The 288,358-nt window shown below is 41.3% G+C and overlaps 1 protein-coding gene across 2 annotated transcripts; it reads left to right on the top strand.

The window, feature by feature from the left end:
- Positions 1 to 52,537: 52,537 nt before the first annotated feature.
- FBXO30 (F-box protein 30) lies at positions 52,538 to 275,685 on the top strand. 2 transcript variants are annotated; one of them, XM_053711887.1, is made up of 3 exons: positions 52,538 to 52,775; positions 191,516 to 193,532; positions 271,391 to 275,685. In XM_053711887.1, the coding sequence occupies exons 2-3, from the start codon at positions 191,529 to 191,531 to the stop codon at positions 271,592 to 271,594; spliced, it is 2,208 nt and encodes a 735-aa protein (XP_053567862.1). In that variant the 5' UTR covers positions 52,538 to 52,775; positions 191,516 to 191,528; the 3' UTR covers positions 271,595 to 275,685. The 2 variants fall into 2 exon arrangements, with proteins under 2 accessions (XP_053567862.1, XP_053567863.1); XM_053711888.1 differs by lacking the exon at positions 52,538 to 52,775 and adding an exon at positions 131,686 to 131,816.
- Positions 275,686 to 288,358: the final 12,673 nt, after the last annotated feature.

Here is a 288,358-nt window from a genome sequence, read left to right as displayed (position 1 = left end):
TCTTTCTTCCAAGTTCCTTATGATCTCTGCAAGAGAATCATATGAGGCTAAAGGAAGTCTGTATTGTTTAACAAAGACAGGTGGTGCATTGGGGTCTGTTTGGATTCTTGCAATGTGCAATTCAGTAGTCCCACAGTCATAAGAATCCCTAGCAAGAATATCCTTGTACTCCATCAGGAGTTCTCGTAGCTGTCAGCGTTCATCATTACTGGAACAGCCATTAGCTAAGGAGATTTGCTCTTTGACTATTTGCTGAAATCCTGGAAAGATTTCAGACTGTCCTATCTCATAGGCTTCTTCCAACCAAGAGGTGAGATCCCCTTGATTATAATTTACATTGCCCCCATGACTCTGGGTATTGGGGTATTCTTGCTCTTTGATCGACTGATCAAATACTAGAGAGGCTTCTTCAATTTTACAGATGCCTTCCTCTCAGCTGAAGGGATAAATAGACTGAATTGTAAATAGTTCCTCTGGCATAGATGCAAAGGATTGTTCTATTAATTGTTCTTCAGTTAAGTTTCCTTCAGGTATTAGCCCAATTACATTATTCTGGAATCCAAAAGTGTAATAACTTGATTCCAGCGCATATCCTATGGTAGTTCCCTTGGATAAGGTTATATCCTGTGAGGTCATGTTATGCACAATAACAGATATTGGAATAGTTCCAATATTTACCATAGGAGTATGGGTCATAGTTATACCCAGATCTTGCATTCTATGGGAGATGCATATTAGTGTTTCAGAAGTTTTTTATTTCTGAATTCTTTTTACCTGTAAGGATAAGAGGAATTTATCAGCCCCAGCAGGGATTACAACATTGTTAGACACCTGCATATTCACAGCGTATGCTGGTTTGATTTCAGGGCTGCATTTTCATCCTGAAATACTTCAGGGTCCCCCTTTAACCTGCTTCAGAGGCAAAGGTTAATCAAATCTATTTGTATGGCATATCTATGTAAGAGATCATTGCCAATGTATATTTGATTATGGGGAGTATTTAAAACTAAAAACAGGTGCTTTGCTGATTTATTACCAATAGAGATAGATAATAAACATTTAGCTGTGACATTATAGCTTTCAGACCTGTCATCCAGGCCATGGACACAGTGGTCTTGGGGAGAAAGATATTTAATCACCTTAGGTTCAGCGATCTGCACTAATAAACTTTCGCTTATGTAGCTAGCTTCCTGTTTTAAGTTCAATTTAGCATACACGGGTTTACCAAGGTCATGCACTTGCATAGGGATAAATAGATCATCCCTAACTTTCACAATTTCTACGAGGAATTGTGAATGATCTCCCCCTTTAGGGGATTTAGAGTCCCCCTTGTGGAGGTATATGGTTAATACATCGCCGTGCTATCTTTCCAGGCGAAATTTTAAAAGTATTACCATCAGAGCCACTTAACAGAGTCTGATCATCTATTTGTAGGATAATGATTTCAGGTGCAGAGTTATTCCTGAAATAAATCTCCACAGCATCTGGTTTCTCTTCCACTACGTGACAGTTATGTCGGGGGCAAGATATACTGGGCCGCTCATAATTAATAGTCCTTTTTATTTGTGACCAAATTACATTATTTATGCAATCAATTATAGTGCTTAATCGCTTCAGGAGATCACTACCAATAATTAAACGATCAGTTGGCAGATCCACTATAATGACAGGGTGTCTTATTACCCTGTTCCCCAGCCTTAGTTTTAACCATGCCGTACCGTAGACTTTGAGAGAGTCAAACCCAACATCTATTAGTGAACCGTCAAATTCTTTTATTTTAGGTTTGTGGGGTGTTAGCTCATTTAGCTGTGTGTAGTACCTGTGGGATAAAATAGTTGCCTGAGATCCAGTATCAATTAATCCCATGATAGGGTTAGTAACTGAATCCAGGAGCTCAGCTAATACATAATATCTCTCTGCAGTTTCTACTATTTCACACATAAAGTTTGCATGTTTACACATCTGTGGGCTTCGCCACGAGTTACCTGAATCCGCCACATTACCTGATGCAGGAGAATTTTCATGCTCACCATTCACTTCCTCTATAATAGGGCTGATTGGGTTCCTGTGTACTGCATCTGTGGGAATAAGGTTATGAGAAAACTGCAAAGGAAGAGGTTTGTTAGAACTTCCAGGCTGGGGTTGCTCGTCATCACAGCTAAATCGTCCGTTCCTGGTCTGTAGGGAGAGAACATGATTAGTACCATTATTGACATTTATCATTTTACTTGGTATATCTCTCCCCTCTCTCTCAGGTAATACCACAGTATCTTTGACTGTGTCTGTGATCCACTGCTGGCCACTGGCTGTACCCCTAAAAAAGGATTATTAGGGTGCTGAGCTGTCAAAGCTTGACTCATATTAGTAAATAGTGTACATAATTGACTTACTTGCATACTGAGTTGGCCCCCTTGAATGGACAAGCTACTTTTACCCATAGACCGATTTTTTGATGTCCCAAGGTATTGATTCCTTGATCCTTAGGATCCATCCGAATCATAGCTATTGTTCCTATTTTTACGTGGTTGTCTTTGGAGTTCAACTTGTTCAGAGTTAATGTCTTGGGGAGCACTATTTACTTGGGGTGTCAACACTTCTGGTATTTATTTTTACGGGGGTACTGATTACCTTGTGGGTATTCATCTCTTTGGGGATAATTATTTATCTGAGTATGCCCCCCATTTTGAGTAAATTCTCTCCCGTGATGGGGAGGGGCAGAGTTAAAACTTTGTGGGGAAGGCATGTTTTCTCGGGCCACTTCTGCATAAGTTTTCTTGTTAGACGCAAAATTGAGGGGGCTAGGTGACATCCTAGTTTCTGCCACAATTTTGGGGCTGGGCCTTGGTTCCCTTTTTATATTTTATATTTTTTATTGAAGTTCCAGGCAAGGCATACATGAAGAAACAAAAAAGAAAACAAACATGATAATAGTAATATACAGGGTTCATATGGTGAAAATCCATAAATACATCAAGATGACCTTTTAGAGATACAATATGCAAATGGAATGCCTATTAATTTTGGATGTCTCCCAAATGATACAAGAGGCCACTCTTGGACCTCACATATGTGTATACAAAACTATATGGAAGACAACTGCTAGCAACAGAAACCACTTTTGGATTTCCATTCAGGAACTTCATTTTTTTAAATTGTACTAATAGTTATATGAGCTGCTTTTACTTCTCAAGCCCGCTTTTGGTTTATAATAAAAAATAAACTGTATGTGAAATAGGAAAACTTCAGGAACTGAACATATGGAGGGAGAGGACTGCTTGAGGTCTAACAGTAGAATAACAACATACATGTCACTTTAACTTTAAAAATAAAACAGAATGGATGAGCTGACCTAACTTATTGCAAGATATACTGTGTATGCTCAATCCCAGGCTAAAAGTAAGCATAGTTAGCACATATTTAATCCATAAAGAAAAGGAGTGAATTATACATATATAGTAGGGTACATTGCCATGGTGAGTTAGAAATGCTGCCCAGGAACTGATCCGGCTCAAAGTATTTATAAGCAAAATATAACTTAGGGGCGACAACTAAGCCACTAGCGAGTTAAGTGAGGATCTCAACTATGGTAAATTAAAGTGAAAGTGAGCATCCCCCCATATAAAATTAGATAAAAGATTTGTCCATGGTCTGGCTTAAGTATTATATGATGAGCCTAAAATGGGTACCATCACAAGTCAGAAACACTCACAAAAGCTTTTGTGTGCAAAAGTGTGGGGCAAGGAATCCTTATAGGGTAAATAACATTAGTCACAAATGCCGCGCTGCTCCGGCCGCCAACAGCACAGTAACCCAGTCCCCTGACACACAGCAAAAAAAAAGAGATGTGTAATGATATTGCCCAGAGCGTTAATGGTTTAGTGTGACAATAATGCAAGTATTAAAGTTAAGCGGGTAGTGCTCAATAACCTACATAAGGAACATCTGAGTTTAGAAGCTTATTCCGTGTACACATGAGTATATATATATATAAGGGGGGGGGGAACAAGAGAGGCAAACATATCTGTGACCAGCTAGGGAACAAATAACATTGGCGTGAGGTGGAATCCACGGCTACCCCACTCCTGTTTCAACAAAAGTGCTGCTAGTCCCCATGGACTGAGGTTGATCGCCGGACTCCCCCAGGGTAAGCATCAGTTCAATATGGCAATTAACCCTTGGGAGTAACGCTGGGGGTAGGTGTTGAATAAATTATCTTTTGTGCACCCGGTTCTTAATCCCAGCTGATGGTGTGGAGCTTGATAGAGACACTGTAGTGCTGTATTCGTTGGCTTGTTGAGAGGTAGGCCTACTTGTAATGGCCCGCTAGGTTCCGCAGCTTCACCGGACTTATCCCACTTCTTGGGAATTAAAGCATCGGATGTTCGATCCACCAGGGTAGGTGATAGGTACTGGGGCCCCAAAGCACCATCACATTCAGCTGCTGTAGAAGCGTAATCCAAGCGAGTGGGCAAGTGTGATCTGTATATAGCTCCAGGGTTAGACGCCATGTGCAATGTCTTATCGAAGTCAGCTAGGTAGCCTGTGAGCAAGTGACTCAGCTGCTCCAGAATATCAATAGCGCCCTCCATATCAATCCTCTCTGTGAGATGTGAAGCGGGCATATTAAATAAGATTAGTACAGTTCTGCAGTGTCTTACAAGGTAGCGCTGCTGCTTAACGACTGAGGTCCGCCAGAAACCTCAGCCGGGGGGTAGTGAAAGGCCTCAGCCTAAAAATGCGCTCCGGGTGCTCAAAATCACTTCCATCTTAACAAGTTTAGGCTCATCTGATGCGGGATCCTTTGCACTGCAAAAATCAGGCTGTGTAATATCTAGATGAGCCAGTTGAGATATTCTATTAGGCAAAGGTGCTGAAAAGTCTGGAGCAGAATGTTAATGTGCGACCTATCATGGCCGCCTCCCGGACGTTCCCCGCCTTGGTTCCCTTTTAATCCCCTGTTCACCTGACTTCTGAATAGAGTATAACTTTGTACTCTCTTTGATCAGCCAGTCCAATGAGCAGTTCTCATCAAAATCTCTAGCTAAGTTAAGTTTGATGTGTGCGGGCAATTCTTTGTAAAATAAATTCACAAATTCTGAGCTTTCAAATATGGGGTAATCTTTGGCCATACTGTACTCACTTTTTAGTACAGAAAGGAATTCTATAAGGCTTTGATTGGCACTACATTTTAAACCGTATACAGCTATTTTCGCAGTGGTTTTAGTGCGTTATTGGCCAAACTCCTTTTTGCACTGATTTTTCGTTTCACTCTAGGAATGAATATTCATATCCTTTAGTGAAGAAAAGAATTTGTGATGTTTACCCTGAAATACTAAGGGATAATGTATATTTAGAGGGCGCTACAAATGAGCTTAAGATATCACAAAATATAAAGAATGTATAGTGAATTTTAGGCAGAAACAATTGCTCTATATGTACAACGGACCTCATAAAAAGTCAAACTTTAACAAGGGGACTGCAACTTTACCGTTTAAAAGTTTTAAGCCCTCTTAGATGTATTGAGCAGTGAGGGGGTCTGTAAATCTATTATCCATTTTGGGCAGGAAACCCATACATGGGCATACACATCTGAGGGTTCCATAATGCTAATATTTACTTTGAAGTGGCCCATTGGTCTATACAAAGGTCTAAATATTTTATTATTTCCTGTGTAACCAAGAAGAGGGGGGGGGGGTTGGTCTGTTATGGCTACAGCCCACACAATTCATGTCAGAGGAGACATTAGCTGATCTGAAGTACCAAAATGTATTTGATACATAAGTAGTTTATTTAATGCTATTAGATACCCTAACAATCGGAAGCCTTATCCGATGTTGTAACCTCCAAACCTGTAGGTCAGCAGTCAGAAACTGTGGTTTGTATTGAGGAGAGTCCATTTTGGCAAGTGATCCCCATTCTGCTTCTAGCTGCTCACATAAATTCTGAGAGTGTATATGTAATAAGTGCTCCCCTTCTTCTAGGAGGTTGTATTCCACAGCCACCATCTTTAGCAGTAAGCCTCCACTCTTGGGAAGTAAATTTGCTCTTATGTTGCCTTGCTCAATTAGTAAGATAGCCAGTAATATCAATGCTAATAGCCAGAGTAGATATGCTGAAGGTTCACAGTCCAAACCTGACTGTGCTACCCAGATTACTGGGGGTGGGTTTGTTAAAAACAAAATGTCAGTCTCCAAAAGTCTTTAGCCGTCCAGACCAGTGAGCATGAGATAAAAAAACAATATGATAGTATTGTTAGATTCAACAAACTCTCCTAAGGTGAGCTCAAGTATCTTCATGAAAGTATGTTGATAGTCTTCTTAGATATTCTTCAGATTATCTATTTCCAGCAAACAGCTTCTAGTATTGTGACTGATAATGGTCGATGCCTGGACCCCCCCTCCTTTTTTAAACACTCTTATCCCTCTTTTGTCCTCCCTCCTCACTGTGCCTAAAGCAGTAGATATGGAAAAATGCATAACCTTGCCAATTCAGGACAGCTGGCATCTGTGAGGCTTAGGGTGCTATGTTATGAAATGGAAGTCCACAGTACTCCCCTAAAACCTTCACTTACAACACCCCCGTTTTTAAACACTTGTGACACTCAAACACCACCAGAAGTAAACTTTTACAAGTTGAAAGTAAATGGTTTGCACCCAAGCAAAGCCCAATGCGCACTAACTTCAGGAATGCGCAAACCTGAAAACCCGTTAGACCAAGTGCGCTCAACCCGACGTGAGTAATTCATATTTTACTTTCAAATGTTCTTCACATAGAAGAACATTTTCTTTTTCTTTTTAAATATAAATTTCTATACATATATGATTATTTTTTAACCCTTTGAGTGCTAATGACGGCTCTGAGCCATCGCAGAGTTTCCCACTCTGGTGCTAATGACGGCTCATAGCCATCACTACAACTCTCCCACCTTGATGGAGATCTGGGGGAGATCTTGAGGGAGATCTGGGGGCTCCCACCCGCTCCTACCCCAGCATAGTGACAGGCATTGCTGGGGCTTCACGTTATGCTTCACGTTATGCCTGGCGACGTCACGCGCAATAACGTGATGACGTCACCGCACAACTTTATTTATACTTAACAATCTTAAGTATAGGAGCAGGGTCATGCTGCTTAGAAGCCTGTATCTCAGGCATCTAAGCAGCTACAGACCCCCAAGACCCACAATTGGAAAGGTAATCGCCTAACTTTTCCAACAGTGTAAGTCTTGGGGGTCTGAAAGAAAAAAAAGTTAAACAAATTTTGTTCAAAAAATAAAAAAAAAACTTAAAAATGTTTTAGCACCCAGGTGGGAAAGTGGTTTAATATATATAATGTGTATATATATATATATATATATATATATATATATATATATATATATACACATACCTATACATCTATATGAATATATACAGGTATAGATATATACAGATATATATATATTTAGGAATATATACTTAAAAATACAAATAACTTTTTCTCCTATGTGGAGAACATTGTAATGTATTTTTTTTACAGTAAATAGACGCTAAAACACATGTTAAATATTAGAATGGAATAAAAAATATTTGTTTATGTTTTAAGGTATTTGCAAAGAAAGGGCTCCAAAGTAAATATATGTATATATGTGTATACATGTGTATATATGTGTTTATATGTATACTAGGCAATAAGCCTGCCCAGTGGGCAGTCTATTTAAAAAAAATATAACCCCCAAAGCTAGAATTACATAAAAATAAAAAATGTAAAATTACAGAAAAAAATAAACAAAGCTATCCAAAATATAAAATTTAAACCGAAATTAAAACCCCTATAAAAATAAAAAATAAAAATTCCCCCTCAAAATAAAAACACCACCTAATCTAATACTAAACTACCAATAGCCCTTTAAATGGCTTTTGTAGGGTATTGCCCTAAGTTAAACAGCTCTTTTACCTAAACAAATTACTAATTGCCCCCTAACAGTAAAAAAAACCCCACCCACCAAACCCCCTAAAATAAAAAAAAAACTAACACTAAAAAAAGGGGCATTTGTATGGTGATTGCCCTTAAAAGAGGATTCAGCTCTTTTACTGCCCTTAAAAGGGCAATCAGCTCTTTTCCAGCCCATTAAATCCCTAATCTTAAAAATAACCCCCCCAAAAAAATTTAAAAAAAAAAATCACTAAGCCCTAAATATGCATATAAAAGACAGAAGGGCGCCTCAAGTGTAGATCAGATATGCAGCCAAATCACACATCAATCAATGCCAAATGGGTACTCACATTTAGCAGAAGTACCCTTATGTGCTAGTAGTAATGGGCTGATAACTTTGGGTGTATTAGCTAACCCCAGCGACAGGTTTCAATCAGGAACACCGGTTGCAGTTTCCAAATGCAGTCTGCCTCAAGGTACGGTGTAGGTAAAAGTAAGGTGCTAACACTTGACTTCAGTAAAACAAGGGGTTTGATAAAACTCACATATAAAACATAACGCTTCAAGTGTAAGGGGGCATGCACATATGACCCCCCCTAATGCAACGCGTTTCTCGGCTGTACAATCGCTGTTTCATCAGGCATAAGAGCACCCTACAATATCCTAGACTTTTAAAAAACTAATGTCCACTCAAAGCATAGAGTAAAACACACCCTTATCAAGTGCGTGACTAAACACATATGTAGACAATCAATACTTCATTAAAAAGAATACATAATAACAATTCCCAAATCGCAGTATACAACATATGATGATTCAAGTATAATGCCCAAATCTCACATATATATTGTAATTCCTATATGCACCCAAAGACGAAATGTCGTATGTGTCCCAGGAAAAACATACAGAGCATACTCCATATAATCACTCTGTTCTGTGTACCTCCCTTTTGTTTCTAAATCAAAATGTATGTGAAAGTGTAAAGGGCATATTTTCCCTCTCGTAGAGTCATTTAAATCTGATGTTTAACATATCACCCGAATAGATAAGTTATATTTACACCGTAGCGTGGTCACGTCATCCAGGCCGTTCATTGGTGTATTACTATCTCATGTGACTAATTGCCCACCAATCTGAAAATTACACCTATGACTCGTCACTGGTTGCTGAGTGGTTCTATTGACCAATTACATAATTCATCCGTTTGACTAGTCACTAATTGTTAGGAAGAGTTTCAGTTGTCAAAACCTCTATATATGCCTTAACAAGCTATTCCTACATATAATGTTACAAATAATAACGTGACGCTAATCTAAATATGCATGTGTGTAAAACTAGTCTTCTCCATTATGTGTGTTTGAGTGTATATCTAGTTGTGTTTACGAACGATAATCTAAAATATTGATGATAATAGCTATGTGGAGTGAAAAATATATAAATACATAATTAATCCATAATACGTGAATGGATTAATTATGTATTTATATATTTTTCACTCCACATAGCTATTATCATCAATATTTTAGATTATCGTTCGTAAACATAACTAGATATACACTCAAACACACATAATCCGGCTGCACAGAGGGGATGTGCGGAGCTGTCTTCCCCGACACGTGGATTCTCAGCAGCGTTCCTCAACGGCGGCAGCGGTCCTCAACGACATGGAGGCTCCTCTTCATCTGATGTCCGTCGTACACTAAAGATTGTATGCAAGGTATCACAATCAATTTGGGGTACCTTGCATTCCTATTGGCTGAAATTTTTAAATCAATCAATAGGATTACAGCTACTGAAATCCTATTGGCTCAAATCACCCAATAAGATTTCAGTAGCTCTCATCCTATTGGCTGATTTCAAAATTTCAGCCAATAGGAACTCACGGTACCCCAATAAATATGGGGTACTTTGCATTCAATCTTCAGTGTGCGACGGACAGAAGAGGAGCCTCCACGCTGCTGAGGACCACCGCCACCGAGAATGGCCGCTGTTGAGGACCACCGTTGAGGATCCACGCATCAGGGAAGCTCCGCGCCGCCTTCACTCCGGATGAAGATAGAAGATGATGGAGCCGCCTGGAAAACCTTCTCCGTCAGACTTCTGCACAACGTTGAGTACCTATTTGGGGCTTAGTGTTAGGATTTTTTTTTAATTATTATTATTTTTAAGATTAGGGATTTAATGGTCTGGAAAAGAGCTGATTACACTTTTTTAAGGCAGTAAAAGAGCTGAATGCCCTTTTAAGGGCAATGCCCATTCAAATGTCCCTTTAGGGGCAATGGGTACTTTAGTTTTTTAGTATTGGGGTTAATTTAGGGAGTGTTAAGTTAGGGGGCCTTGTGGGGGGATTAGCGGTTTAGGAGTTAATGAGGTTGATTGCAATGTGGGTGTTTGGCGGTTTAGGGGTTAATGGGTTAGTTAGGTTTATTGTAATGTGGGGGTTTGTCGGTTTAGGGGTTAATAGATTAATTAGGTTTATTGCGATGTGAGGTGTTGGCGGTTAAGGGGTTAATATTTTAATTATGTTATTTACAGATTAGGGGGTTAATTACTTTATTATTTTGCATTGTGGGGGTTTGCTGTTTAGGTGTTTGTTAATACTTTGTGCGGTTGAGTGTTTTTTTTTGTTTTTTTTTAAGGCTTCAGGTTTGCCAATGCTGCATCCAGGTGGATTCCGAAAATGGTCATTTTTGGAAACCACCGGGATGCAGCTTTGCTGCATCTAAGTGAATTCTTTTGGCTGCGCGCAACCAACATTCTTTTGGCCAACATTCCTTTAAGGATGCATGCACAACTGGCGACACTGACGGACGCGTTACAAACGCGATAATAGTATAGATATACAGTACTGTGCAAAAGTCTTAGGCCACTGTGCTTTAGCAACGTTTTAATGAACATATATATATATTTTTGGTCTCTTTATTAAGATACAAACAGAAAATACAGGAAATATGTACACAAAATATAAAAAAACACAATTTTCAGAACAAAATGGCTTCTTCAGGCAAGAGTCAGTATTTAATGTGACCTCCCTTAGCACTAAGCACATCTTGAACTTTTTTGGGGAAACTGTTCTGAAGTTTTTTGAAGTAATCTTCTGGTATATTATACCAGGCTTCTTTCAGCACTTCCCAGAGTTCTTCTTTAGATTTAGGTTGTCTTTTGTTTATTTCTCTGTCCAGGTGATCCCATACTAACTATACTATTAAATTTAGGTCTGAACTCTGTGGAGGCCAGTCCATGACTGTCAGTGTTTTATCAGCTGTTTTCTCTCCAAATATGATTTCACTGCATTAGCAGTGTGCTTGGGATAGTTGTCATTCTGAAAAATAAACTTATTTCCAATCAAGCACTTTCCAGGAGCAATGGCATGACGAATTAAAACCTGTCTGTACTTTTCAGCATTCATGATCCCATCAATTTTGACAATTTCACCAATACTACTGGCAGAAATGCAGCCTCAAATCAAAACAGACCCACCACCATGTTTCACTGAAGGCCACAAGCACTCATTCTTCCAACTCTTCTTCTTACATATTGTCGATGATTGGACCCAAACATTTCAAGCTTGGATTTGTCAGTGCATAATACTAATTTTCCACTGATCTTCATTCCAATATGTGTGAGCTTTAGCATATCTTAGCCTTTTCACCCTGTTCTCCTTCTGAACAAGTGGTTTCTTGGCTGCTACCCTTTAATAAAGACCATTTGTGATCAAGCTTCTTTGGTCTGTAGAAGGGTCACACACACACACACACACATATATATATATACACAATCACATACACAGTTACACACACATGTATGTGTGTGTATGTATATATATATATATATATATATATATATATATATATATATATATATATATATATATATATATATATAGGCAAAAAGAGTCAGTTGCACTCTCACAAACAGTTCTCCAAGGACCAGGGTGCTAGAGTATATGAAATGTAGCAAAACAGGAAACAGCACTCTCTGGACTTAAGTTTTAAACAGATAGTTTAATCGGTAACGTTTCCGGGAATGCTCCCCTTCATCAGACCAACAACATACAAGTGAATCAAACATTTAAGCATACATAAACCCCTCCCCTTTGTGCGAAAACCGCCAAAAACCGGTTGCCATGGCAACCAAACATACAATGCAAAGTAAATATTGTGAATAAAGCAACAATCACATCAAAGAACCCAATTACGAATCTATTCATGATTAATTAGTTCAAGGTTAATTAGCAGATAGACATCTAACCACAACATTTGGTACATATACTGCATATTAGTGAATCCAGACAAATATCTAGTAACAATGTATCATATACAGAGTAATATCACAAACTAATAAACAAGACCAGAAAACTGTTTTTTTCTGGTCTTGTTTATTAGTTTGTGATATCTGTTTAAAACTTAAGTCCAGAGAGTGCTGTTTCCTGTTTTGCTATATATCTTTGTATGCATGTATATATATATATATATATATATATATATATATATATATATATATATAAAATATATTTCTGTTTTCTTTCTTTTTTTAAACATTTTATATTGACTGAAAATGAGCCCTGCTCCTGTCCAGGAATGCAATACAGGCATATAGCAGTAGGGGTGGGGGCTGCTCCTTTCAGAAATGCTGTGCCTTGTTGATATCATTGTAGATGCAGTTAAACCAGCATCTAGCTAGCAGAGGGGACTGCAGTTTTAGCCTTTTTGGCAGCTGTGGGGTTAACTGTAACTGCTATGTATTTGAGCCGTTTCTCAGAGAGCAAGAGATTGTGTGGGAGGTTCCATAATGATTACATACTCTAAGTTTCAGACTGCAGATGTCCCTAGGGGGAAATATAAGTAAGTGGCTTTCCCTCCTCTTCACATCTCCTGCATGGGCTTTGCTTTAAGACTTCTATAGATTGATTGGCTGCCACTGAGATCACAAACAGAAAGTGAAAGTAAAACAGCCATTTTACAAATGTGTGCTAAAAGCAACCACTAGATGGAGCTGGTTTGCAAGAAATCACATACAATTCAATGCAGTACAGCCACATCTGAGGATATTTTTTAGCAAAAAAATGCATACTCTCGCGGTTTTTAAATCGCGGCGATTAATCGCGGTTTTAAATCGCATATGCGATTAATCGTGCAGCCCTACTTCTCATCAGATTTGAAAGTTTTCTTGGCCTTCCAGTCCTTTTTTTTTGTCCTTGTCCTCTCCTGATTCTTCAAATTTATTTATAAAAGCTTGAATACCACATCTTGAATATCCAGTTTGTTTGCTGATTTACCTTTAAGAGTGGCCTTGCTGATATATATATGCATATACAAAACACGGAAGGGAACTGCACTCCCTTCCGTGTTTTGTATATGCATATATATATATATATATATGTACTGTGTATATATATATATATATATATATATATATATATGTATATATATATATATTTATATATATATATATACTGTGTATATGTATATATATATATATATATATACACATGTATGTGTGTATGTATATATATTTATGTCTAAATATGTGTATGTATATATATATATATATATATATATATTCTATGTGTATACATGTGCATTATGTATTTATGTATGTACATACATACAATATAAACAGTAGGAAGGAAACAGTCAGGTGGTCCACACTGAGTGAATCGCACTATGAGCAAAGATATTGCACTTGGCGACTGTACCCTAATTCCCCAACAGTTCAAATAGACAAAGTCACTTGGCGTACACCCCTGTGAATACGGGTGAGGTTCAGCACAAACACAAATGTACAAGTCGTAGGAGGCAATAGGAACACTGGCCGTCAGTAGCTAGACGCCAGACTCACCTAAATCCGGTGGTTCCACAGCTCACTGTAAACGATCATCTGTCGGCAGGTTTGGTGCTGGACGGTTAGTGACACAGCCGCTGTACGGCGTGTTGCTGGTTCCAAATCTGTGCGTGTAGGCGAGAACAGCGTCTCGGTCGGCATCCACCTCTGTAACGCCTTAGGTTTGTTACGTCAGAGGGATCCAGGAAATCCAGGTGATCCAAAGTGCAGCAGCGGTAGCGTAGGGAATAGGGCAGTCGCGAAGTGGGACGAGTGGTGCTCTAGTCGGCAGCAAACCAGAAGTCTGGAAATAAGTACGGCAAAAAAGGAGTAGTACTGGATGCTCCGATAAAATTAGCAAAATTTATTATTCATCATTAAAAACGATACATGGAGAGACATGAAGACACAAGAGCAGGCGCAGCACTGGGCTTACGCGTTTCGGCTATAGAGCCTTAGTCATAGCATACAGGTGCTGGGCCTGACAGGTGCATTTAACACCTTAGGTTGATTCTTATTGGTTAAAAAGAAAATTTAAAAGAAAAACAACCCGCCCGCTTTCGGAAGTGTCATATGTGTTACATATAAAGAAGCAAATGCCTAAACAAAGAAATACACATTAAATTACAAAAGAGAAACATAATAACCAAAAAACCAAAAAAAACGCAAGTGTAAACAAATGGTATTAAATTTGAGAGAGTCAAATAGAGCTGGACATTGATCCATCAAGGCTAGCAGTTAGACAAACACTCCAAATTTCTAAGAGATCGCTCTGACTATCAGAGCAATTCTGTATACATTTGGAATCGTAAACAGAGAGGGGAATATAGACGAAATCAATTCCCCTCAGGCACACGGAGGGGCAGCAGGGGACGCAGAAGACACAGATCAAATTCGAGAAATGTTTCTTTCTCAAGCAGTGATAATGAATGTTCCTCAGATGAAGGCAACAAACTCTCTGTGTCCACTACTGCCCAACCTATGCCTACTGCTACTCCTATTGCTCAGAATGTACCATCCCTTCCTACAGGCATATTAAAGAATAAGTATACATATACTCCTGTCCCAGAGAATTTACAAATAGTAAGACAAAAGGAGTCACATTCACAGGAACATCCGACTAGTCAACACACTACTTTACACATGCCCACTGCTCCCCCCACCGTGACCATAACCAATACAAGCCTGACCTCCAATGATCTAGAACAGGTTTTTCCACAGGCCCTGGATCAAACACACAGTGGAGGGCAGACCAAAGTAGGTCAGGGCAGATATCCACGCAGGGGGAACAAACCATTGAGCAAATACAAATGAATACCAATGTTATTAATCTGTCATCTGTTAATTTAACATCACAACAGGTTTCAGTTTTAGCCCTAGGCTTAGGCTTTTCACCCACGAGCAACTTTAACCTTTTTCAAACACTCATTGATGTAAATCGCCTAATTAGAAGCCTGACCTTGAAAAAACATTTCAGTAGTACAAACACTGTGCAAAACGAACAACCTGTACCCATAACCTCTACTCCTAATAATATTAGTGATTTCTCAGAAATGTGTGACATAGTCACTCTACAGTCCCTAGCTATAGAGTCATCCACAGACATGGGTTCAATTAATATGGGTACCACACTCATAGAAAAATCCAAATTCTACCCTATAATGTCCAGAGGACAAATATTGGAGACTTACCAGCACAGGATCGAAACAGATCTAATTAAGCTTCAAAAAGAAACCAAAAAAGTCAAACAAAATCTTACACTCAAACAGAAAGATGCACTAGCCCAACTTAAGGGCAACAATCAGATAGTGATACGCCCCGCCGATAAAGGCGGGGCAGTAGTTGTAATGAACAGGAACGATTACATTACAGAGGCCAAACGCCAACTACATAACACAAACGATTATGAAAAACTACGCAGAGATCCCACCAATTTGTATAAGTCACAATTGAAACACATTTTGGATGATGGTAGGGAACAGGGATTTCTGGATGACAAGACCGTCCAATACCTAGATGTACAATATCCCAGAACTCCCTGTTTCCACCATTTTCCGAAAGTTCACAAAAGTATTGACAATGTCCAGGGCCGACCCATTGTGAGTGGGATAGACTCTCTTTTGGAGCACCTCTCACAGTGGGTGGATTCCATTTTACAGCCCATGGTCCTGTCCTTGGTGTCATACGTTCGTGACACCAAGCATATAATTAATATTTTGGAGTCTTTTGAATGGAAAGAGAAATACATGTGGTTAACTATAGATGCAGTTGCCCTATACTCTTCCATACCCCACAGGAAGGGCCTGCAAGCAATTTCTTATTTCCTCCAGAGCCACAGTAACTATTCTTCTGAGTTCCAGACCTATGTCATCACAGTAATTGAGTTTCTCTTGACTCATAATTTTTTTAAATTTGATGGGGATTTCTATCTCCAGAGATGCGGCACAGCCATGGGAGCCAAGTTTGCTCCCTCGTACGCCAACCTATATTTAGGTTGGTGGGAGCTGTGCCGCATCTTTGGAGATGACAATCCTTACAGAAATGACATCAAATTTTATAGGAGATACATTGATGACCTCCTCCTGGTATGGTCAGGTAAACAGACAGATGTGCCATCCTTTTTAGAATTTTTAAATTCTAATGATTTAAATTTAAAGTTTACCTTTGAGTCACACAGCACATGTATTAACTATTTAGATCTAACCCTGACAGGCACACACGACAGCGGCGTCTCCATGAGTGTCTATCGTAAGCCCATCTCAGGGAACACCTTGCTGCATGGCAACAGCAGCCATCCTAAACAAATGAGATTCGCTGTCGCAAAAGGACAATTCACTAGATTAAAGAGAAACTGCTCAGATACATCTACTTACAACAAGGAAGCAGACATGCTGTCAGAAAGACTGCGTGAGAGAGGCTATCCTTTATATGATGTTACAAGGGCCAAAAAGTCCCTTGAACATACTGACAGAAAGATCCTATTACAAGACAAACAAATCAGCATCCCCTCCAAGTCCTCCCAAGGCGTGTACTTTGTCACGCAATTCAGCGCCCAGTACAATAAAATATGCAATATAGTAAAAAAACACTTTGCTCTACTGGCTGCCGATGACAAATTGATAACTACAGTAGATCAAGGTCTGAGATGCTCCTATAGGAAAAGTAGTACACTAGGAGGCATTTTAGCACCCACTGAACTTAAAAAGACTGAGACCAACCAAAGCTCGTGGTTAAGGCACTGCGGGATGTACAAGTGTGGCAGTAGACGTTGTAAACCCTGTGACTTTGTTCAGGTGACTAAAGATTTTACGTCCTACACTACTGGTCAAACTTTTGACATTAAGTCTTGCCTCAACTGTACAGCCAGCAATGTTATATATCTTATTTCTTGCACCCAATGCCATCTGCAATATGTAGGACTCACCTCTAGAGATATGAACTCAAGACTCAGAGAACACCTATCATCCTTTAATATAGGTAAAGCAACCACGCCATTGGTACTCCATTTCAATGGCAAACATGACAATGATCTTAGTTCATTCAGGTGGTGTATCATCGAAAAAGTAGTCCTGCCTAGCAGAGGTGGCAATATTAGTCAACTACTTGCCAAAAGAGAGGCATTCTGGATGTTCAAATTAGACACCAGAATACCTAAAGGACTTAACTCCAGGTATGATTTAATAAATTACTGGGAATAACCACCAGTCTTTTGTTATCTCTCCTGAATCTAACCTCTTGACCTGTATATATTTTTCCCATAACACAGGGCGCCTTATCACCTACATATATATCCACTCAACAGTGAGACGTAGTCCCACACATAGTTTATTTGGTAACTAGTCCCTTGGAATCTCTTTATCTATCTATTATGTACTTGTAGATCATTTTCTATACGCAACATAAACGTGTTCCCTATTTTTATTATTTGTATTGTTATTACAATTTTTCCCATTTCATTTAGTCTTACAACTTATAACCTAATAATTACTGTTTACATAGGACTTATTGTGTACACACACTCTACTGTGGTCATTATTATATGTAAAATAACTGCATTTTTTCTTTCAAGACAATTTATTATTTATGTTTCAAGTAATTTTATCACATAGCTTTGGATATGCATATTGTGTCATTTATTATATTCAAATTACTAGCATCGGCACCTGAGGATACAATTGTGCTCCCTTTGTCTAACTGCTAGCCTTGATGGATCAATGTCCAGCTCTATTTGACTCTCTCAAATTTAATACCATTTGTTTACACTTGCGTTTTTTTTGGTTTTTTGGTTATTATGTTTCTCTTTTGTAATTTAATGTGTATTTCTCTGTTTAGGCATTTGCTTCTTTATATGTAACACATATGACACTTCCGAAAGCGGGCGGGTTGTTTTTCTTTTAAATTTTCTTTTTAACCAATAAGAATCAACCTAAGGTGTTAAATGCACCTGTCAGGCCCAGCACCTGTATGCTATGACTAAGGCTCTATAGCCGAAACGCGTAAGCCCAGTGCTGCGCCTGCTCTTGTGTCTTCATGTCTCTCCATGTATCGTTTTTAATGATGAATAATAAATTTTGCTAATTTTATCGGAGCATCCAGTACTACTCCTTTTTTGCTGTACATACATACATACAGTATTGTGCAGAAGTCTTAGGCCACCATTAGATTTGTTGTTTTATATAATGACCATATATAAATATTTTCTTTATTAGAATACAACCAGAAAATACAGGATATTTGTGTGCTGTATTAAACAACCCCCCCAAAAAAAAACACTTGATCAAGGAACCTGGCTGTCGTAAACCTAAATGGAATGGAACCCTAATTAATGTCATTGCTAACACCTGTATTTGTCCTACTATTTCATGTCAAAATGACTACTGTGAAAAAGGTCTATTACACTAGGCTTGTGCAAGACATGCTTGAGCATTACAAACAAATGTGGTATGAGTTTAATTAATTGGAAGCTTTCTAATAAGACCAACTTCCAATCACATCATTCCATGCAAAAGATCTCAGAATTTGGCAGACTAACCTTTCCATTTTTGCTTTTATATCTTAGCTGAGAGCTTGTAAGTGAGTGCTGGGTTTTCTCTGTGTGTTGTATTAATTTGTTTTGTAATTTTCCCTATGGTTCTTGCACCCAGACCTGTCTGGGGTTAACTGCTTGTGGCTCTGGGGACAGCACAGCTTCCTGTGAGTGCCAGTGGCACCCAGGGCTGAGCATGTTACAGGGTCATGGGATGTGTACCCGGTCCGGTATGAGAGTGCAGTTCCCTTCCGTGTTTTGTATATGTCTAGGGTGGTTACATATTCCTGTGCACCCTTCCCTTGTTTTCAGTTTGTTTGGATTTGAAAGCTTGCATTGTGTGGCTGTTTTAGGGTCTCAGTTATTTGAAAGGACCTTGACGTGGTACCTGAGCTTGTCCCATTTGGCCAGATGCGGTGACTAACCTTTCCATTTTTGCTTTTATATGTTAGCTGAGAGCTTGTAAGTGAGTGCTGGGTTTTCTCTGTGTGTTGTATTCATTTGTTTTGTAATTTTTCCTATGGTTCTTGCACCCAGACCTGTCTGGGGTTAACTGCTTGTGGCTCTGGGGACAGCACAGCTTCCTGTGAGTGCCAGTGGCACCCAGGGCTGAGCATGTTGCAGGGTCATGGGATGTGTACCCGGTCCGGTATGAGAGTGCAGTTCCCTTCCGTGTTTTGTATATGTCTAGGGTGGTTACATATTCCTGTGCACCCTTCGCTTGTTTTCAGTTTGTTTGGATTTGAAAGCTTGCATTGTGTGGCTGTTTTAGGGTCTCGGGTATTGGAAAGGACCTTGACGTGGTACCTGAGCTTGTCCCATTTGGCCAGATGCGGTGACTAACCTTTCCATTTTTGCTTTTATATCTTAGCTGAGAGCTTGTAAGTGAGTGCTGGGTTTTCTCTGTGTGTTGTATTAATTTGTTTTGTAATTTTCCCTATGGTTCTTGCACCCAGACCTGTCTGGGGTTAACTGCTTGTGGCTCTGGGGACAGCACAGCTTCCTGTGAGTGCCAGTGGCACCCAGGGCTGAGCATGTTGCAGGGTCATGGGATGTGTACCCGGTCCGGTATGAGAGTGTAGTTCCCTTCCGTGTTTTGTATATGTCTAGGGTGGTTACATATTCCTGTGCACCCTTCCCTTGTTTTCAGTTTGTTTGGATTTGAAAGCTTGCATTGTGTGGCTGTTTTAGGGTCTCAGGTATTGGAAAGGACCTTGACGTGGTACCTGAGCTTGTCCCATTTGGCCAGATGCAGTGACTAACCTTTCCATTTTTGCTTTTAAATCTTAGCTGAGAGCTTGTAAGTGAGTGCTGGGTTTTCTCTGTGTGTTATATATACATATATATATATATATATATATATATATATATATATATATATATATATATATACACACACACACAATATAGCCCTTTACATTCAAACACCTTGTCATATACCATTTACCTTTTGACCCTTATAAAAAAATGTATTAATATTTATATGAATAACTGTTATTATATAAAGTATATATAAGTGAAAACGTTCATTTGAATGAATTTATGTTGTGTTTGGTGCACATTTAATTTCAGCCCTAGCTCTTTACATGAGGTCTTCAATCAAATTTAGATTGCGCTCTGCGTTACACATTTACGTTCAATATGTGCGCAAGTTAGCGTGATTGCGATATATTTCAAAATGGCACCTGCGATAACGTGAGCACGCTACGTGTAATCTAGCTGTCTAAGTGACACTCTCCACCATGACAGCAAAGGGTTCAAACATTCTGAATACAAATATCTTCTAGAGAAATAATATCTGATTTGAGCTTAGGTGTGATAAAAAGATAGATATATGTGGAAACTTACGGGATATTCAAGATAAAATTGAAACGCACATAGATGAATAACATTTTTGGATAGAAACCAATTTACAATATACATATACTGTACTAGCAACAATGAGTCTAGTAAATGTTATCACCGTTTTAGTGTTAGCATTTTCTCTGCACGTGCATGTGGAGCATAGCTTGACATTCTCAGTGTGCCAGCATTTTAAAAACTGCAGCTTGCTCAGAGCCGATGGGCCTTGTATTATGTCAACAATGAGGCAAATTGAGTCATTTATAGGTAATAAAAGCACCTTAGGATCTCTGAGCAAGTGCTGTCTTTAAAATGCTGGTGCACAGAGCATACTTAAGTACATTCCTAAAACAGCTATAGCTTTTACTAGTAGCATTTTTGCTAATACATGAATATTGCAAAAATCTATCTACTCAAAACTGGAATGCACCTGTGTGTATTCCAATTTAGGCTGGAATTACACTTTGAGACAGATGTAAGTGAGTAGGTAAGGCAGAAAATTCGCTCAAACAAAGCAGATAAAAGTATTAATAATTGGGGGGCGGGTCCGAACACCGACCAAGATGGCTGCTTTTCACTTAGGCTGAATTCTGGAGCTGAAGGAACCGTTGCCTAACGCTTCACAAGCATATGACTCAAGCTCTAAACTGTAATGGTTTTATAGTTTAATATACAGAGAACGGACACATATGTTTTTTGGACTTTGAATTTCAGCCAGGCAGACCGGTTTAAGTGAGGTGCGCAGCGGAGGCCTAGCAATAGACCTGACTCCTCATTTACCCTCCCTAAGTCCTGATATGTCAGGAGTAACAGCCGTATGAGCTGTCTTGCTATATGGAAACGTAGTGTATACAACTATATGGAACTACCTGCCACCTATTATTGTTTTAAAGAGAGCAGCAAAACTGAATCCAGCTATGGCGGAGATATATCAAGCGCTGCAGACTTTGCTGGATCAGTTCGAATTTCAGATGCGCAAAGTTATAACGGAGGGAATGAAACCCCTAACCCAGGGAACACCTACTAGTGAGCTGTTTGGCCGTGACAATAAAGGAGACAGCAGATTTGAAGCGGATACAGGCTTGCAGGGTTTAGAGAGGAACGGTGTCAAGACGGATCAGGTGCCAGAGCTCTATAGCCCATTACTTATGCACCAATCCTCACATACCGGAGCAACCCATAGCCCCGACCTTGCAGAGATCCTGGTGCGGCCACAGAGAGAAGTCAGCATGCAGTGGAAAATGCAGAGGCTGCAGAGTTCTATGCCGCTCGTACTGATCGGCTCCATGCCAAAATCTGTTTGTGACTCCAGTTGGTCCCATGAGGGGAGTAATGCGGGCAATCATGTAGGTCTGTACAGAAAGCCTGTTAAGTATACGGAGATCCGCAGTCAATTTTGGATGGCTCACGTAGTTTCAGGCCTGAGGAGATCGAGATTCGATAGAGACTTTTACAGTCGGTATGTATCTCTAGTGCAGCTGCCCCAACTTCTGTTTCCACGGTGGCCAATAAAGGTTGGAGTGGGCTAAAGAGAGTAATCTGGGACCCAGGGCTAATATAACACGCTGCAGATACGACCACCCGGTCGCTACAAGAACTTATTGCTGAGCCCTGGTTGATGAACCTGACCCCTGGGGAGGACATAACAGTAGGTTGAGTTAACAGGCAGCCACTTTCTATTTACTTCTAGAGGAAAGTGGTTAAATTTTTGGCTATCCTTATGAAGACATTATGTCTGAGATACCTTTGATAGCTTATGACTACCTAATATCCACTGAAATATGGACATATATACATCTTGTCTACAGCAACTTTTATAAGCTAACCAAGTTTCATGTTATGGCGCCTGTATGTTATATGCATTGTCTCTGCTCACTGTTCTTTATTTTGTGTTCATCACCTCCCTGTATAGTACAATATCTTTGTCTCAATGTCCACAGGGTAACCTGTTAGGGTTAGTAACTGGTTTAGAGGGTCCACTGATAGGATGTTGTATTATTTCACTAACTGTCTACCCACTTAGTAGACCTTAGCACATACCCTTCAAAATATAATCCTAAACCCACAGTGTTATTATTGACTATCTAAGATGACAATTTATTTTACCAAGGTTAACATGGTTAGTCCCACATATCAATATATCTATTAGCATTAACTAGTTGTTTCCGTATGTATTTGGGTGTATGATACATCAAGTTACTAAGGTTTACTTATGCGTTTGTGTTATATTGACTGTATCATCTATATAAATTTAAAAAGAGGTTCGACCACAAATTGGGACCCAAAAGTGGCCCCCTACATTTCAAATACCTTCCTCTTATTTCAGCTTTCTAATGGTTAATGGGGTCCAAAAGTGGCCCTTTTGTCAGTTGAAGGGCTCTGAGATAAGGCGCTATGGTTCTTACAGCTCCATATTTATTGTACCTCATCATTGTTTATTGCATAACTGATTTAATTTATTGCTCTTTCTTTTGAGTGTACTCATGTATACATATTGTGATGGAACATGTCTATTTTTATTTTTTTTTATTTTTTTTAAAGTATTTTTATTGAGGTATAACAGATCATACATTGAATCGAAATACTTGGTCAAGAACATATCACACTTAGACATATTTTCAACATAACATGTTATATAGAAACCTGACCTTTAGCTAAAAACCATAACCTCGTCAAATTTTCATTTTTACGAGAGAAATACATAAAAAGAGAAAAGGAAAGAAGAAAAAGAAGGAAGAGAAGAAAAGAATTGTCATTTAGATCATGGAATTCAGACTTCAAGTTTCTCGTATACCCTGTATCGCAAGCCATCTGACTTCAATATCTATTTAATTATCATATTTGTTATATATATAATCTTCCCAAATAAAGAGAATCTCATGGAAGAAGTCTATGCGTTGTGATTTCATGTAGTGGTATTCCTCTAATTGAATAGTCTTGTGCATTGTATCAATCCACTGGGCAGTATTTGGGATTGAGGATTGTTTCCAATATTTTGCTATTAGAGTCTTAGCGCTATTGGAAGCAATTTGAAGTATGGACAAATGTGTTGCCAATAGTCTCCTGGGGGGTTTATTTAGGAGCCAAACTAACGGGTCCTGCGGGATAGTGATCCCCAGCATCTTCTCCGTTTGGTTTATAACATCTCTCCAGAAGGGGGAAATGTTTGGGCATAACCACCATATATGTCCCATAGTGCCTCTCCCTCTGTCGCAACGCCAGCATATGTCTGATCTTTGAGGATATAAGGTTTTTAAACGTGTAGGGGTATAATACCAATGATGCAGTATTTTAAAATTAATTTCTAGTATTCTAGCTGATGTGGAAGCTTTCATTGTTCTTTTAAATATCATATGCTTCTCCTTTGGGGAGATACTAAGATTCAACTTCGATTCCCATTTTTGAATATAATGGTGTTCTAGGCCTAACGGTTCCTGTTGTAGCATGTGGTATATAATTGATAGAGTGTGCCTAATCGGATGTGCAGACATGCATAGTTTCTCAAAATTGGTAGGTGATCTCAACATATTATTTTTCCCTTTGTGGTTCTGAAGAAAAGAGTGTGCTTGCAAATAGAAAAACCAATTATTAAATATATGTAGGTCATCTTCTAGGAGTTTCAACCTTGTATGCATTTTGCCTCCCTCTGATAATGCAAAGAACGGTAAGTTGCTCCGTTTGTCTAGGGGGTCTAATTTAGCAATTCCCAATCCTGGAAGAAATTCTGAATTTCCAAGCAAGGGTGTCAATGGGGATGGTATAGAGGAAAGCATGGGATATTTTACTAATAACCTATTCCACATTTTGTATGTCTCTTCTGTAATAAAATTACCCACCATTCTCAGACGGCCTTCAGAGCCATCCAACCAACACAGAGAACCCAGGTGAGAACACTGATGCATTTGGTGTTCGATCCGCACCCAGATTTTGTCAAGGTAATTAGTGTTCCAGTCTACTACCCGCTGTAAGAAGGTCGCCTGTCTATATTTCTCAAGATCCGGAACACCCAGACCCCCCGACTCTTTAGGGAGAGTCATTAACTTTCTATTAATTCTGGGGTGTTTCCTATCCCATATATAGTCATTAATTATTCTCTGTAGTGAGGGGATGTAGGATGAAGGGAGGGGGATTGGTACCGTCTGTAAAACGTATAAAAGTCTGGGCAGTATATTCATAGTGATTGTGTTCATTCTCCCTAGCCAACTAAGGCGTTTAGATCTCCAGGAGCTTAAGTCTGCTATAATGTTCTTTTTAAGAGTTTCATAGTTAAGAGTTAATAAGTCAGCCTGGTTGTGAGACAGGAAAATCCCCAGATATTTAAGGGAAGAGGATTACCAGCGAAAGGGGCAAATTTGTTTTGTAAGGTTAAGTTCTTCTTCAGGCAAGTTAATGTTCATGATTTCAGATTTTGATTGATTAATTAAGAAGTTGGACACAATTCTGAAATCATGAAGTTCTTTCATTAATTCAGGGATTGACTGGCTAGGTGACGACAATGTAAACAGGATGTCATCCGCGAATAGCGAAAGTTTATAGGTATGGTTCTGAAGGGTTAGGCCGCAAATATTTTTATTTTCCCTTATTTTTAATGCCAATATTTCTATAGCGCATGCGAAAAGTAGGGGGGATAAGGGACATCCCTGTCTGGTGCCATTTTTAATATAGAAGGGGGCTGAGAGATCTCCATTTACCAGAATGCGCGTGCTTGGGTCATTATATAAAGCAAAGATTTTCCCTAAGATACCCTTGCCAAATCCGAATCTTTCTAAAATGTGGTGCAGAAACGTCCAATCTACCCGATCGAACGCTTTCTCAGCGTCAGTGGATACCATCACTATTTGTGAGTCAGAAGAAAGTGCATGTTGGATTAAATGAAGGGAACGAATTGTGTTATCTTTGGCCTCCCTATTAATAACAAAACCAACTTGGTCTCCGTGTATCAAAAAGGGCATGATAGGGCCTAATCTATTTGCAAGTATCTTGGCAAAGATCTTTGAATCGTTATTTAGTAAGGAGATCGGTCGGTAATTCGTAACCATATCTGTTGATTTCCCAGGTTTGGGCAATAATACTATTGTGGCCTCTAATGATTGTTGCAAGAAGGGAGTGGCATCATTTATAGCGTTATACAGTCTACATAACTGGGGGGCAATTATGGGTTGAAAGCTTTTATAGTACAGATTGGTGAAGCCATCCGGTCCTGGAGCTTTACCATTAGGTAAATGTTTGATGACATTAATAACTTCTTCAACTTGGATTGGGCTATCTAATTGTTCTTGTTGTTCTTTTGATAGGGTGGGGATCTGTATGCTATCTAAATATCTCTTGATATGGGAACTAAAGGCGTCATCGCGTCTAGTAACTATGGGGTCAGAGTCTTTCAAATTATACAGACCTTCGAAGTATTCTCGAAATGCGTTAGCTATAGAAGTGGTATTAGAACATGTGGAGCCCTTCGCATTTTTAATTGACATAATAAAAGATCTATTCGTTCTTTTACGTAATTTCCTAGCTAAGAATCTCCCACTCTTATTGTCGCTGTCAAAATAAACTTGTTTAAGGCGGAGGGCATTTTTCTTGTATCTATGTAGGAGTTGAGAGTTCATTTCCTGTCTTTTGTTACAGAGTTCGGTATACACAGGTTCATCCCCCGGGTTCTGTCTGTGTTGGGACTCCAAAACAGTAATTTGTTGTAATGTTGTTTCTAATCTAGCTCTTTGTTGCTTAACTTGAAAGCTTTTATGGCTAATACATTCTCCCCTAATGACACTTTTATGTGCTTCCCACACAACTCTTTCGTCCATTTGTGGAGATGAGTTTAGTTCAAAATATTCAGCTAAAGATTTCCCCAATTTTTCATTTATTAGTGTGTCTTCTATTAGGGAGGATTCAAATTTCCAATTAAATGTTTTTTGAGAGATGTTGGGCCAATGTAGACTACAGCTCATAAAAGAATGATCTGACCATGTGCATGTTAGGATCTTGCTTTGTACTATATAGGAGAAACTAGAAACATCCATGAACAGATAGTCTATCCTAGAGTATAATTTGTGTGGGGCAGAATAGAATGTATAGTCTCTTGTATGTGGGTTTAGAGATCTCCACACATCGTGTACTGCTAAGTCCCTCATGTTCTGTTTTATTGCTGCGATTCGTTTGGATGGGATAGACGAAGAGTGTGTAGAGCAATCAATATGTGGATTGAGTGGTGTATTGAAGTCACCTCCAATAATCAAAGCTCCCTTTGCATTGTCAAGTAATCTGTTTGTTATCGTCTTGAAGAAGAGATGTTGTTGTGTGTTTGGGGCATATATACAAACTAAAGTTACAAGCTTACCATACAGTTTACCCGTTACTGCTATAAATCTACCCTCTTTATCTTTGTGGGTAAAAAGCTCCTGAAAAGAAATATTGCTTTTAATCAGAATCCCAACCCCATTTGTTTTTGTAGTATTGGAAGAATAAAAGCATTGGCCAAATTTAAATTTATAAGTTTGTGGTTCCCTACCTCTTTTGAAATGCGTCTCTTGAAGCATGACTATATCACTCCTATGTTGTTTAAAGTCAGAGAGAGTTGAATTTCTTTTGAAGGGAGAATTTAGACCTTTGGTATTAATGGATATTATCCGGAGTTGGTTAATTTGTTTATCTGTCATAGAAAAAGTTGGGTGGGTATAAGTTTCTTTTTTTACAAAATGCAGTACTCTTGTTTGAAGTATTGTTCTGAAAGCTATAAGCTAACAAGTAATGACAATCAAAGGGTGAAAAAAGAGTGAAAGAAAAAAGAGTAAAAGATAAAAAGAATTCAACAAAGTGAAAAAAAGGATACATATACAGTTTGTAGAGACAGGGGTTGGGTACCAGAGATTCTACTATTAATAAGTGGAGTTAAGAGAAGACGTTCTAAAAAAGTCTTCAAAAAACAAAGGATAGTGCTAAGTCAGTCCTATTTATATGAGACAAATACATCAACCAACAAAATGCACATTACTAACTAAACTGCAAAATTTAAATTTCTATCCGTAAATACATGGCTAATTCACGCATAAAATGCTCTATCGCAACTCTCAAATATTCAGGGCAAAATTATATTCTACCTTAATGACACTACTATTGTGTCTTGATTAATAGGTGTTAGATAAGGTATCAAAGCCTGAAGACATTTCTGCTAGCTTTTGTTCATAGAATATGCAACATGTATCTAGAGGAAAAAGAGCATAATATATAACAACCAAAGAACCATCAAATAACATAGTAAACACAGCGAACAATAACAGTAAACATAACATTTTCTTTCTTTTTTTTCTCGTCAGAGAATTACGAAAAGGATATAAACTGCCCAATTATGAGCAGTTAGTCTTTGTGAGATTCAAGATTAAGACCTCCAAGAAGTCATGTAGGAAGGTTAGATTTAGCAACTGAGTCAGAGTTTGTTTGTCTGGGAGGCCTTTTCCTGTATTGAACAATGTTCCATTCAGGTCTCCTTTCTTTCGGACGAGATGTCATCCCGCTTGTAGCGGGTGTGTTATCCTGCATTGAAGGTGCAGGAATTTCAAGGTTAATGCCTTTGGAAAAAGAGTCCAAGTCATTCAAAGTTCTGTAGATCCAGGTTTTACCCTCAAGTGATACGATGAGAGCAAATGGATATCCCCAACGGTATCTTATGTTGTGTTTTTGTAAAGTAGTTGTAATAAATTTAGCGTCTTTTCTTTTTTGGAGAGTGATAGGACTTAGGTCCAGGTATGCCTGAATCTCATGATCTTGATATTTAAGATTAGGGTTATCTCTAAAGAGTTGCCAAATAATGTCCTTATCTTTAAAGCTAAGGAATTTAATTATAACATCTCGTGGTGGAGCTTGATTTGAAGGTTTTGCTCTCAGAGCTCTATGAGCTCTCTCTAAAGATATAGAGGATGTGGTATCCGAGGAGTCCATAAGATGGTGAAAGAGTGATTGTAGATAGTCTTCCAGGTCGGAGGGTTCGATAGACTCAGGTATCCCTCTAATTCTCAAATTATTTCTTCGCCCTCTGTTATCCAGATCTTCGAGTTTAACATTCAAATCCTGAATTAAAAGAGATTGCTGCTCTTGAGATTCTGTAATGTCTTTCATCTCTTGTGCCGTCATGTCCAGTGATGTCTCCAAATTATCTACTCTGTTGCCAATATCAGTGATGTCTTTCTTCAGGTCAGAAATCTCTGTCTTAATCAGATCCTTTAGAGAGTCTATATCATTTTTAGATGGGAGATCATTCAACCTGGTTAGAATTTGTGATAATTGATCTTGCTGTTGATCCGCCATGGTATCTCCTGACCCAGGCGCTTTGTCAGTATGATTCGAGCTTGCTGGTTCTTGGGATGTGCTTTCTCTATCCTGAGACTGGTAAAAGTCTGTGACTGATTTGAGTGTGGTATGCTGTGATTTTGCAGGTTTATCAGGCTTTGTTTGCCGTCTAGAGGACATTATTGAGATTTCAAGTATAAGGTGTATATCTTCACTGTAATAACTGTATAAAGACACCAGATGCAGCCCCCGTAGTGAGATTGCAAAAACAAAAACTTTAATAGTTCAGGATATATTTATACTACACAGAGGTTAAAGCAGCACCGACTATTCAATTATTGAATTGCTAGTAGGAAATGGCACAGTGCTCCCTAAAGTTATAAGCCAAGTTATAAAACATAACAAGCCATCCCAACTGTTTCTTCTTAACACGCAGTCAGTATATATGAGATAAAAGCATATGTATTTGTCATGCTATTTAATGTGTATCTTCACTTCCGTATCTGTTTTCCCCCCTCAGAAAAGAGCAGCTTCATTTTTATTTTTTGTTTTCTTTTAAAATGTAAAAGGGAGGAAAATAAGAAAAAGAGCTATATCCAGATTTTCCTTATACTTGTAACATCAAATCCACAGGTTAGTGACATGTCTTGTTTGTTTTGTAGTATGTTAGACAAATAAATTATGTCCACTTATGGGGACATTATAATAGCTCTGTTAACCTGTACTAAGGAGCAGGTATATGCCGTTGAAATTACTATTTGTGCTAACGTATAATATGGGTAAAGTCTCTTGCATGTGTGTTAGCCCTTGTGCCTGATGAGTTGTAGCATTTTGAGTACCCACTTTAATAATACCTGGTCCTGTTGCAGTCGTATGCTGCCTGAGCCTCGTGGGGAAAATCCAAGATGGCGACCGCTATCTCCTGAGCACTGTGAGCCTCTTCGGGTGTTTGCGGTCTGTTCAGGACATATTTGTTATCCCAAGTGCGGCGGTTCTGTTCCTCATGTGTTCCGACACCACTAGGTGCCTGTATTTTGTCCACGGCTAGGTACAAGTGTGCAAGACAAACTCCGGTCCCACAGAGCAACCTCACTGAGCGGCCATGTCCCAGCGTGGCCAGACTCCGCCCCGAACATGTCTATTTTTTTATGTATCGCCTGGCAAACCTCAATAAAAATATTTATAAAAAAAAAAAAAAAAAAGTATTAATAATTATACTCTACTACTATAGACTGTGCATTACAATAACCATAGCAGGTTACCAAGACATCCAAAAGACACATGAACATTTAAACCAAGAATTTCCCTGGCCTTATATAAAGGTGCATTCTAGTGAAAAAATCACATGCTCTAATTTGTTAATACATTTTTAAATTACTGACCACCAAACACCCACTCAGGAGCCAGAAGCAAAGCAGCTCCTGAGCTGAACACAGCCATTGATTGGCAGGGGAGTGGAACTGCAGCCGCTAATTGGTTGACCAGCTCTATACCTGTCAGGGTTTTTTCCCTGTTTTATTTGCCATATGTTGCTGGCAGCCATTTTACTCACCTCTCTTGCTGACTCTGGTGCATACTGTGTGATGATGCTCATTTCCTGCACTTCCTTTTATGGCCAGACTGGTGTTCATCATCAGTGTGAGACAGGATGCAGTCTCAGAATTGTGATGTCGTCACTTATTATTTAAAGGGCCTCTGTTCAGTATGCTTTGCCCTTGCGTTGTCTCAGATCTGTTTGTGAGAGCTCCTGTGTATTACCTGGCTGGCTGACGTCCCTCCTGTTTCCTGATCCCTGACTTGTTCCTGACTCTGCTGTTCTCCTTGTTCCTGATTCCAGCTTGTCGGACTACTCGCTTTGGCTCCTGGCTCGGCTCGTATGACTACCAGCTCTGGTTTTGATTCCTGGCTTGTTATTTGACTTGTGGACTTTTTATTATTTTTTGCTATTAATAAAGGTGTGATTATTTTTGCACTTCTCATCTCAGTCTGATTCCTGGCACCCTGACATTACGCAAAGGGGCATGAATCCTGATGGTGCTAATAATCCACCTTTACCTGCCATAATTTCCAGGATGGATGAACAGGATCACCGCTTGGATCAATTTGCACTAGCCCTGCAAACCCTGCTGACTCGCACTGCACATTTGGACCAAAGTGTCCCGCAAGTTATGGCTGCTCCTGTTTCCGCTGCTGCACCTAGTCCTACCAGGAGCATGTCCGGTTCTGCACCTCTACCTCAGCATTATGGAGGTGATCCTAATCAGTGCAGAGGGTTTTTGAACCAGGTGGGCATTTACTTTGAGATGTTACCTCAGGCGTTTCCCTCTGACAGAGCTAAGGTGGGATTTCTCATCTTGTTACTCTCTGACACATCTCTTGCCTGGGCTAATCCCTTGTGGGAGACTAATAAACCTGTGATTTCAAATTACCCTGAATTTGTGGCCTCCTTTCGAAGGGTATTTGAAGTTCCGGCTCTCTCCTCCTCCTCTGCTGCTAAACGACTCATGTCCATTCAGCAAGGTTCAAGATCTGTTGCTCAGTATGCCATTGAGTTCCGTACGCTTGCCTGCAGAGGTAGGTTGGAACAATAAAGCCCTTGTTGCCACCTTCTTTCATGGGCTCTCTGATGCGATTAAGGACAAAGTTGCTGCCAGAGATTTACCAGAAGATCTCGAGGCATTGGTGTCTTTTTTGATCCTATTTGACATCAGACTAAGTGAGAGGCCCTCTTTCAAGGAGCACTTGCGGAAGCCTCCTGTTCCATTGTCTCCTACGTGTTCGTTCCCACCCATGCTGAGCCGATGCAGTTGGGATTCATGCGTCTCTCCACGGCGGAGAGGGCCTTTAGGAGGAGGGAGGGGTTCTGCCTCTATTGTGGGTTACAGAGCCACCTTTTGAAGTCTTGTCCTACACGGCCGGGAAAAGCTCACACCTAAGGTCCTGTCGGTGGCAGACCTTGGGTGGTTTATCCTTGTCCCCGGAACTGCTAAAGGAGAAACCTTTGGTCACGGTTGTCCTTTCCTGGGTGGACTCCTCCATAGTCACCCAGGCTCTTGTTGACTCTGGTGCTGTGGGCTATTTTATTGACAGTGCTTTTGTATCAAAGCACTCCATTCCTGTTTTGCCTCAGTCCATTCCGCTGGCTATTGAGGACATTGATGGCAAGCCCCTTCAGCCCGCACTCGTTACTCACGAAACTGCTCCGTTTTCCATGGCTGTTGCGGTTCTCCATTTTGAAACCCTCCAGTTGCAGGTGATAAACTCTCTGCATTTTCCGGTTGTTCTGGATTATCCCTGGTTCCAAAAGCACAATCCCAGTCTTGACTGGCGCAGGTCCGAAATTTTGTCGTGGTCTCCGCAATGTATTTCCACTTGTCTACGGAAACCAGTTAAAGTCTTGTGCACTTCTTTGGTATCTCAATTGCCAGAGGAGTACCGAGAGTTCCTTGATGTTTTTGACAAGGTGCGTGCCAGTACGTTGCCTCCTCACCGTTGCCATAGACCTGCAACCCGGAGCCATTCCTCCTCGGGGCCGGGTTTACCCTCTGTCTGTTGCAGAGAATTGTGCTATGGAGGAGTATGTTGCCGATGCAGTGTCGCGGGGGATCATCCGCAAATCCTGCTCTCCTGCAGGGGCTGGCTTCTTCTTTGTGAAGAAAAAGGGTGGCAAGTTAAGACCATGCATCGATTATAGGGGTCTTAATCATCTTACCATTAAGAATGCTTACCCTATTCCACTCATTACGGAACTCTTTGACCGCCTCATGGGAGCTACGGTCTTTACTAAACTTGTTAGGATCAAGTAGGGCCACGAATGGAAAACAGCATTTAACACCAGGAGCGGGCATTATGAGTATCTTGTAATGCCCTTTGACCTATGTAATGCTCCTGCTGTTTTCCAGGAATTTATTAATGATGTCCTACGAGATATTTTGCAACAGTGTGTTGTGGTGTACTTGGACGACATCCTCATTCACTCACCCACACTTAAGGCTCATCGTTCTGATGTTACACGGGTTCTTCAGAGACTACGTGAGAACGGCCTGTTTTGTAAACTCGAGATATGTGAGTTCCATCAGACTCAAGTAACCTTCCTAGGTTATGTTATTTCCGTTGCAGGGTTCTCCATGGATCCTGACAAGTTATCTGCAGTTCTGCAGTGGCCTCGCCCAGTTGGTCTTCAGTCTATTCAACGTTTTTTGGGGTTCGCCAATTACTATAGAAATTTTATTAAAAACTTTTCTCCTTGGTCAAACCTTTCACAGACATGACCCTTAAAGAGAATGATCCACTCCATTGGTCACCTACTGCCATCAAGGCCTTTGATAGTCTTAAGACTGCCTTTGCTGCTGCTCCAGTTCTGGATCATCCTAACCCTGTCCTGCCTTTCATTCTTGAGGTCGATGCGTCTGAGACTGGAGTAGGTGCCCTCTTGTCTCAATGTCCTACGCCTGATGGTTCCTTGCATCCGTGTGGTTTCTTCTCTATGAAATTGTCTCCAGCGGAGTGCAATTATGAAATTGGCAACAGGGAATTTCTGGCCATAATTTTGGCACTCAAGGAATGGAGGCATCTTCTCGAGGGTACTAGCGTGCCAGTGCTCATTCTTACTGACCACAAGAATTTAACTTATCTATCTGAAGCAAAACGTTTGTCGCCCCAACAGGCCAGATGGGCACTATTTTTGTCTCTGTTTAATTATGTAGTCTCCTACATGCCCGGTAGTAAGAATGTTAGGGCTGATGCCCTCTCTCGACAATTTTCCACTCTGTCCAAGGAGGAGTCTGTACCTACTCCAGTTATACCTCCTGATCATATTTTGGCTACCATACGTACTAATTTGACTTCACCCTTGGGGGAGGAGATCCTGGCTGCACAAACCAATGCACCTCCTGAGAAACCTAGTCGTAAGTAGTTTGTTCCTGAGAATCTTTGAACTAAACTTTTGCACACTTACCACTATCCTAAAGCTGCAGGTCACCCAGGCAAGAACCAAATGATTTGGTCTGTCACTCAACAATTCTGGTGGCCAGCTCTTTGTTCTGTTGTTGCTGCATATGTTGCCTCCTGCTCAGTTTGTGCACAGAATAAGACTCCTCAACGTCTTCCTGTGGGTCGTCTTCAACCTATTGCTAATGGTTAGCATCCTTGGACACATCTTTCCATGGACTTCATTGTCGAGCTCCCTGTTTCCAATGGCAATACTGTTATCCTTATGGTGGTTGACCATTTTTCTAAAATTTCACATTGCATTCCCTTGAAGAAGTTGCCTACCGCTCAAGAGCTTGCTTCGATTTTTGACCGGGAGGTCTTCCGTTTACATGGGTTACCCAAGGAGATAGTGTCGGACCGGGGTAGCCAGTTTGTCTCCAGATTTTGGCGTTCCTTTTGTGCTCAAATGGGGATCGAGCTTTCCTTCTCCTCGGCATATCACTCTCAATCCAATGGGGCTGCAGAATGGTCTAATCAAGCTCTGGAACAGTATCTCTGTTGCTATGTCTCAGATCACCACAATTATTGGTCTGAACTGTTACCTTGGGCAGAGTTTGCTCGTAATAGTGCTATTAAAGGGACAGTCAAGTCCAAAAAAAACTTTCATGTTTCAAATAGGGCATGCAATTTTAAACAACTTTCCAATTTACTTTTATCACCAATTTTGCTTTGTTCTTTTGTTATTCTTAGTTGAAAGCTAGACCTAGGAAGGCTCATATGATAATTGCTAAGCCCTTGAAGGCCGCCTCTAATCACATGCTGTTGTATTTGCTTTTCACAGCAGGGGAGAGCTAGTCCAGGTAATCCCTATAGATAACATTGTGAGCACGCCCGTGGATTGTGGCAGACACTGCACTAATTGGCTAAAATGAAAGTCAAAAGATAATAAATAAAATGTCATGTGAGGTTTAGATACAAGTTAATCACAGAGGTAAAAGTGTATTATTATAACTGTGTTGGTTATGCAAAACTGGGGAATGGGTAAAAAAAGGGATTATCTATCTTTTAAAACAACAAAAATTCTGGTGTTGACTGTCCCTTTAATGCTTTCTCCAAGTTATCCCCATTCATGGCGAATTATGGGTTTCAACCATCCTTGTTGCTCGATTCATTCATGTCTCAGGGTATTCCGGCTTTGGAGGAGCATCTCCGGCAACTCCGTTCCACGTGGGTGCAGATTCAGGATTGCCTTCATCGTTCTATGCAACGCTAAAAGTTCCAGGCTGATCATAGGCGTCTGCCCGCTCCTTCCTTTCAGGTTGGTAAGAGAGTTTGGCTGTCCTCCCGCAACTTAAATCTTCATGTGCCTTCCAAAATACTGGCTCCCCGTTATGTTGGTCCTTTTCGAATACTCCGACTGGTCAAAAAAGCAGCTCCTCTCTATCTTGCATAACATAGTACTGAATGAATAAAGTTATTCATTAAATACTATGCTACAACGAAGATTGACGCATGCGCAGTTCAGAACGGGTTCACCGATATATATATATATATATTAAATTGTGAGGGAGGGTGGAAGTCTTGGTGAGTTCCCACACTTTTTTCTGTAGGACTTGACCCCTGGGTTAGAGACACTGAAATCTAGTTCTCAAATAATTACATTAAACTATAAATGCAGCATAGGAATCACACGCCTTAAAGGACTGAGATGTAGTGGCTCACTATAGTAAGCTAATATTATTGAAGTATTGTTTAAAAATGAAGACATACAATACATTCGCATCTCACAATCATATATTTTCTTACCATCTTCTTTTAACAGTTGACTGCGAGAATGTACAAAATGACAAAATATAAACCTGTTGGTGAAATGCTGATGAATATTGTTACCTTTTTGTACCACTATTGTCTAATGTATGGCTTTAATATATATATATAAAAAAATCTATAAATGCAGCTATCTTACAAGGAAGGAAACCAGTTTATACATTAAAGAGACAGTGCATGAATAGTTAAGAAATGGATATGAAACCAAAACATTTTCTTTTGTGATTTAGACAAAGCATACAATTTCTTTTAAAAAGTTTCCACTGTACGTCTATTATCAAATTTGCTTCATTTTCATTGTATTCTTTGTTGAATAGATACCTAGGTAGGTATCTGAAGGACTATGTGGCAGGAATACTGCTGTTATCTAATGCTACAGGCACGCTCCTGATCTTACATCCCTGGTTTTTAACAAAAGATACTAAGAAAATGAAGAAAATGTGATAAGTATATTAGAAAGGTGTTTAAAACTGCATGTTCTATATGAATCATGAATTATTTTTATTTTTTTTTGGCTTGCCTATCCCTTTAAATATAAAATCATAAAACAACATTTAAACACAATAATACAAAAATAATACTTGCTTGTAAGACTATAAGATCTGATATCTCCTAAAAGTTATCTGTTTGGCCAAACAAATAACTGTTGGGTGACTTCATCTCTTATGGTTTTTTATTTCATTAAAACATTTCTTAAAGGGACACTATACCCAAACATTTTCTTTCATGATTAAGTTAGAGAATATAATTTTAAACAACATTCCAATTTACTTCTGTTACCTAATTTGCTTTATTCTTTAGATATACTTTAATGAAGAAATAGCAATGCACACAGTGAACCAATCACAGGAGGCATCTGTGTGCAGCTACCAATCAGCAGCTACTAAGCATATCTAGATATGCTTTTCAGCAAAGAATATCAAGAGAATGAAGCAAAATAGATAATAGAAGTAAATTAGAAAGTTGTTTATAATTGTATGCTCTTTCTAAATCATGAAAGAAAAAATTTGGGTTTCATGTCCCTTTAACTATTCATGCACTGTCTCTTTAATTCACAAACATATAAGAGAAGGTAGAAAATAGACATTTATTTATTATATCTGTTTGCCTCTTCTACAATATTGCATTGTATTGTTCTTTCTTATCTGTTTTACACACTCTGGTGTCTTTTTTTTGGAGTGTACATTTTAGAATGCATTATAGGTATTTTTAAACTCATGCATATCCAACATATATGAGCTAAGAGATAAGGTAGCTGAGACATGTTAAACTTAGATTTAACAAGTGGTTACTGGCAGATTAGTTTGTCCTTATGATCATGGCATTTGAGGTTGAGAAAGCCTCTGACATATTTTTGGCTTATGAAGAAAATCCTTGGTTCAGTAATAGCCCCCTCCACAGAAAAACTCCCCGACTGTCACTGTTTAACACCTGCAACCTATGAGGACAAATGACACCTTATCTTTCAAACATAGTGTCACAGGTCTCTCTAGGTCAAACAGGGGTGGAGACCGGAACTCAATTAATGTGACACAAAAGTCTAACTTGTCTGTTGATGCAAGTTATTACCATTTTTATGGTGATCACCTGCTACTTAAAGGATTACTTTCTGTTATAATTTTTAAGCTAAACAACTAACATATTAAAGTTAATAAACATTAATTAAAACCTACTGACCTATATTTTCTCCAAAACAAAGTTTCATAACGTTCTAAAAGTTATATCTTTTATTCGCCGATGATGTCACGTTATCCTGCCCACTATTTTCAGCACATTATCAAATGTTGCACATTCTTTTTACAGTATATACACACTTTTTAAAGCACCAGCTCCTACTGAGCATGTGCACAAGTTCATAAGGTATACATATACTAGTCTGTGATTGGCTAATGGATGTCACATGATACAGGAGGCCGGAAAATGGGGGAGGGAAATTAATTTATCAGAAATAAAATCTTCTGCTTATTTGAAATTCAGAGTGTTTGCATTGTCTTTTTTTCACTCTTTCTTTTTTTATTTCAATAAAGTTTTATTATACAGTATGCAAACAAAAATAACAACTTAACCCTTTGAGTGCTAAGCACTTTCCCACCTGGGTGCTAAGGTTTTCTTAAAGGGTTTTTTATTTTTAATATTTTTAAAAATATTGTTTTTTACTTTTTTTTAATTTATTTCAGATCCCCAAGAATTACACCGTTGGAAAGGTTAGGCGATTACCTTTCCAACGGTGGGTCTTGGTGGTCTGTAGCTGCTTAAATGCCTGAGATACAGGCTTCTAAGCAGCATGCCCCCTGCTCCTATATTTAACATTGTTAATGTTAAATAAAGTTGCGAGGTGACGTCATCACGTTTATTGCGTGTGACGTCACCACGCAAAACGGAAGCCCCGGCGATGCCTTTCATTATGCAGCACCGATCGCCGGGGTAGGAGCGGGTGGGAGCCCCAAGATCTCCCTCAAGTTGGGAGAGTGCTAGTGACGGCTCTGAGCCGTCATTAGCACCAGAGTGGGAAACTCTGTGACGGCTCAGAGCCATCATTAGCACTCAAGGGGTTAAAGGGATACTAAACCCACATTTTGTATTTCATGATTCATATAGAGCATCCAATTTTAAGCAACTTTCTAATTTACTCCTATTATCAGATTTTATTCGTTCTCTTGCTATCTTTATTTGAAAAAGCAGGAATGTCAGGTTAGGTGCCGGGCAATTTTTGGTTCAGCACCTGGGTAGAGCTTGCTGATTGGTTTGATACATTTATCCACCAATCAGCAAGCGCTACCCAGGTGCTGAACAAAAATGGGCTGGCTCTTAAAGGTACACGAAACCCAAAAATGTTCTGTCATGATTCCGATAGAGAATACAATTTTAAACAACTTTCTAATTTACTTCTATTATCTAATCTGTTTCATTCTCTTGGTATCATTTGTTGAAGGAGCAGGAATGCACTACTAATTTCTAACTGAACACATGGGTGAGCCAATCACATTCAATATATATATGCAGCCACCAATCAACAGCTAGAACCTAGTTTCTCTGCAGCTCATGAACTTGCCTAGATAAACCTTTCAGCAAATGATAACAAGAGAAGGAAGCAAATTAAATAATATAAGTAAATTGGAAAGTTGTTTAAAATTGTATTCTCTATCTGAATCATGAAAGAAAAATTTGGGGTTTTATGTCCCTTTAAGCTTACATTCCTGCTTTTTCAAATAAAGATAGCATGAGAACGAAAACAAATGAATAATAGGAGAAAACTAGAAAGTTGCTTAAAATTGTATGCTCTATCTGAATCATAAAAGAAAAAATTTGGGCAGTTAGGACATATACAAATATGGAGTGGGGTTCCCAGTTCTCTACATCCCCTCCAGCAATCTAGGGAGTGGGCTGGGTACATTTTCTGCAATTTTGTCGGCACCAAGTGCAATCTTGTCAATAGTTTAAAGTATAATTCATACATAGTTACACAATGTGTTGCAGATTTAGTCATGCTAATGGCTCCAGTCCATTCCTTAGGTGTGTACGTTTGCCTCAGGTCCGCCTCCCATATTGCCATATATTTAAATTTGGTCTGAAGTAGATACTTGTAATGGGCTGATAGTGGCTTGTACAATTGGAGATCTGATGTCCACCTAGTCTCCCAAGGAGTCAGATTTCGAAGATTTTCAACCAGGAGAAGGGTTTGCGGAACTGCTATTGGAAGACATTGCTTTGTCTTTTTATTATGCACGTATTAATTATGGAATTCTACTGTGTTTAGTGGTCCTTAGTGGAGACATGCAGGTGAATGGGCAGGCTTATTTTATTTTTAAATGAATGTTTTCATGCTGTGAAGTCTAAAATATGAGCTGTGTACAACCTCCTCTGAATATTTATATTTTAGGGATCACCTTTTGAAGTTTTAAATAGTTTGGGATCCAGTTGCAGGTAACAGCAATGCAGGTGGAAGCACCAATATAAATGTCTGATAAGGAGAGTCAGAAAACCAGGAGATGATTCCAATAGGCACACAAGTAAGGTGCTTAGGTAAAGTGACTGTGTACAGTAAAGGTATCTATTTCTTTGCATTCATGCACCAGATAGCTTGCTTTTACATTCTACATCTGTGTACATTGTGACCCCATATTAATTAGGGGTAATGTGATGACTGAAGGTTGGTTGGAATTAGCATGGTTGTTTGTCATCCACAAGTTATGTAAATTGGGGGTAGTGCAACCTTCCGTTGCCCTCCTGGTCAGCGACAATGGAGCTGACACTAAGATAGATATCAAACTATTGTTTTATATCACTATTTATTCAGTTTATATCTTAATTTTAAATCCTAATGTGGGAAACAAAAGTCAACACAGAAGCTACGTAACACAATGGGCTAGATTTATCAAACAACTTCTCATACAATTACGCCCAAAATATCGCACATTAAAACACCCCCCAATTTATCATGATCATCTGCGCCTAAAATTGCGCAAATCTGTATGGAACATGTTCGCACCTCGCCTAACTTCCCTAGGCGCACGGGCGCGCTCCCGATAGTGCAAATACATTTCAGACACTTCGACTTGCCTTTGATAAATCTAGCCCAATATCTTCATAATTCTGAAAATGAATACATATAAAAGTGAACTTTTTTATACAAAAAAAAAATTAAAGGGACATGAAACACAACATTTTTCTTTCATGGTTCAGCGAGAGCATACAATTTTAAACAGCTTTCCAGTTTACTTCTAATATCAAATTTTCTTCATTCTCTTGGTATCCTTTATTGAAGGAGTAGCAATGTAATAATGGTACCTAGCAGAACACATCTGGTAAACCAATGACAAGAGGCATATATATCCAACCACTAATCAGCTAGTGATCAGTCAGCATGCGTTTTAACAAATGATACCAAGAGAACAAAGCAAATTAGATAATATAAGTAAATTGTAAAGCTGTTCTGAAATTGCACGCTTTATCTGAATCATGAAAGTTTATTTGTTTATTTTTAATTTATTTTTGTTGATGACATATACAAAGAAAGAATGCTATAGCCATAAGAAATATAAGCTTACAACAGGATTACATGGAGAGCCCCAAAAAACATAATAAAACATATGATATAACTTTCATCATTTTTTGTCCCTATAATCGTCGACAAGGCCACTCTTGTGCCCTTGGTAATAATATAGATTAGATATTTTAGGGATTACACTCAATTCAAAATAAACTTTTATGATTTAGATATAGCATTTAATTTTAAAGGGACAGTCAACACCAGAATTTTTGTTGTTTTAAAAGATAGATAATCCCTTTATTACCCTTTCCCCAGTTTTGCATAACCAACACACTTATATTAATATACTTTTTACTTCTGTGATTACATTGTATCTAAACATCTTCTGACAGCCCCCTGATCACATGACATTTTATTTATTATCTATTGACTTTTATTTTAGCCAATTAGTGCAGTGTCTGTCACAATTCACGGGTGTGCTCACAATGTTATCTATAGGGTTTACCTGAACTAGCTCTCCCCTGCTGTGAAAAGCAAATACAAAAGCATGTTATTAGAGGCGGCCTTTAAGGGCTTAGCAATTATCATATGAGCCTTCCTAGGTCTAGGTTTCATCTAAGAATACCAAAAGAATAAAGAAAAATTGGTGATAAAAGTAAATTGGAAAGTTGTTTAAAATTGTATGCCCTATTTGAAACATGAAAGTTTTTTTTGGACTTGACTGTCCCTTTAAGACACCTTCCAATTTACCTCCATTATTACATTTTGTACAGATGTGCTATATAGAAAAATTAAGTAGAACTGTGTTACCAGAGTGATACAAAAAAATTATAAAATAAAGGCCAAAACTGAACCATCTACTAATATTCTAAGATCTAAAAGCACTGTTTAACACCTTAGTGACCAGACCATTTTTCAATTTTCTTACCGTTAGGGACCAAGGCTATTTTTAAATTTCTGCGATATTTGTGTTTAGCTGTAACTTTCCTCTTACTCATTTACTGTACCCACACATATAATATACTGTTTTTCTCGCCATTAAATTAACTTTCTAAAGATATCATTATTTTCATCATATCTTATAAATTACTATAAAAAAAAATAAGGAAATATGAAGAAAAAATACCCAATGTTAACATATTCTTTGCTTTTTTTGCAAGTACAAGTAGCACTTTGCTATTTCCAAACCATTTTTTTCTTCAAAAATTAGCAATAGTTACATTGTAACACTGATATCTGTCAGGAATCCCTGAATAGTCTTTCACATGTGTGTATATATATATATATATATATATATATATATATATTCTTTAGTAGATAACCCAATGTATTGATCTAGGCCCATTTTCGTATATTTCATGCCACAATTTCATCGCCAAATGTGATCAAATAAAATTTTTTTTTAACTTTTTTATTAACTTTTCACAAACTTTAGGTTTCTCACTGAAATTATTTACAAACAGCTTGTGCAATTATGGCACAAATGGTTTCAAATGCTTCTCTGGGATCCCCTTTGTTCAGAAATAGCAGACATATATGGCTTTGGCATTACTAGAACGCCGGTAAATGCCACACTTGTATTATGCCCAGCAGTGAAGGGGTTAATTAGGGAGCATGTAGGGAGCTTGAAGGGTTAATTTTAGCTCTAGTGTAGTGTAGTAGACAACCCAAAGTATTGACCTAGGCCCATTTTGGTATATTTCATGCCACCATTTCACCGCCAAATGCGACCAAATAAAAAAAAAAATCATTCACTTATTCACAAACTTTAGGTTGTACAATTATGGCACAAATGGTTGTAAATGCTTCTCTGGGATTCCCTTTGTTTAGAAATATCAGACATATATGACTTTGGCATTGCTTTTTGGTCATTAGAAGGCCGCTAAATCCTGCTGCGCACCACACTTGTATTATGCTCAAGCAATGAAGGGGTTAATTAGGTAGCTTGTTGGAAGCTTGAAGGGTTAATTTTAGCTTTAGTGTAGAGATCAGCCTCCCACCTGACACATCCCACCCCCTGACCCCTCTCAAACAGCTCTTTTCCCTCCCCCACCTCACAATTGTCCCCGCCATCTTTAGTTCTGGCAGAAAGGTTTTTGTTTGTTGTTTGTTTTTTTTTTTTTAAATTATATATTTTCTGCAGTGTAGGATACCCCCTTACCACCCAACCTCCCTGAGCCCCCCCCAAACAGTTCTCTAACCCTCCCCCCTCTAACTATTTGCCGCCATCTTGGATACTGGCAGCTGAACTTATTGCCCACTTTGCAATAAAATTGGCCTTTTTTTATATAATTACCACTTTTTCTGTAGTATAGCGGCCCCCCCCTCAATACCCTCCCAGATCCCTTTCTCAACATTATTCCCCCTCCCTCTCCCACCACTTGTTGTTTAGTGGTTGTGTGCGCGCGCGACTCCCGCCCCCATGCTCCTGCAAGTCAGATCCCCCACTGGCCAGAACTTCTCCAGCGATGAGCCGTCCCCGCCTCCCTGCAATGGCTCCCAATCACCGATCAGCACCATTGCTGGCCGATGCAGAGAGGGCCACAGAGTGTCTCTCTCTGCATCGGATGCTTAAAAAAGGGTATTGCAGGATGCATCACTGTTATACCCTAAAAGCGTCTGTAAGCGATCACAATCGCTTCCAGTACTTGAAAACCCTGAGGACGTATAGGGTACGTCCTTGGTCAATAAGTGACAGTTTTTGTAGGACGTACCCTGTACGTCCTTGGTCCTTATAAGGTTAAATAAAAGGAAAAAGAATGCTTCAAAAATAAAATAGAAAAACCTAGAGATGTTTGATCAGGGTGGCATAGTGTTTTTAATTTAGGGATAGGGAGCTAGAACTTTTCTTGAGTGTATATGATGATGGCACTTTAAAAGTATTATGTAGTATTCTACCCCCTGCCCTGGCTGCTCTTCTTTGGACAAGGATAGTACAATATGTACATAAACCAAAGACGAGAAAGGGCAAAAAACACACACAATAAAACAACACACACATTGTCCCTTGTTTATAAAATAACCGCCAGGAGATAAGTCTAAACTTCAGTATATTTTGTCTTAATTCTTATATGTTGACATATTATTATTATTGGTTATTTGTAGAGCGCCAACAGATTCCGCAGCGCTATAAACATAGGCGGTATACAAGGTAGCAATTATTGGGATCAAATGGGTAGAGGGCCCTGCCTAGAGTCGCACTGTTGCAGTTAGCTTTTGTGAAGGTGATCTGCAAGCAGCTGGGCTCTAAGGCTTACATTCTAAGGAGGTTAATGGGGGATAGCAATGGAGGAGAGGAACTGGTATCAGGAAAGGTTAGTGTAGCTTGTATGCATCCCTGAACAGAAGAGTCTTTAGGGAGTGCTTGAAGCTTTCAAAACTAGGGGAGAGTCTTGTGGAGCCAGGCAGAGGGTTCTATAAGATGGGAGCCAGTCTGGAGAAGTCCTGTAAACGGGAATGTGAGGAGGTAACAAGAGAGGAGAAGAATACGAGGTCGTAAGCAGAGCGAAGGGGGCGGGAGGGGAGAGTATCTGGAGACAAGGTTTGAGATATAGAGGGGAGCAGTGCAGTTGAGGGCTTTGTATGTTAGAGTCAGAAGTTTGTGTTTAATACTGGAGACAAGAGGAAACCAGTGAAGGGATTGGCAGAGAGGTGCAGAAGATGAAGAGCGACGTGTAAGGAAGACGAGTCTGGCATTCATTATAAATTGTAAAGAAGCTAGACGGCAGCTAGGGAGACCAGAGAGGATGGAGTTGCAATAGTCAAGGCGGGAAAGGATGAGAGAGTGGATTTAGCTTAAGATAGTGAGAGGACATCCAGGAAGAGATATAAGAAAGACAGTGTCAGGGTTTTTTCCCTGTTGTGTTTGCCATGTGCTGCTGGCAGCCATTTTACTCACCTCTCTTCCTGACTATGGTGCATTGTGGGGGATGCTGCTCAATTCCTGCACTTCCTTTTATGGCCAGACTGGTGTGTATCATCCATGTGAGACAGGATGCAGTCTCAGAATTGTGATGTCATCACTTATTATTTAAAGAGCCTCTGTTCAGTATGCTTTGCCTTTGCGTTGTCTCAGACATGTTTGTGAGAGTTCCTGTGTATTACCTGGCTGCCTGACGCCCTTCCTGGTTCCTGATCCCTGGCTTGTTCCTAACTCTGCTGTTTTCCTTGTTCCTGATTCCGGCTCGTCTGACTATTCGCTTTGGCTCCTGACTCGGCTCGTCTGACTCTGGTTTTGATTCCTGGCTTGTTATTTGACTTGTGGACTTTTTATTATTTTTTGCTATTAATAAAGGTGTGATTATTTTTGCACTTCTCGTCTCAGTCTGATTCCTGGCACCCTGACATTACGCAAAGGCCATGAATCCTGATGGTGCTAATAATCCATCATTTCCAGGATGGATGTACAGGATCAATTTGCACTAGCCCTGCAAACCCTGCTGACCCGCACTGCACATTTGGACCAAAGTGTCCCGCAAGTTATGGCTGCTCCTGTTTCCGCTGCTGCACCTATGCTTACCAGGAGCATGTCCGGTTCTGCACCTCTACCTCAGCGATATGGAGGCTATTCAGTGCAGAGGGTTTTTGAACCAGGTGGGCATTTACTTTGAGATGTTACCTCAGGCGTTTCCCTCTGAAAGAGCTAAGGTGCGATTTCTTATCTTGTTACTCTCTGACACAGCTCTTGCCTGGGCTAATCCCTTGTGGAAGACTAATAAACCTGTGATTTCAAATTACCCTGAATTTGTGGTCTCCTTTCGAAGGGTATTTAATGTTCCGTCTCGCTCCTCCTCTGCTGCTAAACGACTCATGTCCATTCAGCAAGGTACAAGATCTGTTGCTCAGTATGCTATTGAGTTCCGTACACTTGCCGCAGAGGTAGGTTGGAACAATGAAGCCCTTGTTGCTGCCTTCTTTCATGGGCTCTCTGATGTGATTAAAGACGAAGTTGCTGCCAGAGATTTACCAGAGGATCTCGAGGCATTGGTGTCTTTTTTGATCCTAATTGACATCAGACTCAGACAGAGACCCTCTTTCAAGGAGCGCTTGCGGAAGCCTCCTGTTCCATTGTCTCCTAAGTGTTCGTTCCCACCCATGCCTCCCTCTCCTCCCATGCCTCCTGGTCCAGAGTCACCAGGTACTGCTGAGCCGATGCAGCTGGGATTCACGCGTCTCTCCGCGGCGGAGAGGGCCTTTAGGAGGAGGGAGGGGCTCTGCCTCTATTGAGGGTTACAGGGCCACCTTTTGAAGTCTTGTCCTACACGGCCCGGGAAACGCTCACACCTAAGGTCCTGTCGGGGGCAGACCTTGGGTGGTTTATCCTCGTCCCCGGAACCGCTGAAGGAGAAACCTATGGTCACGGTTGTCCTTTCCTGGGTGGACTCCTCCATAGTCACCCAGGCTCTTGTTGACTCCGGTGCTGTGGGCTATTTCATTGACTGTGCTTTTGTATCAAAGCACTCAATTCCTGTTTTGCCTCGGTCCGTTCCGCTTGCTATTGAGGCCATTGATGACAGGCCCCTTCAGCCCGCACTCGTTACTCACGAAACTGCTCCGTTGTCCATGGCTGTTGGGGCTCTCCATTTTGAAATCCTTCAGTTCCAGGTGATAAACTCTCCTCATTTTCTGGTTGTTCTGGGTTATCCCTGGCTCCAAAAGCACAATCCCAGTCTCGACTGGCGCAGGTCCAAAATTTTGTTGTGGTCCCCACAATGTATTTCCACCTGTCTTCGGAAACCAGTTAAAGTCTTGTGCACTTCTTTGGTTTCTCAATTGCCAGAGGAGTACCGATAGTTCCTAGACGTGTTTGACAAGGTGCGTGCCGGTACGTTGCCTCCTCACCGGTCTTACGATTGTGCCATAGACCTGCAACCCGGAGCCATTCCTCCTCGGGGGCCGGGTGTACACTCTGTCTGTTGCAGAGAATTGTGCTATGCAGGAGTATGTTGCTGATGCTCTGTCGCGGGGATCATCCGCAAATCCTGCTCTCCTGCAGGGGCTGGCTTCTTCTTTGTGAAGATAAAGGGTGGCGAGTTAAGACCTTGTATCGATTATAGGGGTCTTAATCGTCTTACCATTAAGAATTCTTACCCTATTCCACTTATTACGGAACTCTTTGACCGCCTCAAGGGAGCTACGGTCTTTACTAAACTTGATTTGAGAGGAGCGTACAATCTCGTTAGGATTAAGGAGAGCCACGAATGGAAAACAGCATTTAACACCAGGAGCGGGCATTATGAGTATCTTGTAATGCCCTTTGGCCTATGTAATGCTCCTGCTGTTTTTCAGGAATTTATTAATGATGTCCTACGAGATATGTTGCAACAGTGTGTTGTGGTGTACTTAGACAACATCCTCATACACTCACCCACACTTGAGGCTCATCGTTCTGATGTTACACAGGTTCTTCAGAGACTACGTGAGAACGGCCTGTTTTGTAAACTCGAGAAATGTGAGTTCCATCAGACTCAAGTAACCTTCCTAGGTTATGTTATCTCCATTGCAGGGTTCTCCATGGATCCTGACAAGTTATCTGCAGTTCTGCAGTGGCCTCGCCCAGTTGGTCTTCGGTCTATTCAACGTTTTTTGGGGATCGCCAATTACTATAGAAAGTTTATTAAAAACTTTTCTTCCTTGGTCAAACCTATCACAGACATGACCCTTAAAGAGAATGATCCACTCCATTGGTCACCTACTGCCATTAAGGCGTTTGATAGTCTTAAGACTGCCTTTGCTGCCGCTCCAGTTCTGGCTCATCCTAACCCTGTTCTGCCTTTCATTCTTGAGGTCGATGCGTCTGAGACTGGAGTAGGTGCCCTCTTGTCTCAACGTCCTACGCCTGACGGTTCCTTGCATCCGTGTGGTTTCTTCTCTAAGAAATTGTCTCCAGCGGAGTGCAATTATGAAATTGGCGACAGGGAATTACTGGCCATAATTTTGGCACTCAAGGAATGGAGGCATCTTCTCGAGGGTTCTAGCGTGCCAGTGCTCATTCTTACTGACCACAAGAATTTAACTTATCTATCTGAAGCAAAATGTTTGTCGCCCCGACAGGCCAGATGGGCGCTATTTTTGTCTTGGTTTAATTATGTGGTCTCCTACCTGCCTGGTAGTAAGAATGTTAGGGCTGATGCCCTCTCTCGACAATTTTCGCCTCTGTCCAAGGAGGAGTCTGTACCTACTCCTGTTATACCTCCTGACCATATTTTGGCTACCATACGTACTAATTTGACTTCTCCCTTCGGGAGGAGAACCTGGCTGCACAAACCAATGCACCTCCTGAGAAACCTAGTGGTAAGTGCTTTGTTCCTGAGAATCTTCGAACTAAACTTTTGCACACTTACCACTATCTTAAAGCCGCAGGTCACCCAGGCAAGAACCAAATGATTTGGTCTGTCACTCGACAATTCTGGTGGCCAGGTCTTCGTTCTGATGTTGCTGCGTATGTTGCCTCCTGCTCAGTTTGTTTACAGAATAAGACTCCTCAACGTCTTCCTGTGGGTCTTCTTCAACCTATTGCTAATGGTGAGCGTCCTTGGACACATCTTTCCATGGACTTCATTGTCAAGCTCCCTGTTTCCAATGGCAATACTGTTATCCTTATTGTGGTTGACCGTTTTTCTAAAATGTCACATTGCATTCCCTTGATGAAGCTGCCTACCGCTCAGGAGCTTGCTTCGATTTTTGCCCGGGAGGTCTTCCATTTACATGGGTTACCCAAGGAGATAGTGTCGGACCGGGGTAGCCAGTTTGTCTCCAGATTTTGGCGTTCCTTTTGTGCTCAAATGGGGATCCAGCTTTCCTTCTCCTCGGCATATCACCCTCAATCCAATGGGGCTGCGGAACGGTCTAATCAAGCTCTGGAACAGTTCCTCCGTTGCTATGTCTCAGATCACCACAATAATTGGTCTGAACTGTTACCTTGGGCAGAGTTTGCTCGTAATAGTGCTATTAATGCTTCCTCCAAGTTATCCCCGTTCATGGCGAATTATGGGTTTCAACCATCCTTGTTGCCCGATTCATTCATGGCTCAGGGTATTCCGGCTTTGGAGGAGCATTTCCGGCAACTCGGTTCCACGTGGGTGAAGATTCAGGATTGCCTTCATCGTTCTATGCAGTGCCAAAAGTTCCAGGCTGATCGTAGACGTCTGCCCGCACCTTCCTACCAGGTTGGTGAGAGTTTGGCTGTCCTCCCGCAACTTGAACCTTCGTGTGCCTTCCCGTTATGTTGGTCCTTTTCGAATACTCCGACGGGTTAATCCTGTCCTCCCTCTTGCCTCAAAGCTTCTTGAAAAGCTAGCACATTCACGCCTATCCCATTTACTTACATTACACTCCCTCCTTGACCCACTTGACCCAATAGGATTGTCAAGAGGGATGTTGAAGTCACCAAGAATGAGGGCAGGAGTGTCTGAGGAAAGGAAATAAAGTAGCCAGGCAGCAAAGTGATCTAGAAGTTGAGTTGAGGAGCCAGGGGGCAGTATATTACTGCAACACGTATAGAGAGGGGAGAGAATAAGCAAATCACGTGGGTTTCGAATGAGGAACATGTGAGGGAAGAGATGGGTTGTATTTGTTGAAAGGTGCAATGAGAGGAAAGTAAAATACCTACACCATCTCCTTGTCTGTTACCAGACCTAGGAGCATGGCTAAAGTGGAGACCCCCATGTGACAATGCAGCAGTGGATGCTGTGTCTAAAGGAGAGATCCAAGTTTCTGTGAGAGCCAGAAGGTTGATGGAGTGGGAGATAAAAAGGTCATGGATAGAAGTGAGCTTGCTGCAAACAGAGCAAGAGTTCAAGAGTGCACAAGTGAAGGGGGTACATATGGATGTGCACGGCTAGGAAGTTGTTGGGGGCCAGGATTAGGGGAGATGTCACCAGCAGCTAGTATAAGCAAGAGGGAGAGTGCCATGAGATGAGATGCAGATTTGCAGTACTGAGACTGTTTTTGGGATGAGGTGCAGGAGGGAGAGAGAATGTTTAGCACCTGGGCCCTGGGGTTTCTAGTTACGCCTCTGTGTATAATTCTTATATTAATGCCTTACTTATAAAATGTTCACTTCAGAAATGTAAACATATGATATTGTGGCAATGCACCCCAATGCAATGCACAGCCCAATCTAGTGTTAAATATATAGGTAGGGCAGTCAGCTGGGTCCACTAAATGACTTGATTGCTAAGTCAAAAGACAATTTATAAGGCCAATTGAAAGTTAGAGGTCAGGGTGAGATAAGTTAAGATAAACAAGACAGCAAAATTTTGAGGAGGTGGGAGCTGGCATATAACAGCTATAAATATAATAATAATAGCAAGCATTGATAAGGATTGAACATCACATGGCAATTAACAAAACATTAGAAGTAAGACATTGGGATAACATTACAATAAATGCAGGACTAAATTAAAACCTAAAATAATTTGCTCAATATACATATACACATACCAAAAGAGAGTTACAGAGTTATATTAATAATGAAGTCACATATCCCTTACTACTGATAGTCTAAGTTCAAAGTAGCATACTAATAGAACGTTAAACCGAGCCTTAAGAATAGTTAAGGAAAGTATTTTTACCATCAATGGAAGGACATAATTTAAGAGATAATTTTGGCAAATTCTGCATGAAAAATAAACATTAACTATTGAACCATTAGAAAACTGAGATTATGAGCTGTAACATGCAATGCAGAAAGCAAAAATCAACAGTTACAATTTAACCCTCTCAACTACCAACTCTTTCAAAACCAATTCATAAGAATTTAAATGGAATGTATGCACATTATACATTTTAGGGTAAACCGAGGATTAACTCAGCCATATGGTGTGTATAAAAGGCTCTTGAGGATGATGAGCAGACTATAACAAAGGAGTTGGGGACCTTAAATTTGTTTCTGCTAGAAATAATGCTAGGGCATACATAGGGTCTGAGATATTAGTCTGCGGCTGGAGTTTGATAAAGTCTCAGTTTATGCTGATCATCTTGAATCGAGAGAGTAGGTTCCCGTCACTTGCAATAGTTAGAGACTGTGATGGTATCCACATTGAGCTCTGTGTTACCTTCTGTGATGGTCTTCATAGACCGGTGAGTACTAGTCTCAGGGGTGTCGAAGGAGAAAGGGCATATTCACAATGATATATGGGTTTCTTGACAGAGCCATATACAGTGTCTTCCACTAACATTGGCACCCTTAGTAAATATGAGCAAAGAAGGCTGTGAAAATTTGTCTTTATTGTTTAACCTTTTGATCTTTTGTTCAAAAATTACATAAAAATACTCTGCTCTCGTAGATATCAAACAATTACAAACACAACACAGGTTTATTAAAAAAAAAAAGTGTTAAATATATGTCTGGCACAATTATTACCACCCTTTTAGTCAATACTTTGTGCTACCTCCCTTTTGCCAAGATAACAGCTCTGAGTCCTCTCTTATAATGCCTGATGAGGTTGGAGAATAAATGGCAAGGGATCTGAGACCATTCCTCTAGATCCTTCAAATTTCAAGGTAGATGCTGGTAGACTCTCCTCTTCAGTTCACCCCACAGGTGGGGTTCAAGTCAGGGGACTGGGATGGCCATTGCAGTACCTTAAGTTTGTGGTCAGTAAACCATTTTTGTGTTGATTTTGATGTATGTTTTGGATAATTGGCCTACTGGAAGATCCAACCCCGGCCCAAAGTTTTCTGGCAGAGGCAGTCAGGTGTTAATTTAATATCTGTTGATATTTGATAGAGTCCATGATGCCATGTATCCTAACAAAATGTCCAGGTACTCTGGCAAAAAACAGCCACCACCATATTCAACCCTGGGCATGAAGTACTTTTCCATATTGCTGCCTCTATGTGTGGGCCAAACCCACCTCTGGTGTATCTTGCCAAAAAGCTTAATATGAAGTAAAAAAAAAAAAGTTAATTAAAGGTTTAACCCCCAAATGTTTACTTACTTTACCTTCATTTTATTTATTTTTACAGGTTGCACTAGGTTAATGTTACGTAATTCTAAACATAGTGCAGAATTATGTAACATTAAAGGGCATAATAGTATAAAAATTACATTATCTAATCCGATGAGCATGTAATATTATGATTATCGACCATGCTCTACAGTGCGTGTTTACTCCCACAAAGGGGTTAAAAAAACTGTAGAAGTTCCTCTCTGGACCCACGGAGCACTGCTGGTCCCAATCAGAACCTTCCTCTGATTCAATCAGCAGCGCTAGTCACACAACTCAGAGAAAACATCATGTAAAATTCTGTCACATACAAACATTATTTGCAATATACTTATTTATTGGTCATGCATTGCTTTTAATTAGAGATGTCTGCAGAATTTTACAGTAGATACAGCTAGCTAACCCAAGTATTATGTATACCACATATTCCTGTAAAATAACATAAAACATTTACATATACCTTCTAACAGAAGATAATAGAAATTGTATCAAATGTTGATTGCAATGACAATTTTGCTTTATTATTACTGATAATTGCACAGGGGAATAACACAATTTAATGTCTGCCCCTTTTAATAGGGTTTAAAGGTTTTTCATAAGGAGATCTAACAAAGACACTGAAAATAATGTCACACTATATCCTCGTGTTTCTCCTTTGTATTTATTATAGTTTACATTGTATATCACTTTACTAGTGGGGAATCTCCACCACACAATGATTTAGTTTCCCATGTAGTAAATGCAAATAAAATGAGGAATCCAGGAACTGTGGTGTAATATTGTGACTCAAATTCAGAAACAAATCAAATACAACTCCTTCGTAGACACGCCCCTTTATGCAAACATCACCGCCCACTCTTGTTTCCCCACCTCCTAAGAATCAGGCCACACCCACATTCTCCTTCCATAGCCAAGCGTGACGTCCGCAAAGTCGCCGCTTCTGCAGTGACCCCGGAGTGTGGTGGGCGGCTCCGGAGGATGGGCGCTGAGTGACGGCGGCGATGACGAAATCTGCGACGGGAGCAGTAGAAAGTGTAGGAGACTAGCGAGTGCCGGGTTTGGGCCCCGGTGACAAGGCTGATACGTGATTTGCGGCCGAGGTATCAGAGGGAACGGACCTACAGACAAAGCCGTGGATACTGGCGGTAGATCCCGCTCTACCCAGTGCTGACTCGGAGAGCGACAAGAGGTGAGAAGTGCAGGGCCGCTCTCATGTTGTCCTCTGTTTACCCAAACTCCATTCGTACCCAGCCTCAGTGCTGTTTAACTCGGTATGGGGACAGCCAATCGCTTGTGAGCCGGGAGTCATGAGTGAGGCGCAAGTTTGCTTCTAGCTTTAGCATTGTCTAATGGGTAAATGAGTATAATACAGCTAACTCTGCTAGTACGTACGTATATACCTAGATCTTATAAGGTTCCGGCTGTGTCACCTGTGTACTTCCCCCCCGTGCTTGTCTGTAATATATGGGAAACAGAGTTTTTCAATTTACAATACAGAAATGTTCCTGAGAGTCTAGTTCTGACTTCTCGGATACGTTAATGTATAAACTAATTTACTGCTAACTATAACAAACAATTAGGCTGGATTCTCCATATAGTATTATGGTTACTTCCAATATATATATATTTTTTTAAATGTCCAATATATACACATGCACTTAAAAATATTACTAGTGAGGGAAGAGGCTACTGTCAAATATAGAAATAACAGACAATTATTTACTAATAGGATCTAGTGGACCTTTTCACAAATGTATGTGTGTGTTAAATAATAACAATATTGCTGTATGTGGTTTTAACTTTTTTTTTAAAGGGCTAGTGTCATTAATTCACTAATGTAATTCTGAAATTTCGTTATATAAAAACAATGTTGTTGTATGTGGTATTAACTTTGTAATGGGCTAGTGTCATCAAGTTCATTAATGTAATTCTGAAATTTCTTGACAAGTGTATTTTAGTTACATCAGCGTACCAGTGACTTAATTAAGCAGTCTAAAGCTGGTGTGCATACTGAAAGGAGAAAGCGATCTGGAAGTGAGCTGTGTGGAATCCCTGACAACAGCCTAGATTCTATGCTTGTAGCTTCTTAGAGTAACAGTTGCAAACCAGCTGTCACTTCAAGGAGCAACTCACAAGCTATCATACCCAACTTGATAAGATATGTGACGGTTGGTAGTAAGAGCTGATGTCCTATAGAGACCTTCTATAATTTATATAGGATTTGTTCCACAGCAATACATCCAGCAACTATTTCTGCAATGTTGTGTGCTGTCACATACAACATATTGTATAACTTGTAAATGACCTAACGTTGTATGCTCTCCCTCGTGCAAGTTAATCTTGAAGTAGTACACTTCTTACCAGAGTAGAAAACAGCCCAACTGGTGCACACAACGTCAGGAAAATAGAAACCTGATAAGGTGCTAGCAGGCATATACTACATGTATACAAATAAAAAATAGAGAGACATCCAAAATATACTTGAATGACAAGGCTGCACTCCGGTTTCTTAAATAAAGGATTTTTTATTTATTTATTTATTTAGCCCCTCTTTAAGGACTCAAATAAACAGCACTAGTGGAAAAAAACCTACCGCACCTGGTGTTCCCAAGCGGTCTCCTACCCAGCGGTCTCCTTACCCTTCCAGCCCCATTCACTGCAACCTCCTGTTGCAATAAGCTGACCATTCCCTAGCTCCCAAACTGTGAACTCTGAGCCTCCTAGTGCAAACCAACCTTTACTATGCTCCTCCACTACAAATAAACTGAACCCCAAACCCCCAATACAGTTTAACCATAACCACAAATGTTCTGAACCCCTAGAACAAGTTAAAGGGCTATTATAGTCATAAAATGACATACTCTAATTTTGTTAGCAAATGTAATTTAAAGACTAGCAACCCTACACCTCTATATGATTAAACCCCACAAAGACTGTTTGCAGGGCAGCATGAGTATGCTCTGTATTGCGTAGTGCAAACTTAGCATTTCATCCATACTAAAGGTAGACTTTAAATGCTCTTAAAACAAATCAGAAGTAAATAGGATCTACTGTCCCTTCACATTATCAATGCTAGAATAATGACATTTAACCTGAGCTTGACCTGCTGTAGCGACAGCCATAAGGTCACATGCTTTTGTCTCCCATGCATGCTCTCAACACTGATGTCACAATAAATGTTACTGCTGGTACTTGTAGCAGATGATTATACACACATTCCAAAGCCTTATCTGCAGTTACTTTTGTGCACATTAAAAGTTGGCAATTTGCATCAGAAGCAAATTGCAATGGCAGGGGGAAATGTTCAAATAGTATTTAAAATACATTGTTTTGTGTATTATATAGGTTTTATGTTCCTTTAAAGGGGCATAAAAGTGCAGAAAGAAAATGCTCTGGTGTGTTGATGGTATTGAAGCAGTTCAGTAATAAAATGTGCTATGTGTTGAATCCATGCAAAGTCATCTCCACATTACCCAGTGCATTACTAGGAGCTAGCTGAACACATCTGTTGGGCCAATGACAAGAAGCATAAATGTGCAGTCACCCTCAAGCTCCTAGCAGTGCACTGTTGCTCCTGAGCCTACCTAGTTATGCTTTTCAACAGAGGATACTAAGAGATCAATTTGATAGAAGTAAATTGAAAAGTGTCTTAAAATGACATGCTCTTTCTGAATCATAAAAGTTTAATCTTGACTTTCATGTTCCTTTTTAAAGGGACAGTCTACTCCAGATTTTTTTTTTAAAGATGGATAACCTTTTATTACCCATTCCCCAGGTTTGCATAACCGATACTGTTATATTAATACACGTTTTACCTCTGTAATTATCTTGTATCTAAGACTCTGTAACCTGCCCCCTTATTTCAGTTATTTTGACAGACATGCATTTTAGCCAATCAGTGCTGACTCATAAATAACTCCACGGGTATATACCTTGTTTGTATTATGGTGCACAGTATACTGGAACTCATATATATGCTCAGAAATTTGTAGACCGCTCCTATATAAAATTCTGTATCCTCAATACAGCATTAAAAACGAACTTGACATCTGCCTTTGTAACTTCTTCAATTTTCCCATTTTGTATAGGTAACAGTTAATAGTAAAATAATTAAGCCTAGTTTTAAAATTGTATATGTATGTAATAAATATGTAAATGTATCTAATAATTTAGTTTCTTAAACCGTACTACGCATCAGTGATTTAATGTACGTAATGCTAAACAAAAACCTTTTAAATTATTTTCTTCTTGTGGTTCACATTTACTGAATGCATTTTTTCCTTTTGATCTTTCCATGTGATTTGCATGTTTCATTATTTGTATTCACCTCCTTCAGTTGTTTACATGGTGTGAAGAAAGTCTTATTATGTATCGTAATGTTTGCAGTTATGTAGCCAAGGTAAACCGGAAATTCCTATTGGAATTTATTTGAATATTCATGTGTCTTCCACTTAGTGCCTCTGCTTGTGATTGATTTGAGAATGAGATGAAAGAGAAAAGCGTTGATTCTCTAGCAGTTCTGTGGTTTTATGTTGGGAAACATAAATCTGGTGATTCTGTTCATACTTTTCGTATACTTGATTTGCCATGATAGTGCTATATTAAAGGGACAGTGTACTATAAAATTGTTTTTCTCTTAATGTGTAGCCAATACATTTTGTTATAACAGCTGCAGATTATACAATGTATGATAAATTGCTTATTTAGGTTTGTGTATATGAAATAACTGGTTTTGTTCTTTAAAACCACAACCCATTAAAATAAGTTGAGCTTGCAGGTAAAATCAAATCTAATATCACTTTCTGTACACACACATTCTTCTTTATTATATATATATATTGGATCTGTTATTTGTAGAGCGTAGAGGGCCCTGCCGAGAGTTGCACTGTTGATCTGCAAACAGTTGGGCTCTTAGGCTTACATGTTAAGGGGGTTTGTGGCGGATCACAGTGGAGGAGAGGAACTGGTATTAGGAAAGGTTAGTGTAGGTTGAGTCTTTAGGGAGCGCTTAAAGTTTTCAAAACTAGGGGAGAGTCTTGTGGAGAGAGGCAGAGAGATTATTATTATTATTATTATTATTATATAAATGGGAACCAGTCTGGAGAAGTCCTGTAAATGGGAATGTGAGGAGAGTAGGAGGTCTTGAGCGAAGGGGACGGGAGGGAGAGTATCTGGAGACAAGGTCTGAGATATAGGGGGGGAGCAGTGCAGTTGAGGGCTTTGTATGTCAGAGTGAGAATTTTGTGTTTAATCCTGGAGCAACAGGAAGCCAGTAAAGGGATTGGCAGAGAGGTGCAGCAGATGAAGAGCGACATGTAAGGAAGATGAGCCTGGCAGAGGCATTTATTATAGATTGTTAAGGAGCTAGGCGGAAGCTAGGGAGACCAGAGAGGACAGAGTTGTAGTAGTTGAGGCGTGAGAGGATGAGAGACTGAATTAAAATCTTAGTTGTGTCTTGTGTAAGGAAATGTCTAATTTTAGAGATGGGTTTTAGGGTGGAAGCAGCATGATTTAACAAAGGCCTGAATGTGAGGCGTGAAAGAAAGATCTGTGTCAAGTGCGACTCCAAGACATCGGGCATGGTGGGTAGGGGGTAATGATGGAGTTGTCGACAGTTATAGAGAGATGGGGGTGGAGAGTTTGAAAGAAGGGGGTAAAATAAGGAGCTCAGTTTTGGAGAGATTTAGCTTAAGGTAGTGAGAGGTCATCTATGAAGAGATGTGAAAAAGACAGTTCGTGACACGCGTTAGCAAGCAAGGAGATAGGTTTGGAGCAGAGATGTAGATTTGGGTGTTGTCGGCAAACAAATGATATTGAAACCCGTGTGACTTTATTAAGGAACCTAATTACGTGTAGATTAAGAAGAGAAGGGCACAGAGGGCGGAGCCTTGTGGTACCCCAACATAAAGTGGTAACAGGGCAGAGGAAGCCCCAGAAAAGGCTACACTAAAGGTACGGTTAGATAGGTAGGAAGAGAACCACGAGAGGCTGTGTCACAAATGCCTAAGGCTTGGAGGGTTTGGAGCAAAAGATGGTGGTCAACAGTATCAAAGGCCGCAGACAGATCAAGGAGGATAAGCAGAGAGAATTGGCCTTTGGATTTTGCTGTAAGTAGGTAGTTGGTAACCTTAACGATTACTGTCTCTGTGGAGTGATGGGGGTGAAATCCAGATTGCAGTTGGTCAAGGATGGAGTGTAATGTTAGGAAAAGTGATAGGCGTGCATGTGCTAGCTTTTCAAGAAGCTTTGAGGCAAGAGGGAGTAGGTATTTGGATGGGGAGGTTGGATCGAGAGAAGTTTTTTTTGAGGATAGGCGTGACCAGTGCATGTTTTAGAGATGAGGGAAATATACCAGTGCTGTCTCTGTTTGTATACCAAAGACCAATACTTATATAGAGCGAAAAATGATAAATTAACATTTTTTATTACTTTTCTCTCCCACACCCCAGGGTGGATAAAGAGAAGTCATTTTAAAAAAATATATATATTTTTTTTTTTTAAATATGCTTTTTGAGGAAAACTCATCTTATAGTTTCTATTTAAGATGCATATACTGTGTATGTGTGTATATATATATATATATATATATTTTTTTTTTATTTTTTTTTTGTGTAAATTCCATTAATCCATGCCAAGTTTTCCCAGAGGTTTCTGTAAGAGATTTTTTTTGTGTGTGCGTATTTTTCTATCTAGAAGATATTATCACATTATTGGTTTTGTAGTTTTCAATACTGTAAATTTGTTTCTGCAGAAATAGCATACCGATTCTTCAAAGCAAAAATGTTATAAAATAAATCCCCAAGGCAGAACATGATCTGAGATGTCCTCGCAGAAAATGCAGCATGTTTGCAGAAAGGATGTGACACATGCAGGAACTGTTAGCGCTTTCAACATCAGACTGCTCTCTTTAAACAGTGCTGTGCTCTGGCTGCACTGTGTTAAGGACAACTTAAGACAGTGCAGCCAGAGTGAAGCGCTGTTTGAAGAAAACAGTCAAAAACAGAGCAGTGCTGCAAAGCAGCAGTGTATTGATTGATGACCATCAATGCTTTATTGTAACTGCCTAATTTAAAATTTCATTTCAAAATGACCTGTAGAAATTGTTTTCACTAAAAGTCTCATTGCAGAAAGTGAAAAAAGTTCTGCCTCTGGGAAATAAACATTAAGTCCTTAAAGGGACATAAACCCCAGAGTTTTCTTTTATGGTTCTTTTGTCAGATTTGCTTTGTTCTCTTGATGTCCTTTGCTGAAGTAGAGCAATGCTCTAATTGGAGCTAGCTGAACACATTGGACAAGCCAGTAACAAACAGCTGGCTCACAGTGATATATTGATCCATGCTTTCCAGCGGTGAATGCCTGGAGAGAGAGGCATGTTGGATAGGAGTGGTAAATTGGAAAGTTGCATGTCCTTTTGGAATCTTGAAGGTTTAATTTTGACTTTACTGTTCCTTTTAATACCCTTGCTCCCCTGCAAATTTCTGTCCATAGAATCAACCCTTACTAAGTTTCAAGAAGCTCAATAAATAGAAGATTGTTTTGAGTGGAATGGATCTGCACAAAGACCTAAGTGTGAGGAGGGAGGGGCAAGCATGATTCAGAGCATACAATTTTAAACAACTTTCCCATGTACGTCTATTATCAAGTTTTCTTGTTTTCCTTTGTCGAAAAGCAGGAAAGTAAGTTCAGGAGTGTGCACCTCTCTGCAGCATTCTTTAAAGTGAAGATCAACTTTGAAAGCCCGTTTTTTTAAAATACTATTAAAAACAGGGGCACTTTCATTCATCAAAGTTTAGAAGGCAGCCGTTTTGATTAAAAACTTACCTTTGTTTTTTTCACAGCCAGAGCAGCTTCCCCCACACGGAGATCCTCTCTTCACACGTCATCAATGACTAATCCAGCTTCCTCCAATCACAGCATGGCCTCAGGCAATGACTATCCTGGGGGGGGGGGGAAGCCGTGATTGGAGGAAGCTGGATTAGTCATTGATGACATGTGAAGAGAGGATTTCCAGGAGGGGGAAGCTGCTCTGGCTGTGAAAAGAAAAAAAGGTTAGTTTTTAATCAAAATGGCTGCTTTGTAAACTTTGATGAATGAAAGTGCCCCTGTTTTTAATAGTATTTTTAAAAAACGGGCTTTCATTCATCAAAGTTTACCTTCACTTTAACAAGTTTTGCAACAATGTTATACATTAGCAAGAGCACTAGATGGCCGCACTATTTCCTGTCACGTGTACATTACCTATCTAGATATCTCTTCAACAAAGAATAATACGAGAACAAAGAAAATTTGATGGACTTCAGGTGGATTTTTTTTTTAAAAATTGGATCCTCTGTCTGAATCAATAAAAAGAAAAAGTTTGGGTTTCATGTCCCTTAATTAAGTGTAGAAACTTTCAGTATAAGCTAAATCAGCTGTTTTAAATGCTGAAATAAGGGTAAAGGACCTATTTGTAAACAATTTTAATACACTCAGGTAAAATGGATAATTGGGTTAAGGGGGTAAAAATTAGGGTAAACGGTGTCTTTAAATGTACACTAAACTCAAAATTCAACTTTTATTATTCAGAAAATGCAGTTTAAAAAATAAAAATAAAAAAAAGTTAAAATTTTGTTCCCATGATCTAATTTGCTTCAGTCTCTTGGTAGACATTGTTGAAGGAGCAGCAATATGTTACTGTGAGCAAGCTGAACACATCTGCCTGAATCATGAAATAAACGTTTTGGAATTCACGTAACCTTTAACTGTGAGATGAGAAAGGTATACATTGCGGCTCATAGGCCAGAGGGTATACATAATCATATTGAATGTTAATTCTTGTTAGAATACAACATCAGTAACCTGTTGTTGTGTGTGTTTTTTTTTTTTTTTGTGTGTAACCTCACACAGAACAAAATGCAATATCAAAGTTTTGTATTCAAGATTAAAATGGGTCCATTATTATTTCTTCTCTCTAAAATAGTTTGGCTGCTTATATAAGGAGAATTAGTGTAAAATGAATAATCACATTATCCTGTCTATTATGGGATTTGAGGTCTACAACAGGTTAACCCCTTAGTGACCACATCACTTTTCAAGTTTCTTACTGTTTGGGACCAGGGCTATTTTTACATTTCTGCAGTGTTTGCGTTTAGCTGTAATTTTCCTCTTACTCATTTACTGTACCCACACACATTATATAACGTTTTTCTCGCCATTAAATTAACTTTCTAAAGATACCATTATTTTCATCATATCATATAATTTACTATAAAAAATTATAAACTATGACCCCCTCCCAGGTCACTTCCCTACCACCCCTCTCCCTCCTTCATGTTGCACTAAAGTGCAGACTTTCTGTATCGTATCTGTCCCCAACTGCCCCCTCCCGCCCCTCTCACACACCCTCCTGCCCCTCTTACATCCCGTCCCGCCTCCCCCAGCGATGGGCTGCCTCCCTCCGATCTCTCCCACGCCACCAACGATCGGCACCATCGCTGGCCGTCTCTGCATCAATTGCCTAAAAAACGGTATTGCAGCGATGCCTCAACATCGAGGCATCGCTGCAATACCCTGAAAGCATCTGGAAGTGATCATGATTGCTTCCAGTGCTTGAAACCCCAGAGGACGCGCCTGGCACGTCCTTGGTCATTAACTGACACCCAATGTAGGACGTACCTGATACGTCCTCGGTCGCCAAGGGGTTAATAAAAGTTGCAATAAAGTTCACCAACTGTGGTGCTACATACAGGTATTAACCTATATCTAAATCCACCTACAACAACTAAAATGATATGAACATAAAAAAATACACAACATGCAATTTTAATAGAATTTGCAATTTACTTCTGTTCTCACATTTACTTTGTTTTCTTGGTATCCTTTGTTGGAAAGCATATCTAGTTAGGCTGAGTAGCAGAGCACCACTGGGAGCTAGCTGGTCATCGTTGGGTACACACATCCATGTTGTCATTGGCTCAGCTAGCCCCCAGTAGTGTAATGCTGTGTTTTAACTTATGTTTACTTTGCAGAGATTAAACACAGTTATTTGCAATCAATAGTGCAATAATAAAATGATCTACCACATAAGAACATTTTCCTTTTATGTCTCTGACAATGACAGTTATTTAATATATTACTTCTGTGTACCTTTTTATATTTTCTTATATCTTCCTATATGTCCTTTTTGTAGCAAATTAACAAATTATTTTTCTTCTGCTGTTTTCTGTTTTGCTGCACTCCTCAAACTTGCAGTGTCTGCTCATTTCACAGCCTTGTCAAGTGCAAGGATACAGAGGAACCCACAACCAGCTGCTGCCTTGACCACAAGTAAAAGCCTGAACTGACTAGGAGAAAAGAATGTATCTGTCCCTGTAAATCACAATACTTCACACATGCCTAAGCCCCTTGTTACAAGAGTCTATTTTACACTGCAGATCAGTTTCAAGAGCATTTCTTTGCATCTTTACACACTATTATTTATAGAGCAGAGGCTGCATTTGTTTTAAATAAAAGCAAGAATGCTTCTACAGTTTTTCAGCAGCATATGCACATATGCTGCGAGGACCAGTGCAGCAATATTCAAGTTAAGAGAGCTGGCAGTGATGTGTATTAAGTGTCATAAGGCACTGCTTACTCTCTAATAACATGTGGTGTTGGGGTGCATGGGGCCCTCACAATTACAACAGGCATATAAGGGCAGCTACCAATCAGCAGCTAGCTCCCAGTTGTGCTTTGCTGCTCCTGAGCCTACCTAGGGAGCTTAAAAAAAAATTGTGTGTGGTATGACATATATTGAACAGTCTGGTGAAGTGAAAGTAAATCCTAGCGTTTTACAAAAAATAGGATTTACTATTGAAACAAATAAAGGGCACTTTCATTCATGAAGTATAAGATACTTCATGTACAAAGCTCCTTTATTTGATTCAATCGATCGCCACTCTTAGCTCCTACAGCAGCCCACAGCAAAAAAAATTTTTTGGCTAAGAGGTGACGTTTTCACCTCTTACCCAATAGCCGTGCGGTAAATCCGGCTTGGCGCCCATGGGAGCTGGATAAGAGCGGCGATCCATTGAAACAAATAAAGGAGCTTTGTACATGAAGTATCTTATACTTCATGAATGAAAGTGCCCTTTATTTGTTTCAATAGTAAATCCTAGCGTTTGTAAAGTTGAAATCTTTATTTCCAGCATGTGTGGGGGTAGGAAACCGCTTAAAAAAAAAAATAAAAATAAAAAAAAAAGACATGCTCATTAGCGATTTGTCAGTAGAGGTGAGTGGGACTTGTAGTTCCAGATATTGGTCTGTATGTTGTTCTGTGGATGTCAACACACACTACTACATAGGTTAAAGGGACAGCCTACTCCAGAATTTTTATTGTTTAATAAGATAGATAATCCCTTTATTACCCATTCCCCAGTTTTGCATAACCAACACGGTTATATTATCTTTTTTTACCTCTGTGATTACCTTGTATCTAAACCTCTGCAGACTGCCCCCTTATTTCAGTTCTTTTTACAGACTTGCATTTTAGCCAAACAGTGCCCTCTCATAAGTAACTCCATGGGCATGAGCACAATGTTATCTATATGGCACACAAGAACTAACACCCTCTAGTTGTGAAAAACTGTCAAATGTTTTGAGATAAGAGGCAGCCTTCAAGAGCTTAGAAATTGGCATATGAGCCAACTAAGTTTAGCTTTCAACAAAGAATACCAAAAGAACAAATCAAATTTGATGATTAAAAGTGGATTGGAAAGTTGTTTAAAATTGCATGCCCTATCTCAGTGATTTGCAACCTTTTTTTTTTTTTGCAGTGGCACTCTTTTTTACATTAAAAAATCCTGTGGCACACCACCATCCCAAAATGTTACAAAATCATACATTGTAGCCTAATACAGGATATATATACAGTGTGTGTGTGTATATGTGTGTATATATATATATATATATATATATATACACATATATATATACATACATACAGGTGGCCCTCGTTTTACAACGGTTCAATTTACACTGTTTCAGAATAACAACCTTTTTTTTTTTCAGTCATGTGACTGCTATTGAGAAGCAGTGCATTTATTAAAATTGCCAGTAGATGGAGCTGTCTGCTTGTGTTGCAGCAAAGCCAAGCAAGCTGAAATAAATCAGTTTAACCAGACCTGAGCTATCAAGCAGATTTCAAAGGAACAAATCCAGAAATCAGTCCAGATTGGAATGCATGGAAAGAACTGTTTGCAGAAAAATGCAAGTGAAGTCTGTGTTGTGTGATTATTTTATTAGGTTTATAATGCTGTTTAGCAAATGTTTTTGTTTATTTAACTTAGTTTAATTATATATTCTGTGTTGTGTGATTATTTTATTCGGTTTATAATGCTGTTTAGCATTTAAAGTCTTCATTTCAAAGCTTTAAAAATAATGTATTAGGTGTAACTTATGACAATTTTGAGAGGAGCCTGGAACCTATCTCCCTCACTTCCCATTGACTTACATTATAAACTGGGTTTCAATTTACAACGGTTTCGATTTACAACCATTCCTTCTGGAACCTAACCCCGGCGTAAACTGAGGGCTACCTGTATGTGTGTGTGTGTGTGTATGTATATATATATATATATATATATATATATATATATATATATATATATATATATATATATATATATATATATATATATATATATATATATATATATATATATATATATATATATATATATATATATATATTACACACTGTACTGTGCTGTCATGCCATGCCTCCTACAAACTATACATGACATATTGACATTCATTCACAAACACCCCCGCACTGTTGTCAGTCTGCCGCGGCACACCTGAGGATCTCTCGCGGCACACTAGTGTGCCACGGCACACTGGTTGAAAAACACTGCCCTATCTGAATCATGAAAGTTTAATTTTGACTTAATTGTCCCTTTAAGTTTCCAGTGAAACATTAAAATGAATATACATTCTAAAATTAAAGGGACAGTCTACAATAGAATTGTTATTGTTTTAAAAGATAGATAATCCCTTTATTACCCATTCCCCAGTTTTGCATAACCATCACAGTTATATTAATATACGTTTTACCTCTGTGATTACCTTGTATCTAAGCATCTTCTGACAGCCCCCTGATCACATGACTATGACTATTATCTATTGAGTTGCATTTGGTACTGTGTTGTGCTAAATCTTAAATAACTTCCCAGGCATGAACACATTGTTCAAACAAAAAGGAAAATTGATATATAGAATACCAAAATTCCCAAAGTATGCACTTGCAGCACTCTGGGCCCTAAACTAAAGAACGGAATTCCCCAACAGGATTTTAAAATATAACCTTTATTGTAAAAATTTAAAAAAACAAATTTGTTGGTTTATTACACACACAATTAAAGTACACTCCAGTACCAAGATCAGTGTAGTAGGTTGTTTATTAGATCACAAAGTATTATGATTAGGCCTATGCAATTTCACTGTTATAAGTGATCTAAAGTATAACCAATAAGATTCGCTAGGTAATGTTACTCAATAGCTTATAATAAAGAGCTAATGCAAAGGTTCTATTCTGGGTGAATAGTAGTCTGAAAATCAGTATCAGTGTGATGAGCTCAACCTCTTTTTAATATAGTGTAATGTTAGGTTGTGTTGCTGCCGCACGATATTAAGGAAAATTAGTCACTTTTTTAGTCAGTATATAAATTTCTATTGACCACTGGGTTGTGGGTATCAAAGCAAGACCAAAATATTGATCTATGTAAAGAAGTGACTAAGTTTGTGCTGACTCACACCTCTCCACAACTCAATGATTGTAAATATTATGCATTTACACGATAAAGTAGTCGCAAAATATTAGTGGTTGTTCCAATCACTGAGTTAATTCTATGTATCTAGTTGTCAGCATACGTGACACTTGTGTGTCCAATGTGAGTGCAGTTCATATAGGTATTAAAAATGAGCTGAAAATTATATCAAGTTTAGTTTTATACCTACATCAAAACATCTATTTGTTCAGAAGTTACTAGTTATGCCAGTAATATGTCAGTGATTAATCTCCACTAACAGCAAAGTCACGCTGTGAGTTTAGCAACTGCTGTTATAGCCTGGGTTGTGCCAAACTTTTTTCAACAGTGAATATAATTCCTAAATGAATGGTTAATAGACAATTTGATTAACCATTAAATATTAATAATTACATTTACAGATACTGTATTTAAACTGCTCATCCCAGAGCAAAACTAACTATATTTAGAATCAAGGATTGTGACTGACCTAGTCTAATTTAATAACTTAATCACAAAACCAGCTTTGCTAGTACAGTATATGAAGGGGTTTTGGATTGAATTGACTGCTACAAATCTATATTCTCTGTCCTCATTTGTATAACAGCAGTTGCTAAACTCACAGCGTGACTTTGCTGTTAGTGGAGATTAATCACTGACATATTACTGGCATAACTAGTAACTTCTGAACAAATAGATGTTTTGATGTAGGTATAACTTAAACTAAACTTGAAATAATTTTCAGCTCATTTTTAATACCTATATGAACTGCACTCACATTGGACACACAAGTGTCACGTATGCTGACAACTAGATATATAGAATTAACTCAGTGATTGGAACAACCACTAATATTTTGCGACTACTTTATCGTGTAAATGCATAATATTTACAATCATTGAGTTGTGGAGAGGTGTGAGTCAGCACAAACTTAGTCACTTCTTTACATCAATATTTTGGTCTTGCTTTGATACCCACAACCCAGTGGGCAATAGAAATTTATATACTGACTAAAAAAGTGACTAATTTTCCTTAATATCGTGCGGCAGCAACACAACCTAACATTACACTATATTAAACAGGTTGAGCTCATCACACTGATACTGATTTTCAGACTACTATTCACCCAGAATAGAAACTTTGCATTAGCTCTTTATTATAAGCTATTGAGTAAAATTACCTAGCGAATCTTATTGGTTATACTTTAGATCACTTATAACGGTGAAATTGCATAGGCCTAATCATAATACTTTGTGATCTAATAAACAACCTACTACACTGATCTTGGTACTGGAGTGTATTTTAATTGTGTGTGTGTGTGTGTGTGTGTGTGTGTGTGTGTGTAATAAGCCAACAAATTTGGTTTTTGAAATTTTTACAATAAAGGTTATATTTTAAAAACCTGTTGGGGAATTCCGTTCTTTAGTTTAGGGCCCAGAGTGCTGCAAGTGCATACTTTGGGAATTTTGGTATTCTATATATCAATTTTCCTTTTTGTTCGGATTTATATTTATGCACAAGCACCATTTCCTCTAGATACTCATAGGTTGATAAACGTATACTTTCTTATATATATATATATATATATATATATATATATATATATATATATATATATATATATATATATATATATATTTACAAATGGAAAAGCCCAAGTAGTGCCACTGTTCATTTGGTGTGTATGAACACATTGTTATCTAAATGGCCCACATGAACTAGCAGCCTCCTGTTGTGAAAAGCAAATGCAAAGCATGTGATTAAGAGGCTGTCTATAGAGCCTTTTGTTTTTCTTTATTTCTATAAAGTATATTAATATAACAATGTTGGTTGTGCAAAGCTGGGGAATGGGTAGTAAAGGCATTGCCTATCTTTTTAAACAATAACAATTTTTGTGTAGACTGCCCCTTTTTAACCTTCACTATGAAATAATATATACTGTATTGTATTATTTTATTAAATTCTGAGGGATTGAATTTTCATTTTTTTTTTTTTTTAAACATTTGTTGTAAGTTAAAACACTGGCATTTAAAAAAAAAAAAAAAAAAAAAAAAACCAAAAAAAAAAAACACTGGCAACACGTTTCTAAAAATTTGTCAAGATATTTTTGTAGTCTATTAATGCATGTTGCAAACTCTATCATTTGTGTAATTTAATGGTTGGTTTGACAAAATTTTTGTGTCCAACTAAATAGAGAAGGAGCTTTGTGGTGCACATAAAAATAAGTAAAAGTCCATTTATATGCAGTTTGTAGAAGTAAATTGCCAGCAGAAGAAGAGTGGCTGTTCTTGTGGCAAAAAAAAATAAATCATACTGTGTGCTAAGGTTTTGCAATTAAAGTGTTCCCAATTGCTTGAACAGCCTGATTGGAAGAAGTCAGGCTCATTTCCAGATATGATCCTCTAATGATATAAAGCATGGGCACAAAAAAAATACTTGTCACCATGATGTTTATAATATATTCTCTGGCATCCATTTAAATTGCCCGACAACCGCCTGCTCTCCAGTCTGCCTTGCAGTTTTCCGAGGCTGGCTAATAGGAATGATTAAAGGCCTTGAATTGGGTATTCTCTCTGTCTAAACCTCCTTGGCTTCTTTTGGGTACCATTCTACCTCCACTCTCCTCACTATGTCAGCAGTTCTCAGCCTCTCCTTAAATGTCTTTATAACCACTTAAAGCATGCACCTTTAACCCCTTAAGTACCTGTAACTTTACAGAAAAATGTGCTCAAAGTGCCAGAATGTTTTAGCATTTTTGCTATTTCTTTATTTAAACAGAAATAGAGCCTTGTTGTTGTGGTTGTGATTTTTTGTTTACCTATAAAAATAACCACATCCAAAATAAATAAATAATATTTTTTAATAATATATATATATATATATATATATATATATATATATATATATATATATATATATATATATATATATATATATATATATATATATAATCCACCCAAGGTATTGGTCTAGGCCCATTGTGTTATATTTCATGCTGCTGTTTCACCACGATATGCGATCATATTCAAATAATTGTTAACTTTTTGCACAAGCTTCTCACTGAAATGATTTACATGTTGCTTGTACAGTCATAACACAAATGGTTGTAAAAGCTTCTCTTGGTTCCCCTTTGTTCAGAAACAGACTTTCGTCCCACAGCCTCATGCTGCTCTCTGCCCTAGTCTTTGCGGCCCTAGGGAAAAAAACAGAACTAAAAATGTGTGCCATAGTTTTTGTGGCCCCACTAAACTGCAGAAATAAGTGTGCTTTGTGTTGACAAATCTCAAGAGCCCTCTAATAACAGAATATGAGGGTTCCTGTAACCTTACTTCAATCTCCTGTGCCACTGAATAAGTATTATATTATTTGTGCGTTTTTAATAATCATAACTTTTTAAATGCCGCCCTTAAAGATTCTAAAACAGTGACGTATGATCCCCATGTGCTAGGGAGCTAGCCATCCCTGGTATATGCTATGCCTTTTTCAAAATATCATTAGGATAAGCACAAGATCGAAATCTCCACCACCTGTTCATTGAGTGATCTGATGTTGATGCTAATTCTTCTTAAAGGGACATTAAACACCCTGTACTTGCAAGACATTTTGTGTTGCTATATGAATATATATCAGCAAAGTATAGACATTTTAAAACCATCATCGTTTTTTACTGCAATTATTCTTCAATAGCCAAACTCCATTCACTATTTGCCTTATTTGGAGGAGACCATCCATGCTTTAGTTTGCAGACAACACGGCTAGGCACAGTCATAACGTTAGTATTAAATGCATTATTTTACAGCTGTTGTTAGCCAAATCCAATTAGGGATACATATGTGGCAGTGTTAGTCTTGATAAGTCAGCAGGGTGCATTTCAAGTGCTGAGTATTTTAAAATCCTTCATTTTCAGAGCTGAATTACATGAGAAGGGGAACGTATGTTGCCGTCCTTTTAAATTTGAAGTGCATTCAAATTTGTGTTCAGTGTTCAATAAAATGTATGTGTTATATGAGTCAGTTAATTTATGTACCATAGGTGAAATGTAATTTATTTGTTTGGTCTTGTATCCTTAGCACTCTGAGCTCTATTATAAACATAGTTGTGTATTTTGTTGCTTTTGGGGAACTGTATTATTAACACTGCCAGCATACACCCAACAACTTATGTTTTTAGAAGTATAAAACTGAAATACAGAATACTTTTCAAATGTAATTTCTGTTTGTTTGCACATGATAAATTAAAGATATCTTATTATATTGTCCCCAGAGACCTTAATTGCCCATTTTGGTAAATGTTGATTTGATATCTGTGATCTACTCTTTGAGCTTAGCTTTTCTTAAAGGTACAGTGTGCTTTTAAATTGTTTTCCCCTTAATGCGTTTCCAGTGGCTTGTTATACCAGCTGCAGAGTTTAAAATGTAGATTTCTTTCATGTAATTAGCAAGAGTCCATGAGCTAGTGACGTATGGGATATACATTCCTACCAGGAGGGGCAAAGTTTCCCAAACCTCAAAATGCCTATAAATACACCCCTCACCACACCCACAAATCAGTTTTACAAACTTTGCCTCCTATGGAGGTGGTGAAGTAAGTTTGTGCTAGATTCTACGTTGATATGCGCTCCGCAGCAGGTTGGAGCCCGGTTTTCCTCTCAGCGTGCAGTGAATGTCAGAGGGATGTGAGGAGAGTATTGCCTATTTGAATGCAGTGATCTCCTTCTACGGGGTCTATTTCATAGGTTCTCTGTTATCGGTCGTAGAGATTCATCTCTTACCTCCCTTTTCAGATCGACGATATACTCTTATATATACCATTTCCTCTACTGATTCTCGTTTCAGTACTGGTTTGGCTTTCTACTACATGTAGATGAGTGTCCTGGGGTAAGCAAGTCTTATTTTCTGTGACACTCTAAGCTATGGTTGGGCACTTTTTATATAAAGTTCTAAATATATGTATTCAAACATTTATTTGCCTTGACTCAGGATGTTCAACGTTCCTTATTTCAGACAGTCAGTTTCATATTTGGGATAATGCATATGAATAAATCATTTTTTCTTACCTTAAAAATTTGACTTTTCCCTGTGGGCTGTTAGGCTCGCGGGGGCTGAAAATGCTTCATTTTATTGCGTCATTCTTAGCGCTGACTTTTTTGGCGCAAATTTTTTTTTTCTGTTTCCGGCGTCATACATGTCGCCGGAAGATGCGTAATTTTTGACATTTTTTGCGCCAAAGGTGTCGGCGTTCCGGATGTGGCGTCATTTTGGCGCCAAAAGCATTTAGGCGCCAAATAATGTGGGCGTCTTTTTTTGGCGCAAAAAAATAAATAAAAAATATGGGCGTCACTATTGTCTCCACATTATTTAAGTCTCATTATTTTGTGCTTCTGGTTGCTAGAAGCTTGTTCACTGGCATTTTTTTCCCATTCCTGAAACTGTCATTTAAGGAATTTGATCAATTTTGCTTTATATGTTGTTTTTTCTATTACATATTGCAAGATGTCGCACGTTGAAGCTGAGTCAGAAGATACTTCTGGAAAATCCCTGCCTGGTGCTGGAGCTACCAAAGCTAAGTGTATCTGCTGTAAACATTTGGTATCTGTTCCTCCAGCTGTTGTTTGTACTGTTTGTCATGACAAACTTGCTAATGCAGATAATATTTCCTTTAGTACTATTACATTACCTGTTGCTGTTCCGTCAACATCTAATACTCAGAGTGTTCCTGATAACATAAGAGATTTTGTTTCTAAATCCATTAAGAAGGCTATATATGTCTGTTATTCCTCCTTCTAGTAAACGTAAAAAGTCTTTTAAAACTTCTCATTTTTCAGATGAATTTTTAAATGAACATCATCATTCTGATACTGATATTGGTTCTTCTGATTCAGAGGATTCTGTCTCAGAGGTTGATGCTGATAAATCTTCATATTTATTTAAAATGGAATTTATTCGTTCTTTACTTAAAGAAGTCCTAATTGCATTAGAAATTGAGGATTCTAGTCCTCTTGATACTAAATCTAAACGTTTAGATAAGGTTTTTATATCTCCTGTAGTTATTCCAGAAGTTTTTCCTGTCCCTGGTGCTATTTCTGAAGTAATTTCCAGGGAATGGAATAATTTGGGTAATTCTTTTACTCCTCCTAAACGTTTTAAAGCAATTATTTCCTGTGCCATCTGACAGATTAGAATTTTGGGACAAAATCCCTAAGGTTGATGGGGCTGTCTCTACTCTTGCTAAGCGTACTACTATTCCTACGGCAGATGGTACTTCCTTTAAGGTTCCTTTAGATAGGAAAATTTAATCCTTTCTAAGAAAAGTTTACTTGTGTTCAGGTAATCTTCTTAGACCTGCTATATCTTTAGCGGATGTTGCTGCAGCTTCAACTTTTTGGTTAGAAGCTTTAGCTCAACAAGTAACAGATCATAATTCTCATAGCATTATTATTCTTCTACAACATGCTAATAATTTTATTTGTGATGCCATCTTTGATATCATTAGAGTTGATATCAGAAATATGTCTCTAGCTATTTTAGCTAGAAGAGCTTTATGGCTTAAAACTTGGAATGCTGATATGTCTTCTAAGTCTACTCTGCTTTCCCTTTCTTTCCAGGGTAATAAATTATTTGGTTCTCAGTTGGATTCTATTATCTCAACTGTTACTGGAGGGAAAGGAACTTTTTTACCACAGGATAAAAAATCTAAAGGTAAATTTAGGTCTAATAATCGTTTTCGTTCCTTTCGTCACAACAAGGAACAAAAGCCTGATCCTTCATCCTCGGGAGCGGTATCAGTTTGGAAACCATCTCCAGTCTGGAATAAATCCAAGCCTTTTAGAAAACCAAAGCCAGCTCCCAAGTCCACATGAAGGTGCGGCCCTCATTCCAGCTCAGCTGGTAGGGGGCAGATTACGTTTTTTTCAAAGAAATTTGGTTCAATTCCGTTCACAATCTCTGGATTTAGAACATTGTTTCAAAAGGGTACAGAATTGGCTTCAAGATAAGGCCTCCTGCAAAGAGATTTTTTCTTTCCCGTATCCCAGTAAATCCAGCGAAGGCTCAAGCATTTCTGAAATGTGTTTCAGATCTAGAGTTGGCTGGAGTAATTATGCCAGTTCCAGTTCTGGAACAGGGGCTGGGGTTTTATTCAAATCTCTTCATTGTACCAAAGAAGGAGAATTCCTTCAGACCAGTTCTGGATCTAAAAATATTGAATCGTTATGTAAGAATACCAACATTCAAAATGGTAACTTTAAGGACTATCCTGCCTTTTGTTCATCAAGGGCATTATATGTCCACAATAGATTTGAAGGATGCATATCTGCATATTCCGATTCATCCAGATCACTATCAGTTTCTGAGATTCTCTTTCCTAGACAAGCATTACCAGTTTGTGGCTCTGCCGTTTGGCCTAGCAACAGCTCCAAGAATTTTTACAAAGGTTCTCGGTGCCCTTCTGTCTGTAATCAGAGAACAGGGTATTGTGGTATTTCCTTATTTGGACGATATCTTGGTACTTGCTCAGTCTTCACATTTAGCAGAATCTCATACGAATCGACTTGTGTTGTTTCTTCGAGGTCATGGTTGGAGGATCAATTTACCGAAAAGTTCATTGATTCCTCAAACAAGGGTAACCTTTTTAGGTTTCCAGATAGATTCAGTGTCCATGACTCTGTCTCTGACAGACAAGAGACGTCTAAAATTGATCTCAGCTTGTCGAAACCTTCAGTCTCAATCATTCCCTTCGGTAGCCTTATGCATGGAAATTCTAGGTCTTTATGACTGCTGCATCGGACGCGATCCCCTTTGCTCGTTTTCACATGCGACCTCTTCAGCTCTGTATGCTGAACCAGTGGTGCAGGGATTACACAAAGATATCTCAATTAATATCTTTAAAACCAATTGTACGACACTCTCTGACATGGTGGACAGATCACCATCGTTTAATTCAGGGGGCTTCTTTTGTTCTTCCGACCTGGACTGTAATTTCAACAGATGCAAGTCTGACAGGTTGGGGAGCTGTTTGGGGGTCTCTGACAGCACAAGGAGTTTGGGAATCTCAGGAGGTGAGATTACCAATCAATATTTTGGAACTCCATGCAATTTTCAGAGCTCTTCAGTCATGGCCTCTTCTAAAGAGAGAATCGTTCATTTGTTTTCAGACAGACAATGTCACAACTGTTGCATATATCAATCATCAAGGAGGGACTCGCAGTCCTCTGGCTATGAAAGAAGTATCTCGAATACTGGTATGGGCGGAATCCAGCTCCTGTCTAATCTCTGCGGTTCATATCCCAGGTATAGACAATTGGGAAGCGGATTATCTCAGTCGCCAAACGTTACATCCGGGCGAATGGTCTCTTCACCCAGAGGTATTTCTTCAGATTGTTCAAATGTGGGGACTTCCAGAAATAGATCTGATGGCTTCTCATCTAAACAAGAAACTTCCCAGGTATCTGTCCAGATCCAGGGATCCTCAGGCGGAAGCAGTGGATGCATTGTCACTTCCTTGGAAGTATCATCCTGCCTATATCTTTCCGCCTCTAGTTCTTCTTCCAAGAGTAATCTCCAAGATTCTGAAGGAATGCTCGTTTGTTCTGCTGGTGGCTCCGGCATGGCCTCACAGGTTTTGGTATGCGGATCTTGTCCGGATGGCTTCTTGCCAACCATGGACTCTTCCGTTAAGTCCAGACCTTTTGTCGCAAGGTCCTTTTTACCATCAGGATTTCAAATCCTTAAATTTAAAGGTATGGAGATTGAACGCTTGATTCTTAGTCAAAGAGGTTTCTCTGACTCTGTGATTAATACTATGTTACAGGCTCGTAAATCTGTATCTAGGAAGATATATTATATTTCTTGGTGTCTTTCTCATCATTGTTCCTGGCATTCTTTTAGAATTCCGAGAATTTTACAGTTTCTTCAGGATGGTTTGGATAAAGGTTTGTCTGCAAGTTCCTTGAAAGGACAAATCTCTGCTCTTTCTGTTCTTTTTCACAGAAAGATTGCTAATCTTTCTGATATTCATTGTTTTGTACAAGCTTTGGTTCGTATAAAACCTGTCATTAAGTCAATTTCTCCTCCTTGGAGTTTGAATTTGGTTCTGGGGGCTCTTCAAGCTCCTCCTTTTGAACCCATGCATTCATTGGACATTAAATTACTTTCTTGGAAAGTTTTGTTCCTTTTGGCGATCTCTTCTGCCAGAAGAGTCTCTGAATTATCTGCTCTTTCTTGTGAGTCTCCTTTTCTGATTTTTCATCAGGATAAGGCGGTGTTGCGAACTTCATTTAAATTTTTACCTAAGATTGTGAATTCTAACAACATTAGTAGAGAAATTGTGGTTCCTTCATTATGTCCTAATCCTAAGAATTCTAAGGAAAGATCGTTGCATTCTTTGGATGTAGTCAGAGCTTTGAAATATTATGTTGAAGCTACTAAAGATTTCCGAAAGACTTCTAGTCTATTTGTTATCTTTTCCGGTTCCAGGAAAGGCCAGAAGGCTTCTGCCATTTCTTTGGCATCTTGGTTAAAGTCTTTGATTCATCATGCTTATGTTGAGTCGGGTAAAACTCCGCCTCAAAGGATTACAGCTTATTCTACTAGGTCAGTTTCTACTTCCTGGGCGTTTAGGAATGAAGCTTTGGTTGATCAGATTTGCAAAGCAGCAACTTGGTCTTCTTTGCATACTTTTACTAAATTCTACCATTTTTATGTGTTTTCTTCTTCTGAAGCAGTTTTTGGTAGAAAAGTACTTCAGGCAGCTGTTTCAGTTTGATTCTTCTGCTTTTATTTTCATTATAAGATGGAAACTTTATTTTGGGTGTGGATGGTTTTTCCGCGGAATTGGCTGTCTTTATTTTTATCCCTCCCTCTCTAGTGACTCTTGCGTGGAAGTTCCACATCTTGAGTATTCATTATCCCATACGTCACTAGCTCATGGACTCTTGCTAATTACATGAAAGAAAACATAATTTATGTAAAAACTTACCTGATAAATTCATTTCTTTCATATTAGCAAGAGTCCATGAGGCCCACCCTTTTTTGTGGTGGTTATGATTTTTTTTTTTTGTATAAAGCACAATTATTCCAATTCCTTATTTTTTTATGCTTTCACACTTTTTTCTTATCACCCCACTTCTTGGCTATTCGTTAAACTGATTTGTGGGTGTGGTGAGGGGTGTATTTATAGGCATTTTGAGGTTTGGGAAACTTTGCCCCTCCTGGTAGGAATGTATATCCCATATGTCACTAGCTCATGGACTCTTGCTAATATGAAAGAAATGAATTTATCAGGTAAGTTCTTACATAAATTATGTTTTATTTTTGTACATGAGATAACTTTATGCTCATGTTAAACCACAACCCATTAAAATGGACTGAGCTTGTAGGGAGAGCATACCTTTTATCTGTCTAATTTATTTACACAAAGTTATCCTTATCTTATTTCTCATTTTAGTACCCCTGTCACCACCCACTGGGAGCATGATTTCATCTAAACCTTGTTTACGTAGTATGCAAGTCCCGGTCATAGAAAAACTAAAATTTTTAGTACAGGTGGGAATACAGCAGGGAAAAAAAAGATTTTTTTAAAATGACAAAATAAAGGTAAATAAGCTATTTGTAAAACATTTAATACACTCAAAGTAAAAGATCATTGAGATCACATGAAACCAAATTTTTTTCTTTCATGATTGACAGAGCATACAATTTTAACAACTTTCCATGTTGCTTATATTATCATTTTTGCTTTATTCTCTTGGTATCCTTTTTGTTGAAGAGCAGCAATGCATTACTGGGAGCTAACCGAACACAGTGGATGAGTCACTGACAAAGGGCATAAATGTGCAGCTAGTGCACTGCTGTTCCTGACACCTACCTAGAAATGCTTTTCCAAAAAGGATACCCAAGGAATGAAGCAAATTAGATAAAATAATAAGTAAATTAGAAATTGCATGCGGAGTGATTTATGATTTATTTATACTGCTTTTTTTTTTTTTTTTTTTTTACCAGTTTGGGGGAAGGGTGCCTGTTATGTATTCTGATCTCTTTGATAAGGACACATTAATACTATTCCTGGACTGACTTTTTTTTTCCCACCAGTCTTCAGATATATCCTATTTTTCCTGCTACCTTATACTCTTAATCTTAAATCTTAAGCACTTATACTCACTGTTCTTTCTTATAATCCCCATAACTGATGTTTATCTTAGTGCTAATACTGCAAGTTCTCTGGTCCAATCAGTTTTTATATTAGCTAAAACACAGAAGTCATAAAGTTATTAATAACACACTAACTCTGTATCTCTGACCTGGATTCTGTGTTTTCCTGAATTTCTTTCCCTAAAACAATCTTCCTTGTGCGTTTGGCTTCTGCGAAACCATCCTGACTCAGATTAACCGCTCCTCAAACAATCAATGTTGTCTAACTTCGCTCCGCTACCTGCTTTCTTCTCTCAAGTCCATGGCGGAGGCGATGCTATTATCCGTTGCATTTGAAAGGCCGTGTTCCTGTTCCACGGCGTAGATTCCGGTAAAAGTTTCATTTTCTTTCTCTGGAATGTACTGTACTACAGATGCCTTGTGGAACTAACTTAACATAAGGATCTCAGTGTGTCTCCTTTTAGTATCTTGAAATCAAGGTTTAATATCTCCTGAGGGGGGTTATTGAACAGGGTTTTTTAAATTCTGTTTGTGATTAAATCTGCTTATGTGTAGTGTTAAATGGGCTCATGGCTTAGAACATAAAGGCCTTGGAAGTGATGCGACCTTATGGTTGGGCGTGCTTTTTTTTTTTTTTTTTACTATACAGTTTATCTAGTTATGGAGGATTCTGATGCTGAAACTGTTCTAATTTCAGATTCTTCGTCTGGGGAAGAATCCGGATTTTTCCTCGTTGACACATGTCAATCAGTTATGTTCGGTGTGCTATATTAGAGCGCCTGGTTCCTCGGGGTCTGGGAATCAAGGGTCAGCTGAGCCATCCACCTCTGGGGGTCCTGTCCTCAAGAGGCGAGTTCCCTACCGCTCCATACTTCTACACATGCGGTTAACCCAGATTATGATTATTCCTCCACGCAGGGCGGCTTGTTCCCCCCCCGGAGGTTGCAGCACGTTTTCGCTTCCACGTATTCTTGGCGATTATTCGTCTGCAGAGTCAAGCCGTTATGCGCGATTGTGCTCGTGCCCTATTGTCCCCGGTCCTACTGCCTTGGGGAGGGGCTGTACAGTTCCCTGCGGGTGTAACTGTCCCTGAGTGTTGTGCCTTTTCGTTATAGAGTTGCGTGCCTTTACGTCTTACTCAGACATGTTTTACAGTTATTAAATGATCCTATCCTTCTCGGATATGGGAATTTTCAGTCTGCTTCGAATGGTGAATCTCATTAGACATGTGGGGATGATGCAATCTCCTGACTGTTCTTTTTGAGATCCTTCCCAGTTTTTTGGAAGATTAGGGCTCCGTTTGGCTGGTCCTGCCGTAGGCCTGTTTTCTTCTTGGGCGTTAACCTACGGGTTGCCTTATATTTTCTTTTTATTCAATCAGGATATCTTTTAATTTGTGTATTTTCCTTCAGAATCTTAAACTGAGATCGATACTATGTTACTTCTGCGGAAGTGTTTTTGGGGACATGTTAGTCCTATGTTTGTTTTCCCTTCTTAAGTTTGCGGGTATTGTTTGTTTAAACAATTGGGGGTTTGGACCTGTTCTCCCTGGGGCTTCCGGTTGCTGAATTTCTTTCAGCATTTTCCCTTGTGGATCCCGTTGTGGGTTGTTACCGGACCTTAGGCTCCAGGGTTGGTTCGGGGTTCCCCAGTTCCTGGAAACTTGAGCATGTCCTTTTTACTCGGATTACTTGACCTGGTCTTGCTTGTTTTGTACCTTAGGCGGTTTGCCTTGGTCAGCTTTCTGTAGTATCCATTGAATTCACTGCTCTGCAGGTGAATGGACTTGCAGTGTCTCTGCTGCTACTATTGCACATTAGTTGTGTGTTAGCAGGCTAGTTTTTAGGGGAATCACTTTCAACAGGGCTTCTGAGTTGTGGATTGATCTCTCCTTTAGCCTGTGGCTTGTGGAAGGTGCTGCCTTTTTAGCCCTTTTCCCCTTCTTGGGTGAGAGCTTAGTCTCCTTTTTATGGAGATGTGGTCCTTTTTCTTAGGACTTCTCCTGGATTAGGAGATGGGACCTGTGAGTTTCCCTCGCTGAGAGGGATATTCTCTGGGTTGGTTGTTCCATTTGGAGTCTGGCTGGCTCTGTGTCAAGACTAAGTTGGAGCTTATGCTAGATCTTTTGGGTCTACGGTCCTGTTGTCTGTTCTAAGGAGTTGGGTTGCACCAGTGCCCTGTTGGATTGGGTGTGGCCATTCTTCCACTCGTCTTTGAGCTGGTTTTGGGGTTCTGTTCCCCCTGTTTCAGACCTGCCGTTGCTGGGGCTGGCCTGGTTGGGAGTAGGTTCTGACCGAGTGACGACGGAGAGAGTCTGTTCGTTAGTTGTTTGGTTCACAGGAGGTGGTGAGTGCCCAAGCCATTGGGGTTGTAAGGTACCGTTCAGATTTTGCCCATATTTGCAATCCAAGTTATGGAGGATTCTGATTTTTTTTTTTTTTTTTTTTTTTTTTTTTTTAGAGACTGACATCTCCGACTCTGAGGATACATCTTGTGAGGAGTATGAAATGGCCCGGGTTATCCATGCTGATCAGTTATGTTCCGATTGCCGTGCTAGAGTACTCTCTTCCCCCGATTCAGGGAGCGTAGAGTGTGTCGAGCCATCCGCCTCTGAGGATTCCATGTCCAGTGAGGCGCGTGCCCCAGAACCTTCTTCTGCTACGCAAGCAGTGACGTGCAGTGAGGTCAGAGGTTGGTGAGGCACTAGATATGATACGCCGGAGAAACACATGTACAGAGGGCCGCAAGTACCCCCAACAGGGCAGGTTTAAATGATAGCTGAACCAGTGCACAGGTGACATAATCAGGTGATGGGTGAGAGCAAGTTAGTAACCACTGAGTTACTTATCAGCTGATTACTTCACCTGTGCACTGATTCAACTATAAGGAAAACCTGGCCTGTTGAGGGTACTCGAGGACCATTGTTGAGAAACACTGCACTAAAGCACCAGCTCATCGGAAATGTATTGATTACCTGGAGAATAAAGCACACATACTCTGCTCACATACACACACAGTGCCAGTTACTAAGCAATTAGAATGATCCACAATCTCTTCTCTACTCACTACTGTATTGTAAAAATGGAAATAATTTCCCATACAAATTTTACACAAAGGACAAGTTATCAATACTGCCAACACAGCTGCTGCTGCAATATGGTGTTCAAGAAACGCACGTGCACATCCCACTTAGGTATGCTCTTCAATAAAGGACACCAAAGCATACCAAAAGAATGAAGTACATAATAATAAAAGTAAAATAGAAAGTTTTTTTTATTTATTTATTTTGTGCAATTTCTATCTGAATGATGGAAATGTAATTATGACTTTCATGTTCCTTTCAAAAACTAATTTGATTTGCTGACATGGGGCCAAGCCCATTAACAGTTGATGCTAATTCTCAAAATATAAATAACTAGAAAAGTCTATTAAAATAGCATGCTCTACCTCAATCATGAAAGTTTAATTTTAAATGTCTCCCTTTGGCTATGTGTTTAACCAGTTACTTTACAGTGGCATTATTTCTAAAAACATTTAACTGCAATAATTACATATATTTTTTAAATTACTCATTATCTCCTTTTTATTAATATAAACTTGTATAAAAGCAGCACATATTAAAAACAATGTAATAGCTTACAATTGATTTGAGAATTACAAGTTAACAGCAGTCTTTAAATAAATGGAGACACGGAGGAAAAAAAATAGATACTGCATCCTCTGACTGAACAGACATAACATATATGGAGTTTGTACCAAATTAAATCAAATAACCATGAAAAAGGGAGGCTTAGCAATATTCAATGTCAAAAACTTTAATTTAAATAATGCGGACAGTGCACACTTAACTTCAAACTCTGGGTTTTAAATTATGGATTTGAATTGACCCTTTGACTTCCTGTCAGTATTGGGTTATGCTCACTTACTGCCCCCCCTGTTAATGAGCTGTATCTGAACACAATTTGTGAATCACAAGAGATGTAGAATACTACTTTACTCTTCTGCTTGGTGTCATCAGTTCTTAGGTTACCTCAGCTTCCAGTTGTGTCACATGACCCTGCTCACTGCATCCTCCTTCTGATCTATATATCCTTCACTTGCTAGGAGGCATCAAGAGGGGTGCCTCCTATTGGTCCCAATTTTTGCTGCTAATATATTGAAAGAACACAGGTGGCGCTGCAGCACAGCTTTTCCTTTGACACATGTACTGCAATGGAGAGAAGCGCTCCTGTACCTGCCTCTCCATAGCATTACATGGGGGGGAAATATTTTTTTTTTTTACTTTTTTTTTTTGTTTTAATTAAAATTTAATTAAGCTTTGGCCACATATGGCAGGGTAGGCCCTGCCTCCTATGAGTGCACGTCCCTGCAAGCAGGTGTCCCTATGGCTGTTACTCCTTCTCTGGAAGGCGACTTGTTTTTCTCCAGAGGTTACGGCATGGTTCCGCATGGCCATATCTATGGCGCTGGCACATTTTATATCTGCCAAGAGAGGTATTTTTAAGATGCTGTCCGTGTTCTGTTAACCAGGGTCCATCGAGCGTGAGATCGTCTGAGTCTGTTCGACCTTCTGAGTAAGTGATGGCCTCTGAGGCTTCAGGGGCCCCTCCCTCTGGGCTGGGGTCGTCCATTGATCTGGCGGGGGAACATTTTGCCTTCCGTTATAGACTGGCACCTCTTTGTGTACTACTAAGGCATGTTTTGGCAGTGCTGTTGGATCCCAGTCCTACTGGGCCGAGGGATCCCTTGGTCTTCTGTGCCGGATGGCAAACTGGGTTAGACGTATGGTTATGAAGCCAATCTTCTTGACGTCTCCGGTTATCTTTTCTTTAAGTATCTGTTCCAGTTCTGAGCTTAGGAGAATGGGGCCCCTGATTGGCTGGTCCTGTTAGCGTTCCCATTCTCCTTGGGCTTTCACCCACGGGTGCTGCCTTCATTTATTTTATCTGGATAGGATGTTTTTAATTTGTTTTATGAAGCTCATGTCTGTTATAATTTTCCGTTTTGGGAACGTTTCTTCTCTGGAACTGATACTTGCGATTTTGTGGTCGGGTGGGCACTTCCTCTGAAGTTGCACAGCACTATATAATGTTATCGATCCCTTCGGGGGCTTCGATTTTTCTTGGACCTCGGACAGTTTCGGATTGTTCTCGTACCAGGCGGGTCCTGGTTGGGCGCTAGCAACTGTTCCTTACGGTTCATGTCACACGTGGTGCCGTTGTGCTGGTTACCCTGTCAGGTGCTGGGTTGTTCACTTTGATAAGTGTGTGTGTTGTTTTTTTTTTTTTTTTTTTTCCGTTGCCTCCATTACTAGATATCGGAGGGACTGCATCGGTCCACCTCCCGTTCCTACTGTTGAGGGGGTTCCGGACTCGGATCCTGCTGTGGCTCATCGTGTGAGGTCCTTTTGGCCTTTGAAGCAAAGTTTATCCATTCCCATTGGGTTTGGATGACCTCTGGGCGTCGGGGATACCAGATGGATGGCGATTTTCATTTTCTCTCTTGGTATCTTCTTGATGTCTGCTTTTTTTTTGTGGCCTAATCACAAGTACCTCTCGTAGGTTGCTAGGGCTGCTTTTTGCCTTCTTGGGTGGTCGGGTCATCTGTGTCTGGAAGTCCTTATTACTTCCTTTTTTAGTATGTTGTACGCTCTCCTATGGGAGCGCAGGGGTTGGCATTAGTCCTTTTGCGTTTCCCCGGCTTTTCTACCTGGTCGACTGTCTGCCAGGAGTTTTGAGGCTCCCACCGTTTTTTCCTGTGTGGTACAGGATTTTTTTTTTTTTTTTTTTTATCCTATAAGGGTCTTTGGAGATTTTATCGTCTTCTCCTCCTAAGGGCTTGTTTGGAGACTTTCCCTTGTAACCCTGTGGTTTTAGAGGAGGGTGTTACCCCTTTGACTCTCTAAGAGATCTAGCTCTCTGGTTTTCAAGCCGAGGGTCCTGGAATCGGATGCACCTCCGGATGCTGGTTGCCCTCTTCTTAGGACTGTCAAGATGTCTCTCTAGGCTCTTTGGTCTGAATCTATTTTAAGCGTCCAATGTCCAGGGACATTGGGATGTGGGATGCACTGCCTAGGGTGCATTCCTCCGTATGAGGTGACTTCAGGGTTCCTCAGGGGGTTAGAGCATCAACCGGTTTCAGATTCTGGGGGTCTGGCTTATGGCCATGTCTGAGATTCGAAGTCCGGATCTGGATTGGTCCTTGGCGGTTCGGTTTCAAACCTTTCGGTTTTGGAACATCCGCATGTCCCTTCAGGGGAGATTTGATAACTGCCTAAGGGTTAGTTTTACTGTCTCTCAGGCGGGATCTTACAGTTGTTATCGGGGGCAGCTATTGCACCTTGATGTGGGCTCGTGGTTGTTTGTTTCAACTGAGCTGTTGGTATGGCTGAATTGGTCTTTTATCAATAATTTTTTTTTACAGTTTCTCATCTCTTCTCCATGCCTATTGCTGGGGAAGCGGTTCCTTTGCATTTGCCCTCCTTCGGGGAGGTTTTTGGAATCCGTATCATGAAGCCCCAGAAGTCCTTCTCTTCTCGTTTTTGTGAGGAGTTCTGCCCTTCCATGAGTGCAAGAGGTCTTGGGACTGGATTCTGGTATTGGGACGCTGTAGTTTAGTGTCCTATCTCCCTTGGTTGGGAGTGGTCTTTCTTTGGAAGGGAGCCGTGTAGGGGTTCTGGAACCCGAGCACGTAGTATTCTGCCTTGGCCTTGTGGTAGCAGGTAAGATAAAATAATGGTCAGAGTTGTTCTACCATGGGCTTGTTCCCTTTCAGCCCTTCCCTTCTATTTTTTCTTTTTTCTTCTGAGGTGTGGTTCGGGGAATTTTGTATTCAGACGTTGCCAATCCTTTGTTGGGTATCTGGCTGCTCTTTTGAGTCTTGACTGTGTACTTCCAGTTGCTGCAAGTCCTTGTGGCCTAGGGGATATCTACCCTGCCTAGTGGATGCAAGCTTGGAGTTTGGATCCTGCTGTTGCAGATTCTATCCTGGTTCCTGCCTTAGGTAGGGGGTTCACGGTGTTTCATCCCTCCACTGGTTTCTTAGGCTTCTGGTGTTGGATGTTCTTCTAAGGTCTGGATTTTCCTGGACCAGAGTCGTCAATATTTTTCGGCCTTCTCTGTGGGATGGTCTCCCACGTTGGCTTAGGGTCAGCTTTGCTGCCTTGAGGCTGGGGCTCGCAAGTTCTTGTTCAGAGGTGGCTGTGTGTTTTCACTGATAGCCTTTTTTCTTTTCTTTTTTTCTCTGATAGGATATATAGTTTTTTTTTTTCTAATCCTTGTCTGCAGGCTCCGAATTTCTTCGGTTTTATAGGCTACCTATGTTTGTCTAGTTTTAGCGGTTGTGTCCGCTAGACTATGGTACTGTGGGGAGTTTACTGCTTCCTTGGAGCACCATAAGCCATATGGTGGTGTGTCAGGGATCTGAGGGTATACCTTGGTTCTTCTCGTGATCACCTTTTCATAGGTGTGGAGTTGATTTCTGGTCCTTGTCCTTCTAGGGAAGGTGAAGGTTCTCTTCCTCTGGGTCGAGGTTGGTTCCGTGTGATCAGAAAGCCTGAGGAGTTTGGATCCTGTGGGGTTTTTTTTGTGCTCAAGGGATTCTAACATGGCCTTGTAGGTTGTTTAACTGATGGGCAGTTACTTGGTCCTTCAAGGTTTTTAACCTCTTGTTTCTAAGTGTTAGTTTTTTTTTCGGGTTTTGGATAATTTCAGGCTCTGGTGCCCTTCGAAAGGGGCTGCCTTCTGTACCCGCCCTTTGCTTTGCATTCAGTGTCCTCTCTAGCTTGGGTATTGTTTTCCCAAAAGTAATGAATGCAGCTGTGGACTCTTCCCGTTTAAGAAGAAAAACATAAGTTATACTTACCTGATGTTTTTCTTTTCTTCTGACTGGAAGAGTCCACAGCTCCCTGCCCGCGTTTTACCTATGGGGCGGCCGTATTTTGGTTCTTTTCTTCTGGCACCTTTTTCACCCTGATATTTCTCCTACTGTTCCTTGTTCCCTTGGCAGAATGAGTGGGGGAGGTATTTAAAGCCTTTGGCTTGGGTGTTTTTGCCTCCTCCTTATGGCCAGGTTCTGAATTCCTAAAAATAATGAATGCAGCTGTGGACTCTTCCCGTCAGAAGAAAAGAAAATTATCAGGTAAGCATAATATTTTTTTTCTTTTTATTTTCTTATTCACTCTGCTTTTTTCTATACTATCTAACCTTACTGAGTAAGAGGGTGGTATGTGAGCAGGGTGATTAGATATATTACCTTCTGTTAATGTTTTTAATTTATTAATAAATGCTATGTTTTATCAGTAGGGAAATGTGCTGTAACCCCCCCATACGTTTTCTCTTTTGTATAATTTAATTGTTATTTTGGAGGATTAGCGCCTTTTCTCATAGAAATATTTTTATTTGATAAGTTCCTCCCACTCTTTTGGATTGTAGTGCCAGTCAGCTCTTATCTGTTAATATTCATTAAATAGTCTAATTATGCCCAAAAAAAGACGTTTTCGGCCAAGTGCATCCTGGAGTTTCGGTCCAGAATTTCCATTTTATTTTTTCCCCCCTGAAAAACGTTGGTTCAGTTTTGCTTCCCTGTGTATGTGACAGCCATCGGTCACGGTCAGTAACAAAATGCATATACATATATCCTGGGAATTTTTGTACATGCTCAATAGGAGCTGGTACCTCCCAAATAGTGCATATAAATGAGATTGTGTACAGTTTGATAATGGAAGTGAATCAGGTGGTTTTTTTTTTTTGTTTTCTTTAAAAAATAAATAAATGGTGTTCTCTATCTGAATCATAAACATTTAGTTTTGACTTTAAAGTAAATGTAAATTTTGATGCTAAAGTGCCCTGTTTTCAAAACTTCGATTAAAAACAGGGGCACTTTAAGTCAAAATTTACATTTCACTCCTGTTGTGAAAAAAATCTTCACAGCAGCTCCAGCTTCCTCCAGTCTCACAAGCCATTTCTGATGTCAGAAAAGATTGATAGGTCCTCCTCCAATCCCGGCTTCCCCCCCGGGGGAATCAGTGTCTGATTCAAAGCTGTGATTGGAGGAAGCCGGGTGCCTCATTTTAGACCCAGGAAGAGGCTTTGCGACGGGTGGAGAAGCTGGAGCTGCTGTGAAGATTAAAAGGTAAGTTTTTTTTTTTTTTCACAACAGGAGTGAAATGTAAATTTTGATTAATTAAAGTGCCCCTGTTTTTAATCAAAGTTTGAAAAACCGGGCACTTTAGCATCAAAATTTACATTCACTTTAATGTTCCTTTTAAGATTGCCTCTTTCTTAAAGTTTGTTTTGTAATAATTATGAACCTGATCTTTTCAGTTAAGTTTCGCTGTCTGGAAAGAGCTTTTGTTTTCATTAGTAAATGCTCAGTTTATATGTAAAAGTGTAAATATTGATCCCTCTTTTGCTAGTAGAATTATTCACCATGTTGCCTCTGGGGAAAAATGATTGTCCTGTTTTATGTGAGAGTTGGTTTAGTGCCCAGAATAACTAGCACATGAAATCTTTTCCTTTTAAGGATTTTCTTTTATATTGCATTCCTAGATCGTATTTTCTGTTTAAAATTGCAAATAAGTCTACATTTTATGTCAAAATGTCTTAATTTTTACTTGCTTTGTGACTGAAAGGAAAACATAATTTGTGAATTATTAAAAAAATTCTAAAACTATTTAATAGTTTCCATGTTGACCCTAAATATTATTTCCAGTGCTTAGTTTCCACCTGTTATTTCTTCCAATTTTGTTATTTATCACATTGCCATCATTTTTAAAACCTATATGTAGGTAATGCATTTAAAGGGACACTCCAGTCCAAAATAAACTTTTATGATTCAGAAAGAGCATGCAGTTTTAAGACTTCTAATTTACTTCCATTATCAAATTTTGCAGTCTTTTTATATTCATACTTTCTGGGGAACAAGATCCTACTGAGCATGTGCACAACCTCACGGTATACGTATACTAGTATGTGATTGGCTGATGTCTGTCACATGATACAGGGGGCTGGAACATAGTAAGAAAAATAAATTTGTCAGGAAAAAAATCTACTGTCCTTTCTCACATCAGTGTCTGCTTATCTGGCATTTCTTCTTGGATGGCCTCTCACCACCTAAAAATCAATATGTCCAAGACTGAGCTCCTTCTAATCCTCCCCTCTAATTATACCCCGGTTCCTAACTTTTCAATCACTGTTGGTGACACCACTATCTCTCCCCATCACTCCAAGTCCACTGCCTAGGAGTTACACTTGACTCCAATCTGTCCTTCATACCCCACATCCAATTGCTCTCTTCCTCCTGTCGCAACCACCTACGCAATATCTCCAAAATTCGTCTGTTTCTTAATGCTGAAACTACTAAACGGCTAATCCACTCCCTGGTAATCTCCCGACTTGACTACTGTAATAACCTACTAACTGGCCTCCCTCTCTCCCGCCTCTCCCCTCTTCAATCCATCCTAAATGCCTCCGCTAGGCTAATCCACCTCTCCCGATGCTCTGTATCTGCTGCACCTCTCTGAGAGTCCCTTCACTGGCTACCCATCCACAGTAGAATTCAATTCAAAATTCTCATCCTGACCTACAAAGCCCTCACCAACGCAGCCACCCCCCACCTGTCCTCACTCATCAACAAATATACTCCAGCCCACCCCCTAAGATCCAACAATGACATGCTCCTTGCATCTTCTACCATCACCTCCTCCCATGCTAGGCTACAGGAATTCTCTCGTGCGGCACCAACCATCTGGAATGCACTTCCTAGAGCTGTCAGACTCTCCCCTAACCTTTCCTCCTTTAAACGCTCTCTAAAGACCTTTCTGTTCAGGGAACTTATTACCCAACTCAGTAACAAATTAATTTCACTTGCCTAATTGCTACCCCCATCTAACTCCACACTAACATCATTCTCATCTTTGCAGTCCCCACCTCCTGTTTCTCACCCTCCTACCCATCTAGATTGTAAGTTCCCACGGGAACAGGGCCCTCAATTCTCCCTGTATTTGTTTGTTAAACTTTGTCTGGTGTCTTTTATATTGTATTGTACTTTTTATTTTTGTACCCATGGACAGCGCTGCGGAATCTGTTGGTGCTTTATAAATTAATAATAATAATACTTATTTGAAATTTAGAGTGTGTTAAATCATTGTCTTTTTATTATGCACTTGCTAATTATGGAATTTTAGGGCATTGAGTGAGGGACAGTGAGCACAAAATACCCTTTTATGCACCTCCCTCTAATTATTGGTGCTGCCATTTTGGAACCTAAGTATACCTATTATATAAAAGGCCAAGTGTGTTTGTCCGAAGCTGTCATGCGCAGTAGAGACAGCACGAGGACAAACACACCTGGCCTTCGAGTCCCTAGCTGATCTGCGCTCTGCGGCAGAAGTGGGCGTGAGCAGGGGCGTGGCTGACGTGAAGGGGGCGTGGCCAGGTGTGAATAGTTGTGAAGGGGCGTGACCAGGCGTGAAGGGGCGTGGTCGGGCGCGGTCGCGCAGTAGAGGGGAGAGGGATAGAGAGGGGAGAGGGGTAGAGAGGGGGGGAGAGAGCGCAAAAGAGGGGGGGGGGGAGAGCGCAAAAGAGAGGGGGGGGGGAGAGCGCAAAAGAGAGGGGGGGAGAGAGCGCAAAAGAGAGGGGGGGGGAGAGAGCGCAAAAGAGAGGGGGGGGGAGAGAGCGCAAAAGAGAGGGGGGGGAGAGAGCGCAAAAGAGAGGGGGAGAGAGAGCGCAAAAGAGGGGGGAGAGAGAGCGCAAAAGAGGGGGGAGAGAGAGCGCAAAAGAGGGGGGGGAGAGAGAGCGCAAAAGAGGGGGGGGAGAGAGAGCGCAAAAGAGGGGGGGGGAGAGAGCGCAAAAGAGGGGGGGGGAGAGAGCGCAAAAGAGAGGGGGGGGGAGAGAGAGCGCAAAAGAGAGGGGGGGGAGAGAGAGCGCAAAAGAGAGGGGGGGGGAGAGAGAGCGCAAAAGAGAGGGGGGGAGAGAGAGCGCAAAAGAGAGGGGGGGGAGAGAGAGCGCAAAAGAGAGGGGGGGGAGAGAGCGCAAAAGAGAGGGGGGGGAGAGAGCGCAAAAGAGAGGGGGGGAGAGAGAGCGCAAAAGAGAGGGGGGGAGAGAGAGCGCAAAAGAGAGGGGGGGGGGAGAGAGAGCGCAAAAGAGAGGGGGGGGGGAGAGAGCGCAAAAGAGAGGGGGGGGGAGAGAGAGCGCAAAAGAGAGGGGGGGGGGGAGAGAGCGCAAAAGAGAGGGGGGGGGAGAGAGAGCGCAAAAGAGAGGGGGGGGGGAGAGAGAGCGCAAAAAAGAGGGGAGGGAGAGAGAGAGCGCAAAAGAGAGGGGGGGAGAGAGCGCAAAAGAGAGGGGGGGAGAGAGCGCAAAAGAGAGGGGGGGGAGAGAGCGCAAAAGAGGGGGGAGAGAGCGCAAAAGAGGGGGGAGAGAGAGCGCAAAAGAGGGGGGGGAGAGAGAGCGCAAAAGAGAGGGGGGGGAGAGAGAGCGCAAAAGAGGGGGGGGGAGAGAGAGCGCAAAAGAGAGGGGGGGAGAGAGAGCGCAAAAGAGAGGGGGGGGGGAGAGAGAGCGCAAAAGAGAGGGGGGGGGAGAGAGAGCGCAAAAGAGAGGGGGGGAGAGAGCGCAAAAGAGAGGGGGGGAGAGAGCGCAAAAGAGAGGGGGGGAGAGAGAGCGCAAAAGAGAGGGGGGGAGAGAGAGCGCAAAAGAGAGGGGGGGAGAGAGAGCGCAAAAGAGAGGGGGGGAGAGAGAGCGCAAAAGAGAGGGGGGGGGAGAGAGAGCGCAAAAGAGAGGGGGGGGGAGAGAGAGCGCAAAAGAGGGGGGGGGGGAGAGAGAGCGCGCAAAAGAGAGGGGGGGGAGAGAGAGCGCAAAAGAGAGGGGAGGGAGAGAGAGAGAGCAAAAGAGAGGGGGGAGGGAGAGAGCAAAAGAGAGGGGGAGGGAGAGAGAGCAAGGGGTGGGACCGCTGTACTGCAAAAAATGGCCCGTGTGAACGGGCTTTAGGACTAGTCTTATATAATAAAAGGCCAAGTATGTTTGTTTGTCTGACGCAGTCATGTGCAGTAGAGACTGCACAAGACAAACATACCTGGCCTTAACCCCTTTAACGACCAGCGCCAATGCACATTAGGGGCTGCGCAAGAACGGTGCTGGTCATTAAGCCCTTAAGGACCTTGCTGCGATCACGCTATTTCTGCATGCCCCGTGAGTGGGTCTATGTCCCTCTCTGCATCAGGCAGCGGTGGTGCTGATTGTTGGTGGTGTGGGAAGGTTAGGAGGCAGGCTGTTGGGGGTAGGAACAGGTGGGACCGCTACACTACAGAAAAAATGTATGCTAAGAGCGCCAGAGAGGTGGGAGGAGGGACAGGGGCATCCTAGAGTGGAGGGGGGAATAAAGGCTAGGGAAAGGATCTTGGAGAGGGACATTTTTCGCCTGTGTACACAGGCTTTAGCACTAGTTCAAAATAAATCAGCTCACCTTGGACTGAAACTGCACATTTGCCATGCAGGTCACGCTAAACTGTCCCCTAAACAAAACACTACAGCACTTCATAGGCTAGAATTACCACTGCCTCACACCACATTATAATAACCATGTGAAGCTTGGGACACACAAATCATAGCACAGAAAACTGACAAATCTTCACTCACAGCTCCCAGTTACTGCTGCTGTAAATAACTGACACAACCAGTGAGGTAGATCACAGCTCTGCAGCATAGCCCTGAGACTGAGTGCTCTCCTCTTACAATGTTGTATACTGAGATTTGTAATCCATAGCTGCGCATCCTAGAAAAGGATCCAGCCCGCACCTGGCAAATTTTAGGTGAAGCCAGCAAAGGTAAGAGGGGGGCACCCATGGGTTTCTTGGGGGCTCCAAACCTGGATGCAAGGATAGTATTTCTCCAACATAGGTGTGTCTGGTCCACGGCGTCATCCTTACTTGTGGGATATTCTCCTCCCCAACAGGAAATGGCAAAGAGCCCAGCAAAGCTGGTCACATGATCCCTCCTAGGCTCCGCCTACCCCAGTCATTCTCTTTGCCGTTGTACAGGCAACATCTCCACGGAGATGGCTTAGAGTTTTTTAGTGTTTAACTGTAGTTTTTATTATTCAATCAAGAGTTTGTTATTTTGAAATAGTGCTGGTATGTACTATTTACTCAGAAACAGAAAAGAGATGAAGATTTCTGTTTGTATGAGGAAAATGATTTTAGCAACCGTAACTAAAATCCATGGCTGTTCCACACAGGACTGTTGAGAGCAATTAACTTCAGTTGGGGGAACAGTGTGCAGTCTCTTGCTGCTTGAGGTATGACACATTCTAACAAGACGATGTAATGCTGGAAGCTGTCATTTTCCCTATGGGATCCGGTAAGCCATGTTTATTACGATCATAAATAAGGGCTTCACAAGGGCTTATTAAGACTGTAGACTGTTTCTGGGCTAAATCGATTCATTATTAACACATATTTAGCCTTGAGGAATCATTTTATCTGGGTATTTTGATATAATAATATCGGCAGGCACTGTATTAGACACCTTATTCCTTAGGGGCTTTCCCAAAGCTTAAGCAGAGCCTCATTTTCGCGCCGGTGTGGCGCACTTGTTTTTGAGAGGCATGGCATGCAGTCGCATGTGAGAGGAGCTCTGATACTTAGAAAAGACTTTCTGAAGGCGTCATTTGGTATCGTATTCCCCTTTGGGCTTGGTTGGGTCTCAGCAAAGCAGATACCAGGGACTGTAAAGGGGTTAAAGTTTAAAACGGCTCCGGTTCCGTTATTTTAAGGGTTAAAGCTTCCAAATTTGGTGTGCAATACTTTTAAGGCTTTAAGACACTGTGGTGAAAATTTGGTGAATTTTGAACAATTCCTTCATGTTTTTTCGCAATTGCAGTAATAAAGTGTGTTCAGTTTAAAATTTAAAGTGACAGTAACGGTTTTATTTTAAAACGTTTTTGTACTTTGTTATCAAGTTTATGCCTGTTTAACATGTCTGAACTACCAGATAGACTGTGTTCTGAATGTGGGGAAGCCAGAATTCCTATTCATTTAAATAAATGTGATTTATGTGATAATGACAATGATGCCCAAGATGATTCCTCAAGTGAGGGGAGTAAGCATGGTACTGCATCATTCCCTCCTTCGTCTACACGAGTCTTGCCCACTCAGGAGGCCCCTAGTACATCTAGCGCGCCAATACTCCTTACTATGCAACAATTAACGGCTGTAATGGATAATTCTGTCAAAAACATTTTAGCCAAAATGAACCCTTGTCAGCGTAAGCGTGGCTGCTCTGTTTTAGATACTGAAGAGCATGACGACGCTGATATTAATATCTCTGAAGGGCCCCTAACCCAGTCTGATGGGGCCAGGGAGGTTTTGTCTGAGGGAGAAATTACTGATTCAGGGAACATTTCTCAACAGGCTGAACCTGATGTGATTGCATTTAAATTTAAGTTGGAACATCTCCGCATTCTGCTTAAGGAGGTATTATCCACTCTGGATGATTGTGAAAAGTTGGTCATCCCAGAGAAACTATGTAAAATGGACAAGTTCCTAGAGGTGCCGGGGCTCCCAGAAGCTTTTCCTATACCCAAGCGGGTGGCGGACATTGTTAATAAAGAATGGGAAAGGCCCGGTATTCCTTTCGTCCCTCCCCCCATATTTAAAAAATTGTTTCCTATGGTCGACCCCAGAAAGGACTTATGGCAGACAGTCCCCAAGGTCGAGGGAGCGGTTTCCACTTTAAACAAACGCACCACTATACCCATAGAGGATAGTTGTGCTTTCAAAGATCCTATGGATAAAAAATTAGAAGGTTTGCTTAAAAAGATGTTTGTTCAGCAGGGTTACCTTCTACAACCAATTTCATGCATTGTCCCTGTCGCTACAGCCGCATGTTTCTGGTTCGATGAGCTGATAAAGACGCTCGATAGTGATTCTCCTCCTTATGAGGAGATTATGGACAGAATCAATGCTCTCAAATTGGCTAATTCTTTCACCCTAGACGCCACTTTGCAATTGGCTAGGTTAGCGGCTAAGAATTCTGGGTTTGCTATTGTGGCGCGCAGAGCGCTTTGGTTGAAATCTTGGTCGGCTGATGCGTCTTCCAAGAACAAGCTACTAAACATTCCTTTCAAGGGGAAAACGCTGTTTGGCCCTGACTTGAAAGAGATTATCTCTGATATCACTGGGGGTAAGGGCCACGCCCTTCCTCAGGATCGGCCTTTCAAGGCAAAAAATAGACCTAATTTTCGTCCCTTTCGTAAAAACGGACCAGCCCAAAGTGCTACGTCCTCTAAGCAAGAGGGTAATACTTCTCAAGCCAAGCCAGCTTGGAGACCAATGCAAGGCTGGAACAAGGGAAAGCAGGCCAAGAAACCTGCCACTGCTACCAAGACAGCATGAAATGTTGGCCCCCGATCCGGGACCGGATCTGGTGGGGGGCAGACTCTCTCTCTTCGCTCAGGCTTGGGCAAGAGATGTTCTGGATCCTTGGGCGCTAGAAATAGTCTCCCAAGGTTATCTTCTGGAATTCAAGGGACTTCCCCCAAGGGGGAGGTTCCACAGGTCTCAGTTGTCTTCAGACCACATAAAAAGACAGGCGTTCTTACATTGTGTAGAAGACCTGTTAAAAATGGGAGTGATTCATCCAGTTCCATTAAGAGAACAAGGGATGGGGTTCTACTCCAATCTGTTCATAGTTCCCAAAAAAGAGGGAACGTTCAGACCAATTTTAGATCTCAAGATCTTAAACAAGTTTCTCAAGGTTCCATCGTTCAAGATGGAAACCATTCGAACTATTCTTCCTTCCATCCAGGAAGGTCAATTCATGACCACGGTGGATTTAAAGGATGCGTATCTACATATTCCTATCCACAAGGAACATCATCGGTTCCTAAGGTTCGCATTCCTGGACAAACATTACCAGTTCGTGGCGCTTCCTTTCGGATTAGCCACTGCTCCAAGGATTTTCACAAAGGTACTAGGGTCCCTTCTAGCTGTGCTACGACCAAGGGGCGTTGCGGTAGTACCTTACTTGGACGACATTCTGATTCAAGCGTCGTCCCTTCCTCAAGCAAAGGCTCACACGGACATCGTCCTGGCCTTTCTCAGATCTCACGGATGGAAAGTGAACGTGGAAAAGAGTTCTCTATCCCCGTCAACAAGGGTTCCCTTCTTGGGAACAATTATAGACTCCTTAGAAATGAGGATTTTTCTGACAGAGGTCAGAAAAACAAAACTTCTAGACTCTTGTCGGATACTTCATTCCGTTCCTCTTCCTTCCATAGCTCAGTGCATGGAAGTGATCGGGTTGATGGTAGCGGCAATGGACATAGTTCCTTTTGCGCGCATTCATCTAAGACCATTACAACTGTGCATGCTCAGTCAGTGGAATGGGGACTATACAGACTTGTCTCCGAAGATACAAGTAAATCAGAGGACCAGAGACTCACTCCGTTGGTGGCTGTCCCTGGACAACCTGTCACAAGGGATGACATTCCGCAGACCAGAGTGGGTCATTGTCACGACCGACGCCAGTCTGATGGGCTGGGGCGCGGTCTGGGGATCCCTGAAAGCTCAGGGTCTTTGGTCTCGGGAAGAATCTCTTCTACCGATAAATATTCTGGAACTGAGAGCGATATTCAATGCTCTCAAGGCTTGGCCTCAGCTAGCGAGGACCAAGTTCATACGGTTTCAATCAGACAACATGACAACTGTTGCGTACATCAACCATCAGGGGGGAACAAGGAGTTCCCTAGCGATGGAAGAAGTGACCAAAATCATTCTATGGGCGGAGTCTCACTCCTGCCACCTGTCTGCTATCCACATCCCAGGAGTGGAAAATTGGGAAGCGGATTTTCTGAGTCGTCAGACATTGCATCCGGGGGAGTGGGAACTCCATCCGGAAATCTTTGCCCAAGTCACTCACCTGTGGGGCATTCCAGACATGGATCTGATGGCCTCTCGTCAGAACTTCAAAGTTCCTTGCTACGGGGCCAGATCCAGGGATCCCAAGGCGGCTCTAGTGGATGCACTAGTAGCACCTTGGACCTTCAAACTAGCTTATGTGTTCCCGCCATTTCCTCTCATCCCCAGGCTGGTAGCCAGGATCAATCAGGAGAGGGCGTCGGTGATCTTGATAGCTCCTGCGTGGCCACGCAGGACTTGGTATGCAGATCTGGTGAATATGTCATCGGCTCCACCTTGGAAGCTACCTTTGAGACGAGACCTTCTTGTTCAGGGTCCGTTCGAACATCCGAATCTGGTTTCACTCCAGCTGACTGCTTGGAGATTGAACGCTTGATTTTATCGAAGCGAGGATTCTCAGATTCTGTTATCGATACTCTTGTTCAGGCCAGAAAGCCTGTAACTAGAAAGATTTACCACAAAATTTGGAAAAAATATATCTGTTGGTGTGAATCTAAAGGATTCCCTTGGGACAAGGTTAAGATTCCTAGGATTCTATCCTTCCTTCAAGAAGGATTGGAAAAAGGATTATCTGCAAGTTCCCTGAAGGGACAGATTTCTGCCTTGTCGGTGTTACTTCACAAAAAGCTGGCAGCTGTGCCAGATGTTCAAGCCTTTGTTCAGGCTCTGGTTAGAATCAAGCCTGTTTACAAACCTTTGACTCCTCCTTGGAGTCTCAATTTAGTTCTTTCAGTTCTTCAGGGGGTTCCGTTTGAACCCTTACATTCCGTTGATATTAAGTTATTATCTTGGAAAGTTTTGTTTTTAGTTGCAATTTCTTCTGCTAGAAGAGTTTCAGAATTATCTGCTCTGCAGTGTTCTCCTCCTTATCTGGTGTTCCATGCAGATAAGGTGGTTTTACGTACTAAACCTGGTTTTCTTCCAAAAGTTGTTTCTAACAAAAACATTAACCAGGAGATTATCGTACCTTCTCTGTGTCCGAAACCAGTTTCAAAGAAGGAACGTTTGTTGCACAATTTGGATGTTGTTCGCGCTCTAAAATTCTATTTAGATGCTACAAAGGATTTTAGACAAACATCTTCCTTGTTTGTTGTTTATTCAGGTAAAAGGAGAGGTCAAAAAGCAACTTCTACCTCTCTCTCTTTTTGGATTAAAAGCATCATCAGATTGGCTTACGAGACTGCCGGACGGCAGCCTCCCGAAAGAATCACAGCTCATTCCACTAGGGCTGTGGCTTCCACATGGGCCTTCAAGAACGAGGCTTCTGTTGATCAGATATGTAGGGCAGCGACTTGGTCTTCACTGCACACTTTTACCAAATTTTACAAGTTTGATACTTTTGCTTCTTCTGAGGCTATTTTTGGGAGAAAGGTTTTGCAAGCCGTGGTGCCTTCCATTTAGGTGACCTGATTTGCTCCCTCCCTTCATCCGTGTCCTAAAGCTTTGGTATTGGTTCTCACAAGTAAGGATGACGCCGTGGACCGGACACACCTATGTTGGAGAAAACAGAATTTATGTTTACCTGATAAATTTCTTTCTCCAACGGTGTGTCCGGTCCACGGCCCGCCCTGGTTTTTTAATCAGGTCTGATAATTTATTTTCTTTAACTACAGTCACCTCGGTACCATATGGTTTCTCCTATGCAAATATTCCTCCTTAACGTCGGTCGAATGACTGGGGTAGGCGGAGCCTAGGAGGGATCATGTGACCAGCTTTGCTGGGCTCTTTGCCATTTCCTGTTGGGGAGGAGAATATCCCACAAGTAAGGATGACGCCGTGGACCGGACACACCGTTGGAGAAAGAAATTTATCAGGTAAACATAAATTCTGTTTTTAAAATGCTGTAGTCTTTGTTCACATTAATTCTTAGATCAACATGTAAATGGACACTAAAGTCAAAATTTAAACTTTCATGATTTAGACAGAGCATGCAGCTTTAACCCATTTGTCCAAAACAATGTAGATCTATGTCATACGGTGCATAGCCCATCATACCACATAACCTAGATCCAAGTCCATAATGCTAGAAGCCCAAGCAGTCACACGTGTCATTTGCTGTTTGTGGGTTTTCAGCATCAGATTTGGAGGTCATTACATCCCTAAACTACAGAATTAAATACATTTAAAAAAAGCCCTAAACTGCATTACTGGCGGACTATCTACCAGTACCTAAGATGGTGGCGAGTTTTTTTTGGGGGGAGTTTTATTTGGGTCAGGGAGGAGGGTAATCCCTACATTACAATACTTTTTTTTTCCCCTTACAAGCTAACTGATACCATCAGTGCTGGGAATTTTAGAAGTGCAGTTCACAGCTGCTATAGTAGCCTTGTAATTACCAAAAAGTGATGGTAAAGCCATGTGTGTCTGCTATTTCTGAACAAAAAGGATCCCTGAGAAGCTTTTACATCCATTTGTGTTATGACTGCACAATACATGGTATGCAAATAATTTCAGTGAGAAACACAAAGTTTGTGCATGTGTTTTAAATGGAGTTAGATCAAAAATGCTAAAAAAATTATCTGGTATTTTGGCTGGTTTTCTTGGAAATTCCCAGTAAAGAAGGGGTTAAGAGACTCTCTAAGTTACTTATTTTATCAAACAGTGTATAGACGTTTTATTTGCACACTTTGCGGCAAAGTTCACAGGGTATATTTGAGTCTTTGATTGGCTGATGGCTGTCATGTGATAGGAGGCTTGCAAATTGAAGTACATTTTTTAAAAAATTTTTTATTGTTTTTATTAGTGCTGTACAAGTCAAGGAGCATCAACCGTGAATTATTACATTATTAACGTCAAATATAGCATTGAGTTCAATATTGCAAAGAGTCCTCTTTCCCCGTTGAGTGCGTAAGGTGTCTTAGTGTTAAGACACAGTAGGTTCCATCAGTAAGCCGGGCAAATAGGCAAAAGGCTCTTTCTGCATCTAGTTGAGCATCCCTCAGATAAATTAGTTAATCAAACTTGTAACATAATCTTAACAAAAAGGAAAGGGAAATTAAAATAAAATACCTATAAATTTTTAGCAAATATCCTCTGGTCTCAGAGCATGTCTGGTAAAGGTAAGCATCTCTCTCATGATAAGCAGTATAAATAGTTGTGGCGGTCCGGCACTCCTCCTCCCCCAGAATGTTGGTCTTATCATCGGCGTAGGTCAGCGGGTCCTGGACTGGGCGTTTTTATATCTACAGATCGATTTGTTTGTTGGCCTTGGTCTAATGATATGTTGCATGTGTATGCTATAGAGGGTGGTTAGTCTCATAAGTACTCCTGCCATAGGAGCCTGGCATTTAGTATAGTATCTATTTTGTTACGGCATAAATAACCATATGTCTCTAAGGAAAATTGTTCTACCTCTTCCACCCACATAGCTTTACTCAGGGTACTAGGCTTCTTCCAGTGGCGGGCTATTAGTTTCCTTGCACTATTGAGGCCAATCTGTAGCACTAGCAGTTTCAGGCGGCAAGTCAATTTAGGTAGGTCATTTAGTAGAGCTACGTGTGGGGTCAGTGTAAATTCAGTGTTGTTACTTTGTATAAAATAGAATTCAACTGTGTCCCATAATGGGCGGACTTTTGGGCATTGCCACCACATGTGGATTAAATTATCGTGTTCTCCACAGCCGTGCCAGCACAGGCTGGACGTGCTGGGGTAGATGCTAGCTAGTCTCGATGGGGTTAGGTACCACCGAAGAAGGATTTTAAAGTTTAACTCTAATATCTCGGGAGATGTTGATGATTTTTTGAGTGAGCTAAAGATTTTATTCCATTTTTCTGTGTCTATGTTGTCTTTAAGGTCTAGGTGCCATTTGGTTGGGTAGGGTGTCTGTGAGGGTATCTATAAGACGCTTGCGAGATATAGAGAGCATTCCTCTTAGTATAATTCCGCTATGGCACATCTGTTCGAAAGCAGTAGGCTTTCTCAGCAGGTCCGACTTAAATGGGGATGTATGTATGTAATGTTGTAGTTGGGCGTACTTTAGCCATTTGAAGTACATTTTTAATTCAGTGTGCTATTGCATTATAGAATTATTATGCACTTCTATTGTATTTAATGGTCCTTAAAGTACAATGGTTGTCACATGAATTTCAGAAGTACATCTAGGGTGTCTATACATTTTGTTTTAACTTTCTTTGCTTTTTTAAAAGATGGGGGGTATACATTAGTGTGCAATATTCTGCCTAAAGAAATGTCTGCACTTTTTTTTTTGTCTAAAGAAATGTTTATTTTTGATAATCCTAGCCACCAGCTTTAGCATCAATTGTAAGATTTTACTTTAAGATTGTTCTTTTGCATGTTTCCTCTGTGCTTATTTCCTAATGTGCAAGGGGGCATAACTAAATCTGAGATTAATAATTGTGTCCTTAAATACTCTTGAGATCTTGTTCTGATAACTCTTGAGAAGGTCAGTTCCAGACAGAAATATTATAGAGTACGGCAAATCTTATTAGCCTGGCAGAAAACCTTTCTGATAGTTCATCCCACTAATTATATAAGAGAGGTTACATGAGCCTACTATAAATGAGATATTATTAACAAGTTCGTTATGCAAGAACACTGGTAATGGACAATACACTGAAGAGAAACCTCTTGCTCACATTATCATTTTTGTTTGTTTTTTAAATTATATTTTGCCTTTAAATGGGTGTGAAACACAATTTTTTTTCTTTCATGATTTAGAAAGGGCGTTCAATTTAAAACAACGTTCCAATTAACAAATTTATTTCATTCTGTTAAAATAGCCTTTGTTGAAAAGCTGATTGGTGGCTGCACATAGATGCCTTGTGTGATTGGCTCACCCATGTGCATTGCTATGTATTCATTAAAGGATATCTAAAGAATAAAGCACACAAAATAATAGAATTAAATTGGAATGTTGTGTAGCATTGTTTTCTCCTGTTAAGTGTAGTCAGTCCACGGGTCATCCATTACTTATGGAATATATCTCTTCCTAACAGGAAACTGCAAGAGAATTACCCAGCAGAGCTGCTATATAGCTCCTCCCCTCACATATCATACTCAGTCATTCTCTTGCAGCCTAACTAAAAAGGAAGCTGTGAGAGATCTGTGGTGTTTTTTAACTTAGTTTATTTCTACAATCAAAAGTTTGTTATTTTTAAATGGCACCGGAGTGTGCTGTTTATTCTCAGGCAGCATTAAAAGAAGAATCTGCCTGGGTTTTTTTCTATGGTCTTAGCAGACGTAACTAAGATCCACTGGCTGTTTCTCATCTGAGGAGTGAGGTAACTTCAGAGAAGGGGAATAGCATGCAGGGCTCCCCTGCAACAAATGAGGTATGTGCAGTAATTTATTTTCTGAGGAATGGAATTGACTGAGAAAATACTGCTGATACCATTGTAAAGTAAGTTCAGCCTTAAATGCAGTGATAGCGACTGGTATCAGGCTTATTGACTCTGAAAATACTGTTAATACTGAAATAATGTATGAGCCTTAACTGCAGTAAAAACGACTGGTAGCAGGCTTATTAATAATAATACATAACTTTCAAATGTATGTTTAAAACGTTTACTGGCTTGTTAATCGTTTTTGTGAGGTACTTGGTGATAAAACTTATTAGGGCATGATTTTTACCACATGGCCATTTTTGTTTTCTGCATAGAAACAGTTTCTGAGCTTCCCCACTGTTGTAATATGAGTGGGAGGGACCTATTTTAGCACTTTTTTGCGCAGTAAAAATTCAGTCACAATCTGTCTACTTCATCCTCCATGATCCAGATCGTCTCTAGAGAGCTCAGGGGTCTTCAAAATCCATTTTGAGGGAGGTAATCAGGCACAGCAGTCCTGTGACAGTGTATTTGACTGTGAGAAAAACGTTAATTATATAATTGTTATCCGTTTTTGGGTACTAAGGGGTTAATCATCCATTTGCTGGTGGGTGCAATCCTTTGCTAACTTAATACATTTACTGTGAAAATTTGGTTGCTATAACTATTTTGGTCATTGTTATTTCAACTGTGTCAGTTTTTCTGTGCTTCTTAAAGGCACAGTAACGTTTTTTTATATTGCTTGTAAATTAATTTTGAAAAGTATTTCCAAGTTTGCTAGTCTCATTGCTAGTTTGTTTAAACATGTCTGACTCAGATGAATCTCTTTGTTCACTATGTTTAAAGGCCAATGTGGAGCCCAATAGAAATTTGTGTACTAATTGCATTGATGCTACTTTAAATAAAAGTCAATCTTTACATGTAAAGAAATTATCACCAGACAACGAGGGGGAAGTTATGCCGACTAACTCTCCTCACGTGTCAGTACCTTCGCCTCCCGCTCAGGAGGTGCGTGATTTTGTGGCGCCAAGTACATCAGGGAGGCCCTTACAAATCACTTTGCAAGACATGGCTACTGTTATGACAGAAGTATTATCTAAGTTGCCAGAATTAAGAGGCAAGCGCGATAGCTCTGGGTTAAGGATAGAGCGCGCGGATGAGATGAGAGCCATGTCAGATACTGCGTCACAGTTTGCAGAACGTGAGGACGGAGAGCTTCATTCTGTGGGTGACGGATCTGATCCAGGGAGACTGTATTCAGAGATTTCCAATTTTAAATTTAAGCTAGAGAACCTCTGCACATTGCTAGGGGAGGTATTAGCGTCTCTGAATGATTGTAACACGGTTGCAATTCCAGAGAAATTATGTAGGTTGGATAGATACTATGCGGTACCGGTGTGTACTGACGTATTTCCTATACCAAAAAGGCTTACAGAGATTATTAGCAAGGAGTGGGATAGACCGGGTGTGCCTTTTACCCCTCCTCCCATATTTAGGAAAATGTTTCCTATTGACGCCACCACACGAGACTTATGGCAGACGGTCCCTAAGGTGGAGGGAGCAGTTTCTACTTTAGCTAAGCGTACCACTATCCCGGTGGAGGATAGTTGTGCCTTTTCAGATCCAATGGATAAAAAATTAGAGGGTTACCTTAAGAAAATGTTTGTTCAACAAGGTTTTATTTTACAGCCCCTCGCATGCATTGCGCCTGTCAGTGCTGCGGCAGCATTCTGGTTTGAGTCTCTGGAAGAGGCCATTCGCTCAGCTCCATTGGATGAAATAATCAACAAGCTTAAGACACTTAAGCTAGCTAACGCATTTGTTTCTGATGCCGTTGTGCATTTAACCAAACTTACGGCTAAGAACTCCGGATTCGCCATCCAAGCGCGCAGAGCGCTATGGCTTAAATCCTGGTCAGCTGACGTGACTTCTAAATCTAAATTGATTAATATTCCTTTCAAAGGGCAGACCTTATTCGGGCCCGGCTTGAAAGAAATTATTGCTGACATTACGGGAGGTAAGGGACATGCTCTACCTCAGGACAGGGCCAAATCAAAGGCCAAACAGTCTAATTTTCGTGCCTTTCGTAACTTCAAGGCAGGAGCAGCATCAACTTCCTCCGCTCCAAAACAGGAAGGAGCTGTTGCTCGTTACAGACAGGGCTGGAAAGTTAACCAGTCCTGGAACAGGGGCAAGCAGGGCAAGAAACCTGCTGCTGCCCCCAAAACAGCATGAAGAGAGGGCCCCCTATCCGGAAACAGATCTAGTGGGGGGCAGACTTTCTCTCTTTGCCCAGGCTTGGGCAAGAGATGTCCAGGATCCCTGGGCGTTGGAGATCATATCTCAGGGATATCTCCTGGACTTCAAAACTTCTCCTCCACGGGGGGAGATTTCATCCTTCAAGGTTATCAGCAAACCAAATAAAGAAAGAGGCGTTTCTACGCTGTGTACAATACCTCTTACTAATGGGGGTAATCCACCCAGTTCCGCGGACGGAACACGGGCAGGGATTCTATTCAAACCTATTTGTGGTTCCCAAGAAAGAGGGAACCTTCAGGCCAATCTTGGACTTAAAAATCCTAAACAAATTTCTAAGAGTTCCATCATTCAAAATGGAAACTATTCGAACCATCCTTCCCATGATCCAAGAGGGTCAGTACATAACCACAGTGGATCTAAAGGATGCCTACCTTCACATACCGATTCACAAGGACCATTACCGGTATCTGAGATTTGCCTTCCTAGACAGGCATTACCAGTTTGTAGCTCTTCCCTTCGGATTAGCTACGGCTCCAAGAATCTTTACAAAAATTCTAGGATCACTTCTGGCGCTACTAAGACCGCGAGGCATAGCGGTGACTCCGTACCTAGACGACATTCTGATACAAGCGTCAAGTTTTCAAACTGCCAAGTCTCATACAGAGATAGTTCTGGCATTTCTGAGGTCGCATGGGTGGAAGGTGAACGTGGAAAAGAGTTCTCTATTACCACTTACAAGAGTTCCCTTTCTAGGGACTCTTATAGATTCTGTAGAGATGAAAATTTACCTGACAGAGGCCAGGTTATTAAAACTTCTAAATGCTTGCCGTGTCCCTCACTCCATTCCACACCCGTCAGTAGCTCAGTGCATGGAAGTAATCGGCTTAATGGTAGCGGCAATGGACATAGTACCATTTGCGCGCCTGCATCTCAGACCGCTGCAATTGTGCATGCTAAGTCAGTGGAACAGGGATTACTCAGATTTGTCCCCCCTACTAAATCTGGATCAAGAGACCAGAGATTCTCTTCTATGGTGGCTTTCTCGGCCACATCTGTCCAAGGGGATGACCTTTTGCAGGCCAGATTGGACGATTGTAAAAACAGACGCCAGCCTTCTAGGCTGGGGAGCAGTCTGGAATTCCCTGAAAGCTCAGGGATTATGGACTCAGGAGGAGAAACTCCTCCCAATAAATATTCTGGAGTTAAGAGCAATATTCAATGCTCTCCTAGCTTGGCCTCGGATTTTCTAAGTCGCCAGACTTTTCATCTGGAGGTCTTTGCTCAACTGATTCGTCGTTGGGGCAAACCAGATCTGGATCTCATGGCATCTCGCCAGAACGCCAAGCTTCCTTGTTACGGATCCAGGTCCAGGGACCCGGGAGCGGTGCTGATAGATGCTCTGACAGCCCCTTGGGTCTTCAACATGGCTTATGTGTTTCCACCATTCCCGATGCTTCCTCGTTTGATTGCCAAGATCAAACAGGAGAGAGCTTCGGTGATTCTGATAGCACCTGCGTGGCCACGCAGAACCTGGTATGCAGACCTAGTGGACATGTCGTCCTGTCCACCGTGGTCTCTGCCTCTGAGACAGGACCTTCTAATTCAGGGTCCTTTCAAACATCCAAATCTAATTTCTCTGAGGCTGACTGCATGGAGATTGAACGTTTGATTCTATCAAAGCGTGGCTTCTCTGAGTCGGTTATTGATACCTTAATACAGGCTAGGAAGCCTGTTACCAGAAAAATTTACCATTAAAATATGGCGTAAATATTTACATTGGTGCGAATCCAAGAGTTACTCATGGAGTAAGGTTAGGATTCCTAGGATATTGTCCTTTCTACAAGAGGGTTTAGAAAAGGGCTTATCTACTAGTTCGTTAAAGGGACAGATTTCTGCTCTGTCTATTCTTCTACACAAACGTCTGGCTGAAGTTCCAGACGTTCAGGCTTTCTGTCAGGCTTTAACTAGGATTAAGCCTGTGTTTAAGTCTGTTGCTCCGCCGTGGAGCTTAAACTTAGTTCTTAATGTTCTTCAAGGCGTTCCATTTGAACCCCTTCATTCCATTGATATCAAGCTGTTATCTTGGAAAGTTCTGTTTTTGATGGCTATTTCCTCGGCTCAAAGAGTCTCTGAGTTATCTGCCTTACATTGTGATTCTCCTTATCTGATTTTTCATTCAGACAAGGTAGTCCTGCGTACTAAACCTGGGTTCTTACCTAAGGTAGTTACTAACAGGAATATCAATCAAGAGATTGTTGTTCCATCTCTGTGTCCTAACCCTTCTTCAAAGAAGGAACGACTTTTGCATAATCTGGACGTAGTCCGTGCCCTGAAATTCTATTTGCAGGCAACTAAGGATTTTCGTCAAACTTCTTCCCTGTTTGTCGTTTACTCTGGACAGAGGAGAGGTCAAAAGGCTTCGGCTACCTCTCCCTCTTTTTGGCTTCGTAGCATAATACGCTTAGCCTATGAGACTGCTGGACAGCAGCCTCCTGAAAGGATTACAGCTCATTCTACTAGAGCTGTGGCTTCCACCTGGGCCTTTAAAAATGAGGCCTCTGTTGAACAGATTTGCAAGGCTGCGACTTGGTCTTCGCTTCACACTTTTCCAAAATTTTACAAATTTGACACTTTTGCTTCGTCGGAGGCTATTTTTGGGAGAAAGGTACTTCAGGCAGTGGTTCCTTCTGTTTAATGTTCCTGCCTTGTCCCTCCCTTCATCTGTGTACTTTAGCTTTGGTATTGGTATTCCATAAGTAATGGATGACCCGTGGACTGACTACACTTAACAGGAGAAAACATAATTTATGCTTACCTGATAAATTCCTTTCTCCTGTAGTGTAGTCAGTCCACGGTCCGCCCTGTTTTTACGGCAGGTCTAAATTTTAATTAAACTCCAGTCACCACTGTACCCTATGGTTCCTCCTTTCTCGTCTGCTTTGGTCGAATGACTGAGTATGATATGTGAGGGGAGGAGCTATATAGCAGCTCTGCTGGGTAATTCTCTTGCAGTTTCCTGTTAGGAAGAGATATATTCCATAAGTAATGGATGACCCGTGGGCTGACTACACTACAGGAGAAAGGAATTTATCAGGTAAGCATAAATTATGTTTTTATCTGAATCATAAAAAAAATATTTTTGGTCTCATGTCCCTTTTTTTCAAAGGGACATTGAACCCAAATTTTTTCTTTCATTATTCAGAGCATGACATTTTGAGCAACTTTCTAATTTACTCCTATTATCAATTTTTCTTCGTTCTCTTGCTATCTTTATTTTAAAAGCAAGAATGTAAATCTTAGCAGCTTACATTTACCCACCAATAAGCAAGCATAACCCAGGTTCTCAACCAAAAATGGTACGGCTCCTATGCATCACATTCCTGCTTTTTAAATAAAGATAGCAAGAGAACGAAGAAAAATTGATAATAGGACTAAATTAGAAAGTTGCTTAAAATTGCATGCTCTATCTGAATCGTGAAATAATTTTTTTTTTTTTTTGCCTATATGCAGATGCATTAAAGGGACATTATACACTCATTTTTTCTTTGCATAAATGTTTTGTAGATGATCTATTTATATAGCCCATAAAGTTTTTAAAAAAAAATAAATGTATAGTTTTGCTTATTTTTAAATAACATTGCTCTGATTTTCAGACTCCTAACCAAGCCCTAAAGTTTTATGTGAATACTGTCGGCTAGAAACTATCAGTCGCATAGAAACTATCAGTCGCATAGAAACTATCAGTCGCATAGAAACTATCAGTCCTTATTGGTATGTCGTTATTTATTTAATTTACTTCTGTTTACTGAATATACATTTCTGAGCTACATATTGTTCCTTTATTATTATTATTATTATTATTATTATTATTATTATTATTATTATTATTATTATTATTATTAATATTATTATTTAGGAGGGACACACATTTCCAGGTTACTAATTTAATCCCTCTAAGATATTTGCTTATCAATACTTGCACATAGTAAAGCTTGTGTGTTGTGATATTGTCAGTATCCAAAATGTAAATATCACAACCTTTAAAGTAAATGCTCCTTTTGGATGTTAAAAGACTTAAAGGGACATTAAACTACTTGAGTACAACTACTCACTATGCTATTGCGTTTCCTCCTGTGCCTGTAGCTCTCTTCAGAGCTAATCTCTTAATTTAACACAGGTGGGGAAGCTTTGCTGCTGTCTTGGTACATATTTTGGTACCTTTTTTTATGTTGTTGGATTTTTGACAACTATACAATAGACAGCAGAAGCTTTACATTTTCAGCCTTTATACCCCCCCCCCCCCCACATAAACTTTAAAATGTTTACCAATGAAGTTGCTGCTAAAATGAACAACTCCTGCTCTGTATTGTGCAGAATAAATTGTCATAAAGACAACATTGTCACTGATCTGTGCATGTGTGCCACCTGTCATGGGGTGCAAGAATGGTGGTGCTTTATTCACTAACCAGCACATGTAAGAGACTGTCTTTATATAGGGGTTGCTATTTTTTTTTTTTTTTTTTTTTTTTTTTTAATTATAGCTCTGCCATTTTAGGTAGCCAGCAGGATGAGTGATAACCATCCTGTTGGGGTTCTAACCAGCAGTTTCATGTCCCTGTTCACAAACATAATTAATCTTTATTACGGGACAAAATATTGTTTAACGCAGTCTTAAAATTTATTTTAAAGTGATTAGAAACTTGACAGATTTCTAAAACCCGGTCTGGAATCTAAGTGATATTTTACAGTGACTTAAATTGATTACTTCTAATGAAGATGCGCTGTAACTTACTTTTTAATCTAGCTGTGCCATTTATCCTGCACTCCGGCCGCCCACTTCAAAAAGTGCCATACTGCTATATCGTCGATTAGAGAACAACAAACTGTTGAGTCACTAAAAAAGAGAGTTTTGAAGTGGCTGGAGCGTGGGGTATTAGAATGGCACGGCTAGATTAAAAAGTAAGTTACTGCGCATTCGCATTAGAAGTGATTAAAGTCCCTGAAAAATATCACTTAGATTCCGAACCTGATTTTAAAACGTAAAGTTTAGAATCACTTTAATGTAAATTTACAAAGTTTTTAATGGCTGCTTTTATTTTGTAGCACGGCTACTTTTTCTTGCCCAATTTGAAACAGCTGTTAAGCTTAATCACGCTGCCCCTGCTTTTACTTGAGCAATGATGTACTGCTCTGGCATTTTGTTTTTGTCTTTCTGGTCTGCAACATTCTGCCTGGGCGAAGCTCTTGTACGGTAATAAACAGTTACTGAATGCTTTCTAGAAATGAATGTGCCATGTAAGGTTCAGTCTCTTGAATCTTCACTAAAGGAATATGAAACTTAAAATATTTTTTCATGAATCGGAGCATGCGCTTTTAAAAAAAAAAAAAGTTCTAATTTACTTCTATTAACAATTTTTTCTTGGTATCTTTAGTTGAAAAGCAGGGGTGTATGCTTAGGAGCTGGCCCATTTCTGGAGCACTATATGGCAGCAGTTTTGCAAGTATTTTTTCATTTGCAAGAGCGCTAGAGGGCAGCCCTATTTCCTGCTATGTAGTGCTCCAGATGCCTACCTAGGTATCTTTTTAACCCAGAATATCATGAGAACAAAGTAAATATGAAACTTTTTTTTTTTTCTAATTTAAATTAAATGGTATGCTCTGTCTGAATCTTAAAATATTTTTTGAGGTGTTCTATTCCCTTAACTAGGGCAACAGATAATAAATATATATATATATATATATATACATATATACACATATATATACATATATATACACCCACCCACCCAGGGCTGGAAATATTCCCACTAGTACCATATGAGTAAGAAATTGCAGTAGATAAGTAAAAAAAATTAAAATATTTCCCCCTAACGTTTAACGTTTTTTTAATCCTATTTTAAGGACTGCAGCAGGGTAGATTTTATTTAAAGTGATTGTAAATTGTTTAAGGAAGTGCCCAGTTTCTAAAAATAATCTTAAAAACAGGGGCGCTTTAACTTTACAAACACGCTTTTTAAAAAAAAAAAAAAAAAATACCATTTCGTTACTGTAAACGGACCACAGAGTCTCCGCCTGCATCTCCTTCTGTATTTTGCAGATTGATGATGAAGCCGGTTTCCTCCAATCACTGCATGCCCTGATTGGAGGAAGCTGGATTCGTCAATATGCAAAATACAGAAGGAGATGGGGTCGGCGGTCTATTTACCGTAACAAAATGGTATTTAAATTTAATAATATAAATTTTATTTAGCAATAATTTTTATTTTATTTTAAAAAAACGTAATTTATGCTTACCTGATAAATTTATTTCTCTTGTAGTGTGTTCAGTCCACGGGTCATCCATTACTTATGGGATATATTCTCCTTCCCAACAGGAAGTTGCAAGAGGATCACCCAAGCAGAGCTGCTATATAGCTCCTCCCCTCACATGTCATATCCAGTCATTCGACCGAAACAAGACGAGAAAGGAGAAACTATAGGGTGCAGTGGTGACTGGAGTTATAATTTAAATTTAGAACCTGCCTCAAAAAGACAGGGCGGGCCGTGGACTGAACACGCTACAAGAGAAATAAATTTATCAGGTAAGCATAAATTATGTTTTCTCTTGTTAAGTGTATTCAGTCCACGGTTCATCCATTACTTATGGGATACCAATACCAAAGCTAAAGTACACGGATGATGGGAGGGACAAGGCAGGAACATTAAATAGAAGGAACCACTGCCTGTAGAACCTTTCTCCCAAAAATAGCCTCCGAAGAAGCAAAAGTGTCAAATTTGTAAAATTTGGAAAAAGTATGAAGTGAAGACCAAGTTGCAGCCTTGCAAATCTGTTCAACAGAGGCCTCATTCTTAAAGGCCCAGGTGGAAGCCACAGCTCTAGTGGAATGAGCTGTAATTCTTTCAGGAGGCTGCTGTCCAGCAGTCTCATAGGCTAAACGTATTATGCTACGAAGCCAAAAAGAGAGAGAGGTAGCCGAAGCCTTTTGACCTCTCCTCTGTCCAGAGTAAACGACAAACAGAGAAGAAGTTTGCCGAAAATCTTTAGTTGCCTGTAAGTAGAACTTCAGGGCACGGATCACGTCTAGATTATGCAAAAGACGTTCCTTCTTTGAAGAAGGATTAGGACATAATGATGGAACAACAATCTCTTGATTGATATTCCTGTTAGAAACAACCTTAGGTAAAAACCCAGGTTTAGTACGCAGGACTACCTTGTCTGAATGAAAGATCAGATAAGGAGAATCACAATGTAAGGCAGATAACTCCGAGACTCTTCGAGCCGAGGAAATAGCCATCAAAAACAGAACTTTCCAAGATAAAAGCTTAATATCAATGGAATGAAGGGGTTCAAACTGAACACCCTGAAGAACTTTAAGAACCAAGTTTAAGCTCCACGGAGGAGCAACAGCTTTAAACACAGGCTTAATCTTAACCAAAGCCTGACAAAAAGCCTGGACGTCTGGATTCTCTGCCAGACGTTTGTGTAAAAGAATAGACAGAGCAGAAATCTGTCCCTTTAGCGAACTAGCGGATAAACCCTTTTCTAAACCCCCTTGTAGAAAAGCCAATATCCTAGGAATCCTAACCTTACTCCATGAGTAACTCTTGGATTCACACCAATATAAATATTTACGCCATATCTTATGGTAAATTTTTCTGGTCACAGGTTTCCGAGCCTGTATTATTGTATCAATAACAGACTCCGAGAAACCACGCTTCGATAGAATCAAGCGTTCAATCTCCATGCAGTCAGCCTCAGAGAAATTAGGTTTGGATGGTTGAAAGGACCCTGAATTAGAAGGTCCTGCCTCAGAGGTAGAGACCATGGTGGACAGGACGACATGTCCACTAGGTCTGCATACCAGGTCCTGCGTGGCCACGCAGGCGCTATCAGAATCACCGATGCTCTCTCCTGTTTGATCTTGGCAATCAGTCGAGGCAGTAGCGGAAAAGGTGGAAACACATAAGCCATGTTGAAAACCCAAGGGGCTGCTAGTGCATCTATCAGCACCGCTCCCGGGTCCCTGGACCTGGATCCGTAGTACGGAAGCTTGGCGTTCTGGCGAGATGCCATGAGATCCAGTTCCGGTTTGCCCCAACGAAGAATCAGTTGAGCAAATATCTCCGGATGAAGTTCCCACTCCCCCGGATGAAAAGTCTGGCGACTTAGAAAGTCCGCCTCCCAGTTCTCCACGCCTGGGATGTAGATCGCTGACAGGTGGCAAGTGTGAGAGACTGCCCAGCGAATTATCTTTGAGACTTCTAACATCGCTAGGGAACTCCTGGTTCCTCCTTGATGATTGATGTAAGCTACAGTCGTGATGTTGTCCGACTGAAACCTGATGAACCTCAGTGTTGCTAACTGAGGCCAAGCTAGGAGAGCATTGAATATTGCTCTTAATTCCAGAATGTTTATTGGAAGGAGTTTCTCCTCCTGAGTCCACGATCCCTGAGCCTTTAGGGAGTTCCAGACTGCGCCCCAGCCTAGTAGGCTGGCATCTGTTGTTACAATCGTCCAATCTGGTCTGCGAAAGGTCATCCCTTTGGACAGATGAACCCGAGACAACCACCAGAGAAGAGAATCCCTGGTCTCCTGGTCCAGATACAGTAAAGGGGACAGATTTGAGTAATCCCCATTCCACTGACTTAGCATGCATAATTGCAGCGGTCTGAGATGCAGGCGCGCAAATGGCACTATGCCCATTGCCGCGACCATTAAGCCGATTACTTCCATGCACTGAGCTACTGATGGGCTTGGAATGGAATGAAGGACACGGCAAGCATTTAGAAGTTTTGATAACCTGGACTTCGTCAGGTAAATCTTCATCTCTACTGAATCTATAAGAGTCCCTAGGAAAGGGACCCTTGTGAGTGGAAACAGAGAACTTTTTTCCACGTTCACTTTCCACCCATGCGACCTCAGAAATGCTAGAACTATCTCTGTATGAGATTTTGCATTTTGAAAACTTGACGCTTGTATCAGAATGTCGTCTAGGTACGGAGCCACCGCTATGCCTCGCGGTCTTAGCACCGCCAGAAGCGAACCCAGAATCTTTGTAAAAATTCTCGGAGCCGTAGCTAACCCGAAGGGAAGAGCTACAAACTGGTAATGCCTGTCTAGAAAGGCAAACCTTAGGTACAGATAATGATCTCTGTGAATCGGTATGTGAAGGTAGGCATCCTTTAAGTCCACTGTGGTCATATATTGACCCTCTTGGATCATGGGTAGGATGGTCCGAATGGTTTCCATCTTGAACGATGGAACCCTTAGGAATTTGTTTAAGATTTTTAAGTCTAAGATTGGTCTGAAGGTTCCCTCTTTTTTGGGAACCACAAACAGATTTGAGTAAAACCCCTGCCGTTGTTCCGTTCGCGGAACTGGGTGGATCACTCCCATCACTAAGAGGTCTTGTACACATTGTAGAAATGCCTCTTTCTTTACTAGGTTTGTTGATAACCTCGACAGATGAAACCTCCCTTGTGGAGGAGAAGTTTTGAAATCCAGAAGGTATCCCTGAGATATAATCTCCAACGTCCAGGGATCCTGTACATCTCTTGCCCAGGCCTGGGCGAAGAGAGAAAGTCTGCCCCCCCACTAGATCCGAAAGGGGGCCCTGTCTTCATGCTGTCTTAGGGGCGGAAGTAGGCTTTCTGGCCTGCTTGCCCTTGTTCCATGACTGGTTGCCTTTCCAACCTTGTCTGTAACGAGCAGTAGTTCCTTCCTGTTTTGGAGCGGAGGAAGTTGATGCTGCTCCTGCCTTGAAATTACGAAAGGCACGAAAATTAGACTGTTTGGCCTTTGATTTGGCCCTGTCCTGAGGAAGGGTGTGGCCCTTACCTCCAGTAATGTCAGCAATAATTTCCTTCAAGCCGGGCCCGAATAAGGTCTGCCCTTTGAAAGGAATATTCAGTAGTTTAGATTTAGAAGTTACATCTGCTGACCAGGATTTAAGCCATAGCGCTCTGCGCGCCTGTATGGCGAATCCGGAATTCTTAGCCGTAAGTTTGGTTAAATGTACTACTGCATCCGAAACAAACGCATTAGCTAGCTTAAGCATTCTAAGCTTGCTCAAAGTCTCATCCAATGGTGCTGTGCGAATCGCCTCTTCCAGAGACTCAAACCAGAATGCCGCTGCAGCAGTGACAGGTGCAATGCATGCAAGAGGCTGTAATATAAGACCTTGTTGAACAAACATTTTCTTAAGGTAACCCTCTAATTTTTTTATCCATTGTATCTGAGAAAGCACAACTATCCTCCACCGGGATAGTGGTACGCTTGGCTAAAGTAGAAACTGCTCCCTCCACCTTAGGGACCGTCTGCCATAAGTCTCGTGTGGCGGCGTTTATAGGGAACATTTTTCTAAATATCGGAGGAGGGGAAAAGGGCACACCAGGTCTATCCCACTCCTTGCTAATAATTTCTGTAAGCCTTTTTGGTATAGGAAAAACGTCAGTACACACCGGTACCGCATAGTATTTATCCAGCCTACATAATTTCTCTGGGATTGCCACAGTGTCACAATCATTCAGAGCCGCTAACACCTCCCCTAGCAACACGCGGAGGTTCTCAAGCTTAAATTTAAAATTTGAAATTTCTGAATCCGGTCTCCCCGAATCAGAACCGTCACCCACAGAATGAAGCTCTCCGTCCTCATGTTCTGCAAATTGTGACGCAGTATCAGACATGGCTCTCGTGTCATCGGCGCGCTCTGTCCTTAACCCAGAGCTATCGCGCTTGCCTCTTAACTCGGGCATATTGTATAATACTTCTTTCATAACATTAGCCATATCATGTAAAGTGATTTGTAAGTGCCTTGATGTACTTGGCGCCTCAATCTCACGCACCTCCCGAGCGGGAGACGAAGGTACTGACACGTGAGGAGAGTTAGACGGCATAACTTCCCCCTCGTTGTCTGGTGATAATTTCTTTATCGGTACAGATTGACTTTTATTCAAAGTAATATCAATACAATTGGTACACATATTTCTATTGGGCTCCACATCGGCTTTTGAACATAATGAACAAGCAGATTCCTCTGTATCAGACATGTTTAAACAGACTAGCAATGAAGCTAGCAAGCTTGGAAATTACTTTCAATAAGTTTACAAGCAATATAAAAAACGCTGCAGCGCTTTTAAAAACACAGTTGAATGACAAAGAACTAATTCAGTTATAGTCAACAATTCTTAACGGTAAATGTATTAATTAGCAGAGGATTGCACCCATTAGCAAAAGGATGATTAACCCCTCAATACCCAAAAACGGATATCAAATTAAGAGTTAACGCTTTTATCACAGTCAAACACACTGTCACAGGTCTGCTGTGACTGATTACCTCCCTCAAAAACGAATTTTGAAGACCCCTGAGCTCTCTAGAGACGTCCTGGATCAAGGAGGAAGAAGCAGGAAGACTGTGCTAGAATTTTAACTGCGCAACAAGGCGCTAAAAAAAAAAAGGCCCCTCCCACTCATATTACAACAGTGGGAGACCTGATATAACGGTTTCTATGCAGAAAAATACGTTAGCCATGTGGAAAAAAATCATGCCCAAAAGGATTTATCACCAAAGTACCTCACAAAACGAATAACATGCCAGTAAACGTTTTAAAAACAAACTTTTTCAATGTCATGCAAAGTTATCACTAAGCCTGCTACCAGTCGCTTCCACTGCAGATAAGGCTTAAGCATTATGTCAGTATTAACAGTATTTTTTCAGTCAAATTCTAGTCCCTAGAAAATAACTCGACTGCGCATACGTTCATCAGCCTGATACCAGTCGCTACTACTGCATTTAAGGCTGTACTTACATCATATGGGTAACAGCAGTGTTTTCTTAGTCAATTCCATTCCCAGAAAATATTGTACTGCACATACCTCATTTGCGGGGGACCCCGCATGCTATTCCCATTTTCTGAAGTTACCCCACTCCTCAGAATGTCGAACAGCCAGTGGATCTTAGTTACGCCTGCTAAGATCATAGAAAACGCAGGCAGATTCTTCTTCCAAATACTGCCTAAGATAGAAAAACAGCACACTCCGGTGCCATTTAAAATAACAAACTTTTGATTGAAGAATAATTAAGTAAAAACTCCAACTCCTCTCGCGACCTCCTTCTTTGTTGAGGGTTGCAAGAGAATGACTGGATATGACATGTGAGGGGAGGAGCTATATAGCAGCTCTGCTTGGGTGATCCTCTTGCAACTTCCTGTTGGGAACTGTGGACTGAACACACTTAACAAGAGAAACAATAAAATAATTTTTCATTTTTAATGTTGCCCCTCCCTCCTCACACTAAGAAGATTGTTTGGGATGGAAAAGATTTGCACAATAACCTATTTGGTGAGCATCTTGAAACTTAGTATGGGCTGGTTCTGTGTATGTATATTTGCAAGGGAGCATTAAAAGGACAGTAAAGTCAAAATTAAATTGAATTTCATGATTCAGAAAACATTAAATTTCTCCAACATAGGTGTGTCCGGTCCACGGCGTCATCCTTACTTGTGGGATATTCTCTTCCCCAACAGGAAATGGCAAAGAGCCCAGCAAAGCTGGTCACATGATCCCTCCTAGGCTCCGCCTACCCCAGTCATTCTCTTTGCCGTTGTACAGGCAACATCTCCACGGAGATGGCTTAGAGTTTTTTAGTGTTTAACTGTAGTTTTTATTATTCAATCAAGAGTTTGTTATTTTGAAATAGTGCTGGTATGTACTATTTACTCAGAAACAGAAAAGAGATGAAGATTTCTGTTTGTATGAGGAAAATGATTTTAGCAACCGTAACTAAAATCCATGGCTGTTCCACACAGGACTGTTGAGAGCAATTAACTTCAGTTGGGGGAACAGTGTGCAGTCTCTTGCTGCTTGAGGTATGACACATTCTAACAAGACGATGTAATGCTGGAAGCTGTCATTTTCCCTATGGGATCCGGTAAGCCATGTTTATTACGATCATAAATAAGGGCTTCACAAGGGCTTATTAAGACTGTAGACTGTTTCTGGGCTAAATCGATTCATTATTAACACATATTTAGCCTTGAGGAATCATTTTATCTGGGTATTTTGATATAATAATATCGGCAGGCACTGTATTAGACACCTTATTCCTTAGGGGCTTTCCCAAAGCTTAAGCAGAGCCTCATTTTCGCGCCGGTGTGGCGCACTTGTTTTTGAGAGGCATGGCATGCAGTCGCATGTGAGAGGAGCTCTGATACTTAGAAAAGACTTTCTGAAGGCGTCATTTGGTATCGTATTCCCCTTTGGGCTTGGTTGGGTCTCAGCAAAGCAGATACCAGGGACTGTAAAGGGGTTAAAGTTTAAAACGGCTCCGGTTCCGTTATTTTAAGGGTTAAAGCTTCCAAATTTGGTGTGCAATACTTTTAAGGCTTTAAGACACTGTGGTGAAAATTTGGTGAATTTTGAACAATTCCTTCATGTTTTTTCGCAATTGCAGTAATAAAGTGTGTTCAGTTTAAAATTTAAAGTGACAGTAACGGTTTTATTTTAAAACGTTTTTGTACTTTGTTATCAAGTTTATGCCTGTTTAACATGTCTGAACTACCAGATAGACTGTGTTCTGAATGTGGGGAAGCCAGAATTCCTATTCATTTAAATAAATGTGATTTATGTGATAATGACAATGATGCCCAAGATGATTCCTCAAGTGAGGGGAGTAAGCATGGTACTGCATCATTCCCTCCTTCGTCTACACGAGTCTTGCCCACTCAGGAGGCCCCTAGTACATCTAGCGCGCCAATACTCCTTACTATGCAACAATTAACGGCTGTAATGGATAATTCTGTCAAAAACATTTTAGCCAAAATGAACCCTTGTCAGCGTAAGCGTGGCTGCTCTGTTTTAGATACTGAAGAGCATGACGACGCTGATATTAATATCTCTGAAGGGCCCCTAACCCAGTCTGATGGGGCCAGGGAGGTTTTGTCTGAGGGAGAAATTACTGATTCAGGGAACATTTCTCAACAGGCTGAACCTGATGTGATTGCATTTAAATTTAAGTTGGAACATCTCCGCATTCTGCTTAAGGAGGTATTATCCACTCTGGATGATTGTGAAAAGTTGGTCATCCCAGAGAAACTATGTAAAATGGACAAGTTCCTAGAGGTGCCGGGGCTCCCAGAAGCTTTTCCTATACCCAAGCGGGTGGCGGACATTGTTAATAAAGAATGGGAAAGGCCCGGTATTCCTTTCGTCCCTCCCCCCATATTTAAAAAATTGTTTCCTATGGTCGACCCCAGAAAGGACTTATGGCAGACAGTCCCCAAGGTCGAGGGAGCGGTTTCCACTTTAAACAAACGCACCACTATACCCATAGAGGATAGTTGTGCTTTCAAAGATCCTATGGATAAAAAATTAGAAGGTTTGCTTAAAAAGATGTTTGTTCAGCAGGGTTACCTTCTACAACCAATTTCATGCATTGTCCCTGTCGCTACAGCCGCATGTTTCTGGTTCGATGAGCTGATAAAGACGCTCGATAGTGATTCTCCTCCTTATGAGGAGATTATGGACAGAATCAATGCTCTCAAATTGGCTAATTCTTTCACCCTAGACGCCACTTTGCAATTGGCTAGGTTAGCGGCTAAGAATTCTGGGTTTGCTATTGTGGCGCGCAGAGCGCTTTGGTTGAAATCTTGGTCGGCTGATGCGTCTTCCAAGAACAAGCTACTAAACATTCCTTTCAAGGGGAAAACGCTGTTTGGCCCTGACTTGAAAGAGATTATCTCTGATATCACTGGGGGTAAGGGCCACGCCCTTCCTCAGGATCGGCCTTTCAAGGCAAAAAATAGACCTAATTTTCGTCCCTTTCGCAAAAACGGACCAGCCCAAAGTGCTACGTCCTCTAAGCAAGAGGGTAATACTTCTCAAGCCAAGCCAGCTTGGAGACCAATGCAAGGCTGGAACAAGGGAAAGCAGGCCAAGAAACCTGCCACTGCTACCAAGACAGCATGAAATGTTGGCCCCCGATCCGGGACCGGATCTGGTGGGGGGCAGACTCTCTCTCTTCGCTCAGGCTTGGGCAAGAGATGTTCTGGATCCTTGGGCGCTAGAAATAGTCTCCCAAGGTTATCTTCTGGAATTCAAGGGACTTCCCCCAAGGGGGAGGTTCCACAGGTCTCAGTTGTCTTCAGACCACATAAAAAGACAGGCGTTCTTACATTGTGTAGAAGACCTGTTAAAAATGGGAGTGATTCATCCAGTTCCATTAAGAGAACAAGGGATGGGGTTCTACTCCAATCTGTTCATAGTTCCCAAAAAAGAGGGAACGTTCAGACCAATCTTAGATCTCAAGATCTTAAACAAGTTTCTCAAGGTTCCATCGTTCAAGATGGAAACCATTCGAACTATTCTTCCTTCCATCCAGGAAGGTCAATTCATGACCACGGTGGATTTAAAGGATGCGTATCTACATATTCCTATCCACAAGGAACATCATCGGTTCCTAAGGTTCGCATTCCTGGACAAACATTACCAGTTCGTGGCGCTTCCTTTCGGATTAGCCACTGCTCCAAGGATTTTCACAAAGGTACTAGGGTCCCTTCTAGCTGTGCTACGACCAAGGGGCGTTGCGGTAGTACCTTACTTGGACGACATTCTGATTCAAGCGTCGTCCCTTCCTCAAGCAAAGGCTCACACGGACATCGTCCTGGCCTTTCTCAGATCTCACGGATGGAAAGTGAACGTGGAAAAGAGTTCTCTATCCCCGTCAACAAGGGTTCCCTTCTTGGGAACAATTATAGACTCCTTAGAAATGAGGATTTTTCTGACAGAGGTCAGAAAAACAAAACTTCTAGACTCTTGTCGGATACTTCATTCCGTTCCCCTTCCTTCCATAGCTCAGTGCATGGAAGTGATCGGGTTGATGGTAGCGGCAATGGACATAGTTCCTTTTGCGCGCATTCATCTAAGACCATTACAACTGTGCATGCTCAGTCAGTGGAATGGGGACTATACAGACTTGTCTCCGAAGATACAAGTAAATCAGAGGACCAGAGACTCACTCCGTTGGTGGCTGTCCCTGGACAACCTGTCACAAGGGATGACATTCCGCAGACCAGAGTGGGTCATTGTCACGACCGACGCCAGTCTGATGGGCTGGGGCGCGGTCTGGGGATCCCTGAAAGCTCAGGGTCTTTGGTCTCGGGAAGAATCTCTTCTACCGATAAATATTCTGGAACTGAGAGCGATATTCAATGCTCTCAAGGCTTGGCCTCAGCTAGCGAGGACCAAGTTCATACGGTTTCAATCAGACAACATGACAACTGTTGCGTACATCAACCATCAGGGGGGAACAAGGAGTTCCCTAGCGATGGAAGAAGTGACCAAAATCATTCTATGGGCGGAGTCTCACTCCTGCCACCTGTCTGCTATCCACATCCCAGGAGTGGAAAATTGGGAAGCGGATTTTCTGAGTCGTCAGACATTGCATCCGGGGGAGTGGGAACTCCATCCGGAAATCTTTGCCCAAGTCACTCACCTGTGGGGCATTCCAGACATGGATCTGATGGCCTCTCGTCAGAACTTCAAAGTTCCTTGCTACGGGGCCAGATCCAGGGATCCCAAGGCGGCTCTAGTGGATGCACTAGTAGCACCTTGGACCTTCAAACTAGCTTATGTGTTCCCGCCATTTCCTCTCATCCCCAGGCTGGTAGCCAGGATCAATCAGGAGAGGGCGTCGGTGATCTTGATAGCTCCTGCGTGGCCACGCAGGACTTGGTATGCAGATCTGGTGAATATGTCATCGGCTCCACCTTGGAAGCTACCTTTGAGACGAGACCTTCTTGTTCAGGGTCCGTTCGAACATCCGAATCTGGTTTCACTCCAGCTGACTGCTTGGAGATTGAACGCTTGATTTTATCGAAGCGAGGATTCTCAGATTCTGTTATCGATACTCTTGTTCAGGCCAGAAAGCCTGTAACTAGAAAGATTTACCACAAAATTTGGAAAAAATATATCTGTTGGTGTGAATCTAAAGGATTCCCTTGGGACAAGGTTAAGATTCCTAGGATTCTATCCTTCCTTCAAGAAGGATTGGAAAAAGGATTATCTGCAAGTTCCCTGAAGGGACAGATTTCTGCCTTGTCGGTGTTACTTCACAAAAAGCTGGCAGCTGTGCCAGATGTTCAAGCCTTTGTTCAGGCTCTGGTTAGAATCAAGCCTGTTTACAAACCTTTGACTCCTCCTTGGAGTCTCAATTTAGTTCTTTCAGTTCTTCAGGGGGTTCCGTTTGAACCCTTACATTCCGTTGATATTAAGTTATTATCTTGGAAAGTTTTGTTTTTAGTTGCAATTTCTTCTGCTAGAAGAGTTTCAGAATTATCTGCTCTGCAGTGTTCTCCTCCTTATCTGGTGTTCCATGCAGATAAGGTGGTTTTACGTACTAAACCTGGTTTTCTTCCAAAAGTTGTTTCTAACAAAAACATTAACCAGGAGATTATCGTACCTTCTCTGTGTCCGAAACCAGTTTCAAAGAAGGAACGTTTGTTGCACAATTTGGATGTTGTTCGCGCTCTAAAATTCTATTTAGATGCTACAAAGGATTTTAGACAAACATCTTCCTTGTTTGTTGTTTATTCAGGTAAAAGGAGAGGTCAAAAAGCAACTTCTACCTCTCTCTCTTTTTGGATTAAAAGCATCATCAGATTGGCTTACGAGACTGCCGGACGGCAGCCTCCCGAAAGAATCACAGCTCATTCCACTAGGGCTGTGGCTTCCACATGGGCCTTCAAGAACGAGGCTTCTGTTGATCAGATATGTAGGGCAGCGACTTGGTCTTCACTGCACACTTTTACCAAATTTTACAAGTTTGATACTTTTGCTTCTTCTGAGGCTATTTTTGGGAGAAAGGTTTTGCAAGCCGTGGTGCCTTCCATTTAGGTGACCTGATTTGCTCCCTCCCTTCATCCGTGTCCTAAAGCTTTGGTATTGGTTCCCACAAGTAAGGATGACGCCGTGGACCGGACACACCTATGTTGGAGAAAACAGAATTTATGTTTACCTGATAAATTTCTTTCTCCAACGGTGTGTCCGGTCCACGGCCCGCCCTGGTTTTTTAATCAGGTCTGATAATTTATTTTCTTTAACTACAGTCACCACGGTACCATATGGTTTCTCCTATGCAAATATTCCTCCTTAACGTCGGTCGAATGACTGGGGTAGGCGGAGCCTAGGAGGGATCATGTGACCAGCTTTGCTGGGCTCTTTGCCATTTCCTGTTGGGGAAGAGAATATCCCACAAGTAAGGATGACGCCGTGGACCGGACACACCGTTGGAGAAAGAAATTTATCAGGTAAACATAAATTCTGTTTTTTAGCAATTTTTCACTTCACTTCTTATCTATTTTGCTTTGTTCCTTTGGTATCCATAGTTGAAAAGCCTGCATAGGTAGGCTCAGAAGCAATGCACTACTGTGAGCTAGCTGATTGTCACTGTCTCACCCAATGTATTCAGATAGGCCCCTGTAGATCATTGCTCTCCTTCAGCAAAGGATTCCAAGAGAATGAAGCAAATCTGATAATATAAGTAAATCTGAAAATTGTATGTTCTATCTGAAACCCAAAAATTATCTTTCATGATTATGTCCCTTTAAGGTCTATTTATCAACTCTGTATGTTAATTTTATAACATTTTGCCGTAAAGAAGGGGGCATGTTATTTCTGCAAACACAAATTCAGTTTTGAGAACTACAAAACCAATAAGATTTGATAATATTTTCAAAGATGGAAAAATTGCCCCAAATCTGACAGAAACCACAGAGAGCATGACATTGTGAATGGATTAAAGGGACAGTCTACACCATAATTTTTATTCTTTGAAAAGATAGATAATCCCTGTAATATCCATTTGCATAACCAACACTGTTACATTTAATTTACTTTCTACCTCTGTAATTACCTTGTACAGTATCCAAGCCTCTGCACCCTGCCCCTTAACCCCTTAACGACCGAGGACGTGCAGGGTACGTCCTCAAAAAAAAAAAAGGCAGTTAATGCCTGAGAACGTACCCTGCATGTCCTCGGTTTGGAAAGCAGCTGGAAGCGATCCTGCTCGCTTCCAGCTGCTTTCCGGTTATTGCAGTGATGCCTCGATATGGAGGCATCCTGCAATAACTTTTTTAAGCCATCCGGTGCAGAGAGAGCCACTCTGTGGCCCTCTCTGCACCGGAGATCGGTGGTTCCCTGCGTTGGTGGGTGGGAGCCGGACCGGGAGGCGGGTGGCGGCCATCGATGGCCCTGGTTATGTGCAGGGGGGGCGGGATCGTGGGCGGGGATGAGCGGGGGCGCGCGCGCGTGCACGGGAGGGCGGGCGCGTGCACGGGGAGGGAGCGGGTGGGAACCGCTACACTACAGAAAATGTGTCAGTAAAAATGTTTAAATGCCCTAATATTTAAAAAAAAAAAAAAAAAGATCAGCAAGGTGGTGGGGGTTTGTCTGTGTGGGGGGGGAAGCTACACTACAGAAAAAAGACAAATAAATATAAAAAAAGCCCTTTTTTTTTGCAAACTGGGTACTGGCAGACAGCTGCCAGTACCCAAGATGGCCCCCAATGAGGCAGAGGGGATGGTCAGAGAGCGGTTTTGGGGGGGATCAGGGAGGTTGGGGGCTAAATTTTTATTTATTTTTTAAAAAACCCTTTTATTTTAGTACTGGCAGACTTTCTGCCAGTACTTAAGATGGCGGGGACAATTGTGGGGTGGGGGAGGGAAGGGAGCTGTTTGGGAGGGATCAGGGGGTGGGATGTGTCAGGTGGGAGGCTGATCTCTACACTAAAGCTAAAATTAATCCTGCAAGCTCCCTACAAACTCCCTAATTAACCCCTTCACTGCTAGCCAGAATACACGTGTGAGGCGCAGGAGGATTTAGCGGCCTTCTAATTACCAGAAAGCAACGCCAAAGTCATATATGTCTGCTATTTCTGAACAAAGGGGATCCCAGACAAGTATTTACAACCATTTGTGCCATAATTGCACAAGCTGTTTGTAAATTATTTCAGTGAGAAACCTAAAATTGTGAAAAATTTAACTTTTTTTTCAATTTGATCGCATTTGGCGGTGAAATGGTGGCATGAAATATACCAAAATGTGCCTAGATCAATACTTGGGGTTGTCTACTATACTACACTAAAGCTAAAATTAACCCTACAAGCTCCCTAAAAGCTCCCTAATTAACCCCTTAACTGCTGGGCATAATACACTTGTGGTGCGCAGTGGCATTTAGCGGCCTTCTAATTACCAAAAAGCAACGCCAAAGCCATATATGTCTGCTATTTCTGAACAAAGGGGATCCCAGAGAAGAATTTACAACCATTTATGCCATAATTGCACAAGTTGTTTGTAAATAATTTCAGTGAGAAACCAAAAGTTTGTGAAAAAGTGAACGATTTTTTGTATTTGATCGCATTTGGCGGTGAAATGGTGGTATGAAATATACCAAAATTGTCCTAGATCAATACTTTGGGATGTCTACTAAAAAAAAATATATACATGTCAAGGGATATTCAGGGATTCCTGAAAGATATTAGTGTTCTAATGTAACTAGCGCTAATTTTGGAAAAAAGTGGTTTGGAAATAGCAAAGTGCTACTTGTATTTATGGCCCTATAACTTGCACAAAAAGCAAAGAACATGTAAACATTGGGTATTTCTAAACTCAGGACAAAATTTTGAAACTATTTAGCATGGGTGTTTTTGATGGTTGTAGATATGTAACAGATTTTGGGGGTCAAAGTTAGAAAAAGTGTGTTTTTTTCAATTTTTCCTCATATTTTATATTTTTTTTTTTATAGTAAATTATAAGATATGATGAAAATAATGGTATCTTTAGAAAGTCAATTTAGTGGCGAGAAAAACGGTATATAATATGTGTGGGTACAGTAAATGAGTAAGAGGAAAATTACAGCTAAACACAAACACCGCAAAAATGTAAAAATAGCCTTGGTCCCAAACGGACAGAAAATGGAAAAGTGCTGTGGTCATTAAGGGGTTAATCTAAGTACTTTTGACAGACTTTCATTTTAGCCAATTGGTTCTGACTCTTAGGTAACTCCATGGGCGAGTGCACTATGTTATCTATATGGCAAACGTGACCTAATGCCCTCTAGCTGTGAAAAACTGTCAAATGCATTGAAATAAGAGTTGATCTTCAAGGGCTTAGAAATTTAGTTTGAGCCTACCTAGGTTTAGCTTTTAACTAGGAATACCAAGATAACAAAGCAAATTTGATGATACAAGTTATTTGGAAAGTTGTATAAAATTGTGTGCCCTATCTGAATCATAAAAGTTTTTAATTTTGACTTGACTGTCCCTTTAATGGAATACATTTACAAAAAACAACAACCCATTTACAGCCGTTAATACTGGTATATAGGATCTTGCTATATAATGAAAAAGTATTTCAGGATAAACAACCATTGGATTATAATGTATCTTAAATATACATTTTTAGATAATTTCCCCCCCCCCCCCCATCAAAAAGCAGATTTCTTTTTAAATAAAATTATTTTAAAAAATTATTGATTTTTATCCACCCTGGGCTGTGGTTAAAGAAAGCTGGTGTTAAGACACGGTGAGTACACGGATCATCAATTTACTGTTGGGAATATCACTCCTAGCCAGCAGGAGGAGGCAAAGAGCACCACAGCAAAGCTGTTAAGAATCACCTCCCTTCCCACAACCCCCAGTCATTCTCTTTGCCTTCAGTGCAAGGAGGTGAAGTATAGGTGTCTGCATATGATTCTTCTATCAAGATATTTTTATTTTGAAGCCAGAGCAGGCTTGCTCTGATCTTCCCCATCATACTGGGTTTAGCTGAACCCCAAATTAGTCTATTCAGAAGGGCTGTGGTAGTGTTCAGGAACTTGTGGGGTGGGCCTCACTGCGTTTTCCTGACAAGTTGCTGTCCTCAAACCGAGGAGACAGTTTATTCAGAAACCTGGAACTTTATTAAAAAATTTCTACATCATTATGGGGGCTAAGTTATCCTGATTTCAGGATACATTTGACAGGATGCAGGGCACTGCAATAGTGTGTCAGAGAGAGTAAAAAAAATATTGTGTTTTTATTGGTGGCTCAGTGTTTTAGACTGCTAGTAGCAGTCGTTTTGAGTTTCAGTGAAAGCCAATTTAATTGTGGTCCGTTAAACGGCACAGGTTGTGACGTCACGAGGGGTGAAGCTCCGGCTTCAAGGCACGCTTTGACTTTGCGCCTTTTCCCTACTATCGGCTTATGGCGGTTTACACACGCAGCAGCTAAGCGTGTTTTCTCCAGAGCTCTGTGCCAGACAAGGATCAGGTAGGCACCTCAGCTTAGCGCTGACGGAGGGGCCATACCATTTAATATCCATTGCTTTTTGAATTAAGTTTTTTTTGGTGGGGTTCTTTTTTAACCAATACAAAAGAGAACTGCTTTTAAAAAGGGAGGCATTTTAGCTGCGGTTTTTGTAACCCATGTCCTGTTGTGTTTTCTAACGTTACCAGTTAAAGGGACAGTACATAATTGAAAAGAAAAAAGATTTTTATTTTTTTAAGGTAAATCTTATTGTTGCAAGATGGACTCATATGCCTCATATAGAGTGCAACATTTGTTTGAATGCCCATGTTGAACTTCCTTTGCCTTTTTTGTAGTTCTTGCATTGATGTATAAAGACACAATATTTGTTTCTGAGCCACCATTCTGTCAGGTGGATACTGTTCAGGCAATGCCACTGTCTCTTTCTCAAGTGCCCCAAGTCACATTACCGCCTCAGGTAGTGCCCTGCGGTTCCTCGCAAACTCTTGATGGAGTGTTTTTGAAGGCAGAAATTGCTGCCCAGGTTTCCTCAGTGCGGTATCTGAGGCGCTAGCTGCCATTCCCTTACTGAAACGTAAGAGGAAATTTAGAGATTCAGATAGTAAGGAATCGGATCCTGTACAGGCTAACCAATTTGCTCTTTCCCATAAGTCTGAAGAGGAGGATACTTCGGTAGCCTCTGAGGGTGAAATCTTAGATTTGAATAGTGCTATTCCTTCTTTTGATGCTGAAGTGGTTTCCTTTAGATTCAAGCTTGAACACCTCCGTGTTTTTGTTATAGGAGGTTTTTACTACTTTGGGCGACTCGGATATGCCTATTGTTGTCAACCCTAAAAAGTCTAGTAAATTAAATAGATACTTTGATGTTCCCTCACCTGGGCAGGTGTTTCCAGTACCAAACCGTGCCACGGAGATTATTACCCAGGAATGGGAGAGACCAGGAATTCCTTTTTCCCCCTCCCCTGTCTTTAGGAAGATGTTCCCGGTGGCTAACTCCATAAAGGAGTCATGGCAGACGGTTTCTAAGGTGGAAGGGGCAATTTCCACCTTGGCCAAGAGAACCACTATTCCGATTGAGGATAGTTGCTCTTTCAAGGATCCTATGGGTAAAAAGCTGGAGGCCTTTTTAAAGAAAATGTATACTCATCAAGAGTTACAATTGCAACTGGCGGTGTGCATTGCTAGAGTAACCAGTGCGGTAGCCTATTGGTTTGACGGCTTGTCTGAATCCCTTCAAGCTGAAACCCCTTTGGAGGAAATTCAGGATAGGCTAAAGGCTCTGAAGTTAGCTAATTTCTTTATCACTGACGCTTCTTTGCAGGTCATTAAATTGGGGGCCAAAATATCTGGCTTTGCAATCCTAGAGTGTAGAGCGCTATGGCTTAAATCTTGGTCTGCTGATGTGTGGTCTAAATCTAAGCTTTTGGCAATCCCTTACAAGGGTAAAACCTTGTTCGGGCCAGCATTGGCAGAAATTATTTCCTATATCGCAGGTGGTAAGGGATCATTTCTGCCTCAAGATAAAAAGAACAAAATTAAGGGACATCAGACTAATTTTCGTTCCTTTCGTAACTTCAGAGGTAAGTCTTCCCCTTCCTCTACCAAACAGGAACAATCGAAACCCTCTTGGTCAGTCTTGGAACAAGGGGAAGCAATCCAAGAAACCCACAGCTCAATCCAAGTCAGCATGAAGAGGTTGCCCCTGATCCAGGATCGGATCAAGCAGGGGGGCAGACTCTCTCAGTTCACACAAGCTTGGGAACAGGATGTCCCAGACCCATGGGCAGTGGACATAGTTTCCCAGGGGCAAAAGTTAGAGTTCAAAACTTTAACTCCAAGGGGCAGGTTCCATCTCTCAAGATTATCTGTAGACCAGATAAAGAGAGGCGTTCTTGAAATGAGTACAGGACCTTTCCCTCTTGGGAGTGATTGTTCCTGTTCCAAGTCAGGATTTTAATCAAACCTGTTTGTAGTTCCCAAAAAAGAGGGAAATTTCAGGCCTATTCTAGATCTAAAGTTGCTAAACAGATTCCTCAGAGGGCCGTCCATCAAGATGGAGACTATCCGATCCATTCTGCCTCTGATTCAAGAAGGTCAATTCATGACGGCCATAGACCTGAAGGATGCGTACCTGCACGTGCCCATTCACAGGGATCATCACAAATATCTGAGATAGTGCTTCCATTTGGCCTCGCCAGAGCTCCCAGAATTTTCTCAAAGGTTCTGGGAGCTCTATTGGCAGTGATTCCATCCCGGGGAATTGCTATGGCACCTTATCTGGAAACATTCTGATTCAGGCGCCATCCTTGCAACTAGCAGAATCCCATAAATAATCTTGTTGGTGGTTTTTCGATTCAACGGGTGGAAGGTCAATTTGGAGAAAAGTTCTCTTGTTCAGGGTTACAAGAGTGATATTCTTGGGAACCATTATAGATTCTCTATCAATGAAATTTTATTTGACGGAGTTCAGAAAAGCCAAGATTTTGTCAGATTGCCTGTCTCTACAGTCGGCAGCACCATGACCATCGGTAGCCCAATGCATTGGGGTAATCGGGTTGATGGTGGCTTCTATGGACATAGTTCCGTTTGCGCAATTCCACTTGAGACCTCTGCAGCTATGCATGCTCGCTTAGTGGAATGGGGACTATACAGATTTGTCTCAGCAAATAGTTCTGGATCAATCAACAAGGGTTTCCCGTGATGGCTGTTGCAAGAACATCTGTCCCAGGGGATGTGTTTTCAGAGACCCTCTTGGGTAATCGTGACCACGGATGCCAGCCTGTTGGGTTGGGGAGCAGTCTGGGACTTGTTTAAGGGGCAGGGACTTTGGTCTCAGGAGGAATCTGCTCTCCCCATAAACGTTCTGGAGTTGAAGAGCGATCTTCAATGCCTTGATGGCTTGGCCTCAACTGGCCCTAGCCCGGTCTATCAGATTTCAGACGGACAACATAACCTCATTGGCCTACATTAACCACCAAGGAGGAAGTCTGAGTTCCTTAGCTATGAAGGAGGTGGCACGGATCATCCAGTGGGCAGAGACTCACAATTGCTGTCTATCTGCCATCCACATTCCAGGAGTGGACAATTGGGAAGCGAATTTTCTGAGCAGGCAGACTTTCCATCCCGGGGAGTGGAAACTCCATCCAGAAGTTTTCTCCTGGTTAATGACCAAATGGGGGTTACCAGAATTGGCTCTGATGGCATCTCGTCAGAACACCATGCTCCCAAAGTACGGTTCGGGAGAGGGAGATCCTCAAGCCTTTCTGATAGATGCTCTGGCAGTTCCTCAGAACTTCAAGTTGGCATATCTCTTCCCTCCGTTTGCTCTCTTTCCGCGAGTCATCGCTCGGATCAAGCAGGAGAGAGCATCAGTGATTCTAATAGCTCCTGCATGGCCTCGCAGGATCTAGTATGCAGATCTAGTAGAGATGTTGTCTCTACCTCCGTCGAGAATACCGCTGAGGAAGGACCTTCTGCTTCAGGGGCCTTTCCTTCATCCAAATCTCGTTTCTCTGAAGCTGACTGCTTGGAGATTGAACGCTTGATTTTAGCTAAGCGGGGATTTTCCGAGGCGTTCATTGAAACCATGGTTCAGGCTCGTAAGCCTGTCACTAGAAGGATTTACCATAAGATATAGCGTAAATATCTTTTTTGGTGTGAGTCTAAAGGATATTCTTGGAGTAGGGTCAGGATCCAAAGGATCTTATCTTTTCTCCAGGAAGGCCTAGAGGCCTAGGTTATCTGTCAGTACCCTAAAGGGCCATAATACCCAAATGTTTAAACACTTCAAAGTGATGCAGTATAGCTGTAAAAAGCCGACTAGAAAATATTACCTGAACATCTTTATGTAAAAAAGAAAGATATTTTACCTCAAAAGTTTCTCAGTAGCCACATCCCATTGTAAAGGACTTCTAAGCAGCAAATTAGTATGTCTGTCCCAGGACAGCGGAGGGAGTGAGCTTACGTGCACTCTCATCTTATCTCCCTATTCAGCTTAAAGGGTCATGACACCCACATTTTTTCTTTCATGATTTAGAAAGAGAATGCATTTTTAAACATCTTTCTCATTTACGTCTATTATCTAATTTGTGTTATTCTCTTGATATTCTTTGCTGAAAAGCATATCTAGATATGCTCAGTAGCTGCTGATTGGTTGCTGCACATAGAAGCCTCATGTGATTGGCTCACCCATGTGCATTGCTTTTTCTTCAAATAAGGATATCTAAAAAATGAAGCAAAATAAATAATAGAAGTAAATTGTAATTTTGTTTAAATTTGTATGTTCTATCTGAATCATGAAAGAAAGATTTTGGGTTTAGTGGCCCTTTAAGGAAGTTTACAATGAAATCTCATGAGAGTTAAAGGGACATTAAACACTTTGAGATGGTAATATAGAATGATAAATTGTATATATAAAACAACTCTGCAATATACTTTCATTATTTATTTTGTCCTCTTTGCCTGTAATTCCATTCTGAAATTGTGAGCTTTTCAGTTCCTGTTAGAAATGGAAGTGCAGAACACTGTTAAATCCATCACAACCATTGGCTGCACACTCTAATGACCTATGTATAACTGTCCCTAATTGGCCACAGCAGAGAAGGTAACACAAGTTACAACATGGCAGCTCCCAGTGTTTTATAGACACTAAAACTTTACACTTATTTTGTCACTTTTTAAACAACTAATGAAACTTTAAAAAATAAATCTACATGTTGGTCATGGACTAATCTTTTCTTTGAATGCATCATTCTATCTAGCATGTATTTAGTGTTTAATGTCCCTTTTAAGTGAAATCTCATGAGATCACATTAAAAGAGTTCATGACCTCAGCACTGTTGCTGTTTGGCTGCTGTTCATTTCTTCATTTTTTATTTTTTTTTACCTGCAGCTGGGCTGCAGCTGAGTATAACTTTTTACACAGAACTTACTCTGCTGAGCTGAGGAAATTGTTAGGTAAAATATCTTCCTTTTTTACATAGAGATGCTCAGGTGATTTTTTTTCTGTCAGCTTTTTACAGTTATTCTGCATCAGTTTCAAGTGATTTTAGCATATGAGTATTGTGTCCCTTTAAGGGTCAGATTTCTGCTCTGTCCGGACATGCTGGATATTCAATCCTTTTGTCAGGCATTGGTCAGAATCAGGCCTGTGTTTAAATCAGTTGCTCCTCCTTGGAGCCTTAACCTTGTTCTTAAAATGTGATAACAGGCTCCGTTTGAGCCTATGCATTCCATAGATATTAAGTTATTATCTTCAAAAGTTTTGTTTCTTACTGCTATTTCTTATGCTCGGAAGGTTTCTGAACTCTCAACTTTGCAGTGTGATTCTCCTTATCTCATATTTCATGCAGATAAGGCAGTTCTCCGTACCAAGTTTGGTTTTCTTCCTAAAGTTGTTTCGGACAGGAATATTAATCAGGAAATTGTTGTTGTTCCTTCTCTCTGTCCTAATCCTCCTCATAAAGAACGTTGGTTGCACAACTTAGATGTTGGGCAGGCTCTTAAATTCTATCTACAGGCTACAAAGGACTTTTGTCAGTCTTCTGCATTGTTTGTTTGCTTTTCTGGGAAATGTAAGGGTCAGAAAGCTACTGCCACTTCTTTCTCTCTGGTTGAGAAGTGTTGTTATTTGTTTGGCATATGAGACGGCTGGTCAGCAGCCTCCTGAGAGAAGTACAGCTCATTCCACTAGGGCTGTGTCTTCTTCCTGGGCCTTCAAGAATGAGGCCTCTAGAACAGATCTGTAAGGCTGCGACTTGGTCTTCTTTGCACACTTTTTCTAAATTCTATAATTTTGATACTTTTGCCTTGGCTGAGGCTTCTTTTGGGAGAAAGGTTCTGCAAGCAGTGGTGCCTTCTGTTTAGGTTACCTGTCTTGTCCCTCCCTTATCATCTGTGTCCTTTAGCTTGGGTATTGATTTGCAGCAGTAATTGATGATCCGTGGACTCACCGTGTCTTAAGAAAGAAAACAAAATTTACACTACATTGGGCAAAGAGCATTAATGGCTTGTTTAACATATAAAGCTTAAAGGGCCACTATAAGTAAATATTTTCTATGCCTGTTACTAACTAACTACCCCAAATACGATTTTTATCAATGGCATTTCATTAACATATCTCTACCGTATATCAGAAATCTTGTCTGCAAATGTAATTGTTTTCCAAACCCACTCCGTGGGTATCCTTTGCTCTGTACCAATCAGTTTACAATACCTAGGTTTCAAAATGGCGCTTTAAACACAAAGTTATTGGTTTAAGTGTTTTGAACACTCAGTGCTGAAAATAGTGGGCAGGATAACGTGACATCATCGGTGAATAAAAGATATAACTTTTAGAACGTTATGAAACTTTGTTTTGGAGAAAATATAGGTCAGTAGGTTTTAATTAATGTTTATTAACTTTAATATGTTAGTTGTTTAGCTTAAAAATTATAACAGAAAGTAATCCTTTAAAGGGATACTGAACCCAATTTTTTTCTTTTGTGATTCAGAAAGCAATTTTCTAATTTACTCCTATTATCAAATTTTCTTTGTTCTCTTGGTATCTTTATTTGATAAAGCTGGAATAAAAGCGTATGAGCCGGACCATTTTTGGTTCAGAACTGGGTAGTGCTTGCTGATTGGTGGCTAAATGAAGCCATCACTCAGCATAGCTATCCAGGGTTCTGAACAAAAAATAGGCAGGCTCCTATGCTTACACTTCTCCTTTTTCAAATAAAGATACCAAGAAAATGAAGAAAAATTGATAAAAGGGATAGATTAGAAAGTTGCTTAAAACTGCATGCTCTATCTGAATAATGAAATAAAAAATTTGGGTTCAGTATCCCTTTTAAAGTTGAGGACTTGGAATTTGACTTGGGACTTGTCTGTATTGACTCAGGACTTGACTTGTGACTTGCAAAACAATGACTTGGTCCCACCTCTTTAGGGAGCTAAAATGTTGACTGCATGTTATAATTGGAAGAATTACAGCCTTTATATACTGTGTGTGTGTGTGTGTGTGTATATATATATATATATGTGTATATGTGTATATATATATATATATATGTGTATATATATATGTGTATATATATATATAAAAAAAATATTTTTTTTTTTTAAGTACTGTGATTGTCTTTATATATAGAGAGAGAGATGTAGGTGTAAATATATAGCTATGTTTATATACACTCCACACTAAAAATAATGCTTGACCTTTGTGAGAAATAATTTTTTTTTGTTAAACACCTGCTAAACCTTTTGTGCATAACTTACCATTGAATTTATTTTCTTGGGGGAGGAGACTGCATATAGATGCTTAGTCATAGCTAGTTTGTGAGGGAGAGCTTATGTAGCTGTCAGTTTGTGTGCTGTGGGGTGTTGTCTGTATCAAACAGCCGCTCCAGTATCTCTTTGAACTGTGCAGTTCAGACGCTTTTACAGCTTCTCCAGTCAGCTGACTGTCAGTCTTCACAAAAACACCATGCTCTTGGAAATCCTTGGATCAGCAGGGGCACATATGTGGAAATAGGTTTTCTGTTTTGTTTCCTGTCTTAAAGTTGGGAAGCAGTTCTTCTTCTGAAAGGATGTAAGCATGTTGCTTGTTGTGCTGTGATTGTTTGTTTTTTCAATGAAATGTATTTTCATCTGATAAATTAGCCATCCATATCAACCAATTGTTAAACTGATAACTGCAAATTTATGGCATCTATAAAATGTAAACCTGCAACTATCCTTTTAATCCCCCCCCCCCCCCCTCTATATAGAACACTGCGTTTTCTATTGATGCATAAAACACATTTTAATAGCCGGTCTTTAATGTTTAACTGTGGCAGATATGTTTTTCTATTTTGTTATATATGACGTTTGATGCATTTTGTATAGAAAAGCTACCGTTCTGGTTAGGTAGCAGACAATCTATATGTTGCTCTTCTTTACATTAGATATACTAACTGTAGCATATCATTTAAAGAAGTGTTTGTTTTAAAGAGACATTAGACTTTTTTTACACATATATTTTAAACTATTAAATGCTGGCCTTTCTTTAAGAGACATGAAACACAGAATTTATATTATTTATTTCATGATTCAAGATTTCCATGTATTTCTAGTATTACATTTGCTTTATTCTCTTGGTATCCTTTTGTAAGGAACAACTAATGACTAGAGGCATACATGTGCAGCCACCAATCGACAGCTGGCTCCCAGCAGTACATTGCTGCTCCTGAGCCTACCTATGTATTCTTTTCAACAAAGGAGAACAAAGTAAAATAGATAATGGAGGTAAATTGGAAAGTAGTTGTTAAAAATTGCATTTTCTATCTGAATCATAAAAGTCGAATTTTTACTTTACTGTCGCTTTTTTTATTTAAAAATGTTTTTAAATCGGTCTCGTCTGAAATACAATAAGCTAAAGCTTTAACGTTAAGCAATTTTTATATTGTGCTTTCCTACTTGCTCTGGAAATAGACTTAAGAGCTTGAGTGCTCTCTGTGTTTAAGCAATAACAGGGGTGACAAGTTCATGAAGTTGGGATCTGCTTGTTTAGAAACTAAGTTCATGTGATCTACTTGTCTGTGTGGTGCTGAATATTGTAATGCACCAAAGCCAAATAATGACTGTGATACACAACACCTGTTCTACTTAAAGGGATGTTAAATACAAATTGTAAGTTGAATTAAACTACATCTTTATATCAGCAAAGCATTTTTCTGGTTGTATGTATATATACAAAGTTCTAGTGGCGTGTGGTTTATACTATATAGTATCAAAAAAAGAGTCTTGTCTCTTGTATAGTCCATAGGAAATGGGCATGTCTCTATAGTACACACAGTTTAACTCTTTAGTATTTCACATCCAATGTTGTATCCACTCATTAGGTATGCAATAGAAGCGTTCGCCTCAGGTCTCACTACCCTTTATATGCAGCCTCAGCTGACAAGGTAACAGAGAACTTGCTCTGAGTCACACTGTCACGCTAAAAGATTTAGTTCAAAACAATTCACATGCCTTAGTTGACAGGCACATACCTTTCCATGAGACGGATATCTTTGGAAACAGTCTGCCTTGTCTACGGCCAGGCACTGTAATCCTTGTGCACCATCTGTGCGATCACTTGTCCTCTGAGAGCGCCCGGTATACGGGCTTCTGATGCTCTGTTACCCGGCTGTTTCCCGTCTGATCCGTTAGTGACGTCACCAGAGGTGTGTGACAAAGCCCAGTCCTGATAGGTTAGGAGCAGTAAAGTGAGCGTAGGGTTTGCCAGTCATAGTAGGTTCAAAAAGAAGTGGAGGAAGAACCTTTCGCTCTAATATATAAAACAAAACTTTATTTCATTCTTTAAAAATGGGACAGCAAGCCACCCATAAATTGAGAAGGGAAATTGCAGCACATCGGCTTACGCGTTTCGACAAACTGCTGTAGTCATAGCCTTGTGTGTGTGTCATTCCATTGACTTAAAAACCGTTAAAAACATGTTGATTGGTTACAGAAAAGCGCTAACCCCTCCCTCTACATCTGTGTGGCAAGTTAAAATGATTGAATAATACGGTACTTTGACACATACAAAAATACAAGTTTACAAAAAGGATATACAATAAGTCCATAAATTACATTGGATCATGTAACAACGTGTTAACCCTTCGTTACAATATGCAGAGGACTTAACATCATAGATACAAATGTGTGTGTGTGTGTGTGTGTGTGTGTGTGTGTGTGTGTGTATATATACACGTGAGTATATGTTACAGGGAGTGTGTTTATTATTTCACTAATGCTTGCATGTACCACATTACATCAATTTATTTTTGCACTTCCCTGTCCCTTTTTAAATTACACGCAAAGCCCGTTAAATATATAATGAATTTGTTCTACTATCCATAATTAAACATTTTTTTTTTTCCAAATTACCAGTGGATCGCTGTTTATTGCTCCCGCGCTAATGTCATTATACTGAGGCTTTTTGCTCGCATATTACAAGTTGAAAAGTAAAAAGTGCTAACCTGATGTAAGCAAAAAAAATAAAAAATATTGCACATTCCAATGTTCTTCACATAGAAGACTGTTCTATTTTATTCATAAATTGAGATATATATATATATATATATATATATATATATATATATATATATATATATATATATATATATATATATATATATATATAAAATGCATACAACATATTCCCTTATGTGAATAACATTTGAAAGTTAACTGTTAACAGTAAATACACAGTATAACACTTTGAAAACATATATAAGCATATTTATGCAATATTCATATTTAATAGCTACTTAACTGCAAAGGGCTCCAATGCATATATATATATATATATATATATATATATATATATATATATATATATATATATATATATATATATATATATATATATATATATATATATATATACACATACATACATACATACATACATACATACATACATACACACACACACACACACACACACACACACACACACACACACGTAAATGTGTACATATGTATTTACAAACATAATATAAATATATATATATGTGTGTGTATATGTATGTATATATATATATATATATATATTTATATTATGTTTGTAAATACATATGTACACATTTACGTGTGTGTGTGTGTATATATATATATATATATATATATATATATATATGCCAGCATGTGAGACCTCATATCATTGAGCCCTTATAAGTGTTGTTTTGTTTTTGTTTTTTCCTTTTCTTTTAAAGGGGAGGAGACCATGGCTTCATTCATTACTGTTGGGAATTAAGAACCTGGCCACCAGGAGGAGGCAAAGACACCCCAGCCAAAGGCTTAAATACCTCCCCCCCACTTCCCTCATCCCCCAGTCTTTCTTTGCTTTTCGTCACAGGAGGATGGCAGAGGAGTGCCGGAGTTTCGGAGTAGTCTCTTATGGAGGATAGTACTCTTCGCAGTGGGACTGGAGTTTTAAGTAGTCCTGTCAGCCTCTCAGTGAGAGCCTGGTCAAAAGTTAGAGTCCGGAGATGCAGGGAGAGTCTCCGAAACCATCCCGACTCATATTAACAGCTCCACAAGCAATCAGCGTTGACGAGTTTCTCTGCCTGCTTTCTTCACTCAAGTCCATGTCAGGAGCGAGGCTACTAACCTGTAACACTTGAGGGGCCGTGCAACTGTTCCACGGCTTAGATTCTGGTAAGATCGTTTCATTTTTTATTAATAATGATGACATAGAGACAGGGTCACAGTATGGCGCCTTTTTATCTTTACAGAATAAAGTGTTAATATTCCTGGAAGGGGGATTATTGAGCAGGGTTTTTTTATACATGATATTGTTTATTGTGTCATTGCTGCATTATGTGCGAGATGAGGCTCTGGCAATGTGTGGAACTTTCAGGTTACTTGCGGAAACTTTGCGTGACGTGTTTTGGCGCATTTTTCCGTAGTGCAGGGGCAGTCCTGCCAGGCATTCCATGTGACTGGGTGTGGCTATCCTTTCCTGTTGATCTGTGGCGCAGGAGACGTAGCGGTTTCTGTAGTCCGGGTCCTAGGAAGTGTTGAGTGCCCCGGCCATTGGTGGTATAAAGGTGCCTTTTTAATACATAAAGTTAGTCTAATCAAACGCGCAATGATGGAGGACTCTGACGAGTTGGAAGGCTCTCCTTACTTAATAAAGTCTCATTCCTGTGTTTATTGTGAGGAGGTTCTGGTAGATCAGCCTGGTCAACTATGTTCCACAAGCCTTGATAAAGTTACAACATCTAAATGTAAACGTATTTCTAGTACTACTGAGGCGTCCACCTCTGAGGGTTTTTCGTCCCGGGAGGTGCGTTCCCTACATTCATCTCCGATTGCACATGCAGCGCCCCAGGGTCCAACCGCTACTCCTTCGTGGGAGATTCGTTGGCTGTCTGACTTTGCGGACCAACTGGAATTGGCAGTTTCGAAAGTGATCCATGCCTTACGTTCTGCGAAGCACAAATGTAGGGTTTATCATAGCAGCCCGGCCCAGGGTTTGTCCATGCCGATGGCTGATCCAGAGACTCTATATGATGACGAGGCCCCTTCTGGGTCGGAGTCCGCGTCATCTAAACCTCCGGCGGAGGAGGAGCCTGGTTATAGGTTTAGGATGGAGAATTTGCGCTTTCTGCCACAACAGGTGCTTGCTACTCTGGGGGTTCCGGAACCTAAGATATCGGAGGAACCTGCGATTCCTAAGCTTGACAAGGTATAAGAGGACTGGGTAGTGCCTCAGTTCTTCCCGGCTCCTGTTAAGATGGCAAATATTATTAAGAATGAATGGGAGTGATTAGGGTTGTCCTTTGCCCCTTCTTCTTTTAAAAGACTTTTCCCCATTCCGGACTCTCAGCTTGAGCTGTGGGGGACCATTCCTAAGGTGGATGGGGCAATTTCTACGCTCGCGAAGCAGACTATTCCCCTTGGGGATAGTTCGTAGTAAAGAGCCAATGGATAAAAAGCTGGAAAACATGTTGAGAAAGCTGTTTCAGCACACAGGGTTTGTTTTTCAGCCAGCAGCGGCTGTTGCAGTGGTCATTGGAGCTGCAACATATTGGTGTGAATCCCTGTGTGAAATGGTCAAGGGGGAGACTTCCATCGACAAGATACAGGAGAAGATTAAGGCGCTGAAGATCGCCAATTCTTTCATCTGTGATGCCAATATGCAAATTATTCGTCTGAATGCTAAAGTGTCAGGTTTTTCTGTTTTAGCCCTCAGGGCTCTGTGGCTAAAATCTTGGTCTCCGGACATGTCCTCTAAAGCAAGGCTGTTGTCCTTTCCTTTTCAAGTAAAGATCCTTTTCGGTCCAGGATTGGATTAGATTATATCCACGGTTATGGGAGGCAAGGGAGCTTTCCTACCGCAGGATACGAAGGCTAAGCCTAAGGGATCTACTTTTCTTCCCTTTCGTGCGGACAAGGCCCAGTGCCAGCAACCCTCCGCGAAAGCGGACCAATCCAAAGATCTTGGAAGCCGGCTCAATCTTGGATAAAGTCTAAGCAGAGCAAGAAGCCTGCCAACACCAAATCGGCATGAAGGGGCGGCCCCCGACCGGTCTCCAGATAACATAGGGGGCAGATTATCTCTATTCTCAGACACATGGTTACAGGACGTTCAGGACCCTTGGGTGCTAGAAGTTGTATCACAGGGTTACAGGATAGGGTTCCGATCCCATCCGCCCAAGGGCAGATTCCTCCTGTCAAACCTGTCTTCAAGACTGGAGAAGAGAGAGGCCTTTCTAGAGTGTGTGAGAGATCCAACCAGTACCCCTAGCCGAAAGGGGTTTAGGGTACTATTCCAACCTTTTTGTGGTTCCAAAGAAGGAGGGCACTTTCCGCCCGATTCTGGACCTAAAGTGTTTAAACAAGTTTCTGAGTGTTCCATCATTCAAAATGGAATCTATCAGATCTATTCTGCCCCTAATTTAAGAGGGACAGTTCATGACTATAAGCTTGAAGGACGCTTTCCTTCATGTGCCAATTCACAGGGACCACTTCAGGCTCCTAAGATTTGCATTTCTGGGCAAACACTTCCAGTTTGTGACCCTTCCCTTTGGTCTGGCGACGGCCCCGAGAGTCTTTACAAAGGTTCTGGGGGCACTACTTGCAGTGGCCAGATCCAGGGGCGTTGCGGTGGTGCCTTACCTGGACGACATCCTGGTTCAGGCGCCGTCGCTCAGCCTCGCAGAGGATTTTTCGAGGCTCTTCTTCTTCTGCTCCAATCTCACGGTTGGAAGATCACCTCAGGAAAGAGTTTCCTGGTTCCCAGCAACAGGGTGGCATTCCTTGGCATGATAATAGACTTTATGTCCATGAAGATATTTCTCACAGATCAGCAGCGCAGGAAGCTTGCGTTCACCTGTCTTGCCCTTCAGTCCTCCTCAAGCCCATCGGTGGCTCAATGTATGGAGGTGATAGGTCTCATGGTGTCAAGCATAGATGTTGTCCCATTCGCCAGGTTCCACCTCAGACCTCTTCAACTGTGCATGTTGAGATTCAGATCTATCACAGCTGATATCCCTGGATGCTCGGATTTGGAACTCCCTCTCTTGGTGGAGTTGTCTGGAGCAGCTGTCAATGGGGACATCCTTCTTGAGACCGTCCTGGGAGATTGTGACCACGGACACCAGTCTGTCAGGATGGGGAGCTTTTTGGGGTGCCAGGATGGCACAAGGAAAATGGCCCAGGAAGGAGTCTCTCCTTCAGATCAACATCCTAGAACTACGAGCAATCTAAAATGCTCTGAAGGTGTGGCCTTCTCTGGGATCGGTCAGTTTCATCAGATTCCAGACCAACAACATTACCTCGGTTTACATCCGCCATCAGGGGGTACGAAGAGCTCCCTTGCGATGAGGTAGGTGTCTCTGATTCTGGAGTGGGCAGAGTCCCACGACTGCTCGCTCTCAGCGATTCACATTCCAGGGGACAGTCCTTCCATCTGGGGGAATGGTCTCTTCACCCCTAAGTGTTTGCGGAGATTTGTCACAGATGGGGAATGCCGGAGATAGATCTCATGATGTCCGGACTCAATTGCAACTACCTCAATACTGGTCGAGGTCCAGGGATCCCCAGGCAGAGCTGATAGATGCTTTAGTGGTTCCTTGGAGATTAAGCCTAGCTTACATTTTTCCTCCGTTACCACTTCTACTTTGCATAGTGGCACGCATCAAACAGGAGCGGGCCTCGGCCATTCTGATTGCTCATTCGTGGCCGCAGAGGACGTAGTTTGCGGATCTGTTGGGATGTCATCCTCTCCACCATGGAGGTTACCCTGTCGCAGGGATCTGCTGTCACAGGGCCCCTTTCAGCATCAAAATCTAGATTATCTGAGGCTGACTGCGTGGAGATTGAACGCCTAGTCTTGGCCAAGAGAGGCTTTTCTGAAAGTGTGATTGATACTCTAATTCAGGCAAGGAAGCCAGTCACTCGTCGCATCGACCATAAGGTGTGGAGGACTTGTCCTGGTGTGAGAAGCATGGATATCCTTGGCATAAGGTGAAGGTATCCAGGATTCTGTCCTTTCTCCAAGATGGTTTGGAGAAGGGTCTTGCCGCTAGTTCTTTTAAAGGGACAGATCTCGGCATTATTTGTCTTGTTGCATAGCAGACTCGCTGAGCTCCCTGACATTCAGTCTTTTGTTCAGGCTCTGTTTAGAATCAGACCTGTCTTTAGGCAGTCGGCCCCGCCTTGGAGCCTAAACTTAGTCCTTGAGGTTTTGCAGAGGGTTCCGTTTGAACCTATGCATTCCATAGACATTAAAGTTCTGTCCTGCAAGGTTCTCTTCCTGTTGGCTATTTCATCGGCACGCAGAGAATCTGAGCTAGCTGCCTTGCAATGTGACCCTCCTTATCTGGTGTTTCATGCGGATAAGGCTGTACTGCGCACTGGGTTGGGGTTTCTCCCCAAGGTGGTGTCTAACCGTAACATCAATCAGGAAATCATTGTTCCTCCTTTGTGTCCTAACCCTTCTTCTATGGAAAGGTTACTTCATAACCTGGATGTGGTTCATGCCTTGAAGTTTTATCTTCAGGCTACCAAGGATTTCAGACAGTCTACGTCTTTTTGTGGTATATTCTGGGAAGCGCAAGGGGCAAAGGGCCTCTGCTACTACTTTGTCATTTTGGTTGAGCGTGACATAAGCCTCCTCAGAGGATTACGGCTCATTCAACTAGAGCTGTGGCTTCGTCTTGGGCCTTCAAGAATGAGGCCTCTATGGAGCAAATTTGTAAGGCAGCTACCTGGTCCTCCTTACACACTTTTACAAAGTTTTACAAATTTTACATTTTTGCTTCTGCAGAAGCTGTTTTTAGGAGAAAGGGCTTTGCAGGCTATGGTGCCCTCTGATTAGGGTCCACCTTTTTACCCTCCTGGTTTCATTCATTGTCCTCTAGAGCTTGGGTATATGTTCACAACAGTAATGTATAAAGCTTTGGACTCTCCTCCCCTTTAGATGAAAAACATAAATTATGCTTGCCTGATAATTTCATTTCCATTGAGGGGAGGAGAGTCCACGACTCCCGCCCGTATCTCCAATGGGCGGACCTAAATTTAATTCTCTTCTGGCACCATTTATACCCTGATATTTCTCCTATTGTTCCTGGTTCCCTCGGCAGAATGACTGGGGATGAGGGAAGTGGGGGAGGTATTTAAGCCTTTGGCTGGGGTGTCTTTGCCTCCTCCTGGTGGCCAGGTTCTTAATTCCCTACAGTAATGAATTAAGCCGTGGACTCTCCTCCCCTCAATGGAAATGAAATTATCAGGTAAGCATAATTTTTTTTTTTTTATGCAGTATTTGTTTTTAAATAGTTTTTATTAGATGGTGTTATGAGTGTAACAGTACTTTTTTTAAATGTATTTTCTATCTTAATGGGAGGAGAGTCCACTGCTTTATTCATTACTTGTGGGAATTAAGAACCTGGCCACCAGGAGGAGGCAAAGACACCCCATCCAAGGCTTAAGTACCTCCCCCACTCCCCTCATCCCCCAGTCATTCTTTGCCTTTCGTCACAGCAGGTTGGCAGAGAAGTGTCAGAAGATTCGGAGTAATCTCTTATGGAGGGTAGTACTCTTCGCAATGTGACTGAAGTTTTAAGTAGTCCTGTCAGCCTCTCAGTGAGAGCATTGATGAAAGTTAGAGTCCGGAGATGCAGGGAGTGTTGTCTCTGCAAAACCATCCCAACTCAGATTAACAGCTCCATAAGCAATCAGCGTTGAGTTTCGCTGCCTTCTTTCTGCTTTCAAGTCCATGTCAGGAGCGATGCTACTAACCTGTCACACTTGAAAAACCATGTTCCTGTTCCACGGCATAGATTCTGGTAAGATCGTTACATTTTTTATACATGTATGATAACCCTAGAAGACAGGGTCACAGTGTGACTCCTTTTATCTGTATAGAATCAAGGGTTAATATCTCCTGAGGGGGATTATTGAACAGGGGGGGATTAATCTTATAAGTTTATTTGATATTTTGCTGCTTTTATGTGCGAGATGTTATGGGCTCATAGGCTGTTATGGAATATACAGTTTTCACTTTGAGAGCCATGCAGTTTACAAGCTTGGCATGCTTTTTCTCATAGCAGGGACGGTCCTGCATTGTGTACCATATGATTCTTTCCCTCTTTCCTGGCCGGGTGTCTATCAGAGAGGAATCCTAACTCTCTGTACTGTCTGGGTCATGGGAGGTCGTGAGTACCACAGCCATTGGGATATAAAGGTGTATTTTTAAAAAATTTTTTTTTTTTTTTTTTTTTAAATAAAATGTTTTATTTCTATAGTTATCCGGTTATTGCACTAGCGATGGAGGATTCTGTTACTTAGAGGCAAGCCTCTCTATTCCTAAAGAGTAATTACTGTTTACAATGTGAGGAGGCCTTAGTACCGCCCCCTCAATTATGTTCCATATGCCTTGATAATGTGATATCAAACATGTTTGATACCACTGAGCCCTCCACCTCTGAGGAGATGTCGTCCAGTGAGGTGCGTACCCTACAAACGTATCTCTCTACACATGCAGTTTCACGTAGCATTGCTGATCCTTCATCTGGAGGGGGCCATTTTTTCACCAGACGTTACTGCGCAGCTCAGACGGCGGTGTCTGCAGCCTTTAATGCTTTACCAGAGTACATCAGATAATTTATTGGATTTAACTGATAGGGTTATCAGAAGATGAAGTTCTTTCTGAGACTTCAGAGTATGAACATTCTGAGTCGGAGTCTGCTGCCTCTAAACCTCCGGCTGCGGAGGACCCAGACTTTAGTTTTAGGAATTTGCGCTTTCTTCTAAAGGAAGTTTTTTTGGCGAATTCATTGGTTCCAGAGGCCAAATTGCCTGAGGAACCTTTTAAGGACAGCGTGGTACCTTATCCTTCCCTGCTCCTGTTAGATGGCGAACATTATTAAGAATGAATGGGACTGGATTGTTCCTCTCTTCTCCCTTTAACAAATCGGTCCTGGACTCTAAATGGAGTTGTGAGCTTCCGTCCCTAAAATGGATGGCGCTATCTTCACCCTTGCTAAACATATTACTATCCCGTTTGAGGATAGCTCTTCGTTTTAAGAGCCCATGGATAAAGGATGGAAAATCTGTTAAAGTTGTTTCTTTCATGTAATTAGCAAGAGTCCATGAGCTAGTGACGTATGGGATATACATTCCTACCAGGAGGGGCAAAGTTTCCCAAACCTCAAAATGCCCATAAATACACCCCTCACCACACCCACAAATCAGTTTTACAAACTTTGCCTCCTATGGAGGTGGTGAAGTAAGTTTGTGCTAGATTCTACGTTGATATGCGCTCCGCAGCAGGTTGGAGCCCGGTTTTCCTCTCAGCGTGCAGTGAATGTCAGAGGGATGTGAGGAGAGTATTGCCTGTTTGAATTCAATGATCTCCTTCTACGGGGTCTATTTCATAGGTTCTCTGTTATCGGTCGTAGAGATTCATCTCTTACCTCCCTTTTCAGATCGACGATATACTCATATATATATATATATATATATATATATATATATACCATTACCTCTGCTGATTTTCGTTTCAGTACTGGTTTGGCTTTCTACAAACATGTAGATGAGTGTCCTGGGGTAAGTAAGTCTTATTTTCTGTGACACTCTAAGCTATGGTTGGGCACTTTTTTAATAAAGTTCTAAATATATGTATTCAAACATTTATTTGCCTTGACTCAGGATGTTCAACATTCCTTATTTTCAGACAGTCAGTTTCATATTTGGGATTGGCATTTGAATCAATCATTTTTCTTACCTTAAAAAATTTGACTTTTTTTCCCTGTGGGCTGTTAGGCTCGCGGGGGCTGAAAATGCTTCATTTTATTGTGTCATTCTTGGCGCAGACTTTTTTGGCGCAAAAAATCTTTTCTGTTTCCGGCGTCATACGTGTCGCCGGAAGTTGCGTCATTTTTTGACGTTCTTTTGCGCCAAAAGTGTCGGCGTTCCGGATGTGGTGTCATTTTTGGCGCCAAAAGCATATAAAAAAATATGGGCGTCGCTTTTGTCTCCACATTATTTAAGTCTCATTTTTCATTGCTTCTGGTTGCTAGAAGCTTGTTCCTTGGCATTTTTTCCCATTCCTGAAACTGTCATTTAAGGAATTTGATCAATTTTGCTTTATATGTTGATTTTTCTCTTACATATTGCAAGATGTCTCACGTTGCATCTGAGTCAGAAGATACTTTAGGAAAATAGCTGTCTGGTGCTGGAACTACCAAAGCTAAGTGTATCTGCTGTAAACTTTTGGTAGCTGTTCCTCCAGCTGTTGTTTGTATTAATTGTCATGACAAACTTGTTAATGCAGATAATATTTCCTTTAGTAAAGTACCATTACCTGTTGCAGTTCCATCAACATCTAATGTTCAGAGTGTTCCTGATAACATAAGAGATTTTGTTTCTGAATCCATCAAGAAGGCTATGTCTGTTATTCCTCCTTCTAGTAAACATAAAAAATCTTTTAAAACTTCTCTTTATACAGATGAATTTTTAAATGAACATCATCATTCTGATTCTAATGACTCTTCTGGTTCAGAGGATTCTGTCTCAGAGGTTGATGCTGATAAACCTTCATATTTATTTAAAATGGAATTTATTCGTTCTTTACTTAAAGAAGTACTAATTGCTTTAGAAATTGAGGATTCTGGTCCTCTTGATACTAAATCTAAACGTTTAGATAAGGTCTTTAAATCTCCTGTGGTTATTCCAGAAGTTTTTCCTGTTCCTGGTGCTATTTCTGAAGTAATTTCCAGAGTGGAATAATTTGGGTAATTCATTTACTCCTTCTAAACGTTTAAGCAATTATATCCTGTGCCATCTGACAGATTAGAATTTTGGGATAAAATCCCTAAAGTTGATGGGGCTATTTCTACCCTTGCTAAACGTACTACTATTCCTACGGCAGATGGTACTTCGTTTAAGGATCCTTTAGATAGGAAAATTGAATCCTTTCTAAGAAAAGCTTATCTGTGTTCAGGTAATCTTCTTAGACCTGCTATATCATTGGCTGATGTTGCTGCAGCTTCAACTTTTTGGTTGGAAACTTTTTAGCGCAACAAGTAACAGATCATGATTCTCATAATATTATTATTCTTCTTCAACATGCTAATAATTTTATCTGCGATGCCATTTTTGATATTATCAGAGTTGATGTCAGGTTTATGTCTCTAGCTATTTTAGCTAGAAGAGCTTTATGGCTTAAAACTTGGAATGCTGATATGTCTTCTAAATCAACTCTACTTTCCCTTTCTTTCCAGGGTAACAAATTATTTGGTTCTCAGTTGGATTCTATTATCTCAACTGTTACTGGTGGGAAAGGAACTTTTCTTCTGTTATGTGTGATCAGTCCACGGGTCATCATTACTTCTGGGATATAACTCCTCCCCAACAGGAAATGCAAGAGGATTCACCCAGCAGAGCTGCATATAGCTCCTCCCCTCTACGTCAGTCCCAGTCATTCTCTTGCACCCAACGACTAGATAGGATGTGTGAGAGGACTATGGTGATTATACTTAGTTTTTATGACTTCAATCAAAAGTTTGTTATTTTAAAATAGCACCGGAGCGTGTTATTACTTCTCTGGCAGAGTTTGAGGAAGAATCTGTCAGAGTTTTTTACTATGATTTTAACCGGAGTAGTTAAGATCATATTGCTGTTCTCGGCCATCTGAGGGAGGTAAAGGCTTCAGATCAGGGGACAGCGGGCAGATGAATCTGCATTGAGGTATGTAGCAGTTTTTATTTTCTGAATGGAATTGATGAGAAAATCCTGCCATACCGTTAAAATGACATGTATGTATACACTTCAGTATTCTGGGGATGGTATTTCACCGGAACTACTCTGTTAAAGGTCACTAATCCTTTTTAATAACTATTTATCATGTTAAACGTTTTTGCTGGAATGTAGAATCGTTTACATTGCTGAGGTACTGTGTGAATAAATATTTGGGCATTATTTTCCACTTGGCAGTTTTTTTGCTTTAATTGTGACAGTTTCGTTTCTCCTCACTGCTGTGTGGGAGAGGGAGGGGCCATTTTTGGCGCTCTTTGCTACGCATCAAAAAATACCAGTCAGTTACTTTTATATTTCCTGCATGATCCGGTTCATCTCTGATAGATCTCAGGGGTCTTCAAACTTCTTTGAAGGGAGGTAAATTCTCTCAGCAGAGCTGTGAGAATTCTTATAGTGACTGTGAATAAAAACGTTGCTTTGTATTTTTTATGTCAAATTTAATTATTGTTATTTTACTAATGGGAACAAACCTTTGCTAAAAGTTTTGTTGTTTTAAAGTTTGATGCTATAACTGTTTTTTCAGTTCATTATTTCAACTGTCATTTAATCGTTAGTACCTCTTTGAGGCACAGTACGTTTTTTGCTAAAAAAGATTATAACCAAGTTGTAAGTTTTTTGCCAGTGTGTTAAACATGTCTGACTCAGAGGAAGATATCTGTGTCATTTGTTCCAATGCCAAGGTGGAGCCCAATAGAAATTTATGTACTAACTGTATTGATGCTACTTTAAATAAAAGTCAATCTGTACAATGTGAACAAATTTCACCAAACAGCGAGGGGAGAGTTATGCCGACTAACTCGCCTCACGCGGCAGTACCTGCATCTCCCGCCCGGGAGGTGCGTGATATTTTGGCGCCTAGTACATCTGGGCGGCCATTACAGATAACATTACAAGATATGGCTACTGTTATGACTGAAGTTTTGTCTAAATTACCAGAACTAAGAGGCAAGCGTGATCACTCTGGGGTGAGAACAGAGTGCGCTGACAATGCTAGGGCCATGTCTGATACTGCGTCACAGCTCGCAGAGCATGAGGACGGAGAGCTTCATTCTGTGGGTGACGGTTCTGATCCAAACAGATTGGACTCAGATATTTCAAATTTTAAATTTAAATTGGAGAACCTCCGTGTATTACTAGGGGAGGTCTTAGCAGCTCTCAACGATTGTAACACCGTTGCAATACCAGAGAAACTGTGTAGGTTGGATAAATACTTTGCGGTACCGGCGAGTACTGACGTTTTTCCTATACCTAAGAGACTAACTGAAATTGTTACTAAGGAGTGGGATAGACCCGGTGTGCCGTTCTCACCCCCTCCAATATTTAGAAAGATGTTTCCAATAGACGCCACCACTCGGGACTTATGGCAAACGGTCCCCAAGGTGGAGGGAGCAGTTTCTACTTTAGCTAAGCGTACCACTATCCCGGTGGAGGATAGCTGTGCTTTCTCAGATCCAATGGATAAAAAATTAGAGGGTTACCTTAAGAAAATGTTTGTTCAACAAGGTTTTATATTACAACCCCTTGCATGTATCGCGCCGATTACGGCTGCGGCAGCATTTTGGATTGAGTCGCTTGAAGAGAACCTTAGTTCATCTACGCTAGACGACATTACGGACAGGCTTAGAGTCCTTAAACTAGCTAATTCCTTCATTTCGGAGGCCGTAGTACATTTAACCAAACTTACGGCTAAGAACTCAGGATTCGCCATACAGGCACGTAGGGCGCTGTGGCTAAAATCCTGGTCAGCTGATGTTACTTCTAAGTCCAAATTACTTAATATACCTTTCAAGGGGCAGTCTTTATTTGGGCCCGGTTTGAAAGAGATTATCGCTGACATTACGGGAGGTAAGGGCCACGCCCTACCTCAAGACAAAGCCAAAGCTAAGGCTAGACAGTCTAATTTTCGTCCCTTTCGGAACTTCAAAACAGGAGCAGCATCAACCTCCACTGCACCAAAACAGGAAGGAGCTGTTGCTCGTTACAGGCAAGGCTGGAAGCCTAACCAGTCCTGGAACAAGAGCAAGCAGGCCAGGAAACCTGCTGCTGCCCCAAAGACAGCATGAACCGAGAGCCCCCGATCCGGGACCGGATCTAGTGGGGGGCAGACTCTCTCTCTTCGCCCAGGCCTGGGCAAGAGATGTTCAGGATCCCTGGGCACTAGAGATCATATCTCAGGGATACCTTCTAGACTTCAAATTATCTCCCCCAAGAGGGAGATTTCATCTGTCAAGGTTGTCAACAAACCAGATAAAGAAAGAAGCGTTTCTACGCTGCGTACAAGATCTGTTAATAATGGGAGTGATCCATCCGGTTCCGCGGTCGGAACAAGGACAAGGGTTCTACTCAAACCTGTTTGTGGTTCCCAAAAAAGAGGGAACTTTCAGGCCAATCTTAGATTTAAAGATTCTAAACAAATTCCTAAGAGTTCCATCGTTCAAAATGGAAACTATTCGGACAATCTTACCCATGATCCAAGAGGGTCAGTACATGACCACAGTGGATTTAAAGGATGCTTACCTTCACATACCGATCCACAAAGATCATCACCGGTATCTAAGGTTTGCCTTCTTAGACAGGCACTACCAGTTTGTAGCTCTTCCATTCGGATTGGCTACGGCTCCAAGAATCTTCACAAAGGTTCTGGGTGCCCTTCTGGCGGTACTAAGACCGCGAGGGATTTCGGTAGCTCCATACCTAGACGACATTCTAATACAAGCTTCAAGCTTTCAAACTGCCAAGTCTCATACAGAGTTAGTTCTGGCATTTCTAAGGTCGCATGGATGGAAAGTGAACGAAAAGAAGAGTTCTCTTTTTCCTCTCACAAGAGTTCCATTCTTGGGGACTCTTATAGATTCTGTAGAAATGAAGATTTACCTGACAGAGGACAGGTTAACAAAGCTTCAAAATGCATGCCGTGTCCTTCATTCCATTCAACACCCGTCAGTAGCTCAATGCATGGAGGTGATCGGCTTAATGGTAGCGGCAATGGACATAGTACCTTTTGCACGCCTACACCTCAGACCTCTGCAATTATGCATGCTAAGTCAGTGGAATGGGGATTACTCAGATTTGTCCCCTACTCTGAATCTGAATCAAGAGACCAGAAATTCTCTTCTATGGTGGCTTCATCGGCCACACCTGTCCAGGGGGATGCCATTCAGCAGGCCAGACTGGACAATTGTAACAACAGACGCCAGCCTACTAGGTTGGGGCGCTGTCTGGAATTCTCTGAAGGCTCAGGGACTATGGAATCAGGAGGAGAGTCTCCTTCCAATAAACATTCTGGAATTGAGGGCAGTTCTCAACGCCCTTCTAGCTTGGCCCCAATTAACAACTCGGGGGTTCATCAGGTTTCAGTCGGACAACATCACGACTGTAGCTTACATCAACCATCAGGGAGGGACAAGAAGCTCCCTAGCAATGGTGGAAGTATCAAAGATAATTCGCTGGGCAGAGTCTCACTCTTGCCACCTGTCAGCAATCCACATCCCGGGAGTGGAGAACTGGGAGGCGGATTTCTTGAGTCGTCAGACTTTTCATCCGGGGGAGTGGGAACTTCATCCGGAGATCTTTGCCCAAATACTTCAACGTTGGGGCAAACCAGAGATAGATCTCATGGCGTCTCGCCAGAACGCCAAACTTCCTCGCTACGGGTCCAGATCCAGGGATCCGGGAGCGGTTCTGATAGATGCTTTGACAGCACCTTGGGACTTCGGGATGGCTTATGTGTTTCCACCCTTTCCGCTGCTTCCTCGATTGATTGCCAAAATCAAGCAGGAGAGAGCATCAGTGATTCTAATAGCGCCTGCATGGCCACGCAGGACTTGGTATGCAGATCTAGTGGACATGTCATCCTGTCCGCCTTGGTCTCTACCTCTAAGACAGGACCTTCTGATACAGGGTCCATTCAAACATCAAAATCTAACTTCTCTGAAGCTGACTGCTTGGAAATTGAACGTTTGATTTTATCAAAACGTGGTTTTTCTGAGTCGGTTATTGATACCCTGATACAGGCTAGGAAGCCTGTTACCAGAAAGATTTACCATAAAATATGGCGTAAATACCTATACTGGTGCGAATCCAAACATTACTCCTGGAGTAAGGTTAGGATCTCTAGGATATTGTCTTTTCTACAAGAAGGGTTAGAAAAGGGTTTATCAGCTAGTTCATTAAAGGGACAGATTTCAGCTCTGTCCATCTTGTTACACAGGCGTCTGTCAGAAAATCCAGACGTCCAGGCTTTTTGTCAGGCTTTAGCTAGGATCAAGCCTGTGTTTAAAGCTGTTGCTCCGCCATGGAGTTTAAACTTAGTTCTTAACGTTTTACAGGGTGTTCCATTTGAACCCCTTCATTCCATTGATATAAAATTGTTATCTTGGAAAGTTCTGTTTTTAATGGCTATTTCCTCGGCTCGAAGAGTCTCTGAGTTATCAGCCTTACATTGTGATTCTCCTTATCTGATTTTTCACTCAGACAAGGTAGTTCTGCGTACTAAACCTGGGTTCTTACCTAAGGTGGTCACTAACAGGAATATCAATCAAGAGATTGTTGTTCCATCCTTGTGTCCAAATCCTTCTTCAAAGAAGGAACGTCTTCTACACAATCTGGATGTAGTTCGTGCCCTCAAGTTCTACTTGCAGGCAACTAAAGATTTTCGCCAAACTTCTTCCCTGTTTGTCGTTTATTCTGGACAGAGGAGAGGTCAAAAAGCTTCTGCTACCTCTCTCTCTTTTTGGCTTCGTAGCATAATACGTTTAGCCTATGAGACTGCTGGTCAGCAGCCTCCTGAAAGAATTACAGCTCACTCCACTAGAGCTGTGGCTTCCACTTGGGCCTTTAAGAATGAGGCCTCTGTTGAACAGATTTGCAAGGCTGCAACTTGGTCTTCGCTTCATACTTTTTCCAAATTTTACAAATTTGACACTTTTGCTTCTTCGGAGGCTATTTTTGGGAGAAAGGTTCTTCAGGCAGTGGTTCCTTCTATATAATGAGCCTGCCTATCCCTCCCGTCATCCGTGTACTTTTGCTTTGGTATTGGTATCCCAGAAGTAATGATGACCCGTGGACTGATCACACATAACAGAAGAAAACATAATTTATGCTTACCTGATAAATTCCTTTCTTCTGTTGTGTGATCAGTCCACGGCCCGCCCTGTTTTAAGGCAGGTAAATATCTTTTAAATTATACTCCAGTCACCACTTCACCCTTGGTTACTCCTTTCTCGTTGATTCTTGGTCGAATGACTGGGACTGACGTAGAGGGGAGGAGCTATATGCAGCTCTGCTGGGTGAATCCTCTTGCATTTCCTGTTGGGGAGGAGTTATATCCCAGAAGTAATGATGACCCGTGGACTGATCACACAACAGAAGAAAGGAATTTATCAGGTAAGCATAAATTATGTTTTTTACCACAGGATAAAAAATCTAAGGGTAAAAACAGGGCTAATAATCGTTTTCGTTCCTTTCGTTTCAACAAAGAACAAAAGCCTGATCCTTCATCCTCAGGAGCAGTTTCAGTTTGGAAACCATCTCCAGTCTGGAATAAATCCAAGCCTTCTAGAAAAGCAAAGCCAGCTTCTAAGTCCACATGAAGGTGCGGCCCTCATTCCAGCTCAGCTGGTAGGGGGCAGGTTACGTTTTTTTCAAAGAAATTTGGATCAATTCTGTTCACAATCTTTGGATTCAGAACATCGTTTCAGAAGGGTACAGAATTGGTTTCAAGATAAGACCTCCTGCAAAGAGATTTTTTCTTTCCCGTGTCCCAGTAAATCCAGTGAAAGCTCAAGCATTTCTGAAATGTGTTTCAGATCTAGAGTTGGCTGGAGTAATTATGCCAGTTCCAGTTCTGGAACAGGGGCTGGGGTTTTATTCGAATCTCTTCATTGTACCAAAGAAGGAGAAGTCCTTCAGACCAGTTCTGGATCTAAAAATATTGAATCGTTATGTAAGGATACCAACATTCAAAATGGTAACTGTAAGGACTATCTTGCCTTTTGTTCAGCAAGGGCATTATATGTCCACAATAGATTTACAGGATGCATATCTGCATATTCCGATTCATCCAGATCACTATCAGTTCCTGAGATTCTCTTTCCTGGACAAGCATTACCAGTTTGTGGCTCTGCCGTTTGGCCTAGCTACAGCTCCAAGAATTTTTACAAAGGTTCTCGGTGCCCTTCTGTCTGTAATCAGAGAACAGGGTATTGTGGTGTTTCCTTATTTGGACGATATCTTGGTACTTGCTCAGTCTAGTCTTTACATTTAGCAGAATCTCATACGAATCGACTTGTGTTGTTTCTTCAAGATCATGGTTGGAGGATCAATTCACTAAAAAGTTCATTGATTCCTCAGACAAGGGTAACCTTTCTGGGTTTCCAGATAGATTCAGTGTCCATGACTCTGTCTTTGACAGACAAGAGACGTCTAAAATTGATTTCAGCTTGTCGAAACCTTCAGTCACAATCATTCCCTTCGGTAGCCTTATGCATGGAAATTCTAGGTCTTATGACTGCTGCATCGGACGCGATCCCCTTTGCTCGTTTCCACATGCGACCTCTTCAGCTCTGTATGCTGAATCAATGGTGCAGGGATTACACAAAGATATCTCAATTAATATCTTTAAAACCGATTGTACGACACTCTTTGACGTGGTGAACAGATCACCATCGTTTAATTCAGGGGGCTTCTTTTGTTCTTCCGACCTGGACTGTAATTTCAACAGATGCAAGTCTTACAGGTTGGGGAGCTGTGTGGGGATCTCTGACGGCACAAGGAGTTTGGGAATCTCAGGAGGTGAGATTACCGATCAATATTTTGGAACTCCGTGCAATTTTCAGAGCTCTTCAGTCTTGGCCTCTTCTGAAGAGAGAATCGTTAATTTGTTTTCAGACAGACAATGTCACAACTGTGGCATACATCAATCATCAAGGAGGGACTCACAGTCCTCTGGCTATGAAAGAAGTATCTCGAATTCTGGTTTGGGCGGAATCCAGCTCCTGTCTAATCTCTGCGGTTCATATCCCAGGTATAGACAATTGGGAAGCGGATTATCTCAGTCGCCAAACGTTGCATCCGGGCGAATGGTCTCTTCACCCAGAGGTATTTCTTCAGATTGTTCAAATGTGGGAACTTCCAGAAATAGATCTGATGGCGTCTCATCTAAACAAGAAACTTCCCAGGTATCTGTCCAGATCCCGGGATCCTCAGGCGGAGGCAGTGGATGCATTATCACTTCCTTGGAAGTATCATCCTGCCTATATCTTTCTGCCTCTAGTTCTTCTTCCAAGAGTAATCTCCAAGATTCTGAAGGAATGCTCGTTTGTTCTGCTGGTAGCTCCGGCATGGCCTCACAGGTTTTGGTATGCGGATCTTGTCCGGATGGCCTCTTGCCAACCGTGGACTCTAACGTTAAGACCAGACCTTCTGTCGCAAGGTCCTTTTTTCCATCAGGATCTCAAATCCATAAATTTAAAGGTATGGAGATTGAACGCTTGATTCTTGGTCAAAGAGGTTTCTCTGACTCTGTGATTAATACTATGTTACAGGCTCGTAAATCTGTATCTAGAGAGATATATTATAGAGTCTGGAAGACTTAAATTTCTTGGTGTCTTTCTCATCATTTTTCTTGGCATTCTTTTAGAATACCGAGAATTTTCCAGTTTCTTCAGGATGGTTTAGATAAAGGTTTGTCCGCAAGTTCCTTGAAAGGACAAATCTCTGCTCTTTCTGTTCTTTTTCACAGAAAGATTGCTAATCTTCCTGATATTCATTGTTTTGTACAAGCTTTGGTTCGTATAAAACCTGTCATTAAGTCAATTTCTCCTCCTTGGAGTTTGAATTTGGTTCTGGGGGCTCTTCAAGCTCCTCCTTTTGAACCCATGCATTCATTGGACATTAAATTACTTTCTTGGAAAGTTTTGTTCCTTTTGGCGATCTCTTCTGCCAGAAGAGTCTCTGAATTATCTGCTCTTTCTTGTGAGTCTCCTTTTCTGATTTTTCATCAGGATAAGGCGGTGTTGCGAACTTCTTTTAAATTTTTACCTAAGGTTGTGAATTCCAACAACATTAGTAGAGAAATTGTGGTTCCTTCATTATGTCCTAATCCTAAGAATTCTAAGGAGAAATCGTTGCATTCTTTGGATGTTGTTAGAGCTTTGAAATATTATGTTGAAGCTACTAAATCTTTCCGAAAGACTTCTAGTCTATTTGTTATCTTTTCCGGTTCTAGAAAAGGCCAGAAAGCTTCTGCCATTTCTTTGGCATCTTGGTTGAAATCTTTAATTCATCATGCCTATGTCGAGTCGGGTAAAACTCCGCCTCAAAGGATTACAGCTCATTCTACTAGGTCAGTTTCTACTTCCTGGGCGTTTAGGAATGAAGCTTCGGTTGATCAGATTTGCAAAGCAGCAACTTGGTCCTCTTTGCATACTTTTACTAAATTCTACCATTTTGATGTGTTTTCTTCTTCTGAAGCAGTTTTTGGTAGAAAAGTACTTCAGGCAGCGGTTTCAGTTTGAATCTTCTGCTTATGTTTTCATTAAACTTTATTTTGGGTGTGGATTATTTTAAGCAGGAATTGGCTGTCTTTATTTTATCCCTCCCTCTCTAGTGACTCTTGCGTGGAAAGATCCACATCTTGGGTAGTCATTATCCCATACGTCACTAGCTCATGGACTCTTGCTAATTACATGAAAGAAAACATAATTTATGTAAGAACTTACCTGATAAATTCATTTCTTTCATATTAGCAAGAGTCCATGAGGCCCACCCTTTTTGTGGTGGTTATGATTTTTTTGTATAAAGCACAATTATTCCAATTCCTTATTTTATATGCTTTCGCACTTTTTTCTTATCACCCCACTTCTTGGCTATTCGTTAAACTGATTTGTGGGTGTGGTGAGGGGTGTATTTATGGGCATTTTGAGGTTTGGGAAACTTTGCCCCTCCTGGTAGGAATGTATATCCCATACGTCACTAGCTCATGGACTCTTGCTAATATGAAAGAAATTACATAAATTATGTTTTTCAACATACTGGATATTTGTTTCAACCAGAGGCGGCTGTTGCCACGGTTTCCTGGAGAAACTACCTTCTGGTGTGACTCCTTATAGGATTGATCGGGGTGGAGAGGTCCCCTCGACATTACTCAGGAAAGATTTATGGCCTTGAGGGTTGCTATTTTTTTTTTATCTGTGATGCTATTAGGCATATTTTTCGCCTAAATGCTAAGGCTTTAGCCTTTTCTGTTCAGGCCCGTCGGGCTCTGGCTGAAGTTATGGTCTGCAGATATGACTTATAAGTCTAGACTTCTTTCACTCCCTTTTAAGGGAATGATTTTGTTTGGTCCAGGCCTGGACTCAATTATCTCCATGGTGACAGGGGGCAAGGGTGCCCTTCTACCGCAAGAGAATATGAACGAGTCTAAGGGACAATTTTCATTCTTTTTGTTTTGATAAGGCCCATGTCAGCAGTCTTCTGCTAAGTCTGTGCAAACCAAGAGCTCTTGGAAGCCGGCTCAGTCCTGGAATAAATCCAAGCAGGGCAAGAAGCCCGCCGAGTAGAAGTCGGCATGAACGGGCGGTTCCTGGTCCTCTTCTGGATTGTGTAGGGGACAAACTGTTGCTCTTTTCAGTCACTTTGTTCAGGGACGTGCAGGATCCATAGATCCTGGAGGTCATAGCTCATGGTCACAAGATGGTTTTCAAGTCTCAGCCACCCAAGGGCAGTTCTTTCTCCTGTCTTCTTGACCAGAAAGGAGGAAAGCCTTTCTGGGGTGCGTACAGGATCTGTTCTCTTAGGAGTTATTGTCCCGGTGCCTTTCGCAGTGAGAGGTTTGGGATACTATTCCAACCTTTTCGTGGTTCCAAAGAAGGAGGTAACTTTCCGTCCGATTTGGACCTGAAGTGCTAAAACAAGTTTTTAAATGTCCCCTCGTTCAAGAGGGAGACCACAAGGTCCATTCTTCCCCTCTTTCGAGAAGGGCAGTTCACGACCAATTCTCAAGGACCACTTCCAGTTCCTAGGGTTTGTGTTCCTGGACCAGCACTTTCAGTTTATTGATCTTCTGTTTGGTCTAGCTGGTATAGTGGTGAGCATAACTGCCTTCCAAGTAGTTGACCCGGTGTTGATTCCCGGCCAACGCGGCATTCTCCAAGAAGTTTTTCGGAGAGTGGACAATTCAGAATCTCTTCTTTATCTTCTTTGATCCCATGGATGGAAGATAAATCTAGAGAGAGTTCTCTTGTATCCAGTACCAGGGTGGAATTCCCGGGTGCTATAATAGGCTCCATAAACATGAGACGTTTTCTAACAGACCAGAGACGTTGCAGGCTAGCTTAAACATGTCTTGCCCTCCAGACCTCCTTAAGGCCATCTGTGGCTCGGTGTATGGAGGTGATTGGTCTCATGGTGTCCAGCATGGAAATAATTTCCTTTGCCAGGTTTCACCTCAGACTGTTGCCACTGCGTATGCTGAAGCAGTGGAATGGCGATCATTCAGCTCTGTCTCAACAGATTTCTCTGGACAACAGATCGAGAGAATCACTCTCTGGCGTTTTTGTCCGGATCACTTGTCCCAAGGGATGTCCGTCTCAAGACCATCATGGGTGATTGTGACTACGGTTGCGATTCTGTCTGGATGCGGAGCCGTTTAGGGTGCCAGGAAGGCACAGGGCCTATGGACTCAGGAGGAAAAGCTCCTTTCCGATCACATTTTGGATCTATGGGCAATATACAATGCGCTGACGGCTTGGTCTCTGCTGGGTTTGTACCAGTTTATCAGATTTCAATCGGACAATATATCCACGGTGGCTTACATCAGCCATAAGGGGGGAACGAGAAGCTCCCTAGCTATGAGGGAGGTATCTCGGATTCTGGAGTGGGCGGAGACCCACATTTGTTCGCTGTCAGCGATCCACATTCCGGGTGTGGACAACTGGGAAGCGGATTTCCTCAGCAGACAATAGGTCTCTCCATCCCGAGTTTTTGCGGAAATTTGCAAGAGGAGGATCTTATGACGTCTCATTATCAAGTTACCCATCATCGCATCTATCATAAGGTGTGGAGGACCTACTAATTCTGTTCTCCAGGGTGAACTGGAGATGGGCTTTCTGCAAGTCCTCTGAGGGGACAGATTTTGGCTCTGTTTGTGTTACTGTACAAGAAGTTTGCTGAGCTTCCTGATGTGCAGTCACTTGTTAAGGCTCTGCTAGGATCAGACCTGTGTTTAGATCTATTGCTCCTCCTTGGATTTTAAATCTTGTTCTTTAGGTTTTGTACGGGCTCCGTTGAAGCCTATGCATGAAGTAGACATTAAATTATTGCTTCTGCATGCAGAGTATCTGTGCTTACTGCCTTGCAATGCGTCCCTCCTTATCTGGCTTTCCATGCTGATAAGGCTGTTCTACGAACCAAGTTAGGTTTTCTTCCTAAGGTTGTGTCAATTTGCATCATCAATCAAGAGATTGTGGTTCCTTTCAACATAATTCTAGATGTGGTTTGTGCCTTGAAGTCCTGTCTTCAGACCATGTTGGCGTTTAGACAAACTTCTTTCTCTGTTAGTTCTTTCTGGGAAGTGTGGGGTTCAGAGGGCCTCTTCGACTTCCTTATCTTTTTGGCTGAGGAGTGTCCTCCGTTTTGCATTGAGACAGCAGGACATAAGCCTCATTTTAGGATTACGGCTCGTTCAACTAGAGCTGTGGCCTCTTCTTGGGCCTTTAAGAACGAGGTTTCTATGGAGCAGATTTGTAAGGCAGCTACTTGGTCCTCTTTACATACTTTTGCAACATGTACAAATTTGATGGTTTTTGCTTTGGCGGAAGCAGCTTTTAAGAGAGAGGTTCTGCAGGCTGTGGTGCCCTCAGTATAGGGTCCGCCTCCTTTTACCCTCCCGTTTTTTTTCATTCAGTGTCCTCTAGAGCAGTGTTTTTCAACCAGTGTGCCGTGGCACACTAGTGTGCCGTGAGAGATCCTCAGGTGTGCCACGGCAGACTGACAACAGTGTGACATATTTTTTAAACTTTGCTTGTTTTTTACTCCCAGTGCAGGGGTAGTTTGTAGGAGGCATGGCATAACAGCACAATACATACAGTATGTGTGTGTTTGTGTGTATGTGTATATATATATGCTGTATTAGGCTACAATGTGTGATTTTTTTTTAAATTTTGGGATGGTGGTGTGCCACAGGATTTTTTAATGTAAAAAAGTGTGCCACGGCAAAAAAAAGGTTAAAAATCACTGCTCTAGAGCTTGGGTATTTGTTCCCACAAGTAATGAATGAAGCAGTGGACTCTTCTCCCATTAAGATGGAAAACATAAATTATGCTTACCTGATAATTTAATTTCCATCTGCGGAAGGAGAGTCCACTGCTCCTGCTTGTTTCTACAGGGGGTGGACCTAAATGTAATATTCTTCTGGCACCATTTATACCCTGATATTCCTACTGTTTCTTGTTCCCTTGGCAGAATGACTGGGGGATGAGGGGAGTGGGAGAGGTATTTAAGCCTTTGGCTCGGGTGTCTTTGCCTCCTCCTGGTGGCCAGGTTCTTAATTCCCACAAGTAATGAATTAAGCACAGATGGAAATGAAATTATCAAGTAAGCATAATTCATGTTTTTGGTGTGTTTTATGCAACTTTTTAGTAGAGCGTAACAGTTAGCCAGAACTCTGAAGTCGTGCTAACATGACACGTTAAATTCAGTTGCGTTCACCCGAACGAGTTTACTTTCATTTCTATACGCAATATACTTCTGACGCGAGCAAACACCCACGATAAACTCCTTTTTGCTTGCGCGCAGCAGTTAGCACACCACTCATAATCTAGCCCTTTATTGGAAGTTCAATTTTCAATTTAATTTCCCTTTTAAGTCATGTTAAGAAAGTTTGTCAAACTTGAGAATTATAAATTGCTTGATTGCTTGAGTTAAATTGCATGAAAAAGTGAAAAGAAAATGAAAATCAAATGCAAAGTTGTTTCATTACGCATGACTAAACATTTCATATTAAAATCGAAAGGTATTTAATGTCCCTTTAAAGGGACAGTCAACACCAGAATTTGTGTTTAAAAAGAAAGATAATCCCTTTATTACCCATTCCCCGGTTTTGCATAACCAACACTGTTATAGAAATGCACTTTTTACCTCTGTGATTATCTTGTATCTAAGCCTCTGCAAACTGCTCCCTTATTTTAGTTATTTTGACAGACTTGCATTTTAGCCAATAGGTGCTTACTCTAGGGTAACTTCACATGCATGAGCTCAATGTTATCTATACGAAACACATGAACTAATGCCCTCTAGTGGTCAAAATGCATTCAGATTAGAGGCAGTCTTCAATGTCTAAGAAATTAGCATATGGACCTCCTATGTTTAGCTTTCAACTAAGAATACCAAGAGAACAAAGCAAAATTGGTGATATAAGTAAATTGGAAAGTTGTTTAAAATTACATTCCCTATTTAAATCATGGAAGTTTTTTTTGGACTTGACTGTCCCTTCATGTCTAACATTATGATAACTAAACAATTTTTGCTTTGATTTAGCTGATTCACATATTTTAAAGGGACAGTCAACACCAGAATTTTTGTTGTTTTAAAAAATTGATAATCCCTTAATTACCCATTCTCTAGTTTTGCATAATCAACACAGTTATAATACATGTTTTACCTCTTTTATTACCTTGTTTCTAAGCCTCTGCAGACTGCCCCCTTATTTCAGTTCTTTTGACAGACTTGCATTTTAGCCAATCAATGCTCACTCCTCTGTAAATTTACATGCATGAGCTCAATGTTATCTATATGAAACACATGAACTAATGCCCACTAGTGGGGAAAAACTGTCAAAATACATTTAGATTAGAGGCGACTTTCAAGGTCTAAACCGAATCATAAAAGTTTTTGTGGGACTCGACTGTCCCTTTAAAGGGGATTGGAAGTCAGTAGTATGGTTTGGCTGTACAGTCCCAACATGTTAGCATACGGACATGGCTGCCATCATATTGAAATCCTCAGAGGCAGAACTTTTCTTCTCTTTCTGCAATGAGATTTTTTTAGTTAAAAAATGTCTGCAGGTCATTTTGCAATAAAATTTAATTCTAAATTGTGCAGTTACACTAAAGTATTATTTCAGTTGCAATGTGTTGATTAACTGGAGAATAAAGCAATTTTGAAAGTTTTAATCTAGTGCATCAGTTGAAAATTGCTTTGCAAATTAGCTGCAGAGAAAAAAAATGCACTGCTGCTTTCCTGCGCTGCTCCATATTTGACTGTTCTCTTCAAACCGCAATTTTTCTGAGTGCAGAAAAACTTACACAGTGCAGCCAGGGCACAGCGCTGTTTGAAGAGAACTGTCTAATGTGGAGCAGCGCTGCAAAGTGAAGTGCTAACAGTTCCTGCATGTGTCCCACTCTTTCTGCAGACATGCTGCATTTTCTGCGATGACATCTCAGATCACAGCATGTTCTGCCTTGGGGTTGAAATCTAGCTTTCATTTCATACCAGTGCTGATGTATTTGCATATGTGCAGCAACAGATACCTGCAGTGTAACCTAGGTTCCAAAATGGCAGCACCTATAATTAGGAGTCACATGAAATGTATTTCTGTTTAATATGTAAAACAGAAATGTATTTCTGTTTAATATTCCTTAAAGCCAAGTGCTTTTAGATCGCCATTGAACGTCCTAACAGAGTCATGAGGTTAAACACTGTTATGACGTCATGAAACGTCCTTGCTTTTTTTTAGTCCTGCACTACAGAAAACCAATGACGAGGCATATATCGGCAACCACCAATCTGCGGCTTCTGAGCCTACCTAGGTATACTTAAAAAACAAACAAAAAACACAAGTACAAAACAAATTAGATGATAGAAATAAATTTGAAAGTTATTTAAAATTGCCTGCTCTATCTAAATCATGCAATAGAAAACCTTTTGGGTTTTATGTCCTCTTTTTAATGTAACAATTTGAAAATGTGATAACAAATCCAACTATTATACTTAACAATTTGGTCTCTATCTTTTCAATTTGAATCTGTTTTTATAAATGGGGGGGAGACGTTGCTCTTAGAGAAACATTAACACTTTGTAATTAAAAGACATTTCTGTTGTGTTGCTTTAACATATCAGCCAAGTCTTAATGTTTTTAAAACAAATTAACATCCTTTTTTTCTGCAATGCCAAAACCTCACCTACCATTTGCCTTATTTGGAGGAGCCAATCTGGGCTTTAGGCAGCAGACTACCAAGCTAACCATGTTTAAAATTTTTCTATATAATGCATTTATTTGCAGTTGTTATCCATTAAAGCCAATAATGGTCAGATATCTAGCGGAGTTATGGGACATTAAACCCAAAATGTTTCTTTCATAATTAAGGTAGAGAATACAATTTTAAACAACATTCTAATTTACTTCTATTATCTAATTTGCTTTATTCTTTAGATATCCTTTGTTGAAGAAATAGCAATGCACATAGGTGAGCCAACCACATGAGGCATCTGTGTGCAGCCACCAATCAGCAGCTACTGACCCTACCTAGATATGCTTTTCAGCAAAGGATATCAAGAGAATGAAGCAAATTAGATAATAGAAGGAAATTAGAAAGTTGTTTAAAATTGCATGCTCTTTCTAAATCATGAAATAAAAAAATGTGGGTTTCATGTCCCTTTAGCCTGAAAAAAAAAAAAAAAAAAATCAGCAAGCGGGTATTTCAAGTTTTGAGTATTCGAAATTTGCTCATTTTTAAAGAGCTAAATTACATGAAAGGGGACAAAATACATAATGTAAATATATTGCAAAGTTGTTTCATCATGCATAACTAAACATCTTGTATAACAATCTCAAGGTGATTAGTGTCCTTTTAAAGGACACAGTCTGCCAAAGATACAGCTTGAAGTATTGCCTGTTTATCATCTGTGTGAAATAGTGAGCATGCATGGTGAGATTTGGTAGATTTATTTTCATGACCGCAGTACAATGTAAATAATACTCGCAAGTCGGAGATAGGAGGTTCCTGGTAAAGAGTTAGAAACTCCACTGTTAGTAAACATTCCCTGGTTTCGCAAATATAGTGTCCAGTGTTAAAAAGCATATCTCAAGCTCCTTTATACTTGGAAGAAAATTATATTAAAGCAATATGACATATGGAAGAAAAGTATTACACTTTTAAACCTTTTATGCTTGTTAAAAACATTGTATAAATGACTGCTGAAAATAAGTTATTACGGTGTAAGTTGAAGTTGTTTTAAAGGGACAAGTTGTTTTAAAGGGACAAGTTGTTTTAAAGGGACAAGTTGTTTTAAAGGGACAAGTTGTTTTAAAGGGACAAGTTGTTTTAAAGGGACAAGTTGTTTTAAAGGGACAGTCTACTCCAGAATGTATGTTTAAAAAGATAATCCCTTTATTACCCATTTCCCAGTTTTGCATAACCAACATAGTTCTATTAATATACTTTTTACCTCTGTGATTACCTTGTATCTAATTAGCGAAGACTCATAAATAACTCCACAGGGGTGAGCACAATATCTATATGGCACGCATGAACTAGCGCTGTCTAGCTGTGGAAAAACTGTCAAAATGCACTGAGATAAGAGGCGGCCTTCAAGGGCTTAGAAATTAGCATATGAGCCTACCTAGGTTTAGCTTTTGACAAAGAATACCAAGAGAACAAAGCAAATTTAGCTGGGAGGTTAATCTGTACACTACAGCAGAAAATAAGTTTACAAGTTAAACTGATGTCTTCCTTTTTCAAGTCTGAAGCAGCACTGACCAATTTGATGGAATTTACAGATTATATCTTAAAACATAGGATGGCTAAAAAGACATAGTTACAGTCTGAATGCAGTTGAAGGAGGGGTGTCGTAAAAATCATGAGGGGGCTATAGGAGACGGAGGCAGACAGTGTCAGAAAAGGATAACAGACAGGGGAAATATAGGGTTATACACAAAGCATATACTGACAGTTATATATCAACATAGAATCAATATGTATAAAGATGTGAAATTAGGTATACAGGGGAATATAAGATAGTCAAAAAAGGAGAAAGGAAAGAGAAAAAAAAGCGGAATAATAATGACAAAAGTGTGGACATAGGCTTACCTGCGTACCTATGCATAGAGAGTGTGGAATAGACAATGTTATTGACTACAGTATATGAAAGTTCATTACAAAAAAATGATAATGGGTTAAGAAACCAGAGTGCACATTTAGTCCAGGATTTAGCAAGTTGAAGTGCATTATCATTTTCATTTTAAAGGTTTTTCTTTTTTTGAGGTTTTGGATGGAGTGGTCATGTTGGGTAAAATGGTGACCAGCAGGGGTGCAGTATTTTGTTTCACAGTGGTTTTTGATTGAGTGTCTGTGTAAGTTCATCCGAAGGTGCAGTTTTTGGCTTGTTTCTCCAATATAACATCCCACTTCACATGCAATGTATCATGTATACCGCATTTGCAGATATACATGAATATGCCCCTTTAATGTTATAGGATTTACTCTTGTGATTAGCTGTGCTGCTTTCACAAATGTGTTGACATAGTTTGCAGAGAGCTTTGTTGCAGCGCTTGGTTCCATTCTGAATGTTTTTTTTTTTATCAAGGAGTAGCTTTCTGTGGACCAGTTTCTGTTTTAGGTTGGGTGGTTGTCTGAGTGCCAGGATAGGGGGGTTTTGGAAAGATTTATTTGAGTGTGGTATCCTTTAAGAGTAGTGGCTGTAAGTCTTTTATGATTTTTCGTATTCCTTCTACAGCAGGGTTATATTTAACTACTAGTGGGATACGCTATATGTTTTTCTTCTCCCTGTATTGTAGCAAGGGTTCACGTGGGGTATTGAGGGCACATTTATTTTTTTTGTTTATAACCCTTGTTTTGTAACCATTTTCTCTTAATGATTGGGGCAGTGTGATGAGATGTTTGTCATGTTCCTTGGTGTCTGAGCAAATTCTGTGATATCTGGTGGCCTGACTGTAGATTATGGACTTTTGAATGTGATTGGGGTGGGAGCTGGAGCTGTGGAGGTAGCTGCATCTATCTGTTGGTTTTCTGTATACAGATGAGTGCAATTTGCCATTTGTAATGGATATTGTTGTATCCAGGAAGCTGACACAGTCTCTAGAAAAGTCAATTTTAAGCTTGATTGATGCATGAAATAGATTAAACGATTTATGAAAATGTACTAGGTTTTTTTTTTCTCCTTCTGTCCATATGATGAAAATATCTATGTAACGAAAGTATTTGAAGGGTTTGTGAGGTTGATTGGCTAGGAATCTCTGTTCTAAGTCAGCCATGAAGAGGTTTGCATACTGTGGTGCCATTTTGGTGCCCATGGCTGTTCCCGTGGTTTGTAAATAGATGGAGTTATTGAAGATGAAATAATTGTGGGTGAGTATTAGGGCTGGGTGATATGGGGCAGGGGTAAATCGTCCAGCCCTAAAAAAACCAAACAAACCGTGATTGCGATTTAATCGCAATTTTCTTAAAAATGACTAACACCTTAATTTTTCAACAAAATGTTTATTTAACACTACAGAATCTAAATGTACATGTTTCTCAATGTCCAATACACTCTGGGAGCATAAAAATACAAACTATATATGTGTGTGTATGTATATATATATGTGTATATTACATATGCAATGTAAGCGATTAATTGCCGCAATTTCAAAACTGCGAGAGTCGCGATTTTTTGCTAAAAAAAAATCCTCAGAAGTGGCTGTAATGCATTGATTTGTATATGATTTCTTGCAAACCAGCTCCATCTAGTGGTTGCTTTTAGCATACATTTGTAAAATGGCTGTTTTACTTTCACTTTCTGATCTCAGAGTAGCAGCCGGCCAGCCGATCTAGAAATCTAAAAGCAGAGCCCATGCAGAAATGACGAGGAGAGAAAGCAACTTATGTTTCCCCCTAGGGACGTCTGCAGTCTGAAACTTAGGGTATCTAAACATTATTTAAAAACTCCCACACAATCTCCTGCTCTCTGAGAAACGGCTCAAATACATAGCAGATGCAGTTAACCCCACGGCTGCCAAAAAGGCTAAAACAGCAGTCCCCTCTGCTGCTGGGTTAACTTGACTGCATCTACAATGTATTTGATATCAGCAAGGCACCGCATTTCTGAAAGGAGCAGCCCCCCACCCCTACTGCTAGTATGCCTGTATTGAATTCCTGGACAGGAGCAGGGCTCATTTTCAGTCAAATTAAAATGTTTAAAAAAGGAAGAAAAAAATAAATAAATATATATATATATATATATATATATATATATATATATATATATATACATATACACAGTATGTATGTATGTATATGTATGTGTGTGTGTGTGTGTGTGTATGTGTGTATATATATATATATATATATATATATATATATATATATATATATATATATATATATATATATATATACACAATCACATACACACACACACACACACACACACGTGTGTTTATGTGATTGTATATTATATGTGTGTATATATATATATATCAGTGACGTGCAGTGAGGTCAGAGGCTGGCGAGGCACTAGATATCATACGCCGGAGAAACACATGTACAGAGGGCCGCAAGTACCCTCAACAGGGCAGGTTTAAATGATAGCTGAACCAGTGCACAGGTGGCATAATCAGGTGATGGGTGAGAGCAAGTTAGTAACCACTTAGTTACTGATCAGCTGATTACTTCATCTGTGCACTGATTCAGCTATAATGAAAACCTGGCCTGTTGGGGGTACTTGAGGACCATTGTTGAGAAACACTGCACTAAAGCACCAGCTCATCGGAAATGTATTGATTACCTGGAGAATAAAGCACACATATTCTGCTCACTGACACCCACACACACTCTGCTCACATACACACTCACACAATTATGTGGCACAGTGCCAGTTACTAAGTAATTAGAATGATCCACAATCTCTTCTCTACTTACTACTGTATTGTAAAAATAGAAATAATTTACCATACAAGTTTTACACAAAGGACAAGTTATCAATACTGCCAACACAGCTGCTGCATTATGGTGTTCAAGAAACGCACGTGCACATCCCACTTAGGTTTGCTCTTCAACAAAGGACACCAAAGGATACCAAAAGAATGAAGTACATAATAATAAAAGTAAAATAGAAAGTTCTTTTTTCTTCTGTTATGTGTGATCAGTCCACGGGTCATCATTACTTCTGGGATATAACTCCTCCCCAACAGGAAATGCAAGAGGATTCACCCAGCAGAGCTGCATATAGCTCCTCCCCTCTACGTCAGTCCCAGTCATTCTCTTGCACCCAACGACTAGATAGGATGTGTGAGAGGACTATGGTGATTATACTTAGTTTTTATGACTTCAATCAAAAGTTTGTTATTTTAAAATAGCACCGGAGCGTGTTATTACTTCTCTGGCAGAGTTTGAGGAAGAATCTGTCAGAGTTTTTTACTATGATTTTAACCGGAGTAGTTAAGATCATATTGCTGTTCTCGGCCATCTGAGGGAGGTAAAGGCTTCAGATCAGGGGACAGCGGGCAGATGAATCTGCATTGAGGTATGTAGCAGTTTTTATTTTCTGAATGGAATTGATGAGAAAATCCTGCCATACCGTTAAAATGACATGTATGTATACACTTCAGTATTCTGGGGATGGTATTTCACCGGAACTACTCTGTTAAAGGTCACTAATCCTTTTTAATAACTATTTATCATGTTAAACGTTTTTGCTGGAATGTAGAATCGTTTACATTGCTGAGGTACTGTGTGAATAAATATTTGGGCATTATTTTCCACTTGGCAATTTTTTTGCTTTAATTGTGACAGTTTCGTTTCTCTTCACTGCTGTGTGGGAGAGGGAGGGGCCGTTTTTGGCGCTCTTTGCTACGCATCAAAAAATACCAGTCAGTTACTTTTATATTTCCTGCATGATCCGGTTCATCTCTGATAGATCTCAGGGGTCTTCAAACTTCTTTGAAGGGAGGTAACTTCTCTCAGCAGAGCTGTGAGAATTCTTATAGTGACTGTGAATAAAAACGTTGCTTTGTATTTTTTATGTCAAATTTTAATTATTGTTATTTTACTAATGGGAACAAACCTTTGCTAAAAGTTTTGTTGTTTTAAAGTTTGATGCTATAACTGTTTTTCAGTTCATTATTTCAACTGTCATTTAATCGTTAGTACCTCTTTGAGGCACAATACGTTTTTTGCTAAAAAAGATTATAACCAAGTTGTAAGTTTTTTGCTAGTGTGTTAAACATGTCTGACTCAGAGGAAGATATCTGTGTCATTTGTTCCAATGCCAAGGTGGAGCCCAATAGAAATTTATGTACTAACTGTATTGATGCTACTTTAAATAAAAGTCAATCTGTACAATGTGAACAAATTTCACCAAACAGCGAGGGGAGAGTTATGCCGACTAACTCGCCTCACGCGGCAGTACCTGCATCTCCCGCCCGGGAGGTGCGTGATATTTTGGCGCCTAGTACATCTGGGCGGCCATTACAGATAACATTACAAGATATGGCTACTGTTATGACTGAAGTTTTGTCTAAATTACCAGAACTAAGAGGCAAGCGTGATCACTCTGGGGTGAGAACAGAGTGCGCTGACAATGCTAGGGCCATGTCTGATACTGCGTCACAGCTCGCAGAGCATGAGGACGGAGAGCTTCATTCTGTGGGTGACGGTTCTGATCCAAACAGATTGGACTCAGATATTTCAAATTTTAAATTTAAATTGGAGAACCTCCGTGTATTACTAGGGGAGGTCTTAGCAGCTCTCAACGATTGTAACACCGTTGCAATACCAGAGAAACTGTGTAGGTTGGATAAATACTTTGCGGTACCGGCGAGTACTGACGTTTTTCCTATACCTAAGAGACTAACTGAAATTGTTACTAAGGAGTGGGATAGACCCGGTGTGCCGTTCTCACCCCCTCCAATATTTAGAAAGATGTTTCCAATAGACGCCACCACTCGGGACTTATGGCAAACGGTCCCCAAGGTGGAGGGAGCAGTTTCTACTTTAGCTAAGCGTACCACTATCCCGGTGGAGGATAGCTGTGCTTTCTCAGATCCAATGGATAAAAAATTAGAGGGTTACCTTAAGAAAATGTTTGTTCAACAAGGTTTTATATTACAACCCCTTGCATGTATCGCGCCGATTACGGCTGCGGCAGCATTTTGGATTGAGTCGCTTGAAGAGAACCTTAGTTCATCTACGCTAGACGACATTACGGACAGGCTTAGAGTCCTTAAACTAGCTAATTCCTTCATTTCGGAGGCCGTAGTACATTTAACCAAACTTACGGCTAAGAACTCAGGATTCGCCATACAGGCACGTAGGGCGCTGTGGCTAAAATCCTGGTCAGCTGATGTTACTTCTAAGTCCAAATTACTTAATATACCTTTCAAGGGGCAGTCTTTATTTGGGCCCGGTTTGAAAGAGATTATCGCTGACATTACAGGAGGTAAGGGCCACGCCCTACCTCAAGACAAAGCCAAAGCTAAGGCTAGACAGTCTAATTTTCGTCCCTTTCGGAACTTCAAAACAGGAGCAGCATCAACCTCCACTGCACCAAAACAGGAAGGAGCTGTTGCTCGTTACAGGCAAGGCTGGAAGCCTAACCAGTCCTGGAACAAGAGCAAGCAGGCCAGGAAACCTGCTGCTGCCCCAAAGACAGCATGAACCGAGAGCCCCCGATCCGGGACCGGATCTAGTGGGGGGCAGACTCTCTCTCTTCGCCCAGGCCTGGGCAAGAGATGTTCAGGATCCCTGGGCACTAGAGATCATATCTCAGGGATACCTTCTAGACTTCAAATTATCTCCCCCAAGAGGGAGATTTCATCTGTCAAGGTTGTCAACAAACCAGATAAAGAAAGAGGCGTTTCTACGCTGCGTACAAGATCTGTTAATAATGGGAGTGATCCATCCGGTTCCGCGGTCGGAACAAGGACAAGGGTTCTACTCAAACCTGTTTGTGGTTCCCAAAAAAGAGGGAACTTTCAGGCCAATCTTAGATTTAAAGATTCTAAACAAATTCCTAAGAGTTCCATCGTTCAAAATGGAAACTATTCGGACAATCTTACCCATGATCCAAGAGGGTCAGTACATGACCACAGTGGATTTAAAGGATGCTTACCTTCACATACCGATCCACAAAGATCATCACCGGTATCTAAGGTTTGCCTTCTTAGACAGGCACTACCAGTTTGTAGCTCTTCCATTCGGATTGGCTACGGCTCCAAGAATCTTCACAAAGGTTCTGGGTGCCCTTCTGGCGGTACTAAGACCGCGAGGGATTTCGGTAGCTCCATACCTAGACGACATTCTAATACAAGCTTCAAGCTTTCAAACTGCCAAGTCTCATACAGAGTTAGTTCTGGCATTTCTAAGGTCGCATGGATGGAAAGTGAACGAAAAGAAGAGCTCTCTTTTTCCTCTCACAAGAGTTCCATTCTTGGGGACTCTTATAGATTCTGTAGAAATGAAGATTTACCTGACAGAGAACAGGTTAACAAAGCTTCAAAATGCATGCCGTGTCCTTCATTCCATTCAACACCCGTCAGTAGCTCAATGCATGGAGGTGATCGGCTTAATGGTAGCGGCAATGGACATAGTACCTTTTGCACGCCTACACCTCAGACCTCTGCAATTATGCATGCTAAGTCAGTGGAATGGGGATTACTCAGATTTGTCCCCTACTCTGAATCTGAATCAAGAGACCAGAAATTCTCTTCTATGGTGGCTTCATCGGCCACACCTGTCCAGGGGGATGCCATTCAGCAGGCCAGACTGGACAATTGTAACAACAGACGCCAGCCTACTAGGTTGGGGCGCTGTCTGGAATTCTCTGAAGGCTCAGGGACTATGGAATCAGGAGGAGAGTCTCCTTCCAATAAACATTCTGGAATTGAGGGCAGTTCTCAATGCCCTTCTAGCTTGGCCCCAATTAACAACTCGGGGGTTCATCAGATTTCAGTCGGACAACATCACGACTGTAGCTTACATCAACCATCAGGGAGGGACAAGAAGCTCCCTAGCAATGGTGGAAGTATCAAAGATAATTCGCTGGGCAGAGTCTCACTCTTGCCACCTGTCAGCAATCCATATCCCGGGAGTGGAGAACTGGGAGGCGGATTTCTTGAGTCGCCAGACTTTTCATCCGGGGGAATGGGAACTTCATCCGGAGGTCTTTGCCCAAATACTTCGACGTTGGGGCAAACCAGAGATAGATCTCATGGCGTCTCGCCAGAACGCCAAACTTCCTCGCTACGGGTCCAGATCCAGGGATCCGGGAGCGGTTCTGATAGATGCTTTGACAGCACCTTGGAACTTCGGGATGGCTTATGTGTTTCCACCCTTTCCGCTGCTTCCTCGATTGATTGCCAAAATCAAGCAGGAGAGAGCATCAGTGATTCTAATAGCGCCTGCATGGCCACGCAGGACTTGGTATGCAGATCTAGTGGACATGTCATCCTGTCCGCCTTGGTCTCTACCTCTAAGACAGGACCTTCTGATACAGGGTCCATTCAAACATCAAAATCTAACTTCTCTGAAGCTGACTGCTTGGAAATTGAACGTTTGATTTTATCAAAACGTGGTTTTTCTGAGTCGGTTATTGATACCCTGATACAGGCTAGGAAGCCTGTTACCAGAAAGATTTACCATAAAATATGGCGTAAATACCTATACTGGTGCGAATCCAAACATTACTCCTGGAGTAAGGTTAGGATCTCTAGGATATTGTCTTTTCTACAAGAAGGGTTAGAAAAGGGTTTATCAGCTAGTTCATTAAAGGGACAGATTTCAGCTCTGTCCATCTTGTTACACAGGCGTCTGTCAGAAAATCCAGACGTCCAGGCTTTTTGTCAGGCTTTAGCTAGGATCAAGCCTGTGTTTAAAGCTGTTGCTCCGCCATGGAGTTTAAACTTAGTTCTTAACGTTTTACAGGGTGTTCCATTTGAACCCCTTCATTCCATTGATATAAAATTGTTATCTTGGAAAGTTCTGTTTTTAATGGCTATTTCCTCGGCTCGAAGAGTCTCTGAGTTATCAGCCTTACATTGTGATTCTCCTTATCTGATTTTTCACTCAGACAAGGTAGTTCTGCGTACTAAACCTGGGTTCTTACCTAAGGTGGTCACTAACAGGAATATCAATCAAGAGATTGTTGTTCCATCCTTGTGTCCAAATCCTTCTTCAAAGAAGGAACGTCTTCTACACAATCTGGATGTAGTTCGTGCCCTCAAGTTCTACTTGCAGGCAACTAAAGATTTTCGCCAAACTTCTTCTCTGTTTGTCGTTTATTCTGGACAGAGGAGAGGTCAAAAAGCTTCTGCTACCTCTCTCTCTTTTTGGCTTCGTAGCATAATACGTTTAGCCTATGAGACTGCTGGTCAGCAGCCTCCTGAAAGAATTACAGCTCACTCCACTAGAGCTGTGGCTTCCACTTGGGCCTTTAAGAATGAGGCCTCTGTTGAACAGATTTGCAAGGCTGCAACTTGGTCTTCGCTTCATACTTTTTCCAAATTTTACAAATTTGACACTTTTGCTTCTTCGGAGGCTATTTTTGGGAGAAAGGTTCTTCAGGCAGTGGTTCCTTCTATATAATGAGCCTGCCTATCCCTCCCGTCATCCGTGTACTTTTGCTTTGGTATTGGTATCCCAGAAGTAATGATGACCCGTGGACTGATCACACATAACAGAAGAAAACATAATTTATGCTTACCTGATAAATTCCTTTCTTCTGTTGTGTGATCAGTCCACGGCCCGCCCTGTTTTAAGGCAGGTAAATATCTTTTAAATTATACTCCAGTCACCACTTCACCCTTGGTTACTCCTTTCTCGTTGATTCTTGGTCGAATGACTGGGACTGACGTAGAGGGGAGGAGCTATATGCAGCTCTGCTGGGTGAATCCTCTTGCATTTCCTGTTGGGGAGGAGTTATATCCCAGAAGTAATGATGACCCGTGGACTGATCACACAACAGAAGAAAGGAATTTATCAGGTAAGCATAAATTATGTTTTTTTTTTTTTTTTGGTGCAATTTCTATCTGAATGATGGAAATGTAATTATGACTTTCATGTTCCTTTCAAAAACTAATTTGATTTGCTGACATGGGGCCAGTAACAGTTGATGCTAATTCTCAAAATATAAATAACTAGAAAAGTCTATTAAAATAGCATGCTCTACCTCAATCATGAAAGTTTAATTTTAAATGTCTCCCTTTGACTATGTGTTTAACCAGTTACTTTACAGTGGCATTATTTCTAAAAACATTTAACTGCAATAATTACATATATTTTTTAAATAACTCATTATCTCCTTTTTATTAATATAAACTTGTATAAAAGCAGCACATATTTAAAACACAATGCAACAGCTTTAAATTGATTTGTGAATTACAAGTTAACAGCAGTCTTTAAATAAATGGAGACACAGAGAAAAAGAAAAATAGATACTGCATCCTCCGATTGAACAGACATAACGTATATGGAGTTTGTACCTAATTAAATCAAATGACCATGAAAAAGGGAGGCTTAGCAATATTCAATGTCAAAAACTTTAGTTTAAATAATGTGGACACTGCACACTTAACTTCAAACTCTGGGTTTTAAATTATGGATTTGAATTGACCCTTTGACTTCCTGTCAGTATTGGGTTATGCTCACTTACTGTCCCCCTGTTAATGAGCTGTATCTGAACACAATTTGTGAATCACAAGAGATGTAGAATACTACTTTACTCTTCTGCTTGGTGTCATATGTTCTTAGGTTACCTCAGCTTCCAGTTGTGTCACATGACCCTGCTCACTGCATCCTCCTTCTGATCTATATATCCTTCACTTGCTAGGAGGCATCAAGAGGGGTGCCTCCTATTGGTCCCAATTTGTGCTGCTAATATATTGACAGAACACAGGTGGCGCTGCAGCACAGCTTTTCCTTTTGACCCATGTACTGCAATGGAGAGAAGCGTTCCTGTACCTGCCTCTCCATAGCATTACATGGGGGGAAGATATTTATTTTGTTTTAATTAAAATTTAAGCTTTGGCCACATATGGCAGGGTAGGCACTGCCTCCTATGAGTGCACGTCCCTAATATAAATAAATATATATATATATATATATATATATATATATATAATATTTATATTTTGTGTGATGTATGTGGCCGACACTGCTTCATTTGTTAATCATACCACTGTCCACAGTTAGAATGACTGTCTGAGAAAACATGACAATGTTGTGTATTATAAGACCTATTAACTGGCTATTGCTACTATTTAATCACATCACAGGCAGCAAATTTTATTGTAACTTTTTTTTGTTTTGTATTTTTACGCTCCAAGAGTGTATTGGACATTGAGAAACATGTACATTAAGATTCTGTAGTGTTAAATAAACTTTAGAATGCAAAATGAAGGTGTGATAGTCATTTATAAGAAAATCGTGATTAAATCATTTTTTTGCCCATATCGCCCAGCCCTAGTGTGTGTGTGTGTATGTATATATATATATGTGCTGGGTGTAGCCGTACTCCACGTTGGTCTCTTCAGCAGGGCAGTGGTGCCTTTAAAGCAGTTAGGAACTTGTGGAGGAGGATTCACTGCATTTTGCTAACATGTTGCTGCCCTGGTATAGAAAGTATGAGTAGGTTTACTCTATCCTTTCTTTGATTACAGGTCTCTGTGTGGAGTGGCATCCTCTCAAGCTTTGTAAGTTGTCCTCCTGCCTTTTTGTCTTCCGGGGCTAGGAGGCTGGCACTAAGGGGATTAAGCCCTGTCTGCTCTTAATGTGGGACAAATATCCTTATGAAGGATTAGTATGGCAGTGTACAGGCACTTTAATGACATGTGAAAGGAAACTTAGGGGTTAATCCTCTCTATGAAGGGGTTAACCATCTATGGAGTTCAAATGGTACTTTTTAAGTCTTTTTATTAACTTTTGAAAGTTTTATTATCTATCCCTGGTACTCCTATGGTACAGTTCTATGGGATGGGATTAATATTATTTCCTCTGTGTTAGTGTATGAGGCATGATTTATGTACCACTGCTTCTAGTTTTTCTGTTTAGCAGCCCCCTCTGAGTCCCTTTATGTTTATATATAAGGGACTGTTAGGAGAGCGCAGTTTCTGTTTGGTGCCATTCCTAAGGTGGCTGGTGATATGTCGCACTGTTGCGGAGCGAAGCGCAGGTAGTGATGTCTTTTTACTCACATGGGTAATGTTGTTTATGTATGTGTTTGATACAGGAACTCCTCAGGTGTTTGGAGGAATTTTTTCGGTGGAGTGTAGCACTTCACGCCATGCCGTTTTTATGGGCCTGCTCTCTTGTTCTCGGAAGCAGAGCGGCACCATTTTTAGGTATTACAGGGTTTCTGGGGACTCCGCCTTGTTTTCCGGATGTCTGTTTGAGATGGTTGCTATAGTTCCCTCTCTCTCAACCTCCGAGCGCTGCAGTTGTATATTGCAGCTGCTATGGACAGCACACGCTGCAGTTTCAGAAGGCAGCTGCTATAGACGGCCCGCGCTGTAGTTTGTAGAGTGCAGCTGCTATAGACAGCACATAAATGTGTTCTTGTGTTTCAATAGGAGTTGTCATTAGGTCCCAGTAGGGATCATACGGTCTGGGAACTAGGTTTAATAAATTGTATTTTATTATCAGTATTTGAATTATTTAAAAGGGTGTTTTGTCTTTGGAGGTACAATCTGTTTTATTGTACGTCTGTTCTTCATTATTACATGAAATCTTTAAAGACATAAAGATTTTCTTTGAGAATCTTGCGCCCCTATCAATTAGTTTAAATATTTTTTTTTTTTCTGTACCTCTGGTTTAGCAATGCTATTAAATGTACAGATTGGTTTGATCTTCATGTCTCCCAGGATGATGCTGTTAAAAGGAGAAAGCTGTGGCAGTGCCTTATGTCCCAAGCCTTTATGGCATCACATGCAGTGCCCTGCGGTTCCTCTAAATCTTCTAGAAGAGTGTATTTGCATACAGAAATTGCAAGCTCAGGTACTCGGCTGCGGTATATCTGGCTTGGTCTGTTTTCCTTTCCTACAGGGAATAGGCAAGAGGACATTTTGAAGTCTCAGTTTAGAGGGTTTCTGCTCCACATGCTGCTACGCAGGTTTGTTTTCTTCTAAGTTAGTGAGGAGGATTCGCCGGTAGTTTGAGGCTAAAATCTCAGATTTGGACAGTTTAATTCCTTCATCTGTTACTGAAGTGGTATCCTTCAGTTGGTTGCTTCAAAGCTCCTTAGATTATCAGGAGCTCTTTGCTGACTGGACGACACTGATTCCCTATTGTTGTCATTCCTTCTGAGTTTTGTTAACTTTATCAGTTCTATCATTTTCTTTCCTCTGTGGAAGGGTTCTAGACGTGCTGTGAGATGTTCACAGGAATGTTTATAGAGAAGTGGAGTACATTTCTCCCTGTTTCACGTCCTTTTCTGGATTTACTGTCGTCTCTCTTGAAATGCACAGTGTCCCTAGTAGAAGGGAATTTTCTATTTTAATTCAGAAAACTTGGGTCTCTGCAGAGTTAATGTAGCTTTTTCTCTAACATGGGTAAGAAGCTGGAGGTTTATTGTTCATTTAAAACGTCAGGTTTTTCAAGACTTGACGGTACTAGCCGCCAGGCTTTGTGGCTGAAGCTTCGTCAGCTAAGTAGCCTGTCTGTGACTTTGAGGTACAACTTTAGGCCTCTTTTGTTCTGCATTTTCAATATTTATTTTCCTACAAATTCACACTTCTGGCTTTTCATTCAAGGGATTTTGTGTAGTGGTTTTATCCACCGCACCTGGGGCAGGAGGTTGTGGGTTTGAACCCAGGTGCTTCCCTCTGGTATAGCTTAGTGGTTAGCACACCTAGCTGGGTCAAGAGTTTGAATCCACCCACAGGTGTTGGTTCTTTGTGGTGTTGGGGCTTATTTGGCTGCCCTTGGTATTTAGAGAGTTTGTGGTCAGCTAAAGCTCCTGGTTCTTTAAAAATTGCTCCTGAGGGTAATTTTTCTCTTTCCAGTGTGTCTGCTATTCAGGTGTGTCAAGAGACACCACTTGAACTGTATTCAGGATTTTTCTCACTGGAGAGTGATAGTTCCGTTCCAGTTTGGAAACAGAGTTTTAGGCACTTGCCTCTCATATCTCGGGAGTATTGTTCTCCTTTTCTAGAGGGTAGGTTCAGAACGAACTGAGGACCTGAAGGATTTTTGATGGGACCTTCTCAAGTCTGAGTCCCTTCATCCTAGGCAGCCTTAGGTCTTTGAGTACTACAGGACTATATAGTTCAGGTGTCTTCCTTCCTTTGAGGAAGTTCTCCTTTAAGAGTCTATTCTTCTTTCCCTGGTAGGGAAATTAATTGGGAGAAGAGTTCCCTTGTTTCTTATCTAGCAATGATTATTTGGGTCTTCCGCCTCCATTCCCTGATGCTTCTGTTCCTTCTGATTTCGGAAGCTATGTGGGGTCAGGTCTGGTTTATACCGGAACAGGAGTCCACTTGGGACCTCCAGGTGGGGCAGATTAGGGTGCTGATCTCAAGGCCTTCCTGAAGAAGATAAATCCTTGGATACTGACCTCTTTCCAGGAATATCTATTAGCTGCACATCAATAAGATATTTACGACATTCATAAAAAAATCCTCCTAGTAACAGGTTTGTGAGCCTGAACCAAGGACTCAATAACCAACTCGGAAAAACAACGCCTGGCTAAAAACCAAGCGTTCAATCTCCAAGCAGTAAGCTTTAGAGAAGCGAGAGTCAGATCTGACTAGATCTGAACTCCAAACCTACTGGTTGCAAGATGGACAAGCTATGTACCGGACCACCAGAGCTTGCTGTTGGACGGACAGACACAGAAGAGAGAGTAAAAGGAACGCTCCTAGATATAGAATCTAGTAGAACATAATCTGCCCCACATGGAGGTCCCAAGCGGACTCCTGTTCAGGTCAGATATGTTTTTTTTTTTTTTTCCTTTCTTTCTTTCTTTCTTTCTTTCTTTCTTTCATTTCTCTACTCAAGTGTCTGGCTGACGTGCCAGATGTACTATCTTTTTTTCCAGGCTCTGGTCAGTATCAGGCCTGTGTTTAAATCAGTTTCTCCCCCTTGAAGTCTTTACTTTGTTGTAGTTTTAGTCGGGCTTCGTTGAACCTATGATTTCCATAGGTATTAAGTTATTATCTTGGAATTTTTTGTATTTATTTTTACTGCTTTTTCTTCTGATCAGAGAGTTTCTGATCTATTAGCTTTGCAGTGTGACTCTCCTTATCTCTTATTTCTTTCGGATAAGGCAGTTCTCAGTATCAGTTTTTTTTTTTCTCCAGCAATTGTTTTCAGACTAGAATGTTTCTCTGGGAATTGTTGTTCCTTCTATCTGTCTTAACCCTTCTTCTCTTATGGAAGGGTTACTACACAACTTACTCGTTGTGCATGTTCTTATGTTTTTATTCGCAGGCTTCAAGAATTATTTTTTTCAGTCTTCTGCCTTGTTTGTTTGCCTTTCGGGGAGATGTAAAGACCAGAAAGCTTTTGCTTCTTTTTTGTCTCTCTGGCTGAGTAGTGTTATTCTTTTAACATATGAGTCTGCTGGTCAGCAGCCCCTTGAGAGATCTAAAGCTCGTTTCTCCAGGATGATGTATTCTGTTTGGGCCTTCAAGAATGAGGCCTCTGTGGAGCTGATTTGTAAGGCTGCAACTTTGTCTTATTTGCTCCTTCTTTTTTTTTTTTTTTTTCTAAATTCTTTAAATTTATTTTGCCTCGGTTGAGGTTTCCTTGGGAGAAAGTTTCTGCAAGCAGTGGTGCCTTCTGTTTAGGTTACCTGTCTTGTCCCTCCCTTATCTGTGTCCTCTAGCTTGGGTATTGATTCCCAACAGTAATTGATGATGATCCGTGGACTCACCGTGTCATTAGAAAGAAAACAAAATTCATGCTTACCTGATAAATTTATTTCTTCTGTTAAGTGTGATCAGTCCACGGGTCATCATTACTTCTGGGATATTACTCCTCCCCAACAGGAAGTGCAAGAGGATTCACCCAGCAGAGCTGCATATAGCTCCTCCCCTCTACGTCACTCCCAGTCATTCTCTTGCACCCAACGACTAGATAGGATGTGTGAGAGGACTATGGTGATTTTATTTAGTTTTATTTCTTCAATCAAAAGTTTGTTATTTTTTAATAGCACCGGAGTGTGTTATTCCTTCTCTGGTAGAATTTGAAGAAGAATCTACCAGAGTTTCTTACTATGATTTTAGCCGGAGTAGTTAAGATCATATTGCTGTTTCTCGGCCATCTGAGGAGAGGTAAACTTCAGATCAGGGGACAGCGGGCAGTTTAATCTGCAAAGAGGTATGTAGCAGTTTTTATTTTCTGACAATGGAATTGATGAGAAAATCCTGCCATACCGACATAATATCATGTATGTATTTTTTACATTTGAGTATTCTGGGGAATGGTACTTCACTAGAATTACACTGTGTATATAATCTCTAGCCTATTTGGTTTTTTACTAATTTATGTTAAACGTTTTTGCTGGAATGTAAAATCGTTTTCATTTTCTGAGGTACTGGGTGAATAAAATGTTTGGGCACTATTTTTCCACTTGGCAGTTGCTTTATCTAATTATGACAGTTTACTGATCTCTCTCACTGTTGTGTGTGAGGGGGAGGGACCTTTTTTTGGCGCTTTTGCTACGCATCAAAAATTTCAGTCAGAAGCTCATTGTTTTTTCCTGCATGTTCCGGTTTATCTCTACAGAACTCAGGGGTCTTCAAAGCTTGTTTGAGGGAAGTAATCTAACAGAGCTGTGAGATTGTAGTTGACTGTGATAAAGAAACGTTTATTCTTTAACTTTTTTATGCCATCAGGGTTAGTTATTCTTTGCTAATGGGAACAAGCCTTTGCTAAAATTGTGTTTTGTTTTGCAAAGTTTATTGATTTCAACTGTTATATATCTTCTGTGCTTCTTAGGCACAGTACGCTTTTTCATTGTATTTTATTGAATAATATTTCCAAGTTGCAAGTTTAGTTGCTAGTGTGTTAAACATGTCTGATTCAGAGGATGAGACCTGTACTATTTGTAATAACGCCAAAGTGGAGCCCAATAGAAATTTATGTACTAACTGTATTGATGCTACTTTAAATAAAAGTCAATCTGTACAAATTGAACAAATTTCACCAAACAACGAGCGGAGAGTTATGCCGACTAACTCGCCTCACGTGACAGTACCTGCATCTCCCGCCCGGGAGGTGCGCGATATGGTGGCACCCAGTACATCTGGGCGGCCATTACAAATAACATTACAAGATATGGCTACTGTTATGACGGAAGTTTTGGCTAAATTACCAGAACTAAGAGGCAAGCGTGATCACTCTGGGGTGAGAACAGAGTGCGCTGATAATGCTAGGGCCATGTCAGATACTGCGTCACAACTTGCAGAGCATGAGGACGGAGAGCTTCATTCTGCGGCTGACGGTTCTGATCCAAACAGATTGGATTCAGATATTTCAAATTTTAAATTTAAGCTGGAAAACCTCCGTGTATTACTAGGGGAGGTGTTAGCGGCTCTGAATGATTGTAACACAGTTGCAATACCAGAGAAAATGTGTAGGTTGGATAAATATTTTGCTGTACCAACAAGTACTGACGTTTTTCCTATACCTAAGAGACTAACTGAAATTATTACTAAGGAGTGGGATAGACCCGGTGTGCCGTTCTCACCCCCTCCGATATTTAGAAAGATGTTTCCAATAGACACCGCCACACGGGACTTATGGCAAACGGTCCCTAAGGTGGAGGGAGCAGTTTCTACTTTAGCTAAGCGTACCACTATCCCGGTGGAGGATAGCTGTGCCTTTTCAGATCCAATGGATAAAAAGTTAGAGGGTTACCTTAAGAAAATGTTTGTTCAACAAGGTTTTATATTGCATGCATTGCGCCGGTCTCGGCTGCAGTGGCATTCTGGATTGAGTCTCTGGAAGAGAACCTTAGTTCAGCTACGCTGGACGACATTTCGGACAGGCTTAGAATACTTAAGCTAGCTAATTCATTCATTTCGGAAACCGTAGTACATTTAACTAAACTTACGGCTAAGAATTCCGGATTCGCCATTCAGGCGCGCAGGGCACTGTGGCTAAAATCCTGGTCAGCTGATGTAACTTCTAAGTCCAAATTACTTAATATACCTTTCAAAGGGCAGACCTTATTTGGGCCCAGTTTAAAAGAAATTATCACTGACATTACAGGAGGTAAGGGCCACGCCCTGCCTCAAGACAAAGCCAGACCTAAGGCTAGACAGTCTAATTTTCGTTCCTTTCGGAATTTCAAAGCAGGAGCAGCATCAACTTCCACCGCTCCAAAACAAGAAGGATCTGGTGCTCGCTTCAGACAAGGCTGGAGACCTAACCAGTCCTGGAACAAGGGCAAGCAGGCCAGGAAACCTGCTGCTGCCACTAAAACAGCATGAATTGAGGGCCCCCGATCCGGGATCGGATCTAGTGGGGGGCAGACTTTCTCTCTTCGCCCAGGCTTGGGCAAGAGATGTCCAGGATCCCTGGGCGTTAGAGATAATATCTCAGGGATACCTTCTGGACTTCAAATACTCTCCTCCAAGAGAGAGATTTCATCTGTCAAGGTTGTCAACAAACCAAACAAAGAAAGAAGCGTTTCTACGCTGCGTACAAGAGCTGTTGTTAATGGGAGTAATCCATCCAGTTCCACGATCGGAACAGGGACAAGGGTTTTACTCAAATCTGTTTGTGGTTCCCAAAAAAGAGGGAACTTTCAGACCAATCCTGGATTTAAAGATCCTAAACAAATTCCTAAGAGTTCCATCGTTCAAAATGGAGACTATTCGGACAATTTTACCCATGATCCAAGAAGGTCAATACATGACCACAGTGGATTTAAAGGATGCTTACCTTCACATACCGATCCACAAAGATCATTACCGGTATCTAAGGTTTGCCTTTCTAGACATTACCAGTTTGTAGCTCTTCCATTCGGATTGGCTACAGCTCCAAGAATCTTCACAAAGGTTCTAGGTGCTCTTCTGGCGGTACTAAGACCGCGGGGAATTTCGGTAGCTCCGTACCTAGACGACATTCTGATACAAGCTTCAAGCTTTCAAACTGCCAAGTCTCATACAGAGTTAGTACTGGCTTTTCTAAGGTCATATGGATGGAAGGTGAACGAAAAGAAAAGTTCACTCGTTCACTCGTTCCATTCACAAGAGTTCCCTTCCTGGGGACTCTTATAGATTCTGTAGAAATGAAGATTTACCTGACAGAGGACAGGTTAACAAGACTTCAAAGTGCTTGCCGCACCCTTCATTCCATTCAACACCCGTCAGTGGCTCAATGCATGGAGGTAATCGGCTTAATGGTAGCGGCAATGGACATAGTACCATTTGCTCGCTTACACCTCAGACTACTGCAACTATGCATGCTAAGTCAGTGGAATGGGGACTTGTCCCCTTCTCTGAATCTGGATCAAGAGACCAGAAATTCTCTTCTATGGTGGCTTTCTCGGCCACATCTGTCCAGGGGGATGCCATTCAGCAGACCAGACTGGACAATTGTAACAACAGACGCCAGCCTTCTAGGTTGGGGCGCCGTCTGGAATTCTCTGAAGGCTCAGGGACAATGGAGTCAGGAGGAGAGTCTCCTGCCAATAAACATTCTGGAATTGAGAGCAGTTCTCAATGCCCTCCTGGCTTGGCCCCAGTTGACAACTCGGAGGTTCATCAGGTTTCAGTCGGACAACATCACGACTGTAGCTTACATCAACCATCAGGGAGGGACAAGAAGCTCCCTAGCAATGATGGAAGTATCAAAGATAATTCGCTGGGCAGAGTCTCACTCTTGCCACCTGTCAGCAATCCACATCCCGGGAGTGGAGAACTGGGAGGCGGATTTCTTAAGTCGTCAGACTTTTCATCCGGGGGAGTGGGAACTTCATCCGGAGGTCTTTGCCCAAATACTTCGACGTTGGGGCAAACCAGAGATAGATCTCATGGCGTCTCGACAGAACGCCAAGCTTCCTCGTTACGGGTCCAGATCCAGGGATCCAGGAGCAGTCCTAATAGATGCCCTGACAGCACCTTGGGACTTCAGGATGGCTTATGTGTTTCCACCCTTCCCGATGCTTCCTCGATTGATTGCCAGAATCAAACAGGAGAGAGCATCAGTGATTCTAATAGCGCCTGCGTGGCCACGCAGGACTTGGTATGCAGACCTGGTGGACATGTCATCCTGTCCACCTTGGTCTCTACCTCTGAAACAGGACCTCCTGATACAGGGCCCTTTCAAACATCAAAATCTAACTTCTCTGAAGCTGACTGCTTTGAAATTGAACGTTTGATTTTATCAAGACGTGGGTTTTCTGAGTCAGTTATTGACACCTTAATACAGGCTAGGAAGCCTGTTACCAGAAAGATTTACCATAAGATATGGCGTAAATACCTATATTGGTGTGAATCCAAAGGTTACTCTTGGAGTAAGGTTAGGATTCCTAGGATATTGTCTTTTCTACAAGAAGGTTTAGAAAAGGGTTTATCTGCTAGTTCATTAAAGGGACAGATCTCAGCTCTGTCCATTCTGTTACACAAACGTCTGTCAGAAGTGCCAGACGTTCAGGCTTTTTGTCAGGCTTTGGCCAGGATTAAGCCTGTGTTTAAAACTGTTGCTCCGCCATGGAGTTTAAACCTTGTTCTTAACGTTTTACAGGGTGTTCCGTTTGAACCCCTCCATTCCATTGATATAAAGTTGTTATCTTGGAAAGTTCTATTTTTAATGGCTATTTCCTCGGCTCGAAGAGTCTCTGAGTTATCAGCCTTACATTGTGATTCTCCTTATTTGATTTTTCATTCGGATAAGGTAGTTCTGCGCACTAAACCTGGGTTCTTACCTAAGGTAGTCACTAACAGGAATATCAATCAAGAGATTGTTGTTCCTTCTTTGTGTCCAAATCCTTCTTCGAAGAAGGAACGTCTTCTGCACAATCTGGATGTAGTTCGTGCCCTAAAGTTTTACTTACAGGCAACTAAGGAATTTCGACAAACGTCTTCCCTGTTTGTCGTTTACTCTGGTCAGAGGAGAGGTCAAAAGGCTTCTGCTACCTCTCTTTCTTTTTGGCTTCGTAGCATAATTCGTTTAGCCTATGAGACTGCTGGACAGCAGCCTCCTCAAAGAATTACAGCTCATTCTACTAGAGCTGTGGCTTCCACTTGGGCCTTTAAGAATGAGGCCTCTGTTGAACAGATTTGCAAGGCTGCAACTTGGTCTTCGCTTCATACTTTTTCCAAATTTTACAAATTTGACACTTTTGCTTCCTCGGAGGCTATTTTTGGGAGAAAGGTTCTTCAGGCAGTGGTTCCTTCTGTATAAAGAGCCTGCCTATCCCTCCCGTCATCCGTGTACTTTTGCTTTGGTATTGGTATCCCAGAAGTAATGATGACCCGTGGACTGATCACACTTAACAGAAGAAAACATAATTTATGCTTACCTGATAAATTCCTTTCTTCTGTAGTGTGATCAGTCCACGGCCCGCCCTGTTTTTTAAGGCAGGTAAATATTTTATAAATTATACTCCAGTCACCACTACACCCTTGGTTTCTCCTTTCTCGTTGGTCCTTGGTCGAATGACTGGGAGTGACGTAGAGGGGAGGAGCTATATGCAGCTCTGCTGGGTGAATCCTCTTGCACTTCCTGTTGGGGAGGAGTAATATCCCAGAAGTAATGATGACCCGTGGACTGATCACACTACAGAAGAAAGGAATTTATCAGGTAAGCATAAATTATGTTTTCTTGACCCGGCCCGCCCTGTATTTTTCAGACAGGTTTTTTTATATAAACCTCAGACACCTCTGCACCTTGTTACTTCCTTTCTCTTCTTAACTTTGGTCGAATGACTGGGGGATTGTGGGTAGGAAGTGATATTTATTAGCTTTGCTGTGGCGCTCTTTGCCTCCTCCTGCTGGCCAGGAGTGTTATTCCCTACAGTAATTGATGATGATCCGTGGACTCACCGTGTCAAGAAATAAATAAATTTATCAGGTAAGCATAAATTTCGTTTTATCCTTTTTTCTTTTTAATGACACGATGAGTCCACGGATCATCTTAATTACTATTGGGATATTCACCTCCTGGTCAGCAGGAGGCAGCAAAGAGCACCACAGCAAAAGCTGTTAAATATCACCTCCCCTCACTCCCACTCCAGTCATTCTCTTTGCCTACGTTAGTGCTAGGCAGTGGTAAAGTTAGGTGTTAGTTAAGATTCTTCAATCAAGAGTTTATTATTTTTAAAGTGGTACAAGATTGTGCTGCTCTGTCCTACGGTGTAGCCGTATTTCATATCAGTCTCTTCAGTAGAGCAGTGGTGGCTTTAGAGCAATGGAAACTTGTGGGACATAATTCTCACTGCGCCTCCCATATATTGATGCTGCCCTAACCCTGAAAACCTGAGGGATATTTACTCAGGAATTTCCTTTCTTTCACAGGTCCATGTGAGGGAGAGGACCTCTCATACCTGGTGAACTGCCTTGCTGTCAGGCAGATATATGAGGTAAGTGCTCCTTTATTATTTCTGGGATATCAGACACACTCAGAAAGAAGGGAGCACTTCATTACATAGAAATATACAATATAAAGGGCTCAGTTAAAAGAGGGCACTTTATTATTGGGGGCACTGTAAACTCTCATAGACTTGGAGAGAACTTGGACAGCATTAGGATGCAGACGCTGGGGCTGGGAGAATAGTATTTATTATGACTCTGGTGGTTAAGTCTCCCGGCGGTTTAACTCAGAAAAATACCAACCAGGAAATTGTGTGTTACTGGCAATGCCCACGATGGGCGGATCTTTGCTGAGTTGCGCGCCATTTCAGCGCGCCTCAGTGTGGAGATAGTCAGCTCAGAAATTTTCAAGCTTTGCCTAGAAACGCACGATTCTTCATTAAGCATGCGTTTCTAGGACCGGATCGTTTTCCAGAAGTGAGAAAAAGAGCTCTGGTTTTAGCGAGTCAGGTAGGCACCTCCAGCAAAGCTGCTGAGGTGTAGATGGGTCATATTGTTTTTTTTCTGGTCTATTTAGTGCGTTTTACAATCTCCAGTAAAAAAGTTACATTTTAAAATTTAAAGGGCCAGTAACGTTTTTACACTTAAAATTTTTTATTACAAAATTAAGGTTTTTATTTGATAATTGTACTATTGCGAATCAGAATGGACCAAGGGGCATTGCAAAATGTCACTTGTTCCTTGTGTTTTGATGCCAATGTGGAACCACCAATCCCTTTCTGTTCCTCATGTATTGAGAGGACTTTAAATTACAGGGAAACATTTTTTTTTCTGAGCCAACTTTTTCTAAAGTGGATGTTGTCCAGGAGTCTAATGACGAGGTTCAATATATGCCGCAACTTTCTCCTCATGCGTCCCAAATTTTACCGCCCTCTCATGCAGTGCCCTGCGCTTCCTCTCTAGCTCCCGCGGGAGTCACTTTAAAAGACATTACTCCTCTCATGTCTTCTGCAGTTTCTGCTTTCTCAATGTTACAGGGTAAGCGTAAGAGGAAAATCAGACATTCAGTAAGCAAGGTTTCTGATGCAGTTGTTGCTATTTCAGATATCCCCTCACAGAAGCCTGAGGAGGAGGATAATGTAGTAGCATCTGAAGGTGAAACTTCAGATTCTGACAGTGTAATTCCTCTTGCTGATACTGAAGTTGTATCTTTCAGTTTTAAGCTAGAGCACCTCCGTCTGTTACTTAAGGAGGTTTTAGCTACATTGGACGACAGCGAATCCACAGTAGTTGTTAATCCTAAGAAATCTAGCAAGCTGAACAAATATTTTGAGGTACTGTCCTCAATAGATGTTTTTCCGGTACCAGACTGAGCTTCTGAGATCATTGCTAAGGAGTGGGAGAGACCGGGTATACCTTTTTCCCCATCTCCTATGTTTAAAAAGATGTTTCCCATAGCCGACTCGATTAAAGAGGCTTGGCAAACAGTCCCCAAGGTGGAAGGAGCCGTTTCCACCTTAGCTAAGAGGACTACTATACCCATAGAGGATAATTGTGCTTTCAAAGTTCCAATGGACAAAAAATTAGAAGGGTTACACAAAAAAAAAGTTGTATGTACACCAGGGCTTACAATGGCAGCCAGCTGTGGGCATTGCTACCGTCACTAGTGCGGCGGCATATTGGTTTGATGCGTTGTATGACGCTATCAGGACTGAAACTCCCCTGGATAGGATAAAAGCTCTTAAATTAGCTAATTCCTTTATTACGGATGCTTCCCTTCAAGTTATCAAACTGGGAGCAAAGATTTTGAGTTTCTCTGTTCTAACTCGCAGAGCCTTATGGTTAAAGCCTTGGTCTGCGGATGTATCCTCTAAGTCTAAGCTTTTAGCGATTCCTTACAAGGGGAAGACCTTGTACGGACCTGGCTTGACGGAAATCTCCAATATCACGGGAAGTAAGGGTTATCTTCCTCAGGATAAGAGAAACAAACAAAAGGGACGACCGAGTAATTTTCATTCCTTTCGAAATTTCAAGGGTAATTCCTCCTCTTCCGTCTCCAAGCAGGAACAGTCTAAACCTTCATGGAGACGCAATCAGTCTTGGAGTAAGGGAAATCAATCCAAGAAGCCTGCTATTAAATCAAAGACTTTCCTTCTTCGATCAGGCTTGGGTTATAGATGTTCAGGATCCCTGGGCAGTAGAAATAGTGTCCCAGGGATACAAACTAGAGTTCAAAAGTTTTCCTCCCAGAGGCAGGTTTCTGCTTTCAAGATTATCTGCAGACCAGACAAAAAGAGAGGTGGTCTTACGCTGTGTAGGAGACCTCTCCGACCTGGGAGTGATAGTTCCTGTTACGATTCAGGAACAGGGTCTGGGATTTTATTCCAACCTGTTCGTGGTTCCCAAAATAGAGAAAACCTTCAGGACAATTTTAGATCTCAAGAGTTTAAACAAATTTCTCAGAGTACCGTCCTTCAAGATGGAGACTATTCGCTCCATACTCCCCTTGGTCCAAGAGGCTCAATTTATGACAACTGTGGATTTAAAGGACGCGTACTTGCATGTTCCCATTCACAGGGATCATCACAAGTTTCTATGGTTTGCCTTTCTAGACAAACACTTCCAATTCGTGGCTCTTCCCTTCGGTCTTGCCACAGCTCCCATAATTTTCTCAAAGGTTCTGGGTTTGCTGTTGACGGTGCTTCGGTTCTGGGGCATTGCAGTGGCACCCTATCTGGATGACATACTAGTCCAGGTGCCTTCCTTTCAACAAGCAAGATCCCACACGGAAATGTTGTTATCCTTCCTGCAATCTAATGAAGGGAAGGTAAATTTGGAAAAGAGTTCCTTAGTCCCAAATACAAGGGTAACTTTCTTGGGAACCATTATAGATTTCCTATCAATGAAGATTTTTCAGACAGAGGTCAGGAAATCAAAGATTTTCGATATTCGTCTAGCTCTTCAGTCCACTCCTCGGCCATCAGTGGCTCAGTGCATGGAGGTAGTCGGGTTGATGGTAGCGGCAATGCACATCATCCTGTTTGCTCGGTTTCATCTGAGACCGCTGCAATTAAGCATGCTCAGACAATGGAACAGAGATTATGCAGATTTGTCTCCTCAGTTGCTTCTGGAGCAGGAGACAAGGGACTCTCTTCAATGGTGGTTGTTTCGGGATCATCTCTCCCAGGGAACCTGCTTCCGCAGACACCAGTGTTTTAGGATGGGGAGCAGTCTGGGGCTCCTTAAATGCTCAGGGAGTTTGGGCTCAGTCAGAGTCTGTTCTACCTATAAACATTCAGGAATTAAGAGCGATCTACAATGCTCTTCTGGCCTGGCCCCAGTTAGCCTTGGTCCAGTTTATCAGGTTCCAGTCGGACAACATAACTTCTGTGGCTTACATCAATCATCAGGGAGGAACCAGGAGTTCCTTGGCGATGACAGAGGTAACCAAAATAATTCAGTTGGGCGGGGTCCCACAGTTGTCTGTCGGCAATCCACATCCCAGGGGTGGACAACTGGGAGGCGGATTTCCTGAGCAGGCAGATCTTTCATCCGGGGGAGTGGGAACTCCATCCGGAAGTGTTTTCCAAACTGATTCTAAAATGGGGTCAACCGGAACTGGATCTCATGGTATCTCGGAAGAATGCAAAACTTCTGAGATACGGGTTGAGGTGCAGGGACCCTCAGGCTGTGCTGATAGATGCCCTAGCGGTACCTTGGACCTTCAGTCTAGCATACCTATTTCCTCCATTTGCTCTTCTTCCTCGGGTTATTGCTTGAATCAAGCAGGAGAGGGCGTTGTTCATCCTCATTGCACCGGCCTGGCCTCACAGGATTTGGTATGCAGATCTGGTGGACATGTCATCTCTTCCACCATGGAGGCTTCCGTTGAGGAAGGACCTTCTACTTCAAGGGCACTTCCATCATCCAAATCTAGTTTCTCTGAAGCTGACTGCTTGGAGATTGAACTCTTAATTTTATCCAAGCGGGGCTTTTCAGAATCGGTCATAGAGACCATGATTCAGGCTCGTAAACCTGTAACTAGAAGGATTTATTACAAGATATGGCGTAAATATCTCTTGGTGTGAATCCAAGGGCTACTCTTGGAGTAGAATTAGGATTTCTAGAATTTTGTCTTTTCTCCAAGAAGGTTTGGAGAAAGGATTATTGGCAAGTTCCCTAAAGGGTTGAATATATGCCTTCTCCATTTTGCTACGTAAACGTCTGGCGGATGTACCAGACGTGCAATCTTTTTGTCAGGCCTTGGTCAGAATTAGTAAATAAATGATACAACACACCATTAAAAAGCACCCCACACTCCACACAAATGCTCACAGTAAATGCACATCAAATATAACAATAAAAGGATATATGTCTGTAGAATGACATCCAAATTGCAAAGAATGTTTCACAAATTTACATCACTGGGTTGCTGCCACAACTGATACACGGTTCTGGAGACCGGATAAACTACAAGAAATAAAAAAGAAAAGAAACAGGGCACAACCCCTCTAAGTGCAATAAGTAAGTTACAAACAGGTTTTATTTAATCTTTACCACAACTGATATACAGTGGCACCACTGCGGCAGCCTTTTCTATGATTGCCGTAAGTTGCTAACATATAGTTAATTTTTCTGTACTTATGATGGCAGAAAAGGTGGTGCTGTGCAGTTAAGTAATCTATTCAACCAACAGAGAGGAAGAGACCTCTCTAAAAGACTGCACATACAGCACTCTGTGTCTGGACTTATAGTGGAGAAATTGGGAATTTAAAATATAACTTTTATTAAATTTTATTAAAATAAAACACTCAATTAAAAACAACCTAATAGTGGTAAGCCACTTCCTTAATCCTCTGTAAGCCTTTGATGTGTAAAAGGTGCTTAGAAGGAAGTTGTTTAGGTAGGGAGTTATAAATGAGACCTCTTGATTCAGTAATATTCCTGATAGTAAAGGGTAAATCTTTATGTGTCAAATACACATATGTTTGGCTATTGAAATAAGTTGTTGGTTTCTGCTTATTGGATTTAGGTAAGTATAAGTGATGTTCAGTGACCTCAGAAATATATCTACAAAGTGCAGTTGTAAAATACCCTCTGTATGATAAATATCACTTATATTCAATTTTATTGTGGAGTATAGTTGATATAGATATTCATAATAGATGTGGTTTCATATGACAGAATATGCACCTATATTGTTCTGGATATGTCTTGAAACATTCAAATGGCTAATATGTATCTTATTAGATCAACTTAATTCCACAGTTTTGTGGGTTTATTATCACCATAAGTTGTTAAAGGTTCTCTGAGGATTTATATGCAGTGTAAGTAAAGCCATATCATTTAGATTTATTTGTACTAGCTAGTCGTACGTCTATTATTCATTACAACAAATACAAATGTTAATACTGTGTACTTATGAATAGCTTAGTACACTTCTTGCACCTAATGTCTCAGCCAGTCTGATTATGCTGAATATTTTTAGCTATTAGATTAATAAGCTACACCACCTGTTACATTTGGCTATTTGTTTTTCAGTGGTAGAGGAACAAACTAGTATTGTAAATCAGTGGCCGCAATATTGTGCCACTGTTTGTGATATTATCTTATGTTTGCCCCTCTTACTGCAATGTTTTTAGTATCTTCTGTTCTCTCATACAGTAATTTGATCTTTTCGTGTGATTCAGTGTCACACTAGAAATGCAATATTGTGCTTTGTGTATATTACTCTAGAACCGGATACTTATTTCCTTGAATTTATTAGTTGTTAGCCAAAAGTAAACTAATTCTAACCAATTAGGAATATATGCATCTTCAGCTGGGCTAGTATAGCTATTGAAGTACTGACTGAAAGGTATTTTTTTGTAGGTATTTGCTAATACTGTGTACTTATAAATAGCTTAGTACACTTCTTGCATCTAATGTCTCAGCCAGTATAAATGTGCTGAATATTAGTAGCTATTGGATTAGTAAGCTACATCACCTGTTACAATTGGCTATTTGTTTTTCAGTGATAGAGGAACAGACTTGTATTGTCAATATGTGGCCGCAATATTGTGCCACTATTTTCGATATTATCTTGTGTTTGCCCTTCTTACTGCAATATTTTTAGTATCTTATGTTCTCTCATATAATAGTTTGATCTTTTCGTGTGATTCAGTGTCACAATAGAAATGCAATATTGTGCTTTGTGTACATCACTTTAGAACCGGATACTTATTTTCTTCATTTGTTGTTAGCCAAAAGTGAACTGATTTTAACAGATTAGGTATATGTGCTCCTTAAGCTAGACTAGTATAGCTGTGGCGCTGTTGAGGTACTGACTGAAAGATCTTTTATGTAGTGGCAAACGTTAGATAATACACCGGTAAGCTACAGTTATCTGGCTCTACGTATAACTACGTTAGTTCCCCCAATATAATATTGTGAGGTTGCCCCTTGAAAACAGCTTACTAAATAGTTAATTACGAGTAACCTTCTGTTAAATCCAAATAGTTTTAAGGTCAAAATTATAACTAAGACAAACAGTCCTAATAGTGACTGTCATATATTTTAGCTATATGCGTAATACCAATTATTTTCCCGCCTAAACAGGCTAACCACTATAGGTAAAGTTTTTTAAAAAATTAATAGAGCTCCCATCAGCTCTATAACCCCCTGACCGGTTTCGCCCGTATCGGGCTTTTTCAAAGGCCTTTGAAAAAGCCCGATACGGGCGAAACCAGTCAGGGGGTTATAGAGCTGATGGGAGCTCTATTCATTTTTTTAAAAAACTTTACCTATAGTGGTTAGCCTGTTTAGGCGGGAAAATAATTGGTATTACGCATATAGCTAAAATATGACAGTCACTATTAGGACTGTTTGTCTTAGTTATAATTTTGACCTTAAAACTATTTGGATTTAACAGAAGGTTACTCAAAGATTTATTTATTTTTAAATCGTGTACTCTCGCGGTTTTAAAACCGCAGCGATTATTTGCGGTTTAAAACTGCATCCACGATTAATCGTGCAGCCCTAGTGAGTATAAATTCTTGTAAGTTTACTGACTGTAGAAGCACTATATGTCTGGTTAGAGCTCAGACAGCTCTAACCAGACCAGTATTAAGGTGAAACACGGACAGAGTTTATTGGGGCAAACACACAGCTTAAATACTCATTTGCCATCTGATGAGAGCCTTATCTGATCAAGAAATCACCGCCCCTCCAGACAGGCTGGCACAATAGGAGTCATAGGAATATAGAGATACCACAATAGCTAGGTCATAATTTCGGGGTGATCCTTAGGGAGCGGCGGCTATTCCGGACCCCCAGATGTCACAGTCCAAAAAGCGACCTGATCCGTGGCTGGGGGCCGGAGCGGCAGCCTGGCAAAGGGTTACTTAGGCCAGCATGAGGTAGAGAGGTGTCCAGAACCCCAGGTTCCTGAACAAGCTCCCTCTTAGGAATCACCCCAACTGATGCCCATCAAGGGTATAACAAGTCCTCAGAAGAGCGGATCCCTGGGGCAAAGGGCCTCTGGAGCAACCTAGGTTAAAGTTCAGCGGGGATCTCTTGCGAGCCCAGCCGGCTAATAGTTCCATAAGATTCCAGCTGGGACTCGGCAAGGCAGGAAGGGGCCAGGCGGGCTACCGATTAGCTCTCTCAGGGCAAAGTTCAATCATGGTAACACACAAAAGGGGAACAAGTGGGAACACAATAATCCACATAGGAGAGAGGGGGTGGCCTTGGCAGCCTGGTATCCGTGACATTATATATTAAAATGTGAACACAAATGATGATTAAATTGGTGTTACACTGTTCCTGGCATAGTGGCCCACTAGTCATGGGAGTTTGCCTTTTTCCATTTTAATAAAAAATATATGCAGTTTACAATTACTTTCTGATTTGAAAATATTCATAAAATGCTGTGTTTTGTCTTATTTTAAATGTATTACCCGATTACGTATAATGCTGCTTTGTGTAGGTGGTTTTTTTCAATAAACTACTACAAAAAACATTTTTCTTTTCTTTCTGTTTTTCAGATCTGGTGTCATCATGGATGAAAGACTTCAGCATTCACACTGTGTCAATTGTGTTAGTCGACGTTGCATGATTAGACCAGAGGCTGGAGTTTCCTGTGATTTGATAGGCTGCCCACATGTGTGTGGAGCTGTCTTTCACTCCTGCAAAGCTGATGAGCACCGCATATTATGTCCTCTTGAAAGAGTGCCTTGCTTAAATAATGGCTTTGGCTGTCCTTTTATTGTTACTCGTAACAAGTTGGCTGAGCATCTGCAGTCATGTCCTGCAAGTGTAGTGTGCTGTACGATGGAATGGAACAGGTGGCCAGTAAGTTATGCAGACAGAAAATCCTATGAAAACTTAAGTAAAGATGTTGATGAAGTAGAGCAGCTAGATATGGCCTTAGCTCTTCAAGATCAAAGAATGCTTCTGGAGTCACTCAAAGTGGCAACTATGGTGTCCAAAAAAACAGAGAAACTTGAAGCTCAAGAACAAATTACTGTCAACACAGTTGAGAGTAATTCAACACTTGCAAATGGTTTATCTGGTGATGAAGAATCATACAGTGCCCTTTATCAAGCAACTGTGGAGACAACTAAGAGTTTAGCAGCTGCATTAGATATCCTGAATAATGCCACAAGAGACATTGCTATGCTTAATGGTAGGTTACTTGATGCAAGCTGTGAGATGAACAGAAACTTTCAGATGGCAGAGCAAAATGGTGCTGGTTGTATGATTGTTAAAGATCAGGAATATGAAGATGAAGAAGAAATTGGGGCAGTTGGTGGAATTCTCTGTAGCTCAATGAAACATTTGCATCAAAATGGTTCAAGTGATTTCTATCCTGGAGCAAATGGAAGTTATGAAGTGGTTAGTGAAAATAGCCTAGATAATTCCAATGTGTTATGTAATGGCTTCCATACTGAAAATATGCATACTGAACAAAATGAAAGTAAAATACACACTTCTGAATCAAAACAAAATGGTGTTGATAAACTTTTGGATGTAGATTCCAGGGAGCAGCTATTAAACTCCAAGGATTCTTTGCCTGGTGTGGCACTACTTCCATCATCCACAAACTTGACAAATGGCATAAAGGCTGATGAGGCTACAAAAGAACAATTGTTAGAAAAAAAAGATGAACAAGGTTTAAGAAATGTAGCTGTTTTTGGAAGACGCCCATTTCTGGTTGATGCATACTGGTTCAAAGCAAAAATGGAAGACAAAGCTGTTGATACTTCAGATTTAGTGACTGAAGATGATCCTATGGGCCTCAATGGAATTGACCTGATAACGGCAGCATTGCTTTTTTGTTTGGGGGACTCGCCAGGGGGGAGGGGAATTTCTGACAGCAGAAACGTTGATGGGTATCACGTTGACTTTGGAACACAGACCTTTTCGCTTCCTTCAGCAATATTGGCAACTGATACAATGGTAGGAGATATTGCATCAGCTTCAGCATGTGATCATGCTAATCCACAGCTTTGTAATCCTAGTCCTTTTCAAGCACTTGGCTTGGATTTAGTACTAGAATATGTTGCAAGATATCAAACCAAACAAAGATCAATGTTTACATTTGTATGCGGGCAATTATTTAGAAGAGATGAATTTTCTTCTCATTTCAAGAATGTTCATGGGGACATTCATGCAGGCCTTAATGGCTGGATGGAACAAAGATGTCCTTTGGCGTATTATGGATGTACATATTCCCAGCGTAGATTTTGTCCATCAACACAAGGATCCAAAATTATTCACGATCGACATTTGAGATCTTTTGGAATTCAACCTCATTCATCTTGTCAGACTGACTCTGCGAGTTCTTTTGGAGCACCTCAAGATCGGTTTAGTAATTTGCCTTATGAAGTTTTGCAACACATTGCAGGCTTTCTTGATGGCTTTAGCTTGTGCCAACTGTCAAGGGTTTCTAGAGTTATGAGGGATGTATGTTCTAGTTTGCTTCAGGCCCGTGGGATGGTGGTTCTTTTGTGGGAGAAGAGACTGTATTCACATGGAAGTTCATGGCAAATCAAAGATAAGGTATGTCAAAATTATATTTATTATTCTCCCAACTTGCATGGTTAATGTTTGAGGGGATGTTCCATTTTTATATATAGCTATCCAGCGCTACAGAATTTGGCCGTGGTATACAAATAAATGGACACTGAACCCAAATTTTTTTTCTTTTGTGATTCAGATATAGCATGCAATTTTAAGCAACTTTCTAATTTACTCCTATTATCAAATTTTCTTAATTCTCTTGGTATCTTTATTTGAAAAGCAAGAATGTAAGTTTAGATGCTGGCCCATTTTTGGTGAACAACCTGGGTTGTTCTTGCTGATTGGTGGATAAATTCACCCACTAATAAACCAGTTCTGTCCAGCGTTCTTAACCCTTTCAGTGCTAATGACGGCTCTGAGCCGTCGCAGAGTTTCCCACTCAGGTGCTAACGACGGCTCAGAGCCGTCACTAGCACTCTCCCACCTTGAGGGAGATCTGGGGGCTCCCATCGGCTCCTACCCCGGCGATCGGGCCTGTATAATGACAGGCATCGCCGGGGCTTCACTTTATCTGCGGTGACGTCACGCGCAATGACGTGATGTCGTCACCGCACAACTTTATGTAAACTTAACAATGTTAAGTATAGGAAAAGGGGGCATGCTGCTTAGAAGCCTGTATCTCGGGCATCTAAGCGGCTACAGACCCCCAAGACCCTCTGTTGGAAAGGTAATCGCCTATCTTTCCAACAGTGTAAGTCTTGGATCTGTAAACCTGTTTTGGTACCTGTCATGTTAAAGTGGTAGACAGTCATGTTAATTTTCTGCTAGAACAACTGGTTAAAACATAAACTTTTGTTTTATATATATATATATATATATATATATATATATATATATATATATATATATATATATATATATATATATACATTCTTTCCAAGAACATAGGCACTCACTCAGGAAGTTTTAATATGTTATTGTGTTACATTTGATAAAGGTACAGGAGTGTACCGAAACGTTATGTAAATGTAATTCTTTTTCTACGGATTAATAAATTGGATTTTTTCACAAGACCAGTGAGTGCCTACGTTCTTGGAAGGAATATGCATTATGGTTTGTAGTGCACCTTGGCGGTCGGAGCAAGTAAGATTGTGCTGTCCTTAACTTGGAATATATATATATATCCCTCAGTTTACGCCAGGGTTAGGTTCCAGAAGGAATGGTTGTAAATTGAAACCCAGTTTATAATGTTAGTCAATGGGTAGTGAGGGAGATAGGTTCCAGGCCCCTCTTAAAATTGTCATAAGTAACACCTAATACATTATTTTTAAAGCTTTGAAATGAAGGCTTTAAACCGCATTATAATCACACAACACAGAATATATAATTAAACTAAGTTAAATTAACAAAAACATTTGCTAAACAGCATTTATAAACCTTATAAAATAATCACACAACACAGACTAAACTTGCATTTTCTGCAAACAGTTCTTTCTATGAATTCCAATCTGGACTGATTTATAGACAGGAAGATCTTGTTCCTTTGAAATCTGCTTGATAGCTCAGGTCTGGTTAAACTGATTAATTTCAGCTTGCTTGGCTTTGCTGCAAAACAAGCGGACAGCTCCACCTACTGGCTATTTTAATAAATGCACTGCTTCTCAATGCTTTTCAATAGCAGTCACATGACTGGAAAAAAGGTTGTTATTCTGAAACAGTGTAAATTGAACTGTTGTAAAACGAGGGCCACCTGTGTGTGTGTGTGTATATATATATAATGTGAGTTAGCTTATAAATCTGACTTCACTCATTTTCTTGTCTGGTCTGATATTGTAATGATGATGGTCCCACAAAATAATTATATTTGTACTCCAAATATTTCACCAAATGTTGTTTGTTTTTTGTTTTTTTCTTGTGCTCCAAAATATAATTAGGATAAGACGATGACAGTCATAAATGTATAATTGAAAATGCAATTTATTGATAATACTAAACCAGTAATAAAACGAGAGAGAGGAACATGCAGTTAGCAATAATACAATAATTGTGGTAATAGATCAATGATCAGCAAGCTTCTGCTATTATCAGAATAATAATAGTATTACTATGCATTTAGCAAAACAATTTCCTAATATAAGATAAGACAACAATAATAATGATCATTCTCAAATAAGAACTATTATCCTCATATAGAAAAACAATAGTCACCATTCTCCCTAGGACCTGTTTATTGGGAACACACTACCAAGCTGATTTTATTGGTCACCTGGCTAAAATTGAAGATAATATCAAAGGAACAGTGCTGTTACATCGGGGCCAGGGCCTGTAGAAACAAATGTGACGTAATATAATATCTTACAGCTTCAGGGAACAAAGAGAGTAAGAAATTGTATTTACGTAATTTTACAGTATTAGTCCTGTGTAAGGATGATTCTATAAAGTTATCTGAAAGTAATAGATAAGTGGTAAGAATGTTTTACTTTGCCTATGAGATACTGCAAGTTTTTTTTGAGTCCTCATACATTACTCCTCCTTGGCTGGGTGTAATTCAGCCATTATGTCTGTCAAAAAAAGTTCCCTTTGTGCTTGTCTTCCTCTGCTCTCCCTATGTGTTGCATGCACCATTTTTTGTGAAGTCTCTTAAATTGATGGTAAATTTTATACTTTAAGAATGTTGCAATGTTCTTTGTTTTTTTTAAAGTGTGTGTATATGCACAGCACAATATCATAATTATTATTTATTAAAACATCTTCTTAAATGTAAATACAACATCTTCTGTATAAAACATCTTCATAGGTGTAGATACAGAAAAGACGAGCAATGTTTCCAGATACCATCTAAGGTGCTGTACACTGTTTGGTAATTATATTTTATAATACTTCATTTATAATCCTACCTGGTATCTTCTGTTCCTCAGCCCCCTTCAATTCCTCTTTTGGCTGGGCTCTGACCTAGAGAGCTGTCCCACCCACTATACATAGGCCGTCTAAGAGCTTTAAAAGTGCTAGACTTCAAGAGAGTCATACGACACACATACTGATTGGATTTTCATTGGAATTGTCATAACAACAAAAAACTCATCCCAGTGGGCTGGCATATCATTCTAATAGAAACATTACTATAGGCATGGATTTAACCCTCATCGGAAAGATTAATAAAAAATTAAAAAAGGTGCACATATCCATTTTTAATGGCAAAGATTACATATATGGAATTTGATTAGCTAAAATTTACCATCACTTTTAACAATGGTAAATAATAAAGAGAAACCTTATTCTGTACATGAATAAAAATTAATATCAGTTGTGCTGTTTTCAGGACCAACGTTTCCAATATTTTTTGCCCTTTCTTTTCTTCATAAATGGAAAGAGTCCACAGCTGCATTCATTACTTTTGGGAAATAAGAACCTGGCCCCCAGGTGGAGGCAAAGGCACCCCAGCCAAAGGCTTAAATACTACTTCCACTCCCCTCATCCCCCAGTCATTCTTTGCCTTTTGTCCCAGGAGGTTGGCAGAGAAGTGTCAGAAGTTTCAGATTAGTCTCTTATACTCTTCGACATGGGACGGGAGTTTTAAGTAATCTTGTCAGCCTCTCAGTGAGAGCCATGGATGAACGTTAGAGTCCAGAGATGCAGGGAGTCTTTCTTCGAAACCATTCCGACTCATATTAACGGCTCCACAAGCAATCGGCGTTGTCGAACTTCGCTTTGCTGCCTGCTTTCTTCTCTCAAGTCCATGGTGGAGTCGCTGCTACTATTCATCACACTTGAAGGGCCGTGTTCCTGTTCCACGGCATAGATTTCGGTAAGATCGTTTCATGTTACTTCATCTGAATGTACTGTATCTTATTTGTTTCCTGTAAGGTACTATCCTGCGGGACTTAAGTTTAAAAAATAGGGCCTCAGTAAGGCTCCTTTTGGTTCTTGGAATCGAGGGTTAATATTTCCCAAGGGGGATTATTGAACAGAGTTTTTTTTTTTTATCATGTTTGTTATGCGATTCAATCTGCTTATGTGTAATGTTAACTCGGCTCTTGGCTTAGAACATAGGGGCCTTTGGAAGAGATGCAACCTTTTGGTTGGGCAGTTGTTTTTTTTTAACTGTACGGTTCACCTTGTGACTGGTCGTGTTTACGTTCTGGTCTTCCATTTCCGCATTCTTGACAGTGTGGCGACTGAAAAATTCTGGTCTGCTAGTGTCCCTGCCGTTTAGATTTTTCTTTAGTCCATATTATTATATTCTCTATCCAGTTATAAAGGATTCTGATGCTGAGACTGTTCAATTTACAGATTCAGATTCTTCGACTTGTGAAGAATGCAAATCGGCCCCGTTGACACAGGTCAATCCGTTTATGTTCGATATGCTGTATTAGAGCACCTTGTTCCTTGGGCTTGGGGAATCAAGGGTCCGCTGAGCCATCCGCTTCTGGGGGTTCTGTCCTCCGAGGTGAGTTCCCTACCGCTTCCTACTACTACACATGCGGTTAACCCATATTATGTTTATCCCTCCTTACAGGGGGGCTTGTTCCCCCTGGAGGTTGCAGATCGTTTTCGCTTTCACATATTTTTGGCGATTATGCGTCTGCAAAGCCCAGACGTTTATTTGCATTTGTGCTTGTGCCAGATTGTCCCAGGTCTGCCGGCCTTGGGTGGGCCAGTTCCCTGTGGGTCTAGCTGTCCCTAAGTGTCCCTAAGTGTTGTGCCTTTCGTTACAGTATAGTGCGCTTTCACGTTTTACTCACACGATTTTTAGTTATTAGAGGATCCTATACTTAACGGATACGGGAATCCGCAGTATTCTGCTTCGAATGGTTCACCTAATTAGACATGTGGGAGGAGCCAGGACTTCCGGTGGGGGGCGGAGCTAGCAGAGGCACGCTAGCACGATGCTCTGAGGGAAAGAGCTAACTTCCACACATCCCACAGCGCACAGTTTCCTTGGCCTATTCGACTAGGGGCCTGGAAGGCCTAGACAGCGCTAGGAAGTCCTATACAGACGCCGCTGGCCCTGTCGGCTAGGGCTCAGCGAAGGTGATCAAAATTATCACTGTTTTCCCAAGCAGGCGCTGAAGAGGTAGACGCGGTAAGCTGCAGGAGGGCAATACTGGCAACTCTCTTCTACCGGCCCCACGGAAAGCCAAGGCGACCTGCGGATCCAGCTGCTTTGCTTACAAACGGGTGGAAAACCAGAGGAAGAAGTAGCAGCTTCAATACACACAGGAGCACAAAGGCAGCCGCTTACGGAATGTAGCCGGGACTTCCTGACATATAGCCACACAACAACGGAGGAGAAGGGAAGAGGCCAGACGCTGTCTCCCGGCCGCCAGAAAGCTGGAGTGGCTGATGAAGGCGGTAGTTTAAGAGGAGAAACGGCAAACAGCGCTAATCTTCACAACTATCAGGCTCGGCCCTCGCTTCAATCTTGAGGTATAGGCAAGATACTACTGCAGATATGTGAGTAACTTTATTATTACTACTATATGTGCTTAAGCGCTATCTTCTGCTGACATAAGTGGGCTGACAGGCTGCAAGAGGGTTAATGGAAGTGTGGGGACTGTGTTAGCAATCTCATTTAACACGCTGCTTGTCTGCATTTAACAAGCTCTGCATGTGGCTTTACTACTAACACAATAACGCTTCAGACTGGTCTGTATCCTAATCCACTAAAGAGCTTCCTGACTTGCTTATTGAGATCCTGACTACAAAGTTAGAACTGGGATCTGCTGGGCTACAAGTTCTCTTCACCACTGTGTATAACTACATTTAAAAAGCCTCTTGCTGTTTTCTGGGCTATACAGTGTGCAAAGCACCTCTTAAAAGACTGGCGGAAGCTATAGGGCCTCTGGACATACTGCAAGTGGGCAATTAGCCCGTTCAGGGCAAGAAGGATCCTTTTTCAGTCAGGCGGCCCTATCATAAGCCCTGTACAGCCCACCCTGTTTCTACAGTAGCGCCACGGCACCAGCCAGAAAAATTTAGCTGTAAAGATTATCTCATATTTGGAAGTGTCAGACGGACATTTTGGTTCTGGAGGTTCACAAGATACAAAGAGAATGTGAAAGCCCCTACTAAGGAACTGTTGCATATCTTTGGCTCCTGCTTGACTCTAATCTATATAAGGAACACAGACTCTGATATATAAAGGAAAACCTACAATTGACTGGGACAGTTTTTGGTCCTAAGGGACACGGGGTGACTTGGCTGATTATCTAATCTGTGTCTCTTGTTCCCTTATTTTTTGTTTTTGGTTTTTCTTTTTCTCTTTTTTTGTATTTTTCTTTCTCCCTCTTCTTTCGCTATCTTTTTCTTTTATCTAACGCTATAGCAATGAAACTACAAATGTGACTGGGGCACCCTAACTTTAATGGTTTCAGCTGTTTTTTTTTCTTCTCTTTTTTTCTTTTTCTCTTGCCTCCTCCTGTTGTCTTGTGTTATTTGCTCACTCCTTTTCACTCTTTTTCCTCTTCTTAAAAATTCAAAAAATATCTCCCGTATTTGCAACTTCTACCATACCAGGGAGTAGTCATTGTGAGGGTCTGATTATAATTGGGTAAACTTCAGTGTTGGGGAAAATTTTTTTTTTTTTTTTTTTTTTCTTTTTATGTACTGCATAGAAGTATATTGGCTTGAATTCCCTTTTGAGTTTTGATGTTTATTTGTTTGATTGCTCCCCCAACCGAAGTTGTATAGTGTGCGTAACCTCCTTAGCTAGGAGCAGGGAGGAAAAGGGGCAGGGTAGCTATTGGCTGTATCTTAAGGCTCTTTTCCAGGATTACCTATGTTATAGAAAGCTGGATATTAGATTCCTGGATCTATTGTGTGCAAGAGTACGTAGTTTCTGAATTTGTGAATTAATCTGGGTAATTGGTTATATCTTAAAGCAATACCTTTAACAACAAATTCTTACACCTCTCAATTTAACCAGCTGTGCAAAGCAACTGCTTGTTGAGTTTATTAGCCTAGAATATAGATATAATAACTCTTAGGTGATATTGTGTACAACACCCCCTCCAACTCACTCACACTAACAGATCACTGTCCAGTCGGCTTATTTCTGACTGGCTTATTTTTCCACTACTAATCCCTCACTTTTCACACCCACTATCTCACACTTTTTTTGGCCCAACAGGGCGTTAGTATCTAGTCCCTTTTTTTTTTTTTTTTTCTTTTCTCTTTTTTTTTTTCTTTTTTTTTTTCTTCGTCACCAATCACGTGCACCTCACTATTGGGACAGAGATTTTCCTGCCCTACTTTCTCATGGACAAATATATGTCACAATCTAAACCCAATTCTCCAGCGATGCCACCTAGGCAGAAAGACAAAAAGGCTAAATCCACGGAACAGGAGGCCCATAATGACTCCAACATAAGTAACATTGACACAACAGCACTCCTACACCAAATATCTCTACTCTTTACACCGCAGTTTGAAGGGCTGAAACAAGAAATTTCCAATCTATCAACAGAGGTTAAACAGATTGCACCTAGACTTCTAGAATTAGAAACCAGAGTTTCAGATGCTGAAGACAAAATACACACGATAGAACAGACTACTACCGCGCAAGAGAAAATCTTGCACATATTACAGGCAAGATTAGAAGATCTAGAAGATAGATCACGCCGCAATAACCTAAGAGTTATTGGGCTACCTGAAACTGTAGAATTTTCAGACCTCTTGAAATTTGCTTCCTCGACACTCCCACAGTTAGTTGGTAGCTGTATAGAGAATTTGGTAATCCCAGTGGAAAGGGCCCATAGAATAGGATCACTACGTAAACAACTAGATGGGTCCCTAAAACCCAGACCTGTAATTATAACGTTTTTAAACTTTCAGGACAAGTTTCATTTGCTCAGGCTTTATCGTAAAAACAATGGAATTATGTTAGGCCAAACAAGGCTTCTCTTGTTTCAAGACTTTTCAATGGAAACACAAGCTAAACGGAAGGTGATGGCACCATACTGCTCCAGACTTATTAAAGCCAATATTAAGGCGAGGCTTTTGTACCCAGCCAAGATCTTGCTGGAGAGGGATGGTGCCACACTCGCGTTTACCAAACCAGAGGAAATCCAAGCTTTTTGCTTAGACAATGGGATCCTATAAAGTTATAAGGTTTTTGTTACGGCTGGGTTCCGCGGCTGGAGGAAAGGTTACTCCGCCGCAGCCAGGGGTTTTTTTTTTTTTTCTTCTCTTTCTCCTTTCCCCTCTCCCTTTTTCCCGTATCTTCCCCTTCCTCCCACCCCACTACCAGTTAAGTAATAAAGATGCATAAATTAAAGTTGTTATCTTGGAATATTGGGGGAATCTCCTCACCTATCAAACGGAAATTAATGATAAAACACCTCGGGGTTTATAAACCAGATATAGCTTTTATTCAAGAGACCCATCTCCCCCCGGTAGAAGCATTGAAACTTAAAAGCAAATGGGTTGGTGAGGTGTTATTTACACCTTATAGCCAAAAGAAAAGAGGATTGGCCATCTTGTTAAATAAACAGCTAGAGTACCAGGTAGTCTCAGCAGAAAATGACCTAGAAGGAAGATATCAAATCGTTAAAATTCAGATTAATCAAAACCCATATGTATTTTGCAACTTATACGGACCCAATAAAACAGAGGATTTTGGGAACTTTTAGGTAATAAGCTACATAATTTTATTGGGGAGAATATAGTTATTGTTGGTGATTATAATATGACATTCTCACACACTTTAGATAGATTTAATAGTAAATCCACTGACAAAAAGGTCAGGGAAGCAAAGTTACTTGCTAAACTCTGCCAGAAGCTGTCCCTAAAGGATATTTGGCGAATCCAACATCCAGATCAGAGGGAATACACATGCGAATCTAAATCCTTTAGATCCTTTTCGAGAATAGATTTCTTTCTAATCTCTAGTCAAATGTTGCGGTCAGATATTAAATCGGATATTAAAGAAATCAAATTATCTGACCACGCAATAATCTCATTAGAAATTCAGAATAGAATATCACTTCGGGCTAGTAACGCGCGCTTGTTCTTCCCTCAATATCTTTCTCATAATATTAAATTCTCTACGTGGCTGCAACAGAGGTGGAAAGAGTTTTTTGATTTTAATAAGAACTATTTGAGTAAGCCTGAAATTCTCTGGGAAACGGCAAAGGCTGTTATGAGGGGCGAAATAAAAGCATATTTGATCAGGGAGAAGGCCAAAAGAAAACAGCGAGAGGAACAGCTAGCTAACACGCTTAGGAATAAATACGCTCAATATATTCGGAATCCTTCTACAGGAAATTGGAATAAATACAAAAAGGCTAAATCGGAACGAGACCTCTTCTTTAAACAATTAATGACTGTAGATGATTTGAAGCAAAAAGCTTTTTTTGCAGGTAGCCAAGGTATATCGGCTAAAACACTAGCTAGAATGGTAAAGGCCAGACAACAAAAAAACTATATTCCAGCTATTAAATACCAAGGTAAAAGACTGATCAAAAGCTCAGAGATAAGAGAAGCCTTCCTAGATTACTTTCAAAAAGTATACTCCTCCACACCAATAGATGTAGCCAATAAAGATTATTTCTGGGAACAGATTAAGTTACCACAGGCTTCATCTCAGGATATACAAATACTAAATGAACCCATTACGATCCAAGAGATATCAGATGCGATAAATAACTTAAAATCAGGCAAAGCGCCTGGTCCGGACGATCTTCCGGCCGAATACTATAAACTCCTACGCGAGCAAATTCTCCCTCTTCTCCAGTCTCTATTTAATGAGTATTTTATTAATAATAAAGTTCAGTCCTCCTTATTCTCTGCTTCACACGTGGTTCTGATCCTGAAAAAAGGAAAAGACCCTGAAGCACCAGCATCCTACAGACCTATCTCGCTCCTTAATCAGGATTACAAACTGCTGACAGCTATTATCGCGAATAGGCTTAAAAGTTGTCTAGATTATATAATACATCCTGATCAAATGGGGTTTATGAGAGGCCGTAATCCTGTCAAAAATATTCGGAAAGCACAATTGGTATTAGACTTTTTTGCAAATAAAACATTCCAGAAATCCCATACTAGACCTGATCTAGCAATCCTAACAGTCGATGCCGAAAAGGCATTCGACTCAATCGGATGGGACCACCTCTTTAGGTCACTGGAAGGTTTTGGTCTGTCGGGCTGTTTCCACAAGTTTATACAGAGACTCTACAGTAACCCGCTGTCAGCAATTATTATCAATGGAGAAACATCGAACAGATTTCCATTGGGGAGAGGGACGCGGCAGGGTTGCCCGTTATCCCCTCTATTATTTAATCTATCCTTAGAGCCCCTGGCAATATATTTGCGACAGGAAGTAAAAGGAATTAGAATAGGTACCCAAAAAATCGTACTCTCGCTCTTTGCAGACGATCTGCTCCTGTTTCTTAGTAATACTGCGCAGGCTATACCTCAAGTTCTCCAGATATTTAGTTTGTTTGGATCTTTTTCTGGCTATAGGATTAATAATGAAAAATCAGAACTTTTATGGATATACAAACCAAGTATAGAAGTGATTCATCCCTTTCAGGAAACTACATGTCTACGTTACCTAGGAGTATTCTTGAGTAATAACCCTAGGTTATGGTATGAAATGAATATTTCTAAATGTATTATTGACATACAAGATAAACTACAAAATTGGTCTAATCTATTATTAAGTATTTCGTCCAGAATCATGCTTATCAAAACTATTATGTTCCCTAAGCTTTTTTATTTTTTACAGAATTTTCCACTCTTACTATACAATAAAGATATCGCTCGAATTCAGAGGATTTTTAACAACTTTATCTGGCGCGGGAAGAAACCACGCATAGCTTTCTCGACATTAACTCTTCCTAAAGAGCACGGGGGCCTGGCGTGCCCAAATATTAGACTATATAACTATGTATCTGTGGGTAAGTTTGCACTTGATTGGATTACCCAAAGAGAACAAGTTACTTGGTACGACTTGGAGTCATTCCTAATAGCTCCTTTTGACTTAAAAGCGATACTTCACATTCCAGCTCCAAAACTCCCATCTAACATTTCTCAATTCTTTACTTTGAAAGACGTTGTGATCGCTTGGCAGAAGATTAGCAAAGTACTCCAGAGCAATTTTTGTAAATCACAATTCCTTCCTATAATGGGTAACCCCAGCTTCTTACCAGGTCTGAAGCCATCTGCATTCCTAGAATGGGCCCTAAAAGGCCTGAAGTCACTCGGTCAATTATGCTTAGATAATAGGTTGGTAATAAGGTCCTTTGAGGAGCTGAAAACCAAATACAATTTAACAAACTCATCCTTTTTTGCTTATCTACAGATAAATCACTGGATAGGGAATTTGAGAATGGAAACAGGACCAGACCTGGAGGCTGGAGAATTAGGGAGAATAATAAAGTTATATCAGGAAGGGGGTAGTAGAACTACCCATTTATACAAAACGCTGATTAGCGCACAAGGGGATCAACATATTGATAGAATAACAGTGAAATGGAAGAAAGCATTTCCTCGGGTGGAAAGGGAGTGGGTCGTGACTAGTCTGAGGTTAATATCCAAGGCCACAGTTACAGTTAACTGGCAAGAATCGCATCTCAAGCTGATGAATATGGCATACCTGTCACCTGCTAGAATATCAAAGTGGTCTGGATCTACAGAACGAGGAGAATGCTATAAATGTAGACAGGCAATGGCAGACTTAATACACTGTGTTTGCAAATGCCCTAAGGTAGTTCAATTTTGGAACAAAGTGAATTTTTGGTGCAACAAACTCCTAGATATCCAGATACAGATTACACAAAAGGAGATACTTTTCCTCTTTAATTCTGATTCACCAACAATCAATTATAGATTCCTAAATGCAGTAATATTGACAGCTAGAAATGTAATATTTTCGAATTGGAAAAGCAAGGGAAGTTTAAGGTTTTCGGAATTCTTGAGTAAAGTACAGCATCAAATAATAATGGAACAATATAACATGAAAAGTCTTAGCAATAAACAACTATATCGATTTTTTGCCAAATGGAAACCTCTGATTCTGGCGCTACCTATAGACTCCCAATTACAATTAATAGCCGCTTTTAGGAAATCTGAGTGGTTTATACAACAGATTGACACTGGAATATTTCCAAGGTTATGGCTATCAGAAGCAACCAACTAGTGAGAGAGAGGGGCACTACTCTCTTTCAGATGTATCTTTTTCCCTCCCCCTTCTTTACCTTCCCCTTCCCTTTTTTTTTTTTTTTTTTGTCCCCTTCCTCATAAGCTGATCTCAGGATTCATATAAACTGCAATTGGCTATACATTCAGGTTTAGAACTTTAATTTTTATCTATCCTAAATAGAGCTTGATGTCGTTTGTGACCTCGTCATAAGCTCAGTGGATACTGTAAGTTAGAACGTCTAACATATCTTAGATATAGAAGAGAAGGGATATGAGTAAATTATTGCTCAATAACCTACTCTCAACTCTGTTAAGGGACAGTTAAGATGTGAGTGTTTCTTTTTGTCTTTTTGATGTAATGAAAACAGAAAAAACCCAGCTCGGTGCACAAATATTGCCCTCACTGAGATGATTAACCAATTGTGAGAAAGTACATAGGTTATGTTATGTTATGCATATGCTTTGTATCATGCTTTACCTTGCCCTGTGTGGCATAAAAGGTTTGTGTTATTTGATTGTACACTGTGCTGGACTAAAATAAATATATAAAAAAAAAAAAAAAAAATTAGACATGTGGGGATGGCTTGATCTCCTGATTGTCGGTTGTTGAGATCCTGCCTAGTTTTTATTGGAAGATAAGGGTTCTGTTCGGCTGGTCCTGCGGGTATGCCTGTTTCTTCTTATGCGTTTGCCTATGAGCTGCCTTATATTTTCTTTTATCCGGTTAGGATGACTTTTATTTTGATTATATGTTCCTTCGCGAACTAGCTCTGGGATCGATTCTTACTGTTTACTTCTGCGGAAGTTGTTAAGGGACAGGTTAGTCCTATGTTTTGTCTGTTATTCTCTTCCCCCTCTGAGGGAGGATTTAGGCAGCTTGACAGTTATGGCCCTGTTTCTGGATGGTCCTGCTTGGGTTCATGTGGCGCCTGTTCTGTTCTGGCTGGTCCGGTCGAGGTGCTGAGTGCTTACTTTATTATTTGTGTTTCTTGTTTTTATTTTGCAAGTTTCAGCTAAGCATTCTGAGGACTCGTGGGTCTGTGAGGCTGGAAGGATTGTTTGTCCTTATTGAGCCTTCAAGTTGGTTGACTGGATCGTCTTGTGGCAGTTAAACGCCTATGAGCTCTAGTGTCTTGGTTCGAGATGCCTTATCTCCTCTGTTTTCTATGTCAGATGGGGTGTTTCAATTTCCGGGATATTGTTTGTTTTAAACAATTGGGGGCTCAAACCTGTCATCGCCCTGGTTCTTCCGGTTACTGAGGCTTTTGCTCAGCGTTTTCCCTTGTGGATCCCGTTGCAGGTTCTTATCGGTCTTTTGAGGATCTAGGGCGGGTTCGGGGTTCTCCTGTTCCAGGAATTTGGACTATGGCCATTGGTCTGGCTAGTAGATCTGGTCACGATTGGCCAGATTTCCCGAGTGCGCTCATTGGCTTTGCCTACACTAAATGAACGGTTTCCCTTGGACGGTTTGCTGAAGTAACCTGATGGATTAGCGGTTCTGCAGGCGAAGGGTTATAGGGTAACCGCTGCAGCTAATGCACCCTTCTGTGCGCTAAGTTTTCAAGGGAATTCCTTCCAGGTTCATCTGCATTGGAGAAGGGGATGGAACAGAGGGTTTAACCTATTTGGAGAGAGGCATGCTCTCTGGCTTGTTCTGTTCTATCTGGAGTAGGGTTGCACCAATACCATTTTTTAAGACTGAGTACAAGTACCGATACTTTTTTTTTTTTTTTTTTTAATTTCTTTTTTTATTGAAGTCATAGATCAATACAAAGTATAGGGTATGTCTCAAAACATTCACAAGACAATGTATACAAAGCATAATTAGGAGACAATATATTCTAATATCTCAAACATTTCCATAAAATGTGGGCTATCACTTAAAGAGACTTCAGTTTTGTTTTAGAGTGTAACAAATGTAATATAAGCAAAAAATGGTCCTCTCCTAGCTGTATGCAAAGAAACGTAAGGTATCTATTCAGATAAGGGTAAGACTAGTGAGGGGGTGACTCTATAATTATATGGGGAAGGGGGATGCAGCGGGCAAGAGCCGCTCAAAATATAATAGGGAGGGAGGTGGGGGGGGGGAGTGGGGGGCGGAGCCAGCTAGTATGTCCTTACCAGAAGCAAATTTAGGTGGGACTAGAGTATAATTACTTAATATAAACAAAATCACACTCATCAACACCTTTGTACTCCAATAGTGGGAGCCTGAGAAGATGTAATATATTATCAAGAGGAGGGGGGGACGTTAGAAAAGCTGAAGTCTGGGGGACCTGGGGGACCTCTGGGTGAGCCCCTCTCCTAGGGGAGTGCCACCTATAGGCGATGTGGGAAAAAGGAGAAGGGATATGACCCGCAGGCATTAAGTACCGGCGGGAAAGGGAGGAGAGAGGCTCAATCAAGACAACTATTATGAGCTAGTAATGTGAGCAAGAGCATAGATCAATTAGGGATGACAATCATACAGTCACAGAGAATGATAGCCAATAACAAAAAATATGAATATAACACAGCATTTAAGCAGAGAGAGGTCATATACACCACTATAAACAACAATAACTATTAAACACAATATAGAACAGGTTTTGAACTTGTTACCCAGTTACTGTTAGTGATTCATGAACTAGTATGTTGCTGTCAGTAGAAATAACTCCCCTTAAGATGTCCAAGCTAATTGTACCGTGTGTTAGTAATTTTAATATATGTCCCAAATATTTGTGTCAATTAGCTGCCTATCAATAGTATATAAGTTGCTATATGGTATACCGGGAGGGGAGTGTAGGAAGCTAGTATTGTAAAGGCTTTCACAGAGTGCAACAGTTATATGATCATAGATATACACAGAGTAATAAAACAGCAGCAATGAGTAAGACAGTTGAAAAATGAGACGGCCACCATGAGAATAATTAATATAGAGAGCTTCATATGGAAGTCAATAAGTACCCTGCTGCGCTAATATATGAGGATAAAGGGCCATGTAAATCAACAGATACCTCAGCAACTCAACATATGTAATAACTAGCGTTGAACAATGAATATATAGCGTATATAAAATATAAACAGTAGTGTGCGTCCCAGGATCAACTTTACAGACCTCATTAGGATAACTATGAAAGCACTATATGTACTATGAGGCAGTTCATCAACTCTGGGGAAAGGCATATAGAAAGACCCTGTAACACTGTAAGGTCTGTGTACACATAAGGGTTAACATAGGCTAACATTCACTCTCAAGGACCACATAGTAAATATATAAACTGAGAACAGTGTGGGCTAATAAGGCTATGCAATAGCGTAATAGATAAGCAAAGTTAAAAAAAACTGCTAGTCAAAACAGCACATTAGCAAACATTTTTAACCAAAGAACTGGTGAGCATATTTATGCTTAGATATGAGAGTCACAAGGGTTGCTTGCACTATACCAAGTACAGGGCTACATGTGAAGATCAGACTCATAGGTCATCATTAATACTTGCACATCCAGTGTATTATGTGTGTACAGTCCTTTCACATAGAGACCTATGGAGTGACGACTGCAGTCCTATCCTATCCCCAATCGGAGTATCATAAGTACCGGGTAATACAAAGGAGTGTGCCATCGAGGGGAGAGTTTTAGTCCCGCCAAGCTTGTCAGAGCTGGAGAACAGTAGCGTCTGCGAGAACGCAAAATCACCTCCGCTACAGCCTCTGAGTACATAGAAGAGCGATCCAGTCCTCCAAGCAGAGCCCTCTCACTACACTGGTTCCTCTTATGTCTCGGGCGGTCGGCCGCACCCGCCCGATCTAGTGGAGATAATGCCCCAGTCTCAGACTCCTGTTCTCTGGGAGTTAACTCAAATGCGGTGTTAAGGTTCTGCACGACTTGAGCTGCTTGTGTCTTCCTGAAGGGTAGCTCAGTAGCAAGTACGTGAAATTGAGCGGATTCAATCTTAGCGTGGGCATACTGTTGGTTATTGCACTGCACAGCTCGATCATCTTCCGCCTCCATTTTGGGGTCTCTGTTGTCATTCTCTCCATGTCGGGCTCTCATTAAAGCCCTTAGTTGAGCAAAATTACTATCCATCTTTTTAGCCAGGATGGCCAATAGATCTTTAATTGTTGTGTGAGGCGCTCCTGCCATGTTGAATTATTCTCTTGTCAGGCTCGAGTCATGTGGCGCTTTCAGCTGGAAGTTAGACTTGAGTATTGTGTTCAGACATCAAAGTCTTGTTAATAGCATCCCTCCAGAGACTTGAACCCCTCAATCAGTTCAGCACGATATGGGGAAAATATGCTTCCCTATTGTGATCCATTATTGAGCCATTTTCCTTCTGTACTAAAAGATTATGTGGGAACTGTTAGCAGAGCTCTAGAGAAATGCCGCCATGTTAGTCCCCGGCTAGCTCCGCCCCCCGCCCCGATACTTTTTTTTAAATACTCACCGATACCAATTACCGATACTTTTTTTATGTCATGACAGTTTACCAAGCACAATACAGACTAATGATTTAAGATCGCTTCTTTATAATTATGAACTGTATCTCAAAAGACATTTTGAAATAATAAAACAGTTTTATGTGCTTGTTGTCACAAAGTTCACAGAACATGTTTATAAATTAAATTATTACAATAACATATATTAATAACAACAATAAATAACAGCTGCAGCAGCTGGGGCTGGAAAGCTACAATTTAAAGGGGTGATTACTAAATGCTATTGGGTTGTAGGGTGCATATATAACTCATCAATCTGACATCTGGTTGTTAATACAAAGTTGTATAATTTTATTCTGAAAATAATATTGGGGAAGGAGTGTCCCAGTAATCCCCTTTGAGAAAAATGGGGCATTTGTATTCTACTGACTCAACAGAAAATAGGGTTGGTCTTCATATTTTTCCAGGGCTGCTTTTTATTCCCAGTCCAGCCCTGGCTAAGGGTGTTCCTCAGAGTACAGTATATTTTGAGCATAATTGTGCAAGATGAGAGGCTTCCAGCTGTAAAGTAGCAGCTTTTAAAGCACTGCTCTGACGTAAAATAATACAAATAACAGCAATTTGTATTGGCAGAACAGAAGTGAACAATTTTTAGTTAAGTCTCCACTCCAGCTTAAAATTAAATGAGAACATACAGTTTGAAAAACGCCACAAGATGGCATATGGGTAGGAATTGGAGGTATCGGTTTAAGTATCGGTGCATTTGCACGAGTACAAGTACTCATGCAAATACTTGGTATCGGCACCGATACTAGTATCGGTATCGGTGCAACCCTAATCTGGAGTCTTGCTGGCTCCGTGTCGAGATGGACCTTTGCTAGACTCTTCTGGATCTTCGGCTTTGTCGACTGTCTTTAGGGAGTTTCAGGGGAGTTCCCGAGCTCTTTGGAATGGCTGAATCCATTTTTTCTGCTCTTTTGTGACCAGGTGTCTGGTTCTTCTGTTCCCCTGTTTTCGGACCTACTGACGCTTGGGCTGGCTCGGCTGGGAGTAAGTCCTGAGATTGTTGTTCCTCGGGGGTGTAATGGGCCTAGTTGAGGTTCTATACTTCTCCCCTTTCGGGACCTATCTGTTGGTCTGGCAGCTGGGATTGCCTAGAGGGTGCCTCGGTCTTGGAGTTTTTACAATCCGATATCTTGTTTAGCCGCATTTTACTTCTTAATAAAGTATTCTCTCTCTGGGTCGTCCTGATGACGGCTGCATGTTCTTGACTCGGGTGTTTACCTCGTCTGGGTCTGCTACACGTATTTGTGTTGAATACTTAAGTATTCTAAGTTCTGACGACTTAAGGATAAGTCTTCAGTTGTCGTTTCGGTGCTTCCACTCGATTGAGAGTAAAATCGCTGTTCGGGTGCCCTGTCCTTGACCATGTTATATTGGTCTGGGCGTTGCCTCCCCTTATTTGTTTTGGACCCATTTGGGTCTTTATGAGCTGGGCTCCTTTAAGGGGTCTTCCTTTATGGAATTTTGTGGTGTCCTTTCAATTTCCTTTGACTTTTTCTTGCCCTGTCCCTTTGGGGGTTTTGGGCTGGTGTTCCCTTTGCTAGTAAGGTGTGTGTGTGTGTGGTTGGGGGATGACCGCTGGGCGACTGTGTCTCCTTGAGGACTGTTGGCTCAGTTGAATCTGATTTTGCGGTCTCTAGCTAGGCTTCCGGACTATCTGCTGGTCAGTTTGCTTGGGACTTTTTCCTTTCAATGTTCTCAGCTTCGGACGAAGCAGGGTTTTCTTGGGTAGTGGTTTCAGGCCTGGTGCCCTCAAAATGGGCTTCCTCTTTTACCCTTCCGTCTTGACATTCAGTGTCCTCTATAGCTTGGGTATTGTTTTCCCAAAAGTAATGAATGCAGCTTTGGACTCTTTCCATTTATGAAGAAAAACATAAATTATGCTTATCTGATCATTTTCTTTTCTTCAAGAGTCCACAGCTCCCCACCCATATTTTTTATGTGGGGCGTCTGTACAGTATTTTTATTTCTTCTGGCACCTTTTCACCCTGATATTTATTCTACTGTTCCTTGTTCCTCTGCAGAATGACTGGGGGATGAGGGGAGTGGGAGGAGTATTTAAGTTTTTGGCTGGGGTGTCTTTGCCTCCACCTGGTGGCCAGGTTCTTATTTCCCAAAAGTAATGAATGCAGCTGTGGACTCTTTCCATCTGAAGAAAAGAAAATTATCAGATACATCTGTCTGCTGAATAGATTGAGTCTGGGCTCTTTGCTATCTATGATCAGGATTCTAGAAATATCATTATTCCCGTATCTGCATAGTATACCTTTTCAGGCATCATCTTTGTGTCTGGCATTTTCTCGTTTTAGTCTTCTGACTGTAAGATATGTTTCAGAGAGTTCCTTGTCCCACAGCTCCTAAATTTGTTTTCTGGGAGTTCTCCTTAGACTCTGTTTCTATGGGCCTGTCCTATCAACTTTGCACAGTTTAATGCCTCAGTAGCCTGCCTATGGCTAAATGATAAATCTGCAGCACCAGCATCTAGAAGACCCAGGTGAAAATGTCTTAAGGTCTTTCTTTTGATAGTAGAGGCTTTTGGACATGGTTACTTTCACTTGTTTTTATTTGTGTCCTCTAGACTAAAGAACGTTTATTTTCTGTTTACTTAAAGGGATACTAAACACAATTTTTCTTTCTTTCATGATTCAGATAGAGCATGAGATTTTAAACACCTTTCTAATTTACTCCTATTATCAATTTTTCTTTGTTCTCATGCTATTTTGATTTGAAAAAGCAGTACAGTAAGCTTTAGAGCCGGACCATTTTTTGTTCAGCACCTGGGTAGCACTTGCTGATTTGTGGCTAAATGTAGCAAACCAATCAGAAAACTCTACCAAGGTGCTGAACTAAAAATGGGCCAGCTCCTAACCTTTTATTACTGCTTTTTCAAATCAAGATAACATGAGAACAAAGAAAAATTGATAATAGGAGTAAATTAGAAAGTTGCTTAAAATTGCATGCTCTATCTGAATCATGAAAGAAAAAGTGCGGTTAGTATCCCTTTAACAGATTGTTTTAGATCCCTTTGTCAGTCAATCTCTCCCATGTTGGATAGACGATTGGTCCTTGGTATCAGATTCCTGTTTTTGGAGCTCAGAGAGCTCTAGGAGTTGGTCGTCTCAGGAGGCGAGGTTACCTATTCATATCTTACATCTCTGGGAGTTTCTTTGTGCTCTTCAGTCGTGGCTTCTCCTGAGAAATGGGAGGTACGCTCGTGTTTTTATCAGTCAATCCCAGGGCAGTGACATACATCAACCTTCTAATAGGAGTTAGAAGTCGTTAACTTGGAATGAAGTGTCTCAAATTCTAATCTGGGCAGAGCAAAATCTTTGTCTACTATCAGCTATTCATTTCAGGGTTAATGCCTTGGAAAGTGGGTTGTCTCAGTTTCCAATGGTATTAATCTTTTTGTTTCCAGGTGAGTTCTTCCTCAAAAGGATTTGATGTCTTCTTGCACCAATTTCAGACTTCTCTTGGGTTTGGAATTTTTTCTCCATTTGTTTTACTGCTAACGATAGCAGCTGCAGTCATCTTGAGGAATGCTTCAGTTTTGGCCTGCTAAACCTGGTATGTAGACCTTTTTCTTAGGTTAAGCTCTCTTTTGTGAACTCATGCAACATCTCCAAGACGTTTTTTTTTGTCTTAAGGTCCACTATTTTTCAAGATCTGTCTTAAATTTTGGCGGTGTGAAATTTGCTCCCTTATTTTCATGTTCAGACTTTTGCAGTGTTTTCTCTTTTTATGCAGGCTAGACTGCTGAATACTAGGAAAATATATTTCACATAGAAGATATATTTTGATTTCTGGTATGAATCCAGCGGATTCAGTTGGCATTCTTTAAGTTGAATAGTTTATTTCTCCAACATAGGTGTGTCCGGTCCACGGCGTCATCCTTACTTGTGGGATATTCTCTTCCCCAACAGGAAATGGCAAAGAGCCCAGCAAAGCTGGTCACATGATCCCTCCTAGGCTCCGCCTACCCCAGTCATTCTCTTTGCCGTTGTACAGGCAACATCTCCACGGAGATGGCTTAGAGTTTTTTAGTGTTTAACTGTAGTTTTTATTATTCAATCAAGAGTTTGTTATTTTGAAATAGTGCTGGTATGTACTATTTACTCAGAAACAGAAAAGAGATGAAGATTTCTGTTTGTATGAGGAAAATGATTTTAGCAACCGTCACTAAAATCCATGGCTGTTCCACACAGGACTGTTGAGAGCAATTAACTTCAGTTGGGGGAACAGTGTGCAGTCTCTTGCTGCTTGAGGTATGACACATTCTAACAAGACGATGTAATGCTGGAAGCTGTCATTTTCCCTATGGGATCCGGTAAGCCATGTTTATTACGATCGTAAATAAGGGCTTCACAAGGGCTTATTAAAACTGTAGACTTTTTCTGGGCTAAATCGATTCATTATTAACACATATTTAGCCTTGAGGAATCATTTTATCTGGGTATTTTGATATAATAATATCGGCAGGCACTGTTTTAGACACCTTATTCTTTAGGGGCTTTCCCAAAGCATAAGCAGAGCCTCATTTTCGCGCCGGTGTGGCGCACTTGTTTTTGAGAGGCATGGCATGCAGTCGCATGTGAGAGGAGCTCTGATACTTAGAAAAGACTTTCTGAAGGCGTCATTTGGTATCGTATTCCCCTTTGGGCTTGGTTGGGTCTCAGCAAAGCTGATACCAGGGACTGTAAAGGGGTTAAAGTTCAAAACGGCTCCGGTTCCGTTATTTTAAGGGTTAAAGCTTCCAAATTTGGTGTGCAATACTTTTAAGGCTTTAAGACACTGTGGTGAAAATTTGGTGAATTTTGAACAATTCCTTCATGTTTTTTCGCAATTGCAGTAATAAAGTGTGTTCAGTTTAAAATTTAAAGTGACAGTAACGGTTTTATTTTAAAACGTTTTTTGTACTTTGTTATCAAGTTTATGCCTGTTTAACATGTCTGAACTACCAGATAGACTGTGTTCTGAATGTGGGGAAGCCAGAATTCCTACTCATTTAAATAAATGTGATTTATGTGATAATGATAATGATGCCCAAGATGATTCCTCAAGTGAGGGGAGTAAGCATGGTACTGCATCATTCCCTCCTTCGTCTACACGAGTCTTGCCCACTCAGGAGGCCCCTAGTACATCTAGCGCGCCAATATTCCTTACTATGCAACAATTAACGGCTGTAATGGATAATTCTGTCAAAAACATTTTAGCCAAAATGAACACTTATCAGCGTAAGCGCGGCTGCTCTGTTTTAGATACTGAAGAGCATGACGACGCTGATAATAATATTTCTGAAGGGCCCCTAACCCAGTCTGATGGGGCCAGGGAGGTTTTGTCTGAGGGAGAAATTACTGATTCAGGAACATTTCTCAACAGGCTGAACCTGATGTGATTGCATTTAAATTTAAGTTGGAACATCTCCGCATTCTGCTTAAGGAGGTACTATCCACTCTGGATGATTGTGACAAGTTGGTCATCCCAGAGAAACTTTGTAAAATGGACAAGTTCCTAGAGGTGCCGGGGCTCCCAGAAGCTTTTCCTATACCCAAGCGGGTGGCGGACATTGTTAATAAAGAATGGGAAAGGCCCGGTATTCCTTTCGTCCCTCCCCCCATATTTAAAAAATTGTTTCCTATGGTCGACCCCAGAAAGGACTTATGGCAGACAGTCCCCAAGGTCGAGGGAGCGGTTTCCACTTTAAACAAACGCACCACTATTCCCATAGAGGATAGTTGTGCTTTCAAAGATCCTATGGATAAAAAATTAGAAGGTTTGCTTAAAAAGATGTTTGTTCAGCAAGGTTACCTTCTACAACCAATTTCATGCATTGTCCCTGTCGCTACAGCCGCATGTTTCTGGTTCGATGATCTGATAAGAGCGGTCGATAGTGATTCTCCTCCTTTGGAGGAGATTATAGACAGAATCAATGCTCTCAAATTGGCTAATTCTTTCACCCTAGACGCCACTTTGCAATTGGCTAGGTTAGCGGCTAAGAATTCTGGGTTTGCTATTGTGGTGCGCAGAGCGCTTTGGTTGAAATCTTGGTCGGCTGATGCGTCTTCCAAGAACAAGCTACTTAACATTCCTTTCAAGGGGAAAACGCTGTTTGGCCCTGACTTGAAAGAGATTATCTCTGATATCACTGGGGGTGAGGGCCACGCCCTTCCTCAGGATCGGCCTTTCAAGGCAAAAAATAAACCTAATTTTCGTCCCTTTCGTAGAAACGGACCAGCCCAAGGTGCTACGTCCTCTAAGCAAGAGGGTAATACTTCTCAAGCCAAGCCAGCTTGGAGACCAATGCAAGGCTGGAACAAGGGAAAGCAGGCCAAGAAACCTGCCACTGCTACCAAGACAGCATGAAATGTTGGCCCCCGATCCGGGACCGGATCTGGTGGGGGGCAGACTCTCTCTCTTCGCTCAGGCTTGGGCAAGAGATGTTCTGGATCCTTGGGCGCTAGAAATAGTCTACCAAGGTTATCTTCTGGAATTCAAGGGACTTCCCCCAAGGGGGAGGTTCCACAGGTCTCAGTTGTCTTCAGACCACATAAAGAGACAGGCATTCTTACATTGTGTAGAAGACCTGTTAAAAATGGGAGTGATTCATCCTGTTCCATTAAGAGAACAAGGGATGGGGTTCTACTCCAATCTGTTCATAGTTCCCAAAAAAGAGGGAACGTTCAGACCAATCTTAGATCTCAAGATCTTAAACAAGTTTCTCAAGGTTCCATCGTTCAAGATGGAAACCATTCGAACTATTCTTCCTTCCATCCAGGAAGGTCAATTCATGACCACGGTGGATTTAAAGGATGCGTATCTACATATTCCTATCCACAAGGAACATCATCGGTTCCTAAGGTTCGCATTCCTGGACAAACATTACCAGTTCGTGGCGCTTCCTTTCGGATTAGCCACTGCTCCAAGGATTTTCACAAAGGTACTGGGGTCCCTTCTAGCTGTGCTAAGACCAAGGGGCATTGCTGTAGTACCTTACTTGGACGACATTCTGATTCAAGCGTCGTCCCTTCCTCAAGCAAAGGCTCACACGGACATTGTCCTGGCCTTTCTCAGATCTCACGGGTGGAAAGTGAACGTGGAAAAGAGTTCTCTATCCCCGTCAACAAGGGTTCCCTTCTTGGGAACAATAATAGACTCCTTAGAAATGAGGATTTTTCTGACAGAGGCCAGAAAAACAAAGCTTCTAGACTCTTGTCGGATACTTCATTCCGTTCCTCTTCCTTCCATAGCTCAGTGCATGGAAGTGATCGGGTTGATGGTAGCGGCAATGGACATAGTTCCTTTTGCGCGCATTCATCTAAGACCATTACAACTGTGCATGCTCAGTCAGTGGAATGGGGACTATACAGACTTGTCTCCGAAGATACAAGTAAATCAGAGGACCAGGGACTCACTCCGTTGGTGGCTGTCCCTGGACAACCTGTCACAAGGGATGACATTCCGCAGACCAGAGTGGGTCATTGTCACGACCGACGCCAGTCTGATGGGCTGGGGCGCGGTCTGGGGATCCCTGAAAGCTCAGGGTCTTTGGTCTCGGGAAGAATCTCTTCTACCGATAAATATTCTGGAACTGAGAGCGATATTCAATGCTCTCAAGGCTTGGCCTCAGCTAGCGAGGGCCAAGTTCATACGGTTTCAATCAGACAACATGACAACTGTTGCGTACATCAACCATCAGGGGGGAACAAGGAGTTCCCTAGCGATGGAAGAAGTGACCAAAATCATTCTATGGGCGGAGTCTCACTCCTGCCACCTGTCTGCTATCCACATCCCAGGAGTGGAAAATTGGGAAGCGGATTTTCTGAGTCGTCAGACATTGCATCCGGGGGAGTGGGAACTCCATCCGGAAATCTTTGCCCAAGTCACTCAGCTGTGGGGCATTCCAGACATGGATCTGATGGCCTCTCGTCAGAACTTCAAAGTTCCTTGCTACGGGTCCAGATCCAGGGATCCCAAGGCGGCTCTAGTGGATGCACTAGTAGCACCTTGGACCTTCAAACTAGCTTATGTGTTCCCGCCGTTTCCTCTCATCCCCAGGCTGGTAGCCAGGATCAATCAGGAGAGGGCGTCGGTGATCTTGATAGCTCCTGCGTGGCCACGCAGGACTTGGTATGCAGATCTGGTGAATATGTCATCGGCTCCACCTTGGAAGCTACCTTTGAGACGAGACCTTCTTGTTCAGGGTCCGTTCGAACATCCGAATCTGGTTTCACTCCAGCTGACTGCTTGGAGATTGAACGCTTGATTTTATCGAAGCGAGGGTTCTCAGATTCTGTTATTGATACTCTTGTTCAGGCCAGAAAGCCTGTAACTAGAAAGATTTACCACAAAATTTGGAAAAAATATATCTGTTGGTGTGAATCTAAAGGATTCTCTTGGGACAAGGTTAAGATTCCTAGGATTCTATCCTTCCTTCAAGAAGGATTGGATAAAGGATTATCTGCAAGTTCCCTGAAGGGACAGATTTCTGCCTTGTCGGTGTTACTTCACAAAAAACTGGCTGCTGTGCCAGATGTTCAAGCCTTTGTTCAGGCTCTGGTTAGAATTAAGCCTGTTTACACACCTTTGACTCCTCCTTGGAGTCTCAATTTAGTTCTTTCAGTTCTTCAGGGGGTTCCGTTTGAACCCTTGTATTCCGTTGATATTAAGTTATTATCTTGGAAGGTTTTGTTTTTAGTTGCAATTTCTTCTGCTAGAAGAGTTTCAGAATTATCTGCTCTGCAGTGTTCTCCTCCTTATCTGGTGTTCCATGCAGATAAGGTGGTTTTACGTACTAAACCTGGTTTTCTTCCAAAAGTTGTTTCTAACAAAAACATTAACCAGGAGATTATCGTACCTTCTCTGTGTCCGAAACCAGTTTCAAAGAAGGAACGTTTGTTGCACAATTTGGATGTTGTTCGCGCTCTAAAATTCTATTTAGATGCTACAAAGGATTTTAGACAAACATCTTCCTTGTTTGTTGTTTATTCTGGTAAAAGGAGAGGTCAAAAAGCAACTTCTACCTCTCTCTCTTTTTGGATTAAAAGCATCATCAGATTGGCTTACGAGACTGCCGGACGGCAGCCTCCCGAAAGAATCACAGCTCATTCCACTAGGGCTGTGGCTTCCACATGGGCCTTCAAGAACGAGGCTTCTGTTGATCAGATATGTAGGGCAGCGACTTGGTCTTCACTGCACACTTTTACCAAATTTTACAAGTTTGATACTTTTGCTTCTTCTGAGGCTATTTTTGGGAGAAAGGTTTTGCAAGCCGTGGTGCCTTCCATTTAGGTGACCTGATTGCTCCCTCCCTTCATCCGTGTCCTAAAGCTTTGGTATTGGTTCCCACAAGTAAGGATGACGCCGTGGACCGGACACACCTATGTTGGAGAAAACAGAATTTATGTTTACCTGATAAATTACTTTCTCCAACGGTGTGTCCGGTCCACGGCCCGCCCTGGTTTTTTTAATCAGGTCTGATAATTTATTTTCTTTAACTACAGTCACCACGGTACCATATGGTTTCTCCTATGCAAATATTCCTCCTTAACGTCGGTCGAATGACTGGGGTAGGCGGAGCCTAGGAGGGATCATGTGACCAGCTTTGCTGGGCTCTTTGCCATTTCCTGTTGGGGAAGAGAATATCCCACAAGTAAGGATGACGCCGTGGACCGGACACACCGTTGGAGAAAGTAATTTATCAGGTAAACATAAATTCTGTTTTTTAGCAAGTTCTATTTTAGCGTCCAATATTGAACTCTTTGGGTTTGTTCTCAAAAGATTATTCAAGTTTAAAGATTTACAGACCTTGGAATCATTTAGATTGGTGACTAAACCTTTTTCTCTTGTTAAGTGTATCCAGTCCACGGATCATCCATTACTTATGGGATATTCTCCTTCCCAACAGGAAGTTGCAAGAGGATCACCCACAGCAGAGCTGCTATATAGCTCCTCCCCTCACTGCCATACCCAGTCATTCTCTTGCAACTCTCAACTATGATGGAGGTCGTAAGAGGACTGTGGTGTTTTATACTTAGTTTATTTCTTCAATCAAAAGTTTGTTATTTTTAAATGGTACCGGAGTGTACTGTTTATCTCAGGCAGTATTTGGAAGAAGAATCTGCCTGCGTTTTCTATGATCTTAGCAGAAGTAACTAAGATCCTTTAATGTTCTCACATATTCTGAGGAGTGAGGTAACTTCAGAGGGGGAATAGCGTGCAGGTTTTCCTGCAATAAGGTATGTGCAGTTAAAATATTTTTCTAGGGATGGAATTTGCTAGAAAATGCTGCTGATACCGAAGTAATGTAAGTAAAGCCTTAAATGCAGTGATAGCGACTGGTATCAGGCTTATTAATAGAGATACATACTCTTATAAAAGTGTATTTTAAAACGTTTGCTGGCATGTTTAATCGTTTTTTATATATGTTTGGTGATAAAACTTATTGGGGCCTAGTTTTTTCCACATGGCTGGCTTGAATTTTGCCTAGAAACAGTTCCTTGAGGCTTTCCACTGTTGTAATATGAGTGGGAGGGGCCGATTTTAGCGCTTTTTTGCTCAGCAAAAATTACAGACACAGATATCCAGCTTCTTCCTGCATGTTCCAGGACTTCTCTGAAGGGCTCAAAAGACTTCAAAAGTCGTATTGAGGGAGGTAAAAAGCCACAGTAGAGCTGTGGCAGTTGTTGTGACTGTTTAAAAAACGTTTTTGTCATTTGTTATTCCGTTTTTGGTATTAAGGGGTTAATCATCCATTTGCAAGTGGGTGCAATGCTCTGCTAACTTGTTACATACACTGTAAAAATTTCGTTAGTGTAACTGCCTTTTTTCACTGTTTCAAATTTGTACAAAATTTGTGTTTCTTAAAGGCGCAGTAATGTTTTTTATATTGCTTGTAAACTTGTTTTAAGTGTTTTCCAAGATTGCTAGTCTCATTGCTAGTCTGTTTAAACATGTCTGATACAGAGGAACCTACTTGTTTAGTATGTTTGAAAGCCATGGTGGAGCCCCATAGGAGAATGTGTACTAAATGTATTGATTTCACCTTAAACAGTAAAGATCAATCTTTATCTATAAAAGAATTATCACCAGAGGGTTCTGTCAAGGGGGAAGTTATGCCGACTAACTCTCCCCACGTGTCAGACCCTTCGCCTCCTGCTCAGGGGGCGCACGCTAATATGGCGCCAATTACATCAGGGACGCCCATAGCGATTACCTTGCAGGACATGGCTGCAATCATGAATAATACCCTGTCAGAGGTATTATCTAGATTGCCTGAATTAAGAGGCAAGCGCGATAGCTCTGGGGTTAGGAGAGATACAGAGCGCGCAAATGCTGTAAGAGCCATGTCTGATACTGCGTCACAGTATGCAGAACATGAGGACGGAGAGCTTCATTCTGTGGGTGACATCTCTGACTCGGGGAAACCTGATTCAGAGATTTCTAATTTTAAATTTAAGCTTGAGAACCTCCGTGTATTGCTTGGGGAGGTATTAGCTGCTCTGAATGACTGTAACACAGTTGCAATTCCAGAGAAATTGTGTAGGCTGGATAGATACTATGCGGTGCCGGTGTGTACTGACGTTTTTCCTATACCTAAAAGGCTTACAGAAATTATTAGCAAGGAGTGGGATAGACCCGGTGTGCCCTTTTCCCCACCTCCTATATTTAGAAAAATGTTTCCAATAGACGCCACTACACGGGAATTATGGCAGACGGTCCCTAAGGTGGGGGGAGCAGTTTCTACTTTAGCAAAGCGTACCACTATCCCGGTTGAGGACAGTTGTGCTTTTTCAGATCCAATGGATAAAAAATTAGAGGGTTACCTTAAGAAAATGTTTATTCAACAAGGTTTTATTTTGCAGCCCCTTGCATGCATTGCGCCTGTCACTGCTGCGGCGGCATTCTGGTTTGAGGCCCTGGAAGAGGCCATCCATACAGCTCCATTGGAGGAAATTGACAAGCTTAGAACGCTTAAGCTAGCTAACTCATTTGTTTCTGATGCCATTGTTCATTTGACTAAACTAACGGCTAAGAATTCCGGATTCGCCATCCAGGCGCGTAGGGCGCTATGGCTTAAATCCTGGTCAGCTGACGTGACTTCAAAGTCTAAATTACTCAACATTCCTTTCAAGGGCCAGACCTTATTCGGGCCTGGCTTGAAGGAAATTATTGCTGACATTACTGGAGGCAAGGGTCATACCCTTCCTCAGGACAGGGCCAAATCAAAGGCCTAACAGTCTAATATTCGTGCCTTTCGAAATTTCAAGGCAGGAGCAGCATCAACTTCCTCCGCTTCAAAACAAGAGGGAACTGTTGCTCATTCCAGACAGGCCTGGAAACCTAACCAGTCCTGGAACAAGGGCAAGCAGGCCAGAAAACCTGCTGCTGCCCCCAAGACAGCATGAAGGAACGGCCCCTTATCCGGAAACTGATCTAGTGGGGGGCAGACTTTCTCTCTTCGCCCAGGCGTGGGCAAGAGATGTTCAGGATCCCTGGGCGCTGGAGATCATATCTCAGGGATATCTTCTGGACTTCAAAGCTTCTCCTCCACAAGGGAGATTTCATCTTTCAAGGTTATCAGCAAACCAGATAAAGAAAGAGGCATTCCTAAGCTGTGTGCAAGACCTCCTAGTAATGGGAGTGATCCATCCAGTTCCGCGGACGGAACAGGGACAGGGGTTTTATTCAAATCTGTTTGTGGTTCCCAAGAAAGAGGAAACCTTCAGACCAATCTTGGATCTAAAGATCTTAAACAAATTCCTCAGGGTTCCATCATTCAAAATGGAAACTATTCGGACCATCCTACCCATGATCCAAGAGGGTCAGTACATGACCACAGTGGACTTAAAGTATGCCTACCTTCACATACCGATTCACAAAGATCATCATCGGTTCCTAAGGTTTGCCTTTCTAGACGGGCATTACCAATTTGTAGCTCTTCCCTTCGGGTTGGCCACAGCCCCGAGAATCTTTACAAAGGTTCTGGGCTCACTTCTGGCGGTTCCAAGACCGCGAGGCATAGCGGTGGCTCCGTATCTAGACGACATCCTGATACAGGCGTCAAGCTTTCAAATTGCCAAGTCTCATACAGAGATAGTTCTGGCATTTCTGAGGTCGCATGGGTGGAAAGTGAACGTGGAAAAGAGTTCTCTGTCCCCACTCACAAGAGTCACCTTCCTAGGGACTCTTATAGATTCTGTAGAGATGAAAATTTACCTGACGGAGTCCAGGTTATCAAAACTTATAAATGCTTGCCGTGTCCTTCATTCCATTCCACGTCCGTCAGTGGCTCAGTGCATGGAAGTAATCGGCTTAATGGTAGCGGCAATGGACATAGTGCCATTTGCGCGCCTGCATCTCAGACCGCTGCAATTATGCATGCTAAGTGGAATGGGGATTACTCAGATTTGTCCCCTCTACTAAATCTGGATCAAGAGACCAGAGATTCTCTTCTCTGGTGGCTATCTCGGGTCCATCTGTCCAAGGGTATGACCTTTCGCAGGCCAGATTGGACAATTGTAACAACAGATGCCAGCCTTCTAGGTTGGGGCGCAGTCTGGAACTCCCTGAAGGCTCAGGGATCGTGGACTCAGGAGGAGAAACTCCTCCCAATAAATATTCTGGAGTTAAGAGCAATATTCAATGCTCTTCTAGCTTGGCCTCAGTTAGCAACCCTGAGGTTCATCAGATTTCAGTCGGACAACATCACGACTGTGGCTTACATCAACCATCAAGGGGGAACCAGGAGTTCCCTAGCGATGTTAGAAGTCTCAAAGATAATTCACTGGGCAGAGTCTCACTCTTGCCATCTGTCAGCGATCCACATCCCAGGCGTAGAGAACTGGGAGGCGGATTTTCTAAGTCGTCAGACTTTTCATCCGGGGGAGTGGGAACTCCATCCGGAGGTGTTTGCTCAACTGATCCATCGTTGGGGCAAACCAGAACTGGATCTCATGGCGTCCCGCCAGAACGCCAAGCTTCCTTGTTACGGATCCAGGTCCAGGGACCTGGGAGCAACGCTGATAGATGCTCTAGCAGCTCCTTGGTTCTTCAACCTGGCTTATGTGTTTCCACCGTTTCCTCTGCTCCCTCGACTGATTGCCAAAATCAAGCAGGAGAGAGCATTGGTGATTCTGATAGCGCCTGCGTGGGTATGCAGACCTAGTGGACATGTCATCCTTTCCACCATGGACTCTGCCTCTGAGGCAGGACCTTCTAATACAAGGTCCTTTCAATCATCCAAATCTAATTTCTCTGAGACTGACTGCATGGAGATTGAACGCTTGATTCTATCAAGGCGTGGCTTCTCCGAGTCAGTCATTGATACCTTAATACAGGCACGAAAGCCTGTCACCAGGAAAATCTACCATAAGATATGGCGTAAATATCTTTCTTGGTGTGAATCCAAGAATTACTCATGGAGTAAGGTTAGGATTCCTAGGATATTGTCTTTTCTCCAAGAGGGTTTGGACAAAGGATTATCAGCTAGTTCTTTAAAAGGACAGATTTCTGCTCTGTCTATTCTTTTGCACAAGCGTCTGGCAGAGGTTCCAGACGTCCAGGCATTTTGTCAGGCTTTGGTTAGAATTAAGCCTGTGTTTAAAACTGTTGCTCCCCCGTGGAGCTTAAACTTGGTTCTTAAAGTTCTTCAAGGAGTTCCGTTTGAACCCCTTCATTCCATTGATATTAAACTTTTATCTTGGAAAGTTCTGTTTTTGATGGCTATTTCATCGGCTCGAAGAGTCTCTGAGCTATCTGCCTTACAATGTGATTCTCCTTATCTGATTTTTCATGCAGATAAGGTAGTTCTGCGAACCAAACCTGGGTTTTTACCTAAGGTGGTTTCTAACAGGAATATCAATCAAGAGATTGTTGTTCCATCATTGTGTCCTAATCCTTCTTTAAAGAAGGAACGTCTCTTACATAATCTAGACGTAGTCCGTGCCTTGAAGTTTTACTTACAAGCTACTAAAGATTTTCGCCAAACATCTTCCCTGTTTGTCATTTACTCTGGACAGAGGAGAGGTCAAAAAGCTTCGGCAACCTCTCTTTCCTTTTGGCTTCAGAGCATAATTCGCTTAGCCTATGAGACTGCTGGACAGCAGCCCCCTGAAAGGATTACAGCTCATTCTACTAGAGCTGTGGCTTCCACCTGGGCCTTTAAAAATGAGGCCTCTGTTGAACAGATTTGCAAGGCTGCGACTTGGTCTTCGCTTAACACCTTTTCAAAATTTTACAAATTTGATACTTTTGCTTCTTCTGAGGCTGTTTTTGGGAGAAAGGTTCTTCAGGCAGTGGTTCCTTCCGTTTAATCCTGCCTTGTCCCTCCCATCATCCGTGTACTTTAGCTTTGGTATTGGTATCCCATAAGTAATGGATGATCCGTGGACTGGATACACTTAACAAGAGAAAACATAATTTATGCTTACCTGATAAATTTATTTCTCTTGTAGTGTATCCAGTCCACGGCCCGCCCTGTCCTTTTTAAGGCAGGTCTAAATTTTAAATTAAACTACAGTCACCACTGCACCCTATGGGTTCTCCTTTCTCATCCTGTTTCGGTCGAATGACTGGATATGGCAGTGATGGGAGGAGCTATATAGCAGCTCTGCTGTGGGTGATCCTCTTGCAACTTCCTGTTGGGAAGGAGAATATCCCATAAGTAATGGATGATCCTTGGACTGGATACACTACAAGAGAAATAAATTTATCAGGTAAGCATAAATTATGTTTTTCTCTTGTAAGATGTATCAAGTCCACGGATTCATCCATACTTGTGGGATATTCTCCTTCCTAACAGGAAGTGGCAAAGAGAGCACCCACAGCAGAGCTGTCTATATAGCTCCTCCCTTAGCTCCACCCCCAGTCATTCTCTTTGCCTGCTTAACTGCTAGGAAGGGTAAAGTGAGTGTGGTGACAAAAATGCTAGTTTTTATTTTCTCAAGCAAAAGTTTATTTTAAATGGTACCGGTGTGTACTATTAACTCTCTGGCAGAAAAGTGATGAAGATTTCTGCAAGGAGGATGATGATCTTATCACTTTGTAACTAAGATCCACTGCTGTTCCCACAGAGGCTGAGGAGTACAGGAAAACTTCAGTTGGGGGAACGGTTTGCATGCTAAGCTGCATTGAGGTATGTTCAGTCAATTTTTTTCTAGACAGACTGTGATAATTCTAGAAAAGGCTGACAATATCCCCATGAGGGAAGGGTAAGCTGTATTCAGACACTTTATTAGAAAATCCAAGCTTGCATAAAGGGCTCATTTGTTACTGGTGGCACTTATGGGGAAAACGTTTTTTTTTATTGAAAACTTAAACGTTTTTTGAGGGACTTTAAGGGGTCATTGTGGCTGATTTAAGGGTTATTAACTCACATGGCTAGTTTAGAAACACTTTGGTGTGTTTCTTTTAGGCCCCACTAACATCGAGTGAGGTGGGAGGGGCCTATTTTCGCACCTCAGTTGCGCAGTTTCTTTTACTCTGAAGACATCCAGCTGCTTCTCCAGAGGGTCCTGCTGTGTTTGAGGGCCTAAAAGGAGGTTTTTCCCCACAAATCTATCCTAAAGGGCAGCTAGGCGCCACAGCAGAGCTGTGGCAAGGTGCTGAACGTTTTTATACCGTTTTTTTACATTTTGACAATCCGGTTTTTACATTAAGGGGTTAATCGTTTATTTGGCTGGCTGTGCAAACTTACTAAGGCTTTATTATTCTACTGTAAAAATTTTGTAAAGTTTACTGCTTTTTTACACTGTTTTGCAGAGTTTGTGCATCTTTTTTTTTCTCTTAAAGGCACAGTACCGTTTTTTTCTAAACATTATTTACTTTGAATAAAGTGTTTTCCAAGCTTGCTTATTTCATTACTAGCCTGTTTAACATGTCTGACGCCAAGGAAAATCCTTGTTCAATGTGTTTAGAAGCCATTGTGGAACCCCCTCTTAGAATGTGTCCCACTTGCACTGATATGTCTATAAATTATAAAGAGCATATTTTAGCACTTAAAAATATAGCAATAGATGATTCTCAGACAGAAGGAATTGAGGGTTTGCCATCTAGCTCTCCCCAAGTGTCACAGCTAGTAACGCCCGCACAAGTGACGCCAAGTACCTCTAGTGCGTCAACTTCATTTACTTTACAAGACATGGCCACAGTTATGAATACAACCCTCACAGCGGTTTTATCTAAACTGCCTGGTTTACAAGGAAAGCGTGACAGCTCTGGGTTAAGAACAACTGCTGAGCCTTCTGACGCTTTAGTAGCCGTATCCGATATACCCTCACAATGTTCTGAAGTAGGGGTAAGGGATTTGCTATCTGAGGGAGAGATTTCTGATTCAGGAAAGACGCTCCCTCAGACAGATTCTGATATGACGGCCTTTAAATTTAAGTTTGAACACCTCTGCTTGTTGCTCAGGGAGGTATTGGCGACTCTGGATTATTGTGAGCCTATTGTGGTCCCAGAGAAATTGTGTAAAATGTTTTTAAGAAAATGTTTCCCATATCTGACACCATGCGGGACTCGTGGCAGACGGTTCCTAAGGTGGAGGGAGCTGTTTCTACTCTCGCTAAGCGTACAACTATACCTATCGAAGACAGTTGTACTTTCAAAGATCCTATGGATAAAAAATTAGAGGGTCTCCTAAAAAAAAAAATTTTGTTCAAGGTTTTCTTCTCCACCCTATTGCATGCATTGTTCTTGTAACTACTGCAGCTGCTTTCTGGTTTGAGGCTCTAGAAGAGGCTCTTCAGATGTAGACTCCATTAGAGGATATGGATAGATTTAAGGCCCTTAAGTTGGCTAATTCTTTCATTACAGATGCCGCTTTCCAACTGGCTAAATTAGCGGCAAAGAATTCAGGTTTTGCCATTTTAGCACGCAGGGCGTTATGGCTTAAGTCCTGGTCTGCTGATGTGTCATCAAAATCTAAACTTTTGAACATCCCTTTCAAAGGAAAGACCCTATTTGGGCCTGAACTGAAAGATGTTATTTCAGACATCACTGGAGGGAAAGGCCACGCCCTCCCTCAGGATAAAACAAATAAAATGAGGACCAAACAAAATAATTTTCGTTCCTTTCGGAACTTCAAGGGTGGTCCCGCTTCAGCTTCCCCTGCTGCAAAGCAAGAGGGGAATTGTGCCCAATCCAAGTCAGTCTGGAGACCTAACCAGGCTTGGAACAAGGGTAAACAGGCCAAGAAGCCTGCTGCTGCCTCCAAGACAGCATGAAGGGGTAGCCCCCGATAGTAGGGGGCAGACTATCTCTCTTCGCTCAGGCTTGGGCAAGAGATGTTCACGATTCCTGGGCTTTAGAAATTGTGTCCCAGGGATATCTTCTGGACTTCAAAGACTCTCCCCCCCCCCCCCCCCCCAGGGGGAGATTTCACGTTTCTCAATTGTCTGCAAACCAGACAAAGAGAGAGGCGTTCTTACGCTGTGTAGAAGACCTACATACAATGGGAGTGATCCGCCCAGAACAAGGGCTAGGTTTTTACTCAAACCTGTTTGTGGTTCCCAAAAAAGAGGGAACTTTCAGACCAATCTTGGATCTCAAAATTCTAAACACATTCCTCAGAGTACCATCTTTCAAGATGGAGACTATTCTACCTCTGATCCAGGAGGGTCAATATATGACTACCGTGGACTTAAAGGATGCGTATCTACACATCTCTATTCACAGAGATCATCAATTCCTCAGATTCGCCTTTCTGGACAGGCATTACCAGTTTGTGGCCCTTCCCTTCGGGTTGGCCACTGCTCCCAGAATTTTCACAAAGGTGCTAGGGTCCCTTTTGTCGGTTCTAAGACCGCGGGCATAGCAGCGGCACCTTATCTAGATGACATCTTAATTCAAGCGTCAACTTTCCAACTAGCCAAGTCTCACACGGACATCGTGTTGGCTTTTCTGAGATCTCATGGGTGGAAGGTGAACATAAAAAAGAGTTCTCTCTTCCCTCTCACAAGAGTTTCCTTCCTAGGGCTCTTATAGACTCGGTAGAAATGAAAATATTTCTGACGGAGGTCAGAAAATCAAAACTCTTAACCACTTGCCGAGCTCTTCATTCCATTCCTCGGCCATCAGTGGCTCAGTGTATGGAGGTAATCGGACTCATGGTAGCGGCAATGGACATAGTTCCTTTTGCCCACCTACACCTCAGACCACTGCAACTATGCATGCTCATACAGTGGAATGGGGATTATGCAGATTTATCTCCTCAAATACATCTGGATCAGGAGACCACAGATTCTCTTCTCTGGTGGTTGTCTCAGGACCACCTGTCTCAGGGAATGTGTTTCCGCAGGCCAGAGTGGCTCATAGTAACGACAGATGCCAGCCTGCTAGGCTGGGGTGCAGTCTGGAACTCCCTGAAAGCACAGGGCTTATGGTCTCGGGAGGAAAACATTCTACAACAGAGAGCGATATTCAATGCGCTTCAGGCGTGGCCTCAGCTAGCTGCGGCCAAATTCATCAGATTTCAGTCGGACAACATCATGACTGTAGCTTATATCAATCATTAAGGAGGAACACTGAGTTCCCTAGCGATGATGGAAGTAACCAAAATATTCCGATGGGCGGAGACTCACTCTTGCCATCTTTCAGCAATCCATATCCCTGGGGTAGAGAACTGGGAGGCAGATTTCCTAAGTCGTCAGACTTTTCATCCGGGGGAGTGGGAGCTCCATCTGGAAGTATTTGCCCAGCTGACTCGGCTATGGGGCACACCAGAATTGGATCTGATGGCATCCCGGCAGAACGCCAAGCTTCCTTGTTAAGGGTCCAGGTCCCGGGATCCCCAGGTGGTACTGATAGATGCTCTAGCAGTGCCCTGGTCCTTCAATCTGGCCTATGCATTTCCACCGTTTCCTCTCCTCCCACGTCTGGTTGCCAGCATCAAGCAGGAGAGAGCTTCGGTGATTCTGATAGCACCTGCGTGGCCACGCAGGACTTGGTATGCAGACCTAGTGGACATGTTATCTGTTCCACCGTGGACTCTGCCAATGAGGCAGGACCTTCTAATCCAAGGTCCATTCAAGTATCCAAATCTAATTTCTCTGCGTCTGACTGCTTGGAGATTGAACGCCTGATTTTATCAATGCGTGGTTTCTGAGTCGGTCATTGATACCCTGATTCAAGTTAGAAAGCCTGTTGCCAGGAAAATCTATCATAAGATTTGGCGCAAATATCTTTATTGGTGTGAATCCAAGGGTTACTCATGGAATAAGATTAGGATTCCTAGAATATTGTCTTTTCTCCAAGAAGGATTGGAGAAGGGATTATCAGCTAGCTCCTTAAAAGGACAGATTTCTGCTTTGTCTATTCTTTTACACAAGCGTCTGGGAGATGTCCCAGACGTTCAAGCGTTTAGTCAGGCTTTAGTCAGAATCAAGCCTGTATTCAAAACTGTTGCTCCGCCATGGAGCCTAAACTTAGTTCTTAAAGTTCTTCAAGGGGTTCCATTTGAACCTATGCATTCCATAGATATTAAGCTTCTGTCTTGGAAAGTTCTGTTTTTAGTAGCTATCTCTTCGGCTCGAAGAGTTTCTGAGTTATCTGCTTTACAGTGTGACTCACCTTATCTTGTTTTCCATGCAGATAAGGTGGTTTTCTCCAACATAGGTGTGTCCGGTCCACGGCGTCATCCTTACTTGTGGGATATTCTCTTCCCCAACAGGAAATGGCAAAGAGCCCAGCAAAGCTGGTCACATGATCCCTCCTAGGCTCCGCCTACCCCAGTCATTCTCTTTGCCGTTGTACAGGCAACATCTCCACGGAGATGGCTTAGAGTTTTTTAGTGTTTAACTGTAGTTTTTATTATTCAATCAAGAGTTTGTTATTTTAAAATAGTGCTGGTATGTACTATTTACTCAGAAACAGAAAAGAGATGAAGATTTCTGTTTGTATGAGGAAAATGATTTTAGCACCGTAACTAAAATCCATGGCTGTTCCACACAGGACTGTTGAGAGCAATTAACTTCAGTTGGGGGAACAGTGTGCAGTCTCTTGCTGCTTGAGGTATGACACATTCTAACAAGACGATGTAATGCTGGAAGCTGTCATTTTTCCCTATGGGATCCGGTAAGCCATGTTTATTACGATGGTAAATAAGGGCTTCACAAGGGCTTATTAAGATTGTAGACTTTTCTGGGCTAAATCGATTCAGTTTTAAAACATATTTAGCCTTGAGGAATCATTTTATCTGGGTATATTGATATTATAATATCGGCAGGCACTGTATTAGTCACCTTATTTCTCTGGGGCTTTCCCAAAGCATAAGCAGAGCCTCATTTTCGCGCCGGTGTGGCGCACTTGTTTTTGAGAGGCATGGCATGCAGTCGCATGTGAGAGGAGCTCTGATACTTAGAAAAGACTTTCTGAAGCGTCATTTGGTATCGTATTCCCCTTTGGGTTTGGTTGGGTCTCAGCAAAGCAGATACCAGGGACTGTAAAGGGGTTAAAGTGTTAAAACGGCTCCGGTTCCGTTATTTTAAGGGTTAAAGCTTCCAAATTTGGTGTGCAATACTTTTAAGGCTTTAAGACACTGTGGTGAAAATTTGGTGAATTTTGTACAATTTCTTCATGTTTTTTCGCAATTGCAGTAATAAAGTGTGTTCAGTTTAAAATTTAAAGTGACAGTAACGGTTTTATTTTAAAACGTTTTTTGTACTTTATTATCAAGTTTATGCCTGTTTAACATGTCTGAACTACCAGATAGACTGTGTTCTGAATGTGGGGAAGCCAGAATTCCTGTTCATTTAAATAAATGTGATTTATGTGATAATGACAATGATGCCCAAGATGATTCCTCAAGTGAGGGGAGTAAGCATGGTACTGCATCATTCCCTCCTTCGTCTACACGAGTCTTGCCCACTCAGGAGGCCCCTAGTACATCTAGCGCGCCAATACTCCTTACTATGCAACAATTAACGGCTGTAATGGATAATTCTGTCAAAAACATTTTAGCCAAATTGAACCCTTGTCAGCGTAAGCGTGGCTGCTCTGTTTTAGTTACTGAAGAGCATGACGACGCTGATATTAATATCTCTGAAGGGCCCCTAACCCAATCTGAGGGGGCCAGGGAGGTTTTGTCTGAGGGAGAAATTACTGATTCAGGGAACATTTCTCAACAGGCTGAACCTGATGTAATTGCATTTAAATTTAAGTTGGAACATCTCCGCATTCTGCTTAAGGAGGTATTATCCACTCTGGATGATTGTGAAAAGTTGGTCATCCCAGAGAAACTATGTAAAATGGACAAGTTCCTAGAGGTGCCGGAGCTCCCAGAAGCTTTTCCTATACCCAAGCGGGTGGCGGACATTGTTAATAAAGAATGGGAAAGGCCCGGTATTCCTTTCGTCCCTCCCCCCATATTTAAAAAATTGTTTCCTATGGTCGACCCCAGAAAGGACTTATGGCAGACAGTCCCCAAGGTCGAGGGAGCGGTTTCTACTTTAAACAAACGCACCACTATACCCATAGAGGATAGTTGTGCTTTCAAAGATCCTATGGATAAAAAATTAGAAGGTTTGCTTAAAAAGATGTTTGTTCAGCAGGGTTACCTTCTACAACCAATTTCATGCATTGTCCCTGTCACTACAGCCGCATGTTTCTGGTTTGATGAGCTGATAAAGGCGCTCGATAGTGATTCTCCTCCTTATGAGGAGATTATGGACAGAATCAATGCTCTCAAATTGGCTAATTCCTTCACCCTAGACGCCACTTTGCAATTGGCTAGGTTAGCGGCTAAGAATTCTGGGTTTGCTATTGTGGCGCGCAGAGCGCTTTGGTTGAAATCTTGGTCGGCTGATGCGTCTTCCAAGAACAAGCTACTAAACATTCCTTTCAAGGGGAAAACGCTGTTTGGCCCTGACTTGAAAGAGATTATCTCGGATATCACTGGGGGTAAGGGCCACGCCCTTCCTCAGGATCGGCCTTTCAAGGCGAAAAACAGACCTAATTTTCGTCCCTTTCGTAAAAACGGACCAGCCCAAAGTGCTACGTCCTCTAAGCAAGAGGGTAATACTTCTCAAGCCAAGCCAGCTTGGAGACCAATGCAAGGCTGGAACAAGGGAAAGCAGGCCAAGAAGCCTGCCACTGCTACCAAGACAGCATGAAATATTGGCCCCCGATCCGGGACCGGATCTGGTGGGGGGCAGACTCTCTCTCTTCGCTCAGGCTTGGGCAAGAGATGTTCTGGATCCTTGGGCGCTAGAAATAGTCTCCCAGGGTTATCTTCTGGAATTCAAGGGACTTCCCCCAAGGGGGAGGTTCCACAGGTCTCAGTTGTCTTCAGACCACATAAAAAGACAGGCGTTCTTACATTGTGTAGAAGACCTGTTAAAAATGGGAGTGATTCATCCTGTTCCACTAAGAGAACAAGGGATGGGGTTCTACTCCAATCTGTTCATAGTTCCCAAAAAAGAGGGAACGTTCAGACCAATCTTAGATCTCAAGATCTTAAACAAGTTTCTCAAGGTTCCATCTTTCAAGATGGAAACCATTCGAACTATTCTTCCTTCCATCCAGGAGGGTCAATTCATGACCACGGTGGATTTAAAGGATGCGTATCTACATATTCCTATCCACAAGGAACATCATCGGTTCCTAAGGTTTGCATTCCTGGACAAACATTACCAGTTCGTGGCGCTTCCTTTCGGATTAGCCACTGCTCCAAGGATTTTCACAAAGGTACTAGGGTCCCTTCTAGCGGTGCTAAGACCAAGGGGCATTGCAGTAGTACCTTACCTGGACGACATTCTGATTCAAGCGTCATCCCTTCCTCAAGCAAAGGCTCACACGGACATTGTCCTGGCCTTTCTCAGATCTCACGGCTGGAAAGTGAACGTGGAAAAGAGTTCTCTATCCCCGTCAACAAGGGTTCCCTTCTTGGGAACAATTATAGACTCCTTAGAAATGAGGATCTTTCTAACAGAGGCCAGAAAAACAAAACTTCTAGACTCTTGTCGGATACTTCATTCTGTTCCTCTTCCTTCCATAGCTCAGTGCATGGAAGTGATCGGGTTGATGGTAGCGGCGATGGACATAGTTCCTTTTGCGCGCATTCATCTAAGACCATTACAACTGTGCATGCTCAGTCAGTGGAATGGGGACTATACAGACTTGTCTCCGAAGATACAAGTAAATCAGAGGACCAGAGACTCACTCCGTTGGTGGCTGTCCCTGGACAATCTGTCTCAAGGGATGACGTTCCGCAGACCAGAGTGGGTCATTGTCACGACCGACGCCAGTCTGATGGGCTGGGGCGCGGTCTGGGGATCCCTGAAAGCTCAGGGTTTTTGGTCTCGGGAAGAATCTCTTCTACCGATAAATATTCTGGAACTGAGAGCGATATTCAATGCTCTCAAGGCCTGGCCTCGGCTAGCGAGGACCAAGTTCATACGGTTTCAATCAGACAACATGACAACTGTTGCGTACATCAACCATCAGGGGGGAACAAGGAGTTCCCTAGCGATGGAAGAAGTGACCAAAATCATTCTATGGGCGGAGTCTCACTCCTGCCACCTGTCTGCTATCCACATCCCAGGAGTGGAAAATTGGGAAGCGGATTTTCTGAGTCGTCAGACATTGCATCCGGGGGAGTGGGAACTCCATCCGGAAATCTTTGCCCAAGTCACTCACCTGTGGGGCATTCCAGACATGGATCTGATGGCCTCTCGTCAGAACTTCAAAGTTCCTTGCTACGGGGCCAGATCCAGGGATCCCAAGGCGGCTCTAGTGGATGCACTAGTAGCACCTTGGACCTTCAAACTAGCTTATGTGTTCCCGCCATTTCCTCTCATCCCCAGGCTGGTAGCCAGGATCAATCAGGAGAGGGCGTCGGTGATCTTGATAGCTCCTGCGTGGCCACGCAGGACTTGGTATGCAGATCTGGTGAATATGTCATCGGCTCCACCTTGGAAGCTACCTTTGAGACGAGACCTTCTTGTTCAGGGTCCGTTCGAACATCCGAATCTGGTTTCACTCCAGCTGACTGCTTGGAGATTGAACGCTTGATTTTATCGAAGCGAGGATTCTCAGATTCTGTTATTGATACTCTTGTTCAGGCCAGAAAGCCTGTAACTAGAAAGATTTACCACAAAATTTGGAAAAAATATATCTGTTGGTGTGAATCTAAAGGATTCCCTTGGGACAAGGTTAAGATTCCTAGGATTCTATCCTTCCTTCAAGAAGGATTGGAAAAAGGATTATCTGCAAGTTCCCTGAAGGGACAGATTTCTGCCTTGTCGGTATTACTTCACAAAAAGCTGGCAGCTGTGCCAGATGTTCAAGCCTTTGTTCAGGCTCTGGTTAGAATCAAGCCTGTTTACAAACCTTTGACTCCTCCTTGGAGTCTCAATTTAGTTCTTTCAGTTCTTCAGGGGGTTCCGTTTGAACCCTTACATTCCGTTGATATTAAGTTATTATCTTGGAAAGTTTTGTTTTTAGTTGCGATTTCTTCTGCTAGAAGAGTCTCAGAATTATCTGCTCTGCAGTGTTCTCCTCCTTATCTGGTGTTCCATGCAGATAAGGTGGTTTTACGTACTAAACCTGGTTTTCTTCCAAAAGTTGTTTCTAACAAAAACATTAACCAGGAGATTATCGTACCTTCTCTGTGTCCAAAACCAGTTTCAAAGAAGGAACGTTTGTTGCACAATTTGGATGTTGTTCGCGCTCTAAAATTCTATTTAGATGCTACAAAGGATTTTAGACAAACATCTTCCTTGTTTGTTGTTTATTCAGGTAAAAGGAGAGGTCAAAAAGCAACTTCTACCTCTCTCTCTTTTTGGATTAAAAGCATCATCAGATTGGCTTACGAGACTGCCGGACGGCAGCCTCCCGAAAGAATCACAGCTCATTCCACTAGGGCTGTGGCTTCCACATGGGCCTTCAAGAACGAGGCTTCTGTTGATCAGATATGTAGGGCAGCGACTTGGTCTTCTCTGCACACTTTTACCAAATTTTACAAGTTTGATACTTTTGCTTCTTCTGAGGCTATTTTTGGGAGAAAGGTTTGGCAAGCCGTGGTGCCTTCCATTTAGGTGACCTGATTTGCTCCCTCCCTTCATCCGTGTCCTAAAGCTTTGGTATTGGTTCCCACAAGTAAGGATGACGCCGTGGACCGGACACACCTATGTTGGAGAAAACAGAATTTATGTTTACCTGATAAATTTCTTTCTCCAACGGTGTGTCCGGTCCACGGCCCGCCCTGGTTTTTTAATCAGGTCTGATAATTTATTTTCTTTAACTACAGTCACCACGGTACCATATGGTTTCTCCTATGCAAATATTCCTCCTTAACGTCGGTCGAATGACTGGGGTAGGCGGAGCCTAGGAGGGATCATGTGACCAGCTTTGCTGGGCTCTTTGCCATTTCCTGTTGGGGAAGAGAATATCCCACAAGTAAGGATGACGCCGTGGACCGGACACACCGTTGGAGAAAGAAATTTATCAGGTAAACATAAATTCTGTTTTGCGTACCAAACCTGGATTCCTTCCTAAGGTTGTTTCTAATAGGAATATCAATCAGGAAATTGTTGTTCCTTCGCTGTGTCCTAATCCTTCTTCAAAGAAGGAACGTCTGTTGCACAATCTTGATGTGGTTCGTGCTTTAAATTTCTACTTACAAGCAACCAAAGATTTTCGTCAAACATCTTCATTGTTTGTGGTTTGTTCTGTTAAGCGGAGAGGCCAAAAGGCTACGGCTACCTCTCTTTCTTTTTGGCTGAAAAGCATCATCCGTTTGGCTTATGAGACTGCTGACCAGCAGCCTCCTGAAAGGATTACTGCTCATTCTACTAGAGCAGTGGCTTCCACATGGGCTTTTAAAAATGAGGCTTCTGTTGAACAGATTTGTAAGGCGGCGTCTTGGTCTTCGCTTCATACTTTTTCCAAATTTTACAAATTCGATACTTTTGCTTCTTCGGAGGCTATTTTTGGGCATTGGTGCCTTCCGTTTTAAGGTACCTGTCTTGTCCCTCCCTTCATCCGTGTCCTAAAGCTTTGGTATTGGTATCCCACAAGTATGGATGAATCCGTGGACTCGATACATCTTACAAGAGAAAATAGAATTTATGCTTACCTGATAAATTTCTTTCTCTTGTGATGTATCGAGTCCACAGCCCGCCCTGTCTGTTTAAGACAAGTAGTATATTTTTATTTAAAAAACTTCAGTCACCTCTGCACCCTATAGTTTCTCCTTTTTCTTCCTAGCCTTCGGTCGAATGACTGGGGGGTGGAGCTAAGGGAGGAGCTATATAGACAGCTCTGCTGTGGGTGCTCTCTTTTCCACTTCCTGTTAGGAAGGAGAATATCCCACAAGTATGGATGAATCCGTGGACTTGATACATCACAAGAGAAAAAATTTATCAGGTAAGCATAAATTCTGTTTTTCCTTTCATGGAACCTATGTTTAGTTCTTTCGGTCCTGCAGGATCTCTCCTTTGATCATAAAAGCATTCTAGATGCTCTCTCACGGAATCTCCTTTCTCTTATTCCTTTAAGACAAAGCTGTTCTATGTACGATATAGTGTGGGGGGTTAACAGTTGTTTCTTCCAATAACATTCACAAGTGTGATTTTATTTTTATTTTTTTCCTGTGTTCAAATTGTTCACCTTTTGAAAGGAAGACTACTTTATAATCTATCTAAGGTTAGAGCCTTTCTCTTTTTTTTTTTATTTATTTTTTTATCGCAAGCTATTATGAATTTCATATAAAATTTGAATTTTATTAATTCATTATTCTATACTTGAACAGGACAATAAATGAAATGCAGTTGCTCTTGATTAATCAGGTTATTCACAATTTTCTTTTGGAGGCAGAAATGCCGCTCCTAAATGTATCATAGTTTTTCGGGCTTCTCGATATATTTTTGCATAGCTGAAACCTGTTTTTTCTTCTCTTTGGTCATATTTCATCTTTTGATGGTTGTGCTTCCACAGAAAGGTGTCTTTTGAACTGCAGTGTCTGTCAAATAGGAACTTCCTTTTCCTTTGCCCTACCTTTGTACCCCTCTATCCCCTGCTTTGTCTTTCATACCTATCTGTTCCTTTCCTCTGCTTGGGTATACGTTAAGCTTAGTAGAGGTGGGAGTGCTTAAAAGCTCTTGTGGTTTGGGGTTCTTTGCTTCCCCCTAGTGGCGGGAATTCAATCCCACATGTTAAGGCTTGTGGACTCTCACCATCCTGGGGAAAAAAAGAATAGCAGGAAAGCGTGAATTGTTTTTTACATTTTTTTATTTATTATTTTTTTTTAAACATTGGGAATTATTTTATTATATTGTTAATTACATATTTTTGAGCATTTCATGAGTTAATATTGTTTGGCACCTCCTGTTTGTTTAGCTTGATTTAGATATCAAGCCAAATGGATTTTGAAAGAAGGAAGTGTCTGCTGATGCAGGGATTTCCTTGATAATGAGACTATGACTGGGAGGTGAGTGAATTTAAAAGTCTATATCTCAGCCCCCTCTATCTGAATCATGTCCCTTTTAACTGGCTTCTCCCTAGAAGTGGTAGATTTAATTAAAGTTTTGCTAACCCTTTAGAAAACTGGCATATTTTGATTTAGTATGTGCTACTGTCTGTGAATATGTATTTGTCTATATGTTTGCTTTATGTTTGGATCATAGAATATTTTGATTATTTTTATTTATCTGATCAGTGGTAGCTTCAGACATTATGGTCATATGCTAGTTAAAAAAAATAATCTTAGAATATTTTGCATTGGACAAGTTTTCTGTTAGAGCTTAAAGGGGATATGACTGTGCTCCTTTAGTAAAAACAAACACAGTTGTTAAATCAAAGTAAACCTAAAAAGAAACAGGCTGAGTAAAAAAAAAAGAGAAAAAAAGAAAAGTTACTTGTTTCTATTGCAAATGAGCACGTATAATTTATCATTGTAGCCATTGCTCTTAGAGAGGAGTAGACATCTTTTGAACTTAAAGGAACATGAAATCACAAGTTTGTCTTTCATGATTCAGATAGAACATACCATTTTAAACAACTTTCCAATTTACTTCTATTATCGGTTTTGCTTCATTCTTTTAGTATCCTTTACAGCTAAACACATTGGTAAGCAAATGGTAAAAGGTATGTATGTGCAGCCACCAATCAGCAGCTAGTTCCCAACTCCTGAGCCTACCTAGGAATGCTTTTCAATAAAGGATACGAAAGAAACAAAGCAAATTAAATAATAAAAGAAATTGGAATGTTGTTTAAAATTGTATGTTTTATCTGAATCATGACAAATAATTTTTGGGTTTCATGTCCCTTTTTAGTTGCTCTGTTCTGCCTCTTCTGAGCATGAGCAAAACAGACTTTTACTGCCTTTGTAGCATTGTCTGAATAGTAAACCAGCTCAAGTTACTCTAGAAGTTATTATGACATCAAGCTAGATAAACCTTTCTGTAGAGAGCCCAGTCTCATTGTAGGGATGTGACAGAAAGTAATGAACACTGCACAAATATGTTTAAAAAAAAATAAATAAAAGTAAAATCATTTTATAATAAATGTAAAGTTTCATCAATTAGTGCCCGGTTTTTAAAAATACTATTAAAAATGGAGGTGCTTTCATTGATGAAACTTTACATTGCACCATATTTGTTGAAATACTTACCTTTTACTTATGCCGATCCCCGCCTGCTTCTTCCTGCTGTACTTACACAGCTATGACAAAACTGGCTTCCTCCAATGACAGCAAGGCATCACGAGAAGAACGCTCTGGGGGATAAGCCATGATTGGAGGAAGCCGGTTTCGTCATTTCTGATGTAAGTACAGAGGAGCTGAGGGGGGGGTCGGTGATCCGGCATTGGAGAAGTAAAAGGTAAGTATTTCTACAAATACAGTGCAATGTAAAGTTTCATCAATGAAAGTGCCCCTGTTTTTAATAGCATTTTTAAAAACCGGGCACTAATTGATGAAACTTTACATTCACTTTAAAATGATGAATACATATTGCAATGATTTTCTATTAAAGGGACATGAAACCCAAATTTGTTTATTTCATTATTTAAAGGGATATACCGGTCAAAATTTTAAATGCACATGGATTTTTTTGTTTAAATAGAAACATATTTGAAATAAACATGTATTGGCAAAAATTCTTCTAGTGAAAGTCATCACTGTTTTAGAGTTAACATTTTTCTCTGCACGTGCATGGGAAGCATAGCTAGATATTCAGTGCACTAGCATTTTAAATACTGCAGCTGCTCAGAGTGTCAGTGGTGCATGTACCATGTCATCAATTAACAACTTAGGTCATTACTAGATGGTACAAGCACCTTAGGCTCTCAGGGCAAGTGCTGTGTTTAAAATGCTGGTGCACGGGGCAAAATACACTTTTCTTCTGAAATGGAAAGAGTCCACAGCTGCATTCATTACTTTTGGGAATTAATAACCTGGCCACCAGGTGGAGGCAAAGACACCCCAACCAAAGGCTTAAATACTCCTCCCACTCCCCTCATCCTCCAGTCATTCTTTGCCTTTCATCCTAGGAGGTTGGCAGAGACGTGTCAGAATTTTTAATTTTTGTTTTTGTCTCTTATGGAGGGTAGTACTCTTCGGCATGGGACAGGAGTTTTAAGTAGTCCTGTCAGCCTCTCAGTGAGGGCTTGGATGAAAGTTAGTCCGGAGATGCAGGGAGAGTCTCTCAGCGAAGCCATCCCGACTCATATTAATAGCTCCTCAAGCAATCGCTGCCTGCTTCTTTCAAGTCCATGGCGGAGGCGATGCCACTATTCGTCACTCTTAAAAGGCCCTGTTCCACGGCGTAGATTCTGGTAAGATCGTTTCATTTTACTTTATCGTCAATGTACTGTAATGTGAATTGCGGGTCTAACTATATGAAGTAAGGGTCTCAGTGAGTCTCTGTTAGTATCTTGGAATCGAGGGTTAATATCTCCTGAGGGGGGTTATTGAACAGGGGGGTTTATAATCATGTTTGTTATGTGATTCAACCTGCTTATGTGTGATGTTTATGGGCTCGTGGTTGGAACTTGAGGCCTTTGGAAGTGATGCGTCCTTTTGGTTGGGCGCACTTTTTTGGACTGTACGGTTCACCTTCTGTTTGGGCGTGGTTACGCTCCGTTCCCCATTTCCGCTTTCCTGACCGTGTGGTGAAGGAGATATTCTAGTCTGCAGGGGTCTGGTCATAGGAGGTGGTGAGTTCCCCAGCCACTGTGGGTGATTTTAATTTCAGATTCTGTGTCTGGTGATGACTCCGGATTGGTCTCGTTGACACATGTCGACCAGTTTTGTTACATATGCCATATGAGACCGCCTGGTTCCTCGGACTCGGGAAATCAGGGGACTGCTAAACCATCCGTTTCTGGGGGCCCAGTCCTCCAAGAGGCGAGTTCCCTACCAATTCATACTTCTACACATGCGAGCAACCCAGTCTTTGGTTCCTCCATGCGGGGAGGCGTGTTCCCCCCCCCCCCGGAGGTTGCAGCACGTTTACGCTTCCAGATAATGTTAGCGATGGTCTGTCGGCAGAGTCCAGACATTAATTTGAGATTGTGCTCATGCCCTATTGTCCCGGGTCTTCCGCCTTGGGGTGGGCCTCTACAGTTCTCCGCGGGTGTAACTGTTCCAGAATGTTGTGCCTTTCATTACAGGATTGTGCGCCTTTTGCGCGTTGCTTAAACAACTTTTTCAGTTATTGTATTCAGTTATTGCTTGTATGGATAGCTGTCCAGCATGTGGAAGGTTTTGTATTTTGAAACCTATTGCAGCTTTTGGCACCTTAAAGGGGTGGGTGTCAGCTGTTTCCAGTGTATCTAGATATGGCTCTTACTCTAGGCCGCGTACTGTCTGTCTGAGTTATGAGACCTTGGTTCTTCTTCCATTGTCCCGGGTGGGTTAGATCTCCTCCTTTTGGGGATCTGTGTTCCGGACGTTGGTTGATCCCTATGGGGATTTGTTTAGCTTAGGTTTTCCCGGAGCTGGGAAGTTTTAGCACCTTTTCTCTCCCCTGTGTCCTCTGCCTGTGTGGAGGTGATTGGGAGACTAGCCCTGCTAATAGGGTTTTGGGAACTTTGAGGTATCCCTTTTGTTGTCCTGTGGCCTTGTGAAGTCTCTTCATCGACTTCTAGCCTTGCTCCTTGGGAGTTGGACTTTATCTAGGGGTGGTTCCTTCATTTGGTCGGAGCTTTCGATTTCTCTGCGCTGTCCGGGTTTTCTGGATATGCTCCTTTTCTTTTGTCTGGCTTTTTGGCCAGTCGTGGTGTTTAGTTCCATTGTATAGTTGCCTGAACTATTAGGTACCCGGAACTGTTTTTCCTTCCTGAGTCTTCCTCTTTCTAGGGCTTTACTCCTGTCCCAGTTTGGATTGTTTGGATCTCAGGGCTGGTCGGGATGTTCCACAGTAGTGGGAACTGGGGCTATGTCCTTGCTCCATCTACCTGACCAGGTCAGGGTTGGCCGGTCTATCGGAGTATTTATTCCTCCTTGCCACAGCGTAACCCATGTCATCTGGGGTTAGCGGGGTGTTTTGCACCTCAAGTATGGTGGGTTTCTGCTCAGCTGCTGGCACTTTATTCCAGTTTCTGGTGCACCTTAGGGTTGCATTCCCCTGTTAGTTTACCAGGGTACCCGTGGATTCTCTGCTCTGCAGGCGAATGGATTGGCTGTGCCTCTGTTGGGTGAATTACTTGTGTGCGGGTCCTTTCCAGGACATTTGCGGGGTATTTTTTCTTCCTGTTTAGCCGGTGGCTTTGGACCTTGAGGACGGTTATTGTCCTGCCGGTCTCTTCCCTTTTTTATTTAGGGGATATTCGCTTCTTTGGGAGACTGAGTCCTTACTAGGGGCTTCTTCTGGTCGGGAAGTGGAAGGTGAATTTTGTTCCACCTGGAATCTTGCTGGTTCCATGTCAGACTGTGGGGCCTTGTTTTGGAAGATCATTGGGTCTATGGCCTTGTCTGTTTTCAGAGTTGGGTTGCACTTGTACTCTGGGGGATGGCTCTGCCATATTTTCGCTCGTTCCTGTACTGGTTTCGGGATTCTTTGTTCCCTTGTATTGGTGGCCCAGCTGGGTCTGCAGGTCCGGATGCCTGAGCGGTCTATGGGTCACAGTATCCTTTGGGATGTGTGAGCTTGCTGAGTCTATTCTGATAGCTCAGTCTGCTAGGAGATGGGTTTCCTTTCTCCTTGCTCCTTTGACAGGAGACGGTTTCCTCTTCCTTTGGGTTCTGAGGGTATTCTCTCCTTCTCTGGGGGCCTCGATGGAGACTTGTGTCCCCATTTTTTTAGGGACCTGTGAGTAGGTCCGGTGGCTTAGGTTACCTGGAGCGTGCCATGTGTCGGGAGCTTTTTGTGCGGTCTGTTTCTTGATGACTGCTGCTTCTTCCTTGCAACTAGCTGGACAGCTAGCTCGGAGTTCTAATGCACTGTGGCTACTCTACACTGTAGCAAACCGAGGGTTGCAAGTTCGTTCCCCGGCGAGGTCTATTCAGCCTTCTTCCTTTCGAGGTTGTTAAGATGAGCACCGCCTTGAGTCCCTTAAGGGGGACAAGAACATTCATGTTTTAGCTCCATCTGTGTTCTTAAACGTGAGGTTTCTACTGGGTCTATTACACGCACTTTCATGGTCGAATACTTGGGTATTCTATGGGCAGGCGCTGGGGGGACTTTGCCTCCTTGGTTGCATTCCATGCTTGCAGGATGTTGGGGAGATGTCTTTTCGGTCTCCATGCTTGGTGTTATCCCGCGTTTCGCCTGGTATAGGCGTGGCCTCCTTCCCTGTTTGGGTTCATTGGGTCCATGATTACTGGGCCCACTCCTGCAGGTGCTGTTTTTTGTATTGAGGGACTTTTTGGTTTCCTCTGTCCTCCTTTGCCTTGTCCCCTTTGGGGATTTTGGCTGGTTTACCCTTCATTTGTGAGGGGTGTGTGGTGGGGAACAGTCTGTTGGGCGACGGTGTCTCTTGGTGGACTGTTGGCTCAGTCGAGTCCGTTTTGCGGTCTCTATTTTGGCTCTGAACTGGCTGTGAGTCAGTGTCACTGGGGCTTTTTCCTTTGAAAAAATGTTCTCGGCTTTGCACGAAGCGGGATTTTTTTATTGGGTAAAGGTTCAGACCTGGTGCTCTCAGTATGGCCTGCCTATGTACCCTCCTGTCTTGGCATTTAGTGTCCTCTATAGCTTGGGTATTGTTTTCCCAACAGTAATGAGTGCAGCTGTGGACTCTTTCCATTTAAGAAGAAAAACATAAATTATGCTTGCCTGATAATTTCCTTTTCTTCTGATGGAAAGAGTCCACACCCGTCATTTTATGTGGGGCGTCCTTATATTCTTCTGGCACCTTTTCACCCTGATATTTCTTCTACTGTCCCTTGTTCTTTGGCAGAATGACTGGGGGATGAGGGGGGAGTGGGAGGAGTATTTAAGCCTTTGGCTGGGGTGTCTTTGCCTCCTCTTGGTGACCAGGTTATTAATTCCCAACAGTAATGAATGCAGCTGTGGACTCTTTCCATCAGAAGAAAAGGAAATTATCAGGCAAGCATAATTTGTTTTTAAAACAGCTATAGCTTTTATTAGAAGCATTTTTGCTACTACATTTATATTACAAAAATGCTTTATTCAAAACTGAAATGCATGCATGTGGATTCCAATTTTGGTTGGAAATGTCCCTTTTAAAAAGAGCATGCGATTTTAAACAACTTTCCAATTTACTTATATTATCTAATTTGCTTCATACTCTTGATATCCTTTGTTTAAAAGCATATCTAAATATGCTCTGTAGCTGCTTATTGGTGGCTGCACAGATGCTTTGTGTGGTTGACTCACCCATGTGCATTGCTATTTCTTCAACAAAGGATACCTAAAGAATGAAGCAAATTAGATAATAGAAGTAAATTGGAATGTTGTTTAAAATTGTGTTCTCTATCTTAATCATGAGAGAATTTTTGGGGGGTTTCATGTCCCTTTAAGTATAACTGCTTAGTGCTTTTTATTACAATAATGAAACATTAGACTGTTTAATATATCTTTAACCTATTTTATTTGAAGCCTACAAGCCAGCAAGAATATTGAGAAGCCAACCTAACACATTTTAGGAGCAAGGAAATGTTTGAAAATGATTAAAGGGATATGAAACAGTAGCCACCACTCAGCAAGTGCTACCCAAGGTTCTAAACCATAAATGGACCGGCTCCTAAGCGTACATTCCTGCTTTTCAAATAAAGATACAAAAGAGAACGAGAGAAAAATAATAGGAGTAAATTTGTTTTTTTTAAATTGCATGCTCTAGCTGAGTTATGAAAGAAAAAATAAAATTTATGCTTACCTGATAAATATTATTTCTTTTTTTGACACAATGAGTCCACGGATCATCCTAATTACTAATAGAATATTTACCTCCTGGTCAGCAGGAGGAGGCAAAGAGCACCACAGCAGAGCTGCTAAATAGCTCCTCCCTTCCCTCCCACTCCAGTCATTCGACCGAAGTTAGGAAGAGAAAGGAAAAGCCAAGGTGCAGAACTGACTGAAGTTTACAAAAAAAACATTACCTGTCTATAAGAACAGGGCGGGCCGTGGACTCATCGTGTCAAAAAATAAATAAATTTATCAGGTAAGCATACATTTTCTTTTCTCCAACATAGGTGTGTCCGGTCCACGGCGTCATCCTTACTTGTGGGATATTCTCTTCCCCAACAGGAAATGGCAAAGAGCCCAGCAAAGCTGGTCACATGATCCCTCCTAGGCTCCGCCTACCCCAGTCATTCTCTTTGCCGTTGCACAGGCAACATCTCCACGGAGATGGCTAAGAGTTTTTTGGTGTTTAAATGTAGTTTTATTCTTCAATCAAGAGTTTGTTATTTTAAAATAGTGCTGGTATGTACTATTTACTCTGAAACAGAAAAGAGATGAAGATTTCTGTTTGTAAGAGGAAAATGATTTTAGCAACCGTTACTAAAATCGATGGCTGTTTCCACACAGGACTGTTGAGATGAATTAACTTCAGTTGGGGGAAACAGTGGGCAGACTTTTGCTGCTTGAGGTATGACACATTTCTAACAAGACTTGGTAATGCTGGAAGCTGTCATTTTCCCTATGGGAACCGGTAAGCCATTTTCTTAGTTTAGTATAAGAATAAAGGGCTTCACAAGGGCTTTAAAGACTGGTAGACATTTTTCTGGGCTAAAACGATTACTTTATAAGTATATTAATGGATGTTAACTATAAATAGTTCTTTTAATCTTGGGGATGTATTAAAAAAACGGCAGGCACTGTATTGGACACCTTTTTCACTGGGGGCCTTTTCTAGTCATAGGCAGAGCCTCATTTTCGCGCCACTAATGCGCAGTTGTTTTTGGAAAGCAAGGCATGCAGATGCATGTGTGAGAAGCTAAGAACCACTGAAAAAGCTTATTGAAGGCGTCATTTGGTATCGTATTCCCCTCTGGGCTTGGTTGGGTCTCAGCAAAGCAGATACCAGGGACTGTATAGGGGTTAAATGTAAAAACGGCTCCGGTTCTGTTACTTTAAGAGTTAAAGCTTTCAAATTTGGTGTGCAATACTTTTAAGGCTTTAAGACACTGTGGTGAAATTTTGGTGAATTTTGAACAATTCCTTCATACTTTTTCACATTTTCAGTAATAAAGTGTGTTCAGTTTAAAATTTAAAGTGACAGTAATGGTTTTATTTTAAAACGTTTTTTTGTACTTTGTTATCAAGTTTATGCCTATTAATATGTCTGAACCATCAGATAGACGATGTTCTGTATGTTTGGAAGCCAAGGTTCCTCCCCATTTAAATATATGTGATGAATGTGACATAGTGTCCAGACAAAGTAGGGACAATGATGCCACTGATAATGATGTTGCCCAAAATGATTCCTCAAGCGAGGGGAGTAAGCATGGTACTGCATCATCCCCTTCTGTGTCTACACCAGTCTTGCCCACACAAGAGGCCCCTAGTACATCTAGTGTGCCAATCCTTCTTACTATGCAACAATTAACGGCTGTAATGGATAATTCTATTAAAAACATTTTGTCCAAAATGCCTACTTATCAGAGAAAGCGCGATTGCTCTGTTTTAGATACTGAAGAGCATGAGGACGCTGATGATAATGGTTCTGACATACCCTCACACCAATCTGAAGGGGCCAGGAGGGAGGTTTTGTCTGAGGGAGAAATTTCAGATTCAGGAAAAATTTCTCAACAAGCTGAACCTGATGTTGTTATTTTTAAATTTAAATTGGAACATCTCCGCGCTCTGCTTAAGGAGGTGTTATCTACTCTGGATGATTGTGACAATTTGGTCATTCCAGAGAAATTATGTAAGATGGACAAGTTCCTAGAGGTCCCGGTGCCCCCCGATGCTTTTCCTATACCCAAGCGGGTGGCGGACATTGTAAATAAGGAATGGGAAAGGCCCGGCATACCTTTTGTTCCTCCCCCTATATTTAAAAAATTATTTCCTATGGTCGACCCCAGAAAGGACTTATGGCAGACAGTCCCCAAGGTCGAGGGGGCGGTTTCTACTCTAAACAAACGCACTACTATCCCTATAGAAGATAGTTGTGCTTTCAAAGATCCTATGGATAAAAAATTAGAGGGTTTGCTTAAAAAAAAAGTTTGTTCAGCAAGGTTACCTTCTACAACCAATTTCATGCATTGTTCCTGTCACTACAGCAGCGTGTTTCTGGTTCGAAGAACTAGAAAAGTCGCTCAATAAAGACTCTTCGTATGAGGAGGTTATGGACAGAGTTCAAGAACTTAAATTGGCTAACTCTTTTATCTTAGACGCCACTTTGCAATTAGCTAGATTAGCGGCGAAAAATTCAGGTTTTGCTATTGTGGCGCGCAGAGCGCTTTGGCTAAAGTCTTGGTCAGCGGATGTGTCCTCCAAGAACAAATTGCTTAACATCCCTTTCAAAGGTAAAACGCTGTTTGGCCCTGACTTGAAAGAGATTATTTCAGACATCACTGGGGGAAAGGGCCACGCCCTTCCTCAGGATAGGTCTTTTAAGGCTAAAAATAAGCCAAATTTTCGTCCATTTCGCAGAAACGGACCAGCCTCAAATTCTACACCCTCTAAGCAAGAGGGTAATAGTTCTCAAACCAAACCAGCCTGGAGACCGATGCAAGGCTGGAACAAGGGTAAGCAGGCCAAGAAACCTGCCACTGCTACTAAAACAGCATGAAGTGTTGGCCCCCGATCCGGGACCGGATCTGGTGGGGGGCAGACTCTCTCTCTTTGCTCAGGCTTGGGCAAGAGATGTTCAGGATCCTTGGGCGCTAGAAATAGTTTCTCAAGGTTATCTCCTGGAATTCAAGGAACTACCCCCAAGGGGGAGGTTCCACAGGTCTCAATTGTCTTCAAACCAAATAAAAAGACAGGCATTCTTACATTGTGTAGAAGACCTGTTAAGAATGGGAGTGATTCATCCTGTTCCATTAGGAGAACAAGGGATGGGGTTTTACTCCAATCTGTTCATAGTTCCCAAAAAAGAAGGAACATTCAGACCAATTTTAGATCTCAAGATTCTAAACAAATTTCTCAGGGTTCCATCGTTCAAGATGGAAACCATTCGAACAATTCTTCCTACCATCCAGGAAGGTCAATTCATGACCACGGTGGATTTAAAGGATGCGTATCTACATATTCCTATCCACAAGGAACATCATCGGTTCCTAAGGTTCGCCTTTCTGGACAAGCATTACCAGTTTGTGGCACTTCCATTCGGATTAGCCACTGCTCCAAGGATTTTCACAAAGGTACTAGGGTCCCTTCTAGCGGTGCTAAGACCAAGGGGCATTGCAGTAGTACCTTACTTGGACGACATACTGATTCAAGCGTCGTCTCTGTCAAAAGCAAAGGCTCATACGGACATTGTCCTAGCCTTTCTCAGATCTCACGGGTGGAAAGTGAACATAGAAAAAAGTTCTCTGTCCCCGTCAACAAGTGTTCCCTTCTTGGGAACAATAATAGACTCCTTAGAAATGAAGATTTTTCTGACAGAGGCCAGAAAATCAAAACTTCTAAGCTCTTGTCAAGTACTTCATTCTGTTCTTCTTCCTTCCATAGCGCAGTGCATGGAAGTAATAGGTTTGATGGTTGCGGCAATGGACATAGTTCCTTTTGCACGAATTCATCTAAGACCATTACAACTGTGCATGCTCAGACAGTGGAATGGGGATTATACAGACTTGTCTCCGACGATCCAAGTAGATCAAAGAACCAGAGATTCACTCCGTTGGTGGCTGAACCTGGACAACCTGTCACAGGGAATGAGCTTCCGCAGACCAGAGTGGGTCATTGTCACGACCGACGCCAGTCTGGTGGGCTGGGGCGCGGTCTGGGAACCCCTGAAAGCTCAGGGTCTATGGTCTCGGGAAGAATCTCTTCTCCCGATAAACATTCTGGAACTGCGAGCGATATTCAATGCTCTCAAAGCTTGGCCTCAACTAGCAAAGGCCAAATTCATAAGGTTTCAATCAGACAACATGACGACTGTTGCATATATCAACCATCAGGGGGGAACAAGGAGTTCCCTGGCGATGGAGGAAGTGACCAAAATAATTCAATGGGCGGAGAATCACTCCTGCCACTTGTCTGCAATCCACATCCCAGGAGTGGAAAATTGGGAAGCGGATTTCTCCAACATAGGTGTGTCCGGTCCACGGCGTCATCCTTACTTGTGGGATATTCTCTTCCCCAACAGGAAATGGCAAAGAGCCCAGCAAAGCTGGTCACATGATCCCTCCTAGGCTCCGCCTACCCCAGTCATTCTCTTTGCCGTTGTACAGGCAACATCTCCACGGAGATGGCTTAGAGTTTTTTTAGTGTTTAACTGTAGTTTTTATTATTCAATCAAGAGTTTGTTATTTTGAAATAGTGCTGGTATGTACTATTTACTCAGAAACAGAAAAGAGATGAAGATTTCTGTTTGTATGAGGAAAATGATTTTAGCAACCGTCACTAAAATCCATGGCTGTTCCACACAGGACTGTTGAGAGCAATTAACTTCAGTTGGGGGAACAGTGAGCAGTCTCTTGCTGCTTGAGGTATGACACATTCTAACAAGACGATGTAATGCTGGAAGCTGTCATTTTCCCTATGGGATCCGGTAAGCCATGTTTATTAAGATCGTAAATAAGGGCTTCACAAGGGCTTATTAAGACTGTAGACTTTTTCTGGGCTAAATTGATTCAATATTAACACATATTTAGCCTTGAGGAATCATTTAATCTGGGTATTTTGATATAATAATATCGGCAGGCACTGTTTTAGACACCTTATTCTTTAGGGGCTTTCCCAAATCATAGGCAGAGCCTCATTTTCGCGCCGGTGTTGCGCACTTGTTTTTGAGAGGCATGACATGCAGTCGCATGTGAGAGGAGCTCTGATACTTAGAAAAGACTTTCTGAAGGCGTCATTTGGTATCGTATTCCCCTTTGGGCTTGGTTGGGTCTCAGCAAAGCAGATACCAGGGACTGTAAAGGGGTTAAAGTTAAAAACGGCTCCGGTTCCGTTATTTTAAGGGTTAAAGCTTCCAAATTTGGTGTGCAATACTTTTAAGGCTTTAAGACACTGTGGTGAAAATTTGGTGAATTTTGAACAATTCCTTCATGTTTTTTCGCAATTGCAGTAATAAAGTGTGTTCAGTTTAAAATTTAAAGTGACAGTAACGGTTTTATTTTAAAACGTTTTTTGTACTTTATCAAGTTTATGCCTGTTTAACATGTCTGAACTACCAGATAGACTGTGTTCTGAATGTGGGGAAGCCAGAATTCCTATTCATTTAAATAAATGTGATTTATGTGACAATGACAATGATGCCCAAGATGATTCCTCAAGTGAGGGGAGTAAGCATGGTACTGCATCATTCCCTCCTTCGTCTACACGAGTCTTGCCCACTCAGGAGGCCCCTAGTACATCTAGCGCGCCAATACTCCTTACTATGCAACAATTAACGGCTGTAATGGATAATTCTGTCAAAAACATTTTAGCCAAAATGAACACTTATCAGCGTAAGCGCGACTGCTCTGTTTTAGATACTGAAGAGCATGACGACGCTGATAATAATGGTTCTGAAGGGCCCCTAACCCAGTCTGATGGGGCCAGGGAGGTTTTGTCTGAGGGAGAAATTACTGATTCAGGGAACATTTCTCAACAAGCTGAACCTGATGTGATTACGTTTAAATTTAAGTTGGAACATCTCCGCATTTTGCTTAAGGAGGTATTATCCACTCTGGATGATTGTGACAAGTTGGTCATCCCAGAAAAACTATGTAAAATGGACAAGTTCCTAGAGGTCCCGGGGCTCCCAGAAGCTTTTCCTATACCCAAGCGGGTGGCGGACATTGTTAATAAAGAATGGGAAAGGCCCGGTATTCCTTTCGTCCCTCCCCCCATATTTAAAAAATTGTTTCCTATGGTCGACCCCAGAAAGGACTTATGGCAGACAGTCCCCAAGGTCGAGGGAGCGGTTTCCACTTTAAACAAACGCACCACTATACCCATAGAGGATAGTTGTGCTTTCAAAGATCCTATGGATAAAAAATTAGAAGGTTTACTTAAAAAGATGTTTGTTCAGCAGGGTTACCTTCTACAACCAATTTCATGCATTGTCCCTGTCGCTACAGCCGCATGTTTCTGGTTCGATGAGCTGATAAAGGCGGTCGATAGTGATTCTCCTCCTTATGAGGAGATTATGGACAGAATCAATGCTCTCAAATTGGCTAATTCTTTCACCCTAGACGCCACTTTGCAATTGGCTAGGTTAGCGGCTAAGAATTCTGGGTTTGCTATTGTGGCGCGCAGAGCGCTTTGGTTGAAATCTTGGTCGGCTGATGCGTCTTCCAAGAACAAGCTACTTAACATTCCTTTCAAGGGGAAAACGCTGTTTGGCCCTGACTTGAAAGAGATTATCTCTGATATCACTGGGGGTAAGGGCCACGCCCTTCCTCAGGATCGGCCTTTCAAGGCAAAAAATAAACCTAATTTTCGTCCCTTTCGTAGAAACGGACCAGCCCAAAGTGCTACGTCCTCTAAGCAAGAGGGTAATACTTCTCAAGCCAAGCCTGCTTGGAGACCAATGCAAGGCTGGGACAAGGGAAAGCAGGCCAAGAAACCTGCCACTGCTACCAAGACAGCATGAAATGTTGGCCCCCGATCCGGGACCGGATCTGGTGGGGGGCAGACTCTCTCTCTTCGCTCAGGCTTGGGCAAGAGATGTTCTGGATCCTTGGGCGCTAGAAATAGTCTCCCAAGGTTATCTTCTGGAATTCAAGGGGCTTCCCCCAAGGGGGAGGTTCCACAGGTCTCAGTTGTCTTCAGACCACATAAAAAGACAGGCATTCTTACATTGTGTAGAAGACCTGTTAAAAATGGGAGTGATTCATCCTGTTCCATTAAGAGAACAAGGGATGGGGTTCTACTCCAATCTGTTCATAGTTCCCAAAAAAGAGGGAACGTTCAGACCAATCTTAGATCTCAAGATCTTAAACAAGTTTCTCAAGGTTCCATCGTTCAAGATGGAAACCATTCGAACTATTCTTCCTTCCATCCAGGAAGGTCAATTCATGACCACGGTGGATTTAAAGGATGCGTATCTACATATTCCTATCCACAAGGAACATCATCGGTTCCTAAGGTTCGCATTCCTGGACAAGCATTACCAGTTCGTGGCGCTTCCTTTCGGATTAGCCACTGCTCCAAGGATTTTCACAAAGGTACTAGGGTCCCTTCTAGCTGTGCTAAGACCAAGGGGCATTGCTGTAGTACCTTACTTGGACGACATTCTGATTCAAGCGTCGTCCCTTCCTCAAGCAAAGGCTCACACGGACATTGTCCTGGCCTTTCTCAGATCTCACGGATGGAAAGTGAACGTGGAAAAGAGTTCTCTATCTCCGTCAACAAGGGTTCCCTTCTTGGGAACAATAATAGACTCCTTAGAAATGAGGATTTTTCTGACAGAGGCCAGAAAAACAAAACTTCTAGACTCTTGTCGGATACTTCATTCCGTTCCTCTTCCTTCCATAGCGCAGTGCATGGAAGTGATCGGTTTGATGGTAGCGGCAATGGACATAGTTCCTTTTGCGCGCACTCATCTAAGACCATTACAACTGTGCATGCTCAGTCAGTGGAATGGGGACTATACAGACTTGTCTCCGAAGATACAAGTAAATCAGAAGACCAGAGACTCACTCCGTTGGTGGCTGTCCCTGGACAACCTGTCACAAGGGATGACATTCCGCAGACCAGAGTGGGTCATTGTCACGACCGACGCCAGTCTGATGGGCTGGGGCGCGGTCTGGGGATCCCTGAAAGCTCAGGGTCTTTGGTCTCGGGAAGAATCTCTTCTACCGATAAATATTCTGGAACTGAGAGCGATATTCAATGCTCTCAAGGCTTGGCCTCAGCTAGCGAGGGCCAAGTTCATACGGTTTCAATCAGACAACATGACAACTGTTGCGTACATCAACCATCAGGGGGGAACAAGGAGTTCCCTAGCGATGGAAGAAGTGACCAAAATCATTCTATGGGCGGAGTCTCACTCCTGCCACCTGTCTGCTATCCACATCCCAGGAGTGGAAAATTGGGAAGCGGATTTTCTGAGTCGTCAGACATTGCATCCGGGGGAGTGGGAACTCCATCCGGAAATCTTTGCCCAAGTCACTCAGCTGTGGGGCATTCCAGACATGGATCTGATGGCCTCTCGTCAGAACTTCAAAGTTCCTTGCTACGGGTCCAGATCCAGGGATCCCAAGGCGGCTCTAGTGGATGCACTAGTAGCACCTTGGACCTTCAAACTAGCTTATGTGTTCCCGCCGTTTCCTCTCATCCCCAGGCTGGTAGCCAGGATCAATCAGGAGAGGGCGTCGGTGATCTTGATAGCTCCTGCGTGGCCACGCAGGACTTGGTATGCAGATCTGGTGAATATGTCATCGGCTCCACCTTGGAAGCTACCTTTGAGACGAGACCTTCTTGTTCAGGGTCCGTTCGAACATCCGAATCTGGTTTCACTCCAGCTGACTGCTTGGAGATTGAACGCTTGATCTTATCGAAGCGAGGGTTCTCAGATTCTGTTATCGATACTCTTGTTCAGGCCAGAAAGCCTGTAACTAGAAAGATTTACCACAAAATTTGGAAAAAATATATCTGTTGGTGTGAATCTAAAGGATTCCCTTGGGACAAGGTTAAGATTCCTAAGATTCTATCCTTCCTTCAAGAAGGATTGGAAAAAGGATTATCTGCAAGTTCCCTGAAGGGACAGATTTCTGCCTTGTCTGTGTTACTTCACAAAAAGCTGGCAGCTGTGCCAGATGTTCAAGCCTTTGTTCAGGCTCTGGTTAGAATTAAGCCTGTTTACAAACCTTTGACTCCTCCTTGGAGTCTCAACTTAGTTCTTTCAGTTCTTCAGGGGGTTCCGTTTGAACCCTTACATTCCGTTGATATTAAGTTATTATCTTGGAAAGTTTTGTTTTTAGTTGCAATTTCTTCTGCTAGAAGAGTTTCAGAATTATCTGCTCTGCAGTGTTCTCCTCCTTATCTGGTGTTCCATGCAGATAAGGTGGTTTTACGTACTAAACCTGGTTTTCTTCCAAAAGTTGTTTCTAACAAAAACATTAACCAGGAGATTATCGTACCTTCTCTGTGTCCGAAACCAGTTTCAAAGAAGGAACGTTTGTTGCACAATTTGGATGTTGTTCGCGCTCTAAAATTCTATTTAGATGCTACAAAGGATTTTAGACAAACATCTTCCTTGTTTGTTGTTTATTCCGGTAAAAGGAGAGGTCAAAAAGCAACTTCTACCTCTCTCTCTTTTTGGATTAAAAGCATCATCAGATTGGCTTACGAGACTGCCGGACGGCAGCCTCCCGAAAGAATCACAGCTCATTCCACTAGGGCTGTGGCTTCCACATGGGCCTTCAAGAACGAGGCTTCTGTTGATCAGATATGTAGGGCAGCGACTTGGTCTTCACTGCACACTTTTACCAAATTTTACAAGTTTGATACTTTTGCTTCTTCTGAGGCTATTTTTGGGAGAGAGGTTTTGCAAGCCGTGGTGCCTTCCATTTAGGTGACCTGATTTGCTCCCTCCCTTCATCCGTGTCCTAAAGCTTTGGTATTGGTTCCCACAAGTAAGGATGACGCCGTGGACCGGACACACCTATGTTGGAGAAAACAGAATTTATGTTTACCTGATAAATTACTTTCTCCAACGGTGTGTCCGGTCCACGGCCCGCCCTGGTTTTTTTAATCAGGTCTGATAATTTATTTTCTTTAACTACAGTCACCACGGTACCATATGGTTTCTCCTATGCAAATATTCCTCCTTAACGTCGGTCGAATGACTGGGGTAGGCGGAGCCTAGGAGGGATCATGTGACCAGCTTTGCTGGGCTCTTTGCCATTTCCTGTTGGGGAAGAGAATATCCCACAAGTAAGGATGACGCCGTGGACCGGACACACCGTTGGAGAAAGTAATTTATCAGGTAAACATAAATTCTGTTTTTCTGAGTCGTCAGACTTTCCATCCGGGGGAGTGGGAACTCCATCCGGAAATCTTTGCCCAAATAACTCAATTATGGGGCATTCCAGACATGGACCTGATGGCGTCTCGTCAGAACTTCAAGGTTCCTTGCTACGGGTCCAGATCCAGGGACCTTGGACCTTCAACCTAGCTTATGTATTCCCACCGTTTCCTCTCATTCCCAGGCTGGTAGCCAGGATCAATCAGGAGAGGGCTTCGGTGATCTTGATAGCTCCTGCGTGGCCACGCAGAACTTGGTATGCAGACCTGGTGAATATGTCATCGGCTCCACCATGGAAGCTACCTTTGAGACAGGACATTCTTGTTCAAGGTCCATTCGAACATCCGAATCTGACTTCACTCCAACTGACTGCTTGGAGATTGAACGCTTGATTTTATCAAAGCGTGGGTTTTCAGATTCTGTCATTGATACTCTTGTTCAGGCTAGAAAGCCTGTAACTAGGAAAATTTACCATAAAATATGGAAAAAGTATATTTGTTGGTGTGAATCTAAAGGATTCCCATGGAACAAGATAAAAATTTCATTAGATTCTATCCTTTCTACAGGAGGGTTTGGAGAAAGGATTATCTGCAAGTTCTTTGAAGGGACAGATTTCTGCTTTATCTGTTTTACTTCACAAAAAACTGGCAGCTGTGCCAGATGTTCAAGCTTTTGTTCAGGCTCTGGTTAGAATCAAGCCTGTTTACAAACCTTTGACTCCTCCTTGGAGTCTCAATTTAGTTCTTTCAGTTCTTCAAGGGGTTCCGTTTGAACCTTTACATTCCGTAGATATTAAGTTACTATCTTGGAAAGTTTTGTTTTTGGTTGCAATTTCTTCTGCTAGAAGAGTTTCAGAGTTATCTGCTCTGCAGTGTTCTCCTCCTTATCTGGTGTTCCATGCAGATAAGGTGGTTTTGCGTACTAAACCTGGTTTCCTTCCGAAAGTTGTTTCTAACAAAAACATTAACCAGGAGATAGTTGTGCCTTCTTTGTGTCCGAATCCAGTTTCAAAGAAGGAACGTTTGTTACACAATTTGGATGTAGTTCGTGCTCTAAAATTCTATTTAGAGGCTACAAAGGATTTCAGACAAACATCTTCTTTGTTTGTTGTTTATTCTGGTAAAAGGAGAGGTCAAAAAGCAACTTCTACCTCTCTCTCTTTTTGGCTTAAAAGCATCATCCGATTGGCTTATGAGACTGCCGGACGGCAGCCTCCTGAAAGAATCACAGCTCACTCCACTAGGGCTGTGGCTTCCACATGGGCCTTCAAGAACGAGGCTTCTGTTGATCAGATATGTAAGGCAGCGACTTGGTCTTCACTGCACACTTTTACCAAATTTTACAAATTTCATACTTTTGCTTCTTCTGAGGCTATTTTTGGGAGAAAGGTTTTGCAAGCCGTGGTGCCTTCCATCTAGGTGACCTGATTTGCTCCCTCCCATCATCCGTGTCCTAAAGCTTTGGTATTGGTTCCCACAAGTAAGGATGACGCCGTGGACCAGACACACCTATGTTGGAGAAAACAGAATTTATGCTTACCTGATAAATTACTTTCTCCAACGGTGTGTCCGGTCCACGGCCCGCCCTGGTTTTTTTTTTTTTTTATTTTTTTTTTATTTGTTATTTTTACAGATTGTACATCAAGCAAAATTCAACATTCAAAAGGCGATGCAGCGTTACAAACAGAGATGTTGTGGGTTGGATTTGTCTTTTCTTTTAAGGCGTTCATAGTCTAAGAGATAGTTCAAACATCTGATAAAGTCTGTAGGTGGAAGGCACGTTAGGCTCTTGCTGCATAGTGCTTGAGTATGTGAGTTGGTCATGACAAAAATAACAATCTAACAAGTAAAAACAAATAAAAACAAACATAACAACAAAAATATAACTTAAGAAAGTTTCCTGCCGATCCCTCGTCAATATTGATAAAGAAGAAACATATCGCTCACCTGAGGAAAATGTCATGGGCCGTCCCGGCGGTCCGGCACTCCCCGACCTCTAGTGTGTTTGTCAGTCCCTGGCAAGACTATCCGGTAGCTGATAATAAGGTATGTATAGCGTGTTTGTGGTTTAAGGGAAAATGATGAATTATCTCAAAGGTACTCTTGCCATAAGAAACTGGCGTCTAAGATGGTTTGTGTTTTGTTACGGCACATGTAGCCATATTTTTCTAGGGAAAACTGTTCCTCAACTTCCTCTGTCCACATAGGTTTGTTTGGTGTGTTGGGTTTTTTCCAATGTTTAGCTATCAGTTTTCTAGCACTGTTAAGGCCTATTTGTAGGACCAGCGTCTTCAGGCGACATGGTATCTTTGGTAAATCATTCAACAGGGCTAGCCTCGGTGTTAATTGAAAGTTGGCTGTGATGCATTGTTTATAGTAGGTTTCAACTGCATCCCATAGAGGACGTATTTTAGGGCAATGCCACCACATATGTACGACACTGCCAAGGGCTCCACAGCCTCTCCAGCATAAGCCTGAGGTGCCGGGGTATATATTGGCTATCCTCGATGGGGTGAGGTACCATCTAAGGAGTAGTTTAAAGTTTAATTCTAGTATCGATGTAGAAGAGGAGGACCTTTTAACTGATCAAAATATTTTATTCCAATCTTCTATGTCTAGGTCTATTGCAAGATCCGTGTTCCACTTGGCAGTGAATGATGGTAATGTGTCTGAAGTGGTACTTATGAGGATCCTACGTGATAAGGAAAGTGTCCCTCTTGGGATTATCCCAGTGAGGCAGAGATGTTCAAAGGCTGTGGGTCTCCTTAGGAGATCTATTTTGTAAGGAGATGTGTGTATATAATGGTGTAATTGGGCGTATTTTAGCCATTTGGAAAATCTCCCCTCAGCTACATCCGTTAGTTTATCTCTTTCTAATAATTTCCCTGCTTCCGTAAATTTGAATAGGGGGATGGTGTAGTCCCACTCAATTAGTCTTTGGAATCCCTTGTCTAGGCCCCCTATCATTTCTGCATTTAGGACAACTGGGAATAGGGGTGATCTGTATGTGGATATGTGATGTTTAGTGGCTATTATATGGTCCAAACATCTGAAGAGCTGTTTATGAATTTCAAGGTAAGTGCATTGGGGGGGTCTAAGGTCTTTAGATACCCAGCAGAGAGCGTGTACCTGGGGGGCTTTTAGGATATGTGAGTCTATTGTAACCCATGCTTTGTGTTCATGCGTTTTGTGCCAGTCCAGGATCCTTTGTAGTGTAACTGCTTGGTAATATTCCTCAATCTTAGGTAGGCCTAGCCCGCCATTTAGGTTGGACCTGTACATCGTGTTTTTATTGATTCTTGGTCTACACTTATTCCATACAAATGTGTTAAGGGTTTTCTGGACCTTATTTAGGTATGAAAGCGGTAGGTGTAGCGGGAGAGTTTGTAACATATAGAGGATCCTAGGCAATGTCGTCATTTTTATGGCTTGAATCCTACCCCACCAGGAAATTGGTTTGTTCGTCCATGTTTTAAGGTCCCGCTGTGTATTAAGTAAGAGTGTGTTATAATTTTTGTCAAATAGGGTTGTCTGGTTCGGTGAGAGATGGATCCCTAAATATTTGATTGTGTCTGTTTTAAGTCGTAGTGGGCAGACCGAAGATAGGGCTTTAAATTTGGTGTCAGACAAGTTAATGTTTAGGATCTCAGATTTCTGTTTATTGACCAGAAAGCTGGTGTATGTTCCAAACTCGTCCAACTCAGACATGATTGCTGGTATGGACGAGGATGGGGATGAGACTGTGAATAACACGTCGTCCGCGTATAATGCTATTTTGTAATTTTGTTGGTCAATCTCTATTCCTTTAATGTGTTGGTTCATGCGTACTCGCGATGCAAACACTTCCATCATTAAGATGAAGAGGATCAGGGATAGCGGACATCCCTGACGTGTGCCATTCTGAATTGGAAAGGCATCTGATAGAATTTTGTTAACTTTTACTTTAGCATTTGGGTGGGAGTATAGGCTGAATATTCTGTTTATGATTTTGGGGCCGAATCCTAAATTTTTTAAGAGTAATTTTAAAAATTGCCAATTAGTTCGGTCGAATGCTTTTTCAGCGTCTATAGCTATAAGTACTGATTCGATGTTTTGATATTTGGAGAATTCTATTAGTGTTAGGGCTCTAAGGGTATTATCTCTAGCCTCTCGGCCAGGTACAAAGCCTACTTGGTCAGTGTGAATAATGTCGGTGAGAACTGAGTTTAGGCGGTTTGCTATAATTTTCCCTAAAATCTTTATATCGACGTTTAAAAGTGAGATTGGCCTGTAGTTAGCCGGTTCATCGCTTGATTTGTCTGGCTTTAAAATTACTGTGATGTGTGCTGCTAAAGAGTCTTTTGTAAGGTTGCTTCTTTCGTCAAGGGCCGTAAAGTGATTTAACAAATGTGGAGCTAAGATCTCTCTGTAAGTCTTGTAATATAGATTGGTTAAGCCGTCTGGTCCTGGGCTTTTCCCTGTGGGGAGGTCTTTGATGACGTTCAGAATTTCTGTCAATGTAATGGGCTTTTCTAGATCTAATGTTTGTGTTAGTTTGGTAAGGTTGGCCGATTGGATATAATTTATCATCTGTTGTGTATGCTTTGGGGTGGTATTGGTCTCAAGATTATATAGCCGTTTGTAAAAATCCCTAAAGTGTGCAGCTATTTCTTTACTGTCCTGGATAGTTTCTCCTTGGGGGGTCTTAAGGCTATGAATGTGTGTCATGTAAGCTCTGTCCTTGAGTGAGTTGGCCAGTAACTTGCCTGGCCGATTTCCTTCATAAAGGTATTTCTTTCTGAGTCGTAAAGTTTTCCTCTGGGCTTCAGAGAAAAGTAAAGCATTAAGCTCTTTCCTGATGTTTGTCAGTTTGCTAAGAGTGTCTCTATCTTGTGGACTCTGTTTATGTCTGAGTTCAAGCGTGTGTAGTTCCGTTGTCAGGGAATTTAGTTGAGTATCATACTGTTTTTTGAGGTATGCTCTATGTTTGATACACTCGCCCCTAAATACTGTCTTATGAGCCTCCCACACAAAAAGAGGGCGGGTTTCTGGTATCGCGTTAGTGTTGAAGTAATCAGTTAAAGTCGTCCTTAATTTCTGTGTGGTTGGAGGGTGGTGAAGGAGATACGTGTCTAGTCTCCATATAAATGGGAGAGTAGGTGAGTCTGGCCAATTTAACTCCATTGTTATCAGAGAATGATCGGACCAGGTCGTTGGGATAATGTCTGAGTCGTGCAGTAGGGAGAGGTGGGACTGATCTATGTAGAGATGGTCTATCCTAGAGTACATTGCCCACGGGTGAGAATAGAAAGTAAAGTTCCGCTGTGACGGATGTTGCAATCTCCAAGTGTCGACCAGGCATAGATGCCTAATGCACTTAAAGATGGAGTGTGGGGGTCTTGGTGAGGTTTTGGTGTTATTTGATGTTGTGTCTATGGCAGGATTTAAGGTGGCATTTAGGTCTCCTCCTAAGATAAGACAACCCCTGTTTACCTCTTGTACCATGGTTTTTAATTTGTTATAGAATTTAGTCCTATTTGTGCTGGGGGCATATATATTGACCAGAGTATCGGGTCTGTTGTATATAAGGCCTACCAGAATGAGTATTCTGCCCTCTGTGTCTTGTTTAGTGTGCAGCAATTTGAAAGGGAGAGAATGGTGTATAAGAATCCCTACTCCGTTCTTTTTCTTATCATTGGAATTAAGAAAGCAAAGAGGGAAGTTTCTGTTCTGAAATTTGGGTTCCTTGAGTCTGGAGAAGTGTGTTTCTTGTATGAATGCGATAGAGCTTTTTTGTTTGGTGAACCATTGTAGGGCGACTGACCTCTTCGTGGGAGAGTTTAAACCTTTAGCATTTTGGGAGGTTATCAGTATTGGTCTATGTGCCATATGTGTCTCTGGTGTACGAGTATTGTGCTAAAGTGTGGTGTTCTATTTCTCTTACCGCAGAGTCCTGACAAGGCATGTCCGGGGTGTCCGCTTTTCCGACATATAATATATACCTTTGGGTGCGTAGGGGAGTGCCGGAGTCGCCGACACCGCCATGTGATGACCTGTAGATCCCATATTCCCCCAGGGGAGCTGAAATAAAAGAAACCATCAATAAAATGAACAACCTAAGAGGCCGTAAGAACACAAGTTTTTCCTGAAGTGGCAGATGAGCAGTAAGGGGGGGTATGCAGGAAGAAAAGAAAGAAGTAAGGAGATGGTAAAGGGAGAAAAACAAACAAACCAATAACAAAACAAACAAGAACTGGTTCAAGATCGGGGGGAACATCCCTGGTCTTAGTAATGAAAATATGGAGGACGGGTAGTAACACAGTATTACTACTGACGTTTCCCCTTGCTTATGCTTAGTCAGTATATGAAGGGAGAATGTTTTACTAAATTTTGGCGTGAGAACGCATCATCTTTATGGGTATCTGAGTAATAGGGCAATTCAGAACTTAAACAGAGTTGTCCAATGACATCTGAATTTGTGTATATACAATTAGAGTTCTGTGGTTATTCTCAGTCTCTCAAGTTGGGTCTGAAGTCGAGGTCTGAGGGGCGCTGGTTGTTGAGAGCTTTTTTTTTCGTTTCCTGCTGACTGTAGTCCATCTCTGGCGTTGAATCTTTGGTAGGGAGTTTGTTGTTATGTGTGTATCTTCTGCTTGATCCGGGGGTTGTGGTATTTGTCTTGGTAAGGGGATATTTAATTGAGTGCAGAAAGAGTCCAAATCTTCTAGGTCTTTGTAGGTAGTTTCTTTGTTTTCCTTGATGACTCTTATGGAGAAGGGGAAACCCCACCGGTAGGGGATGTTGTGATCCTGTAGATGTGATGTAAGAAATTTGACTTCTCTTCGTTTAGAGAGGGTTAGCGGGCTTAGGTCCGCAAATATTTGTATCTTGTCACCATCTTTGCATATAGGTGCTTTCTTTCTAGCTGCGGCTAGTATTAATTCTTTATCTTTGAAGTTGTGACAGCGCAAGATAACATCCCTTGGTGGAGTTTTGGGTGGGGGTTTAGGTTTTAAAGCTCTGTGCATTCTATCTATGGAAATATTGGTGTCTTCTTTATTGTCTAATAGGTGGCTAAAGAGGTCCTGAACATATTGTGAAAGCGTATCAGTTGTTATGCTTTCTGGGATTCCCCTTATTCTTAAGTTTTGGCGTCTGCCACGATTGTCCAAATCTTCTATTTGCATCTGCATTTGTCGTATTTCGTTAGTTTGGTGTTGGATCTGTAGACTTTGCAAATTGATTGGTTCAGAGATCTCTTCAGCATGTCCTTCTAATTGTTGCACTCTGTTGCCTAAGTCTCTAATGTCTTTTTTGACCTCAGATAAGCTGTCTCTTATAAGCTGGCTGACCTGGCTCATGAATATTGTAAAGTCCTCTTTTGTAGGGAGCGAGCTCAGGTCTGCTTTTGTTAAAGGGAGGATAGACTCAGGTAGAATGGTATCGGCGTCCTCTTCTTGCATGTCACTATCTGATTGCGTATTGTTGGAAGGCACTGAGCTGGCTGTGTCTACTGTTTTAAAGTAGGAATTAAGCTTGGAAACAGAGGTAGTGGTTGATTTTGTCGTTTTATCACCTTTAGTAGTGCGCTTAGACGTCATCTCTGTAGTATGTGGAGTGTGGTATGGCTGTTGCTATTAATCAAGTGTTAAATGTGCTTTGTCAGCACCTCTTCATGCTTTAATGAGGTTGAAGGTTATGTAGCCGTTTCCCACGTGCAGTGTATGGCAGAAAAAGATAAATTTACAAGGAGGCAGCCGGTGTAAAGTTAGGCCTGTTTATTTTAGCAGAGGCCTGATTATTGGTAATGTGCCACGCTATGCTTAGAAGCCTTATTATGTCCGTAAGTATGTGATAGAATTGTGCTTTTTCGCCTCGTAGCTTATAATGTGGGGCTTAGATGTCTGTGGTGGTTAAGTGCTTACCCCGGTCTGTTTAGTGAAGGTGTTTCTTCAGCTCTTGAGCTGTTAGCTTAATAAGTGCAGCTTTCCGTTCCGGTGGGCTTACCGGGAGTCTCTGTCGGCATCTAGTACTGGCCAGTTTCCTTAGTTGTACCGAGACAGGGTTCCGGTGGGGTGGCTGTTCTGCGAACCTGCTGTGTGGCGGTAATCGTGCTGCTGTTCTGTAAATTTCAATGGCGCAGTTACTTAAAGATGGCGCCGGGTCTTTTCTATGAGCGCAGGGTTTGGGCTTGTTTTCTTTCGGTCACAGCATCCCCCGTCTCTATATTGTAACTAGTGTTGCTCCTCTAGGTCTTAGTTCCTTTCAGGTGACTTTTAAGTTCTCTAGCTGGTTATTTCACCCTTCATGTGTGTTTTGTGGGGAACGGCTATACGGAGCTTCGTTATTCTGCAGCCATACTGGTTCACGGCTGGCTCCGCCTCCTCGGCCCGCCCTGGTTTTTTAATCAGGTCTGATGAATTATTTTCTCTAACTACAGTCACCACGGTATCATATGATTTCTCCTATGCATATTCCTCCTTTACGTCGGTCGAATGACTGGGGTAGGCGGAGCCTAGGAGGGATCATGTGACCAGCTTTGCTGGGCTCTTTGCCATTTCCTGTTGGGGAAGAGAATATCCCACAAGTAAGGATGACGCCGTGGACCGGACACACCGTTGGAGAAAGTAATTTATCAGGTAAGCATAAATTCTGTTTTCTTTTTTAAGACATGATGAGTCCACGGATCATCTTAATTACTAATGGGATTCAATTCCCAAGCTAGAGTACACAGATGATACGGGAGGGACAAGACAGGAAACCTAAACGGAAGAGAGGACCAAGTTGCAGCTTTGCAAATCTATTCCGCAGAAGCTTCATTTTTGAATGCCCATGAGGAAGCAACAGCCCTCGTGGTAAGCTGTAACTCTCTCAGGAGGCTGCTGTCCAGCAGTCTCATATGCAAAACGTATGATGCTCTTCAGCCAAAAAGAAAGAGAAGTAGCCGTAGCCTTCTGTCCCTTACGTTTCCCTGAGAAAACCACAAACAGAGAAGAAGACTGACGAAAGTCCTTAGTCGCTTGCAGGTAAAACTTTCAAGCACGGACCCCATCTAAATTGTGCAAAAGTCTTTCCTTCTTAGAAAGGAAGGAACAACGATCTCCTGATTAATGTTCCGATCAGAAACAACTTTAGGAAGAAAACCTAGTTTGGTACGCAAAACTACCTTATCTGCATGGAAAATAAGATAAGGAGACTCATACTGCAAGGCCGAGAGTTCTGACACTCTCAGAGCAGAAGAAATGGCCATCAAAAATAAAACCTTCCAAGATAACAACTTAATATCTAAGGAATGCATAGGCTCAAACGGAGCCCCTTAAAGAACATTGAGAACTAAATTAAGACTCCACGGAGGAGTAACTGGTTTGAACACAGGCCTGATCCTCACTAAGGCCTGACAAAAACATAGTACATCTGGAACATCTGCCAGATGTTTGTGTAATAAAACAGATAAAGCCGAGATTTGACCCTTTAGGGAACTCGTCGATCAACCTTTCTCCAAACCCTCTTGGAGAAAGGATAGAATCCTAACTATACTCCATGAGTAGCCCTTGGATTCACACCAGTAAAGATATTTACACCAAATCTTATGGTAAATTCTTCTAGTTACAGGTTTACGAGCCTGAATCATGGTCTGTGACCGAATCAGAAAACCCCCGCTTGGATAAGATTAAGCGTTCAATCTCCAAGCAGTCAGCTTCAGAGAAACTAAATTTGGGTGAAGGAAGGGCCTTTGAATCAGAAGGTCTTTCCGCAACTGAATTTTCCAAGGTGGTAGAGATGTCATCTCCACCAAATCTGCATACCAAATCCTACCAGGCCGGTGCTTTGAGAATCAGAGGCCCTCTCCTGCTTGATTCGAGCAATTACCCGAAGAAGAAGAGCAAACGGTGGAAACAGGTATGCTAGATTGAAGGTCCAAGGGGCCGCCAGAGCATCTATCAGTTCCGCCTGGGGGTCCCTGGATCTTGACCCGTATCTCGGGAGTTTGGCATTCTGCCGTGATGCCATGAGATCTAATTCCGGCTGACCCCACTTGAGAATCAGGTTGGAAAAAGCTTTCGGATGGAGTTCCCACTCCCCCGGATGAAAGGTCTGCCTGCTCAGGAAATCCGCCTCCCAGTTGTCCACCCCTGGAATGTGGATTGCCGACAGACAGCAAGAATGGTCCTCCGCCCATTGAATTATTTTGGACACTTCTGACATCGCCAAGGAACTCCTCGTCCCCCGTCCCCCCCTGATGATTGATGTAGGCCACTGACGTTATGTTGTCCGACTGGAACCTGATAAACTGTGCCGAGGCCAACTGGGGCCAGGCAAGGAGAGCATTGTAGATCGTTCTGAGTTCCAAAATGTTTATGGGCAAAATGGACTCTGCCTGAGTCCATATTCCCTGAGCCTTTAGAGAGCCCCAGCCTGCTCCCCACCCTAGAAGGCTGGCATCTGTTGTCATAATCACCCAAGATGGTCTGCGAAAGCATGTTCCTTGGGAGAGATGATCCAGAGATAACCACCATTGAAGAGAGTCCCTTGTCTCCTGCTCCAGTAGAAGCCGGGGGGACAAGTCCGAATAATCTCCGTTCCATTGTCTCAGCATGTTCAACTGCAGAGCTCTGAGATGAAAGCGAGGAAACGGGATGATGTCCATTGCCGCCACTATCAGCCCGATTAACTCCATGCACTGAGCCACTGAAAGACAAGGAGTGGACTGAAGGGCTAGACATGTATCGATAATCTTTGATTTCCTGACTTCTGTCAGAAATATCTTCATAGGAAAGTCACTCTTGTGTGTGGAACTAAGGAACTCTTTTCTAAATTCACCTTCCAGCCATGGGATTTTAGGAAGGACAACACCAAGTCAGTGTGTGATCTTGCTAGCTGAAAGGATGGCGCCTGAGCAAGAGTCCATGAGCTAGTGACGTATGGGATATACATTCCTACCAGGAGGGGCAAAGTTTCCCAAACCTCAAAATGCCTATAAATAGACCCCTCACCACACCCACAAATCAGTTTAACGAATAGCCAAGAAGTGGGGTGATAAGAAAAAAGTGCGAAAGCATAAAAAATAAGGAATTGGAATAATTGTGCTTTATACAAAAAAATCATAACCACCTCAAAAAGGGTGGGCCTCATGGACTCTTGCTAATATGAAAGAAATGAATTTATCAGGTAAGTTCTTACATAAATTATGTTTTCTTTCATGTAATTAGCAAGAGTCCATGAGCTAGTGACGTATGGGATAATGAATACCCAAGATGTGGATCTCCACGCAAGAGTCACTAGAGAGGGAGGGATAAAATAAAGACAGCCAATTCCGCTGAAAAATAATCCACACCCCAAAACAAAGTGTAAATCTTATAATGAAAAAAACTGAAATTATAAGCAGAAGAATCAAACTGAAACAGCTGCCTGAAGTACTTTTCTACCAAAGACTGCTTCAGAAGAGGAAAACACATCAAAATGGTAGAATTTAGTAAAAGTATGCAAAGAAGACCAAGTTGCTGCTTTGCAAATCTGATCAACCGAAGCTTCATTTCTAAATGCCCAGGAAGTAGAGACTGACCTAGTCGAATGAGCTGTAATCCTTTGAGGCGGAGTTCTACCCGACTCAACATAAGCATGATGAATCAAAAACTTTAACCAAGATGCCAAAGAAATGGCAGAAGCCTTCTGACCTTTCTTAGAACAGAAAAGATAACAAATAGACTAGAAGTCTTTCGGAAATCTTTAGTAGCTTCAACATAATATTTCAAAGCTCTAACTACATCCAAAGAATGCAACAATCTTTCCTTAGAGTTCTTAGGATTAGGACACAATGAAGGAACCACAATTTCTCTACTAATGTTGTTAGAAATCACAACCTTAGGTAAAAATTTAAATGAAGTTCGCAACACCGCCTTATCCTGATGAAAAATCAGAAAAGGAGACTCACAAGAAAGAGCAGATAATTCAGAAACTCTTCTAGCAGAAGAGATGGCCAAAAGAAACAAAACTTTCCAAGAAAGTAATTTAATATCCAGCGAATGCATAGGTTCAAACGGAGGAGCTTGAAGAGCCCCCAGAACCAAATTCAAACTCCATGCATAAGGCTACCGAAGGGAATGATTGAGACTGAAGGTTTAGACAAGCTGAAACCAATTTCAGACGTCTCTTGTCCGTCAGCGACAGAGTCATGGACACTGAATCTATCTGGAAACCTAAAAAGGTTACCCTTGTCTGAGGAGTCAACGAACTCTTTGGTAAATTGATCCTCCAACCATGTTCTCGAAGAAACGATACAAGTCGATTCGTATGAGATTCTGCTAAATGTGAAGACTGAGCAAGTACCAAGATATCGTCCAAATAAGGAAATACCACAATACCCTGTTCTCTGATTACAGATAGAAGGGCACCGAGAACCTTTGTAAAAATCCTTGGAGCTGTTGCTAGGCCAAACGGCAGAGCCACAAATTGGTAATGCTTGTCTAGAAAAGAGAATCTCAGAAACTGATAGTGATCTGGATGAATCGGAATATGCAGATATGCATCTTGTAAATCTATTGTGGACATATAATGCCCTTGCTGAACAAAAGGCAGAATAGTCCTTATAGTTACCATTTTGAATGTTGGTATCCTTACATAACGATTCAATATTTTTAAATCCATAACTGGTCTGAAGGATGTCTCCTTCATTGGTACAATGAAGAGATTTGAGTAAATCCCCAGCCCCTGTTCCAAAACTGGAACTGGCACAAATACTCCAGCCAACTCTAGATCTGAAACACATTTCAGAAATGCTTGAGCCTTCACTGGATTTATTGGGACACGGGAAAGAAAAAATCTTCTTGCAGGAGGCCTTATCTTGAAGCCTATTCTGTACCCTTGTGAAACAATATTCTGAATCCAAAGATTGTGAATCGAATTGATCCAAATTTCTTTGAAAAATCGTAATCTGCCCCCTACCAGCTGGGCTGGAATGAGGGCCGCACCTTCATGTGGACTTGGGAGCTGGCTTTGGCTTTCTAAAAGGCTTGGATTTATTCCAGACTGGAGATGGTTTCCAAACTGATACCGCTCCTGTAGGAGAAGGATCAGGCTTTTGTTCCTTATTGTGACTAAAGGAACGAAAACGATTAGCAGACCTAAATTTACCTTTAGATTTTTTATCCTGAGGTAAAAAAGTTCCTTTCCCCCCAGTAACAGTTGAAATAATAGAATCCAACTGTGAACCAAACAATTTATTACCCTGGAAAGAAAGGGAAAGCAAAGTTGACTTAGAAGACATATCAGCATTCCAAGTTTTAAGCCATAAAGCTCTTCTAGCTAAAATAGCTAAAGACATATACCTGACATCAACCCTAATGATGTCAAAGATGGCATCACAAAGTTATTAGCATGTTGAAGAAGATTAACAATGCTATGAGTATTATGATCTGTTACTTGTTGTGCTAAGGCTTCCAACCAGAAAGTTGAAGCTGCAGCAACATCCGCCAAAGATATAGCAGGTCTAAGAAGATTACCTGAACATAAGTAAGCTTTTCTTAGAAAGGATTCAATTTTCCTATCTAAAGGATCCTTAAAGGAAGTACTATCTGCCGTAGGAATAGTAGTACGTTTAGCAAGAGTAGAGATAGCCCCATCAACCTTAGGGATTTTGTCCCAAAACTCTAATCTGTCAGATGGCACAGGATATAATTGCTTAAACCGTTTAGAAGGAGTAAATGAATTACCCAAATTATTCCATTCCCTGGAAATTACTTCAAAAATAGCATCAGGGACGGGAAAAACTTCCGGAATAACTACAGGAGGTTTAAAAACCGTATTCAAACGTTTAGATTTAGTATCAAGAGGACCAGATTCCTCTATTTCTAATGCAATTAAGACTTCTTTAAGTAAAGAACGAATAAATTCCATTTTAAATAAATATGAAGATTTATCAGTATCAATCTCTGAAACAGAATCCTCTGAACCAGAAAAATCATTATCAGAAACAGAATCAGAATGATGATGTTCGTTTAAAAATTCATCTGAAAAATGAGAAGTTTTAAAAGACCTTTTACGTTTACTGGAAGGAGGAATAACAGACATAGCCTTCTTAATAGATTTAGAAACAAAATCTCTTATGTTAACAGGAACACCCTGAATATTAGATGTTGATGGAACAGCAACGAAGAATCTAGCACAAACTTACTTCACCACCTCCATGGGAGGCAAAGTTTGTAAAACCAATTTGTGGGTGTGGTGAGGGGTGTATTTATAGGCATTTTGAGGTTTGGGAAACTTTGCCCCTCCTGGTAGGAATGTATATCCCATACGTCACTAGCTCATGGACTCTTGCTAATTACATGAAAGAAATCTGCCTTAGAGGAGATTGGCTCTGAATTTTTTTTATCTCTATAACTTAAAGTCCTTTGAATACATGAAGGACAGAAAGGGATTGGTGGTTCCACATTAGCATCAAAACATAAAGCACAGGTGACATCTTGTAGATCCCCTTGGTCCATGCTTGCACACAATTTTCAATATCCAAACAAAAATTGACAAATTAGATAGAAAAATTTAAATGTAAAAAAACGTTACTGTCTCTTTTAAATTTAAAATGGTTCTTTTTTGCTGCAAAAATGATAAATTAACGATTTCTATGTATATAGCAAGCGTTTTCTGTTCCCAAACCAACAAAATAATAACTTCAGCACTCTGCTGAAGTGCTCCTACCTTACAGAATATAGTTTAGTAAGCTCGCATAACGATTCTCTGTCTTTCAATACAGCTTGAGAAGAAAGTACAACAAAACGATCCCTAACTATACAGAAAAGAACAACTTCGTGTCTGCACTAGAAAAACATGACTCTCATGTGATTCCAAGGCAGACCGGATAAACTGCGCAATTAGTCAGTTCCTGATAGCGCTACAGAATGGCGCCAAAACACCAGAAGGACTACCCATCGTGGGCGCTTCCTAATACATGCTGTGAAACCACCGGAGCCAAAAATAACAACCCTCTAGTAAAGCACCGATTTCTCTAGCCCCAGTGCCCTGTTCCTCGCACTGCCCAAAATAACTTTCTTACCAGAAAGAAACCATGTCCCCACATAAAGCACTGTTCAATAAAAATAGCCCTTTATGTCTGAATCTTTTTCTGTGCTATAGAAAAAGAAAAAAAAGTCCTTAATCCCAGAATATAAGGCAGCACTTACCTTGTCTTCTGCCTGGCAGTAAAGGCAGCTCTCAGGTTTGAGAGGTCCTGTCCCTTCCATCGACTGGAGGAAAACAAAATGCTGAGTGAGCAACTACCTCAGACTGAAGGATTAGGGCAGCAAATAAGTTCTGGGAGGCGCAGTGAGAATTATGTCCCACAAGTTCCCATTGCTTTAAAGCCACCAAAGTTCTACTGTAGAGACTGATATGGACCACAGCTACACCCTAGGACAAAGCAGCAATCTCTGGCACTACTTTTAAAAAATAATAAACTCTTGATAGAAGAATCTTTTCTAACACCTAACTTTACCTCTTCCTATCACTAACGTAGGCAAAGAGAATTACTGGGGTGGGAGGGAAGGGATGAGCTATATAGCAGCTCTGATGTGGTGCTCTTTGCCTCCTCCTGCTGACCAGGAGGTGAATATCCCATTAGTAATTAAGTTAATCTGTGGACTCATCGTGTCTTAAAAAAAGAAATGTGGGTTTCATACCCTTTTAAATAATCCAAAAAGCTGTAAGGCAGAATTTTCTGAAACTGTGGCCCCAAAGATTGGCAAGCTCAGTAATACGTCTTTTGCTGTTCTGTTTATTTTTTATGCCTGCCAAATGTGTTACTTATCACTACACTGTTTTTATTTGCTCTAGGTGTGGAGATTCAGCACTGCTTTCTGCACTGTGAAGGAGTGGAAGTTTGCTGATCTTGTGAGCATGGCTGACCACTTGAAGAAATGCAGCTACAATACAGTAGAAAAGAGAGAAGAGGCCATTCCTCTCCCTTGTATGTGCGTGACCAGGGAACTAACTAAAGATGGCCGCTCACTCCGTTCTGTTCTGAAACCTGTTCTTTAGATACAACAAAAAAACTTCACCTTTCATGCACCAACACCCAAGCACCAGTTTTAACCTCTCTACGGTATCATTTGTGACACTTGTATTTAACTAAAATCCACGCTTATCACTGTGTATATAACAATGGTTTTTGAAGTGATGTTTATTTTTTTATATATCGAAGAGAAAATATGTTTTAGATGGAAGGAATATAAAATGCCTTAATGTTGTGGAAAAAGTCAAATTTTGCTGGACTTGGATATCGCATATGATGTCTTTTAAAATTCCCTGTGGGATCTTAATCTTTTAGCATGGTTTGCTGATTCACTAGTGCCGTTATCCTGACAATTATACAGAAGCATTCAATGAACAATATAGACCTTCATCTTTTTTCGACACTGACCAAAAAGGTTCTGTTGTGATTGTGTATTTCAATACGTTTAATGTTGGTCAGCTTACATTAAGCAATTCAGGAAAGTACAAAGTTGCAGAACTTCTTCAGTCTTTCAGATGTAATCTCTTCAGTGCTAACTGTGTCTGCCTCTTAAAAGATATCTAGTACTGGAATGATTACCTTATAATTGTGCCATTTTCCCTGTATAATCTCCTTTTACCAAATATGCACTTAAATTATATTCTTTAGCAATTTATATGAAAATCAACATACACATTGTTAGCACTTTATTATTTTTTAAGAGTACATGGAAGTGATGAATTTGCTTTGGTGAGTCATTTCTGTTTCAGTGTTTAAAAAATGTAAAAAAAGAAACACAATTCTCTCTCTGCATTTGACGTTTTCTCCCTCTTTATATATAAAAAAAAAAGTTATATTTTTTTTTAAAGGTAAATGCCTACACTCCCATACATTTAAAAAACAAACAAACCATTTTATTGCTGCAAAAGGGTTGAACTCCCACATCAGGCATTCTCCCAGAATGTCCACGAGCAAGACACAGCTGATGATTGGTAGCTACATGTGCGCGCCACTCCTGAATCGCTCAGGGCATTGCCACTATTGCGCAAAATGAATAGTTAGCAATGGGCATTTAATATTATTTTCTAAGCATTAAAGCCTTTGCATTATTCGATCAGAATGCCTCTTTAATAAAATACAGATGCAAAAAAATAGTAGCAATGTTTTAATCTTTAATTTTCAAAAAGAAAAGTATGTTTAAAATGAAAACCACTCATTTAAAGGGACGATATGATCAAAATTCATGATTCAAATAGAGCTTGTAATTTTAAACCATTTTCCAATTTTCTCTCTATCATCTAATTTGCTTTGTTCTCTTGGTATCCTTTGTTTAAAGCATGCCTCGGTGGGCTCAGGAGCAGTAGGGTACTGCTGGGAGCCAGCTGTTGATTGGTGGCTTTACATATATGCCTCTTGTCATTGGATTACCCAATGTGTTCAGCTAGCTCCCAGTAGTGTATTGCTGCTCCTTCAACAAATGATACCAAGAGAATAAAGCAAATTTATCAAGAGAACATACCATTTTCAAATTGACTTCTATCTGAATCATGAAGGAAAAAGCTGGGGTCTAATGTTCTTTTTAAAGGCTAGAATGGGGGTGAGGCAGTTAAGTTAGAGCATAACTTCCATGTACCCTTTGAGCTTCAGATTGTCTTCAGACTGCATTTGGAATGAAGTGCATCAATTTAAAGCACATTATGTAGTATTCAGGGCCTGTCGAACATCATTATGCTAATGGCAAGTATTGCAAACATGTCTAATTATATTGTATGCACTACCTTAATATTTATTGACTGGGGAACTCTTGAAGATGGAAGATGAACATGCAACAAAATGAGCTTGTTTTACATTTTTAAAGCATAATTTTCTCTGTTTTACTATTTTTTTACACTTCAGTTTGAAAGAGATTTTTAAACAACAAAAAATTAAAAAAAAGTGTTTTTGTTTGTGTTGTGTTTTTACTTATCTTTGCAAGATGTGGAAAAGAAGACCTGTCATGCTTTAGAATGGAGATTTTATTCCTAAATTCTTTCATTTTTCATCTTCCATACCAAGAGCTCCTCTCTGAGTGCCTTTCTGGAAATACTGCTGATTTTCTGCATGTTTGACGCACTACTTAGTTTGTGTGTGTGTGTGTGCGTGTGCGTGTGACAGTACGAAATTCACTAATTTTTGTTTTTTAGGCCGCTTCAAATTTGAATGTCAAGTAGGCAACTCCAAATAAATTGGTTGAATTAATAACAAAGGAACTAGATTTACCATCCAGGTCCTGTAACATATTAAGAGAGTCCTATTATAATTTACAATTTATGTTCAAGTTTAAACCTTGATATGAACGGATGTATACTGTATTCATCTAGGGTGTTTGTTTTTGCGATAGTGTAATTTACTTTCTGAAATAGTTACTGAAAAGCACATTGCAGTATCTGTCATTTAAACTTAAGCTGTAATAACGTAGATTTTCTTTTTTTTTCTTGCATGCTGTGACTGAGAAATGTTTTATCCATTGCAACCTCACAAAAAAGGTAGCAATCTCTTCTTGATGAATTTACTTTATATAACTTGGGCACTCACAAATAATTTAAAAAGGACATAAAAGTAAAAAAATATAAAGTTTTATATTTTGACCAGATAACCCTTTAAAGGGAAACTGAACCCAAATGTTTTCTTTCATGATTGTTAGTGCATGCAATTTTAACCAACTTTCTAATTTACTCCTATTATAATTTTTTTCTTTGCTCTCTTTATTTGAAAAAACAGGAATGTAAGCTTACGAGCTGGCCCATTTTTGGTGCTGCACCCTGAGTAGCGCTTGCTGATTGGTGGCTTCATTTGCACACCAATCGGCAAGCACTACCCAGGTGCTAAACCAAAGATGTGCCAGCTCGTAAGCTTACATTCCTGCTTTTTCAAATAAAGATACCAAGAGAACGAAGAAAAAATTATAATAGGAGTAAATTAGAAAGTTGCTTAAAATTGCATGCTCTGTCTGAATCATGAAAGAAAACATTTGGGTTCAGTGTCCCTTTAAACATTTATTTTCTTGCTAATTATATAGAAAATAAAACCTTTATGTATTAGCAGCGCCTCCTGCAGGTAGAGTTAATAGCTAGGTGATCTAGAATGCAGGGGTATTAATATAGAAATAGGTGGTGGTGTTTAGTTCTTTTTTGTTTGTTTTTTTACTTTTATGTCTCTTTAAACAGAAATGTTATTTTTTTTTCATTTTCCAAGTCAGTTCTGATTCTGGTAATACTGTATTTTTTTTATCTGGTGTTTATTAAAAATGTTCATATTGCAACATTCACAATTTTCCACTGCATTCATTCCAGTGTTAGATATGCAAATGTATCAAAAAATACAATGAATTAGGATTGTTCTCTCTTGTTCAGTGCTATAGAAAGTGTGTTTTACACTGTTTACAATACTAATCTACCTACAGACGTAGACTCCTCTATCGTAACCAATGGGAGCTGTATCACATGATTTACTATAGTGCCAGTGTTAGCAATAACCTAGGCCATTGTTTCTCATCCGTGGTCCTCAAGTACCCCCAACAGGCCAGGTTTTCATTATAGCTGAGCAAGTGCACAGGTGAAGTAATCCGCTGATGGGTGAGAGCAGGTTAGTAACCATGGTGTTACTGATCAGCTGATTATTTCACCTGTGCACTGGTTCAGCTATAATAAAAACCTGGCCTATTGGGGGTCACTTGAGGACCGCAGTTGAAAAACACTGACTTAGGCTATATGTCGTCATTATATAACATTGCAGAGAATGTGTTACTAAGGAATGTTGCTATTTTGAGCTGCCACTTTTAAGTAAATGTTCAAGCAATGTTCGGAATAAGTGCTAATTTTTCATGACCACTTGTTTTTTGTTGGATATATAAGATATGAATACATTCTTTCAAATTGAAAATGACTTGACATTTGTTTTTTAACCTGCAGAATATGTTTTTATCAGTTATCAAATGATGGTTACATATTATTGCATGGTGCCTATGTTCTTGTTTAATCCTTTGGTAATAACCAGACAGCGATTGTTACCTTTATATCACTTGTTTTCAAATTGCTTAAATTTTAATTATATATTTTTTTTGTGTCTAATAAACGCTAATAAAACGGTTTCCCCTGAATTTTGTGGCCTCCTATTTTTGTTCTTAAATATTCTTTTGTATATCTTTTACTTCTTCTACAAGTGTATTAAACTTTTTACTATTTAATATTTTGAAATATTGAGCCTTTGTTTTAAAGACAAAAGTGCCTTTTCAGTGTTTAAGGGACATTTAAGTAGGGCTGCAACTAACGATTATTTTCATAATAGATTAATCAGACGATTATTTTTTCAACTAATCGGATAAAAATAAAATATTTTTTTTTAAAAAAATAAATAAAATCCACATACTGAGTGTTAAAAATATAAAACTTCAGACTAAAACTTTACATTAACTCAACTGTTTGTCCAATTTTTAAGCACATTTTTATAATTAAGCAAAACGGAGGTAGAACTAGAAAGCTGTAGACTATCACTGGTTATAACATTCTTTTATTCATTCTTTCAGAAACATGCATTGAAATGCAAAAAAGTCTACGTGCACCTACCTGAGGCTGGCTTTTTTTTTTTGCTAACTATTTTGCCCACAGCAGCATCTTAAAGAAAATGTATACTCATCAGGGCTAACAATGGCAACTGGTGGTGTGTATTGCTTCAGTGACAAGTGCAGCAACTTATTGGTTTGATGCTTTATTTCCTTCCAAGCAGAGACTCCTTTGGAGGAGATACAGGATAGGATAAAGGCTCTCAGGATAGCCAATTCCTTTATTACTGACGCTTCTTTGCAGGTCATTAAGTTGGGGGACAAAATATCTGGTTTCGCAATTTTGGCGTGTAGAGCACTATAGCTGAAATCTTGGTCAGCAGATGTTTCTTCTAAATCTAAGCTGTTGGCGATTCCTTACAAGGAAAAGACCTTGTTTGGGCCGGGTTTGCCAGAAAATATTTTCAATATCACGGGTGGTAACAGATCTTTTCTGCCTCAAGATAAGAACAAATCGAAAGAACGTTAGAGTTTAAGAATTTTCGTAACTTCAGAGGTAAGTCTTCCCCCTCATCTACCAAGCAGGATCAGTCCAAGCCTTCTTGGAAGCCCAGTCAGTCTTGGAACAAGGGGAAGCAATCTAAGAAGCCCACAGCTGAATCTAAGTCAGCATGAAGGGATTGCCCCCAATTTGGGAATGGATCAAGTAGGGGGCATACTGTTTCCTCAGGCTTGGGAACGAGATGTTCCAGACCCTGTGGGCAGTGTACATAGTATCCCAGGGTTACAAGTTAGACTTCAAGACCTTTCCTCCCAGGGGCAGATTCCACCTTTCAAGATTATCTGTAGACAAGATAAAAAGAGAGGCGTTCTTGAAATGTTCTTAAAAAAAAGCTTTCCCTCCTGGGAGTGATAGTTCCAGTTCCAATACAGGAACAGGGTCTCGGGTTCTATTCCAATCTGTTTGTGGTGCCCAAAAAAGAGGGAACTTTCAGGCCTATTCTAGATCTAAAGTTCCTCAACAAATTTCTCAGAGTGCCGTCCTTCCAAATGGAGACTATCCGTTCCATTCTTCCTCTGGTGCATACCTGCATGTTTCTATTCACAAATTTGAGATTTGCCTATCTGGACAAATACTTTCAATATGTAGCGCTTCCATTTGGCCTTGCCACAGCACCCAGAATTTTCTCAAAGGTCCTGGGAGCTCTGTTGGCAGTAATTCGGTCCTGGGGAATTGCAGTGGCACCTTATCTGGACTACATTCTGGTTCAGGCGCCATCTTTTCAACTAGCAAAATCTTACACGGAGATCTTGTTGTCTTTTCTTCGTTCCCTCGGATGGAAGGTGAATTTGGAAAAAAGTTCCCTTGTTCCGGCTACAAGGGTGGTCTTCTTAGTAACCATTATGGATTCCGTATCAATGAAAGTATTTCTGACGGAGGTCAGAAAAGCCAAGATTCTTTCCTTTGCCTTGCTCTACAGTCGGCTGTACGGCCATCAGTGGCCCAATGTATGGAGGTTATTGGTCTGATGGTGACTTCCATGGACATAGTTCCCTTTGCTCAGTTCCATTTGAGAGTGCTTTGGTCCGTATTCCAATAATTTTGTCCTTTCTCCAGGGAGGCCTGGAGAAGGGTTTGTCAGTACCCTGAAGGGTCAGATTTCTGCGCCATCTATACTGTTGCACAAGTGTCTGGCGGACCTGCCAGATGTACAATCCTTTTGTCAGGCCTTGGTCAGAATCATGCCTGTGTTTAAATCTGTTGCTCCACCTTGGAGTCTTAACCTTGTTCTCAAAGTTTTACAACAGGCTTTGTTTGAGCCTATGCATTCCATAAATATTAAGTTATCTTGGAAGGTTTTGTTTCTTAGTGCTATCTCTTCTGCTCGGAGGGTTTCTGAACTCTCAGCTTTGCAGTGTGATTCTCCTTTATTATTATCGGTTATTTGTACAGCGCCAGCAGATTCTGCAGCGCTATTTTCTCATCTTATTTCATGCAGATAAAGCTGTTATTCGTACTAAGTTTGGTTTTCTTCTTAAGGTTGTTTCGGATAGAAATATTAATCAGGAAATTGTTGTTCCCTCTCTCTGCCCTAATCCTCCTCATAAGGAACATTGCACAGCTTAGATGTAGTGCATGCTCTTGAATTCTATTTGCAGGCAACTAAGGACTTTCACCAGTCTTCTGCATTGTTTGTTTTTCTGATAAACGTAAGGGTCAGAAAACTACTGCCACTTCTCTTTCTCTCTTGTTGAGAAGTATTATTCGTTTGGCTTATGAGACTGCTGGACAGCAGCCTCCTGAGAGAATCACAGCTCATTCCACTAGGGCTGTTTCTTCTTCTTGGACTTTCAAGAATGAGGCCTCTGTGGAGCAGATTTGCAAGGCCACGACTTGGTCTTCTTTGTACACTTTTTAAATTTTTTATAAATTTGATACTTTCATTTCGGCTGAGGCTTCTTTTGAGAGAGAGGTTTTACAAGCAGTGGTTCCTTCTGTTTAGGTTACCGGTCTTGTCCCTCCCTAATCATCGGTGTCCTTTAGCAGTTTTTTTTTTATCTAAACCTCAGGCACCTCTACACCTTGTGTTATTTCCTTCCTTCGGTCGAATGATTGGGGATAGTGGGAACAGAAGGGAAGGGATTCCTTTACAGCTTTGCTGTGGTGCTCTTTGCTGCCTCCTGCTGGCCAGGAGTGATATTCCCAACAGTAATTGATGATTCTGTGGACTCACCGTATCTAGAAATAAATTTATCAGGTAAGCATACGTTTTTTGTTTTTGTTCGAGAAATGTTCATTTAAAATGATTAATCACGTAGTTGTTGTTGTATTTTTTGAAACAATTATTTCTGCTCCAGATAAAGCCAGTCGGTTATTGGTGCAAGTAAAAGTTTGATGTTTCATGATTTTTATTTTTTTTTTATAAAACTGTACCCAATAATCTTCCCTCTTCACCAGTAATGTGCCTTCTTGTTTGCCAGACCACATGTGTATCTGTCTAAAAGGAGATTAAGCATAGTTTTTATTTTATGTTTTAAACAATAATCTTTTAAAATGTATAACTATAAAATGAGTTGTCCTAATTGAAATCATTGAGCAGTTGATTCCTAAATATCAATTGTGACCAAACATGGCTAGCTGTAATATCAATCATAGAAAAAGTTTTTGACTGAGGATAAGAACCATAACCCAAAACATGTGTTTTCCACGTTCAATACTCTTCTCCGCCCACCCCCTAATACAACTTCTCTCTCAGCTCAAGATTTTGCCAGCCACTTCAATAACAAAATTGACTCCATCAGAAATGAAATCCGCTCTCAAAATACTACCAATCTCCAACCCCTCAAAAGCTCACAATCATCCACATATCCATAAATTTAGCTATTTTGCCCCTGTTACCGAGGAAGATGTTTCTGCCCTTATACTGTCCTCCCACCTCACTACCTTTCCCCTCGACCCCATCCCCTCACAGCTACTCCCTTTTCTCTCTTCTACCCTCACCCCCATACTCACACACATTTTCAACCCCTCCCTCAGCACTGGTATATTTTCCTCATCTCTAAAACATGCACTGGTCACACCTATCCTCATAAAACCTTCCCTCGATCCAACTACCATCCTATTTCCCTACTCCCTCTTGCCTCAAAGATCCTCAAAAAGCTAGTATATACACATCTATCCCATTTCCTTAGACTAAACTCTCTTCTTGACCCACTGCAATCTGGATTTCGTCCCCATCACTCCACAGAGAGAGCAATTGTCAAGGTTACCAACGACCTACTTACAGCAAAATCCAAAGGCCACTTCTCTCTGCTTAACCTCCTTGATCTGTCTGCAGCCTTTGACACTGTTGACCACCCTCTTTTGCTCCAAAGACTCCAATCCGGCATCTGCAACACAGCTCTCTCGTGGTTCTCTTCCTATCTATCTAACCGTACCTTTAGTGTAGCCTTCTCCGGAGCATCCTCTGCCCCGTTAACACTTTCTGTTGGGGTACCTCAAGGCTCTGTCCTTAGTCTCCTTTCCTTTTCAATCTACACGTCATCAGGTTCTTTAATAAAGTCCCACGGGTTTCAATATCATTTGTATGCCGATGACACCTAAATCTACCTCTCTGCACCAGACCTACCTCCGTCCTTACTAACCCGTGTCACTAACTGTCTTTCTCATATCTCATCTTGGATGTCCTCTCACTACCTTAAGCTAAATCTCTCTAAAAATGAACTTTTTATTTCTCTTGTAAGGTGTATCCAGTCCACGGATCATCCATTACTTGTGGGATATTCTCATTCCCAACAGGAAGTTGCAAGAGGACACCCACAGCAGAGCTGTTATATAGCTCCTCCCCTCACTACCATATCCAGTCATTCTCTTGCAACTCTCAACGCGCATGGAGGTAGTAAGAGGGAGTGGTGAAAAATAGTTAGTTTATTTCCTTCAATCAAAAGTTTGTTATTTTAAATAGTACCGGAGTTGTGCTATTTTATCTCAGGCAGAGATAGAAGATGAATCTGCCTGAGTTTTCTATGATCTTAGCAGGTTGTAACTAAGATCCATTGCTGTTCTCACATATGTCTGAGGAGAGAGGTAACTTCAGAGGGAGAATGGCGTGCAGTTTACTCTGCTATGAGGTATGTGCAGTTATAATTTTTTCTAGGATTGGAAATGCTAGAAAATGCTGCTGATACCTGATAAATGTAAATTAAGCCTGAATACAGTGATTTAATAACGACTGGTATCATGCTTACTCTCAGGGGTAATACCCTTATAGATATGCTATATAAAACGTTTGCTGGCATGTTTAATTGTTTTTTTATATATGCTTGGTGATAAAACTTTATTGGGGCCTAATTTTTTCCACATGGCTGGCTTTATTTTTGCCTAGAAACAGTTTCCTGAGGCTTTCCACTGTTGTAATATGAGTGGTAGGGGCCTATTTTAGCGCTTTTTTGCGCAGTTAAAATTAGACTAAGACATCGAGTTTTCCTCAGAAGTTCCCTGAATGCTACAGTACATCTCTAAAGGGTCTAAAATCGTTTTTTGGGGAAGGTAGGAGCCACAGTAGAGCTGTGGCAGTTTGTTGTGACTGTTAAAAAACGTCTGTCGTTTTTTTTATCCGTTTTTTGAACTAAGGGGTTAATCATCCATTTGCAAGTGGGTGCAATGCTCTGTTAGCCTATTACATACACTGTAAATATTTTGTTTGTGTAACTGCCTTTTTTCACTGTTTTTCAAATTTTTACAAAATTCGTTTCTCTTAAAGGCACAGTACCGTTTTTTATATTTGCTTGTTAACTTGAATTAAAGTGTTTTCCAAGCTTGCTAGTCTGTATAAACATGTCTGACATAGAGGAAACTCCTTGTTCATTATGTTTAAAAGCCATGGTGGGAACCCCCTCTTAGAATATGTACCAATTGTACTGACTTCACTCTAAGCAATAAAGATCATATTCTGTCTTTAAAAAATTTATCACCAGAGGAATCTAACGAGGGGGAAGTTATGCCGACTAGCTCTCCCCACATGTCAGATCCTTTGACTCCCGCTCAAGGGACTCACGCTGAAATGGCGCCAAGTACATCTAGGGCACCCATAGCGTTTACTTTACAAGACATGGCGGCAGTCATGGATAATACACTGTCAGCGGTATTAGCCAGACTACCTGAATTTAGAGGTAAGCGAGATAGCTCTGGGGTTAGACGAAATGCAGAGCATACTGACGCTTTAAGAACCATGTCTGATACTGCCTCACAATATGCTGAAGCTGAGGAAGGAGAACTTCAGTCTGTGGGTGATGTTTCTGACCCAGGAAGGATACCTGATTCTGATATTTCTACATTTAAATTTAAGCTTGAACACCTCAGCGTATTACTTAAGGAGGTTTTAGCTGCTCTGAATGACTGTGACACAATTGCAGTGCCAGAGAAATTGTGTAGACTGGATAAATAGTATGCAGTGCCGGTGTGTACTGATGTTTTTCCAATACCTAAAAGGTTTACAGAAATTATTACTAAGGAATGGGATAGACCATGTGTGCCGTTCTCTCCCCCTCCTATTTTTAGAAAAATGTTTCCTATAGACGCCACAACACGGGACTTATGGCAGACAGTCCCTAAGGTGGAGGGAGCAGTTTCTACTTTAGCAAAGCATACTACTATCCCTGTCGAGGATAGTTGTGCTTTTTCAGATCCAATGGATAAAAAATTGGAAGGTTGCCTTAAGAAAATATTTTGTCAACAAGGTTTTATCCTACAGCCCCTTGCATGCATTGCCCCTGTCACTGCTGCTGTGGTGTTCTGGTTTGAGACTCTGGAAGAGGCCTTACAGGTAGCGACTCCATTGGATGACATACTTGGCAAACTTAGGGCACTTAAGCTAGCCAATTCTTTTGTTTCTGATGCCATTGTTCATTTGACTAAACTAACGGCTAAGAATTCTGGTTTTGCTATACAGGCGCGCAGGGCGCTATGGCTTAAATCATGGTCAGCTGACGTGACTTCAAAATCTAAGCTGCTTAACATTCCCTTCAAGGGGCAGACCTTATTCGGGCCTGGTTTGAAGGAGATTATTGCTGATATCACTGGAGGAAAAGGTCATGCCCTTCCTCAGGACAGGTCCAAATCCAGGGCCAAACAGTCTAATTTTCGTGCCTTTCGAAACTTCAAGGCAGGTGCGGCATCAACCTCCTCTAATGTAAGACAAGAGGGAACTGTTGCTCAGTCGAAGGCGGTCTGGAGGCCTAACCAGACCTGGAACAAAGGTAAGCAGGCTAAAAAACTTGCTGCTGCCTCTAAGACAGCATGAAGGAATGTCCCCCTATCCGGTAATGGATCTAGTGTGGGGCAGACTTTCACTCTTCGCCCAGGCGTGGGCAAAAGATGTTCAGGATCCCTGGGCGTTGGAAATTATATCCCAGGGATATCTTCTGGACTTCAAAGTTTCTCCCCCAAAAGGGAGATTTCACCTTTCACAATTATCTGCAAACCAGATAAAGAGAGAGGCATTCTTACACTGTGTACGAGACCTCCTAGTTATGGGAGTGATCCATCCAGTTCCAAAAGAGGAACAAGCACAGGGTTTTTACTCAAATCTGTTTGTGGTTCCCATAAAAGAGGGAACCTTCAGACCAATTTTGGATCTAAAGATCTTAAACAAATTCAAGATGGAATCATTCAAGATGGAAACTATTCGTACCATCCTGCCTATGATCCAGGAGGGTCAATATATGACTACAGTGGATCTAAAGGATGCTTATCTTCACATTCCGATACACAAAGATCATCATCGGTTTCTCAGGTTTGCCTTTCTGGACAGGCATTACCAGTTTGTAGCTCTTCCTTTTGGATTAGCTACAGCCCCAAGAATCTTCACGAAGGTTCTAGGGTCGCTTCTGGCGGTTCTAAGGCAGCGGGGCATTTCGGTGGCCCCTTATTTAGACGACATCCTGATACAGGCGTCAAACTTCCAGATTGCCAAGTCTCATACGGACATAGTACTGGCATTTCTGAGGTCGCATGGGTGGAAAGTGAACGAGGAAAAAAGTTCTCTATCCCCACTCACAAGAGTTTCCTTCCTAGGGACTCTGATAGATTCTATAGAAATGAAAATTTACCTGACGGAGTCCAGGTTATCAAAGCTTCTAAATTCCTGCCCTATTCTTCATTCCATTCCGCGCCCTTCGGTGGCTCAGTGCATGGAAGTAATCGGCTTAATGGTAGAGGCAATGGACATAGTGCCGTTTGCACGCTTACATCTCAGACCGCTGCAACTATGCATGCTCAGTCAGTGGAACGGGGATTACACAGATTTGTCCCCTCTACTAAATCTGGATCAAGAGACCAGGGATTCTCTCCTCTGGTGGCTATCTTGGGTCCATCTGTCCAAAGGTATGACCTTTCGCAGACCAGATTGGACAATTGTGACGACAGATGCCAGCCTTCTAGGTTGGGGTGCAGTCTGTAACTCCCTGAAGGCTCAGGGATCATGGACTCAGGAGGAGTCACTCCTTCCAATAAATATTCTGGAATTGAGAGCGATATTCAATGCTCTTCAAGCTTGGCCTCAATTAGCAACTCTGAGGTTCATCAGATTTCAGTTGGACAACATCACGACTGTGGCTTACATCAACCATCAAGGGGGAACAAGAAGTTCCCTAGCGATGTTAGAAGTCTCAAAGATAATTCGCTGGGCGGAGATTCACTCTTGCCACCTATCAGCTATCCATATGCCAGGTGTAGAGAACTGGGAGGCGGATTTTCTAAGTCGACAGACTTTTCATCCGGGGGAGTGGGAACTCCATCCGGAGGTGTTTGCACAAGTGGTTCATCGCTGGGGCAAACTAGAGTTGGATCTCATGGCGTCTCGACAGAACGCCAAGCTTCCTTGTTACGGATCCAGGTCCAGGGACCCCAAGGGGACGCTGATAGATGCTCTAGCAGCGCCCTGGTCTTTCAACCTGGCTTATGTGTTTCCACCGTTTCCTCTGCTCCCTCGACTGATAGCCAAGATCAAGCAGGAGAGAGCATCGGTGATTTTAATAGCGCCTGCGTGGCCACGCAGGACCTGGTATGCAGATCTAGTGGACATGTCATCTTTTCCACCATGGGCTCTGCCTCTGAGACAGGACCTTCTACTTCAGGGTCCTTTCCACCATCCAAATCTAATTTCTCTGAGACTGACTGCATGGAGATTGAACGCCTGATTTTATCAAAGCGTGGTTTCTCCGAGTCAGTCATTGATACCTTGATACAGGCACGAAAGCCTGTCACCAGGAAAATTTATCATAAAATATGGCGTAAATATCTTTATTGGTGTGAATCCAAGGGTTACTCATGGAGTAAAGTCAGGATTCCCAGGATATTATCCTTTCTCCAAGATGGTTTGGAAAAAGGATTGTCAGCTAGTTCCTTAAAGGGACAGATTTCTGCTCTGTCTATTCTTTTGCACAAGCGTCTGGCAGATGTTCCAGACGTTCAGGTATTTTGCCAGGCTTTAGTTCGAATCAAGCCTGTGTTTAGACCGGTTACTCCGCCATGGAGCTTAAATTTGGTTCTTAAGGTTCTTCAAGGAGTTCCATTTGAACCTCTCCATTCCATAGATATCAAACTTTTATCTTGGAAAGTTCTTTTTTTGGTAGCTATTTCCTCGGCTCGTAGAGTCTCCGAGTTATCTGCCTTACAATGTGATACTCCTTATCTGATTTTCCATACGGATAAGGTTGTCCTGCGTACCAAACCTGGGTTTTTACCTAAGGTGGTATCTAACAAGAATATCAATCAAGAGATTGTTGATCCATCCTTGTGTCCTAATCCTTCTTCAAAGAAGGAACGTCTATTACACAATCTAGACGTGGTTCGTGCTTTAAAGTTTTACTTACAAGCTACTAAAGATTTTCGACAAACATTTGCTTTGTTTGTTGTTTACTCTGGACAGAGGAGAGGTCAAAAGGCTTCAGCAACCTCTCTTTCTTTTTGACTAAGAAGCATAATACGCTTAGCCTATGAGACTGCTGGACAGCAGCCCCCTGAAAGGATTACAGCTCATTCCACTAGAGCTGTGGCTTCCACCTGGGCCTTTAAAAATGAGGCGTCTGTTGAACAGATTTGCAAGGCGGCGACTTGGTCTTCGCTTCATATCTTTTCAAAATTCTACAAATTTGATACTTTTGCTTCTTCGGAGGCTATTTTTGGGAGAAAGGTTTTACAGGCAGTGGTACCTTCCGTTTAAGTACCTGCCTTGTCCCTCCCTTCATCCGTGTACTTTAGCTTTGGTATTGGTATCCCACAAGTAATGGATGATCCGTGGACTGGATACACCTTACAAGAGAAAACACAATTTATGCTTACCTTATAAATTTATTTCTCTTGTGGTGTATCCAGTCCACGGCCCGCCCTGTCATTTTAAGGCAGGTAATTTTTAAATTTAAACTGCAGTCACCACTGCACCCTATGGTTTCTCCTTTCTCTGCTTGTTTTCGGTCGAATGACTGGATATGGTAGTGAGGGGAGGAGCTATATAACAGCTCTGCTGTGGGTGTCCTCTTGCAACTTCCTGTTGGGAATGAGAATATCCCACAAGTAATGGATGATCCGTGGACTGGATACACCACAAGAGAAATAAATTCAGGTAAGCATAAATTGTGTTTTTCTTCATAAATGGAAAGAGTCCACAGTGCAACTCTCGGCAGGACCTTCTACACATTTGATCCCTATAAATGTTATCCTGTATACCAACTTCCCTTACTCCCCCAGTCATTCTTTGCCTAGTTCACTAGGAGGTTGGCGAAGAAAGTGCTCTAAAGATTTCTGGAAGTCCTTTAATGGGTAGCTTTCCTGCAAGATAGGACTGGGGTTCAGTGTAGCCATGTAATCCTCATAAAGTATTGGTGACTGTTAACACATGGATGTTGCAGGGAAGCTTCCCTGTCTTCCTTCCAGTGTAATTCAGCTAACAGTGTTAGCTTACACTGCTTTCCTTTATTTATTCAGTCCCTTTCAGATGTGGATGAAGCTGTCAGATCTGGAGGTGCTGTGTCTGAGTTTTTGTATTCCTATAAGAGATTAGCCCTTTCTGACAAGGGGAGCGACTACCTCATTGAGGTTCCTTATCCCCTGTGTGTATTAACGTTAGGGACATTGGTGACATGTGGAGGGCTTATAGCCTTCTATTAGATTGAGTGTGAGGGGACCATTTGTGTTTTTCACTTTTACTCACGGCGACTCATTCTTCCTGTGTGTTCCGACAACGATCTCTGTCCTAGTGATCCGAGTGGTGGTAAGTTCCCCGGGTCACAGCAGGGGGTTGTTAGAGTTGTCAGTGTTTTGGTTAGTTTTGATTGAGGCAGAAGTCTACCAATTATTTTTTTTTATGCACTTTGTGATTGACCTTTTATATTTTCTAGCGCAAATGTTTATATTGTGAAGAGGCCATTGTATGCCCCCCCCCTACACAATTTTGCTCTATGTGTGTAAATTTAGTTTAAAATCCAGGGTTGAAGGGACCCCACACCTTAGCTCCTTTTTCATAAGATTAATACCTGAGCCCTCCGCCTTTCAGGACTCTATTGTCCAGGGCATGCCACAACTTTTCCCTTGGTGCCCATCCCCTAACGTCACACAGGCAGTACAACTCAGTCCTCTTCTGGGGGTATTTATTTACCAGTGGAATTTGCAGCACAGTTGCAGTCGGCTGTTTCTGCTGCATTGAGCTGCTCACCTGTTTTGGGCAAGAGAAAAGGAAAAGTTAAGCATTTTTCCTCTAATCCTGCAGTCTATCCCAACATTCTGAGGATGAACATACCTCAGTAGCTTCGGAGGTTGAACTTTCTGACTCCACTGAGGAAAGACCAGCGGAAGCTGAGGAGATAAACTTCAGAGCTCGAAAACCTTAATTTTTTTTTTACTTAGTGAATGTCAAGTTTGATGAATCAGTGCCCGGTTTTTAAAAACCCTATTAAAAACAAGGGCACTTTCATTAATTAAACGTTACATTTCACTCATTTTGTTAAAATACCTTTTAATCTTGAAAGCCACTCCAGCTATTTCCCCCTCCTGCCGCTCATCACTTCATACATCAGCAATGACGAATATGTCATCCTCCAATCATGGCTTCCCCCTAGGGGAATCATTGCCTGAGGCAACGCCGTGATTGGAGGAAGCCGGATTCATAATTTTTTATATATGAAGAGGCTTGTGGGGGAAGCGCTGGTGCGGCTTTCAAGATTAAAAGGTAAGTATTTTAACAAAACCAGTGAAATGTAAAGTTTGCTTAATAAAAGTGCTCCTGTTTTTAACAGGGTTTTTAAGAAACGGGCACTGATTCATCAAATTTGACATTCACTTTAAGGAGGTTTTATCGACTCTGGAAGTTCCTGCGCCTAAGCCTTCTGATGAACCTAAAATACCTAAGCTGGACTAGGTTTATGACATTCAATCATTTTCAGTTCCTTCGTTATGCCTTTCTGGACAATCATTTCCAGTTCATAGCACTGCTCTTTGGCCTAGCTACCACCTCGAGGATCTTCACGAAGGTGTTAGCGGCACTTCTAGCGGTGGCCAGAACGCTAGGAATTGCGGCGGCACCTAACTTGGACAATATATTGGTTCAAGCTCCATCTTTTCTATTAGCAAGATCTCACACGGACTCCCTTCTGTGTCTCCTTCGGGACCACGAGTGGATGATAAGTCTGGGCAAGAGCTCAATAACGCTCAACACCAGGGTGTGTTTTCTAGGAACGTTTATCGATTCCAGAGTAATGCAGATATTTTTAATGG

This window comes from Bombina bombina, chromosome 4, assembly GCF_027579735.1.
Source record: "Bombina bombina isolate aBomBom1 chromosome 4, aBomBom1.pri, whole genome shotgun sequence".
Lineage (NCBI taxonomy): Eukaryota > Metazoa > Chordata > Amphibia > Anura > Bombinatoridae > Bombina > Bombina bombina.
Note: the sequence above shows the minus strand (reverse complement) of the source record. Positions and strands in the feature narration are given on the sequence as shown.

Excerpts from the sequence above, each read along its gene's own strand:
- FBXO30 (XM_053711887.1), top strand. The coding sequence starts at position 191,529 with ATGGATGAAAGACTTCAGCATTCACACTGTGTCAATTGTGTTAGTCGA. Across the intron at positions 193,533-271,390 it reads CATGGCAAATCAAAGATAAG|GTGTGGAGATTCAGCACTGC; the intron begins GTATGTCAAAAT and ends TATTTGCTCTAG.